The sequence below is a fragment of the Salminus brasiliensis genome, chromosome 11 (genome assembly GCF_030463535.1).
Source record: "Salminus brasiliensis chromosome 11, fSalBra1.hap2, whole genome shotgun sequence".
NCBI lineage: Eukaryota > Metazoa > Chordata > Actinopteri > Characiformes > Bryconidae > Salminus > Salminus brasiliensis.
Genome location: NC_132888.1, coordinates 11,339,730 through 11,606,445, shown reverse-complemented (window position 1 = coordinate 11,606,445; position 266,716 = coordinate 11,339,730). Strand labels below are relative to the sequence as shown.

The following is a 266,716-nucleotide window of genomic DNA, read 5'->3' as shown; positions in this document are numbered from 1 at the left end:
CCAGTAAAGGCCTTTAATCATGACTGAGCTGTGGAGCAGTGGAACTGTGTTCTCTGGAATGATGGTTGGTGCTCCATCCAAAACCTTTGGGATGAGTTGGGGATAAGGCGGGGTAGTGATCATCCAACATTCTGACCTTTCTAACACTCTTGTCACTGAATGTGATCAAATCCTCATAGCAATGCTCTGAAAGCTTGTAGAAAGCCATCTCTGAACAGTAGAGACAGTCACTCCAGAAAAAAGCAGGATACACTGTTTTTTAATACACTTGATTTCAGAAAAAACAATTGATGAGAATGTGTCCCAATACTTTTGCCTATATAGTGCAAACAGTCAACACAGTGAGTTCAGAGAAGTAAGTATACTTGTCTGTTGGTGTGCACAAGTACTGATCATGTATGCCATGCAGCTTTGAGGAAGGTCCTGCTATTTGCTGGTCTACTCTCAGGAAACCAGTTGACAGCTTTCTTTATGGTCACGTTTGTATTTGTAGGAAAGGCAGGATCAGCTTAAGCCAGAATCAACTTTGATTAATCAGTATTGTTTGCAGTATCGACTGGGTAAAGTTCAACTGCCAGTCACAACAAAAGAATAGAAAACTAAAGCCCTGATTGACCTGGATTCCTGTTAAATGAGGGGGTGGTGTAAGTTGAATTATTAGTGCCATTAGAGATCCATCATTTTGGTTCAATGTGAGTCTGTCTAGTTTTTACAGTAATAATTTAAAACAGGCTTCCTGCTAGAGGAAAATGTGTGCATTTCTCATGCCATACTTGCTGTGAGCATTGTTATTGTCCTTGACTGGGCTTAGAGAACCATCCCTAAAATCCTTTAGGCCTAAACTTCTCTCAACATCTGACCTGCAACTCTTTAACACAGTCCAACAGTCCTGTCCCAAGCTGTACTGTACTGTATATACAGTATCTTCTTTAGCAGGAGCTAAAAGCCTGTACTAACCACAGGCAGTTCCACACCTGCAGCTCAGACTGATGACTCTCTGCAGGACCTCTGAGATTAAAGCGGTTATTCTTTGTGTAGAGGCCTGAAACTCTCTGTCCTTGGCACGGACTGAAAGTTCTCCCTCAGCCCAACATTAACTGATTTAGCAGTCAACCCAGTAAGGTTTATGGCAAGCCTGGGCCCGAATAACTGTTGTGTATTTCTTATATACGTGCATCTCTGTTTTCGTGCACAACTCTTCACGGTAGATTGAATAACATTCTGCTCAATATCTCTTGCTATTTCCTTGATAAAACCTGTAGAACCATTTGCAGTGCGCTAGAGAAGGACCCTGTCTGATGCTGTCTGGCTGCCTGGTTGCTTGAATCATAAAACAGATTTTATCACTGTGTTTCTGTTGAAGTTCCCATGTTTGCTTGCTTTATGTTGGTTACAAAAACTATCCTTGGATATGCTGTGACATATTGCCCTATGGAAAACTCCAGGAAGGTCCAGAAAGTAAAAATCCTCCCAGCTGCATACTGTAAAACCCAAGTTGTTTGAACTCAAATAAATTAAGTCTGTTGAACGTAAAACTGGACGTTTCAACTCTTTACTTAACATTCAAATGGGATTTTTGAGTTAAATCAATTTATAACAGTTAAGTTTAGTCAGTTGCCAGTTGGCAACTGGGTTCATGCACACTTGGAGTTGGATGTTGGATCCAACCCTTTCTGGACAAGTTCCATGTAACTGAGTCAGCTGTGCTGTTTTAATATTACACACTGACCTGTAGGGTTGGTTTGTGCAATACAACCTCTGATTAAAATTGACTCCTGGTACAATCTGGTACCATCTATCTGCATACCTTCCATTCTCTCTAGTCACTGACACTCACCGTCAGTGTGTTGACGTTTCCCCCAGGTTAGCTTCTCTTAGGTATACATTGTTTGACTGGTTGACTGACTGGTCTGTGTTGTAGGCTGTAAGTGCAAGTTAGCATTTTCTGTGTTGCTGAGTGGGACTGTGTTGCTGAGTGCTGGCTGTGTGCTACAGTGCTCACACAGTGTTCAGTATTCAGTGTTCACATTATACTGTCAGTGTTTTAATATGAATCATTTTAATGTTAATCCAGCACATTTTACTTTATTAGACTTTGTTTGTTTAACAGACCTTATGAGTGTTTAAGTTGATTAAGCATATCTGGGCTTTGATTTTAGAGCTGACTTTATGCTACAGGACATTATGAGTGGCAAGTGCAAGTCCTCAAATAATTTATTAGGGTTTACAGTGTGGGTACACTGCTCCTATGCTGAACTTGGCCAATAAGCTTTTAGAAATGTTCAGACAGTCAATTTAACTAAGTATGTTGGTGGAGGAATTTTAAATAAACTCATTTGATATTGTACATCAGATTTATCAACTTGATTTTATGAAAGAAATCCTTCCCTCCAATTATTTGAGAAAACTTAACTTATTAAGTATATTAGAAAACCTGAGAAGAAGAAAACTGAAAACCTAAGGTTTGTTGAACAAATTAAGTTTTAGTTGAAGTAACTGTTTTAATACTTTAATTGAACATTAACTCAAGTTAACTTAAGCCTTAATCTGCCTTTTATGTCATTATTTGTAGTTTCATTCATTTATGGATTTATATTAATCTTATATTAACACTGACAGTATAATTCTGTGGTGAAGTGCAAGAGTGAACACTAGCACGCAGCCAGCTCAGAGGCATAGCAACGTGCTCTTATAGCCAATAACACTGAGACCAAGCACTCAATCATTACATAAGATATACATGTACACCTAAGAGAAGGTAGCCTGGAAAAATTACAACACATGAATTTTATAAACTTGTTAACTGATTCAGACCAGAGCAAACCGACCACAGGTGTGAAAACGCCCTTAATTAGCACTGGTTTCCGCTGAGCTATTCTGCCGTGGATCCTGTTTTTTCTGAGAGTTGAGTCATGAACACTTACCTTAGCTTAGAGAGGCCTGCAGCTCTTAATATGTTGGTTCATAAATGCAACATATCACTACACAATTGCTGGAAAAACCTGTTGGCAGTTGGCAGTGACAAACGTTAATGCTAAGACTTGGTCATTTACAGCAGACTGGTCAAGTAAACACTACCACAGGGCTGCGCAAATAAACCAACACACAGCAAACACAGCTCAGTTATCATAGTGCTGTTTACCTATTGCCGTATGTACTGAGAAGCATGCCTGAATTTGAACATTCACTTCCTTTACTTTCAAGTTCATTCAACCTTTTTTGCTTGAGTCTAATTCATCTTTCGCCTGGCCTCAATATCCCCTATTCCCTTAGCCTTTGGGAATCACCTACCATACAGTGTCCTTTTCTTCTTCGCTCTCCTCTTTGATTCCTGAGCTAACAGGCCCTTTAAGGAAACTAACTTCCACAGCTTGCTAGTGGGGTGCATTGTGGTAAACTCACACAGAGGCCTTGTTTACTCATACAGGTCAAATGTGCAGGTGAACTGCAGTGCTGACGGATTGATGAAAGGTTGGAAGCTCCTCCTATTGCCCTTAAACCAAATTGTGCTTAGTGTGTGTTCAAGTGTGTGAGTGTGTATATATGAATGCACAAGGCCCGTCCCAAAGGACTCTATGATAAGAATTAAGACGAGGCCTGAAATGCCACCACCATAGCCACAAATGAGCAACCTAATCGTTTCCACTTTCGTTCCGTTTTAAAAGCGGAAGCCATTAGCTAGTTGCCCGCCCTGTCAGCCTGAGAAGCAACATGCCTTTGCAGGGGTCAGCAGTAACTGACCTCAGTGCACTGCTCCATTCAACAGCCTTTGAAACCGGAGAAGAGAGTCGCTAACCTTTGACTTCTGTGCTGCACCTCCCAAGGTCACAGCTCCACGTTCCCCCCAAAACAGGATGCACCCTCTCCGGTAGCGCATCTGGGGGAGGCCTGTGGTCAGAGACGCAGGCCAGACATCACGTCTGCTTCAACACAGGGTCACAACTGGTGGAGAAAGGGGGTATTTAGGGAAAACGAAAGAGTCTGTTTATGTAGGGGGTGGGGGTGGGGGAATATTTGCACCCCTTGTATGAGGGAAAAGCTGCATGGGGTAAAAGCAAGTTTTCATAGCGTGACTCCAGAGGCAGATATTGCAGGCTAGTTGCATTAGCCGTGAGGGTTAAGGTCCAGCATCAAGACTGAACGTCTTTCCTGTACTTTATAAATAGACTGAATTTTCAAGCAAGCCCTTTAAAATGAACCACATCTTGCAGTTTTTCAATGACAGAAGAATTACAGAAGTGTGTTGTTTTTCTTTAATAGTTTATTTGATAAGTGCACAACATGGACACAAGTATTGGGACACCTGCTCATTCATTATTTCTTCCCAAATCAAGGATATTAAAAACAGATTTATGCTGCTTTTGGTTGAAGTAACTGTCTCTACTCTCCAAATAGTTCTGACCAGAGGATGGGTCCCCTTTGTGAGTCTTGGTTCCTCCCAAAGTTTCTTCTTTCCTCCAGCTCTGAGGAAGTTTTTCCTTGCCTCGTCTTTGGCTTGCTCACCGGGGGTCTTTATTTTTATGTTTTGTTGTTCTCTAATTGTCTTATCAATCTTTGTTACAATGTTAGTTATAAAAATCGTGAGGTCAGGAGAGTTGGATCATCACCATCCCACCTCATCCCAAACTCCCTAACTCATCCCAAAAGTTCTGGGTGAAGCATCATTATTCCAGAGAACGTTCCACAGCTCAAAGCTCATTTTTTTTACTTCCTGCACCTCAAGTTTTCATCTCTCAATCAAAAAGATGTGGATGGATTGTAAATGTACTCCTGCCATTGAAAAACAACAACCTTTCAGTCTCTGATGGACGGTTCTCCTAAAAGCCTTTAATGATGTGTGGAAGTGTGAAGAACTTCAAAATAGCATAAGAGTTTTAGACCAATTCAAGATATTTCTTAGAACTGTACACACAGCTCTAATGATGTTTCTCCATTCTCTCTCTCTCTCTCTCTCTCTCTCTCTCTCTCTCTCTCTCTTCCCCTATGGCTTTGTCTCATACTCCCCTCTCCTTAATCCTCCCACTCATAGTCTCAGTCCATGAATGCTGCTAGTCATTCAAAGCGAAGCACGTAGGAACAAATTCTCTTGTCCTCTTGTTCCCCAGTTATGCAAGTGGTCAGTGCAAATCCATATCTACCATTTTTCTTTATACTGCTCGCTTGTTCGGCTGTGGGCCAAGGCTTTAGTGTATCTGGAGGAAGACCGATTCAAAGCTTTGCTGCAGCCTCATTGTGTTTGATGCTGCGGATGCTCTTTTCATTCTCACATAAAGCATTGTCAGAGGCTGAATTTGCTATGCACTTCTCTATTGTGAAGACAAATTAGGTGAGGCCTTGAGTCACTTCCTAGCTTTGAGAAAATGTGAGGGGCATGAGAAATGACCTGAGGAGAAGAGGGCCTTAAGCACCTTTTCACTTTTTCCCCCCTTTTGTGTTGTAGTTATTCTCTGTGCGAGTGCACTAAAGCTCTCAGGGTTGATCTCTTTTGTCGGATTATCCTCCTCTCTCCTTTTGACACAGAACAATGATCAGCGTGGGTCATGCAGGTCATGCAAAGGCTCACAGAGGGATTATACCTACAGAGTGAGCGAGAGATGGGAAGGGAGTCCTATAGGGCATGTGGTCATTTACAATAGAGGAACATAGAGGAACATCAAGCTTTCTCTAAGATACCACTGACTTCTGTTTAGGTTTAGAGAGCAGGAAAGCAGATAATCTGTGTTTCTAAAATAATGTCTCTAGTTGAGGTGTACACTTGACGAGTACCAGACATTATGTGCAACACTGTCTACAATTAGCACCTAAAAATATTTGCCTGGACCCAACGATACCCGAGTATTCATGCTAGCTTAAAAAAAACTGTCAAATTCGGACATCCCTGTTTAAAAATTTGTTGGACTTGCGTTAGGTTAGCTTGACATTCTCACGGCCCGTTCCTCGTCATTAACAGGTCTTCTCTTTGCTTTCTTCCCCTTATTTTACCCTGCCCACTTTCAAGAGTTAGTTTTTTCATCTTTTATGTTGGAATGTCTGGTCATTTTTATATATCAGATGGTTTATAGTCGTGTCGTATTTGGAGTGAATGCTGTCTAAACTATGCTACTGCTGTGGACACTGATCATGAAGTAGCTAGCTATGCTAACCCAACATTCCCACAGGCTATTTAACGTTACGTAGAGCTATTTAGAGCCTAGCTAACTGGCTAGCTTTTCAACACAACACAAAACGATTGTTGTGAAGCACCATATAATGTATATCCATCATCGTCCACAGAGGAGGAACCGCATCTATGGTTGAAAGCACTAAACATCCACATGTCTGCTCTTACCATTTAACCATTAGCTGGCTAACTCAATAACTACAATACACAGTAAAATTACAGAACAATGATAATACACTTCTGACCGTCTGTGTGTGTAATCTCTCTCTTTTATTTGTTTATTAACAGTCACGCATTTGCTGTATTCCGTTAACCTCGAACGTTGGATGTCAGCATGCCTGAGCTGACTGATTCCTATAAACAAAACTGTACACAATTTCCAAAAAACAATTAGCTGAACACTTCAGAGACATTTACCAGTATTTAGTGCTTATCTGACCAAAATATGTCCCACTTTTTACATCCCAATTTAGCACTGTTAGTTTTGTTCCAGGTTAGCATTGTTAGCGAGACCAGTTGTGGGCACACCCAAACACCATGTATACGATACATGTGCACAGATAGACATATACTAATATGTCTATAGACTAATAGACATTGGACAAAAGTGCTAATAAACTATATAATACTACTGCTTTTACTGCTTCATGAGTAGGGAATCCGACTTCTAGGAGTGTTCCAGTTAAAATTTCCTACTTGGAACTTAAAATTTCTGACATCCCAGTTGAAATTGAACAAATGGAGCGATAGAGACGGCTAATGTTACATTTCCTCCGCTAGATAACTTTACACTGCCGCTAAGGTCACTTAACAGGCCCTATCACTGGGAATATGAAGGTTTATTCAGTTGCTGGTGGTCAGTTCAGATCAGTGTTGGACAGAATTGTAACAGCCTCAGGTGAGATTGCCCAGAAGGAGTATAGTTTGAGGAGATTTTTGTCTGAGAAGAGTGAAATACTGCCTGCATGTGTGTCTGATGTGTGATGGAAGAAATCAACAATTCCTGCCTTATCACAATTCTATGGTTATTTGATCTGCTTAAAAGAAACCCGCTGCACTTCCTCAAATGGAAGGGTTGGTTCTTGATTCCCAGAGCAAATACTGTTAGCTGGCAGGCAAGGCAGGGTGAGGTATAACTGCTAATGTTTTTTTATAACTTGAGGCGTAGTTCATTTAACTCTATTTCAGCATGAATAAGGCAATAAAGGCAGTGACGTTAATGCTAGCAGTGGTAATTTGCTCCCTCCTCAAAGGTACAGCACTTAAACGTAGAGGATGGTGAAGTGGAGTGCCGTGACTTGCTTATGCCTGTGTGCCTCTTCTATGAGCAAGCGGACTAATTATAAGATGACGCCTATTCACGAGGCAGAGAGGGCGATTATACGAAGAGTCGAAGAGGTACAAAACAGGCTAAGAAAATACAAATGGCTAAATATATAGCAGACATGCTGGTTAAATAAGCACAGGAGAACATTATACTCTCTCTTTTACCCCCATTCCATAATTACACTCATTAGTGGGGGGACTTCCTTATGTGCGTATGTCTGGTGACCTTGGTCTTTCAGATGTAGCCCAGAGCTTTGTAAAAGGGGCTCACTGACAAATAAATGAGTCTTCTGTTAGATAATGTGCTCTGTGAGTGTGTGCATGTGTATGTGTGTATGGGGGGTGTGGGGGGACCGGGGGGGGGGGGGTAGCTCACTCTTCTGACGTCAAACAAAGTGCAATTACTCCTGATCTACCTCATCACCTGTCTTGTAATATGCTTTGTAAAGGGTTTCACACAAAATCCAAAATCCCTGGCCTCCACAAAGATCAGGGGATTTGGTAAATCTACAAGCTGCAAATCTGAAACTTGAACTTTCTAAGTTCAAGTGCAGCCGTTTTTAAACTCTGATGGAAACTGAAACAATCTGACGGCAGCTGCAGTTTAACAGCTACACTTTGTTTTTGCTTTTTTGGCCATTATGACGCTGCTGAGATGACCAGCTGTCCATGGCCATCCATTAGACTTTCTTTACAAGACTGCCTGACTGACACACACAGGCCTGCAGAGTTTCCCCAAGAGTGTATTCTTGGTCCTGGGCCTTCTAATCTCACTGCTGATGTCCTCTCTCCCTCTGAAGTGAAGTCACCAGCCCCAAACTGCTCAATCAGTTTGATCTCTATTTGTTCTTCAGTTATTCGACTGTAATTATACCCTTAATGGAGATCTTCTCGTTGTCCCAGGTTTAGGTAATAGTCCTCTTTTAATGGCTTAAGAGCATTTTGACTGCCCTAGCCGTGAGATCTGACAGACTGAACTCCTGTGCTCATATTGGGTAAGTGCATAGTTGTGCAACACATTCCATTAAGGTTGATTATAAAGAATTTGCTGGAGATCATAAATCTGTAATCCACGATGAAACTGATATTCTGAGGGCGGAGGGGATTATGCAAGAACTGTGTCAGTGAGCCAGGGGGATTCATACTCTAATCACTTCTTTCATCAGCCAATTCTGGCAGTCTTTTCTTTTGTCTCACAGCTATAATTTCAGGACGTCCACCCAGCAACTAGCTGCATTTCAACAGCCTATATATAGTAGCCACAGTTCACTCGCTTGACATGGCTGTATTCATGTCCCAGACAGCTGACCTGATGCAGTCGCTAATGTGGTCCTAATGGGTTGCTACTACTACTACTACAGACTTAGTGGTTGTGACATAGGCGTCTATCAGTCATTGGCTACTGTTCTCAGGGTCACTGTTCTCAGTGCTCTTAATACCTTGTGATGAAATGCTGTTTGTTGAGATTACAACATAATATGAGGTGTTCATAGGGGACATCATGTTGGGTTATGTTCATTTTTAACTCTGTATTTTTTAACTATTTGTATGCTATACAGGTTCCTGTGGGAAAATGGATTGGTTGATTAAAGCCATGGTTCTCAAATCATGGGATCCATGACTTACAGCCAGGGGGTTTTGAGCCAAAGAAGCTTTGACATGAGGGAGTTGAAACAGGAGATATGCTACAATATCACTCCACACTTCACTCTAAAATCATCGTAATCATAAATACAGTATCAACTATGCCAAGTCTTCTTTTAATGAGAACAGTGACAGCAGACCAAAATAGACTCTGTCTCCAGGTTCTAGCAAATGAGGCCAAGAAGTTAACAAATGATCTGGTTTCAAAGCACCCTAATTATACCGGCAAAATGAAGAATAAAGACAGACGGAAGAGTGAGGTGAACAATATCAAGTGATGAATAGTGCTTGTGGACTTGTGGCTACACAACACTGGAAAAGACCCTGTGCTTCCACCAAATTATTGTCTGCATGATTTGGTCAAAAGCGTTGGGACACCTGCTAATTTGTTGTTTCTTCGGGGTATTAATAAAAGAGCATAATTAAGGTAAGGATGTTGGATGATCACCCCCACACACACTTCACCCCAACTCTTTAAATCATCCCAAAATTATTGGATGAAGCACCATCAGTTCTACTCCTCCACAGCTCAATGCTGGCAGCCTTAGACTCCTCTAGCCCATGCCTGGCATTAGCCATGGTGCCAATAGCTACATGTTTATCTGCTTCGGAGAGTCCCATTCTATTAGCAATACTTCACGTCAGGGATTCAACAAGCTGTGTATGCAACTTAGCAAAGTATCAGAATGTATTCATTAGAAGGGTGTCCACAAATATTTGGACATGAAGTGTGCTTGACTTGTGAGCCTTTTGAACAGATTGTGTTGGCCCATAGATACATTTAGGTCTATTTTGTTTGTTAGGCTAGCTTTAAGCTGGGCCGACTTTGCGTTCTCATTTGGACAGATATACATATATGTTTTGCATGTTACTGGTCCTTTAAATGTGCACCACTGAAACATAACCTTAGAGGGCAGTCGTTTACAGCCTTTTTTCCATATTTCTACATCTCTTTAATGTCATTAAGTTTGATGTTAGAGAGATGTTGGACTCCAATGTTGGATAGATGTTGCATTTTGGTTGGAAATCAAAGTCACATATCAAACAAAACCGGCTTAAAACCACCGACATACGTTTTTAACATAACGTTAACGTTTTGTGTTAACATTATGAAGTTTATCAAATGTTAAGTTTTGGTCACCATACCTCACAACTAAATATTCTTATTTTACATTGGCATGTGTATGACACTGGCATGTGTCATGTGGAAGATGTTGGATTTTGGTTGCTTAACATCACTATTTCCAATCCAGCAAAATATCAATATCAGCTGTCGTCAGTATTCTACGTCAAACTGACGTTGGCATTAGACATTGTCCTGACATTAAATTTTGGTCACTTGACAGCGCAACCTATATTCAACCAGCTAGCAATGTCTATAGAATCAGGAGGCCAGCTAGGTGGTCTGATTGAAATGAGATGAAATATCCCTGTAATTGCTGAAATTGACTGCCTGAATTGAACAGTCATAATCCAGTGTGCTGAATGACAAAGTAGGTGAAGTGACGTCTTCTTTGCTCCCATCCTCACATCAGTCCAGCAGCAAAGCAAAGGCCGCTGGAGGACGTGGGTGGACGCAGCGGTTGGAGACACAGCGTCCCTCTGTGACTATCAATGGAGCCCATTGATGGGTGTGGATGGGTGGAGAGGTGGAGAGGGGGGTGCCAGCAACAAAAAGACTCCTCCGTTCAACATGTCAGAGCAGAGAGAGAGCGGCACCCACAGCCTCTCCCCACACTGTTGCATAATCAGCCCAAATAAATCAGGCATTGTACATGCCTACAGACACAATCACAAATATACATGTACAAATACACACGTGCATGGACACGCACTCATACTGCCCACACATGCATACTAAATCAATCCCAGTACTTAGACAAAACAATCTTGTACTTAGAAACAGATTTTTTTATTATTATTATTATTATTTATTTATTTATTCATACCTTTTACTTACTTATTTCCCTTTATTTGTATTTTTTTGTAAACTGAAGGCATGTTTTCATGGTATTGCTTAATTTGAAGAACTGCTACTTTCTCAAGGTTCTACGTCTATGCCAGTGTTCACTAGACCAAGTTATTCTCCCAAAACATTGACAAGAACTAAGGCTCAACCTGGATATGTTAAAAAATAAATAAAACTTAATGTCTTATTTCTGTACAAGTACAAATAATGTTAGTGTGTAATTAATATTGTTTATTATATATGAAACTAAGTAATTATTATAGTTTTTACTCAAGCTTGCACATAGAATGTAAAACTTCCCTCAGTCGTATCAGCAAACAACTACTGCCACTGCTGTTGTTGTTGCTGTTATTGCTTTTACTGTTTTAGTTAACAATTTTGCACTGTGCAGTAAAGTATGCAATTTCTTACAGATATGTTCTGTTTTGTATTTTAATATATTAATGACTTTTATTAAATATAGCATTTTTGCAGGGGCATGTCATTACTGTTGTTGTTTTTGTTTGAGTTTGTTTGAGTTTAGTTTTTTTTGTTGTTGTTGTTGTACTGAAATTTTACTGAACTGTGAGGTTCCAAACCGTTCCCGCAGTGTGAACTGAACCATGACTTCTGTGTACAATTACACCCCTAGGACAGATTGCAGTGACAGTCAGGCTAAAGAAAATGCAACAACACGTTAATTAAATTAATTGAAAGAAATGAAAATAATTATAAAAAAGTATAATATTACTTTATGTGCTTCCATTAATGAACTAAAAAACATAGATAAAAAATATTGAATATCTGCCTTCAGATCAATGACACACCAGACAACCTCATAAAGTTGGTTAACATTATTATTATTATTATTATTAGTAGTAGTAGTAGTAGTAGTAGTATTAATATTAATATTGTTCATATTAGTATTATTATTCATATTATTATTATTATTATTATTATTGCACAGCCACTGCCAAAATAAAGCATGTCTACATGCACAGTCAACAGTCTGTACAGGTGACCCTTGTGGGCAGACGAAAACAATGTCTAGAAACAGAAATCTCAAAATATCTCTTTACTGCACACACACAGCACAGTCATAGACACGAAGATAAACAAACATGACTCCCATCATACCCCCAACTTTAGACACGCAGACACCCAAGCATCATATACACACATACACACACTGTGTGTGTGTGTAGAGGGTAGAGGCACAAGAAATATGTGCTACAGGTCTACTTCTCCTTTGCTGGTAATTAGTTTCCATGTTTTCCTGACACACTTTCTGAAGTGTCTAGAACCTTTTGTGGTTACTGTTTATATAAAGGACCCTTCATCATCATGTTGACATTTACATCAGTCTGTTTGCACTTGACCAAAAGCCTAAATAGATCTCTTGCCTAGGCCTATTCCCGGCAGGAAAGATGACATTTCCACAGATATGCTGTGTGTGTGTGTGTGTACCATATCTGCATGTGTTTTTGTGGATAAGTAGCTGGAAAGTGGTGTAAGGCCAAAATGAGACGGTGCTAGACTTGTTTACAATTGCCTTCCTAAGCCGTACTCACACTAGATTAGTTTTAACAGTAAGATTACTGTAATTTAAGTGATTATAATGAGTGAGTTCTGTCCATAAATTCAGCAGATCTGACAGTAAAACATTTACTGCCTGACTTTTAAGTTCTCACTGCTTCTATTTGCTTCACTGTACATCTGAATGTTTATGGACATCCCTTCTAATGAAGACATTCAGCTACTTTAAGTTGCCCATTCCTGACATAGATGTGCAAATGCACACACACAGCTTGTCTAGTCCATGTAAAGAAGTACTGCCAATAGAATAGGACTCTTTGGAACCGATAAACATGAACCTATTGGCCCCATGCCTAATGCCAGGCATGAACTAGAGGGGTATAAAGCCCCCCAGCACTGTGCTGTGGAGCAGTGTAATTGTGTTCTGTACTTTTGGGATGAGTTGGAGAGTTGGGGATGACATGGGGTGGTGAACATCCAACAGATGTGCAAATGCTCACACACAGCTTGTCTAGTAGTTGAATGGGATGTCATGGCATAGATTATAAATTAATTTCAGACTATGCTACATTTGGGTGTATTTAATTTGTCATGATGTTTCAATCTAGTCTATCTGTGGTGATATTGGGAAGTTACATGTTCTTTGTACAATATAAACTGGCCAGTCAAATCCCACAAAAATGACATTACAACCTCTAATCTAATCCCCTTTATATCATGCTAGTTTCTCATGTTCTGCTCAAGCCTAATTCTTGCTTCAGGAACTGTGTTCAGCTGCAGCAGAATTTCTGTGTTAATCGTAAAGCAGCTCAGTGTCAATGACTGACTCAAACTGGAGCCCGCTTTATGTTGCTGAACGCAGACCAGAGAAGCAGATGTTCCTTTACGACCCCCGGTCGCTGGCGGTAGAATGACATCATTCAGCCATCCAGAGCCTTCTGACAAACACGCTTGCTTTTCTGGGATACTTTGTCAAGACTGAGAATAGGGGGTGGAGCGGGGGCAGCAGGGTGAAGAGGGGTCTGCTGGGGGGGATGAGTTCATAAATCTCTGATTGTCAAAACAGATACATGCTGTAAAAGCCAAATTTGTCAGGGGCTCGCTGACCTATAGCTCTGTCGCAGCACGAACTGACAGCCTTGCGTAAAGCGCTTACGTCATGGAGGAGCAGGCTGTGAAGGAGAAAGGAAGGGTAAAGGAGAGATAAAGACCAATTTGCATACAGCTCTCTGCTAGTCAATGGACTGCTGGACTGTGCCCCACTGGAGCACTAATTTACCGCTTGACTTGATAGAGCTGCCGAGAAGGCGGCCTAATCCTAGCCACCGGGGCCTGTCCCTGCCAGAGACGGCCTTGGACTTTAGCACTCCGACGGTGGGAAACTCTTTGCAGTACAGTGTACTTTTTCAGTGTATTGTTTGGGTTGCTGTGATAAGAAGTGACGAGCAGTTTTACGCAGTTCGACCTGCCTTGCACCGACGACTCACAAAGAACTTTCTGTCTCCATTCATATCTAACTGAAGCTGGTTCTGCTGGATTGCAGATACAGTGAACAAACGCTTTATTGCTGAAAGCCCATTTGTCATTAAATGTTCATGACCATGGAAATGACCGGTGGAATTTTCAACAGGGTTCACACTCTTTTTAGGAAAACACTTTCCAGGACTTTTCCAGGAATGTTTTCCAGGACTGCCGCATATGACAACATACACATTTTTTTTTCAAATGAAGAAGCATTTGCTGTCAAAAAATAAACCCAAGGCAAGACTCATCTGTCCAGAGCACATTCAGAAGTCCTGGTCTTTGTCTAGATGTCCTCTTGCAAACTTTATTATTACCTTGCGCACCTCCAATAAAAATCAAACTAGTGCAGTCCCTTTCTGATGTTAGATGCCATATTTGAACCTTGAACATCAACTGCCATGTTGGCAGTTGTTTCACATGTAAATTATTTTGCGGACAGTGGAACGACTGATTTCTAATTGTCATGATATCTTTTTAAATCTCTCATCTACATCTACAACCTTCTTTCTAAAGGCCTCAGAGAGCTCCTTGGATCTCTTGATAATAACCATGATAATAACACTAACTTAGTGAGTAACACAACACAAACCTTGTGTCTGAGGTTTAAAGAAGACAGGCTCCTCCAAAATCCTCTCTAGTAATGCTTTAATCATCTGCAGCTGATCAGAGTAGCTGATTATTAATAATTAATGACCATGCTTGGCCGTGTTAAACATACAACAAATGTTTATCATGAGTAGCGACTTGCATATCCATTTATAACACTGTAAAACCTGATGCATTACAAAAATGACAAAATTTAATACATAGGGCATCAGTTGCTACAATATGTAATCTTTATCTCAGTATCAATATACTCATAAAAGTTATCTCAACTTTTCCCTGATCTCTTTATATTTTCAGGACATCATCTCATTTTCTCCTTTTCTGTGTATTTCTGTGACTAGAAAAATAGTCTCTAAATCTCTACGCTTTCCCGATTTTCCAGATCATGTGAGAACCCTGTTGAAATAATATACGAATATATACACTACACAGAATGCAGTTTTCCTTGAACATCGCATTTGATCACATTGGAGCTAAGTTTAACCAAGTCAAATACATAAAGTGAGTGGCCCTTTTTCAGACTACAACCTAAAGGCAACCACACACAGGCATCAGCTGTGTGTGATGAGTGGTAGAGGTGTGAAGATGGGAATAGCAGAAGTGTGAAGTTCTTACTCAACTGCCCCATGGGTAAATATCACACTCACACACTTGTTCTCTCCATGGTAGGTAAAGAGAGGCAGGTATAGGCTATTCTTTCAGTAGTAAGATGAAGCAGCCATTCAATAACATGCATGGGAATGTTTTGTCTGGAAACTTAATATTCATGTTACCTTTTGGTATCAGGTCTGATCAGGTACCGTTAGATACATAGTTGATGACACATCAAGACAGTTTGTGGTCTGTCCAAAAAATGCATAAGCATAAAATAACATATTTATGTATGTCTGTGTCAGTATTCACAAGTCATTGGGCCAGATTTATATTGTCATCATTAAATAAACAGTTATTTAAATTAAGCTACTTCAGCTCTTATATGTAAACCTGACTGATTTTCACAGAAGCATCATAAATATCTGTGTTGCTTGTGATTTTCACCCTAATTGAACAAAACAACATCATCAGCACCAGCCTCTCTTACTGTAGCCCTGCTGACCTGGGGTCAGTGTTGGAGGTGTTGATGCGGGAGCGACCCAGTGCTGCTCTCATGTTACACCGGGTCCATCTGCTGCGTTAGACACACACCATTAGAGACTGAGTGATGACCTGCTGTTCTCCGCTAACAGTCAAGCCTCCCGAACCCCTGCTGTCTGCTGCTCCCGCCAGTTCACACATGCCATGAAGCCATAAGTGTTAGTGCAGTGTTTAGCAGTTTGCATTATGATTAAGCTTAGTATCTGTAGAATAGCACCAGCACAGAGGTCTGTAATGAAGCATATAGTGGTAGCTTGACTTGTGATGCTTTTAATGTGCCAAGCCCAAGGCCTCTTAAGTTCCTATTAGTAATCATGACTGACTACAGTCAGTAGCTTTTCTGTGCTCACATAAAAAACATTTGACAGCACTGACTGCACTCACTAGATTGATCAACACACAGTACAACAGGAAATTCTCAGTGCAGATCTGACAAGGAGAGTCTTTCATCCAGCAAAGGCTTTCTGCTAGATCTTGGAGCATTGCTGTGAGAATTCAGCGACGAGCATTAGTGAGGTCAGAATGTTGGATAATCACCAACCTACCTCATCCCCAACTCTGCAATACATCCTAAATATATCGGAGGGAGCACCAACCTGTTCCACTGCTCCATAGTTCAATGCTAAGGGGCTTCAGATCCCTCTAGCCCACTCCTAGCATAAGACATGGTTCATGATTATCCCCTCTAGTCTATTCTATTATATTGACAGTAGTTCTCAACAGAGACTGGACAAGCTCAGTGTGTGTGCATTTGCATAGTCAAGTCAAGTCAAGTCATTTATTTGTATAGCTTTTTACAACTGTTGTTGTCACAAAGCAGCTTTACATAAATAGTGATTAGTAAAAGACAGAGACAAAAAAAAAAGAAATAACTTAAGACATGAAGGATCAAAGACCCCCAGTGGCAAGCCAACAGCAGCAGTGGCAAGGAAAAATTCCCTCAGAGCTTGGGAGGAACCAAGACTTACAAGGGGGGCCCATCCTCAGATCAGGGTCAGAACTATTTTAAGATATTGATAAAAATTACCGAACCATCTATACTGTTGAACTGTTCTGACCATAATCATAATATACTTATCATTGTGTAGATAGGTGTAGTTAATAGTGGTGATAAGAGTCCATTTAGGTTTTAACGTGATCATTAAACAGGTAGCAGTGGTAGGAGGGTGTGCCGCTGGTCTGGTATGGGTGGTGGTGGGTGGGGGGCCTGATGGTCGGATTGGTAGGTGGCAGCTGGTCTCACGCAGGTAGAGGGGACCTCAGCGGGCAATCTTCCAGCAGGTCAGGCTGGGTGGCCATTTACTCTGAGAAGGTAAAGTGACAGAGTTAGTTCTGAGAGGATTTTAAGGAGAGCAGAGAATGTTGAGCAGTATCAGAGTGTTTCGCATGACTCCGGCAGGTCTGACTATTACAGCCTACCTGCATACCTGCATCACAATGGGGGGGGGGTGGCACAAACAGACATATATATATTTAGACATATAGTGTATGAGGCTGTGCTTAAAAGTAAAGACCCTGCCAGGAAACTTTAAGTAAAGTCTACTAACTCTGACAGGAAAAGAGGTCAAATATCTAACCAGAATTCGTCCGGAAGCTTGCTGACACCAAAAGTGTCTGGTCAAGGTGTAACTTGCTAACCACATATTAGGTGTGCTGTAGGATAACAAATGCCATTGCATTCATGTTCATATGATTGTATATACACTTCAGACCACCAGTTTATAATATTTCAAATCTATGTTGCATAGCTTATTATTTCATACAATAACAATAGTTATCAATGCAATGTGATTCCAAACTTAGTGAATATCAAGACGGCTCCATTTCTATGCTGCTGGCGTTCCAGTATCTCTTTCTCACGAACAAAACAATCTCATTTTAGCGCATAATTAAGCAGAGGAAATGAAGTTTTCTGTTTGCAGCCCTGAGGTAACCAAAGCCTGTGCAGATAATCAAAAATGTCTGCTTAGGACTGTAATTGACTCTTCATCTTCTATCATTTAATCAACAAAACCCCCCATGGCAAACAAACAGGCACACACATACACACATTCTTCTGCCTCCATGAATGGTACTCATTGAGGTCTGTCTCTCTCTCTTTCTCTGTCTCGTTCCCTCTGTAAGTGTGTGTGGGGGGTATTGAGCAGGTAAATGGGGCTGGGTCTGTTCATCTCGATCTCTCTCCCTTGAGGGTTTTCCTTCCTCACCCACACACGGCTCCCATTGTTCCACTCCACCGATATTTCCATACAGCTCTGTTTCCTGGGCCTCTCCGCTACCTGCCGGCTACATTCCTGCATCCTGCCGTCAGCTTTCCATGCATCTCGACATCTGATGTGGCTACAAAACATCTGTCACTGCCCAAACCCTCCGCCATTGTTCCCACAGAGCACCTACAGTCTAGCGTCTCTTTCAGTCTACCCCACATGCTGACTGATTGATTAAAGCTCGGCTGTAGTTTATAAAAATGCTAAATTGCTATGTTTCTTCACTGTAAACGTAAAGAGCAAGTAAGGCCAGTCATCAGAACAGTCATAAATGCTCTAACTCGACTACGGGAGGAAGAGATAAGTAATGAGGGTTCACTGACAGGCACTGTGGGACATACTTTGATATACACTATGCTGTGGGGCGGATTGGAGACCATCGTATGCCAGGTGATAAAAATTTAATTTACAGCAGGGCACTTGAGTTTTAGACACCATGGTCTTCCTCAATTTCCACACTTTTCTCAGATTATAAGCAATAGGCTCCTTTACTGTAAAGACAAAGTACTCAGAGCAATAAACCAAGAGCCTTATTTGCCCTAAAAATTAAAAAGATATTGGTCTTTATCAACAATTTAGTTTATAAGGTCAGAAACACCATATACTGACTCTGTTCTGTTCCATGTTTAATTAATTAAATAATCAATTACATTATTTTTCACATGATAATTACTTTGATGACAAAGCTTGCACTTCTATCTGTTTCACGATTTCAATCTACAGGGCCAGAATGTAATGGGTATTTTTACTTTTTACTATTATTTTTATTTATGCAAAAAAAAGAGTAGTCACAAAGAGTCTTGCTCTCTCTGGATGGGGAGGATGGCACCTCCCTCTCCCCACATCACTCAGTGCAACATTTGTCCACTCAGTCCACATTGGTCATTTGTTGCATCTTGTAAAATAATCCACTTTCCTGTTCAGAGAAAAAGTGACCTCTAAAAACTCACAACTAAAATCAATTCACAATTGAGAGTTGACTCCTCAAATCCATTGTCACTGTAACAAAGGAAAACTACAAAACTTATTTTAATCTACACCTAATCTTAATCTGCACTTAAACTTCTAAAATTCTTAACCCATATTCTAAACCTTATTATGACCTTAACCACGCTGAAATGGTGAATTTCTCCAGTAATTTCATTTCCAGCCTTTTACTCTCCAAAAAGTTCATAAACTAAATCTTCTAGTGCTGTTTTACCAATTCTCCTTCATGCACTTATGTGTATTTGTGTGGATTTCTCTCAACACCACTACTAGTGGACAAGCAAATAGGTCTTATTTTTGAACTGAAATAATCATCCTTTATGGTTGTTTCTATATGAGATCATGTTGCTCAGTGTCATGCTAGCTACTGGCAGTTAGCGCTCTACTGACTGAAGTTAGTGCACACGTGAAGCTAGAGATGGGGAAGCGAGCAGGTATCCGTGCTAGGCTAAAAGCTAACCTGGCTAACCAGAGGACACTGAGAGGAGAAGCCTCTGGAAGAACCATGGAAAATAACTACAAAATATATAATTGTGATGTTCTTGCTACAATAATAAAAACAAAGCTGTTCTATGCTACCTTTAATTACATTTTAATTATGTCCTAATTAGTTTAGGAATTTTATATTTCAAGAATGAAAAACAACTTTGGTTCTCCTTGGTGCAAATCGATTTTTCACTGTTCCTGTCACTTTTAAGCTTTACTGTGTACAACAACCAGAGTTGATGTCAGACTCCACACACACTGACCATCCATGATATGGCAGCCTGGAATGCTTTGTTTTACTTAAATATAAAAACACATCTGATATAGACTTTTTATTGTTCCAAATCAGTCCCTTTAACACCTCATTGCTGTTCTGTTCTGTTTGAAGTCAGTCCATCCTCTTCTGTAGTCACGGCCCACTAAACCTGGTGCACTCCCAATGTAAACTAGCCAGGACCAGATGTCACCGTTTAGGAACTGCCTGCTCTTCCTGTAACACTTCATCAACCTCCCAAGTACGCAGTGAAAGCAGGCAGACCCGTATTGATTGAACCTCCACTTAAAATACCCCCCATCCCCCCTCACCTCTGCTCAGAGTGCGGGCCAATTCAGCTCAGACACTCCACCCCCCCTCGTCCCAACTCCCTGATGCAGGACCCCTCTGTTCAGGGATAGGAGCAACGCCCCTGGGGTACCCCTGCCTAAGCCAGCCCGGGTGGTCCTGTTTAACCTAACCATTTTGGGGGCCACAGGTCAAAGGTCGCTCTGTGCGCATGGGAAACGTGCGGCAGCAGTGGTTGTGATAGAAAGGGCGATTGCTGGGGACTCAGGAGTTCTGTTTAATTGGGTGATGGCTTGTGGATCCAGCAGGAAGACCTGTGTGTGTGTCTGTTGGTGCAGCAAAAGTGTGTTTATAAAGCTCCTGCTCTGATTTAGAAAGTATACAGTGTATAAAATACTTTCACAGTTCAAACTAAAAGTTTAACTGGTTTAGCACAGACCCCTCTTTTGACCAATTTGGCAGCTTCTTGGTACATGTGGTGGGAATTACACTGGGAACATACACTCAAAGCTTGGTTGTTCTCTGACTTTTTGGGTTCCTCAATTTGGGCTCTGCAAGTTTTCCACATATAATCTGTATGATAGCCAATACAGCTGCAAACAGTAATTAGCAGAGTTCAAGTACTATGGATAATGGTTTCAAAAAAATAATTTAAGTGCTCAATTTTAGTATTTCTAAAACAGTTAGTTCTGACCTTGGTTGAGAGGCGTTCTAACCCTGCTGATAATTGTAATAACACCACAGCCTTTTCACACTACACCTGGATCACTCAGCTGATGCATTGACAACAACTGAAAAGGCTGTGCTGAACCAACGTACATATAGACAAGCCTGTTCACTCGGCAGCCATCTTTACAACTTCCAGTCACACAAGACCAGACTCCCATCTCTATGACCTTTAAAACTGGAGGTCAAGGTACCATTTCAAAAGCAAAGGGTGGGGGGGGGGGGGGGGGTTGGGGGTTACCACTAGCACGCTGATTGTCTCTTTTTGTTGAAGGGCGGGACTTTATTTGCAAACAGACTCCATGTTGAGCTGCACCTACAAGAAACTTACATAAAACACCTGAGGAAGATAACGAGAGGGCGGGGCTACAAGGAAAGCACAGGTGGGAACACTAATGCCTAGGTGGGGCTTGGGTGGAGCTAAGGGAGACAGCAAAAACCAATGAGGGCACTAACAGTACAACAGCATGACAGGCCAAACTTGATACTTGGGCAGTTCTATGGCTCTATTTTAGTTGAGCCTTACAGTATCAGCAGTCATGATGGACTGCATACAGGGCTCAACAGCACCACTCCACTTAGTCGGTTCTGGCATTTTGGAAGGCGACTATTGCATAGCAATAACTCATTTGTTATGGAACTACTTCTTGTTAAAGCATATTCAGTGTAAAATTAGGGCATCTTTCTTTATTTCGTAAAAACTGTTGTAAAAAGCAATAGCACATGAGTATAACATCACGGCTTGTACATGCAACTAAATCACACACAATATGTTATTCTTGATAACACACTCCCTCTTGTGTTCTGTTGTTTAAAGCAGCAGTCCTTAAGATTTTTTTGCATTTCAACTGAGAGCTGTAGTTTTTCTGAGGGTGGGGAGGGGCAAAAATATTGTAATAAATGTTATCAGCTGTGTGACCATCCCTGCAAAAGCTAAAAATGAATATATATTATAATAATTGTTGTTGTTTTTTTTGTTTTGGTTTGTTTTTTTGTTTGTTTGTTTTTTGTTTTTGTTTTTTTTAATGAATATATTATGCTTTTGCAGGGATGGTCACACAGCACACTGATATACACAACAGAGTGGTCTGGTAGGCTTTCATGGGAATTTCCCTTTAGAGTACTTATGTCAAATGCCTAGCCACTAAAAAAGGATCCAGAACGGTTTGCTGGTTACCTGAGCAATCACAACGCTGCTAATGGCGCTAATACAAACAGAACTGCTACCGCCAGTCTTCATCTGCTCATTTACCCACTGTGAACTTGCAAAGTTTAGATTCATCTGCTCTGAAAGAAGACCACACCACAATGCACATTTTACTCTTCCGTATGATCAATGCAATTACACACTCTCACCAGAGAGGTCTCTAAATCCCCAAACCTCCAAACCTAAACCTGATCCAGAACCCCACCTAAAACTTGATTATCACTATTACTTTAAATGTTATTAAGTTTTAGACCTTTTTCTACTGGGTTTCTACTAGTTTTTTTAATCAGATTATTCAAACTATTTAATTAACAAAGCAGATAAAAATAAATCATTAAATTAACAAAACTTTATTTTCTATCAGGCCAACAGTTCACTTTAAATTAGCACCAAAGTTCTGAAATGTCTCTAAATACCCAAATCATATGTGTAATGGTGTTGAACCCACAGGCGCCTCCACTGCTCAGATGTTTGTACGGTTTGATTAGTGTTAGCTGAACTACCCCGCTGCTGTTTATGTGTAAAGTAAACCACATGTTATTCTTAACAGACAACTGGTGCGATTAGTAGTTCCATGATGCTGGAAAGCGTGGAAAAACACTGTGGCCTTTAGCAGGTATTAACAGCTCTGAACAGGTGCCGCTGGTGTGGGAGATACACAATGTAACGCCAGCTGAGGTTGTGCAACACACCACAGCCCACCAAGGGCTGAAGTGCTGAAAGATTCACACACAGATGCTTGTTTCGACAAGTGTGCTTTTTTTCATGTGACCAGTTCCTGTTTATTTATGTTCTAAAGACAGTGGCCACGCTAGGTACAATAGGTGCTTTTGCACTCTTCAGATGGCATCTAGATGAGCAACAGTGAGAACAGTGTGAGAAACTGTGTAAATGTGTGTGCAGTATAGCCTTCAACACTTTAGATTTTTTACAAAATACTCAATAACATAATGCTCATCATACATGGGCTCCTCTACGCAAACGCCCAAAGATCTGAAACTAAAAGTAATCAATGCCCACGGGGGTTTTATGAAGATATATGAAGCTTTTTCAGCTAGTGGTTTCTACAGTGCAGACTATTATTGGGATTTAGAAGACCAAGGAGACACCCTGAAAGGCGATAAGACAAGCAAATCAAACCCCCACATGAATCAGCAGGAAGTGAAGAGTGCAGGGCGTGAGGGACTAAAGAAGGTGGTGCACTGTTCTACTGTGCAGCACTGCTTACACAAACATTATTTCCATTAAAGAGTCCTAAGAAGGAAATCGTATCTGTGACCTTGTCGCAAAAATGCTACAGAACATCTAGAGTCATGTGATCCTTTTGAACAAGTGCTGTGGTCTGATGAAGCCAAACTACAACTTTTTGGCCACAATCAGCCATGACGCATTTGGAAAGGACTTTGTTTTATGACAAGAAAATTCTGCTAACTGTGAAGCATGGGGATGCGTTGCTGCCAGCGGTAATATTATAATTAGTATCACAGTATACAATATTTCACAATTCTTCCTCTTGTTATTGTTGATGTTCTTTTTTTTTGTTTGTTTAAACAGATAATTTACTAAAGTAAAAGTAATTTATTAATAGACAGTTATGTAAAATGTCTCCCTTTTGAAAGTAAATAAATAAGAAAGCTGTGAGTGTGGGGAAGCCCATTTTGAGCCATTTTGTTTCCTGTTATTATTTGTATTATGAATTTATCAGCTGATTATTTTCCCCAATATTTGATTGCTAGTTTGGCTTTTAAAACTGTGAAAATAGTGAGACATTGGCATTTTGAATTTGTTTAGTTTGAATAGTTTTGGTAGTTTGTTCCCCAAATACTGGTTTTAAGCAAAGGTGCACAGTATGATACTCATCAATTTCCAGCTGCAACCCTAACTGTAATATTGCACAGGGGAGGGTAGAATGATGTCAAATTCTGTAGGCAAATGTCAAACAGACACAAACTGAAGCATTTGGAATGGCCCTCAAAGTGCTGTATAATTTCTAAAATCATCTATAATTCTAAAACTAGTAGGAATTCTGTCTTAAAGTAATACTTGTGTAGTATCCTCTTAAAAACTTTTCGGCAGTATTAACAAAGTTATGATGACCTGCATTAAAAACTACAATTTTTAACGAATTTTTTAACTAATAACTTTTTTACTAATATAACCTTTCCACATAATGATGCTTGTGTTACTAAAATTTTAATCAGAATCTCTTTATTTCGTTAAAGTATTTTACACATACAAGACATTTTACTTGGTGTGAGCAACACAAGTATGACATGTAACAAACAACTGTTACCAAGTATTACACTGAGAGAGACAAATACACCAATACACCAATTAAAAGAATAAAAAAAAAAAAAAAAAAGTACTGAAAGCAATAAAAAAGGAAAGTACATGTTATTTTTGTAACTTTACACAGGTCATCCGTAACTTTTATATTCATTAATCAATCATTGTCAGTCTTATCTAGTTACATCTCCCACTGTGAATCAATCTCTCAACTCCTTATGCAGTGTTGTTCACAATTCAGGGATTAGGAGCTGTGTGCAGAATTTTCCATATGTTTACAGTGGAAAAAGATGGGTAGGACACAGCATATCTGTATTTCACCCACTGGCTCTGTTCCATGATGTTGTTCTTTAGGACCCAAACAGCAGACGAGCAGGTGAGTAAGCCCTTTGTTCTGGGTGGCTGTTAAAAATTTCAACAAGTTATATAGTTTAGTGTTTAGTTTCCGCCTCAAGCAAAAACATAATGAACTCAGAATCTCTGCGCTGCAGATGTTTACAGACTCCTTCAAACGACGCAACTCGACACTTAGCTTTGCGTTGTTTACATCAAACCAGGCAATTAAGTCAAACATTTTAATAATCTGGGTCAGGTTTTGAAGCAAGTTCTGGGTCAAATTCTGAGCCACGTTTTGGGCCAGTATCGCAGTCAGGTTTTGAACCATGTTTTGGGCAGAACCTGGGTCTGATTTAAACCAAGTCTTGGGCCAGATCCTGGGTCAGTTTTTTTAGGAAGCAAGTTTTGGGATGGGTTCTGGTTTAGGTTTTGAACAAAGTTTTAAGATGTTCTGAATTTGGTTCTGATCCAAGTTGTGGGCCGGGTTCTGGATCAGGTTATGAATTAAATTTTGACTTGCTTTTGGGACATGTTTGGGGCTGGTTGTGAGCCAAGTTTTGAGTTGCATTCTGGGTTAGGTTTTGAACCAAGTTTTGGGCCGGGTTCTGGGTCTGGTTTCGGGTGTTTTGGGTGGATTTTGGGGTAGATTTTGAAACTTGAGTTTGGGTCGGGTTTTGAGCCAAACTTTGGGAGGATTTTTGAGTAGGGTTTTGCGCTGGGTTTTGGGCCAGGTTTTGGGTGGGGTTTGGGCTGGGTCTTGGGCCACATTTTAAGCTGGGTTTGACCAATTTTTCATGTATAACATTGGGTTCAGGTAAAACTCTGGAACGGTTTTGAGTATTGATTTTTTCATGTGAAAGATTTTTTTCCCCTCTCTCTCTCTCTCTCTCTCTCTCTCTCTCTCATGTTCTCACTCCCACACTCAATGTTACATAGTTACACAATGTTACTATAGTCTATAGCTCGGTTTTGGTTCAGTCTCTTTTCACACCAAAACAGGGATTGCAACACCACAAAAAAAAAAAAAACTGAATGTGAGAATTATCAGCCAGTGACGTGAAGCTCAACTTTCCCAAGTCCTAAAAGCTTTGTTTAGGTTTTATTTTGTTAGCAAACACTGGAGCGTAAAAGCCCTCCAATCTTGGCACACAATGAGCTTGTCCTGGGCGGATGAGTCACTAAAAGGTGTTCATTAAGAAACTGAATGTACATATAAACACAAATGGCTTCACAAATCCCTGATTTCCCTGACAGTTTATTAAGCGATAAGGCCGGGAGCTTTTACACAACACTTGTCTCCCAGCCTTACTGTATTACTAATCTGAGCAGAGACAAGAGGCGCCTGGCTACTGTGGAAAAGGAGTGACTCATTCGTACACATGCAAGAACAGCCTTAGAGAGCCTTCCTTTTGATCCTATAGAAACATACTCTGCAGTACAGGAGGCCTTTAGGAGTGCCAGAAGATTTCTTTGTAAATCTAAACTTTGTTGAGTGTAAACCAGCAGCGGTTCCCACCTGATGATTTCTGTGAGCACAGCACTGGAGCTTTTGTTGTGCCAGGTGGAGCTTTCAGTTGACATACGTTGTGCACCCTTTAGAACAAAGTCCAGTTTCCGGATAGCAATGTAATGTTAGCATCATTAAGAGTGAGAAATAGAGAGAGAGTGTTCAAAGAAATGCTCGCTCCATTGACCATACCATTCTGGTCACCTCAGTATCTTTAACCGCTTTTTGTAACGCAGAAAGGCGTATTACACACTAAGGTGTATTATTTAGTAACTACAGGGATGTTGGTATGAACTGGTGGGGCTATTTTTTGCTAATAGAAGTTTGTAATAACACTTTTAGGCCATAGGTAATTTAAGGGGATACCCAGGCCAACATCAAATGCGTCTTGTTGAACGAATTCACAATAATAAATTCTAATCACCAGTACAGTAAAGAAGATTTATTGTTCAGGCCTTCTAAACACATCACTTTGATATGTGATATTTTCTTAGCCGGGTGATTAGGCTGACTCCTTGCAGCTTGAAAACACATGGTAGAGTTTGGAGTGGGGTTTGGAGCGAGCCCATGTGAGTGGATTTGCTCCATTTCCAAATCACTTAAGACTAAAGACAAACAAATTACCCCTAAACACACGCACGGAGGAACAACAACAGAGAGAGCCGAGCCAGGGCACGTGATGACTGCAAATCACGTTTTTATTGTTTTGTTTTCCCTCAGTGTTTATCACTCCACATACAGTCAAACACTCAGCTCTACTGGTCCAGGCTTTGATCAGCATTAAAAAAATTAGTTGGAGGAGAGAGTTCAGCTGGTCTGATGTAGGTTCTGTTGACATGAGAGGGTCACTCGCTGGGCAAGTCATATAGGTCATATAGAGGATAAGAAAAGAGAAGAATAATGGTGTGCTGGGCTGTGTGTGTGTGTGTATTGCTGTGTTTGTGTGCATGCTAAAAATGTGACATGTGAATTTGCTTGATTCAAATCCATACATAATTTGTACAGCCTACCAAGACACATGCAGGAATACCCCCTATCCGTCACAGGGTAATTTGTTATCAGGGTAACCTGATAACCAAAACTTTATAGATGGCTGCAAATCCAATGTATCCAATGAATTTTCCTCCTTAGCCATGACAGCCATAAAAGGATTTAGGTTCTGGTTAATTTGATTGCATTCAACCACAAGAGCATTGGGACAGATTTGTAGGATCTGCTGCTATGTCTTGGTGCCACATTGTACAGAACACCTTCAGAGTTCTTGTAGAGTGAGCTGTTTTAGCAGCACATGGAGGACCATCAGCATTTCTTAATAATAACAAGCAAAAGTTTATAGACACCTGCATATCCAACATTTCTTCAGAACTCAAGAGTATTAATTGGGAGTTTGCCCCCCTCTGCTGCAGGAACAACCTCAACTTTTCTGAAAAGGCTAGACACGAGATGTTGGAACAGTGCTGGTAGAATTTAGGTTCTGGTCGATTTGTTTGCTTTCAGCCATAAGAGCATTAGGGACGTCAGGTACTGATGTCGGATGAGCTCCAATCTCTCCAGAGAACTCAATCGCACTGCTCTGAAGCTCAATACTAGGGAGCTTTATTGATTCTGCTTTGGCTCACACTTGGCATTGGGCATGGTGACCATAGTGTAGTTTTTGGCAGTGCTTTGCTATGGAGATCATGCAAGCACATGTGCATAGAGCTGAACACCTGTGTCAGCAATAGGTGTCTGAATACTTTCGGACATGTTAGGTCATATTTGGTCCAGTATTGTTGTTTCTGTGTGTGAGTGTATATGTGTGTTTGAATGTGATTTGAAGTTGACTGTAGACATAAGGTGGAGTGTGCGATTAAGAGATTAAGGATAACCAAGGAAATGAAAGTGTTAGGCTTTGGTAACAAAGAGAGAGAGATAGAGAGAGAGAGAGAGAGAGAGAGAGAGAGAGAGAGAGTGAGTAAGTAAGGCTTGGTCATTAGGCTGGGCTGTCTTCGTTTCTTGCCAATCTCTGAGTCGTTTCAGAACCGATGAAGCTGAATCAGCACGCCTGCAAGGCACCCACAGCCACAACAAAATCAGCCAATAAGCCCCCTCCCGTTACTTTAGCACAAAGAACACACAAAACACACAGCCCCCAGGTCAGGAAAGCAGATCACTGATTACTGAGTGTGACAGCACCTCTCCCGAGCGCTGATTAATTACTGTCCTCTTTCCCAGGAGCTCCTACACTTTCCACTCACAGCTCCTTTTTTTGTCTGTCTCTCATTATTTCCACTTCTAGGAAATCCGACTTTAACTCTCTCCTATAGTCCTATGTGCCTTAAGCATCCTTGGTGGTCCATGTTTGCCATATTCAGGACAAAAAAGAGATGCTGAAGAGAGAAACTACATGGACGGCACATTCCACAATCAAAGCAAGAGTCTGATTTACTGCCTTTTAAAGAGCTTTTATACTGCAGGATAATTACAAACTGACTGAACTGCACGTCCTTAGATGTTCTACTGTAGCGCTCACTGACGTGCTGAAAACAGACCATAAATCAAACCAAGTCAAACAAGTCCCCTTAATTTTTTATTTCTCTGGCAAAGAAAATGCTCAATCACAATTTTCAAGATTTATTTTCCAAAAAGGCCGAACTACACCCTTTAAAATGGGTTCTTCAAGAGTTCTTAGTAAAATGAAGGGTTCTGTATGGGACCATGGCCACTCAAAACACACCCTTTCCATGTTAAAAGGGTTCTTTGTCTGTAAAAAGTGGTTTTCCAATACAAGGAAGACCTGTTGTGGGGTGGTTCTCTGTAAAAATGGTTCTATGTAGCACCAAATAAGTCCAAGAACCCTCGTAGCTGTCTTTACTAGTGAGAAATGGCAGTGTATGAACACCCGACTAAAGCAAAAGCATTACGGACACAACTAGGCTGGATCCACAGAAGCACTACTTTACCATGAAGCAATGTAGAAATGTCTCCTGGTCCGATAAGTCCCATTTTCCTAATGGTTCTTGGATCTTTTGACTCAGTGGAGATCCCAAAGTTTCACAGCAGTGTGTGAAGCCATTTCTAACACTTTCTGATGTATTTTAAATGGAAGTCCTGGACTGTAGCTGAGATGATTCTTTATTGCCGACTGTGCTTGTCCCTCCTGGGCCTGTATAACATCCACAGTGCTCTGTATGGGGTAATTAGGGTCAGTCGGTGGGGGCTTTTTGTGTGTGATGTGAACATTTTACTGACAAAGAACAAAATGCCATTACATACTGTGTGAAAGTCTCCCAGTTCAAAAATGACAAATATGTGACTATTCATGTGCCAGTGTGACCATTCATTTGGCCGAATTACATTGTAGAAAGGGTGCGTTTCAGATAAACATTATATATGTATGCGATGGATTCTTGTGTTTGTTAGATATTGGTTCATTTTTCTGTCCGTTTCTGTCTAAAAAGCTTATTAGAGATTGAGGAATTAGGTGGAAAGATCAATGATATTGATTCCTGCTGGCCCTTGCTGACCATCACTAAAAGTGAGCAGAACTTTCTGCAAAAGCTGAGAAGTTTGTTCTATAAATATTTTCAGAATCTTAAAAATAAAAGTCCTTCAAAGGGTTCTTGTACCGATTGAAGAGCTACTTTTAGTTCTGTGGTGGTGAAGAACCTTTTAACCCCTTCAACCTTGGCCTATTCTTAGTGTTTTAGGATTCAGTAACTACTAAGGATATTTCCATAATCACTATGAACTATTCAGTAACTACTATGAATTAGTTAGTATCCACTGTGAAGTACTCAGTTTCTGCTATGACATGTTTAGTATTGACTATAAACTATTCTGTATCTACTATTAATTATTCAATAGGTACTGTACATTATTCTGTAACTACAATGAATCATTCAGTAATTACTATAAATAATCCAGTAACCTTAACAGATTACGTACCTACTACAAACTATTCAGTAACCACTATGAATTACTCAGTATCTACTATGAATTATTCAGTTACTACTATAAATTATGAAATATATTTACTGCTTCTTCAGTAGTACTGTGAATTATTCCATAACTACTATGAATTATTTCATACTAAATAAAAATAATTAAAGAATGAAACTGAGATATGGGCCCAGATACAGGCCCATACCTCACAAGATTCAATGAGTAAAAAGTCTAAAAAACCTTCACTTAATGTAAATGTTCTTCTCACACACACACACACACACACACAATAAATGTAATTGTTTAACATAAGACATTGTTTTGCAACAGATGAATATGCTGCTGCCACTGACCCTGAATGGACTACTGCATAGGTTCTAAATTCCTGAATGGACTAAATTCACAGGTGGAATTGTTATGTGAAACAACAATGTCTTTATAGCTGACTGTTCCTCCTCTCTCCAATCGTTTAAGACTGACTCACTATTCAACAAAGTATAATTATGCTAAGCTAAATGGGTGACTTGTGCAACTCCTTTCATTTAAATGCCGGCTAATGGTACTCGTGTGTTGAGCTGCTTTTGGAGGGTGTGGGATGTCCACACCTAGCGTGGATGAGGAGGAGAGCTGGAAATGATAACCTTTAACAAGAGCCAGAAAGGCCACTCCAGCCCTTCCCCTGTTATAATGATAGTTCTCTCCTTTCCATTGTGTCCTTTCAACTTTTCTCTGCCACCAAAGCCCTCAGGCTGGACAGGCCTGTTAATCTAATTCCTGCCTTTTAGGGCTGAGGCCTAGAGTTGGCTTCAGGATTTTGCTTAATTGCATGCAGGCTTTCAGGCCCATGTGTCACTCAGCACTCACTGAAGAACAACAACAGCTCAGAGGAAACAAGGAGAACAAGGATGGGAACCTTTTAATTGAAGTAGATGATGTGTGTGACCTTGTTATCAGGTTAGATGTAGCCTAAAGAGGTGCTATTCTTCTGTTTTTGGAGGGAACTCCCTGATGGTCCCTGACCATTAGTAGCTAACTTAAATTCCATTAAGATACTGAGGCAAGACTTTGAGCGGGCATTTCATGCTCAAAAATCCTTCAATGTGAATTTGAGCAACTTCATGTAGCATTGACATGTAATAAAGAGAATTAAGTTAATAGTTAATGAAAAAAAAGTTAATAATTAAGTCTATAGTTAATAGTCTGGGCTTAACAAGCTGCTAACTGCACTGTGTAACTTTGGTAAAGCAGGCAGGACAATGCTCGCGAGAGTCATATTCATGTAAAAACCTGTGCTATTACTCTATCGCCTCAGTCCACATGCATCTTTCAACTTTCAGCAACGGTTCTGTATGTCTTACCAGAAATGTTTGGTAAAGCATGTCCATTAGGGCTGTCTCAAAGTGCAGATTACACTTCCCGACTGTAGGGGGAGCCCAGGAGCAAGAAATACCAAATCTTACATAATGCAGCTTTCTGCAAGGAAGAGTGGGCCAGAACCCCCCTATTTCATTGCAGTTGTTACTGCCAAGGCTGCCACAAGTAGTTATTAGGTTTAGGGGGGCAATTACTTTTGCACATGGGTGATAAATATTTTTAATAATAATAATAATTTTCAATAAATGGAATGATCATTTAAGGCTGCAGCTGTGTTGTGTGTTTACTTGTGTTGTCTTTATCTTTAATTAAATTAGTTATAGAATATACACTATATGGACAAAAGTATTGGGACGCCTTTTGTCGGAGGAATTGTCTCCACTGTGCAGTGTGTAGATTTAATTGCAGTCAGTGACAAGAGCATTAGTAAGGTCAGGATGTTGGATGATCCCCACCTCACCTCATCCCCAACTCCCCAACTCCTCCCAGAAGTATTGGATGGAGCACCAACCATCATTTCAGAGAACACAGCCTACTGCTCCACAGCTCAATGCTGGGGGGCTTTATACCCCTCTAGCCCACGCCTGTCATTAGACATGGTGCCAAAAGGTTTGAGTATTGCCTATTCTATTGCCAAATCTTCTATATAAGAACTAGAAAAGCCATGTGTGTGCATTTGCACATCTGTGTCAGCAATAGATACAACTTAAAATAGCATTCATATAGTATTTCAGGGGTGGGCAAATCCGATTTCCTGATAAAGCACACCTCTGTGACCTGTTGCCCACTTCTGGAATATATGAATGGTTTGTAAAACACCTATATATAACATTATTTTTTAAATGCAAAAACCTTCAAAAGTGCACCCAAAACTGGCTCACGTTGAAGGAAAAGGCACAAGACAACCCAAACATACATGAAGAAAGACCCCCTCACTTACACACACACGTGAGATACGCCCATGAGCCTTCTTTGCTCTAAATAATAGGGGCAGAGTGATGACACTTCCGCGACCACTGTTATTAATAATAATAGCAACAACACACACACACATTTAAGCACTGTAGTCATCTCCTGGCACAGAAGACGGGAGGAAAGGGGGAGATTAACAGGAGGGAGGGGGGATTCTGCGGCCCTTTGAAGGCAAGAGTGGAGTGAGTGTGCAATTAGAGAGAGAGAGAGAGAGAGAGAGAGAGAGAGAGAGAGGGGCCCTGCGGCTCTCAGTGTACAGCATGCAGACTGAAACACAGGTGGGCCGCACCTGGCTGTCATGACATCATTAGTGTGGAGAGAGGCAGTCAGCAGCAGAGCAAAGTGCACGTCTCACACACGTGATGTCCTAACTTCTTCATTCCATTATTCAGGAACATGATGAAGCCATTAGGTTGGTTTAAAGAGTACTGAAGTGTGTGTGTGTGTGTGTGTGTGTGTGTGTGTGTGTGGGGGAAATGTTCCATAAAGTATCTGACAAAGAGAAACAGATATATATTTCAAATAGGTCACTTTGGTTTTAGAGATATATCGTTTTGACCCTCTGTATGACCTGTGTGAGCATAATCAAACGGCATAGTATTTAAAGGGTCTTGAAGGGCCCATATCTTACATTTTTATGAATGTTATTTTTGAGCATTTTGAGCTGTCGCCATTGGCTTGCTCACTGGGGGTCTTTGATCCTTCATATCTTACGTTATTTCTTTTTTTGTCTCTGTCTTTTACTAATTACTAATTATGTAAAGCTGCTTTGTGACGACAACAGTTGTAAAAAGCACTATACACATACATTTGACTTGACTTGACTTGACATTTTCCAGTCAGCCTCACATCCCTTACAATTAAACAGGCTGTTTTTGTTACTGTGCCTTTAAGACTGTTAAGTATCCATTTTTGTGACATCACAAAATCATTACAATTAAAATGGGCTGTTTTTGTTACTGTGCCTTTAAGACTGCTAAGTATCAATTTTTGTGACATCACAAAATCATTACAATTAAAATGGGCTGTTTATGTTACTGTGCCTTTGAGACTAACATATGTAAGAGAGTTCTGTACTGATTGGCTGGCATATCTCATGCCGCATTCAAAAAGTAGTCCCGCTTGAACCCGTCTGTAAAACCTCAGCATAAATGGGCGGGGTTAAACTGCAATAGACTAAATAGGTGTATATTTTTAAATGGGCTGTTTTTGTAACTGTGCCTTTAAGACTGGTATGTGGAGCAGAGCTCTGTTCTGATTGGCTGTCCTGTATCATTCCACATTCAAAAAGTAGTTCAGGTTGAAACCCTCCTTATAACCTTCTTATCAGTGTGAATGGGCGGGGCTAAACTGAAACGGTGGATATTTGTGTATGCATTTGGGGGGTTTTTTGTAGCTGTTGTGGCTAAGTTTCAACATATAGACTGTGTGGACATTCAGAATTTTTTAATATTTCTATGATACAGGGAATCTCCATGATATGGGCACTTTAAAAGAACTAAATGGTAACAGAACAATAAGACTACAGTAATCTGACATATGTTTACTATGATTACTATGATAGATGTTGGACTATTTCCTTACTGTTTCTTCTTTTACACCTTCTTTCTATTACCAACCAAACAAATAGTACACTATGGTCAGAAGCATCCTACCTAACACACTGTGATATTATCTGATGCCATTAATGAGGTCAACAGTTTCCACTCCTGCTGCCTCAAGCTGGGACAGGCATGCATGCGCACACACACGCACACACAGCTGCAGACGTGCAATTGGTTGCACCACATGTGCATGCATTTTAAAGGCGTTTGATAAATGTCAGTGTGACGTTTTAAATGCATTGAACCAAAACAAAAGTAAGTCAAACTTGATGGATTTTGTAGAAAGGTAAAAATCTGATAAAGAGATTACTGTAAAGATGAGTGAAGGCCTTTTCACTGCACTGTTGATTACCCTGGGAAAATACCTGGTAATACCACTGAACCACCACTTCACCACAGGACTGCTCAGAACAAACACTGGATTATGTAAATGGCATCATTTGCACAGGATGGAGCACTAATCGCATAACCGGAGGATAATTCCCCAGGAGCGTGAAGTAATCTTCAAGCTTTCTGACAGACAGGTGGGCGACACAGGTGGAGCAGGAGAGGGAAAGGTGTGTGTTTGATACTGCACATGTGGTAAAGCACAAAAAACTGTAAAAACAAAAAGCCAAATAAATAAAAGCAGTAAAAAAGCTAGTTCATGTTTAAGTATGAAAGATTTATAGCCATGGGTTCGGATATTTTATTTAGTCGATTTTCCTTGAAAATAGGCTTTATGTCAGATGTTACAAGACCAAAAATTAAAAGCATATCATAGCTATATTTTAAAAAATCTGTAATTTTACTCACTGTATTTTTTTTCAGGTGACAGTCCTGTATTCAGCTTGTCAGCAAATTTACATTTCTAGCGGTTCATGAGGAGCAGCCTAGGTGTAAAAGTGAATTACACTCCCTAACTGTAGGGGGAGCCCAGGAGCGAAACGTCAGTTCTCACAGATGGGAATCTCAATACGCCAATGTTGGACTGGCGCACTTGGTAGCACCAAGGACGGGAGGATGGTGTATGATAATTTTGCAATTTGAACACCAGCATAGTACGTAATGCATTCTGGGATATTTAGATGTGCCAAGTCCACACAAGTCATGTCTGAGTTCATCCTCGATAACATCCGGGGATTCGGACTGTACTTGGCTAGATGTGAGCTTTTGATTGGAACAGTACTTTGGCTGCAACTGATAATGTTTCACAAGTTGCTATTGTTGCTATTTTTTTTTTTTTATTGTTGGGATTAAACCTCTCTGGAAATAGTTATGATGTAGGTTATGATCAAAAAATATAAAATCAACAACTTAAGCTAATTTATCAAAACATCAAGCAACGTGTGAAAGCCAATCCCAGATTTACTCGTCCTCATTTATTCCAACTATGTCTTCCTCAGTCTCTTCATAGCCTCTGCCATGATGCTCATGCTAGCAACAGCGTGGTAGCTTTTCAGCTTCCAGCTGAAAAACCATTGTTGTCACGCAGTTCTCACAAGAGGCCTCGTGCACGATTCCGCCAAAGTTACATAGAGTGCTGGCCGGAATTACAGGCCCAGAGTCCAAGTGTCCAGTAAAATAGTGTTTGTTTGTTTTTTTAGGAAGCTGGCTTTATTTTATTATGTTTTTTGTAGATGGTCATGAAAATAAATTTAAAAGAAGGTTTATTAAGATTAAGATTATTTTATGAAGATTATTTATTGGTCTTGGTTAATGAATACATGTTAATAAATACTAATGCAGCTATTTACTAAAGGTATTTAGTCCCTCCCACCCTCTTACATACAGATTACTATAGTCAGACAACTTTAGGCCTGCTTGAAGTCCCCCGCCACAACATCCTGACCCGGTTGGACGCCAGTGTGTCCCCAGCGTCATTTTTTTTTTTCAAGAACCTAAATATGGTCACCCTGCCCAATTACATGTCAGTGGAGCTTTAACGAGATTTTGAAGGTAACTTGTTACATAAGGTTGCTTTTATTAAATTATTTAAGATTATTTTGGTGGTTTTCTGAGCACGACATAACAGATGTTTTCCTGAGATTCCTTCTCAAATCTCTAGACTTTGTTATATTGAGACAATGACATTGTTATTTTAATACTTGATATTACTAGTAAATACAACAAATGGAAGCCATGAGGAGTCACTACTTTATAAAACTTGCATAATACAGATTCTGATAAGTTTGTGTGTCTATAGGAGATCTAGTCCTCTACCATTATCCAAAGTTTTGCAGAAAAGGACAAAGTCTGATGGACAGCGACAGAGAAAGAGAGAAGTGATGGATGGCCTGATTTTGCCATCATTTATGCAGTGTCATAATTAGGTAGTGGCTCTTCACTGTGTATGTGCAGTCTTGCACTGAGCGTTACGCTACTCCCATGTAGGGAACACAGCTGTCAGAACGATCGAAGGCAGTGTTGAGAGATCACTGACATTACCATATATCTCCGTCTCCATGTGAAGAACATGGTTGCGCCTTAAATTTCAATGCACTGTTAACCTGCAGTGCCCAAACATGAACACAGTGACAGCTCTAATGTGTGTTTTACGGCTGAGGAACGCTACCTGTATCTTCACGGCACACTTGCGACGTGATCCCTTCCTTATATATCCGCATAGATGCCTGACATTCTGGGAATGACATCACTCACAAATTCCTGAACAAGTCATATCCAGCCGCTCACGACCAACTGCTCCACTTGCCAATAGTTTCATAACTGAGCACATGATTGATGATTTTAATTGAGGGTGCACTTCTCAGACCTCTTCAGAAACAACTGATCTGTTCTCTTCTGTTCTTACACCAACTGACACTGATCTGAGAGTTGTACTCTGGCAGTACATTACAGTAAGTTACACTATATGTCCAAATGTTTGTGGACACCTCGTCTATTGAATGCATTCAGCTACTTTATGTTGCACCCATTGCTGACACGGATGTGCAAATGCACACACACAAACACACAGCTTGTCCAGGCCCTGTAGAGAAGTACTACCAATAGAATAGGAAAACATGAACCTTTTAGTATGCATGCATAAATAAAGCACCATCATTCCGGATAGCACAGTTCCACTGCTGCACAGCTCAATGCTGGGGGCTTTATACCCCTTTAAACCACACCTAACATTAGGCATGGAGCCAACAGGTTCATGTGTATCTGCTCCAGAGAGTCCTATTCAATTATTTTGGCATATTATTATCTCAACAGGGTCTAGACAAGCTTTGTCTGTGCATGCATTTGCACATTTGTGTCAGCAATGGGTGCAACTTAAAGTAGCTGAATGCATTCATCAGAGGGGTGTCCACAAACATTTGGACATACAGTGTAAAATGGTTCTGCTGTTTGAAGTCAAAGAACCTTTTTCAGTTCTGTACAGAACTATTTTTGCTCAGAGTGAATGCTAATGCTGTGCCAATGCCTGGGCACCTTCCTTGACCTTCCTAGATAACCTAGGCAACTCTACAATGACGAACGAGAAGCATTGCACCCCTGAAGAGTCTTTTGGCTCATCAAGATTTGACTGAGGTTTGCCACAGACTTGCCACAGAGCAACCTGAGGTAGATGTGCCATGCACAACGAAACGGAATGCCTCCTTAAGCTCCTCAATGCTTGAGAAAATTTTAATTAATATAACCTGAGGTTATTTTGTGGCTCCAGAAGGTAAAAGGCTCCAGAATCTTTACTGCTGGGGGGGTGCACAGTGTGTAAAAAATGACGAGATTAAAATTATTGAGAAACTCTGGCAATAATTACATCACACCACCACCTCATGTAAACGTAATCCTTTCCAAATCGTGCTAAAGAGTTTTACCAGAATAGTTGCATAATGATTTTTATTACATAATTACAGACGTTTATCATTTTTTGGACTCAGAAATCATTCAGAGAAGACCTAGGAGGTTCTAAAGCTTATTATATTATTTTAAGACACTGTTATCTCTAAAAATGGACTGACAGAGGTTAAACTTGGCAATTGTTGCTACTACTGGTTTATCTATACAAGACATTTTTGTCAGTTGTGTATTAATAACAGTATGTCATACAGCATCACAATTAACATTGATGCTTTGACGCCCGAGTCTGTTCGTCTAAATTTGATGAATTGGCACAGTGTAACTGAACAAAGTGGCTCCAAGCTTGCAGTACTTGTTAGCCACATTAGCCTTGTAGCTCCAGTGAGGAGCTAAAGAAGTACGCTTCGGACACCAAACATGTAGTTAAGAACCATGAATGTGAACCATGGATGTAAGATTACATTAATGCTCTCCAAAGCTCTGTGTGCTGATAAGGGAAGTAGACTGTCATCAGGCCCTGCCACTGATCCTCCTCTTCCTTTCCTTTCATACTCTCTCACGCACGGTTAAGATGTAAAAGCTTTTTTGGCACAAAGCGTAATAGGAGTAAACACACAGCAGTTGCATATTCTCTCTTTAGTTTTAAACTCTTGTTGTAATGAATGGGACGACCTGTTTCCACCCCCATCTCTCCGGGAGAGGCTGTTCCTCTCTTTGTGTTTCTATTTGGTCGACCCATGTAAGCAAATCGGTGTGGCTTCAACGCGTGTTGCCAAAGCGCTTCAAACAACGGTAGGAACATCTCTCCCCTGAACCTGTCTTTTGTCCTCTCTCTCTGACCCAACTCACCCTTTCTGCCCAAGGCTAGTGGAGCGTGGTGTGAGAGATGGAAAGCAGATTGGTGTGTGTTTGTGTGTGCGTGTATGAGGTTGTGTGTTGGGGAGGAGAACCTAAGGGGAAGTTAGAGGAGCTTCCAGCTTATAAGTCATTACTGGGCAAAACAAAGCCTGCAGAAGATCAGATAGTGATCAGTAAGTGTCAGGAGGTGAAAGCATTCTTTCCACTGGACATGGCTCAGCGTGCCCATGACTTCACTACTCTACTGACCCCACTCAGCTCACGGCCATCTGGATACAGCGTGTCCACGTTTGGAAATAGATATGGATATAGATATATGGGCCCAACACTAAAGGACAGGGAGCAACGCCCCCAAAAACTACAGTGTTGCCACAACCATAGATATACATAGATATACACGCCTAAAGGCTGCATTGGGTCCTGCCAGCCATGTCAAAATCAGTGTCATCTTAGGGAGGTCATTTTAAACTTTTAAGATGGATTCACAGATTGAAGCTCAGTTTATGAAATGCTCCAAAAATTGGGCAGCATTCTGTTCAGGGGTTGAATAATTCTGAGACTGCAGTCATCATTAAAAGTGGTATTATGTGTTGTTTGGAGAAAAGACTGTGTTTAGCTATTCAAATTGATCTTGTTTGATTGGTTTATTGCAAACCGCTGAAAGTATGTAAATCTTACTAATAAACATAATTAGCATATCTTTTAACACTTACTTTTTATTTGTTTAAAGATAAACATATTAAAGTCATCCAACTGGCTTTTCCCCACTGTATAAGGCTTAGTGTTGTTTGTGTTTTTTCCTGTATTCTCTTTATTAAAGAGGGATCCCAACACCACCTTTATTAAGCCACAGGTAAATGAATATGTGTTATTCTAAAAATAGATTTCACCCTGTCCTGTATTATTGCTGTTATTATTGCTGTTTTGCTGTGTCAGCTTTGACAGTTCATATAACTGATTGTTTTAATGTAATAAAATTAAATAAATATGTCTGAGGATTACAGGAAAACACAGAAAATCGATTAGGTAATAAGAAAGTTATGGCAGATTTAATCAGAACTCATCAGAACGCATCATATCCTAGTGCATATGTATTTGTCATATGTATTTGTTTACATTTGTTTGCCTTAGATAGAAAACAGACAACGCGACATCTAGGTTTGTAAATCTTTGGCTACTGTTATAATAGCGATGGCTACTATTATTTTTACTGCCATATAATTTTTTTCATTATTCATAATTTCAAATTGCGGTAGTTTAAAAAAGCCACGCGTGGAAAAGATCATATGTTTTCTGTTAATATGTTTTCTATATATTTTCTAAATAAATATAAAAACTAAATATTTCAGACAGAAAAATGAACTTTTGAGTGAAAATTGATATTGGTGTTGAGTAGCTGGTACAGTAGGGACAGAATGGAAAGCTTAATGACATGTCACTGATCACCAGTTTAAGGCTCTTACAGATTGCTCTAACAAATTACGTTTATGCCATTTAGGTGATGCTGTTATCCAGAGCAACTCATATTACAGAGGTGAGTCAATGTAGTGTTAGGAGTCTTGCCCAAGGGCTCTTATTAGTGTAGCACAGCATAATCACCCAGACAGGAATCAAACCCTAGTCTCCCACATGGTGTGGGAGCTCACTGGCAGGTCGTGGCGTTATCTGTTGCACCACACCAAATTTTCTTAAAATAATGTTTTCAAAACATGTCTCAAAGGTCATTACAAAGATTCATGAACAATAGGTAATATAACCTGATAGACGATCAGGTATACTAAACTCCTCCTGTACCATCAGAGATGGTGTCACCATCAGAGATGGTATAAAATTCTATATAGGCCCTATTTTCTATATATATATATTCTATAGGCCCCACACACCCCCAAAGAACCTAAAACACAATTCAAAATGAGAGGTTATTCAGATTAGTTTCTATATAAGGACTGTGTGAACTGGGGAGTGAATGGGGTACCTTTTGAAACTTCAGGAATGTTTATTTACTACATCAAATCAAATCAAATTAGTCTAGCTAACAGCTAGTCATAATATACCTACTGCTTCAGACTGATACACTACACCACTGCTGTTTTCATAGTCTCTCTCTCTTTCTTTCTCTCCCCTGCCTCCCCCCTCTCCACACCACTAGACACTGGATCTGCCTATTTTCACTATATCTGATCTCTCAAAAGCTTGTCCCTGAAGGTTTGAGTTCTGTCCTCACATGAATGTTAAAGCTACAGATCGCTATCTGATCTTCTGCAGGTGGGTCAGTCTCAATATATGTTTGCAATGTAAACCCATTTCATTGTGTCTGTGTATTTGTCTGTTTGTCCAAAGCACATATGACAAAGAAAGAAGAGTTTATAGACCCTAACTCTAACACTCTTCAGGTGAAGTTAGATGTCTCTTTTCTTTATGTGGTAAGTCTTCCAGGTTTTTTTAGCTGCTGTTACTTGGGACTTGTGTTGGGGTCAACAACCAAACAACAGATAACAACAAAAAGTGTCTGTCAAAAACAGGACATCTGTCAAAAACATGGGCATGGGATCCGTTGAGGCATGCACTCCAGAAGACCACTGAAGGCGTCCTGTGGCATCTGGCACCAAGACATTAACAGCAGATCCTTTAAGTCCTGTAGGCTGTGAGGTGGGGCCTCCATGCATCACATCAATGAGCCTACTGGTGGTTGTCCTTTCTTCGAGCACTTTTGGTAGGTACTGACCACTGCACAACAGCAACACTCAGACCTGCCTGATATTTTGGACATTTTCTGACCCAGTCGTCTAGCCATCAAACATTGGCTCTTGTCAAACTTGTCCAAAAAGTGGCTCAGTGGATCTTCATGTTTGCACATTTTTCTGCTTTAACACATGACATTCGAGAACTCAAGGTTCACATGCTGCCTCATATGTATATGCACACCCTTAAGAGGTGCCACTGTAATGAGATAATCAATGTTATTCACTTCACCTGTGGAGCAGTCCTATAACATAATTCCCAGAGAGCTTCTAGTTTAGACCCTAAATTGGTGTCCTGTGTTGCTACCATGGGCCATGTAAGTAATGCGTTACACAGTACACTGTGTGATCTTATTAATAGTTTGGTGTGGTGCTGTCTAGACTAAAACAGAGCACTAAAGCTCAGGAAACTCAAACAGACAAGCGGCAGGTTTAAACTAGCTGCCGACTCAACAGTCTGGGATCTTTCCCCCAATTCTTGAAATACAATAGCACCTAACGCCGGCCCTGATCTTTGTCTATTTTTAAAAGAGCAAAACAATAGAGCATGTTGTTTGTCTTTGTCAAGAATCGCCCTGTCAGAACCCAACCTGCAACTCAAGGCTGATAAAACAGGATGGATCTATTGTGCTTTCCAGAACTATTCTACAATCCCCTACCCTAGTGCTCTTCTACCATAACACTTCTGCATTATGCAATCAATCACGACACTGTAATTATCCCATTTTAGAGAAATGTCCCTCATGATGGCAGCTTAAAAACGAAATAGAGAAGCCTTTGACATCAGTCAACGGTGAAAGGCAAGTTTTCCAGTGGACAGATGAATGGCAGTGGTGTGAGAAGGAACTTTCGCCTTTCTTCCCCTTCTCCCCCACAGGCTAGAGAAAAGCTGTAAAAAGAGAGCAATACAAAGTGGAAAGCGTTTTATTTCCCAGCAGACCTTTCACTGGTCACTCGCTTGGCCCAAGAATGTCTCTCTTTTCAGGCTGTGGTCTTCCAGGCCATTTCTTTCATAAAAAAAGAAATACTCTCCTTTGTGTCCATGTTGTGTTCCTCTCTCAGGCTCCTCTGGCCTTCTAGCCTGAGGTTGAACTTCTCAGGGCCAGTCTGAAATGCCAGCACGGCACGAGAATGAAAGCTCTATACAGAGAGGCCACTGCACAGCAACAGAGCTCAATAAAGCAATCAGAGAGAAGAGCAACTGCTTAAGCACACTTGTGTTACAACACTACACACATACACACAAGCACACTGTAGCTCATGTCTCTGTCTTTAAATATACAACATCTCTTAATGTAATGTACTGATTTATAACTTGCATGAATGTTTGGCTTATAGTGGAAGCAATGCTGTATAGGACTTTGTTAGCCTCCTTTAACCATCTGTGGTGGTCCTGTGTGCTTCTTAGCATTGATGAACAGGGTGAAAGGCTAAGAAAGTATGCAGAGAAACAGATGGACTACAGTCTGTAATTGTAGAACTACAGAGTGCTCCAATATGGTAAGTGGAGCTAATATAATGAAAAGTGAGTGTAGTAGCAATGAGGTCACAGAAAGGCTTATTTCACACTATAGTGTATTAACCAGCAACTACAGAGACCTCTGTACAAACTGCTGGGGCTATTCTTTGGTAATAGAAGTTTCTAATAACACTCCTGGGCCCACCAGCGGGCCATAGCCTGTTCAAGGGGTTAATGTATGGCTGATTGGAGTATATTTGTGTATATTTATGTGTTTGGATATTCAGTGCTACTACATTACGTACATTGGCATATATTGGCTTAACATAACATTTTAATATCGCTGTCAGTGAAAAACCTTTTATCTTAATTTTTGCTTTTTTATGTTTTGACATTATGTCAATCTGGCTGTTGTTCTTTACAATGATTTAAAATGTATTGAATAAAAAATGCTCCAAAATGATATGGAATAATTATTATTATTATTATAGTTCTTATTATTTCCACTAAAAGTTAAGAAGGTTTTTCCCTCTCCTGTTTCCCCTCCCTCTTTTGGAGATACAAGATTTTTGTGTAACAATATAAATGTTAGGACAACACATATCATATTAGAATATTTTGCAGACAGTTTTTACATTTAAGGGGATTTATGTACATTATTTGTACGTTATTTTGTTGAAAATGTACTGCTATTTTAAATGTAAGAAAATATACTGTTTATTTGAAAATTCAGGCCTACTCACTGGATCTTCCATGTATTGATTTACATGGCATGTTCATTTTAAATGTAAGGAAATATATGATATACACATGTTTTGTTTTATACATCACAAATATTGATAAAGTGAAAATGTCTCAAACATATATTTTATATACAAGTAAATAATGCATGTGCACTTACTGTACTGTAAATCTTGTATGCAATTGCTGACTTTTGCAGTCAATGATGTGTTTTAAGAAGGAGTTAGGAAGCATTTAGAGATTACAAGCTTGCTCACTGGGGTTGAGATTCACTGTTGTAAGTTGATTCTTGTTGGAAAATGACTCACCCCTTTAGCACCTTTTTTTCTGTGATGTGATCACCAGAGTTTTTGGTGTTTTCCCTAACAATGACTCAAGCACACATTCTCTCCATTTCCATCCTTCATTCTTCTACAAGTACATGGAAACTACATGTCCTGACATGTCTCTCATGCCTGTGTGTGTGTATATGGGTGTGTGTGTACAAACTAGGGCAGAATATTCAATAAAGCTAGTGATGACTAAAATCTGAATACATTGTATTTTCAAATGTAATAAGTAATGTATAATGTATAAATAATGTATATGATAAAATATAGATAAATACACAATCAGCGCAGTGATTGATCAGTCTGCTTATGCTTTAACAGAGTTCAGTAACACTGAGATAAATAACTGATCAGTACAGTGATTGATCAGTCTACTCAGGCTTTAGTAGAGCTCAGTAACACTGAGATAAATAACTGATCAGTACAGTGATTTATCAGTCTACTCAGGCTTTAGTAGAGCTCAGTAACACTGAGATAAATAACTGATCAGTACAGTGATTTATAAGTCTACTCTTGCTTTAGTAGAGCTCAGTAAAACTGAGATAAATAACTGATCATCACAGTGATTTATCAGTCTACTCAGGCTTTAGTAGAGCTCAGTAAAACTGAGGTAAATAACTGATAAGTACAGTGATTTATCAGTCTACTCAGGCTTTAGTAGAGCTCAGTAAAACTGAGGTAAATAACTGATAAGTACAGTATTTTATCAGTCTACTCATGCTTTAGTAGAGCTCAGTAACACTGAGATAAATAACTGATCAGCACAGTGATTTATCAGTCTACTCAGGCTTTAGTAGAGCTCAGTAACACTGAGATAAATAACTGATCAGCACAGTGATTTATCAGTCTACTCATGCTTTAGTAGAGCTCAGTAACACTGAGATAAATAACTGATCAGCACAGTGATTTATCAGTCTACTCATGCTTTAGTAGAGCTCAGTAACACTGACATAAATAACTGATCAGCACAGTGATTTATCAGTCTACTCAGGCTTTAGTAGAGCTCAGTAACACTGAGATAAATAACTGATCAGCACAGTGATTTATCAGTCTATTCATGCTTTAGTAGAGCTCAGTAACACTGAGATAAATAACTGATCAGCACAGTGATTTATCAGTCTACTCAGGCTTTAGTAGAGCTCAGTAACACTGAGATAAATAACTGATCAGCACAATGATTTATCAGTCTACTCATGCTTTAGTAGAGCTCAGTAACACTGAGATAAATAACTGATCAGCACAATGATTTATCAGTCTACTCATGCTTTAGTAGAGCTCAGTAACACTGAGATAAATACCTGATCAGCACAGTGATTTATCAGTCTATTCATGCTTTAGTAGAGCTCAGTAACACTGAGATAAATAACTGATCATCACAGTGATTTATCAGTCTACTCAGGCTTTAGCAGAGCTCAGTAACACTGAGATCAATAACTGATCAGCACAGTGATTTATCAGTCTATTCATGCTTTAGTAGAGCTCAATAACACTGAGATCAATAACTGATCAGCACAGTGATTTATCCGTCTACTCAGGTTTTAGTAGAGCTCAGTAACACTGAGGTAAATAACTGATCAGCACAGTGATTTATCAGTCTACTCAGGTTTTAGTAGAGCTCAGTAACACTGAGATAAATAACTGATCAGCACAGTGATTTATCAGTCTACTCAGGCTTTAGTAGAGCTCAGTAACACTGAGATAAATAACTGATCAGCACAGTGATTTATCAGTCTACTCAGGTTTTAGTAGAGCTCAGTAACACTGAGATAAATAACTGATCAGCACAGTGATTTATCAGTCTACTCAGGTTTTAGTAGAGCTCAGTAACACTGAGGTAAATAACTGATCAGCACAGTGATTTATCCGTCTACACAGGCTTGTTTACCAACAAAAGTAAAAAGTAACTGTAATCTGAGCACTGCATTATGAAAAGTGTAATGTGGCCAAAATACAGATTTCCAATACTTGTATTCTCAAGTATATACATCTAACCTTGCATATGTATATTTAACTGTATGTGCGTGTGGGCGGGTGCAGTGGAGAAGTGCAGTCTTACTCAGCTCTAATCTTGTCTCCTGTGTTAACGAAATGCCCAAGGTCAATAGCACGGCTGCTTTTGCAGTCTAAACAAAGGCAGCCTTTAGGTGTCACTGCCTCGTACCGAAGCCGGGGCTTTGGTCTTTCCCGGTGTGGCGGGGCATCTCTCTCTGCCCCCTTCATTCTGAGTTTAGACAACTTTAAGAAAACATCCGTGCCCTCACACGACGCTTCCTCCTCCTTTTAATCTCTGAGACAAAAAGAGCTTTTAAAAAGGGCTGAAGAGGTTTGGGGAGAGGGGATCTGTCTCAGGAGAACAAAGATGGGGGGAAACCACAGAGATAGTGGTAGAGGGGCTCTGTAATTTATCACCTGTTACCCCTGGGCGGTCCTGCATGACAGGAGCTCTGAGGGTATGTAAGTGTTTGTGAATGTGTGTGCAGCAGGAGAACGTGGGTACAGGAGATGTGGGGGATTTGTTTCTTTGTGTTTTAAGATCAGCAGAGGTGGAAAATAAATCCTTCCCAGAACTTGTATCCTGTCTGGACACTTCTGCTGTTGGTTTGAGCTAAATTTATTTAGTAGGAAACTTTGCAGAGTCAGTAAGCTTGACTCCTAAAACAGCCTAGGGCCCACTGGCAGGCCAAAAGTGTCATTACAAACTTCTATTACAAGAGAATAGCTCCACCAGCTTGTACAGAAGTCCCTGTAGTTACTAAGTAATACGCCTTAGTGTGTAATAAGCCTTAGGAGTGTTAAGGGGTTAAACCTACTGTACTCCTCTAGTGAATGGCTATTGGAGCAATACAGCTAGTTGTGAAGTCAAGGCCTAAACCAGGTCTTCTGGAGAAGTAACACACTATGGGGGAGTGTTGTGGCCTTTCAGCAGTAGGCAGGACATGGGGACTCTAGTGGGAAAATGGAATGATTAACTGTGGTTTCACTGCCACCTAGTGCTTGGCAGAAGGTAAAGCCATTGCTTGGCTGAAATCTATTTGAATATATTACTGTATGTCTGTTCCAAAAGGAGTCATCATTAACTTTTACGTGACTATTTTAGAACTTGTTTTTAATCTATCTGTTAAACAGACAGTGTTTGTTGCCATGCATTTAATACTGATGTATGTGAATTCACTTCGTTCTGATTGGAAAACCATTCCCACTTAATAAAGTTGTTAAAAAGCTTCTTCCGAGATGCATTAGAACAACCCTAAAGAAAAAAGTTAAAATAGCTTGTAAATGTGCCATAGATTTAACTAAAGTCTAGATACACTATATGTTCAAATGTTTGTGGACATCCCTACTAATTTTAAGGTGCACCCTTGCCTCACATATATGTACAAATGCACACGCAGAGCTTGTCAAGGCCCTGTAGGGAAGTATTGCCAGTAGAATAGGACTCTCTGGAACAGATCAACATGAACCTAATCATGGCTAATGCCAGACGTGGACTAGAGAGGTATAAAGCCCCCAGCATTGAGGTGTAGAGCAGTGAAACTGTGGGGATGAGCTGGGGAGTTTGGGATGAGGTGGGATGTTGATGATCCAACATCCTGGCATCACTAACGCTATTGCTGCTGAATGCCCCAACAATGCTCCAACATCTAGTAGAAAGCCCTCCCCTGGACAGTAGAGATAGTTCCTCCAACAGGAGTAACAGGATGGACTCTTTTTAATACCTTTGTTTTCAGAAGAAACGATGAATGTCCATAACGTACAGGTGTCCATATAATGCACCTCACTCTCGAAGGATTTTACATAATTTACATAAAGTCGCTGTCACAGAGTTGGTCCATTCAACATGAAACTGTTGAAACTGGCACAGTGTAAAGAACAACTGCCAGATTCAGATGGATATGAGACAAACTCCTTTTAAGAGTCTCAAGAGTCTGCTGATGACGCCATCTATAAAGCATAGAGAGTGTGTGTCAGTGTTTGATTCAGTGCACTGTGGCGTTATGAGTGTATTGTAGATTTAGTAGACAAATAAGATAAGATAAGATAAGATAAGATAGTCCTTTATTAGTCCCGCAGTGGGGAAATTCTCAGTGTAACAGCAGAAAGGGATAGCAAGACACTCAGTAACAAAAATTTAGATAAATAATTTACACTATATACACAATATAAATAAGAATTTAAAAAGCAATAACAAAATTATTTACAGCAAAAGACTCTTAATTGCACATGGGGGGGGGGATATTGCACATAGTAATGCCTGAACATGAAAATGTGTGAGTAGTTAAGTGTGTGTGTATGTGGTTCGCTGGGAGCAGTGCTGGTTGTGCAGTCTGACAGCAGCAGGAATGTAGATTTAGATAAGTATGTTTCAATAAGCAAAACTAACTGAAGCATTAGTGGACCGGTCTAATGTGTGCCAAAAAAGGTTGCCTGCAACTGTCAGGATGATAGGGTCCAGATCCATTCATCTAATTAATACACTGCAATGAATTTACACCTGAGATGTAATCACGGGTTTGATTTTTTTCTGCAGCTGTTGTGATTTTAGTCTGAGGCGCCCGTTTTACGCGTTAGGTGTGCTTTTAATTTCAATTTCGATGCATCTTTTAACATTTTTCCTTATCATTTTTGCACAAAGAAAAAGGATTTGCTGGTGGGTGTACCAGCTTTTGTAAGGTGTGCCATTTGGTGTGACAGCATATTGTGGGTCAGTATGGTGGCTGCTTTTGCATGTGGGATTAGTGTGCCAGTACCTTGTACACCTCCTGTTGTTGTGACAGCTGACATATCATATAGGTCAACTTGGATTACTGATCGGTGTGCCATCTACTTTAAAAAATGCCTGTTGGTGTGTCGGCTGATTCAAGATATTCCGGTTGGATGTGTTGTTTTGTGTGCCATGCCAGTTGGTAAACTGGCTGACTTGGATTTACATGATGGATTGCAGGTTGGATTGCTGGCTGCTTTTGCATGTGCAGTTGGAGATCCAGCACATCATACAGCAGCCAGTTGGGGTGCCAGCTGCTTTAGGATGCGCTGGGTGGTGTGTCATCTATGTAAGATGGGATGGTTGATGATGGTTGCCAGCTGCTGCGGCAGATGTGTACCAAACCTGCCGGGGCAGCCTTGGTCAAATGGTTAGAGAAGTGGGCTTGAGACCGGAAGGTCACCGGTTTGAATGCTACCAGCAGGTAAGAATTGGGGGTGGAGTGTATCCTCCATCAACCCACAGCTAAAGTGCCCTTGAGCAAGGCACCTAACCGTTGGGCGCTGGTGTTGGCTGCTGGAGTTGGCTGCCCACCGCTGTGTGTGTGTGTGTGAGTGTGTGTTCACTATCACGGATGGGTCAAATGCATACCTGCACCTTGCACCATGCACCTCTAGGATGTGCCAGTTGGTGTTCTGGCTGCTTTAGGATGTGGTGCTGTTACATGTGCCGGTTGGTATATCTGCTTTAAGATGTGCCAGAATCAATCCTGTACTACTGGCTTAGATTTCTTAAAAGAAGAGAAGAAAGCAGAAAGCTGACAATCAAGAGCCTGTGACAAACAGCTGTTAATTGATTCAAAGCTTTAGATAACATTCACAGAAGGACAGTGTGTAAAGCCAGTACAGACTAGCTGGTCGTTAGTTTTCGGTGTAAAGTTTTGAAACTAGTGAACTGAATGCTCGGCGTTGTCATTTTAAAACTGCGTGATCACGCACTCGCCGATTGGACGTGATGTGAAGTTCGGATCAGTTGGAAACGAACCGATTCTTTAGGACTGTTCGTCTCATTCAATCGAAAGAAGGATTCAGTGAGTCATTGATTCACATGTCAAGCCAACTCTATTCCCAGGTGTACGTACAAGAACTGTCCCGGAACAGTTCAATGAAGCCTTGTTTCATTCTTTTCTACGTTTTGGTAGCAGGTTTCATAAATCGGCTTATTTGGCCAAGACGTGTTGAAAATGTGCTTATTTATTTATAACAAATATATAACTTTTTTATAACATAAATATTTTATATAGTGTAACCCTATTATGTATATTACATGTGTGTATTTTTCCAAAAAAATATATATTATATTCAGTTAATTTACATATGTGTATGTGTTGAAAAAAAACCTAAATAAGGGTATATATTCACGGCGAATACATACACTTATACTTAAATATGCACAAACTGGAACATATAAATATAATCTTACTTAAATATACGTTAAAAAATGGTTAGTCTGCTAAAAAAAACGTCAGCTTCAGTCCGATCCAAAGGAATCGGTTCAAAAGAACGATTCGTTCCTGATTCGACCGTCGCTAGTCGTAAAACAGAGCGGTGTGGCGGTGGTAGGGAAGTAGCTAGCCTGCTGGCTAACGGCGGTGGAAACGAAGTAATAACAAAGTACTGCTTAGAGAGGGAAGACCACCAAATTATCGCCAGAGTCCAGCTGAGTCCAGGCCTTTCCAAAGCGGGGTCGACATGTCAGAGACATACGGTAATGTGAGCTAGCTACACATCCTAGCAGTTCGCTAGCGGGCTAATGCAGATAGGCTAGCTAGTTGGACTGTTAGCCTGCAGCTTGTTGACAGCAGTAAGAAGCTGGAGGTGTTGACAGCTGGGTCTCCCAGCCTCCAGGTGTACAGCAGAAGGGGGTTATGTATACCTGACATTTCCCCCATGTAGAGACAGAGCTGCTGGGGGATTCAGGGTGTCTGTGGCTGCGATTCGCATCCGGTTCCAAGATGGAAGTTGGAGAGCTAGCGCTAGCCAGGTCAGCTAGCCTTAGCTATCTAGCTGTATTGCGGTTGGTGTGAAGTCTGTCTGGTTGGTGTAGAAGACTGTGTTGTCTTTATATCTTTACCTTTTAAAATTGCGCAGTGCGGTTGCACTATAATCTGCTATACGCTAATTACATGAGCTACATGTCCAAATGTTTGTGGACAGCCCTTCTAATGAATGCGTTCAGCTACTCGAAGTTGCACTCGTTACTGATCCAGATGTTCAGTTGCACACACGGCTTTTTGTCTAGTCTCTGTAGAGAAGAGGCTGTTAGCACTAAAATAGGACTCTCTGGAGCAGATGCACATGAGAGGATTGGCACCATGCCTAATGCCAGGCGTGGGCTGGAGGGGTATTAAGCCCCCCAGCAGTGAGCAGTGGAGCAGTGGAGCAGTAGAGCTGCTCCATCCAATACTTCTGGGATGAGTTTAGGAGTTGGGGAGGAGGTGGAGTGGTGATCATCCAAACAAACTGACCGAACTAGCTAACTTTCTTGTCGCTGGATGCAATCAAATCCTCACAGCTATGCGCCAAAAATCTAGGAGAATGCCTTTCCTTTACATTAGGAACACGTCACTCAACAAAAGCAGAGGGAACTCATTTTTAAATACCCTCGATTCAGAAGAAACGATTAATATGAATAGGCAGGTGTCCCTTTACTTTTGTCCAAATAGTGTTTACAGTGTAACAGCTGTTAGGAAGCTAGCTTGTAACTAGCAGAGGCAGGGAGCTAGCTAGGTAAGCCAGCTTAGCAAATTAGCTCATATATAGCATTAGGTCATCAGCCAGAGAAGTACCATGATCATCAGAGCCATTTCTAATGAAACACGCTCAGTTCTCTGGTGGTTTTCTCACACTGCTGGTTCTTGCCCTCTCCGAGTCATTCATGACGGCACGTACACGTTTTAAAGCAAGCCAGAAGCTTTTCTTTGAATGTGGGTTTCTGTGGATGTTGAATCGCACGACTGATGTAAGACACTTGTAGCATGTTGAAACTGTTGTTGGATGCGGGTGTTTGCGCAACTGAGGCATTTGTAGCCCTGATATGGTGAAGATCAAGTATGAGCTCATGGAATATCTGTTTACCACACCTGAGTGTTCCTCCAGGTGTTTGGGTTTTAGAATTTAGAGCTGACTTGATGGTCACAGATCATTCATAACATTACCACCACCTGCCTAATATCATCTAGGTCCCACTTGTGCCAGCACAACACCTCTGACCTGTCGAGACAACGACTCCAAAAGACCTCTGAAGGTGTCCTGTGGTATCTGGCACCAAGTCTGGCACTCCTGTTGGGAGGTGGCGCCTCCGTGTGTGTCAGTGAGCCTCTGGTGCCCATGACCGAGTAGCCAGTTTACAGATTGTCCTTCCGTGGAGCACTTTTGATTAATCAAAGCAAATCAGATGTATATAATGTTTTGTAACTGGCATTGTCACACATTAACTTTACAGGAAATAGTATATGCACTGACCACTGCATACCAGGGGGAAATAAAACCCACAAGACCTGCCTGATGTATTGGAGATGCTCTGACCCAGTCGTGTGGCCATCACAATTTGGCTCTTGTGAAAGTGGCTCAGATTCTTATGTTTTCCCATTTGTCCTGCTTTTAACTCCTTCATCACCTTCAGGAGATGATTGTTCACTCGCTCCCCCCCTCTACAGATGCCCCCCCCCCCTACAGATGCCAGTGTAGACGTTTTTCCCTTTCACCAGGTACTAATGTTCTAGCTGACCGGTGGATGTCTTAATTCTACAAGCAGTAGTGCTCTCTCCAGGTGTTAAGTTTGTATTTATGGGATTGTATTGGATGTAGCTGTTTGTCTCATTAAGCCACCTTAAATTTAGACCTGTGAGATCACATGACACAAGTCACTGTTCAGTCCACAGAGGTTGTCTCTCTTCCTCTTTCTTGCCTTTCTTGTGTCTAATCTGTTGCCTAATGTATTTGCACTAAAGTATGATTAAATATTCATATGGATATCAGTTTCAGGTTGCAGATACCCCCCCACCCCCACCCCCAACTGAAATCGAGCTCTGTTTCTTCCGTTCTCGCTTAGCTTTAGCCAGATAGGTAATAGTGTATGTCTTTCAAAGGCACAATAATTGTAATTGGCCTATTGATATCTTTGGCTAGTTTTACATGTAGCTTTCAAGACTTACATGTAGCTTTGCTGACTTTGCAACATCTAGGACTAATAAGGCCTATGTGGAATCAGGTATAGGAAGTACACTGTTTGTGTCGTCCCATGATGCTAATGTTCGGTTTAGTGCTTCTTATAACCTAATACTTCATAAGCTAGTAGCATTGCTGTTGCCACACAGTTAGGTGTCATAGTGTGTGTCATGCTGTTTTGTAATTCTTTACACTTCCAGAATAACCCCCAGGATCATATAAAAGACATATTAAGGAGTAATTATTCTGGATGTTCCAGAAGTTGTAAGGTGTATGTTTCAAAGAAAATAATCATTTATCACGATAATCTACTTTGGAAGACTGTTTTATCAGCAATGCTTTTAGTACTAATACTTTTAAACTGTCTGTTTTTGTAATCTTGGGGTAGAGGTGGCTCAGCGGTTACAGCACTGGGCTATTGGTGTGTGTGTGTGTGTGTGTGTGTGTGTGTGTGTGTGTGTGTGATTGTGTGTGCGCGCCCCCCCGCCCCCCCGCAATGGGTGCAACTTAAAGCAGCTGAATGCATTCATTAAAAGATGTGTCCACTAACATTTGGACATGTAGTGTATGTAAGAAAACTCTTTCGATAACCAAGTCGTTTGTCGGACCTGCATGCCTTACTTGCATCCTGTGGTGAACAGCCATATGCAGGTTAAGTAGGTCTGATGTGTGTGTGTGCACACACACAGTCATTCCGATACTTTGTTCTGATGCTTTACTCTGAAAGTTTGGAAATCCCCTTTAGTTGCACACAAGTTGTTCAAACAATCAAAACAGATTAGACCAAATCAAAAGAGAGACCAGCACTTTCACATATTCTTTTCATTAAGTGTTAAAAAACAAAGAACAGGGATTGGATTTAAGGTAAGGTTTACACTCCACTCCCTGTTGTGCCGGTTTTGATAAAGATGCAAATAGTTGAGCATGCATGGTAGAACCTGATAACTACTGGAGTGATGTTTATTTAGGTAACCTGCCCCCCCCCCCCCCCCCCCCCCCAGTAGCTGAGGAAATACTTTTTATTCAGTAATTCCTTTATTACCTGTTTACCAGCACGATAAACGCATATAGTTATAATATAGTTATGATATAGTTGTAATAAAATTGTCCATCTCTCAAAACTCAACACTAAATGATAAGGTAGACCAGAGTTAATGAAGCAGGGTGTGATTACAATAGCTCAGTTTCATTTTCCATGGAGGAAAGCTTGACGTTTTGTTGTCAGAGTACACATGAACATACAACACGTAACATGCGGTATGTGGAGTTCTTTGGTTATAGCGAGGGTGTTGGCTTAATGAGCTTGCCTAGCACACAGTTCATGAAGTGTGGTAAGTATAATTAATCTGATTAGCTTTATTTCCTGTGTGAAAATATTACTGGGTATGTACTTGTAAACAGTGAAAAACTTTTCTGCTGAACTGGCACTTGTGCATTTTCTGGTGGTTGGTGTGGCGCAACAGCTAACACCACTACCCGCCACTGAGCTACCACACCATGTGGGAGACTGGGGTTCGATTCCCGGGCTGGGTGGCTGGGTGACTGGGTGACTGACATCAACTGGGTGACTGACACCAATAAGAGTCCTTGGGCAAGACTCCTAACACTACACTGACCCACCTCTGTAATACGGGTTACCTTGTAAGTCGCTCTGGATGGTCTGCTAAATGCCATAAATGTAAGTTGTAAGATCTGATGATGTACGTGACTACATTCTAAAAAATAGTTAATAAACGTTTAATTTACAGCCCTGTTGGGCGATACATCGCCTAACAAAATGAAATACTTGGCAGTATTGACATTACAGTAATGACATTATCGACTTTTCACACAGTATAGAGACATGTAAGTGTGAGTGTGTTATTTACCTGAACACCTACCTGTAAAACTCACCTGTCTGTTTCCTACTAGACTCAGCAAAAGGGAGGCAGAGCACAGGGAACTCAGTCATGATCATGCCGGAGGGTCCATGGGTAGCTCATGAAAGGGGTGATGTCGCTAACCTAGGTCACAGAAAACAGAGCAGGACTGGCTAGGAAATGTGTGCCCTGTATTAAAACACCTGGTAATATCACACATTAATGCCTTGAGATATGATTTTATTTACCCTTGTTTTTAAATCCACTCTTATAGGACAGCAACACGCCTGCAGAGTGGAATGATTCAGCTCAGGTGATGCAGGGGTGGGGCTAACCCTATAAGAGGTAGGGGAAAGGTCTAGTAGGGGTTAGCTCGAGGATACTCCCCTCAGATTGCAAGGAGACGGGAGTAGAGCTAAAGCTTTTTATTCCTTTTTTCTTTCCATCATGCAAATCTAATGGCTTATAGCTTAAGGTTTCCGGGTGGCACACATGCTTTTAAAATTACTTTATTTACCCTAATGGCGAATACAGTGTATTATTAAAAAAAAGTAACTGTCCCGAATCTTTGTACGAATATGTGTACCATTGCACCGTTAGTAAACGTGACTGCGCAAAATGATGCATGCTCCTAGATAATGCAACTCTCCATAAAGTCGAAGAGATGCAGCCATTAATCAGCCATTAATCAAACAACATACAGTTCTTAAACCATTATTAAATAAAGTAAATTTTATTAACTTAGTTAGTGTTATTGTATTATTATGCTAATAATAGTGGCAGTGGTGGCTCAGCGGTTAGAGCACCGGGATATCGATAACAGGGTTGTGGGTTCGATTCCCGGGCTCGGCAAGCTGCCACTGTTGGGCCCTTGAGCAAGGCCCTTTACCCTCTCTGCTCCCAGGGCGCTGGAGTTGGCTGCCCACCGCTCTGGGTGTGTGTCTGTACTCACTGCCCCTAACACGTGTGTGTGTGTGTGAGTGTGTGTTCACTACCAGATGGGTTAAATGCGGAGGACACATTTCGCTGTACGCTGTACAGTGACAAATACGTGCACCTTTACCTTTATATATATATATATATATATATCAGTGGCATAAAATTATCTTTAAATGACAATAATATTGGTAATTGCAATTAGTTCTGCAATGCTATACCATATATTAAAATGATGGCCGGCCTAGTCTTTGTTTAATAGTGGTGGTTCAGAGTACATTTGCCTGGAAGTCTCAATCTCCTTTCATTATTCCAGTATTATGCTGCCCATGCCCATCCTGAATCCTGTTCGTTTAAAGCGCTGCTGGCCACATCCGCTTCTGGAATGAATCCCGCTTGTGTTCAGAGCATTGTGGTCAAGCGATTGCTTGCCCTACGCACATAAATCACGCCTCCCTCAGTATAAAGGACTTTTTCTGACCGCTGTGCTCAGGCAAGTCGACACCTCGACCCTGTGCTCAGCTGCGTGGGAGGGGTCAAGATCAGTTTCGGTCTGCCTGCACATCTGCATGCCCCTTTAGCATACAACCATGATGATGTCATTTGCTGCTCGTTGTAGTGTGTGTGTGTGTGTGTGTGTGTGTGTGTGTGTGTGTGTGTGTGTGTGTGTGTGTGTATTGTTTGGCGCTGTGACAATATGTGACAGACTGAAGGTGTTATTTAGCGATCTGGAGTCTGGATTGCTGTGACAAATTTCCAGCAGCTCTTCACCCAAAGGAGTGTCAGCTTCTTGCTTTTGTGTTCTGCTTTTTTAATTACCACTCTTCATCTGTTTCGGTCACACCACCAGTCTCTAATGAAACTGCCAGTTTCATCAGACCAGAGCACTTCCCAAAGCACACAAGCTGTTTTTGTAGCCTACACGGTATTGTGGTGCTATTGTTGAGAACCACACTGATCTACCTTGACTTGTTTATCTGTTGTTGTACCATCAGTCAAAGCTTTCAAAGCTAATTACTAGTCCGCTTCCAGAAGAAACCTAGGAACACACACTCCTAAACATGAGAGTGCCAACAGGGTTCTTTAAAATGATGACACAGAACCACCGCTTTTTTAAAGATACTGTTGTATTTTTTTAAAACTAATTCTTCTTAATTGGATTTTTAGCATCCATTTGGACAATTATTTAAATGCATTTCCAGTATTTAGGAAGGAACAGAGAATATGTATGATCTAGTCATCAAGTACAGGAAAAGTATCTTAACGGTCATCTGTAATTATCAGTTATGTGCTGCAGATGGAGAAGAAGCATCCACTAAAGGTTAGGTATAGGTAAGATAAGGAGGAGAAGATGCTGGTTAAAATATAGACCGTATAACTTGGAATACTGAATGTTTGAGATGGGCTGATCAGTGTTTTTGAGGCAAGACGGCCATATTCACTATTTGTGTTGGACACGGATAGAATTTAACCCATCTGTGCAGTAAACATACACATGCCCCTCCCCACTTGTTAATCAGCTGATTACGAATACAGATGGAGGGCGGGGCTAGATACCACATAACCATGGCAACGTATCATTGTGCTGGACATTTGTAAAACTTCATGGACTGTCTCTTTAGATGGCCTGAACTTTGTTTCTTTAAATCCACCTTATTTAAAACGCTGCCAGACGTGAATTACACTTCCCAACTGTAGTGGGAGCCTGGGAGCGAAATGCCAACTCTCACCTAATGGTGATTGACTGAAACAATAAATAAATAAATAAATAATGCCTGTTGCCTTGTTGGTGATGTGTAGCTAAATCAACTTTAAAATACATTTATGATTTTTATTTAAGCCAAACAGAAAATCATGTGCTTTGGTCAGATTTCTTTTCCCAGTAATTTTACTTCCTGAGCATGTTGATAAAATTGCTGTGGAGTAGCCAGACTTTCCGATATGGTGTATCAGTAAAGAACCATGATTTTTGACACTGTGGCTATTTGGACTGTGGAGTAAGGTTGCCATGTGAAGTATCAGACCTCTGAGGAAAAAGTGAAAAAAACGTACATAATGAAGGTAGGAGGGTTGAAGACCTATCCTTAGGTAATAAACTGGATGGAGATTGAATGAAGAGGGGCTTCGAGCACTTCACACACCCCCCCGCGAGTTCTCATCTCTTCACTCTGTCTTTCCCCCTTCTCTGATATCTCTCTCGCTCTCTCTCTCTCATGGTTTCAGATTTCCTGTTCAAGTTCCTTGTGATTGGCAGTGCGGGGACTGGAAAATCCTGCCTTCTTCACCAGTTCATCGAGAACAAGTGTAAGGGCTTACCAGTGCTTTCCTCTACATACAAATTCTCACACTCTGCTTCTTCAATGAAATAATGACCTTTAATTCCCATAAGTGTCAGCAGCATGAGAGAAAGGCCTTGTCTGTAAAAGCTCTTTGAAGGAACAGTACTTTTGAATGCTTTTGAAATGTGAATTAGGCTCTTAAAGAGAGATCATCTGAAAAGGGTTAGTGAAAAGTGCACTGTCAGGGAGCATAGAAAATCCTCTGCTGACATGTATAATGCAGAAACTTTTAAACTGATCATAGCAAACAGCCCTTTATTCATCTAAATGATGGAATAAATTAAAGTAAAAATAAATAAAAATGCTGAAATGGATAAACCTGGCTCAACAGTTTTGTATGGGCCAGTTAGCATGGTCCACAAACAGCCACTGACCTTCTTTTGTTATCATATTTGGCAAAAGAATTATTTTAAATGGGGCCTTAAATTAATTCTATATAAATAAGAACATATAACTTGATGACTTAAAAACTTAACTTAAAGACATGTAAACTAATCTATGCAATGTGATTGTATGATTTTTACAGTCAAACAAGACTCCAATCACACTATTGGTGTGGAATTTGGCTCCAGAGTCGTTAACGTTGGTGGCAAAACGGTCAAACTGCAGATCTGGGACACAGCAGGGCAGGAACGCTTCAGGTAATCGCATGTGTTTGGTTGCTCTAATAAGGGTGAAGTCAACTGTTTGTACTTACATAATGGTACCTTTTTGTGATGTGTCATAGGTCAGTGACTCGAAGCTACTACCGTGGAGCAGCTGGGGCGCTTCTTGTGTATGACATAACAAGGTATGAGGGAACTATCAGAAGTCACTTTTACATTTAGCTCTAGTTTTCCTGAATTGGAGCCAATAGGCTTGAGCTTAGTCATGGTTTTAGTCCCTGGTACATCACTCCTCTTCAGAGCATCTCTTTTATTTACATCCACACTCATATGTTTTTAAGTTGGATAGAAATTCTAGCACTTTAAATTTCTGGGCATTATTTTGTTAGAGCTTTGCAACTATTAAGGAAATTCATGTCTGCACACAAACACAATGTTAATATTTTAATTCATAAAATATTGTGTTTTTTGAATAAGTCTTGTATTTTATTGAATAACTGATCACTAGCATGTACGGGATCTGTAGATGCAAATGTCTTTCAACGATTGAGATATAGCAGATAGACCCAGCTGTTCACTTCTGCGGCAGTAACGTAAGTGGAGGGCGGCTGTAGTGTTTTATTTGATAAGCCCCGGGTTGCCATGGCGCTGTCATGGTAATGGAGATGGAGGGAATGGCCTGATATAGAGCGACAGGGCTGTAATAAAATGTCATCTTCAGGCAGGCAGTAGCCCAGAAGAGGTCTAGTCTATTAGATAGTGCATTGACTGGGCTCTGAGCATAAACTGAGTGGAAGGGTAAAGGAGAGGAGAAACTCCTGTGATGGATTATGTATATGTTTTGAGGGGTAGTACAATAAAGAAAGTGTGTGTGTGTGTGTGTGTGTGTGTGTGTGTGTGTGTGTGTGTGTGTGTGTGTGTGTGTGTGTGTGTGTGTGTGTGTGTGTGTGTGTGTGTGTGTGTGTGTGTGTGTGTGTGTGTTAACAGCTGCAGCCCAAGCCTGCACCACAATCCGTAAAGAGCTTTAAGAAAAACAGTCTCTTATTTCTCAGCATAGGCTCATGGTTTCCATGGTGAGGGGTGATTTATGCAGACAGATGTATAGTGTGAAATTACTCACGTATTACTTAATTGCTTTTCTTTTTTTTTTATTAACAATAGGGTCTCTTAATCTTTTAGTCCATGTATAATCTGAGTCCCAATAGCAAAGCCACAGTTCCGCACTAACTATGAACGACAGTAGTGAACACAACTAGTTGTCCAACCCTTTTGGGTATTAATTACATAAAGCATCTGTGCAGTTGTCTTCACTCCCAAGAAAGTTCCAGTCCCACTTGCTTTCTAAAAGTGTGGGACGTCCGGTGTGTATCTCATGTTTTTCTGCCTCACTTGATGCAATACTTAATTGAACATGGAGTAAATTACAGTATAGTTCCATAAAGAGAGAGAGCGCGAGATAGAGCGAGGGGAATGGAAGGGAAATTGTTTGTTTGGATTTTGCCTCATGTAGAAAGCTGGGAACAGAAATGTCAGAATGTGGTATTGGCAGAATGACTCATTTTGTTATGTCTGTGTACTTCTCAGTCGAGAGACCTACAATGCTCTGACTAACTGGCTGACTGACGCACGGACACTGGCCAGCCCCAATATTGTCATCATCCTATGTGGGAACAAAAAGGATTTGGATGCTGACCGTGAGGTCACCTTCCTGGAGGCATCTCGATTTGCCCAAGAGAATGGTGAGCACCCATAAACACCATTCAGATTCATTGTGATTTTCCTGATTCTGCACCATTTAGCTACACAAATCTAACTAAATCTAATGGATGCACTTACAACCTTGGTTAGGTAGTTGGAGGGAATGGGATTTTGATGTGCGTGTACATGCAAATAAAGCGTGATTATTATTATTATTAATAATTACAGCTGTGGAAATGTTTTTCTTGTGAATGAACTGCTGTGTAATCACTCTGACACTGTAGAGTACAAAGTGTCAGCGGTGTGGATATTTCGTTTCAGCAGAGTAAAACAACATTTTAGTTTGCAGTAAAGGTACAGCAAGGCTGAGGTACATCAGGGAAAATGCACAAAAACTTTCTATAACTGATTATTCATTTGTAAACTTGTTTTGGTCATTTATTTAGCCTTTTGAAAGGGAGGAGACAATCCTGGTCCTGGATATTTATCACTCCAGAATGTTCAGGTTCAATACACTCCTCTCTATTATTCAATAAAGAAGGATAGGAGTGAAAGAAATTCAGATATATCTGTGATCATGTGATATTGTGATATTATGTTTTGCAATACTGCATCGATTCTCAAAAACATGCAATTTTTAATTAATAGTTTATATGTAAAGATTGATTGCAGACGAGTTTAAATTCTGAGTTGTATTCAAAAAAAAAAAAAAGGTTTTATGCAATTTGTTGGTGGTTTTTGTTTAATACTAGATGTAGGGATTCGGGGGAAACGGGAGGGAATGGGGCTATCCTAGCAGTTACACTGCTGCCTGGTCTGTGCAGCAGACTCCCGCGGCTGCCTCAACTGCCTCAGAGACGAGTCATCATTCTGGATACCAGAGCCCATTCACAAAAATCTGATTTGGGGTTATAGCTAATCTCTATAGTATTGTAAATCATCAAGACAGGGATTGGGTCATGAAGAATATAAGGCAGCATTAATTATGGTTAAAGTATTTAATCAGTATGTTACCAGTTGTACTTGTTGTACTGTACAAATATCGGTCAGATAGACCTCTTCTCTCTGTACTGTCTTTTATTTGACTGACACTTTTCCCCTTTGCTATTCCACTGTAGAGTTGATGTTTTTGGAGACGAGTGCTTTAACTGGGGAGAATGTGGAGGAGGCCTTTCTCAAATGTGCACGCACAATTCTCAACAAGATCGAGTCTGGTAAGAGAAATAAATCAACAGCTACAAACCGATCTGTCCAGAATGTTTATAACGTACCTCTTTGGATTATAGACCTTTTACCGCAAGTTCTGTTTTGTTCTTTGTTCATTCTGTTATATGATTGTCTCCTTTAGTATCTCTTTAGTATCTGTATTGATTGTTGTCTGGTTTTGAAAGTGTTTTCCTAATGTATAAATGTTTGCACATGTGTAGGTGAACTGGATCCTGAACGAATGGGCTCTGGTATTCAATATGGGGACGCATCTCTGAGGCAGTTGAGGCAGCCGCGGGGATCTGCTGCACAGACCAAGCAGCAGTGTAACTGCTAGGGGTCAGCCCCATTCCCTCCCTTCTCCCCGAATCCCCACATTCCAACGTCCCCTGCTTCAGGTGAGCCCACTACCTTCAAACACTGTTTCAAGAACCAGACTTTAATAGAATCATAAATTTAGCACTTCAGGAGCTTTAATTGAGACTGTTGAGGTACAGTGCACACACACGTTAGTGTGTTATTTGACATTACTAAAAAGAAAAAAAAAAACTGCAGTTTTTGTGCCATGGTCCTTCTGATCAGTAAAGGTTTACAGAGTTATCAGATTTGGAAACTTGGATTTCTCCCTCCATCTAATTCTTGTCTCCTCTCCCTCAGCTCTGCTCCAGGTGTCTCTGGGTTTGCAGGTTAAATCCACCACCTCTGCCCAACGGCGACCCTCCACACCCAGACACATCTGGATCGTTTCTTATGAAGTCCATCTGCAACCTTCACCCACTGACCCAAGGGAGTGGGCTGCTGGTCTTTGGAGAGGTGCCCCTTATTAATTGTGTGGGGGCAGGAAGATGTGATCAGTAGAGGTGACTGGCTAGTGAGACTGCCGCCTTGGTTGCCTAGGGAGGGGTATGATGCTTTGTAGGGATCTTGCAAATTTAACCTTATCCTGTGATTTTTCATATGTACATACACAATCACACTCGCATTGTTTGTGTAGAGTAAACAACCATCAGTCTGATATCTGCGCACTGGGAAAAACAAATCTAGAAGTGGAGATGGGAACATTTCTGTTTCATATAAAATGGCGTAAAACAAATTAACATCTATTAGTCAATTATAACATATCCCAAGATTAAAATGAGTAATAATTGTAGGTGTGCTTGGGTTTTCCTCTGCTTAATTAATGAAAGCAAATTCAATAGGGAGGCTGGTTTAAGCAAGTCTAGTCTTGTTCTGCTATTGGCACAGATCAGAGTTTTGGAGAAAGTTAAATTTGCTGTTTTCTAAGAATACCCAAGCGGTTCCCTGGCTTTGAGGAACTGTTGCTCATAAGATACAGTCAACACTGTGTGTGTATTTACGTCCCTATTTTAGGCCTTGAATGATCATATTCCCTGTAAGTTACCATGTTGACTAAGCACCTAAAGGGAGATATTTCTAGGTAAAAGCACTTGAAGCACAAAGGTGAGACATCCTTAATGACATAGTCAACCTTATCTGGTGCATATCAAATAATCACTGCAACCCCAGCACGGTTTGGGCTCTAAAGGCTATCTTAATGATGACCCGCACAAGCCATCTTCCTTAGCCTTCCCTCCATATGGACCAGGGTCTATTAATATAATCTGAAGTAGCTGGCTGTGTAACTAGTATTGCAATTAGTATTGCAAAAGACTTCGAGTGTCTTGGACACAAAATGGACTGATTTTAATTTCCTGTTTTATCCTCAGCAAAAGAGATCGCTTGTCTTGCAGTTCAGTATCTCTAATCTGTAATGTGGCCCCAAAGTGTAGCACCATAATTGATGGATCCATGCTCTGCCTAGCAACTGTTGACTGGTTGCACAAGCTTTACTGAGTATTGAAGTTTCATTGAATCTAATTATGGCAGTTTTAGCCAATTTTGTTAGGATCAAGTTTAAAACGCTATGCTTTTGAGCTGGACGATGTAAGTAGTTAAAACTACGCATTTGGAAACAGCAGTGATGAATCTGCAATGCTGTAAAGTTAGCTTTCTGTACACAACAACAACAAAAACCTAACCACCCAAACAGCGTGACCATTCGGATATGTGCAAAATGAATGACCTTTGAAATGAATGAATATTAATTAAGGAATTTGGATGAAATCCTATTTATTTCCTCATTTGGGTAAATGGACTTTTAGTTTCAAGCATTTTACAAAGCTTGTCCAACCAGTTGCTACAAAAGTACACGGTTGTGGGCGGAACATGGATAGCTCAATTCATGATGTGGATTCCTGTAGTTCAATTGCTTTTGTGCGGTTCCTCGAGAATGCTTGGAAAAACCACATATTTGTAGTATATTGTGCATCCCAAAAGATTAAGAAGGCTGAATTTTTGCACTGTGTGATAAGCTGAGAACCAGTGCACTGTGTGGTGACTGGAAACCATCCTCATAAAGGCCTCCTGACCAACATGAATGATTAAACCAAGTTTGTTGACTAGTTGGAAGGGGGTGTTAATGCTGGGTTAGATGAATGGCCGGACGGGCTTGTTGTGGGTGTGGCTGCATATGGCAGTTTCAGGTGATGGCCAGGACAGTGCCCTGCCCTCTCCCCAATCACATCCTCATTACCTTCCACAGTTGAGTCCATTTCAGCCTCTGTGTTTTTAAATAATGTCTCTGTAATGTGTGGTGGATCTTCGGTTCTTTTTGTTTGTTTGTTTTCCCTCTGCAAGTGCACTTTTTTTGACTGTTTATATACTGTACCTATAGAATTGTAAAATTTATAGTAATTTAAAATATATGCTGTAATGAGAATTATTCAAGGAGGGATCATTCCTTACTAAAGAACAACTGAGCTTAGTTTGACACCATTTTAGTCATCCAAAATGAAGGAAGGGCTACATGCATACACAAAATATGCACTGGACAGAGAGCTTTTCTGTGTAAACTAGGCAGCGTGCCTCAGTTCACTTGAAAATGCTACCTTTAATCAATATGGCGGCGCGTTCACCCGTCTGCCTAAGCTATTCTGAAGTGCTGTAGTGTGACTAGACAGACTGCAACCACTGTTTCTAGGCCAGTCATAACACAACTAACTAATCAGTGAATGCTGATCTGGCACACATTGATTGGCAAGGGAAGTAAAATAAGGTCTTCTGTGTCCTGCGCCTGGTCTTGAGGTACATGTTTAAGTAACTAAAACTGTGGTCGATGTTACTTTTTATTTGCCTGGTTTTGGGAGCGGTATCTGCAGATGCAGCTCTCTGAACTCAACAAGTCTGAAGAGTTGCCCAAATACTGCAGAAACTCAGTTGTTGCTTAGTAAACAGTGTAATTTTGTTCATCCATAAATACTGTATATCTGAATCATCTATGCTGTAAATAAGATTGAACTTGTCTATTGTTTTGGGGCAGAGGACGCTTGTAATTTTAAAAATTGAGGATATTAAGTAAAGTTTGCTTGTTTTTTTTTTTATGTTACACCTTGAGTGAGTTTTGTGTCCATTATATTTTTTATATATATATATATATATATATATATATATATATAATGTCATGTACAAATACCCTGGTCAAAAAGTCAATAGAAGATGATGCGAAAAAATTAAAGGATCATTATGCCAAAGCCGCAAGCTTTTAACTTTTACCAAGTTCTTAAAGCTTGATTAGCTTGTTCTGGCTATGGATCGCTCGTAGTCATTCATAGTCAAAGCTTGATAAATTCAGACATGGGCTCCTCTAAACAGCTGGCTAGCACTCCATTAGAATAATGATTACATGATGCCCACAAAACAGCAGATCATCAGATTATTTTTAGGTAGCTTTTTTCCAGTTACAGTACATATTGTAATAAAACACATGGAGGTTAACAAGATGGGTGGAGGCTAAGTTGAGTTCTGGAAAAGAGAGAGAGTGAGATATGAATGACCTTCATAGAAGATTCATCAGATGAAAATCTTTCCTGCATCCTCACCATAAAATCAGAACCAGCATCAGAAGTTTTCAAGAAGAACATCAAAACAAGCCTGATTTATTCTGAAAACATGACCTCTCCGACTGTTGAGCACGGGGTGGATCGACCATGCTTTTGACTTGTGTTGCAGCCAGTGGCACAGCGAATGTTTTACTGGTGTAGGGAAGAATGAATTCAGTTAAATACCAGCAAATTCTGGAAGCAAACATCACACCATCTGTAAAAAAGCAGAAAATAAAAAGATGGCGGCTTCTTGTGTAAAAAAAAAAAAAAAAAAAAAAAAAGATTAGAAATGAAAAGTTGTTTAAGTTGTTAAAATTAAAATATTAAATGTTTAATCAGTAACTTTGTGCCTTTTGGAAATCAGGTCATCTTTTACATGCTTACTTTTCACAGTAGCACATTTGAACTACAAGTGCCCCAGTATGTTTGTATGCCACTGTATATTTTTTGTGTATATTGAGTCTTGACCCTCTGAAGTTTAAGATTTTAATACAGATTGAACATCTTGCTTTTCCTACTTCAGAGAATGTGTTTGAAAAACTGGAGATGTTGTGGATCAGCTTTCAGTTGAGGTAATGCTGAACCACACTACATTTGTTGGATCTTTTAGAGCCGCCGTAGTGAAGATGCATTGAGAACGAACTTGTGCATCAAGTGCCTCCCAACCGCATAACTGTAGTGCCCCACGGGGGAAAGAACAACTCCAGGGAGTGATACAGAGCAATCCACACACCACGGTGGATCAGCTAACCTCTATAATGAACAACTTCAGTCACCTGATACAGTCCGAGCCATGATTTCTTGCTAGTGTCATCTGGATCAAGGGCGGTTATTGCTAGGCAGTATTATAATCTGATATACTGTGCATAAGTTGCTTTAGTTGCCTCAGTGTTTGAATTCCCCTCCCTGTTGCTTCCATGTTGCAGACTGGATGTGGTGGAGTCATGTGACTACACTCGCAGTAGGATGCAGTACAGTTTTTTAAATATGATTAACTTATCAGGGACTAGTTAGCTACACAAGACAAGACCACCATATTCATAATTAGTGTTGGACACAGAGGGAATTTGGCCTCCACCTATAACCCATCCGCGCAGTGAACACGCGTGCACACACACACTAGTGATCGAACACACAGTGACAGTGAACTCACATGCCCGGAACGGTGGGCAGCTATCGTTGCGGCGCCCAGGAAGCAGAGAGGGTGAAGGGCCTTGCTCAAGGGCCCAACAGTGGCAGCTTGCCGAGCCTGGGTATCGAACCCACACCCCAGTCATCAACAGCCCGGTGCTCTAACTGCTGAGCCACCATTACCCCTTCTACCTTGCATGCACATGCTAATTTGCAGAATAATTATTGCCCCCTGTTGTGGTATTAGAAACACAGGTGAAAGGGTCATTTCTGCCTTCATTTACAGGTCACGAGGGGATTCTTTTAAATAAGACAGAATTAACTGAGTGACCGTTCCTCCTCTTTAAGCACCGGCTAGATTGCTTTATTGATTGGGGGTGTAACTGCCCCCTTTTGCCACTAGATGGCGGTGCGGTACAACAGAGCTTTAGCTCAACGTCCTCACTGTGGCTTTCCCTGTGAGAGCACATTGCATATTCTCAACACAAATCATTCATCATGTGCAGCTTAATTGAATTAAATGAATTACATGGATACCTTGGAGCCAGAAAAGAGAACTCAACTGCATATAACTATAGTACTTTTATTTCTTCGTTTCATGTTTGTGGGTTTACATACTGATACGAATACAGCGAGGGGAAATGCATTTCCTTCAATCTGCCATCTCACAAGGACAAGTGCATAACAGGACATTTCAGACAAAAGGCAAACAATGAAAAGGACAATTAAAAATACAAAAGATAAGACCAGGAATCTGATACTTTATGAAACTGATGCTTAAAAGGACCAGTTTCAGATGCAGAGTAAACCTAGTCCGTGGCCACACATACTCAAGGATCACTCTCTCTTTAGGGCTAAGCTTAATCAGTATCCAGAAAACCAGTCCAAGGAGATTCAAGGCTGAGCAGAGTGGTTGCTATGGAACCCCTAATACAGGGAGCAGTGCCACAAAAGTTGGAGATAAAAGTAAACGAAGTCTTTTGTCGTGTATTTCTCCTTTGAGGGCCGTAAGATCTGTTCGGCCTTGCCGGCTAAACAAGCTCTGCATCAGCGCCTGCCTTTGTTAACACAGCCAACACACCACAGTGACTGGTAATAACTGGACTTCTTCAAGGCCTGTTAGACGTTCATATAGCCAGTGTGCTAATGTCAGGACAGTAGGCTTAGGCTGGCAGTATTAAGGGAGCAAAGACAGAGCTGTTTGCCTTCTGGAATGAAGCCGTTTCGTACAATCTGACCTAAAACATATGATATATCTATATTTATATATAATGGATCTATACACGATACAAAAACCATTCACTGTAGTACTGACTGGCTTACTGTGAGAGTCTGCTAAATGTGGTGATTAGGATAAAAAAAAATAAAAAATAAAAAAGGAATGACTTTTGTCTACTAAAGAAAAAAACCTGCACATTGTCTTTGGTGGAACAACACCTACTATGGGCCTTCATCTGTATAAGATACACACCAATCAGCCATAACATTAGTGCCTAATATCGAGTAGGTACTCCTAGGGCCATCAGAGCACATCTGAGCATTCAAAGCAGACTACAAACGACCTCTGAAGGTGCCCTGTGGTATCTGGCACCCATATGTTAGCAGAAGATTCTGCAAGTCCCATAAGTTGTAAGGTGGGGTGACCACAGATCGCATTAATGCCCATGAACCTGTTGCCGCTTCACCAGTTGTTCTTCCTTGAACCACTTGTGGGATGAACTGACCGCTGCATACCTGAAAACGCCCACAAGACCTGGCTGATGTTTTGAAGATGTTCTGACCCAGTCGTCAAGCCATCACAGTCTGGCTCTCGTCAAAGTGGCTCAGATCCTTATTCTTGTCTATTTTTATTTTTCACTTCACCCGTCAGTGGTACTAATGGTATGGCTGATCAGCTAATGGTATGGCCTTAGAAAAAGGACCTACAGTGGGAGTAGTGTAGATTTCAATTAGTTGAGACAGATTATCACATTTCCAGTGCTGAGGTGGTTTCTGTTCATTGAGTTGCTGCTTTAGTGTCAATAAAAAGGTAAGTTGCAACTGTTCTATAACAGAATACAGCCGGGGGGGAAGGGAATATTGAGACAATATTAAACCACAGAGGCCCCACAAAAGCACGTGTCCACCCTGAAATTCATTAAAGAAAAAGTGGGCAAAATGGCTAGCACCATTTTTTGACCCATCAGCATGAATTCAAAAAATGTAAAAGATACACTATGTACGATTTTGTTCAGATTTGATGCATGTAAAATGTATTTACAGGGACTGCTGGAAGTCTTACTTTCTGTAATTCTACAGAACGTTTCTTGGTTAGACCAGACCAGACCATGTCACAGGGCAGTACAGAGCATAGGTGCCACATACAGAATTAAGCAGTTGATTCAACTTCCATCCATCCCGTCTTGGATTAAGACATTTCTACATGCTCAAAATCTTAAAATCTTACATAGCATAGCTTGAAATGTTAGTATACATATTTAAATCGACAATATCCATACACAAAAACAACATGACTGGCTTTCAGCTGGAGAAGGAAGAGCCTGCTCCGAGGGTGACGTATGGCTGCACTCCAGCAACGTCTCTATTCTAGCGACTGCAGCATGAGGAGCTGCTTGAGGACCTTCGTTTGGCTGGTTTCTCGTATCTCTCCAGCCAGGAACATCTCATCCACCACGGTGTACACCTGAGACACAACAGCAGAGTGAACAAGTGAGTGTGTGTAAATCATCAATAGCTATACATATGCCCTGGAAGAAACTCAACGGAAACAGGTCAGGCATACACTATATGGGCAAAAGTATTGGGACACCTGCTCAATCACTGTTCCTTCCAAAATCAAGGGTATTTTAACAATAATAAAAAAGTTTATTCTGGTTTTGCTGTAGTAATAGTATCACTACAGCAACAAGAGCTTTAGTGAGGTCTGGTCCCCATCTCAGTCCAAAAATATTGGATGCAGCACCATCATTCCAGAGAACACAATTCCACTGCTCAAAGCTAGGGGAATTTATACCCCTCTAGCCCAAGCCTGGTGTTAGGCATGATGCCAATAGGTTCATGTTTATGTTTGTTTCAGAGAGTCCTATTCTATTGGCAGTACTTCTCTGCTGGGACTAGACAAGCTGTGTGTGTGCATAAGACTCTAAACTTAAAGTATGTATGCATTCATTAGGTGGGGTGTCCACAAACATTTGGACATGGTGTATAGTGTACACCAACAGCACAAATGATAGACAATACCATTAAACCAGGGCATTTTTATTACCAGACACTTCATTAGAAGCTCATAATATCAGGAACAGTGAGTGATCTCTGCAGAGTAGATCATAGACGTGGAAATGGTAATTCTGCGTAAATGAGTTGATTTCCCCACATTGTTTTCTTTTTCTTGTTCCTTTAAAGAAGTTAACAAAGAATGCTGCTGTTGCAGCTCGAGTGTGGGCGCAACTTTGTTAAGGTTCTTTCAGTAGGCGGATTTAAAAATACATCAGGCAATTAGCAACAGAGAAGCTGGAGACAATTATAAAGAGGCAACTCTTAATTGCTTATATATTTCCTTAAAGGAAACCTCCCCCATGCTGAAGCAATGCTCTGTTAATTGTCTGATTGTTGTAATTATACATCAAATACCTGTTGCCATAGTACTGAAACTCTACGTGCCTATCTTAGATTTATTCCTCCGCACCATATCTATTATTTTCTATTATCAGCCATGAATTTCTCTTAACGTCAATCTGGTAAAAGCTATATGACCGCTGACAATTCCACAAATACGTTGCACTTACCTTATAGAAATTGAAGACCAAATCTAACTCACACACATTGTGGAAATACTCGTTCAAAACCTGCAGGAAGAGAGAGAATAAAGCATTTAGATGACTTGCAGGTGATTTATGCTCCACGTTCTGAGAACTAAAGTTGAGAACTTAAATCTTGAGTCCAGGGATGGGGAGAAGCCAATTCACTAGCCATACAGTACTGTGCAAAGGTTTTAGGCCCAGTGTTTATTGCACTGTTCATTAAAACATCTTTAAAGCTCCCCTCATGAGAGTCTAGTATTATTTATAGTGATCATTCAACACCTGGTTTGGTAAATCAGTGCTTAATGATCAGGTAAATCAGGTGAGCTGGTCATGGAACTGAACAAATCCATGTACTGGCTGGAGGCTTCCAAGAGAAACCTGGAACCAAGCTTCGTTCTTCCAATTAGCTCACACATGATCCCAACTACTTTCTTCAAAATGAAAGTTCTTGTTGCTAGTTTTACAAGCAAACATCCTTCTACTGCAGACATAAATGGTTTTAATAATGTGCTTTGCTGCATAAAACTTCTGCACAGCACTGTACAAGCAGCTCAAAACGACCTAGGCAGACATTACAGAAAGCTAAAATGCCAGAAAACTGCAGAAATTACAATAACTAACTTACATACCAGAGTACCTCAATGGGCTTTCATACCACAAATGCGAAGGATATAAATTATTACCCAGCAGTTTCTAATAGAAAGTAAAGCATGCATGCAGAAAATTGGCAATTAACCCCTTTAAATAATTTATAATAACTAATACAAATCTAAATGCTGCACTGATGGCTCGTATAACTACACATTTGTGCACTTAACTAGAATCTAGGTTAAAGGTTCTTCTCAGCCAAACATGATGGTAACAAATAGCTCATGACCTCTTATGAGCAACGAGCAACACAGGACTGTACACTCACTTCCTTTATACAATGATATTTAGCATGTGTAGAGCTTGACTAAGCTGATATGGGGGTGGGGTGGGGATGGGGGGCTGTGTACAGTGCTGGACAGAGGAAGTCCCAGCATTCCAGGTCACAGTGCTCTTGAACTGCTAAGCACTGGAATCTCTCACCACCACATTCCGCCTGTCCCTCATACAGCACTGGACACCAGTAAATAGACCCTGCTAGTGTAAAATGGGATAAAGCCAACTTATATGAATTGTAGAATATCAACTGTTTATCTAATATCTAGAGGCAATGCTCATGTACACTTTACACTCTTTAATTAGCTGCTTATTTGGTTACTGGACTGATTCCCCCGCCATATTCCTGGACTTATGTCTCATACAAAATGAGATTTCAGCAAACAATTTTAATTTCTGGAGCCTAGATTAGAAAATGAATAACTTTCTCTCATTAAATGATGTATAAACAGACAGAATGTCAGATGCAAGTATTAAAACTGTCAGAAGTGATAAAAAAAAGAGGTGAAGATGATGAAGAAATGTAACAGTTACCTCCACAAAGTTATGAATGCCCTCCAGGTAAGCCAAGTTATTGTCAGTCACATCCACACAAATACAGAAGTACAAACCAGCATACCGTCTGTAGATGATCTTGAAATTTCTGAACTGTAGAGCAGAGAAACATAAGAGATTATGAGACCCTCACTCCAAACACATTTACACATACACTCAGGACATCAATGTACATCATGTTTGTAGATACCTGCTAATTCAGCACTCCTGAAATTATGTGTATCAACAGGAAGTTTGACCCCCTTTGCTGCTGCTCTTCTGGGAAAGTTTTGCACTAGATGACCGAGCATTGCTGTGAACATGTGCTTGCTTTAACTTTACTGAAGTTCTCATGTTGGACGAATGACTTCTGGAGCACAACCACCACTGCAATCGAACACATCCTAAAAGTTGGATGAAACTCCACTGGCCCAGAGAACAACGCTCCACTGCTCCACAGCCCAATGCTGGATGACTTAATATATATAATATAATCCTCTAACCAATATTTGGCACTGGATTCAGTGAATTTAGACTCGTGTGCAACAGCTTCAGAGCATGCCATTCTACTGGCAATGTTGTTCTATGTTGATAACCCCTGTTTCAGCAATAGGTGAAGTGACTACCAGGAGGGGTTGTCAGGATATTTCTAGACATGTAGGGCAGTTAATAAGCGAAGGTTCCTCCTGCATTGTAGTACAGAAGGTACTTAACATATATTAATCGTTCTTAGTGGAGCGGCAGAAAGACATTGAGAGGGAAAGCGTCTCTGGGCTGTTAACAGGAGATCTGTTTACCTCTACAAAGTTGGTGTGCTTGGCATCACGGACAGTGACCACAGCGTGCACCTCCTCAATAAGCTTCTGTTTCTCATCATCATCAAACTGCATGTACCACTTGGCCAGTCGGGTCTTCCCTGCTCGGTTCTGGATGAGAATAAAGCGGATCTGCAAAGAGGACAGGACATTAACCAGTTTAACTTGCAGGGCTTTTGTGCAGGTCATTTAGGTGCCTTTTCAAAAAACACATCAAACCACTACCCAGGCAAGGCAAAAAAGTATTCCTTTGGATTTACCTGAATTCAGATTTATATCTTGATGATAAACAACTCATAGCAACACCTCAGCACTATAGTATATTTCAACAATTAATTTAGAAATGCACTTATACAGTACTAAAACTGATCATGCTGCATAACCCTTTTAGTGTAATATATCATCATTTTGTAAAACATTTGAGGAAGCATTTACACGTTTTCCACCATTTAACCAGGCATTTAACCAGGCATTTAACCAGGCATTAAACCAGGCATTAAACCAGGCATTTAACCAGGCATTAAACCATCTAACCACTGTTCCAAACTGAACAGTTGCTTTTTACAAAAAAAAAAAACTTTTTAATATAAATCATGTAGATTATTATAAAACGATATAAAACAGTGCAGCAGGAATATTATAAAAGGTTAAAAACAGCACAGAATTATTCTCACATAATATTACTATCCATACTACATTTGTTTCCAGAACTACACAAATATTTCTGCAGAAAGCTTTTTGTTACGGATAAAACAAAAGAAGGATTTCTTTCCAGTACAGATTTGTCTGTTCAGCCTTGAAATGTCACCTTGTATTCCTCAACTAAACTCTGAACACAATGCAGAATATCCTGAAGAATATTAGAATCAGATGTATTTGCCAAGTATGTAAGACACATACAAGGTTTCCGGCCGTTGGCATCTCTCTACTAGTACAGCATCAAACAGACAGTGTCCTGTACAGATCATTTAAAGATAATATACAATATAGACAGTATATAAGCAATAAGCATACAGCTATATAGATAGATAGCTACATAGATAGATATCACCATACAGACGATGCAGCTCTACACATTATTTACAGACATTCAAATACATACACAATATAGAGACAGCTAAAGCTATTAAAGCAGAAACTCCTGGAGAACATGCTGGGTCAACACTGTAAGTGAAGCCACAGTAAATGTGCATTATGTACAGCTAACGTTATCTTACGTTTATCGAGCTAGCTAGCTAACTTTCCTGTGCCCTAACGGAAGCTGTCGCCATTATTAAACCACAGCAACATAATCAGCGATACATTAATGGTTAATGTAGATAAATGGCAGGTATTCGTGCTGCAGAAAGCGTGTGAATGTATTTTATCTGATTCAGCACCTCGCTACGAAAGATTAGCACCAGCTAATAACAGACATCCGACTATTAAACACTAGCTACGAAACACAGAAGCCCCAAATCAAACTCACCATGTTGCTGTAGATGTGCTGAATTTGTACTAAGTCTAAATCACGGAATAAATCTGTCTAATGAAGCTCTGGGAACATCGGAACACAAACATATAATTAAAATAGGAAGACCTCTATGGGCTGCTCCTCTACCGCTAACTTGCTATAGCTAGGGCTACGACGCTGCAGGCCTGAGGCGCCTTTGAATCATGGGTAATGTAGTTTTTTAAATCAGTCATCGCCCAGCCATAAAGGCGGAAGGCTCCGATTGTGAACTACAAGTACCGTCTTGTATCGGTGTGTGCGCGTTAAAACATAATGACGCAGAGGTTACGTTGGATCATGTGAGAGGTTTTCATTTCTGTATAAAATGTTTTAATGTTATTTTTATGTGGTGAACATTTAAAAGCGTTGATTTGATTGATGTAGTGAGCGTAATGTAGTATTTTAAAAATTACTATTAAAATTATGCAAATTTGCTTTTTTTTTTCTTTTTCGATGTACACGGAGTGTGTGGGCTTGAAGGAAATGCACAGGATTCCGTCAGTGTGAAAATCGGTGTTTGTCATGAGTCAAAATAAATAAATAAAAAATAACTAACAAAAAAATAAGACTTGCAATCATATAATTTTGTTGTTGTGTGAGTTAAGTATTATTTATAGCCCGCATTTACTGAGCTGGTGATGTAATTTCTTTTTTTTTTTTCTTCACGTCCATGTATACACACACATATACACAGACAAAGAACAGGAAAAAAGAAAAGCAGAAATAAGGATGATAAAAATAATAATAAATAAATACATACCCCCCCAGTCAGTACCTAAGAATGTTTGCAGGTGGAGAGATTATCCTATTTACTGCTGGGCATTGTCCAGACAGCCTGGAGAGTGTTGTTAGATGGGGAGTTGAGGTTTCTGATTGCACAACTGTGAGAGAGAAGAATGCAGGGGCTCTTGGGACTAAGAAATATTTTAGCTGCAAACATGAGGTAGAAGCAGCAGCCGCTCATAACGTCTTGTTTTTGGGGCAGTGGTGTTTTTGTAGGATCTGGTTTTCAGTTCTTGATGCGTGTGATCTCAGAAATCTGCGTGACTCATACTGTTCCCATAATTCACATCTGAGTCTCAGCTCCTGCTCCTGTGACTGTGTCTTACTAGTTGGCCTTTTATTGAGCTGGTAATGTAATGTTTAGTCAGACAGATCTGTTTTATTGATTGTATTCTGTATTGATTATGTCTGTCTGTCTATCTATCTATCTGTCTATCTATGTATCTATCCAAAAACCCACCCATTCATCTGCCTACCCATCTAATATCTAATTATTAAATCTAATAAATGTCAGATCTACCTTTACACCAGGATCCTTTAAAAATTGTTGTTGATGACAATGATAATTGTTGTACCTACACGAGCAGATGTACAGTAATCAGTTGTGGGTCATTTTTAGGTCAATTAAAGAAACAGTAGATCTGGCATATTCACTGGGCCAAGATTGCGTAATCATTTTCTCAAAGTGTCCAGAACAACACATTTTTTGGGCTCTTTAATGCATATAAATTGTCAAATGTGACTCTCATAAGCACCAGTGCCTGAGGGACAGTGTCCCTTTTATGGCTTCATTAGAAAAGCAGAAAGCAAACAATGCTTGCTGGCGTAGGCTTTGCTTTCCGCTGTTAATGAAGCTGGACTAAATGTCACAGTAATGGAGTGAAACACTATCCAGTGTTGAAATGTACAGCGATATTAAGAACTCAGCGTGATCCTTTACACACTCAGGGGCTGTGCTCATAATGAATTCCCACTAGACATATATATAGACATATATATATATATATATATATATATATATATATATACACACACACATATAGCTTTGCTATGATGCAGAAACCTTGTTTCTCCAAAATGCCAACTTTCTAAGAGGAGGGAAAATCATATTAACTTCAATGGATATAGATTTTATTTTATATATATATATATATATATATATATATATATATATATATATATATATATATATATATTATAGGTCTACTATTGTATATAAGTAGTAGGTGATCAAATGCAATTGATCATTTTTAGTATTGTGGGATCACTCACTAGGATGTGTGTAGTGTAATGGTGTGCTTTGTGTGTGTGTGTGTGTGTGTGTGTGTGTGTGTGTGTGTGTGTTGGTTCAGGCGCTGTAGAGCTCTGCTCTGCTCTCCCGGAGTAAAGGGAGGAGAGGCTGGGAACGGGAGAAGAGCCGCCATTATTGGGAAGCTGAAAAAACGCACTTACACACACACACACATCCACACACACACCGTCAGGGATTTTTCTGACCGTCCGTGGTGTCGAAAACGTTTTTCGCTGAGGAAGAAAATCGCACTTAGCTTTGGTCAGATGACATTAGTGCATCTTCCAGCCGCTAAAGCTCCGGTAGACACGGACAACTCCGGATGTTTGGGCACAAACAAAGGAAATAATAAGTGGCCAAAAACAACGTGGTGAACCCAGGGGAAGACACAGCGATACAGGGCTTTCTTTTTTCCCCAACGCCCCCCTCCTTTCTTTCTTTCTTTCTTTCCAAGCAGAAAATACGGCTTGAGATCCAGACATTGGGAGCTGTGTCCTGCGCCTGCATTGTCTTTCTGTTTCTCGTCAGTAATAAGAGGAACACGTCCAGCAGATCGAGGAGCAAACTTTTTTAACGGAATGGTGATTGGAGGAAGAATTACTTTTTTTCTTAAAACGGACAGCAACCGAAAACGGAGATATTGAAAGTACAGGGACTACGGGAGCACTCTTTTATTTTTCGTCTTTATCCGTGTGTTTCTTGAGCCGGTTGGGGCTAAACGCTGCTGCCTTGCCTTGCCTTGCTGTGCTGTGCTGTGGCTTCGCTGCTGAGCCGAGCAGAGCCGAGCAGAGCCGAGCAGAGCCGAGCCGAGCAGCCCGGAGAGAGAGAGGGAGAGAAAGGACTGAAGGAAGGGAGACAGGAATGCTATGGTATGTACCAGTCTTTTCCTTTCCTTTCTCAGTTTCGATGAAAAAGAACCCCCCTATTAAAACCAGCTCATTTCTTCTCTTATTTAATCTCACACATTATTTAGTGTGCACGCCTTTCCACTATTAGCCCTACAAGCTCCAAAAGTGGACGTAGTCGCAGTAGCCTACAGATCATGTGTAGGTAATGTGCTGAGAGTCGGCTTTTGGGATCCGCAATTCCCTTTTTGTGTTACTGGAGGCTGGCCCTGCCCCTGTAACATGGCTTGTTTTACTTTAGACGCAGGCTGGGTTTATTATATTTGAGCTTTGCCTTATTTTTGATCACAGTGAGGCTGTGAAAGCTACTGTCATGTGTATTGAGGGTGTAAGGGTAGAGCCCAAATGAGCAGTGCAGCCCTATTGTTGTTATTTTTCCTTAAACAGCCTCAGCCTCTCTCTCAGCCTTTCCTCCTGAACTACTTCCCTCCACAGCACAAGGGCTGTCTAGTTAAATATACAACGATATGAAGATATTAATGAAGATACTGAGGGGTACTGCCAGCAGAGCAGGCACAAAACAACAAAAAACAGAGAAAAGGGAGACACCCCCCCCCCAAAAAAAAATAAAAAAAAATAAAATAAAATAAAAATATATAAATAAAGCAAAATTGAGGTCTTTCACATTATACCAAGCCCTAGGGGAAGTGTGTGGCCTAGCTGAAATTGTGGCTGCTTGTGGACAAGAACCCAGTCCTGCTCCTCGTCTCAGATACAGCTTATGACATGTAGGGTGTTGGTGTGGCCGAGGTTGCTGTACAAAGAAATGATGTTGGCAAAAAACTGTAACATTCGCAGGGTTCCAGAGATCTGCAAATAAGAGCATGAGGGAGAAAACGCGAGCCCTTCCCTGGCTGAGCCAGGCCATGTAGCAGCTCATGGTCACCGGTTCACCCCAACATAGCATAAAGAAATGTGCCTGTAAAGATTTGGCCTCACTCACTCTGTAAACAAAGTGCGCTATTCTGTTAAGCATTAAGCAAGTACACAGCAAGCTTTAGCTTGTAAAGTTATTAGGAAGGATTTCGGTCAGTCACTGAGCCACTAGTGTACGCGCTGGGTGTTCAGAATTCAGTAGCTATCATTAAAGGTAAGAGGTGCACGTACACTGTACAGCGAAATGTGTCCTCCGCATTTAACCCATCTGGTAGTGAACACACACTCACACACACACACACACACACGTTAGGGGCAGTGAGTACACACACACACACCCAGAGCGGTGGGCAGCCAACTCCAGCGCCCGGGGAGCAGAGAGGGTAAAGGGCCTTGCTCAAGGGCCCAACAGTGGCAGCTTGCTGAGCCCGGGAATCGAACCCACAACCCACCACTGCCCCTGCCCACTGCATTACCACAAACACTAGCTGTTTCTTTAAAGAAGTGTTTCACCAGAAATCACATTTACATAAGCTCATTTTCCACATACTACAAACATCAGACATTCACAAGACACTAAACATGTGTCCGTAGCTGGAGCTCTGAGGCTTTTTAATCTAAAAAGTCACTGAAAAGGTTTTTAATGACTTTCATGAATTTTTTTAGCTGTGTTTTCTAGCTCCTATGCAAAGCTAAAGCAGCCAACCTAACCTCAGACACCAGACATGTCTTGGCCAGTTGACCGTGTTAGGAGTAAGGGGTTAATTGAGTAAATATGAGAGTTTTATGTGGACCATTCCTTTAAGCATTAGACAGGGGGTCAATTACTCAGTCATTGGAACCGTTGGCTTGAACCATTGGGTGAAGACATCCGTGGAGACTTTTCTAACTGTCCTTTTGTTGACAATTATTTGGTGTCAAGTTCATAAAACATGTCTTCCATTTAATATTTTGACTTGATAAGGTCACGCTCTGTCACTCCTGGATATAAAACAGTCACGTGTCGGTGGCTTTGCCTTAAACATGTTGGGGCACACTCTGCATCATGTTCCATATTAGTCTGGAAGTGGATGGGTGATAAGCTAGTGTTTACTAGCATGCTATTTTTAATAATACCTTTTAGATTGGACGTTGGCTGTCCTTAAAGTGGATAGAGGTTGGACACATGCTGCCCTCTTTAATGGCTGCTATTTTTTTTTTTAGGTCAGTGAAGTGTCAAATGTGTTTTACTGGCGTTCCTGTAGCTTTACATCCATGGAGGCCTGGCTCGGAGGGAATATAGAGTGTGCCGAGGAGTTTTGCACGTCAAAGAGTTTGAGGAATTTGTTGACCAGAGTTAACAGAGCAGAAACGAGTCCATGTTCCTCAGCTAAGGTCATGCAGTCAAAAGTTTATCAAATCAGGAATGAGGGATAAGGGAGAATGGAATGTCTGCCCAGTCAGACGTTTCTGTTGATGTTTTCTTTAGTAGTCTGTCCACCGCATCTCTTACTGACCGAATAGTGATTTTACGTAATGCTTCAGTGTGCTGTGGTGTCCAGTTTCTAGTTTTTATGTTTCTTTATTATTCATAGAACAATTCGTTTTATGCTTGCACTGCTTTTCATGTCATACAGTAAAGATTTGCGTGTCTGTGTGAGTGCACTTTGCTGTCTGTTCATTGAATCCTTGAAATTCGGTTAGCATACACATGCATTTGTGGCCTTAAGGAGTCCGTATACAAACTGCATACAGCATAGGAGTTTAAATGTGGGTTGTCATTATGTCAGCATGAATGAAGTAGTGCTCACCAATACGTATCTTCTGCTGTAACAGAGCTGAGGAATGGGTCATCATTCAGGATGTGGGAGTTTGGGTTTGGGTGTTAAGAGAAATTATGGTAGGGGTTGCCAATATATCCAGAATCGGATGTTGCGATACCTAAAGACATGATACAAACTGCAGTGTTTAATAAGTTGGTACAGTTGGAATGTGCTAGCAGTGCCATGTTAAAAAATCACTGCTATTATTACTATTAATATTCAGTGTTTCATACACTGCGCTGCACTAAATCCAAACCCAATTAAACAGCACTAATTATGTTTTCCTTTTTGGATTAACTAATGCAGTTGGTTAGTGCTGTTCAGGAACTGTTGATATCCACGAGATGCTCAGGTCTCAGCGCTCACACACTCAGTGGGCCCTGAGATGTAGTCCGCAATGGTTTCTTACGGAAACAGAATTACAGTATGTATATGAGGAGGCTCTTTATGTGCAGATGAAGGAAAACTGTCAGGTTGTATCCAATTCATGCAAATAATTGGCCCCAGGATACTATGCGCAAATTCTTGCTCCCCGGACATTCTGCAAGTGTTCAGTTATAGGAGGTGTTCATCTGCATTACTTGGCCACACCCTTGCTTTTTTCCACACTATATGGGCACATCGCTAAAACAATTAGGAGCATTTTTCCATTGCCAGTTTCTTTTGCTTTTTAGAGCATTTACTCTTTCAGGCGCGCAAGCAGATTCATGGACAGCACAGACTGACTGCTGTGCTGTCCATGAATCTGCAGTGCATTCGATTGAGAATGACCTTCTGAGACAGACTATTGCTTATGAGGAGCTTTAATGTTCAGTAGCCCCCCACACTCTGCTGTACTTGAAAACACCCCCCCCCCCCCCCCCACCAATCCCCATATACCTTTTTTTAGAGGTGGATCTTATGAGTGTGTTTCATCATCACTACGTTATTGTGAAAGCTTAGAGTCTTCACAAATGCAATCAGCAGCTTTTCTTTCTGAGAAACCTCCAAACATCTGAAATGGGCTGATTACAAAAGAACGCATGATCAAATGAGTCAAGGGGTTTATATGAGTTTATTCTCTGGTTCTTACCAGACTTACCAGTACTTGTGTATGCTTCAGTTTCCCAGGCAACTTTGACAGCATTCACCAAACAATTTGCTCCAAAAGCATTTTACCATCAACTTAAAAACAATGCTCATTAGATTAGATTGATACTGTTAATTTCAACAAAAATGATCATGAATTGATCATGATCATGTTCTCATAAATCATGATTAACAATATAATCACAGTATTATTTGTAAATATACTGCTATACATTCAAAATGAAATGGTTTACGTGACTTCGCATGCTATTCACCTCTCATTGTAAATGACTACAGATACACTATATGTCCATGTTTGTGGACACCCCTTCTGATGAACATGTTACACTACTTTAAGGTGCACCAATTGCTGACCCAGATGTACACACACACAGCTTGTCTAGTTCCTGAGAAGGTCTAGTCCCTAATAAAGGTATGAATGTGCACATCCGCACCATTTTAGGAACAGATTTGGTCACGTTACAGACAGATCACTACAGGTCACTTACTTTTATGAATGTTAACCGGCAAGATGCCCAAATTCAGTCTGAGCAAAAGCAGAGTTGATTTTAGCAATATTTAGCCATAAAGTCTTTTTTAGCTACAGCTAACCACTACAAGAAGGGTAGTAATGGGACATTGTCAGCATGGATGTTTTCTCCTCAGTGAACAATGTGCCAATGCTTGCATGCTAATAGCACCCCCATGCTAAAAGCAGTTGCATGGCAAAAAAGCTAAAATGTGATATATATATTTTTTAATATTGATTCATCATAAATGCATATTGTGATATTTAATATCGCTCATTGTCCCAAGGCTACTGCTCAGGTTTGAGAGGACTTTGCCATAATGACATATGAACACATGGATTTGACTTTTGCATTAATTAAGCCATTTACTGGCCTGGCAGGCCTCTTTCGTATTCTTTTCACATTCACTAATAGCTGTGCCATTTGAAGAGGCAGAAGCCTCTTTAGAGCATCTAACAACCTTAGCCTCTCCGTGAGTGGCAGATAATTCTGCAAACTGTTATTACAGAATGAGATTAAGTGATCCAGTCTCTGGGCAGTCAGAGTTATCTTATTACTAGACTGGTTACTGAACAGCGATGCTGTTCTAGTAGAGGTCCGTGAGCGCTTCGTGTTCATAAAACTAGGAGTGGGCAAACAGGCAAATTCTATTATTTCTTTTCTTGTTTTTAACTTCTTGTCACGCTAAGCTGTAAGGGTGGGTAATATGAAGATTTTGAAACAATCAGTTGGACGTTGGTTTTTATGCTCTGAAAAATGTATTGTACAATATCTATATTACCACTATACCACCTATACCACCTCTTCTACACTGTAGTTAATTCAATTATAGAGGACTAAATATTAGGACTGGTCAGTGAATCGGCACAGATATTTAAAACCTCAAATCAAGAATTTGACTGTTTAGATTATTTTTTTCATTCTGTTAATACCCACAGTGTGTGTTCATGTACCCTCCCCTTAAAAACATACTACCATGTGTGTTCGTTAATTGTAATCGAGGTGAAGAGTTCAGTTAATCATGGTCATATTAATTAATGGTCATATCACCCAGCACTACTAATGATGCACTCATTTTAAGGAAATGCACAGTATAGTTTTTTTATGTACTGTGATATCACCAGTATGCCACCCAAGCATATTCTGACAGAAGTTAACATGGTAACAATGAGAGATTGTGAAATTGGCAACGCCTACTGTGACCATTGCACTGTGCCTCTGTATTCCTGATACTGGAACGGTGCTAGTATTTGAATGGTGTTTTGAGCCAGCATGTCACTGCATATGCTTTCTGATTCACAGGTGATTTCCATACTGTTGCAAAGCAAATGAAGTTTTTGTTTAGGTCAGGGAGTCACTCATTGAACCTGTGTAGCCAGCCACTACAAGCCTTGACCGCACCCTAACTTGCAGCCATTGGCTTGTCTCAATAGGAGCCAGATTTTCCCTCTGAGATCATTAAAAGAATTCACAATCTCTCTCAGCTTTCCATGCGGCCGTATTGATTTGAAGTAACTGTTGGCCCATCTCGCACAGCAGAACGTTTTAAAGGGTTTGTTTTATGTGGGATTAAGTGGGTTTGATTTGAATCGGAGGCTTGTGTTTGATAAAACGAGGGCCTAATTTTAGCTGCTTTAGAATGTCTACCCCAGCTTACACCAGTCCTGTTCTGAATGGCTGCCTTGTTTGAGAGTGGATTACAACAGAAGGAAACTTGCATTTTGTAATGAGGAGCTGAATTTCCATTAAGAAATCTGCTGGAGTTGAACGGGTTCTCCTGAAGCCCTCCCCTGACCACCCCCTCCCACCAGCCAACCCCCCCCCCCACCCTCCACCAAATGCCTGGAGTCTTTTGATTTTAGTGCATTACTACCAGGGAGTGTCTCCCAACAAGGGGATTCGATATGAACCAACATGAACAGTCGATAATGCCCCAAGAAGCCTTCTAGAAAGCTCTGAAGATACCAGAATCAATAAGAAAATGATCACGCGACTGTAATGGATACCTCTGGGCCCCGAACACACGACTCCAATGTTCATATTAGAGGTGGTGTGTGCGTTCACAGCAAATGATCACATCTGCAGTGGTCTTTTGGGGGAAGGGGGAAGGGTACCCCTTATGTCCAAAAGAAAAGGGGGCTGGCCATTGTCGGAGCGTTTTGAATCACCCGCCATCGGTCTTGGCAACAATGGAGGGCCACGTTGTTTTAGAGAATGGTGTCCATGGTGATGAAGTCCCAGGACATGTGGACAGTTGTGGCCTTACTTTCTGCAGTGACTTGCAATTCGCAGACACAAGCAGGCACCAGCCGAAATACAGATATGCTTTAATGCGCAAGGCGGACACTGTTTTCCCCGCTCTGTCCCTGTTTTGTGAAGCTGTGCTGGTGCGCTGGGTCTGCAGATGATGAGTTCTGTCAATAGTCAGTCCCCTCTGCACACTGCTCTCCAGCCTTGAGAGTGTCCTGCAGTGACTCAGCGTTTTTACCTGTGGAGGAAACAGTAAGGGAGTGAAAGAAACAGGCAAGAGAGTAAGTGAGATACTCCTAGAACAACAAGGCAGTGGTCAGAAAGACCACTGGGGAAGTCGAGGCAGACTCCCTCCAGACTTTTAGCTTAGCTTGCCCATGGATCTGTCTTCAAGGCCTGTTGTGTGTGAATTGACTTTTGTGTAGGCCAGAAATGAGAGGCGGTATGAATGGACTGTTGCCGTGGACAACGCCCACTTGCCCCTCACTGTGCTTAGTTATTTTTGTAGCTGTTGTAGTAAACTCAACATCGATTACAAGTGTATCTTCTTATCTGCAGTGATTAGTGGCTACTTTCTGTTTGATTGTTTAGCATTTTTTAGGACTTTCCTGATCAGCATTTATTTATTTATTTATTTAAAAAATATATATATGTAATATACAACCAACGAATATGCGGCAGTAATTCCCCATGTATCGTTTTTGGTTGTCGGATATGTGTTGGTGCGACGGATGTGTTTACACTGCAACAACATGTGGCTTAAATGTGTCTCAGACCACCTTCTGAAGTGAGTGATCAGATTTGTATCTGGTTTGAAGTCTTGGGTGTGTTTACACTTTTTGCATTTTACGAGGCTTGGCCTTATCCAGATATATAATTGGAAAGTGATGGTACTTGGAATACTGGATGATTAGGCTTTATCAGCGGTCAAGGACACAGGCTCTCAGTGAGCGGTAATAGGCCCAGAGCCTCCGCATACATTGTTCAGCTGTGTAATAGGAGAAGTCTCAGCTACTGGATGGAAATTAGAAATAACTAAATGATTGGAGTGAAATTTGCGTAAACAAAACTTTGCAGTGCATTACTCCATTACGCCATTCAGCACTAAAATCTAGAGACGTCCACGTTTTTCTGTCCGGCTCTGTGGCAGTGGTATGTCATCGTTTTTCTTTCTCTCTCCTCATTCTTGTTTCATCTCCTGTTGGCTTCCATTTCCTCTTGACTTGCTCCTGTAATTTTGCCGCAGCTTTGCTCCTGGTGGGATTCCCCCCCTTCAGCGCCACTGTTTCCTGCAGGATGTCCCACCAAAGATGCCCCTGGTAAAGGGGAGGTGGGGGAGTAAGACAGTGAGCCAGAGCGTGAGCCAGTGTTCAGGAGCAATAGACTGTAGTATGAGAGATGAGGGAGGCTTAGCTGGATCGTAGCCCTCTCTGCGGGGGGCAGCCCAGCATTATTACTTGCCTCCGTTCTTTACTGTGTAACATGAGGCTGGATATTGAAGGCTCAAAGCTAAAATGCACTTCCTTTTCCAAAATGATCTTTATCTCGCCAGAAATTTCATAAAGTGAATGTTGTGGTCAGTGTGTTTGATCTTCCTCCTTTCTACTGTAGTGTTATGACCTCATTTAGCCTCTGTTGAATTTGGTTGTGGCCGTGATGATTGATCGGTTAAACTTGATTATTGAGTCAGACAAATGCAAGTAAACTTGACCAGTGCTTTAGAAAGTCTAGGCGATTTGCATCATAATACAACTAAATAATGAATATTTAGATTCAACTGATATTTCAAAGTCGGAACTAAATATTTAAATAAGCGTAACAATTCTTCAACAATTATTTAATTCTTTATTCAAAAATACTGTGTAGTCAAGGACTAGGCTTAATCTCTGTCCAGGAAACAGTCCTTAATTATCTCTAGGGGCCTTTTCACACTTACAGCTGGTTTGCTGTGTTTCAGATCAGTTAATGGGTTTGTGAACTTGTAGGGTTTCTCTTTTGATTTGCTTTGTTTTTCACACAGGAAAACAATCCTAGCACACCAAAATGTGTGGCAAGCATGTCAGGACGTTCTCTCCGCTTATTGGTCAGACCTGTCTGGGGCGGGAGCAAGAAAGTAAATACAGTAAATAAAGTCTATGCAGTTTCTGTGAAGCAACAGCAGAGATGACATTTGTTCATAGCTGAGGTAATTATCTGTGCCGCATACCAGGTTAACACCTGGTTATGGGAGTTGTTTAGCTCAAACATGAGAAGTAACACGTGATAGTTGGGTTGAATCGAGGTTTGATCGTGTTCTCACCACAAACAAACTGCTGGGTCTGCATGAGTGTGATTACGGTGTTCAGTACGCCTCCTAAAATGCTAATCCTGACAACTGCTGTCCCAATTTATTCGTGCTGTTTGAGATATTTGCTTATATATCTCATGTATGCTATATGTTCACACAAATATTGGCTTTTGGCTTCAGCTTACAATGGTCAAATCAGTGCATCCCTACTTTATATGCATTTTCTGCTATATAGTATTTATGTTTTTAAGAAGGTTTTCAAAAAAGTAATTAAATCTTTATTTTCCAATAATTTTATCATAACATAACATTTGTTATTGTCCTTCGATCTTCTGCCCCCCAGAAAAACTTAATTAATCATCAATGTGATGGGGTGCGTTATTCGATTAAGGATATAATGAATATCCTAGTGATGCCACTGTACTTGGTTCCAGCAGGATGAACAGTAGCTTGTACTCACCTGTACATTTTCTCTCAGTTTTGATGGCTTAATTGCCACTGTCACTCCCACCTGTGTGAGTGTGTGTGTGTGTGAGGGTGTGAGAGCGGGAGAGAGAGAGAGAGAAAGAATGAAAGTGTGGTGGGCCTGTAGCAGCCGAGCGTAATTAAATGCGGCAGGTTTAATCACACATAGATCAGCAATCATAAGAAGACGAGGGGGGAAAAAAAAAGAGTGAATAGAAAATCTATGATTGAGATACAGAATACCAAAGACACTGCAGATGTCTGTGGAGGCCTCATGCTCTTGCTCTTGCTCATGCTTGTGTATCTGCATTTCTTTGCCTTTGCCTTCCACTGCAGTTTCTTGGTTCAGCACTTCTGTTGACCTTTCAGTTCTCTACTGACACGTTGGTTCTTTCATAGCATCTGTTTTAAGGGGGAAAAACTAGAAGATTCAACCTGATGAAAAAAAAAAAAAAATGGAAAGCAGATTGTTGGGAGCTGCTACATGAGGTTAATGCTGCTGTGGTGGCTGACGTAAGCTCAGCAGTTCAGAAACAACAACAGCGGTTTTGCCCTCATGCTAATGTTAGCTTGTCGTGTGTGTCTTGTCCAACAGTGTGACCTTTCACATGCATCGGAATACATCATATGACATTCACAGACTTAAAGGTTGGGAATTTGGACAGGACCTGTGTTGTTTACTACAGTCTCTTGTTACTCTCTTGAAGAACCATGTGTTGCACTTTTATATTTGAGTGAGAGAACCCAGGTCTTCAAACCTGGACCTTAGTTTCTGTACTCGCTGGAAGTTGGGGGAATGGTTAATGTAATTGATTGCACTACATCATGTAGTCTCCTGTCTGGCAAGGAATACAAAGTCCAGGGCTGGGGATTGGATGTAAGGTCGAGATTTGAAGACCTCTAACATTTGAAGAACCTTTTCTGTGTAGAGGATGTATGAGTAAGGAAACTTTTGAAGGTGTTTATTTAAAGCCTATTTAACAATTCAATGGTTTTTCTCACATACAAACACTTCACAGCTCTTTTACAAAGGTTTTTCAAAGGCTCTTCTATGGCATTGCTCAAAGAACCTCTTGAAGCATCTTTATTTTTGAGTGTAAGTTGAATTGGATATTTGTGAACGCTCTGTAAATCTCATCCAACCTCAAAACAGCTTCTATAAAAGAATGCATCTGTGGGCAAAGAGTGGATAGTTTAGTTTTAGCATTTGCCCAGGCAGATGTCAGTAGCTGCTGGGCTCAACTCTCTGGTCCAGAACTCTTATGACCATTGTGGTGTCCTTTAACACAGCCCAGAGCCTACTGCGCAAATTCAGTGACCACAAGGATGGAGCAATGGCCTCAGCAGCACTGTGCAAAAAAACAACTTGTGAGACAGGCAGCGTTTTAATCGAATAAGCTCTAGTGAAGGTGTGGGCCAGCAGGTAAATCTGGGTTTCTGTCCGTTCTCCTTCAAACGCACCTGAATGATCTGAGCATCTAAAGGAGAAGCTGTTGTCAAAGTATATATGACACATCTCTTTTCAATCACATGATAAGAGAGACGTTTCAGACCATATTTTATCTGTTCTGACACGTTCCTTATCTCGCCGCCGTCCAGGGCGCTGGTCGATGACCAAGTGTAGCAATGCTTAAGGGTCTTGGGCATGGCATCATCGATCGCCCCCTCCAATGGCTTGTCATCCTGGCACCACTTAGCTAATGATGTCCTTGCTATTGCAGGGAAGCCGGGAAAGAGGCCATAAAACTCTGTGCACTGCAGCCGAGAGAAGATGAATGGCATTCATATAGGACAGGGAGTCAAGAACTGTCTAGGCTGGCAACAAGGGTTTTCTCTCTGCTGCTCTCTCTCTTTTTATTCTCTTCCACTTCTTCCCATAGAGGCTTCTCGCGAGAGGAAATAGATTCCTGTTTATTTAGTTCCACCTCCATTAGCCGCTAAAATGTTATCTCTGCAATCTGGCACAAAGTTTGCCTCCTTTAGCACGGCCGTATCCTGCCCCCAGTGACTCTCTCTCCCTCTCTCTCCGGATACAGTACGTCCTTTGTTTTTTCTACAGATGTTTGGGTGACCTGTCTGGCTCTTCTGGACAGGAGTGGTGTATGGCTGTCTCAGAAGTACAAATAAACAGAAACCACTTCAGATGCTTCATTGAAGTCATGCAGATATTGAAGCATATGGGCTGTTTTGACCCAGAGAACCACAATTCCTGACCTCTTATTGGGACACTACAGGGAAAGGCTGTGGCCTACCCATTAAGGGACCAAGCCTGCAACATGATGCCTGGAGTTCTTTACCTTAATGGAGAGCAGAAGTGCAAGAACGACATGTATTAGGAAGTGTTTAAGGGGCTGGGGTTTCATTTTTGCATGCAGCTCCATTATTAAATTTTAAAACAAACATTTTATTTCTTCTTAACTGCAGTTCTGGGAAGTTGGGAGGATCCTTGATCTTTATATATTAATCTGACTGCTCTATTCTGCATGCTGCGCACTTTTTCCTTTGTGCAGCCAGCAATACATCTAACTCCATGGCATATTCAGGGCATGGTCTGACCGGGCTCCTGCAGCTTTTCATATTTTTTATTTATTTATTTATTTAATCATCACAGATAGGAAGTCTGGTCCTTTGGAAGCTTTTCCGACTGCATGGTAAATGAGGTGAACACTGCAGAAATTAAAACAGATGATGCTTGTTGGTTTAAGGAAGACGCTTACTCCCACATAGTCCTCCACACTGGTCGTGAATCAGTGCTTGTTCATATTCATGGTCTTAATTGCTGATCTCAGAATGATTCAATTTGGCGGTGATTCGTCAGGAAGTCTCAAAATATTGTGAAGAGGTTATTAAGGTATGATTCTAATGAGCATTTTGTAGACCACAAAAATAGCACATACTCTGCCAAATATTACTACAACATTGAGGAACCCGTGCAGTTAGGCTCTGCATTTAATATTCTAAGAAATTTGAGGATCTGGTTAGCAGAGAAAAAAAAGGGGGAAAATAATTCAACTTCAGCCTCAGAGCTGTGGCCGCCTTTGTAGATTACTGCATTAGTATTAGGGCCTAAAAATGTGTAATGAGATTATTTAAAAAAATAACAAACAGAAATTGGTCATTCTGAGTCTGCTGAGTGATGCAGGTGACTCTTCAGATGGCCTAGTAAGCTAATTCTACCTGGTAAAATGCTGTATGCGAATGAGGGCTCGTCTTCTACACAAGGTGGACAATCTACCAACACACTGGTTTGTCAGAGAAATGCATTTTCACTGTTTGTGAAACTACCTAACATCAGCTAGCAAAGTTAACATCTAGCTAACCAGCAAGAGTAGTTAACCTGCAGTTAACCGCTCACTAACGTCAGCTGGAATATCATTTTACCAGTATCCACTAGAATAGTTCATGTGAACTAGTCTGGCTAATGTTAGTGAGATGTGAGCTAATCTGGCTGATGTTGGGTAGTAGCTATCTAATCTTCCCCCCCCCTCACTGATCTCAGTACTTTAACACAAAAACTCGAACCCTATTAACCAAGTACTTCAGGCCATGAGCTGATCCTGGCCCGGGCTTTAGTTCACAGGGAGAAACCGGGGCAGTTGGTGTAGTGTCATGGTCTTGCCTACCTGATATGTTGTTGTACCTGTACCAAAAGAGATTAGAATGATGATAAGCTCTAACGCTCTAATTCTGGGCCAAATACCCTAAAAGACCTTTGACCCCAAGTGCTGTCTCATGAGTCAATAGTATGTCATACAGAGTGGAAACAAGGTTGTTTGTGAAATAGCACATTTCTGGTAATTACAGTGCTGGGTCTTAGAGGGGAATGCAGGCCCCTTTTTTTGGGGCGTGGAAGGAAAATGAAAAAAAAACGTCTTAACTGTTGGAATGCGGACTGTCCGGTAGTGCCATTGGATCCACAAACTTTTAGATGGTTTTGGCTTTCATGCTCAAACCCAAAGAGGGACTGCTCCCTGGGTCAGCTGCTCTTGTCTGTTGACATAACACAGCCAGGTCAGAGGAGCCACATTGAGAGAGATTGGGAGGCATGTTGTCTGCATGTAGTTTTTTCTCACAGCGATTGTGACTAACCTTTCTGTGACCCAAATAAGCGAGGACATTTGGTAATATGAACAGACACACACACACACACACACACACACTCTCTTTCTCTCTCCTTCTTTCTGGCGTGCGCACACACAAAATCTAATCTCTCACACTTCCTGCAGTGTCCCATAGTGCAGGCCTTGTGTAACTGTGGCTGAGCAGATTCTGGATGGAGGCTGTAGGGGTCATGGGGTGAAGGCTGCGTCCTCACTGGGCCTAGAGTTATTCTGAAGGCAGATAGCAGTTCTGGGATTAGTGCTGGACAGGAGGAAACAACACTAGTGCTCTGCATTTGTTTTTACCATTTTCACATCGGTGCAGAAAAACAGGCGTAGTGGTTTTGGGGGTTGGATGTTGACAGGTCTCTTGACGGGACCTTTTTTGTTGGCGTGGAGGGGAGGGGGGGCGGGCTCCTGGTTCATTGCTGTCTTTGTGGTATGGACTTGTTTTAAAAAAAGAAACAAACAACAAACAACTTGCCCCCTGTGTCCTTCTTTGGCTATTTTTCTCTGGCTACTTCAGAAATGCAGCAGTTCTGTTTGTGGTTCTCACATAGTGTTTCTTACATATTTCTTTTTCAAATAACATATGATCTAAAATGACTTGGAATAAAATCTTTTTTCCATAGAAAGTTAATAAGGCTTTTTTCCTTCTCCTGTAAAGTTTCTATTTTGGACATTTTTTGGAAGTTTTTTGTGGCAGAGCAGAGACGATTTAGGCATACTATACATACATATAGTCTCTGTTGTGTCTTTTTTTTTATCATTTGCCAGAATCTTGTGTTTATCGCAAAGGCACTGCATGATGTCTGATGTTTGGGCTTTGGGTCATTCATACTCCCACATACTCAACTGTATTTTTCCGTGATTCAGGCGTTCATACTTGCCATACTTTGTCCTCGACACAAATCTCACACACACAAAAAGAGTTTTTATGCTGGGAAGCTGTTAGGTCATCTTTTAGAGGCAGGATTTTGTCTCTGGCTTGAGTTAATCTGTTTAATTACAGATAAATATCTAGATAAAAGTGCATGTGGGTTTATTATCAGTACAGTTTGACAGCCTGAGTTAAGGTATGGTTCACAGCGAGACTGACTGGACTGACTTCTGCTAGTAAAAACAGTGCAGTTTTTCAGCAGGTTGGTGCGTCACGTCTCACAGTGCACTGAGGAGGAATGCAGAACATGCTGGACAGGGACAGAAACAGAGGAAGGGAGTGATAGGATGCTGCGACAGCCCACAGGGCAGGACACACACCAGTGAGAGAGGGAAAGAGAGAAATGAGGGAGGAAAAGGATTACAAATAAGAAATCTTCACATACTCTCTCTCTCACACACACACACACACACACACACACACACACTTTTTTTCCTGAAGGGAAGAACGGTGAAGATAGTGTTGAATCCAATCTTGTAGTTAACCTCCCAGCACCACCACCACTACTGCCACCCTGGACTGATTACAAGAGGTAGTCTGTAGAGTGGGTGCAGTGAGTGGTGAGGCGGGCCGCGATTGGCTGCATTAAAGCTGGGGCTCAGGTTTAGATGTCTAATCTGACGCAGATCTGGACGGATGGGGATTGGGGAGAATGAGTGTGGGTAAATTACTGTTCCAGGGTAGGGCAAATCCCCTCTTATCAGATGTGCTCTCTTTCTCTCATCCTTATTCTCCCTCCCTCCTCTTTTTATCTGTCCCTCTCGCCCGGCCTCTCCTTTGTGGTTGGCTCGCTATGCCTGTGGGGACATGTTAGGTTGGGGTCTCGTGGGTAGGCTGAGTTTCTGACAGATTCGTCTTGAATGGTCTTGCAGAGTGTTGTGTTGCATCATTCTGTCATGACTAGGACAGTCAGAATAAAGATTGAGGTCAGTGGACAAAACGAAGCCCAGTTGAATCTAAAAAACAAACAAACAAACAAAAAAACTACCTCTGCAGCTCCTCATAACATGATTCATCTTATTTGGTTGCATACGTTGGCTGTTAAACACAAATGATGGCAAATAAATCACTGACCGGAGGTAAATTTTTTTTTTTTTGCGCCTTAAGGTATTTAACCCATTAGACCCTGTATTGAAGCCCACACCCTTCTTATAACTTTGTCATGTAGTCATAATTAACATCAGCTTCATAGGCCCCAAATTAGAACCCTGCGGGACTCCACAAGATCTGCTAAACTGAACGTTTGCCAAATAATTCACAGTAGTTTCTACATTAGGATCAATGGACACTGCAGTGCCTCTCAAAAGTGGCGCAACCACATGTCTGGTTGCAGTATGCAGTAGCTTTACACATCCCCATGTTTCAATGACAAAGCAAACGATTTTCCATTTCATTTGTTCTCCTTTCCATCTTCAGTAGCTAGTTCCGACATTTTTATTTTTAATTCGTTATTCTGCTCTATCGCATAAAGATGGGGTTATACTTAGCAATGACGTGATTGCCGGCCTTGGCTGGAAGAGACCAGTTATTTGCAGGACCTGCATGGCACCCTATCAGTTCATTACATGGAGTAACTGAGATGTAGTGGGATCCTACATAAACTGCGCTTTTTTCTGTTGAAACATTACACTTCCCAGACAAACAAGGAATCCACTCTGCTTCTGTGCCGTGAGCTCAGTGAAGGCGGTCTGAGACACGCTTGGTCTGGGACAAGGGGGCGGGTCTACTAAATGAGTATGTTCTGTCTCTGCTCTATCTACTATTTATTTATTTATTTTGAAGCATTGAGCTGCTGTTTCACTGGCCTGGGCGGCTATCTCATTTTTATGAAAAACATTTTTTTTAACTGCACCTTTGGGGATGCTTGATATTTATGAGCACCTACTTATGGATTCAGGACCCAGCATTTGTCTTAGTAAAGGTCCTCTTTACTGCGGTTGTATTATTTTCTTAAAATGTAATGTATTTAAAATTCCAATATATTTGAATATTTTGAAAAATAAACAATGAGAGAAATTTACATTTTCCTTGTGAGCCAAATTGAAAGCTCCATTCGTGACCAGCATTAGCTTGTGACTGGTGTGTTAGCTTTTCAGCCACTCATTATTTTAAACACTGTTGTATTGTATCAAATTGGTTTCTTAACTTTCCAAATTGTTACACCGTAGTATATTCAGCAGGTCATACTAATGCATCGGTTGTCAGATTTTAGCTAATGGTGGGATTTTAGTAATGCTAATTAATCGGCAGACCACCTCAACAGAGCACCAGCATTTGTTGCCATTTTATATTCTAAAACGCAAACTTTAAAAAAATTATTTCCAAAGATTTCACCGATTCATACAAACATTCGAATGAATGCATTCAGCTTCTTGGAATTGCACCCATTGCTGACACGGGTGTGCAAATGCATGCAAACAGCTTGTCTAGTCCCTGTATAAAAGTACTGCCAATAGAATAGCTCTGTCTGAAACAGATCAACATGAACCTGTTGGCACCGTGCCTAATTCCGGGTGTGGGCTAGAGCCTGAGCATTGAGAAGTAGAGCAGTGTTCTCCGGAATGATGATGCTCCATCCAATACTTTTGAGATGAGCTGGGAAGTGAGACCATGAGTTCTGGTTGGGTGGTGACCATCCAACTTCCTGGCCTCACTTACACTGCAAATAAATCCTCACAGCAGCGCTCCGTAATCTAGCAGAAAGTGGACATGGTTTCTTCAACAAAAGCAGGATAAACACGCTCTCATACTTTCAGTGAATGAGCAGGTGTCCTAATACTTTTGTCCATATTGTGTTATAAACTCGACCTAATCTACAGCTGGTCTTTACAGCACCGTGAAAAGCATCACCACCCGTGTGCTGGGCAAATGGATTGCGACGACTTCTCCACTCTAATCACACTGCTCAGTTTATGACACATGCAGTCTGTTTGCCGTTATTGTCAGCCCATGTACAGCAGCTCACTTTCATCCATGGATCAATACTGCCTGTAGCTTGGCAGGCTTAGCACTATTGCACAGATTGATGTTGCTCTATGTGACAAGCGAGGCAAACTTCAAACTCTTGTTTGTTTGATGAAGACCGTGGCCTGCGAAGGGGCTCTAAGCATGACATTTTGGCCCCAAGAAGTCCAGCATAAGGCTAGCTAGAGCTGGAAAAATGACTGGGGAAACACACTTGGCGCTAATGTTCGCAGGTTAAGCTCAGTGGCGGTAAAAGACGACTGCTCAGAGTTTGATGACTGGAGTTTATTTGCTCTGCTTCCTTGTAGGTTCATTAAAATGGAGAGCAGGTTGATGAAATGCGTTAGCAATCCGTCCACCGATCTGATAAATCAACATAAGCTATGATGCGTGAATGCACAAATGATTAGAAGCCGTGTTTGCTCCCTGCTTATTTTCCTGCCATCCTTCAAGTCTGGCTCCTTTCTATCCATTACTACATCTTTTCTTTATGCCTTTTTTAAGCTGTAGGGCTCATTTGACCAAGGGGCTGAAAATGCTGGTGTGTGTGTGTGTGTGTGTGTGTGTGTGTGTGTGTGGCAAGCAGAATCTGTGTTCCTGGCAGCCGCTATGTGGACAAACAGGGCCGACCGGTGCGGAGACAGCCACAGTGTCATCGGTTCATGCTGATATCAGCAGGCTCTCTGCTGTCGTGCTAAAGGTGGTGCTTGAAGCTGACGCTCTGCCCGCCTTGGAGAACTCCAAGAATTTCACCCGCTTCTGCAAACAGGCTGAGCCGAAACCAACCGCAAGTGTGATGACGGAATGCTGTCACAGAGCACCACGAAGGAAATCTGCCATGTACTTCAGAAGTGGCGTCTTGACGGAAGCACTTCTGTGCAGATGCTTTTATCACAGCCATTAGCTTCGGCTAATTATAGATCGGCACACAGTGAGAGCCCGTTGCCCATGTTTATGCATTTATGGCTCACGTTTAGTTTGAAGATTTCTTTAAGAAAATATATAAAAAATTATTAAAAATCCTTGCGACATTTAAGGCATGTTTGGTGTTTAGGGTAGGTTTGCATTGGCGCTTTAAGGCTCATGTAGCTAACAAGTAAAGGGGACATACACACCACCATTAGCATTGTGAAGAATGCATCACGCTCGTCTCAAACTGCATCGAGGTGTTAAAGGAGCATTAACTTAACCTATGGCGGTTAAGTAGGTGAACACACCAACAGTGGAACGGTTGTTTAGATCCACCTTCCATTCCCAGCCATGAACACAAAGCACACCCCTTAGGTCTCATTTTCAGAGAGACTCCTCGTCTAATCGTTGTTCTTGGTATAGCTCTGGCGTTTGGCCAGAGCGGACATCAAACTCTCATGTCCGAGGGGCAAAGGTACGGTGTTAGCATTTTACCCTGATATGTGGTGCTACCCACTACGACGCTTAGCTTCTTGATGGTGAAATTCCAAACCTATAAACACTGAGAATTCGGCTCGTAAATGAGCTGCTGTGAGAATAGTCGAGTGTATTCACTGTGTGATAGTCCTTTTGTAATGAGCTCCCGTGAGTTTCAGTCGCTGCCTGCAACTTAAGCTGCAGCTGAATATAATGTTCATATATTTCACTGAAGGAGATTCTCCCACAGCTACTCCTTTTGATGTGAAGTGTGTCACTCAGTTATACAGCGCGTTATACAGATTCACAGTGTTTACACTGCCTGTAACCTTGCTAATTCTGTGTGTAACTTCTTCCCCTTCGAATGTTATGTTGCATTATAAATATTTGTCTGTCTGTCTGCCTGTCTAGCCCTCTATTGGTTTTCAGTTAGTAAGAGTAGAGGGCCTCCAGCCTGGAGAGAGCAAGGCCAATTGTGCTCTCTCTGGGCCCTGAGTGGTCCAGCGGAATAACGGATTAAAAAGAGAGTTGATTTTGCTTTTGTTGCAGCTTGGAACTGTCTCTCTTGATTCTGATTCTCATACTGTCCAGGGAAGGCTTTCTACTAGATTTTGGAGCATTTATGTGGGGGTTTGATTGCATTCAGTAACGAGCGTTCCAATGATCATCCCAAACGTTTTTTGGCTGTTGCACCATTCATCATTCCAGAGAACACTGTTCCACTGCTCCACAGCTCAATTCTGGGGGCTTTACGCCTCCTCTAGCCACACCTGGCATTAGGCAGCATGGTGCCAACGGCCTCATGTTTATCTGCTCCTGATTCCTATCCTCTCCAGGGGCTAGACAAGCTGTGTGTGTGTGCATTTGCATGTCTGTCAGCAATGGATGCAACTTTATCATTAGAAGGGTGTCCACAAACATTTGGACGTATAGTGATGTATTTTGTCACTGAATGGAGTTCTATGAGAGTGGGTGGTGTATTTTATTTAAGTTTTAACAAATAAGTAAGTAGTTGTTAATTGTTAATTGTCTGAGGTGTCAGGAAATCACACGTTCAGCATATTTTAGAGACCATGGCTGACTGACTACTGAGTGGGTTAAGGGTAGAATTGGATGAATTAGATTTTCATTGTCTCTTTCATCGTGCTTGGCCTGTTGATTGTCTGTCCATTTGCCCTAACAGTCATGCTAACATGCCGTATCATAACATCTTGTGGCCCTCGCCTCGCTCTACGGCCGGCTCAGAGACACCAGCACAAGCTTGTTAGGGTGTCTGTAGCAGCTGCCGCTTGCGTGCGTTAAGCTAATCTGCAGCGCACAAAGGACATGGAGAGGAAGAATTTGTGTTGTACACGTTCGGAGAAGAAAAGGCAACGGGAGTGAAATCTTTTTAGCAGGTTGACAGATAAGGCTCTTCCTTTTTCTGTGTGGCGGTTTTTAAGCCACGTTAAGCTGCTTAATTAGTCATAATCTACAGGCCCAGACTGAGGCGTAGCTAATGAAGTTAAACACGCAAATCCCATCCCACTATCCCACTGTGTGGAATTGGACATGATTGAAGCGATGGCCAGCCATGTGTGCGTGCGGGTGCTGGTGCGGGTGCTGGTGCGGGTGCGGGTGCGGGTGCTGGTGCGGGTGCGGGTGCTGGTGCGGGTGCTGGTGCTGGTGCGGGTGCTGGTGCGGGTGCGCATGTGTGCATTTTTAGGTCGGAGTGGGGAAGTGTAGGTGGGGGTGGGGGAGCTGGGGCAATGAGAGGATGTTGGAAGTCGTTTTCATCTGAAATTGGAAAATTTTAGTTGTGGCTGTGTTTTGGAGCCTGTGCAGTTTTGGCAGCAGTCACGGCATGGCACAGATTCCCACAAGGCATCGCTCTCCTTTTTTGTTGGATATTGTCACACACTTAAATGTGCTCTTCAGCCCTCCAGTCCAAATTGCGGGATTCGCATTAGGTTCCCTGGATTTACATCCAAGATGCTAGGGATGCACCGATATGGACGTTGTTGGCTGATGTCGATATTCAATATTTTTCATCTACCTAAATTACAAATGCTCTGAACACTCTTACTGTTGTGTGCTGTGAATGTCTTTTAATGGCTCTTGGAGGATACCAAAGGGGACTCTACCTGGACACTGTGGTAAAAACAAAGGATCAGAAATATAAAATTTGCCTGGATATTAAAGTCCAAGGTTTTTAGTTCAGTAGTCTAGCAACCTCGCATTGACTAGAGGAGTTTAAAGCCCTTGAAGTATTGAGCTGTGGAGCAATGGAACTGTGTTCCCAGAAATGATGGTGCGACATCCAGTAACTTTTGAGATGAGTTGGGAATGGGTTTAGGTGGTGATCATCAAACATCCTTACCTTACTAACGTTCTTGCCAATGAATTCAATCAAATCCTCACAGCAATGCTTCAAATCTAATAGAAAGCCTTCTCTGGACAGTAGGTACAGTTACTCCAACAAAGGGCTAGGCGTCCCAAAACTTTTGTCCATGTAGTGTATTTTGAGTGACCGGCTTCCATTACATGTTAGCCTTTAAACTACTTACTACTAAGTCACTTACCATCACTGTTGGTTATCCTCAGGAAAATTGGTTCTTTAAGGGTTCTTTTGTGAAAGCAGCGGTTCTGTATAGAACCATGACAACTCACAGAACCATTTGAATGCTTATTCTCTCTCTCACGCGCGCACACACACACACACTCGCGCTCTCACTGTCTCTCTGTTCTGCTGACACACTCTTGCTCCACTGAGCTGCAGCCGGCCCCTCCCCCTTTGACTTTTACCCACATTCCTCAGTTCCTGCAGACTGCAGCCATCCCAGTGCCCTTGTATGTGCATAACCTAGACTGTGTGGTGTGTTCACTCGGTGAACATGGACTAAGGGGAAGAGTGTGTGTGTGTGTGTGCTTGTGTGGGCGGGAGATGTTCCACCTCTAGGACCCCAGGATGGTTTTGGTTGGACCTGTGGAATGCTCTCTCACATGGTTATGACACACACCAGACTTTTCAGAGACCCTCTGGTAGACTACATAGAGCACCTCCATATTACATGTTTCTCCATGCCTACAAACCTCATAGCTGCCTTGAGAGTTTCTTGGGAGCTTGTGCGTCAGCTTTATATCCAAAAGTATCCAGACGCCACTTCTAGTTAGCAGAAGGAGCTACTTTTGGTGTGCTTCTTGGCGGTACAGGTGCTCAGTTGTGCACACACAGCTTGTATGATCTCTATGGATAAACCAATGCCAATAGAATGGGATGCTGTGCAGCCCCTGGCATTGGGCCGTGGAGCAGTGGAACTGCATTCCCTGGAGTTGGCGTGTTGTTGAATGAAACATCTGACCTCACTACCTGACCTCACCAGTGCCCTTGTAGCTCAAGGCAGTTAAGCTCCTCACGACAATGGTCCAACATTTAAAACCTTCCCAGCAGAATAGAGGCTGTTACTGCAGCAAACGTTTTATTACCGCTCTTGGTTTTGTAAGGACATGGACAGATGCCTACAAACCTTTGGACATATTGTGTAGTTTAGCACAGGACTTGATGATGGCCTTCCTCTCCACCAAATAATTTCGTTTTCTCCCATGAAATTGTTTGACATACAGTGCAGTCTATATATACAGGGGTAGTGGTGGCTCAGCGGTTAGAGCGCCGGGATATCGATAACAGGGTTGTGGGTTCGATTCCCGGGCTCGGCAAGCTGCCACTGTTGGGCCCTTGAGCAAGGCCCTTTACCCTCTCTGCTCCCCGGGCGCTGGAGTTGGCTGCCCACCGCTCTGGGTGTGTGTGTGTACTCACTGCCCCTAACACGTGTGTGTGTGAGTGTGTGTTCACTACCAGATGGGTTAAATGCGGAGGACACATTTCGATGTACACTGTACAGTGACAAATACACTGTAGGTGCACCTTTACCTTTACCTTTTAACTGACCCTGACGCAGTGTAGTTTCGTCTGTTTACTCCCACACATTGAGCTTGAAGACAAACAGTGAGTATGAGGTTAAAGTGCAGAATGTCAGCTTTGAAATAATAGACTGTGCATAAAAAGGGCAGGGACTTCTGTATGGCTCATCCAGCGCTGATTCACATGCACTTCAATTAAAGCTGGCATTTTGCACTTCGACCTTATTATGATCGTTTAACTTCAGATTCTATGAGTGTTGAGTCAAAACAGCTAAACCAGTTACTGTCTAAAGCTCCAGGCTACGCTGTAATATAGGGCTGCAACAAATGATTTTGTTGATTATTAAAACGAATAATCAATTATTCTGGTTCTGAATCACTAAATTAACAAATACTCTGAATTATGTAGCTATCAGCTTTTAAATTTAGCTTAAGGTTGTTTTATTGCATTTGTTAATAACTAATAATGAAGACCGTAAAGATGAATACCTTATTAAAATGTTCTGCTAATATAAAAGATTATTCTAATACCTTTTTTCTGTCCAACTTCAAAACCCAAGGATGTGCAAAATAGCAGCATTAAAATATAACCAAACTAAACTAGTTTTCCCATCATTTTTCGGGTCAGAATAATTTGTTTGTATTAGTGACTTTTATTTTGGCACTGCCTGACTGGAGCCACAATATCCTCCTCTGCTTGGAACCAGCAAGCTGATCGGCTCTTTTTTTTTTTTTTTGAAGGGCGAAACTTTATCCACAAACAGACGCCATGTTGAGCTCAATGAGAACTCCCAATCATATTTTAACCAGCGGCCGGTCTACTCACTTGTAACGTCTCAAGGTTGACTTACTTGATATATCTACTTTTACGCTTGGCCCGAGTCCAAATGAGACTCCCACTCCTCACAGATACAACTCTGCTCTCCTCTGGCACACCACAGTGGTGTCGCTGCAGATGTATGGCCGTGATGCCTTATGGCTCCGTACCTTTTTTTATTCACTTACGCCATTCATGTGACGGACAGCTGCTCAGTCTGTATGTTTTCGCTGCAGCTCTGCATCCAAAATAAGGGAATTATTACTATTAAAAAGTATCAGCTGCAGTAAAATTGTATTCCACGCTGTTTTGGTTCAATTTTGGCGGTTAATCCGTGGTTCACAAGCGTCCAGAACCGTTCCTGGTTACCATGAGAAACATGACATCATGGTGTTTCTCATGATGATATCAACAACTAATCCACTGTTAAATTAGGTGAATGCAAATTTGGTCGTCAATTTTAATCAGCTATGTTGATGAATTTTTGTGCCCCTACTGTAGTATTATCCTGTCTTTCACTTTGATTTCCTTTGGATTACTTCAACATTTGATGATGATGAATGGCCAATAGAAATGCTACAAAATGACTTTCTGTAAACGTTTTAACCCCTTAAAAAGCCTAGGGTCCACCGACTGTAAAAGGGTAGCTCAAAGAATCTACTGAGTAATATCCCTTTAGTGTGCAAGGGGTTAAAAGTTAAGAAGGTTATTTCCTTTTTCTGTAGTTGCTGTTTTGGAGATGCAAGGTTTTTGCTTGACAGCAAAGACGTATCACGGCAGTGTAAACTACGCCATTTAAGAAGCAGTAACAGTTGTATGCACTGATGTTTAGTTCAGCACTTCAATGATCAGAGTTATAATACCTTCAGCCAGCTCAATGAGCCCGGCATTGTAATGCTGCCTCTAATCGATAAGCCACTGTAGATTAGATGATGCCTTAATTCAGAACGTAAGTGGCCTGGACTAATTGCAGTTGTCTTTTGGCTTGTGGTCTTGCTTGGACAAAATTTTTAATTAAGCTGAACAGAGCTTTTAATGTTAATGGCTATGGCTCTTAACATTAGATTGCTACCTTCTCCTTGCTTTTGTTTTTCTCCATCGCCCCCACCCCCCCCACCCCTGGGGGTTTCTACATACCCTCATGACTACTGGCTCTATGGAGCTGGGTGGAAGTGGTTGATTAGACCGCAGAGCGCTGAGGGCTGTTTTGTTTGGCCTGTGAATGAGCCGCAGCCTTGGGACGAGCGCTGCTTTTAAAAGGCCGGGGGAAAGTGACCTCTCCCCTCGCTTAGATAGAGAGCGCTGAACAGCCTTTCCAGCAGTGGACAGAAGCCATATCTTCCTCCAGCAGCACACCTGGCTGCCTTGCTCCTTAGATTAAGGCGGGGAGGGAAAGGAGGGTCTCTGTGGACCGGGGTGTTGTGAAAGGTGCTTCTTAACGCTGTGGCTTATAGAAACCGATAATTCTTTACAATTTCTCTGTGCTGTGACATGAATTATGCCTAGTGAAAGCACTGCAACAGTTATTACAGAGTCGAGGCTTTTCTCATGCATTCATTATTCAGCTGTAGTTAAAAGCTAGCAGGTATTATTGTCTGGATCTGCAGTCAATCATTTCTGCGTTGAATTTATGATATAGGCTCTAATGTTTCGTGTGAACACCACAAGTGTCTGAGTATAAACCTAAAGCCGATTTATTTAACCCTGACCTCCGTCTTTAAACAGTGTTACAACATAATTTGTTTGCTTACAGCTGCGTTCACTGGCCACTGTTCAGGTTAATATGTAGTGAGCGGATTACTGCATATCGGCATGCGCAGATTGTGGGTATTTGTGTTTTGCGTAAAAGCGTGGATGTGTGTGGGCAGGTGCAGCCTTGAGCTAAACTTTCAGTGCAAACAATCCCAGTTACCAGTCTCCCCCCCCAGAGATTAAGGCCTTCGGGAGCATTCGGTCAGCAGTAATGTCCAGTCAGCGCAGAATTTCTGCTACCACAGAAGTTGGTAAGCAATCTCAACCTCCAACCCAGTTGTTCCTTTAACAGTTCTTCTTCTTTTCGACCATAGCAGCTACACAGCGATTGCTGTCCACCAATACTTTGGAGCTCTTTACCTTGATTGGCTTCTGAATCTTCTAGGCCGAGGGTAGGAAACTCCAGTCTTGCAGTGTTCTACTGTATTCCTGCTGAGTTTTGAGGTTTTCCTGCTCAAGCACAGCTGATTCGACTCCTTCATTAATTACCAGGTTTAGTTGGTGTGTTAAAGCAGGAAAATCATCAAACTGTGCTGGACTGCAGCCCTCGGTTCTCCACCCCTGTACTGGGCCATAATAGCCTTTAAGCCAACCTAACACAGCAATCTGCTCTATTTTGTAGCTTCCTTTGAGGAACAGGTTGGGTACATGCTAGCTAACACTACAATTGATAACACTCACGTTACGATGTGCAGTTACATTCACTATATGGACAAAAGTATTGGGACACTTGCTCATTCATTGTTTTTATGAAATCAAGAGTATTAAAGAGAATAATTCTGCTTGCGTTGGTGTAACAGTCTCTACTGTTCAGGGCAGGCTTTCTACTAGATTTTGGAGCATTGCTGTTGGTTTTTGATTGCATTCAGTGACAAGAGTCTTAATAAGGACAGAATGTAGGAAGAGCACCACCGTACCTCATATTCAACTCCCCAACTTATCCCAAAAGTATTGGATAGAGCACCGTCCATCATTCCATAGAACACAGTTCCACTGCTCCGCAGCATAATGCTGGGGGGTTATGCCCCTTTAGTCCATGGTTGGCATTAGGCATTTGTTGTCCAATTGGTTCATGTTTATCTGCTCCAGAGGGTCCTACTCTATTAGCAGTATTTCTCTACAGGGGCTAGACAAGCTGTGTATGCAGTTGCACATCTGAGCCCGCAGTGGATGCAACATAAAGTCGTTGAATGCATTTATTAGAAGGGTTGTCCACAAACATTTGGACATATAGTGTACCTCCTGTAGACTAGGCCAATAAAAGCAGCAAGTCACTTCAAGCTAGTTCATGGTCAGTCCCTTTCCCTCCTGTCCACAACTAGTGCTGCCCACTAATAAAAATTCTCAGGGTCCTGTCCAGAGCGTGGCGAGAGAGCTTTACAAACGAGTTCAAACGAAAGCCCCGAAGACCTAAAGCTAGATGAATGACTCCAGACCCTGAAAGCCAATCTGTCTCCCCTCCACCTTTCCTACCCTCTCCCGTCCCTTCTTCATGTATCCCATCATTCCTTGGATTACCGTCCACCCACTAACATTTGCTGAATGTCAGCTTCAAATCTCTCTGTCTCCACTAAGAGCTGTTTACAGTGCCTATGTTGTTAGCGTCCCATAAGCCGTCCTTCGGACCCTGCCAAGACATAATTCCACTCCCTCTGTGCTGCCCTCTCGTCTCCTCCTCCCCCTGTTCCTCTTCCACTGTGATCACTCTCTGCCGTTCATCCGCTGTCCAGAAACATCAGCAGTGGGCCAAAATTAAAATTGGGTCCCGTTCTTCAAACCAGAACAAGGGCACTAGGATGAATCGGCGTTTTGTCTCTTGGCGTTCACATAGAGGGCATTAGTGCCTGGCCAGGCTGCAGCAGTCCTGGCATCGCTGCCTGATGGTGTGCTCTGATCATGGATGATGATCAGGGGCCTTGTGGTAATGAGTAAGAACTGATTGTTAAAGCACTAAAGAAAGGACTAAACAGACTGGAGAGAGATAGAGAGATGAGCATTGTGTTTGAGTGTTTGAAAGGCCTAAAGGAGCAGTTCAGAGAAAGGCTCTTTAATTTGAAACTGTGAAGGAACCTTATAGGTGTTATTATTATTTTTTCAATTTTTTTTAGGAAAAAAAAGGTTCATTGATGGTTCCTCTACAGTTTCAAACTCAGAAACCTCAGAGAACCTCCACTTCTAACAGTGTAGGCTGGCTACTGGTGCTGTATGTAGCTATGTAGTATACTTGTTTCCCATTTATTTCATATTTGATGTGGGGAAAATAACAATTTGAGCTAATCAGTTAGCATCACACCACGCAGTTGGCGCTAATCAGTCTTAACTTGTACAGCCCGCAGTGGAGTTTTTATCATCCCAGTAACATTACTTTGCCTGTCCTTTTCCAGCCCTCTGCGGTGGGCCTGAACACTGGCCTGTCTCTCTCATCCTTTCTCTTCTCTTCTATATTTGTCCCTCACACATACATCGCTGAAAGAAAGAAGCGCTTATCTTCCACACCAGATTCACTCAGTTCATGCAGTTGCATGCAAATGAATACATATTCAGTCTTTGCTTCCTCACACACACACACAAACACACACACACGCGCGCTCACACTCCAGTACATTATCTGTACATGTGTGAGATGGGTGGTGCTGTCAGGCAGCCGTGCCGGAGTTGATGAATGGTAGCGTTGTCGCTGCAGTCAGGTTCGGTTCTTTTGTGCTGTGTGTTTTATGCCGCGTCCTTACACAATGCAGGCAGACGATGCTGCCGTACGCGGGGATGTGTTTGTGTTTTCCTCTGAGCGGCTCTTTGTTTGTTTGCACTTGGGCAGGACCATTTAGATCAGAGCAGCCGTTTCTCCCCGTCCTAGCGTCCCGTAGCAACAACCGTGGAATCGGATAAGTCTCGACGTTTGTACGAGTGTGAAAGATCTCCAATCCCACCATTGCCAGCCTAATTTGGGGAGGTTAAGGTTATGGATAGGGCTGTGCCGATTTCTGAATTTCTACACTGGTGGTAACTGTAGCATCACAGTGCTCCATAGCAAACACTAGGACACAAATTCTCAAACACACTCATCACTTTTTGAATGTCACAGGCCGGATATCTGGACAGTCATTAAGCCTGACCTCTGGAGTGGGCGTGGCTGGAAGGGGTCTAAACTGTGTTTTCCTTGGTACAGTTGAATGGTGGGAGTTCGATACATGGAACAGGCACACTATGTGTTCACCTCAAACACTGCTGTGTCCTAGAAGCAAGGCTAAAAGCTAATGCTTGCCAACAGGGTAAAGCACCACTCAAAGCCAAGTCGCAGGGAAACCGATGAGCCTAGCCAGTTGCTACACCCGGCCATGGAGAGTCCGAGCCAACTGTAAAAGGCAAATTAGCTTGTTTAATTCTAAGGCAAAATAACAGGGTGGTAAATAGGCTTGTAAACCCATATCCGAGCATTTTTCACCCCATCCAAATCCACATACCTACTATTTATACACCAAAGAACAACTCAGAAAAGGCCTTTTTTGGCACCTTGTAAAAAAAAACCCAACATGAGTGTGAACAGGCATACAGAAACTAATTTAGACAGCCAATCAGAAGCCCAGATTTTGAAACGCACATTGAGTGAATTTGTGTGTTCACAGTAGTACTGAAGCTGTTTAGTCTGTAGGAGAATAGTATTGAATTTCTGGGTCCGGACAGACTCCAAATGAGTGAAATAGATAACGCATTTTACAGGAAAAGAATTTACATAAAGAATTGAATGTCTTAAAGTAGTAAACTATTGATGGTCTGTCTGATCTGCTCGCCATAAAAGACAAATCAATAGAAATTAAATCCTAAATGCAGTAAATCTCTGGACATCTATGTCAGCATTGCGCCCATGAACTTTGATCAGATGCTTGTGTAATTAACAGTCTTAGTCCTAAAGCGTTTACCAACACCCGTTTACCCCCCCCCCCCCCAAAATAAATTAGAAAGGAAAATAAATTAGAATCCACACCGCATCTTTAGTAGAGCATTCTGCTGTTTGTGATTAAGTTGTCTATTTTAATTAAGTTAAGCTGTTATTTGGACTGCACACCCCCCACCCCCCCCCCCCACTCGCCCCCCAATATTAGTCGGTGAGTGCAAAACGACCCGTTATAAAAGTATCATTTCCTACCCTCCTTACATAGCTTTATGAATGATGGACTGCTGGAAACCACCCTGATGGCAAAGGCGAACACAGGCCCACGCACAGGTTTGCCGTGTAGTTGTGTGATTAATGAGCGGAATCGGCGGTGTGAAATCTGAGAGCCTCTTGTACTGCCTGCCTTCTCCCTCAGGAACTGCGTGATGCATATGCTGTAGTCTCAGGGAGGAGGAAAAAAACAAAAAGAGGAGCGAGACTGGGAGGAGAGACTGAACTCCTCTCTCTCTCTCTTTCCTTGCAGGAGTTTGCACTGCACAGAATGTTTCTCATAATCAACCTGACTCTACCCCAGTTACTGCAGAAGTGCTCTGCGTGTTGATGAATGAAATGTGATGTATATCGACTGGGAGAAAGTTGAGGGAGCTTGATGGGGTGATGCTGGATTCTGTCTCAGTCTATTGAGTGAGCTCTAAAGAAGCAGTCAGAAATCCTGCCTTGCTGACTGAATGTACAGCGTATATGTTTAATGCTTTATTTTATTGATTTTTTTTTTTCTTCAACTTGGTGCTCTCAATAAAAGGTTCTGTATTTAGGAATCAGAGGTTGAGTCCACAAAAGCTTTCATGAGGGGAAACAAACAACTAAAAATCAAAGATAATATAATAATACCATAAGAATGGTCCTCATTCTCTGACCTTGTTTGACCTTGTGTTGAGATGTGTTCTTAAAAACACATCTCTCATGCAGTTTTCTTGAAGATTATTATTGGGGATTTGTTTAATTTGTCAGGATAATGGGCTTCATACAGCAGATCTGTATAAAATGTTGCTGGTTAAAAACATATCATGAATCTGATGTAGAGTTTCTGTTACTGCTTTCCTTAAGAACAAATTCTAGAAATTTCGTTGGGAGTTATTGGCCCAATGTTCTTCAGTACAATTCTCTTGGGGGGGGGGGGGGGGAACCCTGATATTTAAGATATTTTCTTTTGTATTTTTTTTCTTGAGACACTTTTCCGTTATTTTCATGCTGCATTTTACAGAACATCATAAATTACCTTTATTCAGTGAAATGTGTTCACTGGAGAGCAAAATGTAGGAAATACTGACGATGGAAGAAATTGCTAGCGAAAAAAATAATCTGTGGCGTGCTGTCAATGCAGCTGTTTTCCTTATGTAGCTTCAGTACTTCGTCCATATTTAATCCTGTAAAAATAGACATTAATTCTTATATTATTTTTAGGCTGGTCACTTTAGAGCCTGACCTTCTGAACTCTTATAGTCTATGACCAGTGCAAGAAAGTTGTAAGGTTAAGGAAACATACCAGTTGTTAATAAATTTAGAGAACTGATAAAATTCTGATAGATGATTTCTGATAAAATTCTGATGATGATTTCTGATAAATGTCTATCTTAACTTTTATCCTAAGTGTAAAATTATTCTTAAGACACTTTTCTGACAGTCCTTGAGCTAGTCTTGTCTATTTACAAGCAGCTTTGGAAGAACACTTGAATGTATTGTGACGGTGAAGGCTGTTACAGAGCCGGATTGTATTTACAGCAAACATACTACTAATGTTTTACTTGGTAAAGTAAGTGTTAATGTGTGTCCTCACAGTGGTGGACACAGACATTTCTCTTGGACTGGTCTGAAGTAGAGTACTACTTTTAAAATGTAATGATGCTAAATTACATGACCAATTAAAAACAAATGCTCAGACTGATCTATTGACTGGATAATACAGCCCTTTTGAATATAGTGCTCCTGTTTTACTGTTGCATTAGTTCTCTCTTTTTTAAACCTCAATAAACATTTCCTTGCATGCATGAGCTCTTATCAGGAGTTCTTGCCTTATCTGGGAAGCAGTGATTGAAGAAACCTCAGCAGATTCGCTGCCCAGAGTGGGAGGTTGAGAAAGGACTCCATCAGATACTAGAAATTTGGGAGGGTATTCCTTCACCTTTAACCCTTCTGTTATGTTCAATTGTAAGAAAGAGCAATAATGTCCCCAGATTAATTTGACCCATTTAAGCCATGTTTAACCATTAAAAAGTTTTATTAGTTTATTAGTATTTTTGTCAGCTGAATTCATGTAGATATTATCAATACTTGGTGTAACCAAAATGTTCACCCCTTTCAGATCACGGTTTACTTTAAGGCCGGGCGATATGGTAAAAATATGATATCACAATATTTAAAGACATTTTTCACGATACACAATATTTATCACAATACATGTAATCATACACTAAATACATCAGTATCATCTAAACTACTATTAAACTACTCTTCAGATACTACCACCCATACTGAGTACAGTCATTTTTATTCAACATCTGCTGCACTTCATCTGATAAAACCAGCCTAATTACTGTTAGTAATGAAACCCGCAGTTGATCAGTGTTTATTAAGCACTAACAGTATCCTCGATATGCCCAAAAAAGCAACAATTTATCACGATATGATAAAATAAGGTCATATTACCCAGTTCTAGTTTATTTATGACAAATCACAGGTCACTAAAAACAAGTAATCAAATAAAAAACTGCTTCAATGTTGGTCTGAATTTAATCATTTTTACTACTAGATCAATTTGACCAGAACAGTATGTGTGTAATATAACCATATATTAACAGCCACAGTATAAAAACATTTTAAAGTGGTCATTTTTCAATAACATGTCCATTGAATAAGTTATGCCCAAAAATGATTACAAATGTTAAAAATTTGAAACTGGTCAATTTGTGCTCCTGTATGAAAAAAAAAACAACAGCTTTTTCTGAAAAGGTCAGACTATTCAGCTGTATCATCATTTCTCTTATGCTAATGTATTCATATTCACAAATCAAATTACAGGGTGCTCAGACAAATGGATTGTTTGTACTGGAAAGCGATGGTGGAGGACATCCCTAGCTCCCTAGTTTCATTTAATTTTTTTTATCATCATCTGGGGTGAAATGCAGCCAGAAAACCCAGCCAAACCAAATTTAGCTTAATTGTGTCTCTTAAGCAAATTGAATTTGATTCCAGAAATGACCAAAAACAGCACCACTTTTTTTCACTCTCTTTCTCTTCAGGAAGCACTGATTGATAAAGGCAGAAGGAGCCACACTCATCAGTCAGTAAAGGTGCAGAAGTTGTTAAAGACTCAGACTTGCTGCACTGCTGATGTGGCATCATAAAGCATAAATCTAATCGCACACATTGCTGTAATATTGTCAGGTGTTTGGCGGGTTCTGTGCCTTGTGGGAGGTTGAATTATTCACCGGTGGCTCCTGATAGGCATTCGAACCTGAGAATATAACGAGGAACGGAACAACAGAAAAGCAATCAAACGCTCACCAGGTGGGAGCTAAAGTCTGACTTTATTTCTATGAAACTTGACTTCCCTCAGGCTCTTGTAGCTTTTGAGAGCTTCTGCTATAAACTCGAGGTCACTCCCTTCAGCTTCTTCGCCTTGGCCTCTAATGTTCTCCCCCATTTCCTTTAACCTCGCATTTTAGCTCTGGTATCTCCGGAGCATTCCTCCTAATTTCTTGGGTACAGTAATGGCAGAAAGAGCACTTAGACCCCTCTCTCAGCTGCTCTGCCTCTCCATCTCCTCTTACCCTAGTGTTTGCTCTCCAAAAGCAATCAGAGCAAAGGTTTCGACTAATTCGTGTATGCGTCTTCCGTGAGTAGAGTTTATTTTCTCGGCTCCCCTCCTCCATCGTGCAGTGGGCGTCCTAAATGAAGCCCCTCAAGGTCGTAGTACATGGTGTGCCTGCCTGACTCTTTAAGAGAGCTTTGAGGTAATTTCACTTTATCTTGAAGGGAAATCTTGGAGATGTCAGCTCCTCTTGCACCCCTCCCTCGTTCTGCCAGGCCTGTTGTCAGGCTCTGGCGATAAACGGTGCTGGAAGCACTTGAACCCACCCCACCAGCAGACAGGCATCAGCGTAATCCTCTCAGATCCCCCATGACAATCAATGTCTGAGAGAGCGAGCGTGGTCCATGAAAGGGGTAGCAGCCTCAGGTGGACAATGGAAGGGAGTGAATGCAGATTGATTGGGGCGAGATGAGAAAGGGAAGTGTCTTGCCTGCTCCCTCACTCTGGGTGCTGTCAGATTAAAGGACTTTTGAGGCTCCTGCTGAAACTCGTGCCAGACAGGGTCTCTCAGCGGTCAGTGAGAACAGATGAAGGTTACTGTACAGCTTTACATCTCTCGGCTCCTAAGAGCACAAAAGATCTAATGAGATTAGATCCTGGGAGGCACAGGGCCTTTCATGGACGCTAAGATTTGTATGAGTGTCTTCATCAGTGCATGAAATGTGTTTGACCATCTTCTGCATGTTGGAGAACAGCAAAACCACCAGCGCTGCAGGCTGGGCAGTTGCAGGGGGTAGCTGTGTTGACTGGGTCCCCTTTATGCACTTTATTGGGAGGTGGGGGAGTCCTCTGTCAGGTTCCCTTTTCCCATATTGAAAAGTACTGTTAAAAGTATAATATCCTCGTGAAACTTTTGGAGGTTCTCCTGTTTGAAACTGTGAAGGACTGTGTTCTAAAAACCTTTTCTTGAAGGCTTCTCAAAGCACCTTAAGAGGTGGTTCTTCTACAGTTTCAAATGGAAAACCACCAAATTTACTTTTTTATACAGTGTTCAGTTTGCAGCTCATCAAATGGACAAAAAAAATGGCCTTCTGGAGAAAGGTTTTATGGTCAGATGAGACGAGTAAAATTGAGGCACTTGGCCCCAAGAGCACTGTACCCACTGTTAGACATGGTGGTGGTAGCAGCAACATGCTCTGGGGCTGTAGAGTGGATAATGAATAAGAATTTCCTCAGAATTCTTCAGCATGACCTTATACCAACATCTAGACCATTGAAACTTATTCAGTCGGGCGTTCCAGTAGGAAAGTGATCCCAAACACACATCAAAGCTGATTTGTAGAATGGATAAATCAGGCTAACATTAAGCTTTTGAAATAACATTCCCAAAGTCTAGGCCTCAAATATGTAGACTGTGCTTAAAAGTCAGGTCCATCCCAGAAAACCAACAAATTTAATTGAAGCCCACCAATTCTGCCAAGAAGAGTGGTCAGATATCCAACCAGGAGTCTGCCAGAAGCTTGTTGATTGCTACCAATGGCGCCCTAATAAAGAAAAGCCAAATAAAACCCAAAAAATGAATGAATTACGGCCCAATATTGCCATGACTTTCATGTCCATGGTGAGTGTATGTAAACCTATGAGACTATACTTATGAAAGTCAGTTATACCTTCACAAGCTCCACCTTGCCCCAGGCGTGTGCTGATTGACTGCAGTGTGTTAGAAGGTGTGGTCAGGCTGAATAAAAGAGCCTGGGAAAAGTGGTGGCAGTGGGAGGCAGTGCCAGTCATGGGCTTGTGAAAGCATTCTGGTGGAGGTGGGGGGAGGCTCACTAAAGCTAAGCAAAGGAATTCAGCAGGAGGGGTTCTAAACCTCTCAGATTAGCACCGCGAGGCCTGTAAAATACCGCCTTTCCCCCCTTTCGCTCTCGTCCTACAAATGGGGCAAAATCGCTTCCTCTCCCTCTCCCACCCTCTTCATGCTGACATATTGACCTACTTTTGCCAGTGCAGGTCAAATGTAAATTTCTCCATTGATGGCGAGCTTAATGTACTACTGAAATCTGCCTACAGCTAGCACTGCCCACATTAAGTCTCTTTCCCATACGTAGCTCCTGTTTCTTCTTCCGTTTGGCAGAATCTTGGCAGAGGGTGTTCTGTGTTGAGTGTGTGAGGCTTCAGTGTGTTGTGCTGGTGGCCTCCAACTGCTGTCCCATCGCTCTGGGTCAGAATGGAGTGAAGGAGACATGTGGCGGTTTCTCACCACCTGCTGGGATTCAGATGGTTCTACTTGAACAAGTGGTGGCTTTCGCTTCTGCAGTCCAGTCGCGTTTGGTCGGAAAGCTGGGTTTTGTTCTGGTGTCAGTCATCAAGCTATTGATGACTTGTGCAGTTTTAAAGTAGCTATACTTCATAGCTCCCAACTAACGATACAAACTGCTGGAGCTCATGTAAACAAACTGCGCTCTCTGCTGCCCCCTAGAGGTGTTGCTGCACTAACCCAATGACAGATAATTGCTGTTTTTATAAAACAAATGACCTCGCTTAATAAATGTGCTTTCTATGTGTATTTGCATCCAAACAATAGCTGAAATTACTCTCAGTTCACATTGTTTGTTGTGAACACAGGGTTGTGAAGACTTAGTGACTGTTGTTGTTGTAAAAGTCATAGTATTTGTGCAGAGTCGCATTTCTGTAATTGTCTTTTCGCCTTATTACTGTCGTCCTCTGCTAGGGTGGTCAGAATTAGATGTGGAGCTGTGGTAACAGTTCCAGAAGGTTCTCGGGCAGCTGATCTGCTGTGCTAAGAAGTCAGTGGTTACTGCTGACCATACCGCAGGCTGGATGAGCCTAATGGCATTCCCCCATCCGACTGCCCATTTTTAGTGGATGACTAGGTACCAAGTTATCGATACTACTGTTGTTGTGCAAATTGCGCTGACAAATAATTGCCATATAAAGAATGGTGAAAATGTTGGTTTTGTTCATGTTAAGCAACTATTAAGCTACTGAAATTGCCAAATTGGATGCTTAGCTCTCGCTTCCTTGCTGTCCTAGCTATTCCACTCAACCAGCTGGAGTTTAGATGAACAATCTGTGCTCTCCTCTGTCCTTTAAAGGTGTTATTGCACCAGTCAGAAGATGGAACCTTTCCTTTTTTTATGCAAAACCCGCAATCTCTTAATAAACCTGCTCCACTCAGTAGTTAAAAATGCTTCCAATTCCCATTCAGTTTGTTGTGAACACAGGGTTGTGAAGACTTAGTGACTGTTGTTGTTGTAAAAGTCATAGTATTTGTGCAGAGTCGCATTTCTGTAATTGTCTTTTCACCTTATTACTGTCGTCCTCTGCTGGGGTGGTCAGAATTAGATGTGGAGCTGCGGTAGCAGTTCCAGTAGGTTCTCAGGCAGCTGATCTGCTGTGCTAAGGAGTCGGTGGTTACTGCTGACCATACTGCGAGAGTGCAGGCTGGATGAGCCTAATGGCATTCCCCCATCCGACTGCCCATTTAAAATGGACGACCAGGCACAAAAACCTCCAACCTCTGGCTGCCTCGGGCTGTTTTTGCAACTGCTGAAGCCAAAGGCTAGTGTGACTGAGCTCAAAAAAAAAAAAAAACACTCTTGCACGCCTACACACACTTGCTTTTTTTTTTCTTCTTCTTCTTCCTCCTTCTCATTTTCTTGGGAAGCTGATTTTGAGAGGAAAAATGAAGAGATGTGCTTCGTGTAATGGAGAAAAGAACGAAAATTGTGCCCCACCCCACCCCCCACCAAACATGATTCACGCACTCTGAAGAAAATTAACAGGGAAAAATCTCCGCAGCCATCTGCCTCTGCAGTGAGAGCTGGTTACTGTGGCAACAAGTAAAAAGTCATTATCTTTAATTGACACTGTGGCAAGTTCAGGTGTTTTCAATTGTATCGTTTGCTCTTTCTCCCCGGAGAGTGACTCACTCATCTTTCACTCGCCTTGATTTTGAAAAAGTTCTTTTTTTTGTGTGTCTGCGCTTCCATCCCAACTCCCTCTCTCTCTTTTCAGGTCTCGTAGTCTGTTGGCATTGAGTGTTTTAATACTCTCGCTCGCTCAGTCGCTCTCAATCTGCCCACCTATCGTTTTGCGTATGTAAAGTCACATGCTCCCGTACGCTCTTATGAAAGAAGGTGAAAGCGCACAGTCATCTTTCGGCCCCATTCACGAGCTGGCAGCATGTCCGGACATGTTCGTGCAGTCTGTAACACTCTTTAAGTAGCCAAAGCCCATTAGTGCTACTGCTGCTCAGCTGTTCCTAAAGCCCTGTTAACCCCCTTTCAGATCGTTTCATTCTCACCACTTCTGCCCAAGCCGTTTTCGCCCCCTCTTTCCCAGCTTCCCCAGTGCTGTCCGCAGCAAGGGTGCGAAATGAGAAGCCTGCAGGGCCGTGGCATGCCACAATGAGATGTTTCCCCTGCTCCAGCTCATCATATTCCACTCATGAAGGGCTTGATCATTTGCTGATGGGTTTAATCAGGTGTGTGAAAGCAGGTGTGCGACGTAATGTGGCTCTGTAGGACTGCAGTGCAGTTCCATCTGGACTAGAACGTGACATGCACAGGTTTCCATTTTTTGAAGCAGGGAATAGACTAAACGGTGAAGTCCGCTCAGTAGAGTGAAAGGTTGGATTCGCAGTTACATCGGCAGGTTTTTCTGCAGAAGGTTCATTAATATTGCACGGATTTGAGATCTGAACAATATTCCAGACCAGCGTTTAATGATGTATTGATTGTAGACTCTGGAAATTGAAACGGTGCTCAAGCTACTGTGATAATGTCTTTTCATTTTCCTGCATTTGAAACTCTCCACAAATACATGTCCATTTTGTTCCACAATGCTAATCCAGGTCGTTTAGTCCTATTTTCTGCATCAAATGTTTGTTTTGGTTTCTTCAGATATCCACCTGCTATGTGGATGTCGGTGCACCCATACACTCCTACCATCAGTGGTGCATCAAATGGTTCTGAACGGTAATGCCATTAGAAGAAGCACTCTTGGCAGACGTGGAGAGCCATGTTTGTAATGCACGGGAGTGAAAGAGCTCAAATGAAGGTTCTTCACACTCAAGACAAGCCAAGACAACCCAGCCATATTCACCGGCGTGGGGAGAGCAGAAAGGGTGCTTGCAGAGCCCGGGTATCGAACCCATAACCCCGTCCGGTGCTATAACCGCTGAGCCACCACTGCCCACCATCTCTATTACAAACATGGCTCTTCTATGGTATTGCTCAGAGACCCATTTGAGGCACCGTTGATTTTTAGAGAGTAGTAAAAGTGAAGTAGGTGCTGTGTTCCATTTGAACTGGGATGTCAGAGTTTAACTGGAACACTCCCACAAGTCCCATTTCCTACTCTGAAAGTTCGGAGAGCCTCACCAATAGAGTTTAAAATTCAAGATGTTGGCACTGCACATCAACACTAATAAAAGAACGTATGTAAACAGTATATTGAGCTGGAGTTGGCTGCACACCGCTCTGGGTGTGTGTGTGTGTGTGTGTGTGTGTGTGTGTGTGTGTGTGTGTGTGTGTGTGTGTGTGTGTGTGTGTGTGTACTCACTGCCCCTAGTTTACTTTGTTTTTTGGACATTTTTGCAATAGTGTACAATTATCTGAATGTTGAACTGGAACACCGCCAACTCCGGTGTGACATTCTTCCCAACTTCCTACGTAAATGGAGTGCAGTGTGAAATGCTATCCAAAATGGCACTAAAAAGGTAGCTTTAAGCTGTGGAGACTCTGGGGACAACACTAGGGGACCATTGGTCAGTTTTGAAGCAGATTCATCGTTCCTTACACTCACAAAAGGTGCCCCGATTTCATAGCAGTGCTGTTGTTACAGAAGTCGTCCTCTGCTAGCGGGGTCAGGATTAGATGTGCCATGTTTGATTTGATCCAAAGCCATGTTCGGTCAGGAGAAATTTAGTGAGATCTCTGGTTGAAAGAGACAGACAGGACTGTTGGTCAGGTGTCTGAAAGTGTGTGTGGTGTTTTATCCTGAGTGAATGTTGTAGTGCGCAGACTGTAAGGACTAAAGGACAACTAAGGACAAAGACATCAGTGGGCCTCTTTCATTAAGTGTGGGGTTTTAAAAATCCTGTAGTGCAGACCAGGCGTTGTTTAGGTGTAGTGTTACCTCTTCAGAATAAGCACAGTCCAGTGTGAATGACGTGTGTAACAGCAGTAGCTTTTCTCTAGGTGTCAAATAACCGAACAAATCCTCTACAGGCAGGCAAGATTTAATTATGCCATTTGTTTTGGCAATATATTTTAAATTAAAATAAAAAAAAAACAAACAAATTATGTGCTTTTATGATTGTTAATGATGAGGTTAATATATGAGAATACTGTGGTAACATGAAGGTAATAAAATAGTAATAGAAAGTGGTAAAATAATGAGAATGAAATGGCAAAAAATAATGATTATTAAATGGGGATTGTCATGTAAAGGTCTACAGACCGGTGCTGTTACCCAGGAATAGATACGCAGTGCAGCGCACTGATATTACATAAAATCAGGGCTGTAAATGCAGTGTTTAGGGCCACTCTTGTGTTACCTGGTAGTAAAATGATATCAGAAGAGATATCAGAAATTAGTTCTGTCATGGAAAACACCACCCCACAAATCATTAAATATCCTGCTAATCATTCACCAAAATATTTAAGAATAAGAAATCTAGTGTGTGTGTGTATATATTACAGACCATGTCGGGTAAATCGGAGGCTCCAGTAATGGAGACTGTTCCTTCAGCTTAGCTAAGGCTTAAGCAACCACTACAGCTCATGCTAACACATGATATATGAAATATGATATTGCAGTGGTTTTATTCATTTATTTTAAGATGCTAAGTGTTGCTAACAGTGATGCATCGTACATCATTAAATAATTTAAACAAATATTTGAAGCCTGTGAATTTATTGTCATTTCTTTATTATTTACTCCTTTGCTGCAGCTGTATGGAGGCTCCATCAATAAGGATGTGAACATGATGCGTCCCTGAGCCTGTTAGCATTGTAAAAAAATAATAGCAGCAGATCCTTCTGCATAATGTGCTCCAGAAGGAAACCAAACAAACAGCATATTAATGACAAAGGAAGCTAATTAGCTTTTAACATTGTTTTGAAGAACTGATTGAGATTCAATAACTGAGAATCATGATTTAAAGAAGTACTTTTTGCTTTTTACAGCCCCAATTCTACTTAGTTTTACTGTAATTACAGCTTGTTACTGTGTTTGTATGGCATACTGCACCTGGCCATTTAAAGACATAAGAGGTAGGAAACAAAGCCAGAACAGGTAAATTAGTGTTTTACAGCTCCAGTACTGCATTGTTTCAGCAGAACTGCTCCATTGTGTTGTGGGGTAATAACTAGTGTCATAAAACCCTTCAGACATTTGAAAGAATTGGTGTGACGTGCTGGTGAGCAGATATTCTGAAGTAGAACAACATCTTATTCCTCATTATGGTACAATTACTGAGTAATTGTTTATTGTTTTTTAACAACTGGGACGTAAATGCTTTTACAGCTAAATTAAAATTGTAACTTTTTACAACGAAAAATAAAGTTAAATAAATAGTCAAATTAAAAATAAGGTAATATTTGTGTGTGTGTGTATGTGTATGTGTATGTATATGTGTATAGCAGTTTAGCAGTAAATCAGTTTAAATATACAGGTTTGATATAATCAACAAATATAATAAAGAAAATGGATATATAAATGCTAAATCAGCGTATTTAGCATATAATGCTAACTAATCGACCCATTCTTCAAGGATGCATTTGTTGGTAATTAACAGGAATGTAGTGAAAGCCAGACCCAAAACTGTAGGTTGACTAACCCAAACAAACAAACAAAAAACTGGTAGTACAGTTGAGTCCTTGCTCGGTTGGTATGAGCAGTGGCCACTGAACACTTTTTCCAGCAATAGGCTTTGGTTATCTAGCAGCTCTTCTGCACAATCCTAAAAATAAAGGTGATACACAAGGTTCTTTGAGTGCTGCCATGGAAGAACCACTTTTCCAGGAAGAACCATTTGAGAGTATGAAGAATCCTAACATTGATAAAGACCCTTTACAACAACAGAAGGATTTGAAGTCATTTTACTCCTTCATCTCTTTTACAAACGTGGTTCTTTATAGAACCTAAAGTGGTTCTTCTGCGGCCACGCTCAAAGACACCTTTGTAGGGCCTTAAATTTTTAAGAGTGCAGGTGCTCTGTTCTCGCCGTCTCCCAGGTTCATTCTTTAATTTGGCAAAAACATTCGACCCAGGATCTTAATGTTCCCCAGGACTTTGTTGACGTTTGGCCAACAGCATTGTAATTAGTTGCCATCATTGCTAGCTGTTCCGAACTCACAGGAACGACAAATGTGTGTTTGCCAGGCTAGCTATGTCACCTTCTACGGTTTCACGCCGTAGTTTCTCACTGTGCTCTTGAGGCTGAGTGATTAAGGCTCAGTGTGCAATAGCTCTCTAGCCACTGGAGGGAATTCAATGTGTGGATGAAGACATCTGTAAATCCATCATCTGTTCTAAATTTAGCTTCAGTGTTTTCTCGCTAGCTGTACGTTGTCACCTGGCACAATACTTGTGGGTTTTTAATTTTGTTGATGCAACACTGCAGGTGCTTTCGCTTGAGTGCGGAACGGTGAGCGTATTTGAGTTTTGTGGTGTATTCGTAGCGCCTCACACACTTCTTGAACCCAGGCGTTCCAGATGAATAAGCTTGCATCATGCATTAAGCAGCGCAAAACATGATCAATGTTTCAGTGAAATGATTTGTTTCTGCTTTGATATGGAACTAATGAGTGCAGTACCTGCGTGTTCAGGATTTCATAGGGAATTTTGGAAGCTGCCTATGAATTGATCTAGAAAGGCTGGGACTTAAAAAATGGTCATGACATTACAAAAATAAATAGATATAGGCATGAGATATATATCTCATACCTATTTATTTTTGTAACATTGTATGTGTATATATATATGTAATGCATGTGTGTGTGTGTATGTATGTGTATATATATATATATATATATATATATATATATATATATATATATATATATAACACGTTACATACATACGTGTGTGTGTGTGTTAAAAAAAAAAATATATATATTTATATATACCACGTTACATACATACGTGTGTATTAAAAAATATATATATATACATATATATAAAGTATGTGTGTGTGTGTGTGTGTATATATATATATATATATATATATATATATATATATATATATATATATATATATATATATATATATATATATATATATATATGACAATGTTACATACATACATACACACACATGCACACACACCGGCCACTACATCCTAACTATGGTGGATGCCCCAGCTGATAAGTACATATATTTAAGTGTTATTTTAGGTTAATTTAGGTGTGTCTACATTATCTACATACGACTCATACTGTTTATAACTGAGTCAAAGTGACCGGTCTCTGCTGTTCTCATGTAAAACAGTATTAAAACGTTTTTGTTTGTTGGTCTTTGGACCTGGTGAAGCAGGGTGAAGCAAGTTACCCAGCAAGTACCCCGCCCGCTGGCACACAGTGACATAATCAAAAATCAGACGACGTTTTGGAGGGAGCCAGAGACAATGCGTTACGCTGGAAAATAGAGAGAACATAAGTTAATCTTTTAAATGATATAATTTGGTGAATTGCGCTTTAATGTCTGGGGACATAAACTAAAGATAAGAAAGTGGGAATTTTGATTGCAGGTTAACTGTAAGCAGTGTGCTTACATTTTACAGAGGTCATCAGTGAAGAATTTAAAACCTGTATAATTTCGGATCACAAGCATTTGGAGTAATTATATGAAAACAGGTTGTTTGAAGCATTTAGGCTTTGAGAATCTGAGAGAACATAAAGGTAATGAGGGTTTCACTTTCTTGGTGATTATACAGATTAGGCTTGTAATAAAAACAGCAGTTTGAAATTCTGCTCAGAAAGGTTTTCTTTGTTTGCTGAAGTGATGGTAAACACTAGGTCACGTAGATCAGAAAGATACTGAAGCTGGAAATTTGATGGACCGTAAATATGACCCATCCCCCTCGTATCTCCTGCTTGCTGAAAGCGCATGACCGTGCAATATCTGTGTGCACCCTTCCATACTTGCAGAGACCCTTTTACACATAGGCCCACACACACACACAGAAACACAAACACATCCAGGCAAGTGCAGCGTGAGTTTTTGTTTGTTTGTTGGTTTGTTTGTTTTGTTTGTTTGTTTGTTTTTGTCGAGGTTCGACCCTCCATAATCACACATTTCTCCTCGAAGGGGTGAACATTATGTAATGTTAATCGGCCTCATGATTTAAGTGGTGACCAGGACGCGTCCGTGTATGTGAGAGTTGTGGCTGTGTATGCTCACTGCCGCTGCTAGAGCATATGGCACGGCATAAGTGTAGAATATGTGTGTAGAGGCCATCTGTCAGAAAGAGAGATGGTGTGCCTTTGGGCAGGCCTTTTTATTACATGTAACTCACACCAGCTTTGCGATATATTGAGTTTTATTTTTCAGCAGGCAGCATTTATTCCAAATTTTGGACCAGGTTGACAAAGCCCGGGTTGCCAAATGATCTATCAAGCTTTCAGCAGCTCCAAATTTATGTTGTCATTATTCACCATCTGGACCTTAAAGGGCCTGTATCATGACAATTGAGACTTGAGTTTTGAGATTTTATTGTAGTAAATAATGATTGTTAAAGTTTGAAAACATGACCTTCATTATTCAGTCTAAATCCAGGGTTCAGAAAGGGGAATTAGCCAAAAACAGCCGGGTTTGAGTTCCCTGTTTTTGTGAGGTCACAAATGAATGGAAACTTGTATTCAGGCTGCAGGCATGCTAGCATGACCATTCACATATAACACAGTTATAATACATACGCTAGCCAATCAAATAATTTTGATCCTTTACATACATACATTGCGTACAATACTGTGTAGAAGTTTTGGCACGCAGCCACATTCTTTCTAATCATTTATTTTGTGAATAAGAGCGTTTGTGCTTGTTAAAAACTGTCACATTAGAACAGATGCAAATGAACATACACTATATGTCCAAATGTTTATGGTCACCCTTTCAAAAGAATGCATTTAGCTACTTTGAGTTATACCCATTGCTGACACAGATGTGCAAATGCACACATGCACACACAGCTTGTCTTGTCCTGTAGAGTGTAGAGAAGTATTGCCAATAGAATAGGAGACTCTAGCACAGATAAGCATTACCCTATTGATACCATGCCCAATACCCCACATGGGCTAGAGGGGTATATAGCCCCTCTGCATACGGCTGTGGAGCTGTGGAACTGTGTTCTCTAGAATGAAGGTGCTCCATCCAGTACTTTTGGGATGAGTTGGCCTCCTGACCTCACAATCGCTCCTGTCGCTGAATTAAGCACTGATTTACCAAACCAGGTGTTGGATGATAACTGCAAGTAATGGTAGACTCTCATGAGAGATCATTTTATAAACATAAATGTAAAAACACTAGATCAGGTGCTTTTTTTTTTTTTTTTTTTTTTTTTTTTTTTTTTTCTTCACATGGGCCTGAAATGTTTGTATGGTAGTGTATATGTAGACCTCAGTGGAAAAACACACAGTACAGGACGACGTATGCAGCGGGCCCTTTTAAAGACCCCTTTATCTCATGATGTTGATATCTCAAGGTTTTGTTCTAAAACCATGTTGTACCCACTGAACCCCCACTCATCACATGGGATTGGCACTCCATAGTGTAAATGTAGTCCTTAACACCTGCAGCCCAATTAACCAGCCAATTAGCCTGTTAATCTCTGTCACTAGCGTGAGAGATGGCAGCTGGGAAGGGAGCGTTCGCCCCTGGAGGAGGAAGAGCCACTACCGTCATAATTGCTGCTCTTTGTGTCTGTGTGTAAGTGTGTGTGTGTGATGCGTGAGATTTGTTAGTGAATGAGTGTTTGTGCGTTTGCACCTGCCTAGTTGTAAATGACACACGAGTGCTTGTCCAGGCATGAAGTGTGAGTGTGGGAGAGTGTGTTTGTGTATACGTCGGCCTCGTGAGTTAGCGCAGGCAGTTTGTATGGTGTAGGGGAAGCATCTTACACTGTTTGCTGACAGTTCAGTGTTTGGCTCCAGTTAGCAGGTGCAGGCAAAGCCTGCTTGTCCTTCCTCCGATAGTGTAGTTCAGTCTGTCGAATGATCCTGTGTATGAGATGAATGTTGGAGTGTTTATCCCTATTCAGAAGGGATCAAATTTACATGGGGGTCCTGGGGTAATTTTCTCATTCTTGGGGACTTCTTGGTGATTTTATTTCTGTCCGGATCGGCCAAGTCTGTGCGTTTCTTCCTCGTCCTTCGAGGTAATGATTGAAAATCGGTACTCTGAAGCGGTGATCTTATCTGATTATGAGTGTTGCCCAGATTTATATCTCTGAAGTAAAAAAAAAAAAGCACCTGCTATCTGCTGTATTTAGTCTCAGAGCACACATATTAAACATCATCTGAACAGATCACTGTTCTCCAATGAAAATCATGTGTTTTCTTTTTTAGTTTTCTCCATGGTTTGAACCCTGTAGCTGAGCTTTAAGAGCATTTTTGCCTTTTGGCAAATTTTGGAGATGTGCGTTTTTCATTGGACAGTGACAAAGTAAACATTTTCCAAATTGGGAGAACAAAACTTTGGATTTTTGCTTTACCTGGAGCCATAATAAGAGACAGGGGTCTCCTATGCAGTTTTTAAAGTAGTACCCGTTGTTGAAAGGTATGAAAATTACATATTTCAACTTCAATTCAATTGTAGAAATAATTTTCAATAGGTTCTGTAGTGTCGTCATGAAAAAACATGTTAGTTAAGCTGTTAACTAGTGCTGGGCAATATGGCCTAAAATCAGAATCACAATTAGTTTTACCTCAAATACGATTAACAATTGATCATATAAGCTGCTTAATTTGCTCAGCTTGCTCAGTTGGAGTTTTTCTTCACGTTGTTCCCATGTTGCAGACCGGACGGGGTGAAGTCACATGACTCCAGCCAATTACCCAGCCCGGCTGCATCAGCTAGCAGTTGCCAATGTCTGCCAGCATCTCACTGAAGTCATGTGTGGGGAGAGAGAGTGAGCCATCTACCCACCCGGAGATAAAGGCCAATTGTGCTCTCTCAGGCTCCGGCTGCTGATGGCAGGCAGCATGACCTGGGATTCTTTTTATTTGGTTTTTGAGAATAAACTTCATTACATTTTGTGAATCAGGATGTTTCTAACTCAGTTTGAGCAGTTTTTGGAGATGCAACACCAGACATAATGGTTACTGGTTACTTGGACACACACAATATGTTGTGTGGGTTGTTGTCGTGCCAAAAGCAGAAACGGTGATTGAAAGTGTGCCAAAATCCAACAGAGGGTAGATGTGCAAGTTACCATCAGTTAAACACACATTTGTATTTATTTAGTGACGTTGGAGTGTGTGTTTAAAGGCCTTTGCATTCTGTTAACCCAAACCCCACTTTAATTTGACTACAGCAGGGGTGAAGCGTCAAAATCCATTAAAGGTGAGAGACGGGCTGTGAGAACCTCCCTGCCGGTTGAGTTGGGTCACGTAGGGTTTAGGCAAACGCTTCACCTCGTTTCTGTCTGTGGTGCTCTGTGGCGGCGGCAGCGGCAGCATGCTTTGGCCTACGCTCGGCTAACCCCGATAAATGTTCGAGACGCAGTGAGCGGGAGCCTCCGGTGTGAAGAACGTTCAGCGTGCAGCAGGGTGAAGGTGAAGGTCGTTGCGAGTGTGAGGCGTGTAGTGCTGTGTGAAGTGGCGGAGGTTGGCACTGATGGCTGAACGTGGGAGAGCTGATTGCTGTCAGCTATTCAGCGCTACACGCTGGTGTGAGGGGATTAATAGCTGTCATCACTGTCCTCTCCCCACGGAGGTATATTTAGCGTCTCTATCACAAACGTGCCACGCTAGTGGCGAAGAGTTAAAGCAGGCAACAGCTCTCGTTGTCCCTCTGAATGAAGGATCTAGAAGTACACCAAGCATATAGGCTATGTATTTTCATTTTTCAGTTTTTCTGTAGATTTTATAATAGTTTTTTTTTGTGGTTGACAGTTCGGTGAGTATTATCGCAGTATTTGTGGCCAAATATATCACACTCTGATTTGTGTTTGAGTTCTTTGGTTCATTGTGAACGCTAAGCAGTAGTGTAGTTTTCTGCTTTGGCCCGGTCCCATCTGTAAATACAAACACCCTGAGTCAACTCTAATTGGGCATTAGAAGGGAACCTATGGTCCCTGGGGAATTCTGATTGTGCACCTTTAGAGGAACTGCTTGTAGTAGAGTCTCAGTAGCTCAGTAAGGTGTGTTGGACTTCCTGAACTGAATATAAATAACACTAACTCTCTCTCCCTCTCTCTCTCTCTCTCTCTCTCTCTCTCTCTCTCTCTCTCTCTCTCTCTCTCTGCTTGTCGGAGCAGGCCATGCTGGCTTGTCCCTCTCTGCCTCTCCCAGGCCTTGGGCCGAGTCGAGTTTTAAACCAGACCTTTTTTTTTTTTTTTGTTCTGTCAGAAGCAGCCAGACACTGCAGATTGCTCCTGCTTCCTCCAACATGAGAAGAAGGTTGCAAAAACTGTTAAAGGCAGGGAAAGATTAGAGCGTAATCACTGTAGCACTTTTACGAAAACAACGAGAGTGAAAGAGAGAGAGAGAGCAAGCGAGAGAATGTGTGTTCCCTTTGTTGGACTGCAGTATGGATGCTGGAAAGAAGCCTGGCTCGACTCAGCCAAGTAGTTCAAGATCTACTGATAAAACTCTGACCACTCCAACCGCTACAGCCTCTGAGCACAGGGAAGTGATCTCGCGCTGCCGCCCGCAGTCTGATTTGCCCATTAAAGTGAATGTTTTCTGTCGTTTTAGGAGCTGTTTGAGGGCTGTGATATTTGCCGTGGTTTGAAAAAGGGCAAAAGTGTCTCTCCTCAGCGAAGGGTTTGACAGAGCAGCCAGGCCGGATTAGGATCGGAGTCTGTGGCCCCGTTGTTCGTGATGGCCGCTGTGTTTGCCTTTATGTAACCGTATCAGATCACCCTCGTCCTCGAGCCGTCCACCCAGGAAGCGTGGAGATACAAAGGCCCCCGTTAAGCCAAAGATGGTATAATCCAAACGAGAGCCGGCTAGCCAGCCACAACGGGATTATAATAATAGAGTGTGGATTGTGGCTCATGTTTGAGGGGGATTGTGCGCAAGGATAAAGGGCAGCGTGTCTGCATTGGGGTTCTGTATGGCTGAGAGCCAAGTCAGTGTTCTTCTCAAGTAAGTGTGCTTGGTTGGATTGGGTCCTCATGATGCATGATAAAACTGTACGTCCATTTGTTTCGTGACACCCCTTCTGATGAATGCATTCGGCTAATTATATTGCACCCATTGATGTGCACATGCACACACACAGCTTGTCTAGTCCCTGACCAGAGGTATTGCCGCTAGAATAGGACTCTCTGGAGCAGATAGGCATGAACCTATTAGCACTATTCCTGATGCCAGGCGTGGGCTAGTAGGGGTGTAAATCCCCCCTCCACCACTGAGGTGTGGAGCTGCATTCTCTAGATTGAGGAGTTGGAAAGTTGGGTTGAGGTTGGGTGGTGTTCATCCAGCATCCAGATCTAACTAACGCTCCTGCCATTGAAAGCAATCAAATCCTTAGAGCAATGCTCCAATGCTTCCCTGGACAGTAGAGGAAGTTGCTCCAACAAAAACAGAATGAACTATTTTTTAAATAATTTTCAAAAGAAACCATGAATGAGCAGGTGTCCCATTACTTTTGTCAATTTTCTGTCTTGCGCGTGCTCTCTCTCTGGCTAGCTTTACTGAATATTTCATATCTTATTCTAATCCACTCATCTCTCCTTCTATCCCTCCCCCATTCTAGTCTGTTTCTCTCTCTCTCTCTTTCCCCCTCCTCTCCTCCCCCCCCCCCCTCCATTTAAGCCGTGAGACCTCTTCTCGTGCAGGAAGTGTTGTCCGTGTGAGGGCTCTGTTCCCCCACTGCCCCTGGCAACACACTAATGGAGTCCAGGTCTCTGGAGAAAGAAAGAGAGAGAGAAAGAGGGTGTTAGAAAGGGAGAAAGAAATGGATGGAGCTGTGGATCTGCTCTTACCACTGCATTAGTGCTGATTCACTAAGAGGAATGGGCTGGAGAGGAGCATCCGTCAAGCTAAAGTATGTTTGCGCTGCTGCCGCCTTGCTTTGTCATCATCACCATCATCCTTGGTTATGATTCTTTTATGAAATATGGCACTGCCAAGGACAGGCCGGAAATGGAAGGAGCCACGCTAGCGCTCCTTTGGGATGGAGCTTGAATGGCCGCGTGTTCTGCGCATCCCGTATATTCTAGAAGATAACGGGGTGGACGCACTGGCGCCGGTTCTCTCTGCGCTGATGAGTCTACCAATACTTTCCCATCATCGTTTTATTACAGTGATCTGTCAATGGGGATAATGGTGCTTGCAGCACGTTATTACTGTATTCTAATATCCTCTCATTCATACTGACTTCCTCAGTACCTTAACAATGCACTCCTGATGCTCAGCACCACACTTATCATCCACCACTTGTTGAAGTAGAAGAAGACTTGACTGATGGCACGGCTCCTCTCCGTTATTTCTGCGTCTTTGTTTGGACAGGCCATCGGAGAGTGCTCTAACAGAACGCAAATTGTAGTTTTCACTTGCTTCGAGATTTAATTACAGTCCCTGACAGTCCCTGTTTTTGTCTCCGGGGCTTTTATTTTGAAGCGACCCATCCTTAGATGCATATGGCTTGTAATTGGCCTCTGCTGTGCTCATACTAGTTGGACGTTTGTTCATTTGCGAGGCTATGCGAAGGCATAAGCTATCAGCCAGCAGGCTAGAAAGGCAATAAATGAATGTTTTGGAATTGGGAAGATTACAGGCGACTCTGGACACAGCTGTCCAATTTCCTAGAAGGAGGGGAAAAAAGAAGAGATTGAGATACTTCATTTGCATTAAATAAATTGCAAATGTCGGAAGTGCCAAGCATATAGAAGAATGAGCCGTTTTCCGTTTTCTCCTGTTCTACAGCAGATTGCTCCCAATTCCCTTGTTCATTCTGTCTTCCTTCTCCCTTTAATCACATCTAGAGGAAGAGACCAAGGAGAGCAGCCAGGCTGGATCTTGCTTGTTTACTCTAGCAGCATGTGAACTTGCCTGTATCAAGTCTCTGTAGTCATGAAATCTGGTTCATGAAGTCTAAAGCTGGCATGATGAGTGCAGTGGAGTCCAGCTCGGTCACCAGGCAGCCAGACTTCAGTATTGCCAGAGAATCTGGCGTGTTTCATGTCTTCACGTGGAGAAGAACCCGCATCACTTCGACCAAATGCAGAACAGTCAAAACAACTGCAAACAAAGGGATAACCAGTGGCTCAGTGCCATCTCAGACACCAAAGACTGAGCGTTTTTAGCTGAACGTTAAAGGCGTTTTTAGTGGCTGAGATCTTCGAGATCTTAAAATCATATTAACTGGTAGAGAGACAGTGTTGAATGTGATGCATGCTCAACAATCTTTAACAATTAATTGGTGTGTGTGTGTGTGTGTGTGTGTGTGTGTGTGTGTGCTAAGAAGCTTTAGGGAAATTCAGCCCTGTATAGTGTACAGCGAGATTGCTGTGTTAGAGATGTCTGTAGCGGTGTCTGCCGATTATCAAGCAAAAATATGCAATCGATGGTTGGCTGATATTTCTGTAATTAGCCGATCCTGAGAGCCAAGGCTACTCGGTCACAAGATGCTGCAGTTCCTTGTTCAACCTCTAGATGAAACTACGGAGATCACGCCTGGCTGCAGAACCTCATGTAAGCCAGTGTTGTTCAAGCCAGTCTTGCAGTTTTTACCAGATCTGACTCACATATTTGTACAATGTGTAAAACTAACGTGTCTCACGGGGGGACGCAGAGTAAAGACTTTTAACACCAATAACCGGATACAGCTCTGAGGAGTAAATCACTCGGCCAACAGCACAGGGCCACCAAAAGTACAGCAGCAACCGTCGGAAAGCTGAAGGAACGGCTTCCAAAGTGATGGAGTTTTCAGCGATGGTGCGTTACCAAGTTTCCCTGGAAAAGTGCATTAACACAATGCCATTGTGTTGAACCCAGTTTTGAACTTTGTGTATAGCTGCTTCTTACGTCAGCCTGATAAACGCTTCATGCAAGAGCAAGTTCTGATAACTGTGGCCATCCAAGCGTAAAATATAAATCACATAATGTTCCTCTGGAAACGGAGCGTACGAGAGAGACCATCGGGCAACCTGACCTCCATTAGTGCTTAGTGCTTTATCGTCTGTACCGGCATACAATTGTTGATATTGATTTTTAGCTTTAACAGCATTTAAATTGTATACTCTAACCGAAAAGCTTCTGTACAGTACTGAAAAAAAAAAACTCCCACACTGTATGGACAAAAGTATTGGGACACCTGCTTGTTCATTGTTCCGTTCAAAATCAAAGGTATTAAAGAGTTGGTCCTGCTTTTGTTGGACTGGTCTCTACTGTCCAGGGAAGGCTCTCCTAGTATGAGGATTTAATTCCATTCAACAACGAGAGCGTTAGTGAGGTCAGGATGGTTAGATGATGATGATGATGATAATGATGATGATCATAATCACCACCCTTCCACATCCCCAACTTCCCCAACAGTTTGCCCTGTTCTACAGCTCTGCTCCACAGCTTAATGCATGGTGCCAGTAGGTTCATGTTTATCTGCTCCATTGTGTGTGTGTGTGTGTGTGTGTGTGTGTGTGTGTGTGTGTGTGTGTGTGTGTGTCAGCAATGGGTGCCACTTAAAGTAGCTGAATGCATTCACTAGAAGGGGTGTCTCCAAACATTTGGGCGTATAGTGTAGACTAGCAATTATGGAATCAGTTTTGATGCTATATGGTCATTTTTTAAGAGGTTCTGTATACAATCTGACACTACTAATGCATTTTGTCTGTCAAATATAACAGAGTACCAATGTTAAATTATGAATTTGTATTAAATTATGAATTACTTTTCCCCTCTTTTGCCCATTTCTGTATAGAACTGTCTAAAGAAGGGTTTCCATCAATGCAAAGAACCCTTTTTCTAGACAGTGAACCGTTGAGCGAGTTGTCATGGTTTGAAGCACTGTTTGAGTGTAGGGTTAACCGCTACAGGAGTGTGTAAGCTTCATAACTATAAAAGAAGCAGGCCAGTCCAGTTTAAACAAGTTCTGTCAGGTTTGAGAGACATTCCTTTAGCAAGACTAGCAGCACTCAGGAAGCATGGGGTCATGAACTTTATTAATGCTACCGTAAACATCGTCTGATATTGTGATATATTTGGAAAATATCATGATATTGAATTTCTAATGTCCTGGACTGCAGGGTGTGTGGATTCCAGCTCCATTTTAACTGCTGGCCATTCACATGTGCAGGGCAGGCTTGGGGCTTTATGGAATGTGACCTGTGTTTAAGAGCAGCCGAAAGGCTCTGTAGGCCATTCGAAGTTGTCCGAGATCAAACCTTTACAGTCTCCTAGAGAGCAATCGTGCCTTTAATGAGCCTCTCGGAATGCTCTGATCTCGCATGGCTGTCCCTTCTCATAGACTTAACACCGTTTACTCTTGCTGCCCACCGCTTACAGCAAGCGTGAACTCAATGCCCCGAGAGTCGTGGCTTGCCGTTGCAATGTTTCTTATTGTGTGTGTGTGGCAGCACATGGCCCTGTCGGTCCAGCCTCGTGCCCTTTTGCCAGAGGTCACGTCTCCGCGTCACAAACACCAGCCAGACTGGTGACCTACTTCAGCACCCCCTCTTCGCTTTGCTGCTTGGCAGGTGGACTGAAGGTGAAAGCTAGCCCCAAATCTATCTTCCATCATCACCAGCTGTGTCCCAACATGCAGGACACTTTGAAGGCCTCAGGCCAGGCAGCTGTGCGTTCGTCTATCTTTGGAGGGCCGGATACAGTTTGCTTGTATCCAAATATGGCGAGGAACGTGAGCATATCTCAACTCCTGACTGGTGGATTGGTGATGAATGTCTGCTGATTGATGGTTTAGGTGTTTGGCTCCTCAGGCTGTTAATTCAGAAGACTGCCTTGCTGAAACCAGCATTTTCAAGTTAAGAGTAAAGCACGAGAGGGTTCAAGGTTCAGGGTTTTTTGAGCGATGAGCAGCCATAGAAGAACCTCTTTAGGTTCCAAGAATAACCATGTTTGTAATAAAGGTGTAAGTGTGAAGAACCTGAAAGTGAAAACTCTTTGGTCAAGAATGTACATTATTTGTCCAAATGTTTGTGGACACCCCTTCTAATGAATGGCTTCAGCTGCTTTCATTCAGTTGCACCTATTGCTGACACAGATGTGTAAATGTGCACACACCCCTTGTGTAGTCCCTATAGAGAAGACCTTGAGCTGTGGAGCAGTGGAACTGTGTTCTCTGAAATTATGGATGGTGCTCCATCCAGTACTTTTTGGGGTGTGTCGGGGTGGTGATCATGCCAACACCCTGACCTCACTAACGCTCTTGTTGCTAAATGCAATCATCTTTTACAGCAATGCTCCAAATTCTAGTAGAAAGCCTTCTTCCCTGGACAGTAGAAACTGGCACTCCAACAAAAACAGGATAAAAAAATAATAAACCCTTGATTGTAGAAGAAATAATGATTAAGCAGGTGTCCCAATACTTCTGTCCATATAGTGTATCAAAGCGCCTTTTAATGGACTGCAAGTCTGAAGTCAGGAAATTCAGAGATGAATTTAGAATTGGGGGGATTATTCTGACAAATTGCTTCCACTGTCATCTGTGTTTACAGCAGATGTGTTTTTCTAGTAGCAAGAGCTGCTCCAAGAATCATTAAATGAAAGAGTGATCCAGTCCAGAGCACAACATTAAATGGCCTACAACAGTTTACTATTCGCTAACAGTAATCTGGATGAAAAATTCACCGATTTAAGCCATGTGTGACTCCACTGAATCTTGAATTGCGCTGTGGGTGATTCATAATTCAAAACCTTACATAAGACATTCTCCTGGTCCTCCATCAGACGATGCCCACTCCAGCATGGTTGCGGTTGTGTTTTGCGTCTTTCCATTTATTACTGCCTCCGTGGAGCAACAAGAGGGGGAGACAAGAGCGCAGACATTTTGTTTGGCACCAGTTTTGGGCTGTGTTGCTAAATTCCCTAAGTACTGCACTGCATGCCGAGGATGAAGATCGAGGAAAGCCATGAAAACACTCAGCTGGGAGCGATCGAGCAGATGTGGCTGCGCTTGCATAGCCTGAACGAGCATTTCCAACCCACGCTGCTGAATAACAGACGACCAAGATGGGTTTCCTTAATTAGACTAATGCTCTGCTCAATTGCTTGTGAACCTGTAAGCATGACATGGCCTGTTTGCCCCGGGTCACCCAAATGTCTGCTCTCATGTCTAGCCTGTCATGGCTGGCCAGAGAGACTGGAATCACCACCTGAACGTATGAACCTGTGTGCGTGTGGAGTCGTAGGTGTCAGTCATGCACATGTGGGTCATTGCTAATCTGTAGCCAGGCAGCTGCCATGGTTATTTGTTAATGTGTCTGTCCTGTTGCAGAGGCTGACTGCAGAATAATGACTCTTCTCTCAGCAAAAGGCCCTTTTCCTTTCCTTTGCTTCATTATTCTCTTTGATGCCTTTAACACAAGGAACTAAGCCATAGGGAGCCATGGCCACCTGTTCAGTCTGGTAATTACATTGCATAGGGTGTGTTTCTGTGGCCCTCTATCTGCCTGGATTATATAACCACACCCACGTTGCCTACTAACTGATAAACATAGCTTGTGGAATGTATTTATGGAATGCGGTTATCTCTTTCACGTGGAATCAGAAGCAGGTCGTGCTGCGTAGGGGAGGAGATGGAAGCGGGTGCTGATAGCGGGTGTTGCCGTCTCGGTGGCGCTGGGTTGAGCCAGGTAGTGTTTTAGTGACATTTACTAACACAGTGTTTTCCTAATACAGCAGGCAGTCACTGGATGAGATGTTGTTGACATTTACAGTGGTAAAGTTAACAAATCCATTTTAAGGGATATCTTAGTCCTGTTGGAGTTGTTTTGATTGGATTAGATTTTTTATTTTTCTTCTTTTTTATTGTACCAAAGGAAGCCTTATATCGGATTTCTGCAAAACATAAACACCATAAGCCTTGCTTGACAAAACTGTTCAGTATCATGATGGCAATATCATGTGTAGGAAACCATGATTTAAAATAGTGTGCCAGCAAGCACCATTAACAACCTACTCTGCATTGCAAAAAAATTGATATAGAGGGGTTTGCCACAATGTGGGACACCTAAGCACTTATTGGTGTAGATCAGATAAATGAAACGATAAAACTAAGGGTTAACATAAGCTGTGATGGCATGTTTTTAAAATCGCATGGCCAATCTGGGTTTAGGGTGGCACCCCATGTGAAGACAACCCAATCAGACATGTTTGATATGTTTTTTACATAATTTAATATGGTTTGATCATGTGTGACAGGAAAATCAGGGCATTAATTAGTGCTGTGTGCTCTCAGTGTTAGTAGAGCAGTTGGACTGTGTTTGTTTTCCTGAGCATTTTCATCAAATCTGATGCGACACAAGCCGATTTGCAAGATCACACAGAAGGAACCACTAGACCAACCCACCCCTGCTACTGTCCGTAATTCTTTCGGGGAGTGGGTGGGGATAGCATAACTGCAATTGCAGGCTTTTCAGTCATGCTTCTGCAGGTGAGGCTGCAAAGCTGACTTTGTGTTTGCTCAGTGGCAAGTGCTCATTGATTGCTGGCTAATCACACAGCAACCAGAAGCCTGCTAAAAAGCCTTGACGGGAGGCAGATATGAATAAACCATGAATCCCTCGGTCTTATCACCAATCCAGTATTGACCTGCAGCCTGCCAGTGAAGCACTAAGCATTCTTCAGGGTCTGTACACTTTTTATGGCATATTTGAGGCATTTTTTTTATTTATGTTTTCTCCATAAATATCAAAATATGAGCTGTTACTTTTGATATTGATTTTTCCTTTGTGCAGGTCTGGGATGCTCGCTGTGTACGTAGAGCAGACTTTGCCAGGGTAAATATGGCAAGAGTGTAAGAATTCAATTTGCTCCAGACAGAAGGTTTGATGCCTGAAACTCCAATCCCTCCCTTAGCTTGTACTTGCTTGATAAGGTGTTTTAGAAGCACTTTTAGCGCATTACTCGGCCGTGCCTTCCAGGTGTCGCCTTTTTGATAGAGGAGAAGAATCTCTGCGGAACAATTTACAATGTCTCACCCTGGCGTATTTCCAAAGTAAAGCTTTAAGCGCTCCCTGTCTCCATAGACAGCTCCCTGTTCACACTCCCATTATGACTAACTAGATTCATTCAGAATCAAGTACCTTCTCAGCCCCAGTTGAAAAGAAGGATTCATTATCAACAGTGGTTTTAATGTGTGTTTGCCAAACAAATATCTGAATGACCACAAACAGGGTGTGGAGTCTTGATACTGTATGCCTGTGTTCAGTGATTACACCCTTGACTGTGTTGCACCGCTTCTCATTGAGCTTGGCAGGCTGTCATGGCTAAGCGTTGTGTATTCCTGTGATCTTTGTACAGAGGATTCTGTTCTGGACTGTTTTCTAACCCTGTTCTCTTAACCCTGACTCTGACTGATGTTGGCTCCAGTTTCTTACATGGAAATGTATTTCATCTGGCAATACTGCACCTATACCCTTAGCATGGGTGTTTTGACTTTCAATTTGTGAATATAATTTGGAGGCATCACTTCGTTTAGTTTATATTGTCACTGTCGTTTTGTTCTCTATGAGGACTCATTGAAAATGCATTTTTCAGTGTAGATGATGGAAAGCAGCCAGCATACAGCTCTGCCTTTTAAAAGCCATTTGGTTCCCTAGCTGCCTAATTAACAACTCTAGCACTAAAGTGCTTATTGGAGCTTTGTCATCTGTGTATATTGTTTGTGCATGTGCACATTGACCAAGAACAAGAATACCATGCCTTGAAGGAATGTCACACAAACATCCATTTTTATTAAAAAAAAAAAAAAAAAATGTCATTGCAATCTTTGTAAAGATCTAATCTTTTTTTTTTGTCTTTTCTTCTTTTCCAGGCTCACATCCAGACTGGACAACCTTAAGATTGAGTTCTTCATCATGCAATCCTTGGGAAGAGGACCTGGACCACTGTAGATCTGCCATTCGCACACCCATCTAGATCTGCGTTTAAGCATCTCCCCTCCCACTCCCAGTCTCTTTGGCCCGTGCCCCTACATTGAGTCTGTGATCTACGGCTTTGCAGACATAAGGACAGATGACTTTGAATTTGAGGTTTGGCCAATAAAAGGCACTTGAAAACACTAACCTCAACACCCCCAAACAATTAGGTAAATTAGGACAACCTTTTTGCAAGCCCTGAATGCACTTGAATGGGATAGCAGCCCAGCAGCTTTCAAACTAGAGCTTCTGGGAATGGCAAGATGAGCGCCTTCAGACGATGATGATGGCGAAAAAACAAGATGCCCGGGCGCCAATCTACAACCTGGTTGTGGTAGGTTTGTCCGGGACTGAGAAGGAGAAAGGGCAGTGCGGAGTTGGGAAGTCCTGCCTTTGCAATCGGTTCGTTCGCCCCAGCGCCGATGATTTTTATCTAGACCACACCTCTGTCCTGAGCACCAGCGACTTTGGTGGCCGAGTGGTAAACAATGACCACTTTCTCTTCTGGGGTGAGGCGGGGCGAGCGTTGGAGGAGGGACCAGAGTGCCGAATGCATGTGGTGGAGCAGACGGAATTCATTGACGACCAAACGTTCCAGCCGCATCGAAGCACTGCACTGCAGCCCTACATTAAGAGGGCAGCTTCCACCAAGCTGGCCTCTGCTGAGAAGCTCATGTACTTCTGCACCGATCAGCTGGGTCTTGAACAAGACTTTGAGCAGAAACAAATGCCTGAGGGAAAGCTTCTTTTGGACGGGTTCCTTCTGTGTGTGGATGTGAGCAGGGGTATGAACCGTAACTTTGATGACCAGATGAAATTTATTTCCAATTTATACAACCAGTTAGCCAAGACCAAGAAACCAGTGGTACTGGTCTTGACCAAGTGTGATGAGGGAGTTGAGCGATACATTAAGGACTCTCACACCTTTGCACTGGCCAAGAAGAATTTGCAGGTAGTCGAGACCTCGGCACGCTCTAATGTCAACGTCGACCTTGCCTTTCTGACCCTGGTGCAGTTGATAGATAAGAGTCGAGGAAAACCCAAGATCATCCCTTACTTTGAGGCTCTCAAGCAGCAAAGCCAGCAGATAGCATCTGCTAAGGACCGCTATGAGTGGCTAGTCAGTTGCATTGTGAAGAACCACAATGAAACGTGGCCCAATATCAACCGCAGAATGCAGACCTCTCCTGAATACAGGGACTATGTCTTCCTCGAGGGTACTTCCAAGGCCAAGAAGCTGTTTCAGCAACACGTGCACAGGCTTAAACAGGAACACATCGAAAAGCGGCGCAAGATTTATCTTAGCACACTTCCACAGGCTCTGTGTAGTTTGGTACCAGATTTAGATGAGATTGACCACCTGAGCTGGTCAGGGGTGCAGAAGGTTCTGGAGATGAAGCGGGAGTTCTCACATTGGTTTGTTGTATTAGATGACACCCCATGGGAAACCACTCCGCATATTGACAACATGGAGGATGACCGCATCCCCCAGGATCTTTTGGAGACCCCAGCTGCCGAAGTCATCTATGAGAGCCATCTGGAGCACCTGCGCAATGAACGGAAACGGGCAGAGATGCGTTGGGAATTCAAAGAGAAACTGGTTGCTTCACCATTTGTCACCCCTGGCAAACCCTGGGAGGAGGCACGCAGCTTCATTATGAATGAGGAGTTTTACCAGTGGCTGGAGGAACCAGAATATCTTGATATCTACAACAAGCATCAGAAGGAGATTATAGACCAAGCCAAGGAGGATTTCCAGGAGCTTTTGCTGGAGTATTCTGAGCTGTTCTACGAGCTTGAGGTGGATGCTAAGCCCAGTAAAGAAAAAATGGGGGCTATTCAGGAGGTTCTTGGAGAGGAACAGAGGTTTAAAGCCCTTCAAAAGCTTCAAGCCGAGAGGGATGCCTTGGTGCTCAAGCATATTCATTTTGTGTATCACCCAACTAAGGAAACTTGCCCTAACAGTCCTCATTGTGTGGACAGCAGAATTGAGCAGGTCCTAGCCTCCCGGTTTCCTACTCGATATTCATTTGACGGCACCTTAAAGTCCCAATACGGTGAGGGAAAGGTAGAAAGGATTAATCTCGTAATCCTTGGCAAAGATGGACTTGCAAGAGAGTTGGCCAATGAGATTAGAGCAATGTGCACCAGTGATGACCGGTACATGCTGGATGGAAGGATGTATGAGCTGGCTCTGCGGCCCATAGAAGGCAACGTACGTCTACCAGTTAACTCTTTCCACACCCCCACTTTTACCCCCCACGGCTGCCTATGCCTCTACAACTCCAAGGAATCCTTGTCCTATGTCGTCGAAAGTATTGAAAAACTTCGGGAATCAACCATAGGTCGAAGGGACAACAGCCTAGCTCAGCTCCCCCTGTCTCTTCTGCTGGTCACCAAACGAGGAGTTGGTTCAGTCGGGGATATAGGAGGGGAAACGGCCCAAAGTTTAATAGTACAGGGGCAACAGGTGGCTAGCAAGCTGCAGTGCAGTTACTTAGACCCAGCCTCCCCAGGTGTGGGATATGGGCGTAATGTGAATGAAAAGCAGATTAACCAAGTACTCAAAAGCCTCTTGGACCTACAGAGACCCTCTGGTAGTATTGGAGGTAGCTCCCCTCCTTTGCAAGCTCCGCCCGCACGTTTTAGAGACTCTCACCATCAGCAGACCTCAGAGGCAGATTTGCATATAGTCATGTGCCTCATGTGTGGAGATACTTATGACGTAGACCAACTTTTATCACCGTTCTTGCTTCCCAAGCACTGTAGGCCTTCAACCAGCCTGTCCAGTGGCACGTCAGTGTTGTTGGAGCTTACTGTTGGTAGCCAAAGGCAAAGCATTGACCTTGCTGTACTATCTTACCATTCCTCTTTCTCCTTACGCAAAAGCCGATTAGTGCATGGATACATCGCAGTGTACTCAGCAAAGCGTAAGGCTTCCATGGAGACACTTTGCGCCTTCCTTTGTGAGGTGCAGGACATTATTCCTGTGCAGTTGCTGGCAGTCGGGGAGAGCCAGATAGAGCTGGCGGAATCTGAGGTGGCCCGGGAGCAACAGGCTCAAGGTGAAGAACTGGCTCATGAAATTGAGGGACGTTTTAACTCCATTGTCTGCGGATCTGGCGGAGTGGTAGGTGGCTTGCATCGGATAGACCTGTTCCAGCCTTTCTTGAAGGAGGTCGTTGAAAAAAAGACCATTGTGGAGGCCTCACATACGTATGACGTGGCAGAGGCCAGCAGTACCAATGAGAATGTCCATTCACCTCGGTGTGGGTCACCCAGCACAACCCTGTTGGACTCAGAAGATGATGTTGAGCCCTCGCCACCATATCCTACCCTTAGGGAAGATAGCACACTGACACATGGTGGGAGCTTGAAGCTTCCCGACCTGGAGAGTAATGATCCCTTCGGTGTCATCTCTGACATCAGCAGCTTTGAAAACAAGCTCAATCATAAAGTCCCACCTCAAGTGCGTCCCAAGCCTACAGTTACGTTTGACTACCGCAAAGTAAGTCTCGGCTCCTACATGGACCCTGGGGGCAACAGACGCTCATTACCTTCAGTCACATGGGCACCAGGAAGTGATGGTGGCTATGATCCCTCCGACTATGCGGAGCCAATGGACGCTGTAGCTAAGCCTCGCCCCACTGAGGAGGAAAACATTTACTCTGTACCACATGATAGCACACAAGGCAAGATCATCACCATCCGCAATGCAAATAAGAGTCATTCAAATGGAGGGGGCAATGGCTCAGACAGTGAAGCGGATAGCAGTTCACTAGAGCGCAGGCGCAAGTTGTCTGCTCTGGGGGTTAAACCACGTCTGTATCGGGATCGCTCAAAGCGCTTGGGCAAGTTCAGTAGCTTCCGTACAAGCTTTATTGGCAGTGATGATGAACTTGGAGGTCTGCCTAAGACCAAAGAGGATGAGATGGGGGTGCAGAAAGAAAATTCCCTGAATGAGGAAGGTGAGGATTCGAAGAGGAAGAACATCTTGAGGAGCCTACGCAGAACTACGAAGGTAAGCGCCAACAAGTTTGTGTTCAGGTCATTTTACTGTTGCTACCTATATGCAAACTAGGCCGAAGGGGCTCCACCATGCCTAAAGTGTTGTATAATGTGTAGTTATTTATTAGATACTGCCTAATAAATTGTGGGCTGGTGCATGGAGGACCCTTCAGACCATCATGTGCATCAATCAGTTAATCCTGTTAAATTAGACATTAGTTCTAGCAATTCGACTATTTAAGCAGATCATGTTAGAGATTGACCTTCCGAACTGTTGTTAGGCTGTTGTGAGGTTAAGAAAACGTGCAACTTTTGCAACAATTTCTCAGAGGATTTTTGAAGAACACGCCATATAGCTTAGCAGCCCAAGCAAAACCATGATTTTTTTATTTTTTTATTTTTTTTTTAAACCTCTGTCTATCGCATTAAAACATAAGCTGACTTGGACTATTCTGTTGTTTTGAATATTCTTTCTGTAAATTAAATGGAATATAAAGAAGAAAATAATGAAATTAAGATCAGTCATAATAAAACTCATCATACAAACATGTCATTTTGTTCCCAATGCAAGTTTAGCCAGGCAACTAGCTTTGTTTGTGTACACACATTTACAGGTAGCTGTTATCAGGTTAGCAGGTTAGTTTGGAAAGCTAAGGTCGTAGGTGAGTGTGTAGGCACTGGGGTCAGTTTAAACTAGGCCTGTCTAGACTTGTTCGCCGGGTAACGAGGTTTGTTCTGTATGTAAACTGTTTGCATTGTGTTGAACGTTACGCAGTGTGAGGAGAAAGTGAAGCTTATTTAATTGGTTTTCAGGCAGCCAGTGTGTAAATGTGTTCCACGTCTGATGTAAGAAGTCAGCAGATGTTTGGGAGCACATCCAGCTCCTCAGGTTACGCTATTGATCTCTGTTTTGTGAATGCTGCACCGCAGGAATATTCCCATCCAGCTTAATCACAAATCCCTTACTGCTCTACTTTAAAGGAGTTGTGCGACTATGGGCAGGCTTACATTTCTCCATATTTTGGAGTCCATTGATGCTTTTTGGATTCGTCAACCCAGGAGTTTAGCTTTCTGTGAAGGCTTTGAATACAAATGGTCTTTTCTAATGCACCAGAATCAGTGAATTTTATGGGCTTTACAGCATAAACCAGGGTTTAATTTAACATATTGTCAGATTTAAATATTTGACAGACCTTGTATGATAGATAGTCTTTCAGTCTCAGCCTTGCCCCCTCTCTCTCTCTCTCTCTCTCTCTCTCTCTCTCTCTCTCTCTCTCACTCTCACTCTCTCACACACTGCTGCTTTGGTTTATCCCAGATTAAGGCAAAGCTTTGACCCGTGCTCTAATCGCAAATTACAAACCTGGTGCTGTAGCCTGATAGGTTGGGGTTTTTTCTTTTTTTTTTTACTTTTTCCAAACTCACTTTAAAAAAACAAAATCTGTCAGCAGAAGAACCAACTGCCATTTAAAATGCTTTCAAGGTGGGACCCACTTTAATCCAGGAACCGGTCTGACTGCCTCTGTACCAGCCTGTGTCCAGCCCAACCGAGCCTTTCTCTGGGCTGGGCCTGATTTGTTTGTGCTGTATGCATTACATAGCAGGCCATGGTTTTGTGCTGTGCTGCTGTTCTCCACCTAGTTATTCAAGTCTTTCTAGGTGTTTGGTGGAAGGCGCGTAGGAGGAGGAAGGTTGAGCTATACTGAATGGGAATCTGTTTGTGTAATGTTTATATCACTGTTGCTGCAGGTGTGTAAAGCTAAAATGATCAGCCGCAAAATCGTCCACACACTGCAGACAGACCCGACCAATTCTATCAAATCATTACTATTTCCACTGAGCAAGGAAGCCTTCTTCCATCACCAATGCTTATAAGGTGCAGTTGTGCTCAGTTTGCAGGTTACATATGAATAAGAATGTCCGGACAATGGACACAAGGCTTTCAGCGATTTCGGATATTGTTATTTTTCTAGGGTAGGTTAAGTTGCAATATACATGCATGTAGGTATGCAGTGATCAGTACCTACCAAAAGTGGACCTTCCAACCAGTGAACTGGTGACGGGGGTCATAGGTGCACTGGTGTTTCATAGTAGCAAAGTGCACACAAATAAATATACAGCAGAAAGTAATGTATCATAATGGAGCCACGCCATGAAATTCTTACAGGTCTGTGTGAATTCTTTACTTTAGTAAGTATATTTGTTCAGTCAGTGCACCACTAGTTAATGGTGTATTGGGTGTTAATGGTGCATCGTGTGGCTGTAACTGCTGCTTGTATAGAGCAGGTGACTGCCTGAGGCCCACCAACGGTGACATGTCCAGCCCTTCTCCTTCCTACTCATGCCTTTATTACTTCATTGGAGTTATAATGGAGCCACTGGCTTAAATGACCTCAGTCACATCAATTCCCTATTGAGTCCCATCCATAAAGAAGCCCAGTAGCCCCAGGGGTCTATACTGGTTTAAGCTATTCAGCAAGGGTCTGTTCCTTTCAGCTGTGCGAGAGTCGGTGCACGAACAAGCCTTTCCTGTCTCGGTCTACCATTGCATGTGCTACAGACACATTCACATGCAAGCGTGCACACAAACACACACACACACACACACACACACACACACACACACACACACACACACACACACACACACACCCTCCCTTTACTACCCTATATTCCCTTTACAACCCATATACCATCTTCCCTGTATAACCCTATTCTTCCCATATTCCCTTTACAACCCTACACTACCCTATTCTCCCTTTACAACCCTACACTACCCTATATTCCTTTTACAACCCTAAACTACCCTATTCTCACTTTACAACCCTACACTACCCTATAATCCCTTTACAACCCTACACTACCCTATTCTCACTTTACAACCCTACACTACCCTATAATCCCTTTACAACCCTACACTACCCTATTCTCCCTTTACAACCCTACACTACCCTATATTCCCTTTACAACACTACACTACCCTATTCTCACTTTACAACACTACACTGCCCTATTCTCACTTTACAACACTACACTGCCCTATTCTCACTTTACAGCCCTAAACTTCCCTATTCTCCCTTTACAGCCCTAAACTACCCTATATTTCCTTTACAGCCCTATACTACCCTATTTTCCTTTTACAACCCTATACTATTCTATACTCCCTGTATAACCCTATTCTTCCCATACTCCCTTTACTACCCTGTACTCCCTTTACTACCTTGTACTCCCTTTACTACCTTGTACTCCCTTTACAACCCTATACTCCCTTTACTACCCTGTACTCCTAATACTCCACGCAAGTGTCCAGCTTGTATGAAATAAGGGCTATTCTCTCGACAAACTCTGTGTGGCTGGTGACTGGAACGACTGGCCCAGCAGATGGTCCTATCATGACACACAACTTTTCCAAGGTTGCTTTCAACATTCCGAAATGCTGAATCCAAAACTCGTCTGAACAGTAGCCCTGCGCTGCTTTCCCAAAACTGTCCGGTACATTTGTGCTCCAAGATGTATGGTGTACATCGTCTGGGTGGCACAGAGAGTTCTGTGCACAGGTCTCATTAAGTGGGCCACTGCTAGCCCTGCCCGGCGTCTCTGAACTGCAGACACCTTTGCCATAAAAAGATGATTCAGCAAAGACAGAGTTAAATCTCTCCATTCTGCTTCAGTTTCAGTGCTGTTCCTAATCACGGTAGCCTACGTCATATACATGTTTCTGCATAACTGTAGTGGATGGAAACACGACTTATTTCATATTGTCCTCTGCGGAAATTCGTAATCACGCATAACATTTGTGAAACGTTTCAATGCAAACCCAGCTAAACTCTCTCTCAGGCGCTCTCTCTCTCTCTCTCTCTCTCGCTCTCGCTCTCGCTCTTGCTCGCGCTCTCTCTCTCTCTCTCTCTCTCTCTCTCTCTCTCTCTCTCTCTCTCTCTCTCTCTCTCTCTCACGCTTGCTCATTCTTATGAGTCTCTTGACTCAGCTGGAGGAGTGTTTGAAATTCCTGCTCCACTCTAATGCAGTGTTTCTCCAGCTGAGAGAGTCGTAGAAGAAGAAGAAAGGAGCCCAGGTGGAGTTGTCTGATGAGTGTGTTGAATGCATTGCCAGTGAGCGAGGCTATTTTTGGAGGCTGTTTTGTCCTCCTTCCTCCTGGAACGTTCTCCTGCTTTCTGTGAAGTTGCCAGATTTGTGTGTCCAAACATGCTTGTGTCGGGGGGCCAGGGTGGGAGATGCTGATGCAGTCACATGACTGCTCAACTGTTTGACCTCCTCTGTTCTGTAAATGCATCGTTCTAACAAGGTGCTTATGCCAGTTAGGCTGCCAGTGTAGTGTAATTACAGAGGTGGCTCTGGGGTTGGGGGGTGGGAGCTGCGGGTCAAAATGTGACTGTGTTGAGTGTAGACAGTAGAGACCATTAGAAGAATAGAGTAGAATAGAGAATAGAATAGAATAGAATAGAGCAGACAGACAATGTAATTAGGACATATGGAAAAAATTGAGAAATGAATAAATAATCATGGGGGGGGTTGGTGGTCTTGGTCAGGAGGGCACAGTATGGGAGGGGCCAATTAGTGTGAGTGTGGCTGTGTTGTAGAGAGGCAGAGCAGACTGACCTATTAAGCCTCAGCACTCTTGCTTTCGCTCTCTTGCTCTCCCTCTGTCTTCTTCCTGCTCTCTCTCTCCTGCTCCATCACTCTCTTGCTCTCACTTTTTTGTTTTCTCATTCTCACTCTTTCTTTCTCTCTCTAACATTTACAATTTCTCTCGTGCCCTCTTGCTCTAATTCTTTTTCCACTGTCTCAGTCTCTCTCTTTCTCCATACCGCTCTGCCCTATTCTCTCGCTCTCTTCCTTCTGTTTTTCTCTCAGACTTACTTGCTCTCTCTCGTACCCCCTCATATTTGCTCTCTATCGCACGCTCACAGTCTTTCTCTTGCTTTTTCAATATCTCAGTCTCTCTCTTCCTTCTGTGTGTCATCTCTTGCTCTATTTCTCTCTCTCTCTGTCTCTCGCTCTCTCTCTGGGCTCTCGCGCTCTGTCTCTGACAGTGCCGCAGACACGCTAGCTGGTCAGCCAGCTGTGACGCTCCACTGCAGAGCACTTTGGGCATGGCAGGGAGGAGCTGAACTAGGCACTGCATCTTTCTGCAAATTCTCAATCCTAAACAGTATTGTAGTGAACAATGAGTGAAAGTGTAGGCTCTTCGTTTCAGATTGGTCATCATGTCCGTGCCAGAATTACCTGAAGGCAAATGGCAGCAGTGTTCCCATATGCAAATATTTTGACCAGAATGAGTGCAGAACAGCCCCCTCAGTTTAATCCATCAACCACTGACAAAGTACACAGATGGCATTCTTTTTTTTAAATGATTACTGATCAATTGGTTGTTTTAGCTTGTTAATAACAGCCTGGGTAACTGCTGATGAGATTAACAACAGTTTGTTTGCTTGTTTGTTTGTTTGGCACAAAAAAATCTTCATTTGTGTCTAAAGATCCTCTGGATTTCATCCTTAAAAATGATTGCTCATGTGCCCAGTGCTAATTGTGTTAAAACTGTTGCTGTAAACACCCCACCCATTGTGACACTTATGGACCCCTATCCAGGAAAGACTGTGCATCATGATTGGCTGGCATCCACCAATGTCATGCCATCTGGATCTGCGCTTAATCACGTCTCAGTAAAGTAGCTAAGTAGTTCTTTGCTGTATAAATAGTAAAATGTGGCTTAGGTTGGGGTGAAAAATGCTCATATTTAGGTTTAAGAAGCCTGTTTACAAGCCTATTATTTTGGCTTCAGAATGAAACTGCTGAATGCTGATTTTCCTTTTTTGGGGCTCATGGAAATAAAACGTAAGCTGGTTTACGCCAACGAGATTAACCAAAGCAGTATAGCCTAGCCTAGAATTTAGATCAAATACAAACTTCTCAGTAGTGCTGGTGTCATCACAGGGTCTTCTTGGTTTAGCTTCAGCTTTAAGCCTTTTGAGGCACACGAGAGGCATGCACACACTGGATAACCACATTGGCGCCTGGTCTGGCTGGCCTCGCATTAGCTTTTAGCCATTGTATGTGCTTCAGACACGTCTGCTTTCTGGACAGTCATATTGGTTCCTGTATCGTGCGACCTAGCGGTAGACTTTAGCCTTTTCATCTGCTTGTGAGGGATCTGTATGCTGAATAACCGCAGTGGTGCTTGCTCAGGTTGGCCCAGTATTAGCTTTGAGCCTTTAACCTTTTCTTCCGCTTCAGAGGGATCTAACAGCATCACCACTTGCTCCAGTCGACCTAGCGGTTCTTAGCATTTCCTTATCTTCAGAGGCATCTGTGTGCTGGATAACCACATTGATGCCTGCTCTGGTCGGCCTAGGGGTAGCTTAGCATTCTTTTATTCGCTTCAGAGGCCACATCGCCACTTGCTCCGGTCAGGCCTAGTGTTATTTTATTTATTTATTTTTTCACATTTTTACCCACTCGGCATCTGTGTGCCGATATCGTGACCCATCCTATCCCCCCAGACTCATCCTATCCCCCTGACTATACCATGGGTTAAAATGCAAACGCAAACATGATTTATTGCCCATCTTCACACAGCTGTCATACATGTATGCCAGATTAAATTGATCTAAATATATTTAATGATCATTACTGAAGTTTTTATCTAAGCATTGCTATTTAACTTCACTTATTAAATATGAATCAGAAATTAGCAAGTTCAACGATATAATGTTGTTGCTACGCTGGCATATAAAGATGATACCAACAGGTAAAGCTAGTTATTGGGCACTTGCTGTCCTCTATCGGGCTAGTTCCTTTAGTGTGTGTTAGCTTGCTAACAAATATTAGCAACAGTTCTACATCCTACTGCTACATCCTATCTAAAGGATTTGCACGTATTTGTCACTGTACAGTGTATACTGTACAGCGAAATGTGTCCACACACACACACTAGTGAACTAGGGGCAGTGAGGGGACACACCTAGAGCGGTGGGCCCGGGGAGCAGAGAGGTTGAAGGGCCCAACAGTGGCAGCTTGCCAAGCCCGGGAATCAAACCCACAACCCTGTTATCGATAACCCGGCGCTCTAACCGCTGAGCCACCACTGCCCCTATAGCTACCACTGCCCCTATCTACATCCTATCCCCCTGACACATTATCTCTCCTGGCTGTTCCATTGGGTGGAATTGTCCACGTGATTAATTGCCCTGTTACGATTGAAATAAATGGAAATATATATTTCATTACTGTGATCTTTTCTTGACAGTATTGTTAGCAGTTGCTTTAGGGTCATTGCTCACTGTATTGGGTCCTAAATGGTCCTTCTGTAGGATGACGTCAGAGGGGATAGGATGTGTCACGACACCACATCACTGCATCATTACTTGCGCCAGACAGCCCAGTGTTAGCTTTTAGTCTCGACAACCTCGCTTCAATGTTCTCCTGAAGTTGCTGCTGTGTTTAGCCTTGAAAAGCTTTCAATAGTAAGCTGGGTGTATATAAGGATGTAAGTCAAGACTGTTTGGTAACAGTTTAGGGATTTTGAAATTGACAATTTACAGCTGTTTCGCCTACGTCAGTTTTTTTTTTTTTTAAAGAGGATAAATGAGAATACAGCATTGTTTGAGGTATGTCACAGTGTGTCCCTTCAATGAAAGTACAGTTTCCCATTCTAAGCCACCTTTGAAGTCACTGGAAACTGTTTTCATTTTTATGCTGGTATCTGTTTTCTTTGGTCTTCATTTTTATGGAGTGAGTTCATATGTCTGTCTTTCTCTCTACAGACAACATGCTGTTTGCAATTTCTGTAAATAACTGCTGTTTCTGTCTTTTCCCCCACACTTATGCTTTACAGAAAACAAGACCCAAGCCTCGCCAGTCTATTTCCAAACCCCTGGAGAGTAACTACTTTGGTGTTCCGTTGGCCAATGTGGTCACCCCCGAGCGTCCCATTCCACTCTTTATCGAGAAATGCATCCGCTACATTGAAGCGACTGGTAAGTTCCCTCCATCGCCGTGCAGCGGCCGCAAAGAACAAGCCAGATCACATCACCCGTACTGACTGCTTAAATACTTAACTTCAAATCTGCAGCCCTGCAAAACTGTGGGCTCACTTTGTAGCTTGCCCATGCATGTTGTGGAGAGAGCTTTTACCGTCACAGCTGAACATGTGATGAATATCTATGAAATGTTCTATTTTACACTGACTTTACAGGGTGAAGCTCTCACACTACTGGTGGTAGTTAGTGCATAAAACATAATCTACATGACAGAAGTTACATAGTGCCACTGAAAATGTCACAATCACACACACACACGGTGTAGTTGATATGTACAAGATATTCATATATAAACTATTTTATAGTTAATAACTCCTGAAAACCAGCTGCCATGGACTCCTCTAAGCAAGGATTTTGAACATTTGCTGTGAGTATTTGATTGCAGTCAGCTGCAAGGGTTTTAGTGAGGTCAGGATGTTTGATGATTACCACCCCACCTCATCCTCAACTCATCCCAACCCAGTATTGTATGGAGCACCAACTGTCAACACAGTTCCACTGCTCCACAGGTTAATGCTGGGGTGTCCTGTTCTATTGGCAGTATGTCTCCACGGGGACTGGACAGGCTGTGTGTGTGCATTTGCACATCTATGTCAGAAATGGGTGTGGCTTAATGTAGCCGTTTGCATTAATTAGAAAGCGTGTCCACAAACATTTGGACATGCTGTTGTGTATTTGTTTGTTTGCTTTTTACCTTTGGGTGCTTTTATCATGGAGTCCAGCACAGTTTGGGAATTTCCCTGCTCAAAGGTTGGATGAAAGTTTCGGTATGTAAAGCTAAGCTTATGATCAGCTCCCTCTTGATCAGATGGATATGTTTACCAGGACGCAGAAGACCCAGACTGATCAGAGATGAGCATTCTGCCTGATTAGTGAGGTGGGATGCTGTCAGTGAGGCAGTGCGACTGGATGAGCAGATGGTGCTGGCCCGCTGAACCGCGTTCAGATGGTGGAATAGAGATGAGGACACACTGCTTGTCTACTGTCTGGGGCTGCTTTTGGGTCATGATCTCTTCATGACCACAGATGCTGTTTGGGACAGGGAGGGTGCACATACGCATTTGTGTGAAGCGTCAAAGAGAGCATGCATGTGATTCATGCATTTCACATTGCTCTCCATTCCTCTTTTCCTAACCTCTGTTTTGCTGCATTTAGCTTTTGACATTTGGTAGTTCATTTCTCTTATTTCATCTCTTCTCTGTGTCAGTCTGTCTTTCTTTTTCCTCTTCTTCTTTCCGTCCTCTTGTTTCCTTCTTTCTTATCCTGCTTCTTTTATTATTCCATCCTTTCCTTCCTTTTCTCTTTCTTTTTCTTACCTTGCTTTTCTTCTTTCTTTTGTTTGCTTTCTACCTTCTTTCTTCTTTTTCTATTCCTTCCTTCTTTCCTTTCTTTTCCTTTCTTTATCCTTTATCTCAGTCTTTCCTTTTTTCTTATTTTTCCTTCTTCCATCCCTCCTTTCTTCCTTTTTTCTCTCCTTTACCATCCTTCTTTCCTTCCTTGTTTCTTTTTTTCCTTCCTGTTCTTTCTTCTGTCCTTATTTCATTCTTTTCTTCCCTTCTTCCTTCCTTTCTTCTTTCCTTGTTTCCTTACAACAAAGAATGAAGAATGAAAGTAATGCTTCCTGCTTTGATTTTGTTTCCCATCTTCCATCCTTGCTTCCTTATTTCCTTTCATTTCTCTGTACTTTAATTTCTTTCTGAATCCTTTCTTCAGTTCGTCCACTTTGCTCTTGTAATTCTTCATTTATTTTCCCTCCAGCTTTCTCTTTGTGTCTTTGATTTCATGCCTGTTCCAGTAACGCAGTCAGTTCTCAGTGACAGTGAGGTTTGATAATGATAGTTTAGCCTGTTTGTGTGTTCAGAGGTCATGACCATGGCACATCCTCTATATTGGCTCTAATACTGTAAGTGTGTGTGTGTGTGTGTGTGTGTGTGTGTGTGTGTGTGTGTGTGTGTGTGTGTGTGTGTGTGTGTGTGTGTGTGTGTTTGGTGTGGTATGTACACATGTTCAGCATGTCTGTCCCAACAGCCCGCAGTGATTTGATTTGGGTTGGTAGCATTAGCGTGGTTAGCTTGCAGGGATTAGACTTGTCCGTGGTGAGTGAGCTCATTGGCTGGTCTGTGTGTGCGGGTGTGCGCGTTGTGTAATTCTGTGTGTTTCGGGAACGGATCACAGTTCCCTCTGGGAGGCAGCCGTCCAGCACTGGCTGAAATGAAGTCATAGACTGTGAGACTTGCTCAGATCTCTAAGCCTCTGGAAGTGGAGCAGGTTGCGTGGTTGTGTAAAGTGAAGCCGCAGGCTGACACATTTACAGCTCTCTGTTTTTGATTATCTATACTGTGGTTAAATGTTAACTGGATTCGTGGTTTATGGTCCCGCCGCTGAAGGAAAGTCCCTCGTCTTCTTATAGACCTGATTGGGAATGGAATATCTCAGTGCTGGGTGGTGGTTCCTGTGCACAACATGTAAACCCCACCCTTTGGACCAAGTACATGTACCACTAGGGGGCAGAACGAGGCACCAGGGTCTCGGCGGTTTCTGTACTCAGGAGGCATGCTTGTGTGTGTGTGTGTGTGTGTTTGTGAGTGTGTTTGTGTATGCATGCACATGCAGAGCCCCTTGCGGTAATTTTCTGCCTGATAGCTTCCTCATTGAGATCAATATCTACGAGCAGGAAATGAGAACGATCTTGGGGCTCAGCTCTTTTCTGGGTGTTTTGGGTGGAGTACAGTAGTGATACAACAGCCCACAGCCTGATGCACTGATAACACACACACTTACACTCTCTCAAACATGCTTACTCACCCTCCTAATTACAACACCTTCCACACATGACCACAGTGTAGAAAATCACTTCTAGCGCTGCACAACTATAACAGATGCAGTGATTCTCTTGACTGATTATGTAAATGGAGATTAACCACCAACAGAGAGATGCGTTGGTATAGGTGCACTATAAAGTAGTTGAATGCACTCATTTGAAGGGCCGGCCACAAACATTTGGACATATAGTGTATGTACTTCTCAGATATAGGGCTGTAAAAACACAGATTTGTGCTCGGTATTAAATATCATGATGAAAATGATAAGAAATCTCTGCAGAAATCACAGCAAGTGGAGTGGCTATGTGATTTGTACGCTGCCGTCACCTCCAAAAAACGTAATAACCAGCCTCCTCGAGCGCCTCCACATTTAAAACTCCTTTTCTACAGGGTATGACGGATTATTTACCCACATGTCGATTCATGCAGGATTTTACAGGTAAAACGAGCAGCAGAATCTTTACTGATGTGGAAGCACACGGTCCTTAAAAAGGGCTGACTCATTTAGATGGAACTAAAGTTCCAGACTCTCTCCATGTAAAATCCTGAATCCTGCCTGAATAGGGCTTTACACACTATTTGCACTACTTGTAAAAATGACACAAAATCACGTCGTTTTGTTGATTTTAAAAGTAAAAATAAGTAAATAAATCCTCCACTGAAAACAGATTTGAATATAAGCTTTTCAATATAATTTTTATTTTATTGATATTTACTTTCATTTTCACCACATTTAATGCTAACTTAAGGAAATAAACTGCAATCTGCTTTTTAATGAGCACAAGAGTGTGTTCTCTGTAGGGGATGTGAGCTGAGCTTTGGCTTTCGAGGCTGTATTTAGTGTTGCCTTATCCAGATTACAGTGGAATTAAGCTCCTTATTAAGAAAGTGCTTTAGGCTTCACCTGCTTACTATACTCTCCTCCTGCCTGTTCACCACTGCCCCCCCCCCCCCCCCCTCTTTATTTATTTAAAGCCCCTTTCACACATACACTGTTACTCAGAAATTTACTGATAATCAATAGGGAAGGGGTTAGCTGTGAACCGAATCAATCGAACATTATTTATGTAGCACTTATCGTCACACAAATCAAACTGGAACCGTTTTACAAGTGATTGACAAAGCATTTAAATAGACTTAAAAACAAGAATGACTTGCTTATGAGAACACATTATAAGAAAAACAGATGGTAAAATTAGTAAATATATTAAAATTAAAGTAGTATGTAAAAAAGAGTATTATGAATAAAGTAAATGGAAAGAATTTAAGTGAAATAATATATTTAAAGGAAGTAAAAGTTAATAAAAATAACTGATAACTAAGACCATAAAAAAGTCAGAATCCCACTAAAGTTGACTAGGTCATTACCAGGAGGGTTCATGTATGATCAGTAGACACACTGTTATTAGAGAAGAGAGGCAAGAGGGAAATCTTATTATTTTTTTTTACCATTTTTTGTGTTTATCTGCTGTTCAGAAATTGTAAAACTATATTTTTGCTATATTGCCTATATATTGTGTTATATTGACCAATTATGCCCCTTACCCATAATTGCTTCCAGAACAGTAGAGTGGAGTGGTGGGCTTGCAGCCCATTTGCGGAAATTCAGTATTCAAAGAAGCTATTTATAACGTGGGATTTTTGTGCAGCCGTCACAGTGCTGCACAGGAGACAATAACTTGGGTCTTTACCAATTAGCTAATTATAGAGGCCAGAATTGGAGTAATGATTAATATGCAGTTAATTGTTCAGCCCATGCATGCTCCACATCACTCATTTCAGCCATGTGGACCCCGCTGAGAGCGGAGTTGGGCCACTCTTTCTTAATGACCAGGGTTTTGAGGCCTGATGTGCTTAGTCACAGCTGCCAAAGTTCTCTGTATTTTTAACCCACGCCAGAACCATTTCTTTTCTTTTCTTTTATGAAAGTGGACATGGCCCCTTGCTGTCAGCGATTACTGCACTCTCAGGCCAGACTCTATTTTGTTTCACTGCTTTATTTTGGCCGGGGGGGCTTGAAGACTTGCAGTCAGTGACATAAAAACTCTCATCTATATTATGAGCTATATGTCAGACCTGTTTGGCTGGAGCTGTGCCCTTCCAGCGATGGCCTTCACACTGCTAATGCTTCGTCCACCTATTGTTCTTCAGGCATCCTGTTTATTTTTTCAGCTCATTTTACACACCTCACTCTCTTTCTAGCTGGCTGTGCCTAAAACTATTTGAATACTCGTATTAGTGTCCAAGCGCATAGTGTGCTTTTACAATCCCAAAATGAATGTGCTGCAGTAGGTAGAAGACTAATAACATGCCATAGGGAACACAGTGTCCTATGTGATGGAATGTGGTCACTGTTGCAGAGAGATGAGCAAAATCTTGTAATATTTTTGGGCAGAGTTGTTTACTTGAATTACATTCTGTTGCCTATAATAACAGGCATATGCAGGACGCAGGGGTGCTGAGGGGGCTGCAGCACCCCCAGATTTCAGGATTGTTTATCTGCAACTGCTAAATCACTTCCCTCGCCAACAGTTGGCTGCTTTCTGGTTGCTAAAACACAGGCAAAGAGTTGGAAACACTTGAAGTTGAGTCCCAATGCTGTTAAATAAAACTCCACGTAAGGCATTTGTTTAGTATTTGAAGGTCTTTTATAATGTAGGAATTAGCCTGTTATTACAACCCTGTTATTTTGCCTCAGAATAAAAATGTATTTTTTTTTCTTTTGTGGTGGGCTTGTGGGGGGACAAAATAAGCTTTGCTTTTATTGGCAGGTTTATGTCACCAGAGTCGGTTTATGGAGAGCCTGGCCACTTCCTATATCCCCCTGTTGTATCAAAAAATGACTGCAAAATGCCAGAGGGAGCCTGCAAGCGATTAATTTTGAAAAGTAGAACCTGTATGTTTCTATTTTTAACAGCAAACAGGTTTTTGGCAATAGAGACAGTACCGACTGGTTGGTGAGCTGATGCTGGAGTTATTATTACTGGAATCATAAAGCTTTTAAATTCTACCCGCAGGAGCACAGCCTAGTTTAGCCTAGTTAATCTGTCCTACCTTAGTTTAGAGTTATAACAAGAACATTTTAATTTTCATTTTTATTATTATTATTATGAGACTTACATGATCGTGATGCTGTCCTCATTATGTCCTCTCTGCGCAGTGTGCAGTTAGCTAGCTGAAGAGGTTGTAGCTGGTCGACAGGGTTAGTTTAGCCCCTTTGGTCAGCCCTGCTGCCCCTTCCGGTCAGCCTGGTCTTAGCTTTTAGCCTAGCACCTGCTTGCTTCCACAGCTTTCCCCCATTGCTGGCTGCTTCCTCTGGTTGGCCCTTTTCCCTTCACTGGTTAGCATAGCTTTAGCTTTTAGCCTTTTTTGTGTCACTTTCGTATTCATCCAAAGTAGCCATCGCTTTTGGCCACGAAAAACTTTTGGTAGTGGGATGGATGTATATCAGCTTCAGGGGCGTTAATAAAACAAGTCAAGACTGCTGTGTAACAGTTCAGGGGTTTTGGAATTGGCCTGGTTTCCAGCTCTGTTTTGGTGATGGGTTGGGATGTGTTTGTGATTTGTGATTTGTACCAAAGTCTCATTATGAACTATGCTAAGGTAAATACAGTTTTCAATTCCAAGACACCTTCAACACATCCAAAGCTCAGCTCAGACAGTGATGACATGCTCTTTGCCTGCCTCATTAGTTCTGTTTTAGCGGTAGCAGCAGATTGGAGCAAATCAAAACATGCTTCTTTTATTGCCATAAGGGCAGGATGGTGGGATCGATCTTGTTCTGTAGTGCTCCTCATCCAGGTGTGTAATCAGCATAACGAAATGAAGAATGTGTGTTTGCCTCTCGCCTCTTCTGTCACACGTTTGTAAGCGTAAATGCTGAACAAAGTGTTTTTATGAGCATTGTTGCCGTTTAACAGCCAATTAACAATTGTTATTTGATACCAAGGGGAAAAAACAGCTGTTGTGCAAAATACATCTCCACTGTGGCTCCTATAATGGCTTTAGTGTACTATAATTAGCATTACTGGCTAACCAACTAGCATAGGGCATAGGGTCTTTTTCCTTCTGTCTATTTCACTCTCTCTCTCTCAGGATTACGTGATGAGTGAGTGCATTGTCGTGTCTGTGTGTGTGGCCATGTTTCCTCCAGCTGTCTGTTATTCAGGCTTGGCGTTAAGGCCAGTGGGCAGTGCCGTCTCTGCAGCATGGTGACCAGCTGCCCACAGCCGCGTCACTGATGACGGCGATTCCCCGAGAGACTCGAACATTTGGAGTCTGGTTGCGGCTGGACCTCAGGCTGCCACTATGGGAATGTGATGCAGCAGGGCTGTCTGCAGAACAGCACACCCAACATACGCATGACTCTAGGACTTTAAATGACGTGGAGGTTCTTTAAACTTTAAAAAGCTCTAAAAAAAAAAAAGATTTGAGTGGGCCGCCGAAGAATATTAGGGATTTTAAAGAAATGGCATGCTTGTGTTAAATAAATAATACACCCACACAAATTAAGTAAGATGTCTGCTAAATAATGAATGCTTAATACTGAAGTAATAATGTCACATTCTGGACATTTAAATGTGTATAGCCCCCTGAACCCTAGGTTTATTATTCAGCTGTTAATCCTAATGTAGAAACTATTGTGAATTACATGGTAACTTTTTAGTTTATTTTATGGAGTCCCACAGGTTTCTATTTTGGGGCCTATTAAACTGATGTTAATTATGATGGGAATGTATTTGAGAGTGACATGTTGCACTTACAGACACAGTCTAAGGAAATAATAAGGTGTCAGTGCAGTTTGACTGACCTTCCTGATCATTCAGCTCCTAGTTACTTTAAAACACTGCAGTAAAATCACTTCATGTGGGGTGTGTGTGTGTGTGTGTGTGTATAGTGGTACACACTGTGAACTGATATGTTGTTTTTTGTGAAGTACTGAGGAGGAAAAAAAATAAGTGCTTGTAGTGTTGTGAATGTACTATGTCTTGATGAATGTGGGTGCATCAGCCTACTCCTCTCAGTTTATGCTCTATTCAGTGCTGGTTTAAAGCCAGAGAAAGATGGGCGGTGCTCCTGCTGGTAAAACGGAGTGTGGTGGGGTTGTCTGGAGGAAAAGCACTAGAACTAAACGCACATCACCTTTAGTCTTCATGTTCCACTGTAAAAAAGTTCCACTCTGCAAACTGTCTGCATATACTCTTCATATACTGCAGTGGGCTGTGACGGTCAGATAGTGGGGCCTAGACGCCACCAGAGGGCACTCTGCTAAAACAGTGGTAAAAACAAAGAATCTGGATCTGGCTTAAACTAGCCAATACCTGATCGAAAAAATGCTTGGATTGGTCCTGATCCTGAACCACTGGATCATCCCTAGTTACTACGCTAACACTAACAAAGCCTGGATATGGTCCAGCTAATTTGCTGACTAATCAGATGTTTAGTTCTGCAAAAGAAAGACTTTCAGATTCCCAGAAGGAGTTGCAGATAAAGCAGGCGGCTGCAGGATGCTGCTGCTGCTGAAATGGCATGCAGTGCTTAGGCAAAGCTCAGGGCAGGATACGCACAAGATGGCTGCAGGAAATGACCTGGTTTGGGGGGTAGTATGTGGTGGTCAGGAAGCTGTACTGCAGAGGTGCTAAAGGCCACAGTGAGCTCCTGACCTCCTGGCTGATTCTTCTGTCTGTGAGTGACCACCACCACCACCCCCCCTCTACCCTACACTGATTTTTCAGACAATAATGGAGGATGACTTTAAAAGCCAAAGCGGCGAGAGAGAGTTGAGGGAGGACTTCCGAGTATTGTCCTTCTAATTGACCCTACACATTTACGCAGGATGCAGTGTTTCTCTTCCTCTCGCTCTCTTTCTCTGTGTCTCTCTCACTCTCCTGGATTACCAGTTGCACTGTGTTACCTATCCATCATCAAGCTACATGGGAAAACAGTGAGTAAAGTATGAAGAATGTGAGAATAAAGGGGAACTACAGAGGAGTTAGGCCTGGTCTCTTTTTTTCCCTCTGTTTCTGTAGTCTTGCCAGAGAGAGGCTTTTCTCCTTGCTGTGTGCTGAGGCTGTGTGTTGTGCTAGCAGAGTGTAAATGGAATTCAGGGTTGATTTCTCTGTCACTCAGCCAAGAGGTTGTGTGTGTTGTGCCGGTTCATTTTCTAACACTCTCCCCTCTCTTCCTTCTCTCTCTTATTTACATCCTCAGCTCAGAGTTACTAAGGGAATTGACCCTAGCTGTTGCCACAGACTTGTGATGCAGCTGTTTTGAGATGTTCCTGCTGCTGTTTGTTGTTTTATTTTTTTATCGACAGAAAAACAAAAATATACACAATCTACTCATATTACATGCATACTTGAATACATTGAATGAATTACAGTATGCATATATATAAAAATATATATATAATATAATTATATAAAATATATATGAATTTATAAGTAAAAGTAATCATAACATAAAAGGCTACCAACCCATCCCTCCCCCCTTCCCTCAGCCACCACCAAAATGTCTTAATAGAAATACGTCAATTATCATTTGAGAAGGAAATGAAGGGATTCCAATTTTTTCGAACAAAAGTAGATGACCTTTTAACATGAAACGGAGTCTCTCAAAGGCTAACATATCGGTCAGCTCTGACAACGATCTATTAACTGACTGAGCATTTTTTCCTCTTCCAAAAAAAAAAAATTGATTAACTTTTTTTGCAACTATCAGAGCATGGTCCAAATAACGGATCTGGATTGAATGCAAATGTTTCAACGCATCCGAACAGCCTGTAATTATCAGTAATGAATCAGGATCTCATTTCAAATTTAAAATGATGAATAATACCTTAAATATATCATATCTATGTGTTAAGGAGGCCTCGGACAGACCACATTTTCCACATAAAGGAGATATGACTAAAAAGTCACATTGTCTTTCCAGATATGTTACCTTCAGTTTGAAGGCTGGTCTTAAAGTGATTTAGGGTGCCTTCACACCTACCTTGTTTGGTCAGGACCTTTAATTAAAGACAGGAAGAAGGTCTGTGTTCTGGACTAGTGCATATTTTGTGTAATTTGACATGAAGCAAAGATCATGTTGGCAATATACCAGGTTAACACCTGCCTATAGAAGCTGTTTAGCTCAAAATTGCAGAGTACACCTGATCGTTGGGTCGGATCAAGGGCCGATCACATTTTAACCACAAATGAATCGCTCTGGTGTCCGTGGCTCACTGGGTTTACATGTTTTGTTTTTTGTGTTATTTCTACATTTCTGCTCTATTGTGAAATAAAAACACTAAACAAATATATGTACATTTAAATACAGACTTGACTTTCTGATGTATTGGTTTCTGTGACCCAATACAGACATAATTGCAAGCCATAGTGTCATCAAAAGCAGTGGTCATTTCACACAGACATAAAAGTAGGTCACATTGGATCACCCTCTTGGTGCCCTGCTGAGGCTTAATCTGCAGCAGTGGTCAGTTCTCTCTCTGGTCTGTGTTCTGTCTCTTGTTTTTGGTCAGATAATGCCCAGCCTCGGTTTCTGCCCAACCTCTGTTTTGTCTGTTCCAAAATTTTATCAGAAAACCAGCATAGGCTTCTAGGCCGGAGCACTTACTCTTGATTTTGCTCTTGCTCTCGCGCTCACTCTTGCATATTCTCTCTTGCACGCTTGCCTTTTCTTTCTCACCCTTGCGCTCTTGCTTGCTTTCATTCTCTTACTCTCTTGCTCTCACTCTTACTCTATCTATTTCTCTTGTGCTCTCTCATACGGTCTCTCGCATGGTTCTCCTTGCTCTCACTCTCTTACTCTTTCTCTCTTTTTACATGCATTTGCTTTCTCTTGTGCACTCCCACATGCTCCCTCTCTTTCACTTTCGCTCACTCATTCTTGCTCCTGCTTTCTCTGTTGCTCTTGCTCTTGCTCTATCATTCTCGCACAAGCTATGTCTCTCGCTCTCTTTCCCGCACTCTCTCGCACCCCACCCTGAGGCACCATAGAAAAGCTTTTGTGGATAATTGATATTGGTAGTAGGTGGCAAATCGATGCAGTCTGCCTCCACAGCAGAGCAGCGTTGTTTTTGAGCTCGTCTCGTTCTATCCATCAGTTCTCTCTCCTTCTCCAACAAGACTCTGGAAGTCCAGACGGACAGTCCCCCAAATAATGACATAATGTCTGTGGACCGCTGGTGGTTTTACTAGGTTTTGTTGTGACTTTGAGATGACCGTAGCAGGCCTGTGAGATTAGCTGAATGGAGTAGTGATTTCCAGTCTACAACATCTCCAGTACTTATCAGCAGCTGAGAGAAAGTCGAATGAGAATATATTGAATCACTTAATGTCATCCCTCTGTCTCTTTTGTTCTCTCTCTCTATTGCACTCTCAGGTCTGAGCACAGAAGGGATCTACAGGGTGAGCGGAAATAAGGCTGAGATGGAGAGCATGCAGCGACAGTTTGACCAAGGTGAGGCACTGATTGCACTATTCACACTCTTTCAAGTGCTTGCCTGGAGTTTCACTCTAATGGTAGGGGATGGCAACCCCCCCCATCCCCCCCCAACCCAAGTTAAATTTTAAGGCTGCCATGCTGCAACATCCTGGGTTTAAAGTTAAAGAACTTCGCCGTCGTTGTTTGAAATCTTCAGTTTCTACTTGAAGATGACCGTTCCAAAAGTGTGCTGTATGCAGCACTGTGGATCGTATACATGTCCCTGTAAAGTCCTAGATTTGATCTACAATACATCTGCAGGGTCATCTGTACTGCCCACCTATTAGAGCACAGTGTATACAGATCAGCACTAATCAAGAATTTTATACACATTTAGCTTGTTCTCATCATTGCTTCATGGCCAATCAGGATTAAATACTTTCCAGTGATAACAAGGCCCTTGAAAAATGAAATGAAAAATGTCAGAAATGTGTGATGGGTCCCTTAGACCTGCACATACAGACAGTAGAGACTTCCAGTGACTTTTAGAAGTTGTTAAAGTGGTTGATTGGTTGTTTGGATTATTCATTCAAGTTGTCTTTGGAGGAACAGAAAAGAGGGAAAAAGATATTTTATTATATGGACAAAAGTTTAAGGACACCTGCTAATTAATTGTTTCTTCTGAAATCAAAATTAAGGGTATTAAAAAATGTATCCTGCCCTTGTTGGGGAAACTCTGGGGAAGTTTTTTTTTTTCCTATTTTGGAGCATTGATGTGAGGATCTGCTGGCATTTAGCGACAAGAGCGATAGTGAGGTCAGGATGTTGGATGATCCCCCAACTCATCCTAAATGTATTTTGTGTACATAAATGTATCCTAAAGGATCACAGTCATTCCAGATCACACAGTTCCACTGATCAACAGCTAAATTCTGCAGGGTCTTATACCCCTCTAGCACATGCCTGCATTTGACACTGTGCCAATAGGTTCATTTTTATCTGCTCCAGAGAGTCCTATTCTATTGGCAGTACTTCTCAACAGGGGCTAGGACGCCTGTCACCAATAGGAAAAACTTAAAGTAGCTGAATGCATTCGTTAGAAGGGGTGTCCACAAACAGTTGAAGACGAAGTGCTGCACAATAAAACCAACTGGAATAAATTAATTTAAACAAATAAAAAAGGAGAGACTATAAAAAGCCAGCACTGGTCTCAGCAATGTATTGGCAAATTATGAAGATATGCTAAACCAGACACTTTTAGGCTTAGTTAATGTACTCATAATTTACCACAATTTAGATAGATACTCTCATACTCCTACGTAACTGTAGTTGCTTTTGGGCCTCTATCATTCCCTAACAGATTTCCTTTTTCATGGGAAACTGACCACTTTCAAACCAATTTCTGGTCTTTGCTCACTTCTGCTCAAGAATTATAGGAATTTCCTGTAGGATTTTTGCTACTGCTGGTAGACCCATAAGACAGCACACTTCCATACACCTGCAAATTCAGCTACTTCCTTCACGGTATGGCCCTTGACCAAGCCAAATGCAAAAACTCCTTTTTGCAATCATTAACATCTGCTTTGCGACACCCGGCAGGTGTTTATAGCCTAGTCATCCTCGAGCAACACCATCTGCAGGAGCCTGAAGTTACTGCCACCTTAAACACACAAGATGACTTTTTCTTTTTTCTTTTTTTTTTTCCTTTCCCTCCGGAAGGCTTGTGTATATAGTGAGATAAGATAAAAGATGTAGAGATGGGAATAATTAAATATGTACACATAAAAGAGAAAATAGACGTTTGTATTAAGGTGAGCAGCTGGTGTGCAGTGGGAGGATATGAATATGGATATGGTTGGTCATCCTATGACACAACAGTGGACACATTTACATATCGCCACCTACACTATATGTCCACATGTTTGTGGACGCCCCTTCTAATGAATGCATTCGGTACAGATGTGCAAATACACAAAGAGCTTGTCTAGTCTCTAAAGATAAGTATTGCAAACAGAATAGGACTCTCCAGAGCAGAGAAACGTGAACCTGTGGGCACCATGCCAAATGCCAGACAGACTAGAGGGGTCTGAAGCCCCCATTATTGAGCTGTGGAGCACTGAAACTGTGATCTGTGGAATTGGATGGTGCTCCATCCAAAACTTTTGGAACAATTACTTAGAGCAGAATATATTTTTATCTTATATCCTTGATTTTGGAAAAACCAACGAGGTGTCCCAATACTTTTGTCCATATAGTCTATCTGGCCTACAGCAGCTATCTGGCCTACTGTACACTTGTTCATGTTGAAGTGAATGTAGTTGCTACAGACCGACTGTATCAGACTGAGTGTTGTGCTCTACCAGGCGGTCGAGACACAAATGCAGCATTGTGTAGTTGTTCAAAAGGAGTGGCTGAAACAGCCTGTTTAATTCTAACTGATTAAGAATTGAAGGATGATCCTATCTAAGGATGAAGATTAAGATTAGGGTCCTCCCACTGCATCCAGCAGTGCAATGGAATTCCCCCTTTGCATTTCACTTTTCCTTTGCAGTGAACACATTTGCACTGGAGCAGTGGGCAAGCCACCTCAATGCCTGGGGAGCAAATGGGGGGGTTGTTAAAGTTTGTGTTGACCAGACTTCTGGGCACGTTCCTGCATCTGTGTTTTTGTCTCCTGCTACTCCTTTTTTTAAGGCTTTATTTTTAAGATGGAGGAATCATTCTCCGACCAATGAAGGCATTATAGAGCTGATCTGCTTAATTAACCCAATTTAATCCACAGCCATTGATTCCTCCCCCGCAGTATTTCTGTACTGATCACACACGCGTCATGTGAACTAGTGTGAGCGTGTTTGGGAACGCAGCATAATGTAAAGTGTGGGCGTGCTTGTTTGTTTGTTTGAGCTGATTCTGCTGGGTTGCATCAGTATGCTCTCGCTGTGTGCGTTGGCTCTGTGTCAGCATCCATGCGTGCGCGTATGTGTGTACGCTTCAGAGACAGAAAGAGGAGGTCAGTTAATTACCTGTGGATTGGTTTAGGTAATGAAGCGCGTGCACACACACGCGCCGCTGCTCTGCAGGTTCCGTCAGGGTCTGGCCTGGTCCGGTGTGAGCTAATAGGAGGTGAAGGCTTGTGTCCGATCGATCAAACCCTCGCACGGCCTGGTGGCAATGCAATTACCAATACAATTACTGCAGAGCCTGCTGTGCAGGTGACCACTGAACAGCAGCCCCTGCAGCTGTAAGGGCACTTGTAAGTTCTAATATGGGGGGGGGAGGGGGCATTTACTGTAAACATTTACTAAAACTACAGATGTCGTTTGTTAATTGTTAAAATTAACATTTAGCCTGAATTCACCCTAAATATATTTGATCTGTCAGGATCACGGAAGCATAGCATAAGCAAAGCAGGTGGGAATTTCCGTTCACTTTAAAAAGAGGTTTGTAGTATTTAATCCTTACAACACAAATTGCAGGTACTGTATGTTCAGTATGTTTACAGGTCTATATATTGGTTCTTTCTTGGAGCGCTTTTAGGTACTGACCACTGCATACCAGAAAACCTTCTCTAACCCAGTCATCTAGCCATCACAATTGGGCTCTCGTTAAAGTGGCTCATGCCCTTATGCTTGCCCATTTTCCCTGCTTTTAACACCTTCATCACATTCAAGAACGGGCTGTTCATTTGCTGCTTAATATATTCACCACTTGTAAATGAAGATACTTTGTTTTCTTCAATGATGAATGTCAATGGTAAATTATATGTATGAAGATTCAAGGTTTTTGCCTAATAAATGTTTATATTCCAGCTTTCTGCTACACCAAATTCCAATATTATGATGACCTGTAAGCCCTATGTGGTACTAAACAAATTCTGGGGTGCAGGTAATGATGTATTGCCATGACCGACCTGGCTGTGTTAAAACATGGCTGAAAAAGACAATTTCTCTTTAACCGTATCCACAGAGGCACCTGTCTGCCCCTTCTGTCTCTGTCTCCGTTTCCCCCCTCCGTCTCTCTGAGAGAAGCGAGGAAGCCTAATCAGAAGAGAGCTTTGTAATTAAGTTCTGCTTTTTCTCCAGTAGGCTCCCTCATCCCACCTCCCCTCTCCATCCCTCACATTCTGTCTCGTCTGCTGGATTTAAAGTGTATCCTTGCAGAGCGGGCAGACCCTGTGATTACGCTTGCTTTACAGTTTTAATCAGCTCGCTTTCATTTGTTTCCGGCCTCCGTAACCTTTCTCCTCCTGTCTCCCCTGTGCCTCGTACGCAGCGCGCTCACCTCACATGGTGCGCAAGTGCTCCAATTAAGCACACATTTCACTGGATCTGTGGGTAAATTAATGATGCACAGAGACAGCAGCTCAACATGATGGTGCATCGGACAGGTTTGACTCGGAAAGGGTGTAATAATGGCTTGTCGGCCGGCGGAATGCTTTCTGAAATGTGAAAGGCTGACTTTCGCATAGATCCAGGCTCCACAATATGAACTAAATATCACCTTGCCATTCCATTAGAAGGTCTTGCGATTGGGATGCCAGCTATTAAGACTTGATGTGACACCTGACAGACTGGCATATTATTGACCACACTGCATTTTATTGAATCACATGAATGCCTTGACCTCCTTGAAGACACCTACAGATTCAAACATCCAGCTAAATCAAACCTTTCTGTGGCATCTTTGCGGCATTTCCGAGCTGTCGGACCTCCTAATACCAGCACCACATATGAGGAACAACCTCTTTAAATTCAGGTCTTCCTTCTGAAATCTGTAGCTTCCTTGTTGTTTCAGCTAGGTCTCATGCTAGGGCTACACTCTATGGACAGAAGTATTAGGAGAGAGCTCTAAATCTGCTGTTAGAGCTGCAAAGGGGTATAATAATGCCTATAGATTTACAACAGGATGCTGTAAAAGATTGTTTGTGTCCCAGTACTTTTGTCCAAGTAGTGTGCATTCATATATATATAGCTAAAAGGTTTCTATTTGGTACCACAAAAGGGTTTTGTGTAAGAATACCTTTTTGATGCGCTGTAAACTATATACCAGTTTTCTAATGTTCTATATGGAACCGTAGCAACTTAACATATGTTGTTTTTATTAAGGAACCCTTAAAGAACCTTGTTTTTTATGGGGGGAGAGCTCAAGTAAAAACCAGCCATTAGCATTGATTATCAGTAGCGCCTGTCAAGGGGTGGATGGGCGGCAAGTGAACAGTCAGTTCTTGAAAGTGATGAAGGTATTAAAGCAGGAGCCACTTTAACAAGAACTAAATTGTGATGCCTGGACGACTGAGTCAGAGCATCTCCAAAACATCAGTTTTTCTGGTACGCAGTGGTCAGTACCTACCAAAAGTAGTCCCAGAAAGGACGACCTTGATGTGATTTGATGTGATTCATGGAGGCCCCTCCCCACAACTTATAGGACTTAAAGAATCTGCTGTTAATGACTTGATTCCAGACACCACTTCAGAGAGTCTTCAGAATATTATTATTATTAACAAACTGCAGGCCTGTCCAGTGTCCAGTGGATTATTATTATTGTTATTATTCATTTTTAAACAGTCTAATAGTTAAAAGGGATTAGCTATGTGGAAAACAGTGTATGAGGTTGGTGACTGAGGGAAAATAACCATTCCTCAGCCTGCTGGTGCTGGATTCCTGAAGTTCCTGAAGGTTCCTGAATTCCATGGTTTGGGTGCGAACTGTCTTTGATGACGGAAGTATTGTATAATTCTGGTCTGTTTATTCTCTCTCTCTCTAATCTTACTCACTTCATTTCTCCGTTAGATCCCAGCCTGGACCTGGTGGAGAAGGACATGTCAGTGAACACGGTAGCCGGAGCCATGAAGAGTTTCTTTTCCGAGTTGCCTGACCCCCTGGTGCCGTACAACATGCAGGTGGATCTGGTGGAAGCTTTCAGTAAGTGACTTACATTCAGGACAAGCTAATTAGGAACATTTTTGCCAATTGGCGTTCCTTTATTCAGTAAAGGTGCTCCGTGTTACCCTACTAAAAATGTTGTATATGAAATATGAATGGGAAAGACTTCTGCCGAAGAAGAGTATCTGTAGTTGCCTCACTCGTGCAACGCCCACTCTACATTCACGCAGCGTGAAATGCTGTGTGTTTGGCTCTGGGCATCCATCCAAGCTCGGGATGCGCCAACAATGAGGGTGAAACTGCAGCTTATGCCTGTAGTTAGTCGGCTGCTCTGAAGGGGGATTCGGCCCACTAGCGAAAACTCTTTTAGGTGCTTCCATTCTTTGGAGAAACACTTCAACTTATCACGTCGAATGGAAGTGCGTCTGCCAAGTGGAAGATTGAAAGTCCAGTCCGACCAAAGTGACTGTGCTTGAGCAAATTTTTTACTGTGAATGCTCCTAAATTGGCAGGAATGTGCTGATGTACCTTAGCATAGTGGGAGCCAAATGGGAATGGTCCAGTAAATGCCGGAATTCTGCCTCCTTAGCCTTTTATTATGCCAGTACTTGAGAGAGGCTGAAAAATATGTGCTCGTCAAGCAAAGGGTACTCTGAAGAGAGAGAATCATGCGTGAAACGACTGAAACGTGCTTCTGTAAAAAAAGAAAGAGTAATAACAGAAAAAATGATGGGGAGTGAAAGGAAGAGTGGGAGAGAAAGGGGGGGGCAAGCCAAATGGATTGGGAAGGGAACGGACAGACGGCCAGTCACCTGATTGCAGAGTCACTCCCTGCAGGTGGTGGGCGGAGCTCTAGCCTGGCCCGTCTGTCACTGGACGTCATGGCAACAGCCCAGCAGGCTTGCTCTTGCTGTGTTTCTGCTGCTATCAGTGCTGATCTCTAAAGCACCTGCATTGCGCTGGCAGTTACTCAATATTCCTTGGCCATGGCTAATGGATTTGTTATCCGTGGGACCTCAAAAGAATTGGGTGTCTGACATATTGCGATGAACTGAGATGAATTGGCTTCGTTTGGGATGCAGCAGAAGCTACAGCATCTGTTTTGATCCGTTTTCGATTGATTCCATTGGGCTGTGCGAGTCTTTGGAGATGAAATCACAACATGGTCTTGGTTTAATGTGGACTTTTTGTATGGGTATGGGTGTGTGTGGGGGTGGGGTTATTACACAGAATTAGGCATCAGTTGGGTGTGTGAGGGAGTGTGTGCTATGCTGGAATGCTGACATCAGTGTGTGCATGTGAGATGCTGACATCAGTGTGTGTGAGAGAGAGAGAAAGAGGGAGAGAGAGAGAGAGAGAGAGTGAGTGAGTGAGACTCTGGAGGAACACATCTGCCATACTGGTCACGTGTCCTGATAGAGGGCTTGCTGTGTTAGAGGGCTGATGTAAGCCGTTCTGACTCACTGCAGCCATCGTTCTTGCAGCACCCAGGGGACGTGTGTATATGTATGCGTGTGTGTATGTCTCAAAGACTGTGTGTGTGTGTGTGTGTGTGTGTGTGTGTGTGTGTGTGTGTGTGTGTGTGTGTGTGTGTGTGTGTGTGTGTGTGTGTACGTACTTTTGCCTTTGCCTCATCCAGCAAGCATCCCTCAGTCTCCCCTGATGACTCTGACAGGAAGTGTTTTGCTGTAAGTTCTAGAAGGGTCCATCTCCCAGAGCTGAAAGCTGCTGAAAATATGGTCTTGATCTTTGGGTTGGGTGTGGAGTCACTGATTGTGTACACGTGTGTGTGTGTGTGTGTGTATGTGTATGTGTGTAAGTGTATGTGTAAGTGTGGTTTTTACAAATGAGACAAATGGTGTTTGGTCACAGTATGGGTGGGCAATATAACAACATGTGACCATTATTGTGATTTATGATGTCATGATGTGCTTTTCTGAGTATCATAGGGAGTGTCGTGGGAACAGCTGCCCTTACAGTATGGATATACTGGTTTGGGAACGGAGAGTCGATGACTGTCATATTTTGTCATGCGTTTTTGTGTGACTGTGTACCTTATGTACACTATATAGGCAAAAGTGTATGAGTTAAAGTAGTAAGGGTATTAAAAAAAGAGTTTATCCTGCTTTTGTTGGAGACAAACGTCTCTACTGTCAGGCAGGCAAGACTTTCTACTAGATTTTGGAGCATTCAGTATGTTGGATGATCACCACTCCACCTCATCCTCAACTCCCTAACTTCTCTCAAAAGTACTGGATGGAGCACCATCCATTATTTCAGAGAACGCAGTTCCACTGCGCCGTTCAATGCAGGGGGGGCTTTATACTCCTCTAACCCACACCTGGCATTAGGCATGGTGCCAATAGTTTCATGTGTATCTGCTCCAGAGAGTCCTATTCTGTTGGCAATACTTCTCTACAGGGACTAGACAAGGTGTGTGTGTGTGTGTGTGTGTGTGTGTGTGTGTGTGTGTGTGTGTGTGTGTGTGTGTGTGTGTGTGTGTGTGTGCAGCTTAAAGTAGCTGAATGCATCCATTAGAAGGGGCAGACTGAAGCCTCATTTATACTAGTTTTATGTATTAAAATTGAGGCTTCCCTTTCTTACGTTTTAACCATAACTGCCCACATAATTCAATGTCTTATGTTGGCATGACTGTTTAGCAATACGTCAAAAGTTTCTAATATCAACAAACATGGCGACGGTGGAGGAAGTTGTGGTGATGTTGCGGTGGTGGTGAAAAAAACACCACGTTTCTTCTTCGTTGTGTCCATATGGCAGTGGTCATGTTTCACTTGAACCATTGGCTACACTGCCTCCACATTTCCCGTGGTACTGCTCTGTTCCGTCCATATCTATAAGCTTTTACAGAACGTGCACAAATACGTGAAACGTGAAGTACAGAACATATAGTACATATTTAACATCGAGCTAAATGAGCCTGGCGCTATGGCCAGAAGATCAGGAATTCGAATCTTGACTCATGCTTTTTCACCATCAGCTCCAGTTGTGATGCCGGCCGGCTGATGCAGCACAGGGGATCCAACGCTTTCCTCCAAGCTGCCTTGTGATGCTGCATTAGCGGCTGTTTGAACAGAGGCGGTGGTTGACTTAACATATATCAGAGCAGGCATGTGCCTGTCTTCACTCTCCTAGTGTCAGGAGCATTGTGAGTGAGTGAGTGGGTGGGTGAATTGGCTCAGCTAACTTTGGGGAAAATTGGGTAAACATTAAGGAAAAAAGCACAAGGTTTAAATAAAGGACAATGCAGAGGCATTAGTTGATAACAGTAGTAGGTTTGACCTTAAACAGTGAACGATGGAGGTGTGCAGCCATCTAAACGTGAGGAACTTGACGGTCATTCTTATTCTGAGGCTGTCTGATGCAAGAACCCTATGCATTCAGCCTGTATTATCATATTGCTATTCACATGACATATTTCATATTATTTTCAGTGGCATCGGAAGACTTTTTCGAGCAGTTCGAAATCTGAGGCCTGTCTTCCAAGTGAGAGGATGAAGCCCCCAGGCCGCCCTGTAGCTACACCACCGCCTAGCATAATGCACAGATTCCCAGAAGAAACGTTTGTGTGAAAGGGCTAAACGAGAAGTGTTAAAGTGGGCGATAGTAAACTCTGGACTCTTGTGTGTGTCTGTTTTGTTATGTCTGCTTCTGTCCGCCTTCTCCCTCCTCTCTCTCTCTGTCTTCGCCGCCGCTGCTCGCTCTTGTCATTATGCGTCATGCTGCGCCCTTCGGTGTGTCTGCGTCTGGACGTGTCTCGGTGTGTGTGTCCCTCTATCTGCATGTCCCTGGATGGACGTGTGGGCGTGTGTGTCTGACTCTGTCCTGTCTCCTGCAGAGATCAATGATCGCGAGCAGCGTCTCCACACCATGAAGGACGTGCTGCGCAGGTTCCCCCGAGAGAACTACGACGTCTTCAAATACGTCATCAGCCACCTGAACAAGTGAGCAGCACCTTCAGTGCTCTTAAGCTACAGGAGCGCGTGCACACACACACACACACACACACACCTAGACACACACACATACATAAGTATGTGCCCATATGTAACAACAACAAACAAAACACACGATAAACAACAACCTCCACTGTGCTCTGGCACACTAATGCACCTTGCGGTACTATTTGTCGCTGATGTGCATAAACCTTGTATCTTTAACATGACAACTTTACAGGAAAAGGGGAAAAACCTTTTTAACGTTCAGTAGACATTAGTGTAAAAAGATTTAATTAATTTATTTATTTATTCACTTATTTTTTCTCGCTGTACAAATGCACAAGCAGTCATTTTCTCACAAAGGAGGCACTAATTAGCTGAAGAGTTGAGTCAGGTGTGTTAAATCAGAAGGAGTGCTGAAGTCTGCAGTGTTTTAGCCGCCAGAACTCGCATCTGACACATGCACTACATGTCCGACATGGTAAGCTTCCTGAAATGTGCAGTTTTCTTAAAGCAGCAGTACACAGTTAAGACTGAGCATGTAAAACCACTATTAGTCTAACTTTGATTTTGAATCCATTAAATAGATGTATTATGGCTGTGAACTTTGTGATTAAAAACAAAACCCATTCTAAACATGATCCAAACAGAACTGTGGCCCAGAAAAAAAGCCTCAAACCTGTGAAAAGTATGTGTGTGTGTATGTGCATATATATATATATATATATATATATATATATATATATATATATATATATATATATATATATGCAAAAAAAACATTGCAAAAGTGACTGACTTGATTCATTGGGATTGTTTTATTTCTCACTTACTTCTGTATTCTCATAATCCCTATGTGAGTAATTGAAATATTGATTGATTCAGTCACAAGAATTATATAATAAACTGTCTAGTGTGCCATATTTATGGTAACTTTCTAGAAATTGTTGTCTATAAATTAAAAGAAAACAGCTGCGATATAAATAATATAATTAAGTGCTGAGATTGGAAAAAATACTGTTTACTGTTTACATCGGACTTGCTTTCCAGTGGCAGGCTTAAACTACTGTGTCCTTAGCGACTAGCCATTAAAAGTTTAAAAAACAGTTCTGGGAATGCTGCTCTAACACATTCTGCTTTTCAGCCTTGGCAACACCTGAGTACTCACACCTGTGGCTCGTTCTCCCTTCAATAAGAGCTATAATAGACTCCATCTCACTCACTAACTCACTCTCTGATCACAGCACTGCACCACCTGTACACTCTTGTTCTGCTGATATTTTGGTTTCATTGTCTGTGTTGATGCGACTCTTTCTGTCCCCCTTCGGTCTCTCTCAGGGTGAGCCAGAACAGTCGTCTGAACCTGATGACCAGCGATAACCTGTCTATCTGCTTCTGGCCCACGCTGATGCGGCCAGACTTTACCACCATGGACGCGCTGACGGCCACGCGCACTTACCAGACAATCATCGAGACCTTCATCCACCAGTGTGCTTTCTTCTTCTACAATCAGCCACTGGCCGACACGCCCAGCAGCCTTTCTGGCCTGCCGGGGTCGCCCACCGCAACACTGAGCTCCGCCTCCTCCATCAGCACCTCCGCCTACTCTTCCTGCTATGCCCCACCCCAGCATGTGGCCCCGCCTTTCAGCCCAGCCCAGCAGTCCCCGCCCCATTCTCCTCCCCCTACCCCGCAGTCACCCATCCAGAGTCTACTTCCGACTCTGCATCCACACCACACACCTACGGAACAACACACGCTGTGAACCAGAGAAAGAGAGAGAGAGGGAGAGAGAGAGAGAGAGAGAGGGTGCGAGAGGGAGAGGACGAGGACGAGAAAAGAGAAGCTTGGCGATTGAGATTGAGTTGCGGAAGTAGAAGCGAGAGAGATTACCTGAGTGGAGAGAGAGATTTTTTTTTTCTTCTTCTTTTTGGGAGACAAAATAAAGAGATTGAGGAAATGTGCCTGATTTCTCATTGCTGCAGGCAATAGGGAACTTAGAGAGAGAGAGCGATCGAGGGAGAGCGAGAGAAAGGGTGAGAGACAGTGAGAGCTTTAGAAAGAGTGAAGAAGGTCAAGCCACTTCAGCTGTGAGCCACTCCAGCAACACTTCATCTCCCTCTTTATAGATCACTGCACTCATCTGTTCTCTGCTCTTCTGCATTACAATTCAACAGAGTACATATATTCTCCCATGCGCGCGCACACACACACACACACACACACACACACACACACACACACACACACACACACACGCATACAAATTCTTCCTTCGTCTGGACGATAAAGGGTTAATGAGGTGTGGTAGTAACCTCTGGAGCCCAGACTTTCCTGACAGTACCTGAGAGGTGACTGAGGAGGATGCGGCTGCTAAGGGTGAGGCTTGTGGACCTACAGACTTAACTAAACTGCACTCACCCTGCAGTCAATTATCCTCTCTACCCTCCCCTCACCGTCACCACTAATAGGAATGAGGTGAAGTGTGGTGAGAAGCCATCCTTAGCGTTCTCCACATTTGTTTTGTAGCTTTTGACCACTATCCTTTATCCTTTTTTTTCTTTTTTTGTTTTTTTTAAACCAAAACATAAAAAGACTAGAAGTTCTAGCTCCTGATGATACGGTGCCTCTCTCGGCCACATTCCTATTCCTCCCTCATCCCTGGTTCGCCTCACAGCGACCATTTAAAAGAGGAACACAAGAAAACAGCCCTCGACAAACTTGACAAACTGGATCTGGTTTCGTTGGGAGTGGAACGTACAGTGAACTTTTTGGTACTTTTTTTTCCCTTTTTGCACGGCATTCTGGGATTTGAAGTCTTCTCTACGTCTATGCTCGTATCTCTCAGCCCTTGCGATGAGCCAGAGCCTCCAGACTATGCTAGAAGACTGTTTCCCTTTTATTTTCTGGAGGAAAAGAGAATGTCCTGATTGACCCTCCTTTTGCACCCCCCCCCCCCTCTTCCTCCTCCTTCTCCTCCCTTTCTCTGAATGGATTAAGTGTCGGTGAACATGGGAGCCATTTTGTTTCCTTCTTTATGGTGAAGTCTCCGCCCTCTCACAGCTCTGCATAGCTCCATGTAGCTGTGGTGGCCGGGTTTGAGTGCTTCCTGACCTGCGGGGAGTGAGCAGGGATTATTGGCATGGGCTTGGACCGATGAATGTGCTCCTGCGGAGTGTGAGAACTCTGTGCGTTTCGGTGTGCGTATTGGTCAGGGCTGTTCAATTGTGCTTCACGTCATGGTGGATCTCAGTGAGGTTCCTCTTTATTAGGAAAGAGATGTGGTGAGATGATGTACTGGATTACCTTCTGGCGTGAGCTCTCTGTTGAACTGGATCCCTAATGTGTACGTGGGTGGATGAATGCAGGCCCGATGCTTGCGAAATATCACGGCTAGGTTTAGGCAGCTTTGAAAGTGTATCCAGCTGACTGGTGGGATGGTTTGATGGGTTTGGGTTTTTTTCAGCATTTCTTTATGCCAGTTGAAGACGCCAGCTGTCTTTTACTTTGTATAAACATTGCATGACAGATTGACCAGTAGAAATGGTCTAAAATGACTACATTAATCTTTAATACAGATTTATTCCTCCTTCTAAAAAGCTTGTAAGGGGTGTGGTGATGCACAACATTCTATTGGATAAGCAAATCTTCTAGCAGTATCTCTTTGATTTTCAACATTTTCAACTTTTTAAGCTCCTCCCACTAACAAAGTAAGCCAAATGAACCCCTATAATCTCAATCTCTGGGCTTTTTGTTTTATACATTAATTATAAATTCTTGTCACTGGAGGGTGTGTGTGTGTGTGTATTCACAACATTAGCCTCTCTTGCCCACTATACTCTGCACCCAGAGGCTTCACCGACCGTGGTTCCCACTGAAGATAACAAATGAAAGGTCAAAAACTCACAGAATTGTATTAAATGATACATCATTTGAACTGAAATTGCTAAACAGAGTTATGAGAGTTATGAGATGATTGGCTGAATGATGCCTTTTCTGGTATTCATATCTACAATGTCCCGAAACTCAACCCAGGCCTAAACTCTCTCTGCTACTTCAGGCCTGCTACTTCTGTTTGAAATGGTAGAAAGAGCCGGAGATTCTCAGAGAAGAGTGGGTTAAACGCAATCGCTAAACCTGTAGGATAGTTCTAGTTCACTTGGGGCACCTTACTGCCACCTGCTGGCCAACAAGATACTACTACTCCTCACTAGCCTGCCTTTATTATTTCTACCCAGCTTTGACACAAGTCTATTTGGACCCCCTCCCCTCAGAGAGAAGTGCTCTGAATGCACTTTAATTCACGAGTCCTTTTCACAGAGCACCACAAAAGAGAGAAGTATGAGGTGGAACTCAATAGCCAGTCGACTCTTCAGCCCTTCCTAACTTCACATTGTACTCTGTATTCTCAGGTTGCAGCTACAAAAGCAGACACTGGCTGGTAAACGTTTCGCTATTGTTGCGTCTTTGTCATGATTGTTGTGTCTTGTCGCTCTGGAAAAGTAGTGATGCTGATGTCCTTGAAAATGGGAAAAAATAGCAGGATTTTAAGCTTCTTTTAAGACTAGAGTGAAGGCTAGAGACATGTCCACCAATGAGTGAAGCATGACTGAACTGCCCGCCTCTCTCCTGCCGATCCAAAAATGTCAAGCTAGCGTCTGATTAGCTGTTCAGAATCTCACAGGTTTTGCCCACAGCATCTTCCTTTCTTTCTCACACGTCTTACACCACTGACGTTTCAGTTGTGTTCTTGTCTTTTCAGTAAGTGGTATGTTTTGGGAAAAACGGGGAGACGGCACTCACTCCTGGTACTTTAGCAGCGGATTGCTGGCTCGCTGCGTTCTCTGTGTAAATCATTGTGTCAATTCTGAGCTGATCTTTAGCAGCCAAAGACTGACTGTGTGAAATAAAAAATAAAAGGGTGTGTGACAGAGGAGGAATAGCAACAAATGGGAATTAAAATGTGACGTTGTTTCAGCGATCTTCCGTGGCTGCATTTACTTTATTTTTGTTTGTTTTTTTCCTCTTTTGCAACAGTGGTGACAGATTGTCTGTTAAGTTAAATGAGAAGCAAGCAAAACTATATTCAAAATTGGTTGTTTATTTGTATGTTAGGGGGTCTAACACTTTGCCCTATAGTCAATGGTGATAGAAAAAAAAATCTTTTTATGTTTTATTTTAATAATTAAAAAAAAAGACAAATGTTTTTTAACAATTTTGTGAATGGTGTAAAGACCATATGATGTAGTGCATGATTCAACCCCATGTCCAGGAGTCGGGGCCCACCACTCTCCATATTTAAGAAAAAAAAAAACATTAAATGAACAATTTAAAAAAAAAATGAAATGGAACAAAATTGAAACGTAAACTGAGAAAAAAAATCATGTCATTATTTGCTAAGAGTATGGTCATTTGTCTCAATGGGAATGGTGTACAAACAGTAAGGCCTTACGTGACCTGTATTATAGTTAATAAATCAATCTTGTAATATGTGTCCTGTCTCCTGCTTTTGCTTGTGAAGTTTCTTCTTCGTATCATAATATATGGCGCTGATGAAATATGTATCAGTTTACATTAAAATAGACTTTTAAATTATTTGGATTTTCATCCCTTGAACATAGCTGTCTACACTAAAGGTGATCTCACTATCTTTCAGATGGGCTGCTAGTGACTAGGTTCCGTCCCGGCTCTTAATGTGTAAATGTTTGGGTCTGGTCCAAAAAAAATCGGCCTAATTTTTCAACAGTTCTTCACAAATCTCAGTTCTCATAAAACCTCTGCTGCCAAATTATGAACAATGCCTTGTTCATTGAAGTGAAGTAAATATTTTATTACCTTATAGAAAAGTGAATTCTTTTCTGTCAACTATTTTCTTTTCTCAGAAGCTGAGAAATTAGTTTGTTGTAAGCAGTTGCATTAGTGAAAAGATTTTTTAGCATGCCTTGTAAAATAAAAGTAAAAAGTATTTATCAAAAATAGAGCACCTGATATTACATTAAGTAGAGTGCTAAAAATGAATGTTTAAAATCATGGCTCCAAATTGGATGCATGAAAAGTGTCCCTCTGTTTCCATAGTGTGTCTCATTTACTATCTGGATTTCTGTAGAAACCACAATCACAGATCAAAACCCATCATCTAGGTACGTTATCTATTTCTTGTATTGTTTGAAGCTCAGTTATGCTATTTTGTTGGTTTACATTTTTGCACCCTTCGATATAATTAAAATCTGGCAAAATATATAATGTCAGAATTTGATGAGGAATGGACCAATAGAAATGCTCCAAAATAACTTGGAATAAAATATTTTTACGTTGACATCCATTGAAAGTTAAGAAGGTTCTTTGACGTTTTAGCGATACGTTTTTGTGTAAGATCAACAATATGCTACTCTACAGACTTTTTAGATATTTATAAGTATAATAAAGTCTTAATAGTTTTTTGTGAGCCAATCAAATCAGTAGAGAATTAGAGTTCTGTAGAATCAAGATATTTATAGAACCGCTAAAGCTTCATGACCTCTGACTCACAAACCCTATTAAGCCTATTAAGAAAAAAGTCTTCTTAATACTAACACTGGGTCAGCCGCGTAGTTTATAGACTATACAATTGCACAGATCCTGACCAGAGGCTTCTGGTCTTTTGAGAGGCTGAAGATTACGTAGCCTCTTGTAACCTTTTCATTGAGAGAATCAGCTGGCATGGCCTTGGTCTCGTCTTTTCTGATTTATGAAAAAGAGGCTTTACATGGGCTGAAAAGGGCAGCCGTGTGCTCACAGAGCAGAGCTGAACTTTAATCTTTCTGTCATCAGAGTTGCTTAGAGTCTACATTTGATTTGATAGTTCTTTGCTGCAGATGATTGCTGTCTTGTGTGTGTAGAAATCAACTGTACTGGTGTAGGCTGGAGACAGAAATTAGGATTCTTTTTTTTCTTTGGTGTGATGCATCAGTAGAATGAGCACGATCGGTCTGGCTTACCAGTTTCTGTGTTCATACAAGTCTGGATGGGAAATGCTCATAGCAAGCAGATGGGTGGAAGACTGTGGCCACCTAAAGGCAATTATTAGGCCTTTAGTTTTTAGACTCTAGATTTATTAATCAGTTAGTTCCATCAGTTCATCACATTTTAATGTCTATTACCAGATAGATGCTGCGACATACTATGAATTTGATGTGTTTCTGCAAGTATTTGACCTGAAATGTGGCTCCCCTTCAAGTCTCAAAACCAGATAAAAAGAATCTGATCCAACATAGTGATCCGTCATAGTTTAGTTTTTTGTGTGATCTTTCCTACACAGCCACTCCTAAGGAAGTAAGATGGTGCTGAACTTCTTCAGTTTGTACATTATATGGCTCACAGTTGACTGGTGGTGGCCATACTTTTTATAAATGGTTTTGTAACATTTTCCAGTCTGGTGAGCTTTAGAAACTTTTTCTAAGGTCTTCAGTAAACTTCTTTGTCCGAGGCATGGCACACATCCATAAGCCTGTGTGGTAAAGACCAGACTTTGATAGTGGGTTTCCAGTCCCTTCGATTAAAACAAATGATTTCCATGATTTGGGTTCTCCTTTTCTAGTTTACGATTTAACATTTAAGTTCAAATTAATGTAGAATAAAAGAAATAAATAAAATAAACTACGGGCGCTGTATGTGGATGCCAGGAATGGATACATTTTTTAGGGCAGGGGTGGTGGTGGGCAGTTGTTGCTCAATCACACCTGATTCAATTCACCTGTTAATTGCCAGGTCTGGTAAAGCAGGGAAATTCCCAATTTAGGAAATGTAATGCAGTACTGATCACAAATCATTGCGCCAAACCTAGTATGTCTATATTTGAGATTTTTATAATATCTGATTAATAAATATTCATCATTCAAATATAACTAATCTGATTACATATTTTTCAAGTGTATTAAATTCTTAAAAGTACCTGACATTTGTAATCACCTGACGCGATCTATATTACATGTAGTCCATCACAATCCGACACTGTTGGTTTTGACTGGTGGTTATGACTGTAAGAAACAGAAGTTGGGATTGCAATGCTGGGAGGTCACTGGCAACACAGACCGGTGATTTCCCTGCACAAACACACCTGGTTGGACTCATCTTTTTGCTGCCAAGGTTAGTAGAGGTGCCTAAGCAGGGAAAGCAACACACTGTGCTGTAGACCAGCTGTCCAGGAGTAGAGTTGAAGAATTCTGCCTTATTGGTGTTGAACAGCGTGTGAACAGTCACATAGCTACATTACATTTTCCTGGCCATTGCCTGTGATGAAGGGTCATACCAAATATGCATCTCTGGCTCTGGATGGATGGATGATGATGGCATCTTTTACAAGCTATTTGGTGAGTGACGTAGCTCTGCCCACTTAATGCCTGTACTGACAATGAATGACCACTAGGCGGCTCACTTGTCTTACTTTGGCTAATGTTCTTGGTGAATGTCCTGGAATTTTTCCTCCTCAGGGTCATTTCTCCTTGCTGAATGACCCCTAATGGATGACTGTAAGTGGTTCTTGTTCTGGTTTCTCATTGGTGAATGTTAAATGAAAATAGTTTCAAATATAAAATATAGTAAACTAAAGTCTGAATAAAAAATGTGAGCAGGTTTTGAGCATCCTTTTTAAACGTCTTCATTGTCTTTATGCCTGTTTTCCTCTGTAGGTTTGATGCAAGTCATGCTTGAAAAGTCTTCTTCAAAGTAAGATAGAGAAGCGATCCTGTTCGGCCAGTCCGTCTTATGATCAGTCGGAGCACGTATGGCTTCTGATCCGTGACTCTCCCAGATCCGCAGCTTCTGCAGCAGTTGCCTTCAGACTCAATCTTGCAGGTGGCAGGGCTTCTGTCGATAGGCCTGTGGAGGTCCTGATCACCCTCATCAATGCTTTCCGGGGACCCCATTTGCCCCAAAGCGACCATCGATTGTCTGGGTGATTGTGGTCTTTTGATATTGATACCTCGATTGATGGCAGAGCCGGCAGTAAAGATGCATTATTGATCATTTGAAAGTAAGATTGTCAGATTGATGAATGCCTTTATAAAGGGTTTTGGCACATCTGCTGTAGCCAAGGCATGGCATAGCCTAGAATGTGATTTTAAATTACCACCTAAAGTCAAAGATGCTGTGTGTGTGTGTTTCCTTACAGCATTCTGTACAAAACTGGACCAACAGACCCTATACAGAAAGCCATTAATGGGTCCTTCCAGTCAAGGCCAGTGTCGGCCAGCATTCAGACTGTAAAGTTGAACTGAATTTAGCGATTTCAGAATTTATTGCCTGTATTGCTTTAAGGAGCTACAGACGAATAACTTTTCTTTCTAATGTTAAATGAGCTCACATCAAGACATTCACTCACTTCCTGCTTCGCTACCTAGCTGCAATTAGGATATCGTCACTGTTACGCAAAAGCCTCATCTCTTCAAAATGCCAATTTTACAAGAGAAGAAGAAACCTTCTAAACTTTCAATGAAAGTCAATGTAAAAATATTTAATTCCAAGTCATTTTGGAGCATTTTATTAGTCCATTCATCAAGAGTTTTCAACACACTGTAAGAAGCAACTGCCAGATATAGATTGTCAAAAACAAAAGTAAAAAGCGACAAAACTGAAGATGCAAAGTTTTGGCATGATGGAGGTGAAATGCAAGCCTGCATGTGACTAGTTTTTTGGCGACCAACCGGCCAGGCAACTTAGGTGGCATAGATTGCTCAGTCTGTTCGTATGTTAACTGATTGCATTTTCTGATGTGGAAAAGAAATGCAATTATTAGTAAGAGTGTGAGCAATGCGCTTGTTTTTTAGCATGATTAATTATGCTGTTTAATTCTGAGATCCACCACAGCTCGGATGTAATTTCCCAGTGGTCTTCTTGTATTTTTATTTATTTCTTTCTTTATTTATTTCCACTCTCATTTTGTAATGAGCCGTGAATCCGAGCGCCAAGTTCACAGTCACCCTTGGGAGTCTCGAGGAGAAGCGATTGCAATGACCAGATATTCAAAACACCAGATAGGGATGCCTGGCACATAGGATGCTATAGCAAGCGGCGGCGAGGTGAGCAGAGCACACCTAGTCTTCTCTGAGACAGCTTCTTCTTCTTCTTCTTCTTCTTCTTCTTCTTCTTCGCCGCCGAGTTCTGACTTGTGCTACTTCTACGCCTTCCATAGAATATTGAATAAGGTTCGCCATGCTATTGTGAGCTTTTGCGAGCGCTGCCGTGCACTGAAGCGGGTCCCTGCAAGTGTCCTGCCTGGCTTTCCGAAGCCCTTCACGCGCGCGCTTTTGACAGTTCCAGGTTAGCTTTTCTCCCCCTCCTCTGCTCCCAGGGCTCCCAGGGAGGATACAGGCGAGATCCAGGCCTTTGAGCCCCAAAGCCTGGCCTTAATCCCCTCCATCGATCGCCCTGAGAATTTCCTCCAGAGCGCAGCAGGCGGGCCCAGGGCTGCTAACTGCACTGCACCCATTCACTTCCTCCCAGACCGCCTTCACTCATACCGGGTACATCCCTCCAGTACCAACGTCCAGGAGTCCTCCAGCAGTCCTGGAGATTCAACAGAGTTTCTGGAACTTCCAAGTGGCACAACTGTCTTAAGTGTTGGCCCTACCAAATGATGCCATAACCGCTAGGTGTCAAAAAAAGCATGGCCTTGCATGGCCCGTTGGCTTAGTTCTCCATGAGTAGCTTTGATGGTCCTAGTTCCCCCTCATCAGTCAGCGTGATGGTAGCCAGGACAGGCATCTGTTAGCTGATGCAACAGAACTGGCAGTTTCCTCCAAGCATGCTCAGCTGTCCATTAATATTACATTATAAGCAGAAAAGATGAGCTGTTACGTCCTCTGGCATACACTATATGTCCAAATGTTTGTGGACACAAAAGCAGGATCAACTCTTTTACTTTTGTCTGTATAGTGCACATGCTAACCTTCACCCTACCAGTGCGGGGTGGCACAGTGTGTGAGGGGGAGGCCTAGCAAGGAGTGGGATTAACGTAAAGAAAGAGTTGGTTCCTTTATGTTATGCCCTTACTTTACATCTATACCCAAGAGCTTTCCCTTCTACACCTACACTTTATGGACAAAAGTATTGGGACACCTGCTCATTCATTGTGTCTTCTGAAATCCAGGCTATTAAAACAAGTTCAGCCTGCTTTTGCTGAAGGGGAAATGGCTTTCTACTGGAGCATTATTGTGAGGATTTGATCGCAATCAGCAACAAGAGTGTTCAAGATAATCACTACCTCACCTCCCAAACGCATCCCAAAAGCATTGGACAGAGTCGCCATCACTCCAGAGAACACAGTTACACTGCTCTACAGTTCAGTTCTCTGGGGCTTTGTACCCCTGTAGCCTATGTCTGGCATTAAGGCACGGTGCAGGTAGGTTCATGTTTATCTGTTCCTGTCTGTGTGTGTGTGCATTTGTACATCTGTGCCAGGCAGTAGCTGAATATGTTCATTTAAAGCAGCAGTCCACAAACAGTTGGACATGCGGTGTGGATGAAGATCATCTGGGTAAAATATAGATATACTCTATGATCTCCATCCACATTATCAGTACAGACGTTCTGACGTTATGATTGCACAGAGAGGTCAAGCTAATGCCTTATTGGGCCTCACTGCAAATGCAGTGCTAAGGTCACTGTAGATATGCATTGTACTTAAGCAATTCTCCAGACCAGCTTTCCAGATATGCTGCTGTTTTAACAGGGCAATGGAATTAACCATAATTCTTGACACTAGCTCAGGCATTTAGTTTGGCTTTGAGGGAATTATACCATATCTGTTTCATGTTGTCTCATTAGTGATCAACAGAATGCAAGAGATAATCTGGGCAGAGTTAGAACTCCTTCGACTGCAGTGCTCTAAAAAACATACACTTTCTGCCATAACATGTTAATAATTCATTAACACAAGAGCGCAAGGTTATGCTGCGAGAGTGTGTGCTCAGAGAAATATACACGTTCACCTCCAGATATGGCATGAGCCGGGCTGCTCCATGAAGAAGAAAGCTGTTCCTAATTATGAAAACATGTTAAACATACTTTTAAAAAGCAGGATTTTGCCGAATACCTTGAAGATGACCTTAAACACTGTTCAGAATTGGACTGAATCAGACTGAAGCGAGTTCGAGTACAGTCTTGTTGAGCTGTAGACTCTGCGCTGTGGTGTTTGTCTTATACCTGATGGTTGGTTTTGCAAATATACCTGGCCCAATTAAACGCCTGTTGTACCCTCCCTCCCTCCCTCCCTCCCTTCTCGATCTGCCTTATTCATTTATGCTCGTGTTATGCAGGCGGTGTGGCCGCGCTAATGAAGGCTTGTATGCAGATGAGAGGCTGAGGTCGTCTCCGGGGCAACGGCACGCTGTCTGACCCCATGACCTCCACCGCTGCTCTCTGACTGCCACAGGTCACTGGCAGCTGTCAATCACCTGACACACACACACAACAGTAGTATCACTCCGCAAACACACACACACACACACACACACATACACACAGGCATATGCAGTCTAGCACAGAGTCGTGTTCTTGCATACAGAGGGAAAAAAAAATACAAATGAGTGGCATGGTATAATAAAAACACCTCACACACACTCAGAGAGATCTGCAGTTAGAGGAAGTTTGCATATTGGTAAAAGCTGGTACAGTAGAATCCAGCTACAGCACTGTAGACTAAGCCCAAGACTAGACAAAGTCTCAGCTTGGGCAGAAGTTGCATCTGGTTGGACAGATTTTAGCCAACCTGCTAGTGAGCTGTCTGAGTTAGCTAAAGTGTTTGTGAGATAACTCTATAGGTATACACCAATCAGTCATAACATTAGCACCACTGATAGGTGAAGTGAAAAACGCTGATCATCTTCATCTACAGTGCCATCTTTTAAGGGGTGGGACATATTAGGCAGCAAGTGAACAGTCAGTTCTTAAAGGTGATGAAGGTTTTAAAAGCAGAACAAATGGGCAAGCATAATTGCGATGACTGGGTCAGAACATCTCCAAAACATCAAGCATACCTTGTGGGTGTTTCCTGGTATGCAGTGGTCTGTGTCCTGGGTTAGTATTGTTAGCATTGTCCCAGGTTAGCAATGTTAGCAATAGGAGTTGATGCTGTATTTTGTGCATCCAAACATCATAGAAAAACATCTACAAATAGGAGTTGGACAGTCCTTTGTGTATGACTGATTTAATAGCACACAAATAGATAGAAATGTTAATTAACTAGTATCATAATACTGCTTTTATTACTGTATTACTATGTGTGGTGCAGCCATCTTGGATTTTGAACTTAGGGTTGGTGAAGCTCTCCCAACTTTCCGACTAGGAAATCCAACACTTGGGGGGCGTTTCAGTTAAATTTTGGTTTTAAGGTTTTTACATGCACTTGACACATGCACATGAACTACCAGAGGGGACTCTGCGGGGACTTGTACAGTACAGATGTAGCCTTCTCAGTTAGAGCAACTTATTACTGGAATAGTTTACCAAGTGAATTACGAGAGAGCTCTAATTCCCAAACTTTAAAATAGAAACCTAAGACATGGCTTAAAGCAAAGCAAATTTGCAATCATGTATAATCATACTATGATTGTATGTGTGTATGTATGTTGGATATTTTGTATTTAATGGATTATTTTATTTTATTATATTGTAATGTAAATTGAGTTGATGGCATTGGCCATTAGTCTGTAATAAACTTCCCAGGAGCTGCAGATGAAAACTAGTTTATAAGCTAAATCTGGTACATTTACATTGACAAGGAAACTGAAGTGTTGATTAAAGTGCATTGTCCCTGGTAAGTAAGTAAGAGAATAAATATAAATAAACAAATTTAAAAAATGTCCTACTTTGAACTCAAAGTTCATTCCAGTTCAAAATAGAACGCAACATTAGTTACATCCCCAGTTTTAGCTAGTTTCAGAAACACAGAGAAATATTTAGCTCGTATTAATGTTAGTTAAATGAAAGGGTCAGGATTAGTTACATCCCCAGTGTTAGCTAGTGTCAATGATTCTAAGTACATTAGCCTGACTTTTACTAACCATAATAATTACCCTGCTTGCTACAGTGAAAGGCAGGGGTGCCACATGGGGGAAAGTAAGGACAATTTGTAGCGTCTATGACTGACGGGGCCTAAAAATGTTTTAATTGAGTACACTGGCAGGATCATTAGAGGCCCAGTGTAATATCTTTCATGGGGCCCAGGTGAAATCCCTGGTGATAGGCCTCTAACTGCAATATTTACTACTAATATTTGGTCACTATTCAACAATGAGCAAAAATCCTTTTGTCTGTGTAGGCAAAGTTAAAGCAGCATTATGTGAATATATATATATATATATATATATATATATATATATATATTACAAATGTATAGAATTCTGTTTCTAATCTGTTTTTAATCAATATAATTTTATTAAAATCTAACATTTGTATTGCTGTACTAATACATTTTTATATTAATTTCATTTTAAAATAAAACAAATTAAATAGTAAAATCTAGACTTTTTAGTGAACAGTGATTAGTGATTTGTGGTAGCTAGCTAGCTAAACAAGCTCTCCTATGGTCGAGAATTTACACAGATCTATCCAATCACATTCTTATTTCCAGTGGATGGGGCACGTTTTGTCCTTGAAAAATCACTCTGGATCTTATCGAAGTCATACATATGTCACTGATTGTGAATTTAAACAGTGATCTAACCAGGATTCAGTCAGTTGTTCAAATGGAAAACCGTGGGACTCTTTACTAGATACTGTTACACTGCAATGCAAGTGGTACAACAGTGTTTTAATGTTTAATCTTCATGATTCATGTTTAATCTAATAAAGCCATAAAAGTGCATCATCATTAGCTTCGTTCTAACATACTACTAGAATCCCTTGAGTAGAGCTAGCAGAAATTCGCATTATCATTCAGGTGGGTGTTTTCCTCTTTGATTGACTGGTTTTAACATGTGTGGCCTGAACTGAGCCTTAGGTCAAACAGGCATCGTGTGCCACTGTAATTAACAAGTCCTTCCTGAGATGAACTTGCTGTGGAAAAAAAGCTTTGAGAATCACTTACTAAGGCATCCAGGTCCATGAGGTCCTTCACATCTAACAAAAGAACTGCCCTGCCTTGGAAGTAGAAAGGTTTGTGAGAAAGCATTGTGTCTAAGCAGTCCTCTCTGGGATACAGAGTCCGCTAGGCCCTTCTGTTTGGCCCTGCTTGCTCTATTGTCCTTAACAGGTCTCTGTACAGTCCTTGCTCGCAACATATAGCCTCACCCCATCAGTGTAACTGTTGGCTGGAGTCAAGCTCTAACGGCCTTCGGGTTCATGTGCACACGTTTGACTCTGTGTGTATGTATTCATATGCATCTGTGTGCTTTAGAGGCCTCTTCTGAGAGTGCAGCGCTCTCTGTGTGCTGTGTGAGAGTTTTGCCATTCGTGTATCCATGCGTATTCGTGTGTATGTGTGTGTGCACGTATCACCTCCGCATATCTCCATTAGCAGTAGAGTGGGCACCCCACCCTTCATCTGCCGCTCATATCTATGCAAAGCCGAGGTCCTGCCAATCAGTGGCCTCGGTGACACGGGGCTCCACCTCTCCAATTAGACCTGACAGGGCAGGATTAGGTGCAGGGCGACCTGCCTGCGTGTCAATCACGCGCCAGGCATCCGCATGGCTGTTTACTGTCAGATCCCATCTCCGTCTGTCAGCCAGAGAGAACTGCCTGGGGAAAGGGGGGGTGGTGTAGGGGGAGGTAGGAGGAGAGAGATCTGATCGGAATTAACTATGCCTCTCCCTGCAGACTGCTCTTTTAATTCATGAAAGAGAGTGAGAAGAGAGGGAGGGAGAAAGGAAATAAGAGGGGAGGAGAGCGCTTAAAATCTTAAGCAGGCTCACAGCCTCGTTTGAAAGTTGGGAGTGGATCCGTTTGGATTCTCCTTCGCTTCTGTTCTGGAAGCAGGTGCTTTTCCAAAGGATGAGAAGTATTAGGAGTGTAAAGTCAAACAATAATTGAAGATAAGACGATGAGAACTGGTTGTTAAAGACTGAAACACACCTTTAACTCATGTAAACAAGCGACAAGAAGAGACTTTAACCCAGTAAAACCATAAAGCTGCTTAGGAAAGCTTACAATTCGATTCCTTTCTCTTATAACTTAGAGATAAAATCAAAGTAGTAATGGATAGTTATCCAGATTAAAGACTGATTATAAGCCTCAGATGTTCAGAAGGTTTTAAAAGTATGAAGCACAGTATACTTTTAGTATGGTCTTTTACCATATCCACATGAATCATGGTATGATAGTTTAAGGATGTGTGTCTTTTATTTCTTCCAGCATTATTCTTCAAACATCACAATCCATTATCTATTAAAGGTTTCGGGCTGCCCACAGGACACCCTATCTGTACAAGGTGAGGTGAACTGAGCTGAGCGACATCTAACTCCATAAAAACAAATACAATAAATGAGCAATAAGTTTCATTTAAACTATGATCTATTTATTGAGCCTCCAGGAACATTCTTCATATATTAACAATATCAAAACCTTGGAAACATCTAGTTATAATACTACCTTGGACATAATTCCACACCATACATATTAATCAAGAAATAGAGTGCAAAGTCATTTTAAGGGGATCAGAAAACACAGCAGGCACCAGATGTCAATATGACTTTAGAAAGATGTTATGAATTTTAGATAAAAATGTAAAAATATTGTCTTGACAGCAAAACCTAATGTTGGCTTGACATCAGACTCCAACATTGTACAGACCTTAAATTTAATTTAAAATGTAATTTGAGTTGACGATAAAACCCTATGTTGGCTTGACTTCAAACTCCAACATTGTACAGGTGTTGGATATTTATTTGGAAATTAAAGTCACATATTCGTCAAAAAATTGATTTGACTTCAAGCTCCAACATCAGATTAGACAACATTAGATAGATTGAATTTGGGAATTTAACACCATGACTTAAGACCAACAAAACATCAGCTGTCAGCTGTCGTCGCCATTCCATGTTAAATTTAAGTTGGCAGTAGACGTTGTCCTGACATTGGATTTTGGTCACCCAACATCACAACTTACATTCAACCAGACAACAACGTCAATCCGTGGGTGCCCAGAGTGGCCATGCTGCTAGCCATTGGCAGCCGGAGCCCAGAGAGAGCACAGTTGGCCTTGCCCTCTTCTGGGTGGGTAGATTGCACTTATTTCCCACATCATTTCAGTGCAACATGGTGCTTTTCCTCCATGTTGGTTTCCCAGTGACATTGCACTTCACCCAGGAGCATTGTATGCTCAAGTCTTGGGGGGGAGGGTGGCCTTTATAGCCCACACCTGGCATAAGGCATGGTGCCAATAGATTGAGATCTTCTTCTGCAGACACCGCCACAGGAAAAGCTGCAGTCACAAGGCTTGGTTAGCTATTGACCCACCTCCCCATTCCTGGAGGTGATGTGCTGCTCTCCAGTACAAACAACAGCATACTCTCCAGAGGTCCGCGTTATAGCTTTAGTTATAAGCTTAAGTCTTGTGGCTGGATATGTGTACATTTTGGGGGTGTAAATATGATAGGTCAAGCCTGTCTCAAAACAGTTTTGAGGTTTTGGAATTGGCCTGTTTTCCAGCTCTGCTTTAATTACACAGGATCTTTTTTTGAAGGAGAAGACAACAGGGTTTAGGCTTCATAGTTGTCACTTCCGAATATCGAACTCCTCATTACTCAGCTATGCCAGGGCAAACACATTTTTTGTTCATATCCAGTTTTCTTTTCTAAACATATTTCAGCTGTTAAAATTCATATGTACTTCATGGGTCATGAGGCCAGGGGTCTACTTTTGTCTCCTGCTATAGACAACCCCCCCCCCCCCCCCCTTTCACGGGCAGACCGGTAACCCCGGAGACGTGGTCCCATGCTCCCCTAATCCAGAAGTAGACCCCCATCAGTGGGGATTAGAGACTGATGAGTGAGGGGGCAGCCACCACCAGAGCCACAGAGTCACCAGGGACCGTGACACCGTAACCCGACAAACATTTTGAGAGCCAGCACACACACACACACACACACACACACACAGAGCTGTTTTAGGGAGCCTTGCATTATGTGGAGGTGCTTTATACCTTTAAAACTGTTTAATGGAAAGCTTTTACAGGGAGCTGGGGGTGGAGACCCCTTTTGGCCTTTACCTTTAAGATTGTACAGGTAATATTAGTAAATACAGTAAAGTCAAAATGTTTATTATTAGAAACAAATACAGCAGCTACAGTTAGTTAGCTATCTATATACTTACAGACACAAACAAGCTAATACAGCAAATACAGCTAATTAATCCCAATGCTGAGCAGAACTTTTCTGACCACTTTTTTGTAATTCTGAGCCAGAAGTCTGATTTTTCTTAAGATCATACCTGCATTTATTTAGATTGTATTGTTTATATTGTCTTTGATACAGAAATGCTGTTAAGTGAGTGGTTCTTTTAGGAAATGCTATATACACAAATACAAGATTATTTGTATTCCTAAATGTAAAACAATAAAACAACAACCAACAACAAATGTACTGATGAATAGTCTATAGAGTTATTCAACTAAGAGAAAAAGCAATGATTTTTTCTAGCATGCAATTTGTTATTAAGGACTAGTCCAACAGAAATTAGAGCAGTTCAGCATTTGGCCTTCATCCTTTTCCAGCCAAAGATTTACTTTTGTTTACTCTTACTTGGTCACTTTCTTTTCTTTTCTTCTCTTCGTCGCTTCCTCTGACAGCATCTTTTTTTTGTGTCTTCACAGTCTCTGCCATTATGTCCATACTGAGAATATTGAGATAGCTTCATCTTATAAAAACCATAGTTGTTGGTGTGTGACATGCACCATAAAGCATTAGGCAGTGTGAGAGGTCTCAAGCAAGTTCGCCCAAGAAGTGCTGTAGTAAGGATCTGGCCTGGAGTGGCAGCAATAGAGATGCCATTCTCTCTATTAAAGGTCAGTGGCATCACAATGATTTTGAAGGTGTTATATTTACAATAATATAAACAATAATAGTACTGTATAAGTATTATTATTAATATTAAGACAAACATCCTATATAATGTTGCTTTAAGTACTGAGCAACTTGTAGAACTGCAGCAGAATGTCTTAATACATCCAGCAGCTATCAGCTTTATAGACTGTATTCTCTCTTTGAAGGACAATCACAAACCAGCTTCAGACATACACTGTCATCACTGTCATGCAAAAACCTTGTATCTCTTCTTTATTTTATCTTTATTCTTTATTTTTTAACATAATAATCTGACAGATGTTCAAAGTGACCTGGAATTGGCTACCCCTAAAAGTTTGATAGTTATGATGATATGTTTTATAGTTCTATAATTGCAGCACTTTGGTCGTCCACACGACCTGTTAGAGCTGAGCATTAGTATTGCAGCAGTTTGAGCAGTGGTTTTAAAGGGTTAGATGTTTCCAGTTGCATTAGCTGAGCATTACAGAGCTGTGGAGGGGCGGGTTTGTTTTCAGCAGTTTTAGCCTTTGCTCCTGTGTTTGGCGTCTGCCTTCAGAGTTAATGAGCATAAACAAACATGGAGACTCAATTAATGTCTCAGCAAGAACAGACTGCAGCGCAGATACTTAGAATAAAAGAATGATCCTGTCAGAATTACAGGCACTGTAAAAAAATAAAGGTGCCAAAAGAGGTTGTTGCACTTTTTGTTTTTCAAGGAACTTTTCAATGTATGGTTGTAGTTTCCTAGAACTGTACATTCAGGTTAAGGTAGGGACCTTTATATTTGAGAGTATTTTTAGAATTTTGCAGAAATCTACACTGATCAGCCACAACATTAGTACCACATGTAAGGTGAAAAGCACTGATTATCTTCATCTACAGTGCCATCTGTCAAGGGGTGTCATATATTAGGCAGCAAGTGAACCATCAGTTCTTGAAGGTGAAAAACGCAGGAAAAAATGATCCACTTTGACAAATATAAATTGTGACGACCGGGTCAGAGCATCTCCAAAACATCAGGCAGGTCTTGCGGGGTTTTCCTGGTATACAGTGGTCAGAACCTATCAAAAGTACTCCAAAAAATGACAAGAGGAGAACTGGTGACAAGATCACGGGCACCTAAGACTCAGTGATGTGATCCATATAGGCTCCATCTCACAACTTACAGGACTTAAAGGATCTGCTGCTAACGTCTTGATGCCAGAGACCACAGGATGCCTTCAAAGGTCTTGTGGAGTCCATTGTTCCAGTGGTCAGATTTGTTGTGGCAGGTGGTGCTAATGTTATGACTGATTGGTGTATATGAAGATGAACTTAACATCTACACCTGCTGCGATAAGCAACAGTGGCTGACAAAAAAAGACGTGGAGCTGGGAAGAAAAAATCTGCCCCTGAAATGTCCAGCATTCTTCACAGAATACATTTAACTTGATAAAAAGGACAGACTCCTATTTGATGAAAGGTCACAAACCTTTTTACAACTCTGAACAGTAAACACATGGAAAACCATCTAAAAGTACATGGAAATGTTATGGCTCAGTGTAGTTTTTCCATGCAAGTAACTACAGGAAAATGCTAAGTTGGTTCTTTGTAAGTATTTCTGCATAGTTGTAGCAACACTGGCAATCTATCTGGAAAAAGGGGAAAGATTTTAGGGTGGGATTATTTGCTATGTGAAATATAAATAGGCCTATGAGTGTTTTTAGAGCTTGCCTGGTAGCATCCCCTACAGCACTGTGCCTGATTACTATAACTACATTAGCCTTTTAGCTCCAGTCAAAACTAAAGAAGCAACCTTTGAATGTCGAACACGCTTTTGCTGATGGACTGACAACACTGTGGAAAATTATGTAAATTAGATTTTTCACTTTTCACTTTTTTCACTCTAATCAGTAGTTTTTGAGTGCACAGCAAAATGATTTTCAAAGGCCTATTGATTATCTCTCACCTACCTGATGTTTTAAGACTGCTGCATAATTATATGGTTAAAATGGAAACAAAGTCATTCAGACTTCAGGGTTCAGTTCAAATGTTTAATTCTAGAGAAATGTTACTAGTCTGAATTGTGCACAGTGGTCATGATTGGAAAACAGTTGTCTGAAGAATTTGTGCCTCTAAAACTTAAATTCCCTCCGTTCATCTTATCCATGCATTTTAGGGAGGTGGGAGGAAACGAGGGTACCCGGAGGAAACCTGCACAAACACAGGGTGAACACAACTCTGGAACTAACAAGGTCCAAGGTCCCTGGAGCTGTGAGAACCTCACACTACCTGTGGCCATACTGTGCTGCCGTGAAACCTAAAAGTCAAAATGTCAATCTATTGTAAAGTAGGTATTTATGTAATGATTTTCTGTACATTTTAAAAAAAATATCGGTGCTTCAAATGGTTCTCTGAGAGATGCCATAAAAGAGAGATGTGTGTGAAGAAGTGTGTTTCAAGGTCTAAATAATGTTTGCTTGTAATATATATATTCTCTCAAAGAACCATTTGACGAGCCTTTATTTTTTGAAATGTACAGAAAATCACAAAAAAAATTATTGCAAATATGCTGATCATGCTGAGCGTTGTTTTTCAGGTATTCTGAGAAATATTTCTAAAACCCATTTTGGCACATGGTGTTGTGAGTCGAAATAGTGCCAAGATATTTAATTAAATAAATAAATAATTTAAAAAACATATATTTTTATATTTTAATTTTATAATATATATTTTTACATGTTTACTTCTGTTTTAACATCATCAACATGTCCTATAAAAAGACCTGTATAGCTTCCCTAGTTGTTTTTGATTGTAAAAAATATATATATAAATAAAATATTATTTTTGTGTTGTAAACATCTAACCTCTGGGTCCAATCACCACTAAAACTTTGAGATGTCAGATTTCTCTAAAATGAACCATTTCACATCAAACCACTCTGAATGACATATCAACCACTGAATTATGCAAAACATTTAGTGGAATTCACCTTTAACATTTGTCTTATCCAACATTTGATGTGTACATTAACATTGCTTTTTGTACTATGGTAACCCCATCAGCTTTGACCCATGTAGCTTAATAGAGACAGACACAGTCTCTCTGACACGCTGAAGAGATAATGAATATTGTAGCACTGTGTGTAGTGTGTAGACCCTTTCCAGAAAGGTGTGAACGAGTGACCACTCGAGAGTATAACGGGCAGCAAGCAGGTCGCATCTCTCTGGGCCTGTTGTTTATTTATCATTTGTTTGTCAGCTCTTTTTTTTTTTCCTTTTCCTTTAGGTCTGTGTTTCGCGTGTACTTGATCTCCCTTTGCGCCTTATTTACTCCCCTTGTTACTGAACAAGACAGCCTTGGCCTACGAGGCTTAGCTGAGCGCTTGTACAAATTAAATTGTGTTTAGCTGGGCAAACATATTGTAACATTAAAAAAAAAACAACAACAGGGGAAGGGGACTTCAATCAAATTTCTCTCACACTAGTGGAATTAACCTGAGATCATTTCTTGCAAATGGCAAATGAGTGGTGTTTTTTCCTTAGTTTTCAACTCTTTCGTTATGGCCTGATAGCAGCTTCCGCTCTAGCACACTGCCCGAATCTGTATTTTTGTGTGCGAGTCACCCCTCCAGTCAGGCTGGTAGCATTAGTATGAGATAGGGACATCAAGTTAATTGCCTTGTATATTGCTGAGCAGTCAGCCATGTCAATTCGCATTCGCAGCATATAACACGCAATCAGAGCAGCATCCCAGCCAGACACAATACAGTGTGCAATGTTAATAATGACTCCAGCAATGTCCTGTGCCCCATTCCCTTCAGTATTATATATCTGCTCCTGTACCTTGCCTTGGCTCCTTATAATGGCCTTTTGGGCCTCATTCCAGGGACCTTCCTGAATATATGAGTGAATTTGCTCATAAAAAGGAGTGTGTTTGAAACATTTCTACATGTAGACCCACAGAAAGTGCTAATATCAGCCTGTCCAGATACTGCAGATCTAGGGAAGAGCAGGGCACCATATAACATATTGAGTTTTCTGATAAGTACTGTAGTCATGTGGGCCAAACATGAGAACTTGACTATTTTTGCTGCTATAGCTACCTGTTAATAACCTGATTTCACAGGGTTGTGTTATGTAATTTTGTTAAGTGTTATTGAGCTCTACTAAAGCCTGAGTAGACTGATAAATCACTGTGCTGATCAGTTATTGATCTCAGTGTTACTGAGCTCTACTGAAGCATGAGTAGACTGATAAATCACTGTGCTGATCAGTTATTTATCTCAGTGTTACTGAACTCTACTAAAGCATGAGTAGACTGATACATCACTGTGCTGATCAGTTATTTATCTCAGTGTTACTGAGCTCTACTAAAGCATGAGTAGACTGATAAATCACTGTGCTGATCAGTTATTGATCTCAGTGTTACTGAGCTCTACTAAAGCATAAGCAGACTGATAAATCACGGTGCTGATCAGTTATTTATCTCCGTGTTACTGAGCTCTGTTAAAGCCTGAGTAGACTGATAAATCACTGTGCTGATCAGTTATTTATCTGTGTTACTGAGCTCTACTAAAGCCTGAGTAGACTGATAAATCACTGTGCTGATCAGTTATTTATCTGTGTTACTGAGCTCTACTAAAGCCTGAGTAGACTGATAAATCACTGTGCTGATCAGTTATTTATCTCAGTGTTACTGAGCTCTACTAAAGCCTGAGTAGACTGATAAATCACTGTACTGATCAGTTATTTATCTCAGTGTTACTGAGCTCTACTAAAGCCTGAGTAGACTGATAAATCACTGTGCTGATCAGTTATTTATCTCAGTGTTACTGAGCTCTACTAAAGCCTGAGTAGACTGATAAATCACTGTACTGATCAGTTATTTATCTCAGTGTTACTGAGCTCTACTAAAGCCTGAGTAGACTGATAAATCACTGTGCTGATCAGTTATTTATCTCAGTGTTACTGAGCTCTACTAAAGCATGAGTAGACTGATCAATCACTGTGCTGATCAGTTATTTATCTCAGTGTTACTGAGCTCTACTAAAGCATGAGTAGACTGATAAATCACTGTGCTGATCAGTTATTTACCTCAGTGTTACTGAGCTCTACTAAAGCATGACTAGACTAAATTTCTACAATATTAGATTTTACCCTAATAGATTACGTATACTGTAGAGATATAGTAGGTGCCAAAGCGCAGATAGTATAATTCAGCACTATAAAAAGTATATTGCTTTCTCTAGCATTACTAAACTCATTAAATGGTTATTTAGTAATGGCAATGGTGCAAAGTAGAACTAATACATGATTTGGATGCTTAAATGTTTTTTGCTTGGTTAGGTGATCTTTTGATTGGTGAAAAACCTTTTGTGTAGTTCTATAATAGCACCTAATAGCACCTATGGTTCCACTACCATTACTATTCAAATAACCCCTTTTCACTTATATATAGAGCTATTTTACACTGAGTATATAGATCTTTCATGTAAGGTGAAGTTGTTTAGCCCTAAAAAGATAGCAGTACCAGAGGTGAAAGAGGCCCTGTCGTATTGACTAGATTTGTTTTCTTTGTTGCTGCACTTTTCTAATTGCCATGCATTTTCCACACAATGGCAGATTTCTTTTTATTACCTTTTCTGACCGCCTTTTGATGGCCTGCTCACATGTTCAGCTTGGCTATGTGGTGTCTTTGAGCACAAACAGCAATCTATCACATGAAATGTCATGATCAGAGAAAAAAGGCAGTAAAACACGTCTCCATATTTTAGCGCTGTGTGAATGGCTGCTGGGGGTGCCAAAGCACAGACAGTTGAACATGTCAGGTGGTTACTTTCTCACAGTGCAGATGGTATGAAATCCCAGCTGTAGCGCGCAACACTGTATTGCAGAGCAGTGCTTTTACTCACATGCCTTTCAGAGGGCCATGTACATCAGTGCTTCAAAGAGCATGTTATTTCAAAGCCAATCCTGTTTAAGCCTGTTTGAAAGCCTAATGTCTGTACTCTCACTGTCTGTCATTGTGTTGCTTAAGAGAAGGTAGGCTAGTTCGTTTTTTGGGCTGTGCACCCAAGCCAGACTGTGAAAATCTTTCTAAACGTTTTCTGTCTGTATTTGGCATCAATGATATGCATTATCCATGCAAATAATTTTAGTCAGGTCATCTTAGTAAGTAACTGATTACAGAGCTTTTTGGGGTTAACTTAGTTTAGACATTCTCCTAACTCACATTTTATAGTTCTGAATTTCAACTTATTGAATGCTTGACACTTATGTTTAACAATGTGCTTTAGCTGTGTCCCTCCGCCTCATTTTGTTTACTGTTTATTCCCATCTGCAGGTTAGACCTTCTGAAGTAGGGTCCTCCTGTTTTTAGACTCCTCACCATGGAGGACTGTGGTGTTGGCCGGTTTTGAACTTTCACTTGGCCAGCAGGCAGTTAGCTGGTTGGGCCTCTCTAGAGTTGTGATGCCTATCTATATTTCAGTGTCCAAGAAAGAAAGGCAATTTTACTTCTTTTTTTTACTTTGTTTTTATGTAGTGTGAAATTACACTATGTAAAAGCACAGTTCTCTAGAGTGGCACAACAGTCTAACTAACTGCTCAGCAGTGAGGAGAGATCATAAGTTCAAATCCCAGCAAGGGTTCAGCACCCTATTGTCCAAAGACTCCCACGTCTGGGAGTGCTGTTTATTTGGTAGCATCTAGCTTGAGGTATCTTTAGGATTGTAGCCTACACAAACCAGCTTTGGATGTTTTTGGTGTCTACTGAATAAATAGAACAATGATTTTAGAGTAAAAATTGAATGTACGTATTTGCTAAATCTAATAACTTGGGTTAAAAAATGTAAAGGAATCATGAGATTTTGTTTTCTTTGTTGTTGAATGTTAAATTAACCCAAATAAACAGTGATTGTGCACTGAATTGTACAACTTTCTCTTAGTGTTCTGTTTTTCACTTGTCATTTTGCATCTATTCTTTCTGTTGGTGTGAAATGCGGCCTAAGGGCAACATACCCAAAATTATTTGTTTAATCTGTTTATTGAGTCTTTCCCTTTTTCTCCCAATTTGTTACTGACAATGAACCCACCCATACTTAGCTCCCCCAGGCACTAGAAACGCTCTCGGTACTAACTTAACACATGTCAGCCACCGCCTTATTTCGGACTGCCGCCGATGCAGCATTGCCCAGCTCTCCCTCACAAGCTAACTGTGCCGGCAAACATCGCTTAAGAGTGATGAGGGGAGTGAGCTTCATCTAACCACCCAGAGAGCACGGCCAATTGCACTCTCTCAGACTCTGGCCACCACTCAAAAAGAATTTTACTTACTGTTTTTGATTATTATAATCAGATTTATCAGATTTACTATTTCCTCTCGGTTTAGTTGTGTTCATATCACTTTCCATGAGCTAAGTCTCAAAGTCACAAAACACTTTCCCAGCCAAAGAATCAAACCCTATTCTACTGTGAAAGCAGTGTTGTTATCCACTACACTAACTGTTGCCCCTCCCTTTCTTTATAATTTCTCGATGGCAAGGCCCGTGCCTAGATAACTGCACCACTGGTAAGACCCCAGGTTTTAAACATCTCATAATTTGTCCAATTGAGGGTTAATTTAACTGAATAATTGAGTTATTTTACACATTGACACAAGTCAATTAGAGCACATGTTGCCTCAACATAGAAAACAAGCCCTTACATTTTAGTTTGAACGTAAGACGTTATTTACTTTCACTTCTTAAAAACCTCATATTGGATTGTGGAATCGTGTAGCCAAGCTGTTTGCTCTTGTAGATGCTCTGTCTCTGTAGGGCTGAGAGCGAGGAGCTTCATTCACTGCAGCAGTTTGATAGCTTTGGTTTAATGGCTGTGGCAGAGGCGACGAAAGCAGAAGGAAGTTGTCATCCATCATGGTTTCAGATATACTCTTTCTGATGGTGCTGAGATGCCATGATTGATTTGAAAAAGAGAAGGGGGGGTGGAAGGCGTGTGAGAGCGAAAGAAGGGAAAGAAAGAGCTTTTTCTGACAAGTTAAAGGCAGACCGCTCTTGAAGGTTTCCATGGTCCTAAAGGTTCCTAAATGGTTCCAGTAAAAGTGTGGAGGAATTCTGGTCCAGAAAATAAAAGTTCTTTTTAGCTAGGCCTGGACACCTCTGCTGCTGGTTTGCACTAGTTTGAGAAACCTGGCAGTTGAAACAAGATCCTGGGGTTGATTTTTGCTTTCTGAAACTGAACATCCCATCCCTGAGCTGTCTTTAACCCTGCTCCTGGAGAGCTACCTTCTAGTAGACTCCAACCATAATCCACCCCACCTCATACAACTAATTACTGCCCTCTGAAGTCCTTGACTGGCTAAATGGGGACTTAGGTTTAGTTGAATCCTGCAGGAAAGTAACTATCCAGAAGGAGGGTCTGAGACCACTTGTGGAGAATCTCCACACTTGCTCTCATCCTCATCTCATTTGATCATCCAACATCCTGAACACTCTTGTTGAATTGCTGAATGCAATCATATCCTCACAGTACTGCTCCACAATGTAGTAGAAAGCCTTCCCTGGACAGTAGAGACAGATGCATTTCTTAATACCTGTGATTTCAGAAAAAGCAATAAATGTGCAGGTGTCCTGATAATTTTGTCCATATAGTGTAAACATGAATTTACATTTTACATCAATTCAGGCTTCAAAACCACTTTTTTTATTGTGTGGACAGAGTCTCAGAGAGGTTGTGTCAGAGCCGGTGTGTGCAGGTTGGTTCGTGGCGGTTGCGTTGGTAATTGTATTTCTCTGAACTGAAGCATTTGTCTGTGTCGTTCCTTTCCCCTTCAGGGTGAAGATGCACCCAAGTTAATTCTTCAATTAGCGTGTGCTAGATATTCAAAAGAGATTGGAGGGCTTTGACAATCGATGTCCAATTAGCTGGGGCCTTTTGGTGAATGTGCATGGGGGTTGGGGGTAAGGTTGTGTGTGTGTGTGTGTGTGTGTGTGCTATAGAAGCTTCTCCAACAGATGTTATGGATGTTACATTCTTCCAGCAGACCTGGCTTGGAGGGAGCCATTAATTCAATGCAAATGCCTGATTGTAGATGACTTTGGGAACACAAGAGTGTGTGTATGTGTGTGTGTTACTCTGTGTGTCTGTATGTGCGTTAAAAGCTCCCTTTGATAGCTTAATGAAACATTTTCCCTCTCTTGCATGTATTTTAAATGTGCCCTAAATAAAATAAAATGAACGTGTGACTTGCGAACGCTACAGTTATTGAATTAGGCTGAAAATCACTGAGCTCCTTTGAGGGTCTGCTGGTTATTTTTCTAAATGTCATCAATGGAACAGATGTTTGTTCAACACACTCTTTAGACCCAGTGTGTATTTTGCCTGCTCAGATTGACATTGGATATTAAAGAGGCCTTTACTGCAATACAGGACATTACAGCAGTGTTAATGATATCAAATACAGTGTGCCAGTGTGTGTGTGTGTGTGTGTGTGAACATATGTGTGTGTGTTTACGTCTGTTACCCATTGACTGACAATGGACACAGCGTCACTGGTAATCTCCCTAGTCACAGCCAACGTAGTGAGAGCGGCCGTCCCATTTGTCCACAGCCTTTATGCAGGAATGAGAGGGGGGTGGGGGGTTGGGTGAGGGAGGGAGGGAGAGAGAGAGAGAGAGAAAGAGAGAGAGATATTGTCCCTCTCTCTGCTGCCATGGGCACCCAGACAGCTCTTGCGTTACGGGAATGCTAATTCTTTTGTTTCAGCCTCTGTGTTTTTTATGGTTGTCTGGAAAGTTGAGGCCATCATAGTACGTGCTAAAGGCACCGGCACGGCGGTCACTGGCACATACAGCCCCTCCACGTCCAGCCAGTGTAGAGTATGTGTGTATTTTTGGCCTAACCCATATGCTGTGAGAATTTGATTGCATTCAGTGACAAGAGTGTTGGTCAGAAGCTTGGATTATCACCAGCCCACCTCATCCTTAAGCCCCCGACTCATCCCAAAAGTATATGGAGCACCATCATTCCAGTGAACAATGTAGCACCCTCCTGGCATTAGGCATGGTGCCAATAGTTTTATGTGTATCTGCTCCGAAGAGTCCTATTCTATTGGCAGTACTTATCTACAGGGACTAGACATGCTGTGTGTGTGCATTTGCACATCTATGTCAGCAATGAGTACAACTATTGCAAGTAGCTGAATGCATTCATAAGAAGGGGTGTCCACACACACACACACACACACACTCACTTATATATATATATATATGTGTGTGTGTGTGTGTGTGTGTGTGTGTGTGTGTGTGTATGACCACGCTGTCCACCCCTCCCCCGGCCCCTCTAGCACCCCCTCCTCTCAGTGGCACTCAGTGGATGACATCATGTGTGTTTGTGACTCAGTAGCCATAGCGACAGCCATGTTGCTCAGGGCAGGTTAGCAGGGGGCAGACGCAGGTGACCTTTCTGACCTTTGCTGTCTGTGTCACTGGCCTTCCCCTCTGACCTCTACCTCAGTCCCCTCCCTCATCAGCGCTCGCAAAAGGACAAAAGCGTTTCATAATAGGAGCATATTGCTGATATAAGAAGTGGTGCGTTTGCTGTAGATAAAGAGAGGTTTGTTTTATTAATGTGCTCCAGTAATGAAATGTTCTATTCTCTTTTTCAGTGCCACATTCGCTGCTTCTCCAGGCACAGAAAAAGAATGGCTGAATGGTTCTCTATAGCTGGGCTTCTTGCTCTCCGCTTATTGGTTCTGCGAACATGCCAGTGTGGAGAGAAATGGCTGCAGAGGCCTGAAGTGTGATCTATTTAGATAGCGCAAAGTCTCTCTCTCTCTCTCTCTCTCTCTCTCTCTGTCTCTCTCTCTGTCTTGATAAGCATGAGTGACAGCAAGTAAATATTTGACAATGACAGTGGCTTTGGCCAAAACCTCCTTGCCCCATTATTGTATTTAGATTGCATGATAGATAAGCCTTTAGTTTAATGTTCAAATAAACCCAACCTAATTGTGTAGTTCAAGTTTACGCTTGAACCCTCCCTAACTTTAAAATGGTCTTTTTGTTTTGTATCTATACAGCACTGTAGAAATACATTTGAATTAGAATTTCAAATCCAATTTTTGCTTGATTTTTTTTTTTATAAAAAAATATATAGTTTGACTTAAAAATGCATACTTTTAAGGCTTAGTACTTTTAATAGAGATACAAGGTCTCCCCATTTGTTATATCTCTATTGAGACATAATATTTTGTTAACAATATAAGACCTATAGCTAAACTAAAAAAGCCCTTTATTTGGACACCAAAATTGTTTAGGCTGATCTTATACATCTGACATAAAAGTAAAAAAAAACCTCAAGAGTTACAGCGATCAGCCATAACATTAACCCACCTAATATTGAGTGGGTCTCCCTTAGGCCACCACAACAGATCTGACGAGGCATTCGAGGCATTCGAGGCATGAACTCCACAAGACCTCTGAAGGTGTCCTGTGGTATATGGCCCCAAAACGTTAGCAGCAGATCCTTCAAGTCCTGTAAGTTGTTAGGTGGGGCGTCCATGAGCATCAATGAGCCTTAAGTCCACTTGACCCTGCCGCTGGTTGTCCTGGTTGTCCTTTCTAATTCTAAGACCATGTTTGGGTACTGACCACTGCGTCCCAAAACCCTCCCACAAGACCTGCCTGATGTTTTGGAGATGGTCTGATCATCTGATCCATCTGATTTGTTCCAAATTTAGCCACAAGTGGATACAATGTTGCAAGATATTTGGAAAAGTCATATTTTCATATTTTGGAAAACTCACCCAGTTTTTGCTGGGTGAGTATTTTTGTGTAAAGTCATCAAAAGAACACACAACCAGCTACCAGATTGTGTTGCTAATTTTTTTTGTACTTTAACAGTTTTTTTAAACTTTAGTGTAGCAAGGCTTTGTTACACACTAAGGCATATTACTCAGTATTAACTTCTGTACAAACTGATGATGCTTTTCTTCTGGTAATAGAAGTCTGTAATGAGACTTTCGGCCTGCTGGCAGGCCATAGGAGGTTTAAGGGGTTACGTTCTGAGACTTTGCAAGTAAGAAGATGTCCAAACATATGCCTTAATTACTATTCTATACTAGCAGTGCATTAGAAGCTGCAGAAACAGCGATGCTTTGTGAAATAGCTTGTTGCAGAGATTTTCACTTTAACAAAATGTGTAATCTGACCTAAACTTTTTTTATGCAACAGTAGGTTAAGGCTTAAGGCTAATCATGAGGTGCTCCTGTTTTTCTTTCTTTGTCGTTGTGGCATTGCACAGGGTCATGCCATCTCAGCTTCTTTTCCTTCAAACACTTTAAATCTGCCAGCTTTGTCTCAGCGTCACATTTTGATCCCGCTTTGCTTCTTTTTCCAATTATTTTGGATGAATTCGTCTGATCTAAAATATGTGTGTTCAAAGGTGTTTTATTAGCTATTCCAGTCTTGCTTACCGTCTCTCTCACATTCTAGGCCCATGGCTCCCCCATCCCCATCCTTCTGCTCTCTTATCTGTTTTCTTTTCCTCCCTGTTTTCCTTTCACCCCCACCCCTCTGCTTTTCTCCTACATCTCTCTCTCTCTCTCTCTCTCTCTCTCTCTCTCTCTCTCTCTCTCTCTTCCCTTCTCTCTCATTCATTCTCTAGCTCCTCTCCCTGTCCCCCTGTGGCACACCATGTCGTGTCCCTAATTTATTTATAATTAGTGCTCTTTGTCAGAATGCGCAGGGAATGTTAAAGTACATGCTGCTCCTGCCTGGGTACAAATGGACCAGTCTCTCTCTGTCTCTCTCTCTCATTCTCAATTCTCTCTCTCTCTCTCTCTCTCTCTCTCTCTCTCTCTCTCTCTCTCACTTGTGTCTTCTTCTTTCTCCTGAAGAACACTCTAGTTCCTTTCTCCTCTCTTCTCCTAAGCTTCCTTTTCACTTCAGTGTCTCTCTCTCCTTCATCCTCTCTCAGCTTCTTACTTTCTATTCTCTCTCTCTCTCTCTCTCTCGTCGCTCTCTCTTCTTTCACATCACGAACACTCCAGTGTCTCTCCTCTTGCTTTTCTTCTCTTTTTCTAAACTTCTTTTTCTCTTCAAGTTCTCTCTACGACTCTCCCTCTTCCACTCTTTCTGTTTTCCCGCTCTCTCTCTCTCTCTCTCTCTCTCTCTCTCTCTCTCTCTCTCTCCCCCTCTCTAATTTCTCTTTCCCTCTTGCTCACGCTCTCTTTCTCTCCCTCATATGAGAAACTTGGAGAACTCTTCAGCTGTTCTTGTTAACTCTGACGTCTTAAATAGAAGCCTTTTGAAAGTTGCAGTGTAGTGAAGCATGTAAGCATTTAGTGTGAAGATGGAGCTAATATTAACTTTGATGACCCAAAAATACTCTCAGAAAAAAAGTATTCAACAGTCACTGACTGGTACCCTCAACTGTATGTTTCAGCAGCTGATGTTAAGGAAGCATGTTCCTGTGCATGACTGTTCGTTAACTTGCACTGTTCCCATGCACTCTGTCTTTGACTTTTTAAATGAAAGTTTTCAACCAGAAACAATAAAAAAAGCAATGTAACTGGTTTCTTTAAACTCTAATACATCCTTTCAAGGAACAAAACTGGATCTTAAGGGCATTGCTGCACCTCTGGGCTTTGTTTGCACCCTTGGTGAACTAAAACGCACCTGTACAGTTCCTGTTCTAATACAGCGTAAAGGCTTCAGTGGATTTGATTACAATACAAAAGCTAGGACACACTCTCCAGTGTGAAGGTTCTCCAACCTCCAGCATATGTAAAGCCCTATTCACCGGGACTAGCTTTACATGGGGAGGTGGAGTAATGTAATTTTACTACAGGACGTCTGTAAAATGTTGGACTGATTCACACAGGATAAGAAATCTCGGCATAAATGAGTGAGATGGGAGTGGCTATTCAATTTACACGTTGCTGTCTCCTAAACAAAAGTGATAATATCCGATCTTATAACCTATAAGACTATGATATAATACTATACTTATAGTAAGCTATGCTACACAATGACTTGCCTAAAGCAGACAGAAGTGCCACGCCTGTGAGGAGTCCGTTGGCTCATCATCTGAATTTGACCCGAGTTTTGCCACCGACTTGAATGACCCAAGGTATCTGTGCCATGCAGGACAAAACGAAATGCTCGTTGAGCGCCTTGATACTTTAGAATACTTTATACTTTAAGGATATGATGAAATATTGACACACATGCTGATTCACAAGGGATTAATATATAACCTGAGGTTATTTTTACATCTCATTTTACAGAAAGTAAAAGGCAGCAGAATCTTTACTGATGCAGGAGTCTGTAAAAGTGACTCTGATTTTTGGACTAAAACCACTGAGAAACTCTAGACTACATTATCCCACCCTATTCAGACATGCAAAAGGAAACCTGTCTGAAAAGGCTTAAGTCATTTTCCAAGACGGAAACCCTTACTTTTTAATATCCAACCAGTTAAAGATGCTGTATATGATTCTGGAGAACGACTGTAGATTATTTGAACGCAACTGCAAAAAACCCCAAAAAACACACACCTCCTCTCAGTACTCCTTTAGAAGCATTTCACCCCAAAGTCATGCACACGCATTGCCATGGTAACATCACTGAGCTAGCGGAGCTAGGTTGTGGGTTAGCAAACTGTTGCTGCTGCTAGGCAAACCAGTTGTGATTATCTGTCACATTCAACAGGACCAAACACAGCTATTTCTATGAAACAGCAATAATTAGCCAACGACTAGAGCAGCTTCCTCACCCCTTTTCATGCCTTTCAACGTTTAGAGGTCTCTCCACTGTCCAAACGCCTCAGCTATGTTTACACGTGTCTTTGCCCTCATCTGATCTGAGAATTTTTTAATCTTTTGTTTGTCAGATCTTTTCCTTTTTGGCTGTTCCTCAGATAGTCCTTGAGAATGGTTCATTACATATAAATAACTGTTAAGTACACAATACAATCATACATCAACTCATGACGTTTTTTTTTTTTTTTTGAACATCATTTTGAAATGTGGTTTATTTTTAATCTTAGAATTAATACATTTTAACTTCTGATCCTTAATAACTGACACTTAAAAAAAAAAAATTATATTATTATTCTAAGCTAATATAAGTGAAATTGGAAGTGACACTAGAGTGCCTGGGAGTTACAAATACAGGAATCTTGATATACGCTATAATTTGTTGCTGAAAAAAGAAAACTGATACTGAAGCACCTCCATGTGTATTACTATAGTTTGAGAGAATATGCCCTGCTGATTGTTAAGGTATGTGTAGAAAATAATATACAGGTGTTTATTATTGTGTTAAATATAATATGTATAATACATATATATATATATATATATATATATATATATATAATACAACAGGGTTCCTGCTGTTGTCAGTTTGAATGTAGAGACCTAAACTGACCCAGAACCTGATTCTTTAAACTTTAATGAGGTTCTTCACACTCGCACATCTCGCACAACAAAAGGGTTTTTTTTTCTGTGGCATTGCTAGAAAGTATCCTTTCCAGCACCTTTATTTTTAAGAGTATACCTGTAGTATCACATAAGTCTACATATAGTCTACTTATTGCAACTTTTTGCTAAATGCAAGTCAGAAATATTGGTCATAGAAGTTTATTCAGAAGTCACCGAATGCACTGCTTTTACAATCCAGAGGCTAAAACATGATCATTTACACTTTAATGAATATGTCACAATACCATTTGCTCAATGTACAGTAATTGTCCATCATATATGTATTGTTTATGTACTATGCCATTTGATGTACTATAGATGTGTATTTTGTTACATTCACTATAACTGTGGCATTGCATTCATTTGCATTTCACTGTATGGAAAAAAGTACTGGGACACACCTCTTAATCATTGAATTCAGGTGTTTCATTCAGTCCCATCACCACAGGTGTATAAGATCCAGAACCTAGCCATGTACAGGTACTGTAATAGGATACCACTATTGCACTTAACAAGTCATTGCATTTTTACACATTTCTGCTCTCCTTGATATTCCACCATCAACTGTGAGTGATATTATAGAAAAATGGAAGCATTTAGGAACCACAGCAACTCAGCCACCAAGTGTGAAACCACTTAAAGTTACAGAGCCATGAGGGTTGCAGAGTACTGAGCTTAGAGCATAGTGCAGAAAAGTCTCTGACGCTCTGCTGAGCTCCAAACCTGCTGTTAGAGCTGCAAAAGTCGTAAAAGCTCCCGCAGGTGTAATGTGTAAGTGTCCTATTACTTTCGTCCATATAGTATATGGTATTCTGTATTATTTATTTATGGATGCACCATTTACACCACATCTCATGCAATTTGACCAATAAACTGATTCTGATTCTGCTTCCAAAACGCCTCTGCAAACTTCAGCTTCAAGATATTCATAGTTTGGGAGCTACAGGTTGAAGATACTTCCTTCTAATCAGCATGAACATCATCGTTATTGATATTCAAAGCAGACGTGTTGAGCGTTCAGTTAACGAACAGTTTGACTAACTAAAATCATCTCTTTGTCCTTGGACAGTGCGATCACCTGGGTCCTCTCTCCTTTCTCTGTGATCTCTCCATTCGGCTCTTGTGTGCCGTATCCCCCCGTCTATCCCGCTCTTCCTCTACCCTTTCTCCGTCGATCCCTTCATCCCTCGCTCCCTCTCTCCACTGCCCAAGGCAATGCCGTCCTGCAGGCTTTGATCACAGGGCCAAGGAGGAAATAGGAAGTGGGTCAGAAAGTTGTGCTGGAGACTGCAGGAGAACAAGGCTGGCATATCGAGTAGGTGAACAGAGAGAGAGAGGAAGGGAGGGAGGGAGAGGGAGAGAGAGCAAGGGAGGGAGGGAGGGAGGAACTGGGCAGGAGAGAGGGAGGAGAGGAGGAAAGAACGAGGGAGGAGGAGGAAGACGTGGAGAGATGGGGGACTCCAATCTCGACAGAGGAGATAAAAAAAGAAAAAAAAAGAATGCGAGCAACAGGAGCTCCTGGCAGAGATAGGCCTAGTTCAGCAAGGTGTGACATCACAACCTGCTCTTCTTGGAAAGATTAAATGTAATGAAAGCAGTAGCTCACATAAAACCCTGTGGCTATAACTAAGTCTATAATCCACCCTAATAAGTTGCTGATTAGTTATAGGTACACTTTATGTCCAAATGTTTGTGGACACCACTTATAATGAATGCATTTAAGTTGCACCCATTGCTGACAGAGATGTAAAAATGTACTCACACACACACAAAGCTTGTCTAGTCCCTGTAGAGAAGCACTGCCAATAGAATAGGACTCTCTAGAGCAGATAAACATGAACTTACTGGCTTTAATGCATAATGCCATACGTGGGCTAGAGCTAGAGTGGGCATTAAGCTGTAGAGCAGTGGAACTGTGTTATCTGGAATGATGGATGGTGCTCCATCCATTTTTTGTGATGAGCTGGGGATGAGTAGGGGTGGTGATCATCCAACATCCTGACCTTACTAATGCTGTTGTTGCTTATTGCCATAAAATCCTTACTAGCAAATCTGGTAAAAAGCCTTCCCTGACCAGTAGAGACAGTTACTTCAACAAAAGCAGGATAAACTCTTTTAATACCCTTGCTTTCTGAAGAAACAATGAGTGAGCAGGTTTCCCAATACTTCTGTCCATATCGTGTCTGTCTGGTTCTTTAGTTTTTCACTGGAGTTACAAAGGTAATGTACCTAAAAGCTTCTGTACACTAATTAGCATCATAAAAAGTACATGCGTAATTCAACACACACTGCCTCAAACCCCACCTGCTTGGTATATCTTAAATATACTTGCTTATTTGGTTTCTGACACTGTATGACAAACTGTAGATCACTACATCAGCTCAGTGTAAGCCGAGAGAGCATTGAGAGCCTTGTTGCTACACTATAAATTATATATAGTAGATTTTACTTTTCTTTTTTTTTTTACCTAGGCCTAGTGCTGTTTATTTACAGCAGTGGCATTGATACGAATTTGCTAGCCTTCCTTTGTTTTCATTATACAGTACTTCTGTTAGCCATGAAACTCAAAATATAGTAAATTAGATTTTTATTTTTCCTGTTTAATCCATAGAGGTGGACAGCGGAGATGTACCCTTCTCTGTCTTCAATGCTGGTTGTATTTCTGAGTACGAAATTGTGAATATCGTGTATATTGCTTTAAAGCAGTGATGATCTTTCACATCATGTGTTTGGGGGTCTGCTCTGCTATGGACTGTGTGTGCTGCCCAGCTCATTGAATTGCATACGTAGGTTATTAGCATTCAAAACATCTTATTAATATTCAGAACTCGTTAAGGCCTCCTGATGTCGTCAGCTCACCTGGGACGGGGTTTGTAAAGGAGGTGAGGGGGGTGATGAAGGGATGTGTGTGGGAGTGTGTGTGTGTGTGTGTGTGTGTCGGGGGGGTTCCTGTATGGGACAGTGGGGTTTGGGGAGGTGATGAGAGGGGCAGAGAGAGAATGAAAGGGTTGTGGGTCTGAGGTAATTGGACCAATGGGAGGTTAGCCAGCCTGCAACATGTAAACACCCATATGAGCACACATTCAGATGTACATGCTAATGCATATTGCACACCCACCTACACCTGGACACACAAAATCACATAAGGTTGAAAGTCTCGCTCACACACACACACACACACACACACACACACACACACACTGGCATGTTCACTAAAAGGACAGGGTAAATTAGGGTGGTAATTACTTTTTGTGCTGTCAGAGGCAGTGAAGGGTAGGAGATGCGGCGCAGGACAGCGATGGGTCAGTGCTGAATAGAGAATGAGCGAGAGCGTGAGAGATGGGGGGGGGGGGTTGGGGGTGGGTCCAAATGATACCAAATAAAAAGAGTCAGAGGGAGAATTAGTGAAAGTGGTGTATTTAGAGCTCCTATGTTTGGACGTTCAGCATGGTGTGCTCTGTGAGAAAGTTGGTAATTTCTTTTGTGAACTTAAATAAGGAAAAATATATAATTCTAAATATGAACATCTAAAAGTAGTCATCTTTAGTTATAGAAACATAAAGCTTACCACGTATAAAACTCCCTAGAACTATTTAACTTATTGGACGAAACTCTTGGGCTGTATCTTCTAATCTAATTCAAAGTTTAGGGGTTTTAATTAAAATAAGGGCTGGAACATCCCACGTCTTGATTCAGTGCCATATCTTGTATACTGAAGTAGCCTAGCAGTTATATCAACACTGTATTTGGTCAACAACTGACTGGCAAATGTCAAACTTTAAAGTGCAATTAAAATTCATTACATAACAGTTCGTTCCAGCCCTATTAAATAGTATGTTTACAACTTAATTTGTTGAACTTTACTGCTTTTAATAATCGCCACTGTTTCAAAACATGCACTTATTGTCATTGAGCTGTGGAGCAGTGGAACTGTGTTCTCTGGGAAGATGCTCTGCCTTTTAGTGACCTCTGTTGACTTCTGATCTAGAGTGTCATGTTTACAGAATGAATGAATTCTGTAGATAACTTCAGGATTTCCACTGGATATTTACAGCAATATTTACAGTGCAGAGTAACCTTATGCTCACTAAGCCACTGAGCCACCAAAAAGGAAGCTCTGAGGAAACACTATAAAAGCCCTAACACAGCAAAATGCAGACTGGTAACTGCAGCACTGCAGTTTTGTACTAGGAAAATTATCCCAAATAAACAGACCCAGAGGGAGACTTTGTGAAAGTGGTGTATTTAGAGCCACTGTGTTTGGACATTTGGCATGTTGTGCTTAATGAGAATTAAACATTTAATTACATTTTCTCCTGTGACTTTTAATTACCCAAAACAGATCAAACTAAAACCACTGACATTATATATTTTAAATAGCAATATTCATAAATAATCCTCTTTAGTTATAGAAACATAAAACTTAACATATATGAAATTATCTGGTAATATTTTCTATAATTTACCAGTGTTAAGTAACTCATTAAAAGCAGGGATTGAAGAGCGGGAAGTCTGCTTGACTGAAGTTTCAACTGAACTTAAGTAGTTAAGCTGCCACACTAGTGGAGTATTTGGAGAGTTATGGATAGATGCTTATGAACTACTATGAATTACATTTGTGTGGGCTATTATGTTTCCCTTAAAGCAAGATTAGCTAGTATCATCTAACAGCTTAAACATAAGTTTGATGGTATGTGGACTCTAATAGTCATTGCCACTCCAGGACGGAACGCTCCTACTACTACTACTTCACTATGGAACCAATGGTGCTGCACCAGACCTCTCGCCAGAACTGTGTAACTCGAGTCATATTTGTGTCAAATCCTGTAATATTGCTTTACCGCTTCAGTCCACATGCTTCTTCCACATGTGTGGTTGGTGTGGCGCAACAGATAACACCCCTACCTGCCACTGAGTTACAATACCCTGTAGGAGACCAGGGTTTGATTCCCAGTCTGGGTGACTATGCTGCGCTACACCAATAAGAGTCCTTGGGCCAGACTCCTAACACTCCATTGGCCAACATCTGTGATACGAGTAACCTTGTAAGTCGCTCTGGATAAAAGCGTCTGCTAAATGCCATAAATGTAAATGTAAATGTCTTCCACTTCAGACACCGGTTCTGTGTTTCTCAACTTATTAACAAATGAAAATGTACAGTTGTCCATGTATTTATGACAGTGGTGTAAAATTGAATTACACTTCATAAACTGTAGGGGGAGCCCAGGAGCCCATTCTTCTAAAGCTTATTCTGAAAAAATAAATCCTATCTCCTGCATACTGTAGCTTCCAAAGACATTGGGATAGCATTTTTGTTGATGTTGTTGTTGTATTTGGTTCTTTGGACGAAGCATAAGGTAATGTGTGTTTGTCACACAGCTGCAGGGGCTTTGGATGGTGGGTTTAATAATCACTCTGAGCTGTATCTGTAAGAAGTCTGGTGTGTTCTCCTGGTGTCATTGTGAGTTTCTGACCAGTGCTCCAGTTTCCTCCCACCTCTCAAAAATAAACATAGTAGGTAATATAAATTGGCGATACTAATTGCCTCTAGGTGTGAATGTGTGAGTGAATGGGTGTGTGTAGTACCCTGTAATGAACTGGCGTTCTTTCCAGCAGACATTCCTGCCTTGCGCCCAATGATTTTGTCAAGGCTCCAGACATGCTGAGATCCTAACCAGGAAAAAACAGATAAATAGACAGTTCATGGCATACATGGATTTACATTTATAGCATGTAGCTGACACTCTTATCCCATTCAACTTACATACCTCATATTACAGAGGTGGACCAATGTAGGAATCGAACCGCATACTCCCACATGGTCTTCGATTCCCGGTCTGGGTGACTATGCTGCGCTACACCAATAAGAGTCCTTGGGCAAGACTCCTAACACTACATTGGCCCACCTCTGTAATACGAGTAACCTTGTAAGTCGCTCTGGATAAGAGCGTCAGCTAAACGCCATAAATGAAAATGTAAATGTCTGGTAGTTTACTAGCAGGTAGTGATGTTATCTGTTGTGTCACCCTAACCATGCAATATCCATACTGATCATATCCAGCAGCAACTCAGTCAATTTAACTTAATGATGCACTGACCAACCAAATTAGGTATTGTATTATAGCTGCAAATAACACTGGACCTGTTGAATGTGCTGCTTTAAATGTTAAATACAGTATGTGTCTCCTGTATACAGTAATGGTCAGAATGGAGATGATGTCGCTGTCCAGTGCTGAAGGCGTGTGTGTGTCAGGTGTTAAACTGTAGAGCATAGGGAAGATCTCGTAGGTAAAGATCACTGAGGTCACCTGAAGGATAATGATGTCTGCGGACATCAGTGATTCAAGGGCACCTTAGTGAGTGGAGGGGAGAATCGCCTCCCTTCTGTCTCTTTCAATCTCCTTCAGTCCAACCCGTCCTTCTTACTCATCACTCATCTCACACACCCTCCCTCCTTTGCCTCTGTCTGTCTTTTACCAATGTGACTTCATGATCCTTCATGAAAGAGTCATTAATTAATATTTCCATGATAACAATGACATGATCTTTTCCATCTCCATGTTTTCCCTTTTTTCCTTTTCTTGCACAAATTAGGAGAACCTCTATGGTTACAGTTTGCATCACATAATCTCATCACATCATCTCTACGTAATATCAAGTTTCCAACATAAAGCACAGTGCTACCGCGGTGCACTCACTGATGAGCCATAACATCATTAGCACCACCTGCCTAACATTGAGTAAACCCCCCCTTGTGCCACCACAACATATCTGACATTTGAGGCATGGACTCGTCAAGACCTCCGAAGGCATCTTGTGGCATCTGGCACAAATGCGATCCTTGCTTGACGACCAAGCAGATCCTTTAAAGCCTGTGAGTTGTGCGGTGGGGCCTCGGATGCCTATGGCTTTCGTCACAGTGGCTCAGATTCTTATGCTTACCCATTGTCCTGCTTAACACATCACCTTCAAGAACTGACTGTTCACTTGCTGTCTAATATTGTATATATACTTTTTAAATTCTATTTCTATCTCATCTGGGTTGAACCGAGCTTTATTCCCCTTTAGCCCACTCCTGGCATTAGGCATGACACCAATAGCGCTCATGTTCATCTACTACAGAGAGTCCTGTGTGTGAATTTGCACATCTGTTTTTATAAAGCCCCCCCAGCATTGAGCTGTGAGGTAGTTAAACTGTCTTCTCTGGAATGATAGTGCTCCATGCTATACTTTTGGGATGAGGTGGGTTGGCGAACATCCAACATCCTGACCTCTTAAACGCTCTTGTCACTGAATGCAATCAAATCCTCAAAGTCTTCCCTGGATAGTAGAGACAGCTACTCCAACAATCGCAGGATAAACAATGAATGAGCAGGTGTCCCAATACTTTGGTCCAATGTAGTTCTTCAAAGAACCATTAACTAAAGGTTTAAGCAACTAGAACAATCATTATTATTAACTGAATGTCAATGTTCTCCCCTCTCATTCCTTCACACACACACACACACACACACACACACACACACACACACACATAAACGTCTCACTCAGTGACAGTGGAGAAGCTGAAAAGCAAAATATCTGGATGCCTTAATTTCCTTTAACTTCCCACTCACTTTTCTCTCTTTTGATCCTACTGTCCCCCACACCCCCACCCCACCTGTGAGAAGGAGAGGAGTGTGTTCTGCTCTCCGCACAAACACCAAACACACACACACACATTGCCCTACCTTGCACTTAAACCCATTTTAGCTGGACATAATCTGAAATGGTACTTAACTGAATTTATGTTGAGCTCAGTGCATTAACTTATGCTGTTTTTTTTTTTGGGGGGGGGGGGCTAGTGTTTTTTGGGGCTTTTTCATGAGTGTGCGCGCACGATAGAGAGAGAGAACAAGAGAGAGAGAGGGAGGGAAAAAAGGGAGCAAGAAAATTTGAAACCCAGACCACGGAGTAGACGGCCTATCAGTATTCAGCTGAGAAAGTGAGTGATGGAGAGAGAGAGAGAGAGAGAGAGAGAGAGAAAGAGAGAGAGACAGAGAGGGGAAAAAAGGAGGGGGTGATGTATCAATATTCTGAGTAGTGTTTGAGGGCAAGGGGAACGAATGAGGGAGGAGAGAGAGAAAGAGAGAGAGAGAGCGAGAGCAAGCTTTTGCGAAGCTACCCAACTACCAAGTGGGATTATTTGCTTGTATGTGCAAGTGTGTGTGTGTGTGTGTGTGTGTATTTGTGTGTGTGTGTATATTCTTCGAAGGATGCTGTGTGTATGGATGCTCACTTGTTTGTGTAATGTCTGCGCGATAGCATGAAAGGCAGAGGAAAAGGTTTACGTTGTTTAGATGTGATGGAATCTTCTCTTTCTTAGGCATCCCCCTCCTCTCTCTCTCTCTCTTTCTCTCTCGCTCTTACTCTCGCTCTCTCTCGCTCTTTTACTCTGGGTGCTAATCAGCATTTGAAAGGCAGCTTTGACAGTGAGAAAGAAAGTAAGGGCCAGTGAGGAGGAGGGAGGGTAAACGAAAGTGAGCGAGAGACTGAGAGTGAGTGAGAGAGCGTGCGAGAGAGAAAGGAAGACTGAGTGAGAGTGGGAAAGAGAGAGAGAGAAAGAGAGAGAGAGGGAGGGAGGGAGGAAGGGAGGGAGAGACTGAGGCAGGGGCTGTACAAGCATGCCTTTTATATTTACTAGCAATTGAGGAGGAGAGCGCGAGAGAGACTAAGAGAGAGAGAGAGAGAGAGAGAGAGAGAGGGGGAGAGAAAGAGGGCGAAGAGACAACCAGTGTGCGTTGCTTTCCCAAGAGGAAATGAAAAGAAAAGGGCTCTGCTAAGAAAGAGAGAGACAGCGAGAGAGAGGGAAAGAGAGAGAGAGAGAGAGAGAGAGAGAGCATGAGAGAGCGAGAGAGAGAGTGCGAGAGCATACTCTGTGCATCTTCTTACTCAAGTCATATCTGAGAAGACTCTGAGCCGGATGGTAGGAAAATGTGTGTGAGGGAGAGAGAGGGAGCGAGCGGGAGAACGAAGCATTGGTCTCTCCGCTGTTACTGACGCACACACACACACACACACACACACACACACACTCTCTCTCTCACACATTCAGAGACACTCAGACACTCTCTCTCTCACACGCTCAGACTCACGGCGGACGCTCTTTTGTGTAAGCAGGATTGTTCTGCGTCCAGTCTGACCCCCGTCACCCCCCACCCCCACCCCCAAGAGTGTGTTTAGGCGTGCGTGTGTGCATGTGTCTGCGTGCGTGAGGGTCCTGGAACGCGGGGGTCTTGCTTAGGGGGTCCATCCGAGTCCAGGGGGCGTCCGAAGAAGAGGAGGAGTGTATTCTGGCACGGCTGCTCAACACTGGACATGCACATCAGGTCAGTTCACTTTTCAGCTACCGACAACTTCCTTCCTCCTGGGCACTGTTTTCCTGAGTGCTTCATGTGGACTCGTACTCACTTCTGTGGGCTTTGTGTTTGGCTCTTCTGAGTGCCTTTACTTTCTACCACCTCCAGTAAACTTCCACTTTTCTTGTGTGTTGTCACTTCTCATGACCTCCTTGTCATCTTTCTCTTAGCAAAAAGCGTAGTGTAGCACATATCTACTCATGTTAGCCTTTGATCAACGTCATTTTCTTATGTGTTGCCACTTCTCAGGACCTCCTTATACCCTTCTCTTTGAATTTTCCGCAGACAGATACAGTTTTCTTAGCAAAAGGCTGGTGTAGCACATATCTACTCATGTTATCCTTTGCTAAACTTCATTTTCTCCACTTCTCCTGACCTCCTTGTACTCTTTTATTTTCTTCTTTTAACTCACCGCAAAAAAACAACACATCCTAATCCATCAAATCCATTTTGTCTTAGTAAAACAGCAGGCTGGTGCAGCTTACATGTACTCATATCAGCCTTTGCTAAACCTCATTTTCTTGTGTGTTGCCACTTCTCCTGACCTCCTGGTACTTCTTTTAGATTTCCTCAGACAGATCCAGTCGTCTTCGCAAAATGCTGGCGTAGCACATTTCCACTCATATTAGCTTTTGCTAAACTTCATTTTCTTGTGTGTTGCCACTTCTCATTGCCTCCTTGTGCTTCTTTTCTCTTCCTTTATTAAACTCCTACCAAAAAAGAGACATTTTTAGACAGCTGAAAATGTGCCAAATCAAAAACACTGCTGTAGCATATTTATACACTCATATTAGCCTACGTTAAACACTAGTTTTACAGTGTATTTCCATTCTTGTTCTCCACCCGATATAATAAGTACTCAGTATAGTCCCATATAGTCCACATTAGCCCCTAACAAATCTTCATTACCGGGCTGCAGCTTTTCTACCTTGTTCACTTGGTTTTCTCCACAGTACGTGAATGTTTGCTCCTGTTAGCATCTAGCTGGGATAGCTATATAAAATGAACGTCTCCCTTCTTAAAAGGAGGATTTCCGTCGCTCAGTCCTTTTGTTTTTGACTTGAAAGGCTGGTTTACACAGTCACACACTCTTAAAGAAGAAGCATATGCCTTTGCACTAACTCACGATGCTGGTTTATCAGATTCTGCGTGTCACTGTTCAGCAGCATCCAGTCCTGCTTTACATTACTGTTATAGTTGTTGTGGCTATCAGAGCTATAGCATCTGTCCTCCTACAGCTGCCTCACACTGTTCCCCATGATCTATTGTACTAATGAATGCCCTGCTGATGATGCTGACATTTTGACACAGTGTGGTTGTATACGGATTTGGACTTGCTCTCGTCTCTTCTAACAGTCTGGCTGAACTCTTGGAACTGACCATGGCCAGTTTGGTTGCATTAGGTTAGGGTGAATAATGTAGACTGAAATGAAGGGTCCGGCCTTACGGTTAGTTATGGTCACCTCCTTCGGTCGCTCTGCTGTTGTGATTAGCCATGTGCCCATCAGCTCCACACTGTGGGAAAGTTTTTGGAGCACAGGGCTGGACTGTATCGGCACTTACATGAGCACACACATGCACACACACCACACACACACACATGCACGCTCTCTCTCTCTCTCTCTCTCTCTCTCTCTCTGTCGTCTCCTCTCTTTCTGGTCCTGGAAAGAGAAGAGGGGAGTGTGCTGGGCTGAAGGATCGCAGTCTGCTGCCGCTGCTGACGGCTATTCTACATTATGTCTCTCTTAATTAGTGGATTTTGTAGGATTAGCTCTTTTACGGCGACGCTTCTTTCTCTGTAAGCTCCTTACGAAGGGGGAGAGGATCTAACACCGGTTTGTTATCCGACGCTTTCGGAGCTAATAGCCTCGCTTTAACGCGAAGTGTATGGAAAAACGAGCTGTCTGTGTCGAACAAACGCAAACACTAGTCTCCACTGGTAAGAGCTGAGGAGAGTGTGAGGAGGTGCGGGTTCCAGCGAGTGGAGAAGCGAGCAGGACAGCGCGGAGCTCAGAGGGGTTTCTGCATTTCCCAACAAACTGATGCTCATTCATATTCAGTCTTTGCTGCTGTTGAAAATGACCCTAACCTTGATAATGAGAAGCCTTTTTCACTGGAGAACATAATGTACAGACACAGCAGTGATGACTCATTATTAGAAATCAACTCTGTTACTGTAGTAGTACTAATAATAATATAGAAAAATCATATAGAAAAATAATACAACAAAATACTACTACAATAATAATAATAATAATAATAATAATAATACTTAATATCTATTTCTGGGTATGCTCTGGATGCATATATATATATATATATATATATATATATATATATATATATACATATATATATATATATATGATTTTGATTTTATTATTCATGCTCAAGAACTTTTGTTCACTTTGAGCAGTTTTGTTCAGATTTCACCTTCATCCAATAGGTATTTATATGTTTACTAATTAGCCTATTGTTTGATTATTAAATTAATGTAGTTGTGAAGTAATCTGGACTGTTCGCATGTAAAAACATCCATCAGAACTGCATTCAGCCCTTACTGTAGTGCTGCTGGGGGCTGTGAAGCTATGCTGCAGATTAGCTGTAAAGTTGTGTAAAGCCATAGACTGAAGAGCTTTAGTTTAGTGTCAGGAGAAGTTAAAGAACAGAAGCCGTTCTGCAGAGATTAATGAACTCTCAGATCTCATTCATTTAGCTGTTGTTAAACTCGTTAGCTACAGTAATAACTATTACTGCTGAGCAGTGTTTTTTACCCAGGGCAGTATGCCTTCAAACATGTACCTGTTGCTCATTGTGCCTTTGGTTTTAAATCATTGTGGAATTTGGGTTTTGCACAAAACGCTTGATTTCATGTTCATATGTCTGCTTGTGACTGATTTCATTTTGTATTATGAACTGTTTACATGCTTTTTCAGTCAGCAAGGGTGTAGTACATCATGGGGGTAGATGATGTAGATGTCCAGCTCCACTGAGGGTGCTGACTGAGTGAAAGAGTGATGGAAAGCACTTTGAACGCTTCTGATGAAGAAGCCACTGTTTGCTTATAACCAGTATGTATTTTGTTGTAGTTTCTTGCTTTGCCACTTAAAAACTACAATTAATTTAGGAATGATTAAGTCTTTCCATGGATTCCACACGTCTCATTCCAGTTTCACCCATGCTTTCCCATACCGTGAGGGTGTGGTACACTGTAGTCGTCGCTGTCCTGCTCCACTGAAGGTGCAGGCCGAGTGAAAGAGTGATGGAAAGAGCTTTGGAAGTGTGTGAGCTGGAGAAAAGTGGTAAAAAGCCCAATACCCACCACCAACAGCTACACAGATAGAGTTCTGAAAAGCAGACAGGCTGATGTATGTATATGAAGATGTTTGCTAGAGTTTTGTTATGACCACATACACACACACACACACACACACACACACACACACATACATACAGATTGAGTGAGAGAGCAATAGGACTGTTTAAAGTGCAACACAGACACACACATACACACAGTTGCAGACAGGCCTGGTGACAGACAGTGTCAGCGGTGTGTCAGGAAGAGGCTGTTGGTGTCACACTCGGTTGACCTGATCTGTGGTCAGCCTGTCCACTGTAGCCCCGCTGTGGCCCCTTACATAACCCCTCCTGCCACTCACACACCGCTCTGCAGGGACACACACAGATATTTATATATCACATATACACGCTTTTACTTCTCTACACACACACCAACCTACAGAGCCTTTTACAAACAGAACTCTCAACCTGAAAATGGGCTAAACTGGGCAGAGCACAAAGCAGTGACTAAAGTCCGTCGGACTCACAGCACTCTTAAGGCAATTGTACTATGAGTATTTATATGTACATATAAAATAACTCATAAATGTCTTTAAAAATCACATCAAAAGTTGTACTTCTCATTTTCTCCCCAATTTGCATTGCTAATTACCCAACCCATACATATCCTCCCCCTATCACATGCAATGCTCCCGACACTGGGAAGGCGAAAATTGTCACAAGCCAGCCAGCCAGCACCTCTTTTTCCGAACTGCCGCCGGGTGCACCAGGTAACCAACGTGTTCGGAGGAAAACGCTGTGTACCTGGCTTTTATGCATCGGACAGCACTGCACTGGGTGATGTGGGGAGAAAGTTCCATTTACCAGCATGGCCAGTTGTGCTCTCTTGAGCTCCGGCCGGATTCAAACCAGCGATCCTCGGGTCAGAGTGGCAGCGCCTTAGGCTGCTGGACCAGTCAGAGGTCCCAGTTTTGGAAATTCCTTATAATACAGCATGCAATGTCAGTGTAATAGCAACTACATGTTCATATAAAATAACCCACAAATGTCTTTGGAAAGTAAGATATCTCAGAGTGACAGGGATTATAGACTTTATAATTTTATTATATAATTAAATTAATGTATATAAAAAATCTATTAAAACCACCTGCCTAATCTGTGTAGATCCTCCTCATGCCTTCATAACAGTTCTGACCCATTGAAGCGTAAACTCCACAAGACCTCTGAAGGTGTCCTGTGGTATCGGTCAACATGACATTCCTTTAAGACAAAGCAGCTCAGATTATTAATGTTTTTCCATTCTTCCATATTTCCGGCTTTTAAGACTTTTTACCACTTGATTATGGCCGTTCAGTATGTATATACATATATATATATATATATATATATATATATATATATATATATATATATATATAGAGAGAGAGAGAGAGAGAGAGAGAGATATGCAGCCTAAATATCTTTGGAGACTGTAGTAATGATGTAATTATATAGAAGCTAACCATTAATATTAAAATGGTGCTTTCTAGGCACAGTACAGTGCACAGTGTACAGTATAGGTGTAGTAATACTGTGGTCTGAAATCCGCACACCTACACACATTGGCCTGGTTTGGTTGGACAAGGAGGGGGTTGCTGGACTGCACTTTGACATTAGCTGCATGCTAATGTGTGGCTATTTGACCCCATGTGTTGGAATAAAACCTCTGACTAGTGCCCTGCCTGAGGGGGGAACTACTGTGCATATGTGTATGTGTGTGTAAAACATCAGCAGCAGACCTGCAGACCTCTCCCTCTGTTCCTTTACCACTCACTGTTTCCACTAAGGCTGCTTTAATGAAGCTTCTGAATGTGACGTTTATAGTCTGACATGCTGGTGAATTAACAGGTCTATAATTCAATGCATGTACAATTTAAAACATGTTTTTAATCTGATTCAAAGAGCTTCAGTCGAGCAGTGAGGAGTTCTATGATAATTAAATAGAAGTAGAATGGGATTGTGTAAAATCTCCAGTAAGTGTAATGTGTAATTGTTTAGGTGTCCCAAAACTTTTGTCCATACGATGTTTATACATACATATATATTTGTTGCTGCCTGACGATTGTTCTTTATATTGTGTTAAAAGACAGCACCAATAGAAATGCTTCAAATTTTACATACGTTCACATAACAACTCCTCTTTTTGTCTTTCTCTCTCACATTCCCTGTCTCTCAAAGCCACACTCACACACACACACACACACACACACACCTATACACACACACACATATACACATTTCTTTTTCTACCTTGTGAAGATAAGGACCATGTTTACAATCACATACATAAGTTTTACCCCCCAAGTCGTGTGCGTGTGTGTGTGTGGGGGGGGGGGCATAAATTGTAAGGCAATGCAATATTTAATATGTTGTGTTCAGATCCTTACATTTGCCTGTTTGTCTTGCTTTTAACACATTACCTTCAAGAACTGACTGTTCACTTCCTGCCTTTGCTTTTACCTCCATGCTTTGATAGACGCGACTGTGGATTTTTCACTTCACATGTCAGTGGTGATTGGTGTAAATATGTACACCATATGCACAGTATTAGGACACACCTCTTAATCACTGAATACAGGTGTTTCATTTAGTCTCATTGCCACATGTGTTTTTTTTTACGCTTTTACACAAATTAATAAAAGAATAGGTGTCTCTAAATCACTAAATTCCAGCATGGTGCTGTAATAGGAGCCATTGCTGCAGTTGGTTAAATTTCTTCCCTCTTAGATATTCCACCATCAACTGTGAGTGGTATTATTGAAAAGTGGAAATGTTTAGGAACCACAGCAACTCCACGTAAAGTTACAGAGTGGGGTCTCTGAGCATGTTGAGCTCGGAGCATAGATGTCTCCAACGCTCTGCTGTTAGAGCAGCAAAGGGGTGGCCAACTCTATATTAATGTTTTCTCTGGGTTTAGAATAGGATTTTGCAAAAGCTCCTGTAGGTGTAATGTGTAGGTGTCCAAATACTTTTGTCCACATTATGTATGTACATACATACATGTTTGTCGCTGTCTGTCGGTTGTTCTTTACATTGTGTCAAAAGACAGGACCTATTAGCAATGCTCGATGTCTTCTTTTTACATTGAAGTTTTCCTCCTCCTGAAGTTGCCAGCAGTGATGTTCATTTCTATATAAGCTATAACTACCTATAAGCAATAAGCAATGTCTAAGCCTGGCCCTAAACCTAAACCTTTTGTAAGTGGAAGGAAATGCTGTGCCCTTTTAGCGTGGAGGGGAATGAAACTGGTAGTTTTTGTAACAAGCGTTTTATTTTGTCAGCACTGTTTTGCTTCTCCTGACAAGGTTAGTTACCCCTGCTTTCACAGTTTTTCCACCACATGCCTGAAAATGTGCGAAAACAAACGCACATACACCCACGCTCACACACACCCACAGACACACGCCCACTCACACTCACACTTGGCAATAACACTGTTCCAGTTACAGATGCTTTTCTCCTTGTCCAAAGCAGCAGAGTATCGGAAAGGGCCAAGATCACGGGCTCTAAGTGCTGATTGGTCCGGCTTGCTGTCTGTCGCTTCGGTCTTTTCATATCTGTGTCTGGTCAGGGGCGGGGCAGGGTCATTCTGATCTAATCAAACTGTGTATTGATTCCATTAGATAATTAATGGGGCAGCAGGAAGCAGAGGCGCGAGTTGAAGCCCAGGAGGGCTGAGGGGAACCTTGGAGAGGAAAGTGATGAGGAACTGCCAAGGACGAGAGAGGAAAACCACAGAAAGCTTCATTCTGTCAGATGAGAGGACAGTCCACTTTAGAGAAAGAGAGAGATTGAGGGAGAGATGGGCAGGGCTGATGAGCAGTTGGAGAAAATGAGACTACTTCTGACTTCTAGATGTTGCGATGACTTCTGATGAGGAGAGTGATTAGTATTCAAGGATCAAAACGCTATTGACATAAAACCGCATGCATTATATATATACACCGTATATCCTGTGTATCTTAATGTTGCTGAGATATTAACATTGCAAACCTAGCCAGTGCTCAACATTTCAAAAGCAAATGCTTGCTGATACACTATGCTGTAAAGGAATGGAGCTTCTTCATCTTTAACGAATTCCCTCCAAACTTTCTAAAAAGGCTTTGAAGACCCTGCAAAGTTAACATGTACTTAAGAGAATCAGTCTCAAGTCAATATAGTTTGGCCCTCATTTTTTTACACTTGTTCACTCCCAAATGGGTTTCTGTCCTCTGCTGTCACTGTAAAGGGCAGCAGACCTTTTAAATGCTTCAGCGCTGAACGTGGTTACTCATGACGGAGCTCATCGGTGAGCTAACACAAAGCTTTGTTTTATTCCTTGTGGTCAGTCTGAAAGTGGGATGGCCAGCTGAAGGTCAAGGTCAAGGAAAAAGGCAAATGTTTTCACAGTTGACCAGAAATCCAACGGTCATCATACTACTGCGCTTGACATTTAAAGCAGAATGGCAGTGTAACGTCTGGCGTGTAAATATGGGATGTAGAACAGTGGGATATTTGTGTGAGTGTGTGTGTGTGTGCGTGTGTGTGTGTGTGTGTGTGCGTGTGTGTGTGTGGAGCTGTCCTGGTGCATTGTCTGCGTGTGGAATGGCTTAAATGTGTTCATTTCCCTGTTTGGCCTGTCCGTGGGGATGGGCGGAGCATGCTAACGAAGCTCTGACAGCTGGAGGCCCTAATTAAGCATCCCCTCTGAAAACAAACAGCTCTGGCTCTGCCAAACACACACCCCACCCAGGCCCCAGCACTGCGCTCCAGCCAGAGCTGGTACCCGCTGCCTGCCGGAACCTGCCGTTACTGCCCAGAACGGTCAGAAGTGAGTTTAGGGCACTGTAGACTTCACTTTAGATTTAAATAAGAGAAATATACATATTTACCAAACCTAAGGATTTAATATTCAGAATACTGAGCATATACAGACAGTTACATACAGGAATCCATGCCAGATTACAGTATTAATGATTTCAAACATTTTAATCCATAGAAATAAGAATTATTACTATTATTATTATAGTTATTACTGCCATTTTGCTCTGCTATACAAATTACATCATTAAATACATAGCTAATTACATAATTAATATAGTTTATATTTGATTTATTATAAATTTTTCTATTGACTGGTTTGAATCTTAAGGCCTTTTTATGTCAAGAAATCACTACAACATTTTATTAAAAATAACTTAAATATTTGTATTCATATAATTCATATAAACAAATAATAATATATAATATTAATTTTAATACGTAAAATAATAATACTAGTATCTTCTTCTTCTGGAAGTTTAAAATCCACTCTTTGGACAGCATTTCTATGGTTTACATGAGTTCAGTGTGTAATAATATAAGTGAATATAATTCCTATATAATTACGTTACATAAATATATATATATATATATATATATATCCAACAGAAAGGACAGTTTTGCTATTGAAGTTCTCTTTATGGCAGATGGTTACCTCCATCTATGTCCGCTCATGGCTATGTCCATCTGAGAAGAGCATGAATACCGACATAACCTGCTACAAGGTTATAAAGTTAATTGAACAATTATGGTGGAAGGCACCTCCATTATGTCCGGAGAGATAGTGAGGGTGGAGAGAGATTCTACCTGATTAGATGGGAATAGATAGGCTAAATACCAGAGAGGACTGATAGAGGTGTGTGTGTGTGTGTGTGTGTGTAAGAGAGATACAGAGATAGTTTAACATTGGTCATTTAAATTAGTTTTTATCATTGTCTCTACTGAGAATTTTTATTAAGAAATATGTACTTATGTAAGGTTAAGTAAATAAGGTTAAAGTGACTTTGTAGAGACAATACAAACCCATGTCGGATGGCATGAAAGAGCAGGCCATTTCAGTTTGAGTTTGCTAATTAAAAAAAAAACACACACACAAAATATTTACATATATGTATCACTCTATCAAAAGTATCTTCTCTTTTTAGTGAGACCGGTAAGGTTTTAAAAAAAAAAATCATTCCCTTTAAGCAAAACTTTGCCTAAGTTGCTTAAGCTTAAACTGCATTATGCTACTGTAAGTACTTTCATTTAATGTGTTAATATAAATACACAATATAAAACTACAATATAAAAGTCTATAAAAAACACTGAAAGTAAAATGCCATTAAAGGTAAAAACATGCATATGATTAATACTCATGCAAAGCAGCTGCATGCAAGAAGCAAACACAACCATTTGTGAGAAGTTAAATTTTTAAGACATGAAACCAGTTAAGATGCTGGTGCTATTACATAAAGTAATAAAGTATATGGTGGAAATGGCGGACTTATATTGTGTACAGTGCAAATAATGCATAGTATTGACAAAAAATTAATTGAATAATGGCATTATTATTAATTATGCTATTTTCAATAAGAAAATCCTGAAATCCTGAAAATTGTAATGCAGAAAATGGTTCATGTAGTCAAACGACATAAAGGTAACGGGTGTCTGTTTGTTTCCTTGGTTTGATGGAGCTACTAGTCTAAAGTAGCTGGCAAGCAGTGGAAGCTCATAACTTTCAGTTTATCACCAAGCAGCCTGCACACCTTTACCATCACACACTTGCTTCTGTTAGGAGTCAAAAGAACCATTTGGATACTTGAATTGTTCTTTGTCTGGTTAAAGGGTTCTTTGGTTCTTTGAGATTTAAAACTGGATCTATGTAGCACTGAAAAGGGATTCCCTATTGTTACAGGCAGCATTTAATACAGCATGTATGACATGCTGCTATCTATAAAAATGGACATAAGTACGGGCAGAATTCAGACCTTAAGGTAACTGTTAAGAATGTTTAAATCCTTTAAGGCTGACACAAAAATCTGTATTTCTGCTGTACTCTGTACATCATGTGATTTCCCTGTGCATTGCTACTTATTGTTGCTGTTGTTCAAAAACATGGTATCTCCTAAAATGGCAAAAAGATTGTATTACAGATTTTTCTTTTCAAATCTAAATTATGTCAAAAAGTAAAAATAAATAAAAAAATAAAATAAAAGTTTATGTTGGTGCACTGATCGGCAATGATGTTGAATATGTAAAGAATTTGTATGTTTTCTGTGTCGCCATCAACGTTTTTGAACATAGGTGTTGTGCTTTATTATGACACTGATTAAACACACCAGCAATAAGTGTTTACCAACCAGAATGGCTGTCTGGAAACAGGGCATCCAACTTTAAAGGTAGCATCATGCATCTTTTATATAGTGAAAGACAATGTGGTGATTTCTACACACTGACCCGTTTTACTTTGGCCAATATGTGAACATGCTTTTCTTGTGGCAGATGTAATCAAGATAAAGCCATCATCACCAAAATCTCTAAATGGGTCACTGGCAAGACACGCAGTTTGACAGGTTTACTGTTTTGTCAGTCTTTATAGAAAATTATCAGTCATACAGTATCAGAAACTGTACGTTTGATATTTCACCAAACTATCCCTTTAAGTAGATCATAGATCCACACTCCATACACTCTTATTTACAGCCTAAGCCATCAGGAGTCACAATGGAGCTGTTAGTCCAAGGTTAAGCAGCTGCTAATGCTGGTTTAGCAGGGTTGAATGTCAGGTCATAGGTGGCATCGACCCACACCGAGGTCGTTGTGGATGTCTGAGTGTGTGCGCTTGCGTGTGTGTGGTGTGCCAGGTAAGGTCAGAGGGGTGATGTAAGTCTAGGGCACAGTGCCAGAGTGGTTTAGATCAGCGATAGCGCTGAGTGGCACTCAGGGCTGGCCAGAGGGCAGCGAGGTGCTGGAGGGGGCGACACTGGGCTGCTGGAGGGCACGCCGGCCCTTTAAATGTCAAAGGGACAGACTGGCCGAACACTGGGGATTCCAGCCAAATGGCACTGGAAACACTGGGAACTGAAACAGATTAGTGTGTGTGTGTGTGTGTGTGTGTGTGTGTGTGTGTGTGTGTGTGTGTGTGTGTGTGTGCGCACTACTATTCAAAAGTTTGGCATCAATATGATGTCCAAAATGATAAACAGACCCTCTTGGTTTAATTGGTTTGGATTTATACTATAGTAAAAGTAATATCTAGAATGCCTCATATTTTCAAAAGATAAAGTCATATGAGAAGGTCAGAACTGTTTTTATGACGTAAAAACTTATATACACTTAAATACAATTTAAATGGGATGTCTAGTATATAATACTTATACTCATATTGTGTTATATTATTGTGTTATTGCGTATACAAGTATGAAATAAATATAAAAAAGGAATGTACATATTTAAAAAATGAATGTAAACTCAAAATCGAAATCTCTTATACGAATACATCCAGTAAACTAACACTGACTTTACCATCTATTATTTATCTTCTTTCCTCCTTCTCTTTCTCCTTCTTCTCCCCCTCTTCCCATCCCTTCAGCCCCTCTGCGGGAGGTCTGGGTCTAACATAGCCTCGGCCAGTCGCAGCCTGCTTTAGAGGTGGCAGCACGTGCAGCAGCACCATGGCGGCCATGCCGTTCGTCACCGAGGGGAAGTGTGTGAGTGTGGAGTGGGACTTCCTGCAAGGACTCCTCGCCAAACCACCCACCCTGCCCTGGTAAGTCCTGCACACACACCGATTTGATGGAGTCCACAGGTGCCCAGGTGTCCACTGGGCTAACAGGTTCAAGGTCCCCAGAAGTATATTAAAACAAACAAACCCTAACACACACAAAACAAGTGAGTTTGAGTGACACCAAAGAAGAACCAATTTTGGCTCCATAAAGAACCATATTGGTAATAGAGAGGTGAGTGTGAAGAATCTTTTAAAGGTTTAAGAAAATGGATGTAAAAGCTGTTTACTACGTAAGGTAAGGTTCTCCCACTCAATGTTTCTTTCACAAAAGCGGTTCTTTGAGCGATGCCCCAGAAGAACCACTTCCATAAGGATTCATGTGTGTATTAGAGATGTGTGAGTGTGTGGAACTTTCTAAAGGGTTTAAAGAAGTAGGTTTAAAGCTCATTTACTAATTTGAAGGTCCTCAAACTCATGTCTCTTTTACAAAAATGGTTATTTGAGTGATGCCACAAGAGACCCACTTTTGGTCCTATAAAGAACCTTAACAGAGATGTATGAGTGTACAGAACCTTTTAGAGGTTTTACAAATCGGATGTTAAGTTCTTTACTAATTTAAAGGTTCTGAATGTCTGAATGTCTCTTTTACCAAAACGGATCTTTGAGAGATGCAATAGAAGAACCACTTTTGGTCCTATAAAGAACCATGTTTGTAATAGAGATGTGTGAGTGTGAAGAATATTTTAGATGTTTAAGGTGGATGTAGGTTCTTTTCTAATTAATTAATTAATTCTCACACTCAATTGTGGTTCTTTATGGAACCACAATCTGTTGATCTGTATGAAGCAAAAGGTGGTTCTTCTATGGCTTTGCTCAAAGAACCATTTGAGGCACCTTTATTTTTAGGAGTGTAGCTAAACACCCATAGACCTAAAAACATAGCATAAGCTGAATGACACTGTTATAGAGTGTGTGTATGTGTGTGTGTGTGTGTGTGTGTTGGTGTGTGTGTAGTCGCATGTCCCTGCACGAATCGCTCCGCATACTCTCCAGGCGGTGTGTTTGGTTCCATTAGTGGAAGATTAACTAAATTTCAGTGGAATTATTAATGTCTGCTCATCTGTAGGTGGATATAAAACTGAGCAGAATCAATAGAGCTGTATTGATTGTGCCTCTCCAGGGTCGTTCCAGTATAATAATGAGATGTTCTAAAAGGCTCTCTCACACAGAACGCCGCTTTTACACGCGGTGAGAAAATACAGGACAACAGACACACCACCGATCAGGGGACTCATATATGGGCTAATAGACACACACACTTTGACGTCCTTCAGAATCCCACATATAGCTTTCCCACTGTCGTTTCAATTTTGAAACATGTCCAGACCGGTAAAAATAAATAAACCAGCTCCCCCCTCTTTTTTCCTTTTTTTTTTTTTTTTTTTTTACAGAAAGCTTTTAGGCAATTTCATTTTTCTTTTCCTGTCTATACACACATTCACACACCTACACACACACACTCACACACACACACACACACACACACACACACACACACAATCTTCCTCTCTGAATTTCTCCCCTCCCTCTTTGCTGTTACATGTCTACAGCCCCCCGGAATGAGAATCAATGTCACAGACACAGAAGGGGGTGGGGGCGGTGGGGAAGGGGGGGACGTCGGCTCTTTCTTCCAGCACAGACACAAATTGTGGAGTCGCCGTGACAACATAATTCCTCCACTCAGGCCCCATTGAGGGCGAGTCGATACCCAATCAGAGCGACAGGCTACCTGGCCCAACTCTCCGACGCTCCCTTCCCCCATTGATCCCTCAATCAAGACTGGAGGCTCACAGGCCAGGAGGGAGGGCTGTGAAAAGAGCTCAGCCTCCCAGGCTGTTAGCCTAACATTCTCCTAGAGCATTAGCCTAGCGCAGACAATTCCCTCTGAGCATTATCCTAGCATAGGATATTCTCCTGGAGCATTAGAATAGCATAGAACGTTCTATCAGAACATTAGCCTTGCATTACATTTTCTCGCCAAATATTAGCCTAACGCAGAACAGTTTCCCAGAACAGTTTCCCAGAACAGAACAGTCTCTCAAAACACTAGCATAGAACAGAACAGCCTTGCAGAAAATTACCCTATACGGAACAGTCATACAGAACATTAGCCTAGAACAGAACAGTCTTACAGAACATTAGTCTTGAACAGAACGTTCTCTCAAAACATTTGCCTAGCACAGAACAGTCTTCTAGAACATTCACCTAGCACAGAACAGTCTTCTAGAACATTCACCTAGCACAGAACAGTCTTTTAGAACATTTGCCTAGCACAGAACAGTCTTTTAGAACATTTGCCTAGCACAGAACAGTCTTCTAGAACATAAGCCTAGCACAGAACAGTCCTCTGGAACATTAGCCTACACAGAACAGTCTTCTAGAACATTTGCCTAGCACAGAACAGTCTTTTAGAACATTAGCCTACACAGAACAGTCTTCTAGAACATTCACCTAGCACAGAACAGTCTTCTAGAACACTAGCCTAGCACAGAACATTCTAGAACATTTACATAGCACAGAACAGTCTTCTAGAACATTAGCCTAGCACAGAACAGTCTTTTAGAACATTAGCCTAGCACAGAACAGTCTTCTAGAACATTAGCCTAGCACAGAACAGTCTTCTAGAACATAAGCCTAGCACAGAACAGTCTTCTAGAACATTAGCCTACACAGAACAGTCTTTTAGAACATTAGCCTACACAGAACAGTCTTCTAGAACATTCACCTAGCACAGAACAGTCTTCTAGAACACTAGCCTAGCACAGAACATTCTAGAACATTTACATAGCACAGAACAGTCTTCTAGAACATTAGCCTAGCACAGAACAGTCTTCTAGAACATAAGCCTAGCACAGAACAGTCTTCTAGAACATTAGCCTAGCACAGAACAGTCTTTTAGAACATTAGCCTAGCACAGAACAGTCTTCTAGAACATAAGCCTAGCACAGAACAGTCTTCTAGAACATTAGCCTACACAGAACAGTCTTCTAGAACATTAGCCTAGCACAGAACAGTCTTTTAGAACATTAGCCTAGCACAGAACAGTCTTCTAGAACATAAGCCTAGCACAGAACAGTCTTCTAGAACATTCACCTAGCACAGAACAGTCTTCTAGAACACTAGCCTAGCACAGAACATTCTAGAACATTTACATAGCACAGAACAGTCTTCTAGAACATTAGCCTAGCACAGAACAGTCTTTTAGAACATTAGCCTAGCACAGAACAGTCTTCTAGAACATAAGCCTAGCACAGAACAGTCTTCTAGAACATTAGCCTACACAGAACAGTCTTCTAGAACATTAGCCTAGCACAGAACAGTCTTCTAGAACATTAGCCTAGCACAGAATATTAGCCTAGCACAGAACATTTCCCCAGAACATTGGCAGAGCACAGAACAGCCTCCCAAGACTTTAGCATAGCATAATTATTGGCCTAGAACGTAACGTGTAGCACAGGACATTCTCCTAGAACATTCTTCTAGGACAGAAGCTGGGTTGTGGAGCACTGGCCTAGCAGAACTGACTGCAGATCAGCTTCTCATGTCACATCCTGAACTAATGCCAGTAAATGCTAACATGCTAAAGTAATCTCCAGCCTGTACTGCCTGCCTGCGAGGCTGATGGAAACAGGCAGTGAACAGGCTGATCATTCCCCTCCTGCCACTGGAGGTTAGCTGTGCTCTCTCAGCACTGATCCCTCAGCGTGGCCCTGCTTGGCAGGGGAATGCAGGTCAGAGTGCCACTTAGCTCAGAGGAATTGTGGGGGTGGCGGCTGCTTTCAGGACACTGGAAGCAAAAGGAGGCTGGGGTAATATTAGAGGTGTACGATTTGATACCTTCTCTGTTTTCTTGGTTGTTTGTTACCATAGCCTTAATGTAATTTAAACAACGATGGACATGATGCGTCTTCACACAATGTCTACTACACTAATCACATCCCTTCTCCACTCTCCACCCCCTATGTGTATTCCCTTCACCCTCCTCTTTTTCTCAGCTTGCAAAACCTGCGGAAGGAGAAGTCTCGAAATGCAGCGCGCTCTCGTCGCGGGAAAGAGAACTTTGAGTTTTTCGAGCTGGCCAAGATGCTCCCCCTACCCGGCGCCATCACCAGCCAGCTGGACAAGGCCTCTGTTATCAGACTGACCATCAGCTACTTGCACATGAGACACTTCGCCAGCCAGGGAGACCCGCCCTGGAGCCCCCTGCTGGAAGGGGAGAATAACTGCAACAAGGGTGAGCGTTTGAACTGAGGGGTCTGATCTGGCTTCTGGATTAGGTTGAATCCCAGAAACGATCAAGATTTTATCCCTTAGTTTGCACCTAGTCACTTCATGCGTCTTGAGTACCCGGAGTATGTCTGGATAAGACCAAATCCACATAGAAATTCAAGTGTAAACGCAACCAAATGCGCAGTTTAAATTTATACAGACAGTTTAGGAAACACTTTAGGAGGTGGTCTGAGACACATTTGGGACACATGTTATAATAGTATAAACACATCTGTCTCTCCAAGACTCATTCAGCCAGTAATATAGTTCAGTTCAGTTTATTTTAACTGAACCGGCTCACAGATGTCCTCAAACCATCTAAATTTAGTCCTCAAGAAACCCTAACCACCATCCCACACCTAGTAAGATAACACCCAGTCATTTTGTTTGTACTACATTCCTAAAAATGAAGCTGTTAAATGGTTGATTCCTCAGCAGAACCATTTTGTTTCCATAAAGAACAGTTTTTATAAAGTAGCCATGAGAACTCAGTGTGAAGAACCTTTATACTGGTCCACTGCTTAAAAAGGTTCTTCACACACTTTTACAAATGTCTCTTTTACAAAAATGGTTCTTTGTGGGACCAAAACCTTTTGTAGCACCTTCATTTATGTGCATATATAACTTAAAATCATATTTTCCTTTACAATAATCTACACACTATTGTATAATACTTTAATTTTAAACCCTCTGTGCCTTTTCTTTATTTGTGTATTTATGTTCGATAGGCTGTCTGACCCTCGACTCTCCACAGACATTTCACTCTGGCCTCCCAAAACTAAACAGTTGGGTTTACTGACCTAATGTAGTGCTAAGAAATGTCTCAGGCTAACACCCTATCAATTGCAACTTACAACCACTTCACCACCCCGTCACTCATTCTTATCTCTCGTCTTCGCTCCACCTATTAGAGCTGAACAGCTGAACAGTGTTAGTCCTATACTCATCTTACACAAAACTAGAGAGACCCCCACATTTATTACTACTACTTACCTAGAGCTAAAATCAGATGCAGCACACCAGCTGCAGACGATTAGAGCATGGTTAGAGGGGAATCTGGAGTAGCCTGTCTTAAACCTCAGACATTGAGTTTGGTTTGCTAGTGATTGTTGAAGTGAGTAGTGAAGATTACCATGGTGATCCAAAGAGCCTTTAGAAAGAAGGTTGTCAATGTAAATAAGTCCGGGAAGGGATTAAAAAAATGTCCTTGCTGTCCAATGAAAAACGTGACTTTAAAGGAGAAAGTTGTCCAGTGAAGGCTTTCAATGAGATTGTGAAGCACTGCTTTGAGGATTTTATTGCATTCAGCGATGAGAGCGGTAGTGAGGGTCAGGATGTTGGATGATCACCACCACACCTCATCACCAACACCCCAATTTATCCCCAAAAAATTGGATGCAGCACCATCATTTCAGGGAGCACAGTTTCCCTCTTCTACTGCTCAATGCTGGGGGGCTTTATACCCTTCTAGCTCACACCTGGCATTAGGCATGGTGCCAACGGGTTCACGTTTATCTGCACCAGAGAGTCCTATTCTATCCCGTACTTCTCTACGGGAATAGAAAAGCTGTGTGTCAGCAGCAATGAGTGCAACTTTAAGTTGCAGAATGCATTCATTAGAAAGGGTGTCCACAAACATTTGGACATATAGTGTAGATTTTAAAAAAGTTTTACATGGAGTTTTCATGGAGTGTCAACCTTTAGGATAGAGAGTATTAAAGATGTTTATCAGGACAATTAGCCTTTTCAGTTTCTTCAGGAGAAGAGGTAAGGTACTGAGGCAGGATGGAAAATGTCTGAAAATAGAATTCCCACACATCCTATTAGAGGAGAAACATGGAGATTTTCCAGATCTTATAGCTTGATATTGGGACGTGCAGAAGGCCCTTATTGACATCAGCATCAATCACAGAGTCAATTCACATATGAGAGTGCTATTAACAGAGGTGGTGGCTGAGAGCGAGCTCCGGCCATACTCCTTTCTAACATGACAGTGGCGGCCTGTCGATGAATACAAATGCGTTATTAATTTAAATTATGAATTTAAATGGAATAGGCTATTATTGTCTTATAGGTCGCCCGTGTATGTCACTGGGGATACTTTCACTTTGAAAATTGCAGGGAAGAATAGAGGGAGATGGAGTTCATGCACACACACACACAAATATATTCACACATATACTCATGCACGCACACACACACAGACATACACATATATACGTGCCCACACAGAGTGAGAAAAGTAATTGAGATTGCGCCACAGGAGTAATCACTTGCAGTCATGCGGAGCTAAATACGGCTCATCTGAAATAACGCGTTCACTGGTTCACTCACAACTTTCAGTGGCACAGGAAAGCTATACAGTCTACTCCATCTCATTGATTCATGGGGGTCAAAATCACATCCACCGTGCTATGATCCACATGCACATTTTTACAGGTCTTTTCCTTATTCAAGAAGTCATTTCAGGCCTGTTTGAGTCCAGGCCCATTTGGCGTCGCAGGTTTCTCCAACTCTGCCCATTGTTCGCTCCGTGCTCTGTGAGGCTCGTCTCAGTTGTAAAACGAACAATAGATCTAAGAGCCAATTAGCTGCTTCCTGTGTGTGGATTTCTGTGCGAGCAGACAGAGCTGGACAAAAGAGGCAGAGTCCTCTCCGAAGCTTGTTAACAAGTGGCCGGACCGGAGGAGTCTATTTATGAGCAATAGCTGTGTTTTAGCCTGTGTGTGTGAGCCTCATTACATCTGCTGCATCAAAGCACCCTCGCTGCTGCTGAAATACTGGGGCGTTTCTTCTCCTCCGCACTCTCTCTCTCTCTCTTTTTTTCTCACTCTCTCTCTTACTCCCTTTATCTCTCTACACTAAATGTCCAAATGTTTGTGGACACCCCTTCGAATGAATGCATTCAGCTAGTGTAAGTCGCACCCATTGCTGATACAGATGTGCAAATGCACACACACACACACACACACACACACACACACACACACACACACACACAGCTTGTCAAGTCTCTGTATAGAAGCATTGCCAAAGGAATAAGACTCTTTAAAGCAGATAATCATGAAGCTATGGCCTAATGCCAGGCGTGGGCTAGAGGGGTATAAAGCCCCCCCAGCATTGAACTGTGGAGCAATGATGGTGCTTCATCCACTTTTGGGGTGAGTTGGGGATGAGGTGTCCATATATCTCACTCTCTCTCAGTCTTTACTCCTCTCTTGCTCTTATGTTCTTCTTACATCTTACATCTCTTATTAAGAATTTTTCTTATTCTGTCTCTATACTGTCTCTCTCTCTCTACTGTCTCACTGCTCTTTCTTTTTCTCTATACTGTCTCTCTCTCTCTCTCTCTACTGTCTCACTGATCTCTTTCTTTTTCTCTCTACTGCCTCTCTCTCTCTACTGTCTCACTGCTCTCTTTCTTTCTCTCTCTCTACTGTCTCTCTCTCTCTACTGTCTCACTGCTCTCTTTCTTTTTCTATCTATATACTGTCTCACTGCTCTCTTATTCTCTCTCTCTACTGTCTCACTGCTCTCTTTCTTTTTCTCTCTATATACTGTATCATTGCTCTCTTATTCTCTCTCTCTACTGTCTCACTGCTCTTTTTCTTATTATGTCTCTATACTGTCTCTGTCTACGGTCTCACTGCTCTCTTTCTTATTCTCTTTCTATACGGTCTCTCTACTGTCTCACTGCTTTCTTTCTTTTCCTCTTTTTATACTGTCTCACTGCTCTCTTATCCTCTCTCTATACTGTCTCATTGCTCTTTCTTTTTCTCCATACTGTCTCTCTTTCTTGCTCTGCTATGTCAATCTTCTGTCACTTTTCTTCTGTCTCTTTCTCTCTATTCTCTTTATATATTCTTTTGCTTTCTCTTCTCTCACTTCTCTCTCTGTCTCTCTTTCTGCTGTCTCTATCTCACTCTCATTTTATCACACTTTCTGATTTTTCTGTTCTCTCTCACTTTCTGTTTTCTTTTCTTTCTTATTCTCTCTTACTGTTCTCTCTCTGTTCTCTCTCATTCTCTCTCGTAATCTTTTTATTCTCTTGTTTTCTCTTTCTGCTCTCTCTCTCTTAATCTTTCTGTTCTCTCTTTTTCTGTTCTCTCTTTCTCTTTCTGTTCTCTCATTTTCTCTCTCTCCTCTCTCTCTTAATCTTTCTGTTCTCTCTTTTTCTCGTTTTCTCTCTCTTTATCTTACTGTTCTCTCTCTCTCTCATTTTCTCTCTACTATTTCTCTCTTTCTCTCTAGCATCTATCGGTTTCTTCTCTTATTTTGCTCCTTCCACTCCCTCTCTCTTTCTACTATCTTTCTATACTCCCTCTCCCTACTATGTGTTACTTTCTACTGTCTTTCTCTTAGTTCGCTCCTTCTGCTCTTTCTCCTTTTCTCTACTGTCTCTCTCTCTCACTTTCGTTCCATCTCTCTCTCTTTCTCTCTCTCTCAAATATGTTATAAACTGTCTGACCACAGAGAAAGAGAAGGCACACAAAAGGAGGAGGAAATTATCTGTGCGATTTGTAATTACAGAAATTAACTATATAACGAGCAGAGCATAATTACAAGGGTTGCCTAATTGCTATTATTACTGAGGGGAAACAGCTCAGCTACAATTAGTCGTGTGCTTGCATGAGTGTGTGCGTGTGTGTTTGTGAAAGAGTGAATCCGAGTCTGTGAATGGAGGTAAACAGCACCTGTGAGCCTGTGAATGCAGGAGGCTATAGGTGTGTGTGGATGTGTGGGTGTGGGTGTATGTGTGAGTATGTGTTAATCTGTCCATCTTTGTGAATGTGTGTGTATGTGGGGGTGGGGGGGGGTTGGCGGTCAGTGCAATGAAGGCCTATAAATCATACAGGCCTGTTTATATCATTTAAATACGCAAAACAATGAAAGAGCTCATTATTTGCGTTATTATCAGTGAACCAATAGTCTCTCTCACCTCTCACTGATGTCTGAGGAGAATTGTCCAGAGTGGAGGTCTAATTAAAGTCTAATTAATTCAGGGTCTAGGAAATGTAATCACTTTTCCGTTTGTCTGTTTCAGTGTCTTTTTTCAGTGTCTTTCAGTGAACTTTAGCCCCAGTGCAGTAAGCTCGTAATAATCATTTTATTAATTTTAGATGAATGAAGCTCAGCCTTGAGCTGCATATAGAAGCCATACAAAGGGAAAAAAGGAAATTGAAGGCCACATATTATAATAAACGGTCTAATTATTTCACACTTAAGATGAAGTAAACATCTGGGCTTTTACCTTAAAATAGCAGCTTCAAAATCATGTTGATGCTCCACTGACTTCAACAACGTTAAACTTTAACACGCTACTGTACTAAGAAACTTGGTGGAGCTACACGAGAACTGTATGAAATGTGTACAGGTGTCCTGAGGGGGAGCTCAAAGCGTGATTTGTATTTACGGCAGTGGAGTAAAAGTGCCATTCCAAAACAGTAGGGGGAGCTTAGGAGCAATAAATACCAATTCTCACATAATACTGCTTTAAAGACCTACAGTTCCTGTTCCATTAGTGGTGCAGCACTACAGAGGTCCTGTCTTTTGTTAAGCAGGACATCAAAGATAGATATTTGTAGTATTTGCCATTTCTCAGACATGGTAAAATGAGAAGATAGTAGGATTAATACAAATGATTAATAAGTTAAATATTAGATAATAATAAAAACATCCCCTTAAGCTGCTGTCCTTAAAATTATCTTTCATGTATCCATATAGACTTTGCCATAAACCCACAATTAAAAATGATTGGATTTGTTTCATTTTAGCATCTACAATTTATATATCTAGAAATGCAGTCATTCCTGGGTAATAATATAATAATATCAGACACCCTTTAATATTTATCTCCTGTATTGACCCACCTTACAGTATACATTTAGTCCTAAAAGGCTAACATTGATGATGCTTGTATACTTATAAACAACGTAAATAAAAAATCAAGGTGCTAGAGAGAGTTATTTGAGGGATGCCATAGAAGACCCATTTTGGTTTCAAAAAGAAACATTGTAAAAGAGCGAGTGTGTGAAGAAACCTTTAAAGGTTTACATTAAAAGTGAAAGGTTCTTTATACTCACATCTCTTTAGGGAACCATAACCGGGTCTTCTATGGCATCCCTCACAGAACCCTCTGTAGCTCCTTTATGTACAAGCATCATGGTTCTTTATGGAGATAAAATATTTTTGTGTTTGAACAGCTGTTCAGGTTGTAACATACCTTTACACTTCAGCTAATTTAGGCTAAATAAATTAGGCAGATACTATATATGGAAATGCAGGCATGGATTTGATGTTTAGACTTTTTAATAAAAGATTAGGTATAAATCTTTCCTTTCAAAAAGTGAGTAATTTCTTTTTTTGCCATAATATGGCCCCTTTAATGATTCTTAGCCATGCTTGCAGTTTCGGGTGAAGTATTGCTTTAATCCGGCTCATTCTGCCGTAATTAGACTTTCTCTTTGGCCGGCCACAAGTTGCTCTCAGTGGAGGGCCATGACAGAGCAGTCGAGCCATAAGGGGCCCAGGCATGATGCATGACTGTAATTCCACTGGACCCTGGTGCTGCTCTCTGGGCAGAAGAAGCCCAGGATGCCCCCAGGGCAGATGTTTGGAGTGGTATACCCCACCATACACACACACTGGCGAGGTGGGAGGGGGCAGAAAGAGCAGAGGGGAGAGGGGGAGGTGGAGTGGTGGACTGGCTTTTGTCTGCTTCCCACGTTTCAAAGCCAGTCTTGAAAAATGAATAGACAGAGGAAAATCAATTGCATGACCTTCACACGAGAGAGAGAGAGAGAGAGAGAGAGAGAAAGAGAGAGAGAGAGAGAGAGAGAGAGAGAGAATTGAGAAGAGGGAGTTGAAGAGCAGTAAAAGGAGCATGATGAACAAGGAGCTATGTCTTAAATGCAGAAAATTCTGACAGTGGCATGCAAAAGTTTGGGCACCCCTGGTCAAACTTGCTGTTACTGTGAATAGTTGAATCAGTATTAAATTAACTATTCTCCAAAATACATAAAGATCATGATAAAATGTCTATTTTATGTTTAAAGCACCATTAATGTATTATTTTTGTTTTGTACATATTTAAAGTAAAACCATGCAAGTGTTTGAGCACCCCAAATGACTTGAGCTCTCAGACTTTTACAAAGGTCTCAGACCCTAATAAGCTTCTAAGGGCTTTGGGTTGTTACAGTAATCATTAGGAGAGACTAGGCCATGCAATTTTTAAAGCTTTATAAATTCTTCCTCAAACCTTGTTCCAATGATCGGCAGCCATTGGCTCCTTTAAGCAGCTGCCTAGCACTCTAAACATATAATTAAAATAATGAGAATTGAAATAATTGATGCCCACAAAGTAGGAAAAGCTATACAAAGTATTTTGGTGTTTTTAGTTTCCTTGGTTCATAAAGTAATTTAAAAATGGCAGTCAAATTGAGGTCTGGAAGACCAAGAAAACTTTCAGAAGAGAGCTGCTCAACTGAAGATGGAAAGAGGATGACTTCTTGCCATGGTCCTCACAATACCCCAACTAAAAACATTATCATGGATGATGTGTGGACAGTGCTTAGACGAGCAGTGCATGCAAGACATCCCAACAATCACACAGAACTAAAAGCTTTTTGCAACTTTTTTGCAAGATTGGCCAAAAATCCACAAATGGGCAAATAGGAATGGAAAGAGACTCAGAGACTCAGACTGGATTATAAGATATTAAACACTATAAAACTAAGTCTCTACTAAACTAAATCATCAGTCCAGAACGTCTCATTATAGAAACTGTTACTGAAAATAAAGGAGTTTTACTGAACTTATTAATCAGCAGCTCATTTGATCTAAATTGTGTGACTGTATTATTTATACAAACACAAAGATCGGATCAGTATCGGATGATACTCAGCATTAGGAGACTCAGATTAGACCAGAGGGCAAAATAACCTGATTATGTACATCCGTAATTCATACTAACATGACCAGGACCAGGAGTTCCAAAATATTTGCATGACATTTATATAATTATGTAATTTTAGACCATTTCTGTTGGTCCATTGATCATCGTGCAATGTGAAATACAACTGAAAGACTGGAGTTGCAGTATATAGGCCCTGTATGCACAGCGAAGTGCAAATACATTAGCACAGCTTTAGTGGACAAAACGTCTTTTCTACACACCCCATTCTTCCAAACACAATGTCCTCTTTAACCTGTAGCTCTACAGGAAGCTCCGCTGCCCCCTTATTTCCCACTGTAAAGAATTCACACAAAAGAAACCAATACGGACTCTTGCTGTTTTCAAACTGCTCTGAATGTTGAACCTGAGTTTGATTGTTTTGTCTGCTTTCTGGTCCTCGAATGGATTTTCACCTTTGTGTCTCCCTGTTGTTTTTGACCTTCATCTCTCTCTCTCTCTCTCTCTCTCTCTCTCTCTCTCTCTTTCTCACATACACTCTCTCTCTCCTTCTTGTTCTTCTTCTCAGTACCTCTCCTCGCTCTCCCTCCCGCCTGTTCTAGATGCCTGTCTGTCCCCTAATGCTCAGCGTTTAAAGCGGCGAAGGCTTTTAAGGGACGTTAATTGCACTCAAATTATGTTCGACCGCGTAAGGAGTGAGTTTACGATAGAGAGATCGAGAGAGAGAGGGAGGGAGGGGAGAGAGAGAGACAGAAAGCAGGGATAGGAGGGAGGGTGAGAGGGAGTGAGGAAGGAGGGGAGCCTGAATGAAAGCATAATTGCGACGTAGAAGGACGTTGTGACTAGAGTCACTTTCTCCCTCTCTCTCTTTCTCTATCTATTGGGCTCTTTCTCAGCCTCTATAGGTGGGGGGTTGGGGGGCGTCTGTAAAGAAGTTGCCAGGAGATCAGCCTATGACTTCCATCGGCCTGACTAGATTGAGCAAACTTAGAGGAAATAAAAGGCCAATGTCACTGTTCCCATAGTAACCTCCTAACTTGCTCGATAGAGAAAGGGCGAGAGACTAAAGAAAGTGACAAAGAGAGAGAGAGTTGATTTTTAACAAAGGCTTTTATTCAGTCAACATTGGAACTGTGTCGGCCCAAGAGTTCAGATATTTCATTATTTATCTCAAACAGTGTCCACTCTCTCTCTCTCTCTCCCTCTCTCTCTCTCTCTCTCTCTCTCTACCAAAGCTCCAAAAAATGATCTCAGATTTTTACAAAGGCAGTAACCAATGACGAATATTCCTGATCACATCTGTTCTAAAGTTTGTTCGTTTTAGAATTCCAGACAGAAAAAGCGTGACGGAATGAGGTAAAATCATGCGGAGCAGAAGAAAGGCCAAGTCTACTACTCATTTCTCTCCCCATCACTTTATTGCACGAGAACGGCCTTGCAGAGATGACCCGACAGTCAAGCTATAATTACTGCAGACAGACTCGCACTGTGATTTCATTTCCAAAGTGTGATTCAAGGCAGTGAAGTCTTGTGTATTTATTAAAATATGGGATGAATATAGAGAGTTAGAGTGCATGATTTCAATGCACTCTACCCAGAGACGCTGTGTTCTGGTTGAATGTACGTCGTGACGTTGGTTAACCAAAATTCAATGTCAGGAAAACGTCTAATGCTAATATTAATTTGATGAAGAATAGCGACAACAGCTGATATTGACATCTTGTTGGTTTTCCCTCATTGCATATACACAAAGAATGGAACCATGCACACAATTCAGAAATCACACCAATCACACCATTTAACACACTTTAGTTACCTAGAAACACTGGCCTTCAGGTTGCAACACCCTGATCACCAACTAGTCTCAGTCATGTTGCACCTGAGCAAACTCAAATGGAAGAACACTTCAGTCATTTGTCAGAGTGTAAAAGAGACCTCAAGTGAGACTTCTACAGGCGTTAGATTGGTTCACCAACATCCCACATTTTGTCGTGCTTTACCTTCCACCACATTCCCTATTTTTAAATCTAGTGGAGGAATTCTGTTCTGTGGCGGTGGAAAGTATATGCACGCAGACCCCATGAGCATGTCACACTACTCCAGACAATTGAGGCAGTCGTTAGCCAAATCCAACATTAGCCAAACGTCACATGCCAACATCATATTGATGTAAAATACCAACATTTAGATGTGAGGTATGGTGACCAAAACACAATGTCATAATGTTGATAAAATTTGAACATTATTAGATTTTTAAATTGTTGATAGATGTTGCTGGTTTCAAGTCATTGTGTTAAGTTCACAATAGAGCTTGTTTCAGTGTTTATTTGATGTTAGCATCCACCATCAAATTCATGTCCGGTGCCTGTTGGGTGTGTCTATCCATGTGTCTATCTGTCAATCTGTCTATCAGTTTTGTCCATCAGTCTATTTTTTGGCCTATCTACCTATCCATCCATCCACCAAAACCAATATGCCCAAATGTTTGAGGACACACCCTGAACCTGTTAGCACCATGCCTAATGCCAAGCATGGGCTAGAGGGATATAAAGCCGGCCAGCATTGAGCTATGGAGCAGGGGAACTGTGTTCTTTGGAATGATGGTGGTGCTCCAGCCAATACTTATGCTATGATTGAGGAGTTTGGGATGAGGTGGGCTGGGATCATCCAAAATCCCGACCTCACTAATGCTCTTGTCGCTAAATGCAATCAAATTCTAACAGCAATGCTACAAAATCTATTAGAAAGCCTTCCCTGGACAGTAGAGGTAGTTACTCCAATAAAAGCAGGATGAACTTCTAATACCAAATGTTTCAGGGGAAACACGGAATGAGCAGGTGTCCCAATACATTTGTCCATATAGCGTATGTTTCTGCCTTTCTCTCTGTTTGCCTGACAATCTATCTTTCTATCTGTTCATAATCATCATCATCATCACCACCATCATCACAATCTATGTGTTGATCTCAATGATCTTTAGTATTATGCTTATTGTGAAATTGCTAAATTAAGCTTCTTACCCCTCCACTGTCATGCCCTTATGTTTGCTGTGGGGGGCAATGAGAAAAAGCCTGAGACTTTTATTTAACCTAAACCAGGGGCATACCTTATTAAATAGCATTATACTTGGTTATTACTGTTGTAACACTTCAAAAGTGATGATGCTGAATCACCTGTTTCATGCATTTTTATACACCTGATACTGATAGAGCACTGCTACATTCAGCAAATTCAGTGTGTTTAGATTTAGGAGGTTCCAGCACCTTGCAGTAGGCAGCATGTGTGTGAGCCCCATGGGGAACAAGTAGTCTTCTGTGTTGCACACCCCTCTGTATACACACACACACACACACACAGTAGAGCACACACAGTGGTTCTCGTGGTCTGGGTGTGAAGCCCCTTTTCAGGCTGTGAATGGGGAAGGCTCATTGATATTCCTGCTCTGAGCTAAGAAGGGGGGACCCCAGTCTCTGTGGCACGATGGCTTTGTCCCACAGTTGCTACTGCACTGGCTTTGAGAGTATGAATTTGTGTGTGTGTTTGTGTGTATGTGTGTATGTGTGTGTGTCTGCATGTGTGTGTGTGTGTGTGTGTATATGTGTATGTCTGTGTGTATGTGTTATTCTAGTACTTTTAAACTGAAGGGGCCAAACCCTTTCTTTTTTGGTTGCTGAGGTTAAAGTTATATATATGGTTCAATACACATACAGTCATTTTACTACATATATGTATTTTAAATATATACACACATAGTGAGCATTCAACATGAGCACTTACATAAATATAAAAATATGTATATGTGACATAAAAATACATGTGGGACATATCATTAGAAGCAGGCATAGATTTTTTACAGTGTGCACATAAAAATCAAACTAATAAAATTTACCATAAAATTACAAATAATGAAGCGTAAATTGTTAGTGTGGGCAATAAACCTTTATAGTGTTATCTGCCTGTTTAAATGTTGTATAAATAATAATGTTTTTTGTCCTGTAAAAATACGAAAGAGGAAAGAAATGTAATGTCATTATACATAACAATAACAACTGGTTTGTTAATTTCCAGGTAAATTTAAGGGTTTGTATACAATTATAAAAATGAAAACTACTTTTAAAATTTAGTTATTTGATTTAGTTTCCATAAAATAAGTTTTTTTTACAGTGTAGACCTACTTATTATTAGAACAACTACTTAAATAAGGCTAATAGACCTGCCCTAAAGAACTACACACAGAAACATCCATCATGGTTCTCACAGTGAGTACAGTTTGTAACAAATTGTACAATAAAAGGCCCGCTTGTGTGAAATGCTCTGTAAATGTTATTTGTCTGATTTTCAAATTTGTTTGCTTTGTGGTGACAGACACCTCAGCATGGCACTGCAGCAATGAGACTGAATTAGCATGTGTTTAGTCATCTCAGTAAAACACTCACTGACTCTGACACTGTACACTGTCTGGCATAACCTGAACACATCATATAATATTACTTTTCAACTGAATATTGTGCATCTTTTTACTGAGTATTTACTGAGTGTTTTCTATTAGTTTTGCTGAATTACAGATAATATATAATTTTAAATGGGATAAACACACTAATAGAAGGAAGTTAACTTGTTTAGTAGTGTCTACACTTAGGGGTATCTTTGAATGTTTTGCCTATTCAAACTAGCTGAGATTATCCTTGGGTAAATAGAAAAGCACTTTTGTAAGTCGCTCTGGATAAGAGCGTCTGCTAAATGCCTTAAATGTAAATGCAAAGTTAGGTGTTGACAGGTCCACCAATGTGAAACTATGTGTTAGAACATATTCCTGTAGTCATTTTGTGGTAATCCCTGTTGTGTGTGCTTCTGTCTTGCTGTGCAGTGCGGAGAAGCAGTCATTCACTGGCTACTGACATATTTGAGCAGCACTTGGGAGCACATCTGCTACAGGTAAACGTCCCATCTCAGCTAATGCTAACTCGTATATGTCATTTATCACTTGTGAAATTCCCCTTTTTTGATTATAATAATAACTTAACTTGTTTTTTTTCCTTTAATGATTAAGAATTTATTACACTGATGAGCCGATCTGTAGATTTTGATTAATATCAAATAACTCTAGCATCTGATATTGTCTTAATAACCCTTGCTTACTATCGCAAAAATGAATTTTAGTGACAAAACACTGTTCAAAACAACAGACAAACCAACAAAAGCATGTATCTCCACAATGATATGTTATTTACTGTATGTTAATGTAAATGACTCAAGGATCGCTGGTCTGAAACCTGGGTCACCCTGCCTTCCATCAGCAGCTGGAGCCTGAGAGAGCACAATTGGCCTGTCTCTCTCAGGGTGGGTAGATGGCACATTCTCTCCCCAGATCACTTCAGTGTAAAGCTGGCTGGCATGGGCGTCCGCTAGTCAATGCATCAGAGCTGGGTACCCGGCACTTTCCTCTGAGCATGTAGGTTACCTGGTAACGTTGCATCGGCAGCAATTCGAAAAGAGGCAGTGGCTGGTTGCGCATTTGTTGGAGGACACATGTGTCACTCCTCACTCTGCATATGCATTGCATACGATGGGGACAGAGTACTAATAAGTGTGTTGAGAAGAAAAAAAAATAGACATGCATGTTTTGTTTTTGTTTTGTTTTTTTGCTGCAGTGATATAGTCCCGCTATTTTAAAATGCTGTTGGTGTGAAATGCAGGTTTCTAAAGAACACATACATAAATATGATCTACTTTGGAGCTTTGGAGGCCACAGACCTACGTCCAGCTTTGAGTTCAGAATGATCTCATGCAGTCTCAAGCACCAACATCAAGTTTAATGACAGCAGTTCTCAGGTTATTGTGTGAATTATGAATGAGTATTTGAACACATTCAGCGAAAATGTACGTATTGATAGCTAGTATTCTGGCATATAGTAAACTTGCCATGGTTACTTTTCCTACACCTGAGATGGAGGAAAGTTGAAAGAGATGCCTTGAAATATTCATTCACAGTCACAGTCAGTTTAGAACCTAGCAAAGAACATTTTCACCCACTTCTTTAGACCTTTACAGGTTCTCAAAGAACCCTTTGTAGCCCCTTTAAGAGTGTAGGCCTATAAGAGGTTATTGTGCCATTCCCAAGTACAGAACCACACACACACACATATTTTGGGAAATAAAACATGAAAAAAAAACTTTTGGAATTATGTGCTCAAAACTCACTCAAACACACTCAAATGCTTCAAATGGTTCTTTGAATGATGCCATAGAGGTGCCACTTTTAAGAACCATGTTTGTAACAGATGTGTTAAGATGTGTAAAGATCTTTTAAATTGGTAAAGTAATTTTACCTTACATGAAGATTCATTAGACCTTTACAATGTTCTTTAAAATTCTCAAACATGGTTCTTAGTGGAAACAACAATGGTTGTTCTACGGCATCACTCAAAGAACCATGTATTGTAAAAGAGGTGAGGTTTAAGGAAGTAGATGTAAAAGTTCTTTACCAATTTACAGTTTATTTTTTTGCCATACCTCAATACAGAACCACATACACAAATATATTTTGGAAATTAAAACATGGGAAAAACCTGGAGACCCTTTGAGTGATGCCATAGAATAAACACTTTTGGTTCCATTTAGAACCATGTTTATAATAAAGATGTGTGAGTGTGAAGAACCTTTAATTGGTAAGAAACTTTTACAAATAAATGTTCTTTAGTTCCAATTTAAAGGTTCTCTTTACAAAAGCACCTTTATGGAAGCCTATAGTAGGTTATTGTACCATGACTCAGTAAAGAACCACACAGTTCAATTAGAATTAAAACACATCATGTTTTTCCGTTTCCATTGAGAAAATCCAAAGAAATTTGTATAATAATTTTAGAGACTCTTATAATAAAGGTGCTACAAAGGAATCTGATGATGAGGTGATGCCATAAAAGACCTATTTTGGTTCCGTAAAGAAGCATTTTTTTGTAACAGAGTTTTAAAATGTTCCCAAATAACTTAAAGAACCCTTTGTAGTAGCTTTTTTTAAAGAGTTTTGGATTTTTTAAGAGTGCATGGAAGCCTATAGGAGGTTATAGTGCCATTCCTCAATACAGAACCACACACACACACACACATTTAGGGAATTAACCTTTCGGGAACATTCTTTTCCATTTCCATTTAAGAACACAGGTCTAAAGAAATGTGCTCATAACACACACACACTCTTAAAAATAAAGGTGCTAGTGATTCCACAGAAGAACCTTGAAGAATGTAAAGGTTCTTCACACACTGTGGCATCACTCGAAGAACCATCTGAAGCTTCTTCATTGTTAGGAGTACAACATAAAAACGAGACAAACTGAATGAAAGGGTCAGAAGAAAAAAAGGAGCAGCATCTATGGAGCAACATATAGAGGAGGAGAGCCCTCCCAGAAATCAAATTAACGCTTCAGGGAGGAAAAAATGTAAGATTCCTTTCTCCGCTGTGTCCTCTGTCACTAATAACTAGATAATTGCTCTTTATTTTTCCATGCGTTTCAGGCAGCTCGCCGCTCCCACAATCCCCGGCCACTCGCATTTGCATACCGAACGTGTCGCTTGCATAAATTACCGCCACTTTAAGAGCCGCCGCCAAAACAGCAATCATTCTCCAACAAAGTGGCCACCTCCGCTGCTCACTTGTGGATGCTTGTTATTACGATTAATATTATTCTTTGAAGGAGTCTCTTAATGGGGTGGCTGTATACCTTTCAGTTTTCATTTGAATCACACACACCACCGTACCTACTGCCACTGCTCAGAGGTCAACTCACGAAGCAGATTGCGGGTGGGGGTTGGTGGGGTGGTTGGGGGCCGAGGGGCTCTGTTTCTGTTAAACAGACCAACCGTATTCACCTGCCCTGTTTTTTATTGTTGTATTTTGTTTTATTATTGGAAAAATTGTAATTTAGCATAACCAGCAATGTGGCAAAGTGCTCTCCTGTGGTTTGATCTGGCAACCCCAACACAGGTTAAGCCGAGTCTCCAATTAGATTACAGCACCAGCGCCTGCTTAAAAAACTTCTTCTGTCTTTGGAACCTGGGCATAGATGTGTGTGTGGCATGTGGATGACTAATGTAGATAATAATTGCCCTATATTTCTAAAAGAACAGAAACTGGTCAGTTCTAACAGAGCACTGAAGTATTCCCATGATGAGTGTTTTGTTCTGAAGCTTGGTTTGTGAGAGAATCCAGAAGTAACTGGTTGATTTAAATGGCAGCATCTTCTGTGTGTTTTCCTTCGCTCTACAGTCTCTGGATGGGTTCGTGTTCGTTGTCAGCCAAGAAGGAAGATTCCTCTACATCTCTGAGACTGTTTCCATCTACCTGGGCCTCTCACAGGTTAACAAACACACACACACAGACACACACATTGCACACAGACTTCATTTTTTCCCTCAGTGTATGCCATGCCTCTTCTCTCTCTCTCTCTCACTCCTTCACTTTTCTTTTTTCTCTCCTTTAACTGTGTCCCTCTTCCCCTCTCTCTCACTTCTTGCTCATGCTCTTTCTGTGTAACACTTCTCTCTTTCTCCTCTCCATTTAATTCTCTCTCCCCCCTTCTCCTCTTTCTCCTTCTCTTTATCTCTTGTCCCAGTTCCCATTCTCTCTTTCCCACTCTCTCTCTCTTACTGTCTGTCTCTCCTTCTCTCACACTCCTCTCATTTTTTCTTTCTCCTCTCTTTCTGTCGCTATCTCCCGTTTGTCCGTTCCTGTCCTCCATCTTTTCTGTCTTTATCTTTCTTTCCTTACCTCACTTTATCCTTCTTCATCTTCTCCCTGCTCTCTCTCCCCTGTTCATCTCTTTCTCATTTCTTCCTCTACTCCTCTCTTCCCTTTTTTCCTTCTCTCTCTCACCTCTGTTTACCTCTCTTCCTCTCTTTCATCTCTTTCTATTCATCTTTCTCTCTTGTTCCACTCCTCCATCCTCTCCTTTCTCTTTCTTTCTGAATCTCTCTCCCTCCTCTCTGTTTTTTCTCACCCTTCTTTCTTTCTGTCTCCCCCTTTTCACTCCTTCTCTTTCTCTCCAGATCTCTATCGTTTTTATTTCCCCATTGTCTCTCTCCCTTTAGTTCTCTCCCCCTCATCTCTCTCTTTTCCTCCAGTCGTTAGTCGTTCTCTCTCTTCTTTCCCTCTCTCTGTCTCTCTCCCTCTCTTTCCTTTCTCTCTGTACTTGTCCTCTTTGCCTCTCTCTCTCTCTCTCTCTCTCTCTCTCTCTCTCTCTCTCTCTCTCTCTCTCTCTGAGCTCGCTCACCAGGTGCTCACCTCCGTTGATTGCCTGTGGCCTCTTGTACAGAGAATGTTAAGTCCTGCCATTTCGCCCAGATGCATAAATAATAACAGTAATTACTCGCACAGCAATCAAAGTGTCGCCCTAGCGAGCTGGGGTCTGTCTCGGGAGCAAATCGATAGGCATCTTAAAAGCTGCATTGATTGTGTGATGAAAAACACACACACACACACACATACACACACACAGAGTCAGCGAGGGGGATGGTGAGACAGATAGTGAGAAATGGAAGGGAGCAAGCGCGGGAAAACAGATATGTTTAGGAAGAGGGATTGAATAGCGAAGAGGAGAAAGAAAATAAGGGATTGCTCAGAGAGAAGTTATCGAGTGGGTGTAAAAAAGAAATGGCTGGATGATTGGGCTTTTGTCCTTGCCAGAGTTGTGCTCTCGATTTACTAATATGCGTGGGTCACCCAGTTTATAGGACATCGCTCAACTGTGTTTTAGCACCATGGCAGACACTTTACTGCTCTACTACGGTTTGGACAGCTTTCAAAGTGGAGCAGGACATCTGCAGGAGCAGGATGCACTGAATAAGCTTGTGTTTTTCTACTAGCCATGTGCAGATGGCTTGGTATGATGGTTGTAATCTTCACAAACATGAGAAACTCCCGTTCGTTTGTTTACCTTCACAGATTAGGGTAGTTGATGAAGCAGAATGACAGACAGTAAGATCTTGATTAAGTCTTGGAGATCAAACGATTCTTTTTAGGATCCGATTTCAGTTGGAGACCATATGATAGCACGGCAGAACCCCTGTTGGTTCCTTAAAAAGCTTTAAATGGATGGTTCTTCAGAGAATCATGTCTTATAAATAAGATTTGTGAGCATGAGGAACCTTTTAGAGTTTAAATAACCTCCACACAATTGAAACATTAATTTATTGTGTGAAGATTTTTAAAACGTCATCTTGTCAGTAACCTGATATTACTTCTGCCAGTACTGGCCCTAGTCTTCCTGGGGCCCTAAACGAATATCAGTTTGGGCCCCTTTCACCCTCTACCAAAAGGCTTTAAGGTACCTAAATGTAGCTTTTAATACATGTATTAAACAAACGGATTAGACAGATCAGCCATAACATTAGCAACTAATATTGAGTAGGTCCCCTTTGTCCCATCACAACAGATCTGACCATCTGAGGCATGGACTCCACAAGACCTCTGAAGGTGTCCTGTGGTATCTGGCACCAAGATGTTCGGAGGTGGGTTTTGTCAAAGTGTCTCAGATTTTTTTCTACTGCTTTTAACACATCACCTTCAAGAACTGACTGTTCATTTACTGCCTAATGTATCCCACCATTTGACAGATGCCACAGTAGATGAAGATAATCAATGTTTTTCACTTGTCAGTGGTGCTAATGTTATGGCTGATTGGTGTATTCAAACACATTATAGCTTACTGTATTAATTCGTTTTTAGTGAACTTAGTCAACTAACAGTGGTCTCTATTTGAATTAGCCCTGTACTTCCTATATAGGACACTTCTTGGGTCACTACACACTAGTACACACTAATCTAATAGTGTTATGCAGCTACAGGAGTCTGTGTACCCTATGGCTGAAACACAAATAGCTCTAAACTTTGTGTATAATGCTGCACCTTTTTTCACCTGCACCCTGTTGTTGGGGTAGATGTTCATGTCCTACACAGGGCACCACATAGAAAACTAGGAATCATTTATGATTGGCCCTTCAACATTAGCTAGAATCAAATGAGTGATGTGTGCTTTCCAATATTTTTGACCACTCTCTCACACTTAAATTAAACAAAAGACCATAATGATGACTTTTTTTTACTATATTTCACCACACCCACTTTTAAGAGTTTGGTTCTTCTTCATTCTTTCGGTCATTTTGTATCAAATGGTTTATTCTTGTATCGTATTTAACCCCTTAAACAGCCAATGTCCTGCTGGCAGGCCAAAAGTGTTATTACAACTTTCCATTACCAATGAATAGCCTCCCCCCCCCCAGTTTGTACAGAAGTCTCTGTAGTTACTGAGTAATACTCCTTAGTGTGTAATAAGTCTTGCTGAATTAGGGGGTTAAAGTGAATGCAGTCTGAAATAAGCTACTGCTTTGGGAACTGATCATAAAATAGCTAGCTATGCTAACCCAACATTCCAACAGGCTATTTATTTTACTTACAGCTATTTAAAGCTTAGCTAACTAGCTTTCCATCATAACACAAAAAGATCAAAGTGTTGTGGGTACTGAATAGGTCAACACTCTGTGTCGAAGCATGTTTTGAGCTTTGAAAGCTGTACCGCTTCACAAAAGTGGTTCAGAGTCTCGCTCAACATAACGACAATCATGTGATCACTGAAAACATAGCTTCACGTTTCAAATCTGAGGTGTGTCGAGTTCCCACGTTCCACTGTAGACCTGAGCGCAACAAGCTGATTAGAAAATGCAATTTATGTGTTCCTAAGTAAAATATAAGTAAATATATACAATTCTATTGTGCATGATTTGTTTTCTTTCTAAAAGATAACAAAACATGTACATAACATTTTCTTAATGTCAGGTTTTGTTTTATAAACTCAGGTAAACAGGTAATATTCAAGGGTTTTTGACTAAAGATGGTGTAAAGTGATTTAAATAGTTTAACAGATGTGCAGTTGTGGCCTGTGGCCTTTTTTCAGATATTATCAAACATGATTATTCTATGTACAAAGGAAGTAAAACAGGCTGAAGTCACTGCATGGTTCTCAGGTTTCAGTTTGGACAAATCGAGCACAACAGGTGGCGCAGTACAGCTGTGTTTCAAATGCTTAGTGGCATCGAACCATATCAGCTTCATCAGCATCGTTCTGCACATCCCTAGATGGGGGGAACCATATCCAAACAAGAAGAAGGCATTAGAAAGAAGGCGCTAAATTTGAAACATCCACCCAAACATCCATACATCTGCTATAACTGTTGGAGGGGTTATGAAGCTTTGGTGAAGCAGACGGATCAGCTGCTTGTGAGGCTGTCAGGTAATACATTAGCCTAGGAGCTAACTTACGAGCCTCACAAGCACCTGACACGCCTGCTTCACCTAAGCTTCATAACCGAGCCATGGATGTTGTGGTGTTGGTAACCATAGACGCAGGTCCTCCTCTTTGGAAAGCAAATCCTTCTAACTTAGCATATTCTATTACTCATTGTATGTTTATTATTACTGGCTATCTATATCAATGGATGTTCTATCGCACTGGAAGTTGTGCACAAAGTAATATCCAGTGGGGACGGAACATAAAATATTCAATATTACCAATGTTACAACTTGCTTAAGCCTGTTTGAATACTTTGCGTATAGGAAGAACTACTGTTACAGTACTGATTTTATTTTGCCATGCTGTATATATCTATTTAACTACTCCTCCCGAGACTGTGGGCCAGGAAATGTATGGACCACCCCTTTTACAGCCTTAAAATTGATCATCAGTAAGCAGGAGACTTTACTAGTTGCAGTGTTACAGAGGTCACTCTCCCCCTCCAATCCGAATAGCATGTCCCAATAGACTGACCCTACTCTTGGCTAATCCCCCTCGGCTTTCCTCTAGTCCATGGGGTTCCTTAGGCGGATTAGGCCAGGTCAGGCACCTTCGGCTGCAGACCTTGTCCTCTGCTGCCTGCAGAGATAATTTGGCTGCTCCCTTGGCCCTGAGTAGCTTGAAGAAAGGAGGTGTGGAGATGGAGGTGGAGGTCCGAGCCCTGGACCTGCGCTCTGCTCTTTTCTCCTCACCGGCCTGCCAGGGAGGTGGGGCAGGCTGGACAGGGTGGGGAATTGATCCCAGCCTGGTTAGTATGCGGTACCTTCTCCCTTCTCTCCTCCTCCTCCCCTCTCTCTCTCTCTCTCTCTCTCTCTCTCTATCTCTCTCTCTCTCTCTCCTCCATCAGTCAGTGGCGGACTGAGAGTGTGTTGTGGACGACTGCCCGGATGCCTCATACATATTAAAGGCACTGCTATTATTTATATCATGTCCCTGCTGCCCCCCCTCCCCCACCTCCTCTTCGCCCACCCCCAAACCCACCACTTTCTTCCTTTTCTCTTCTTATTCCTCGAACACTAACCTAAAGGCTTTTCCCTCATCCTCAATTTCTCACCGTGTCTCTTACCACCATCTTCCTCTTTCTCCTGTCCATTCTCTGTCATTCAATTTCACACACATTCCTTCTCCTCCACAGTGCTGCAGAGGCTCCCCAAAAACCTTCTGGAGCCTAAATCGCCTTCTCTCTGTGGATTAGATTAAGTCCTCCAAGCCAAGTCCCCCCCCCTTTGGATCTGTCTCCATGAAGCACCTCCACAATTCACCTCTCAATTAGCCAACACGTGCTTATAGGCCCCAAACTCTCAATCTGTCTTTTCTCTCTCACTCAGACTTCTCATCTACCTCTCTCTCTCTTTCTCTTTCCCTCTCTCTCTCTCTCTCTACCTTCTTACCTCCCTCGCTCTTTCACAGTTTTTTTTTTTTTTCTGGTTCCCCCAACCGATTTCACCCAACCTGCTTCTTTTTCCGCGCGCATTAGTGTCCTTGAAGGCCGGCGGAAAATCCTATAAAATCCTTCAGTAAATGGATCTAATCCTATAATAAATGGGTATGTCCCGCAGACAAGGGTGTGAGGGAGAAACTGGCTTTTTATCAAGATGGAATGAAATCTGACCCACACAGATTAGGTTTTTATAGATCTGGAAGGGGGTTGGGGGCTGAGAGGGGGGGGCTCTGTTACTTTTATCTTAAACTATTGAAACAGCGAGCTTTTTAGTAGGCATAAAAATGATGGTGATAATGCTGATTATGTGCTTTATCTTAGTCATACCTTTATCTCGGACTTCAGTGAAACAATGAGCTTTGCAGTAGATATAAAGAGGGTGGAGAATGGCGTAATACTGGCTGTTATGTGCCTTTATATATATATATAGTCTTTATTAAAACAGGGCACTGTGCTACAGACATAACGAGAATAAGATTATACTGATTTTATGTGTCATTGTTGGTTGTGGCTCTGTGCTGTTTGCTTAAGGCACTAGACGTATAGGAGATGTTCCATAACCCAGAGTTGTTTTGTGCTTTGACGTTTAGCAATGTGTAGCAAAACGAATTTTACATGGAGGTCTTGCTATGGTGTAGTTAATGTTTTATGTGTGAGCTTGCTTTTTATCTCGCTCTGATGTTGGGTGGTTGGTTGCAGCTCCAGCATAAACATGTATGTATGAATGTTTGTTTATGTGTGTCTCTGTGTGTGTGTGCGAATGTATGAGAGAGTTCTGAGTGTGTATGAATGCGGGAGTTTTCCAAGGTCTCTGGCTGATGTAGTAATGTTGTATTACTGTTCATTTTGCTTGTGCTGTACATTCAGATTTCTGCTTGATGTTTCTGATCTGGTGAAAGTTATAGTCTAAACAGACCGATTTTGCTCCCATCGGTACAAATGCAGAGACAAGGGGCATTATGGGCAAACAGACTGAAATTCTTGAATGCTTGAGTTTAGATATTAGGTGTGCTGTTAGTTAAATATTCCAGGTGTGCTGGACGGGTATGTGTATGTGTAGAGAGTATCAGGATCTGCTGATCTGCTGGATGTTTCAAGGTCAGCAGTGTCTTAAACATGAAAACACAGTAGTCCACCACACATAAGACAAAAAAAACAGCTCCCTAGTAGGGAAAGAGGTGGATGGAGGAGTCAACTGACAACACGCCATTGGAAAGCATGTCCTGAACTCACTGTATGTGTATATGTGTGTGTCTTCAGGTGGAGCTGACTGGCAGTAGTGTGTTTGACTACATCCACCCTGCAGACCACGTGGAGATGGCTGAGCGCCTTGGAATTAAGCCACACCTTCGTGCAGAGGCGGGCTGTCAGGTGACTCAGGAAAGCGTCTCAAGCTCCGCCTCTACTTCTTCCCTAGCTGGCACACCTGAACCAGGTAAACATGCCCACGTCCCCAAATAACTTTCAGCCTACCATTCACTTGAAGTTGCTGTTTTAAGACATTATGTATCATAATCAGTTCCATATGTATTTATGGTCAAAAGTTTTGGGACACCTACAGATTACATTAATACAGGCATTAATATGGAGTTGATCCCCCTTTGCAGCTCTAACAGTAGACCTATTCTTTGAAAGCTATTGTAGGTGTCATCTGGGCTTATGCACAGTGTCCTACAGTAGTCTTACCTCGTTTCCTTACTGAGAAATTCACTAATAATCCATTTAAAACATTACTATGTTGTTCCTCCATAGGTTTGTCTCACATTTGTTTGTAAGTTTAGCTGGTATTTGTGAGTGTTTAGGAGTAGGTTATTACAGTAACTCTCAGTCACATTGTGGGTTTTGCAAAATAATGCACAAATGCGTTTGTGCAATGTGTTTGTATCTGTATATGTGATTGTATACTTTTCTGGCTCTTCGGGTCTGCAGCCCCCTCTAGTCCTCTCTCATCCGGGGATGAGCTGGCAGAGCGAGGTTTCTTTATCCGGATGAAATCCACCCTCACAAAGCGCGGACTCCATGTCAAATCCTCTGGTTATAAGGTGAGCCTAAGCCCTCATACAGGCAATTATAGCTCTAGGCCCAGTTACCCAAAGGCACACTAGTGTCAAGATCATTCACATCTTTACTCTCCCTACCACAGTGGTTCTTAAAGTCCTGGGAACATGATACACTTTTGTGCTTCCTTTGCCCTAAGCAACTCATCAGGTCATCATCCAGTCCTCCTGGCAGTAACTGAGCAGGGAAAACCACACCAAAGGACCCAAAAACCTGTACTGAGAAAATGTTGATTCCTTTGTTTTATCACACTTAACTCTAACAGGTCAAGAATTCCTACCTTACTTTTCTACAATACACTCGCGATACGATTATGTAAAGTCTTATTTAATTATGATTGCACATTGGATTTTCAGCCTGCAACTGATCCCACAGTTTTCAAGATATCAACACCATTCCAGCTCCAGACTCTTTGGTCTGATGGTGTGATTGGGGCTTGTATACAGATTTCAAACCAGACATATGGTTTCCATGTTTTTGCCTAAGAATGAACAGTTTACAAAATTTTGGGCACCCTTCCTATGTCATGATGATTAACATATCCACAGATTCCACAGCAACAACTTGACAACCACCTGAGACACCATGACAGCCATTTGGAATATCGTAGCAACTGCCTCGCAACCACCTAAACAACATCTTAGCAAACTCTAAACAAAACAGATAGCAACTGCCTGAAATATCATTCATTACACTCAACTTGCAACAGCATAGCACCCATCTTGCTAGCATTTCATATCAACTACCATGGATACCATAGCTACCACCTAGCAACACCATACTGACCACCTGAAATACCATGGCAACCATGTAGCAACAGCCTAGCAGGAAGTTGGAACCATTTAAGCTAGTTACATAATTAGTTACAGAATGAATTACCTTTACCTGCAGTTTGACTGCTGTATCAACAGGGTCGATTCTGCACTTCAATTTTCGGTTTTGATACAAAGAATTTATTGACCTCTCCAATTGTTGGAGCAGTTTAATAAAGTACCTGCAAATTCTGGAAGCAAACATCACACTGTCTGTAAAAAGCTGATGGTGAAAAAGATAATGATCCTAAATACACCCAAAAAATCACATTTGCACATCTTCAAGATTTTGCCACAGCCCTCATAGGCCCCCTAATTTTAGCATCATCGGAAATTGCGGATAGAACTAAAAGGGGCAGTGCAGAAAAATGGCCCAAGAATAGGCCAAGCCTTTTGCAGGGAAGAATGGATGAAAATAATAAAATTGCAATGATGCTGCTATAAGAAGTGTTTACATACTGTGATACTTGACAAAAGAGATGTTACTAAGTACTGACCATGTCAGGTGGCCAAATTTTTGCATCAGACCCTTATTCATTTTTTGTTATTTTGGCAAAGGGAATCGTCCTTAAAATAATAAAGATTGAATGATCTTTAACTTTATGTCTTTTGGAAATCAGGTCAGCCTTTACTCTGTACTCTTAACTGTTTGCAGTAACAGAAATGTTGAGCAGTGCGTAATAGCTTTGATGGTGTTTATCCAACTGTATTTCAGGTGATCCACGTAACAGGCCGGATTCGCTGTCGCCCTGCCCTGGTGCCAGGCTCCTCCCGCTCGCTCCATCGGCCCATGGGATTGGTCGCCCTTGCTCACACATTACCCCCCTCCACTCTCAATGAAGTGCGCATGGAAAGTCAAATGTTCGTCTTCCGGGTCAATATGGATCTCCAGGTCACTTACTGTGAGAACAGGTAATGGTCCACAACACTGCCGAGTGGCCAAAGGCCTCACAATAGTTACATTTAACATACACTATATGGACAAAAGTATTGGGACACCTGCTCAATGAAATCAGGAGTATCAAAAAAGAGTTTATCCTGCTTTTGTTGGAACAACTGGCTCCAGTGTTCGGAGAGGGCTTTCTATTAGATATCGGAGCATTGCTGTGAGGATTTGATAGCATTCAGCAACAGACATGGTGCCAATAGGTTTACAACATGTTCCCTACATGTGTGTGCACATTTGCACATCTGTGTCAGCAGTGAGTGCAACTTAAATTAGCTGAATGCATTCTTTAGAAGGGGTGTCCACAAACATTTGGACATATAGTGTATACCTGAGTCAGCATGGATCTAATCTGAATATGCTCTGTGAGGCACTGGAACTACCCACTAAATGTTGATTAGCTAAACTGAATGAAGCATCAAATGGAGTTTGAATGAATGTGTTTAATGCAGGATCTCTGAGTACATGGACCTGAGTCCTGCTGAGGTGGTAGGACACACCTGCTATCACTTTATCCACGTGGAAGACCTGGACACCATCCGGCAGAGCCATGAAGACTGTGAGTCTTCATACTGTACATCTTTCTGTCTCTGTTCTCTCGCTGTCTTTCACTGTCTGCTCTTTCCTTTTTCTGTCTCTGTCCTCCCAGTAGTTTGTGTCATAGTCTATAATTTCTTCTTTATAAGTGAATATATTTGAGAGAAAACAGGCAAAGAAGGAAACATACACACAGATCAATGAGAGCCTTTGTCAGGCTTAATGCGGGGATGTGGCAGATGGGAAAAGAAAGTGATTACAGCTGGCCAGCAAAGCTGTAAAGACAGATAACAGAAGACCAAAAAACAACTCTGATGCTTTTGATATAAAAAGGACAGCTGCTCTCACTCATCATGTGCAGCCCATCTGATAGAGAAGCTGAAGAGCCTAGAACAGCTATTTTTGCCAACAGCACCCCCTAGCCACAATAAGCTGGATGGAATCGGTGTGCTTTCTCAGATGTTCTTGAGGTCACTAAAAGTCTGGTCTGAATTTATTTGGATAGTCTAGGACAGATCTGTTTTAAGGATTATGTTTGGGTTTGTTTTGGGTTGAGTGATTATTAGGTTTTTATGCTTTTGATAGTGGATTTTAGGGTTTTTACAGTATAACGGTTATTTAGTAATTACACAGGCAACAACGCAAACAATGGACGTTATGGGAGGGAGAAATAGAAGTTTGGACCTGCTGGCGGCTCCTGAGTAAATGGTTTAATTAATACTTAGTTGAATAAGTTAAAGACAAGGTAAACAACTACTGCTCTACTACTCAGTCAGAAATAGCTTAATATTTAAGGCTATATTCAAAGATTTTTAGCCCTAATCTGACACAAATCTGACTTTTTCATGGTTTGGACCTCTTTAATTCAATCATTTAAATTAACCTGCATTAAAAACACCATATGGACAAAAGTAAAGGGACAAACACTCATTTAGTTTCTTTTTGAAATCAGGGGTAATAAAAATTAGTATATCCCACTGTTGGAGTAACTGTCTCCAGTGTCCAGGCACGATCATTTTGGAGCAATGACTGTTTTTAGCAACAAGAGCATTAGTGAGGTCAGGATGTTGGATGATCACCATCCCAACTCATCCCAAAAGTATTGGATGGAGCACCAACATTCCAGAGAGCACAGTTCCACTGCTCCACAGCTCAGTTCTGGGGGGGAGCTTATACCCATTTAGCCCACACCTGACATAAAGCATTTTGCCAATAGGATCCTGTTTATCTTCTCCAGAGAGTCCTATTCTATCTGCAATACTACATTCTATTGGCAGTCCTAATCCACAGGGACTAGACAAGCTGAGTGTGTGCATTTGCTTAATGCATTCATCAGACGGGGTGTCTGTAAACATTTGGACATATAGTGTAACTCCAGTGCATCTGGTTCAAGGCATCTGGGACCAAGACTAACTCTGACCAATTTTGTTCCCCACTTTGTTCTCCTCAGTGTTGAGGAAGGGGCAGGTTGTAACCGGTTACTATCGCTGGCTGCAGAGGAGAGGAGGCTACCTATGGGTCCAGTCCTGCGCCACTGTGTCCATCAACCACAAAGCGCCGCATGAACGCAACGTTATCTGGGTCAACTATATACTCAGGTCAGTTCTCTAATGGCTGCACGATTTGTGTCTGCCTCTGTGTTCATTTCATTTAAGGAGGGTCACCAAGTGCCCTCTCTCTCTCTGCGTTGCCGGTGTATGTGTGTATGTGTACGTGTGTGTGTTTGAATGCATGAATGTGTAAAAAAATTATGGTAATAAACTCAACCACCTCACTCAACAACTCTTAGTCATCCCCCCTCTGTGTCTGTGTGTGTATCTTTGTGTGACACAGATAGACAAACACACGCACACACATGCATAAAGAAAAGTCAGACAAAAACAAGACGAGCAGGCTGAATTACAATGATAATTGGACTGGCGATATATAATTACAGCAAATGGATGTCAAAATTTTCTGGCTGAATGGTGTTTTAGTTAATTAACGCTGTAATTATGAGAGCTAATTAACTTCTATAGCACCCTGCTGGAGCAGCGCTCTTAACAGAAGGGTTTTGAGTGTGTTTCTGTGTGGAGAGGTGTTGTGCATGTGTGTGTGTGTGCTCTGGGTGAGCGACAGAACAAGGGGATAACACAATTCACCCTTCTCTCCTGCTCCCTTATACTGGGGAGAAAAATACATGTTGCTTATAAAGTGATAAGGTGATCGCGGCCCTGTTGTGTCGTTTAAGCTCATTCAATCAAGTGGGAACAAAACGGCACCTTTGAAATAGTGTGACCAGTCTGGGTCAGAGTCAGTTTAGTGGAAGAGGCATAGGCATTTTAACAGAGTTCGAAATTCAAAACTTACAGTCTGTGAAAGTTAAGGCCCTCTGATTATATGATTGTAACATGTTCATCTTTCTCTCCTAGTCGGACTGAAATGCCAGACACTCCACTGGATTTACTACAGCTTCCAGAAACCCTGCGAGCTGAGCGTTTGCGGTCAAACTCCTCTCCTCGGGATATCTCTCCAAAGGCACAAGGTATGTTAATAGGATGTGAAGCTATAACTCTACCATGCAGGTTTTTAGAATGACCTGTTGTATTTGCAGTAAGCACTAAAATGTTTTATGGGAGTCTAGTTTTCAGAAAGTAGAAAGTTATTAATATGCCATTAACCCCTTAGACCCTGCATGTAAGCCCTCACTTCAGTTATTCACTCTTAATACTACATTACTGCTATAATTAATATTAGTTTTATTGGCCCCATAATTGGTGTGAGTGGGTCTCCACAGGGTATGCTAAATCAAACAGTTGCCAAATAATTCACAGTAGTTTCTGCATTAGGATTAATGTACCTCAAACCCTATTTACCAATTTTAAAGCTGTTATTTTACGGCAAAATTGCTAAAATGTTGCTTTACCTGATTAACTGGTATTCATATATGGACCAATTTAAATCAGGCCTGGCTGGCCAAATGCTAGACATACATTTCACAGTAGTCAGTGCTCACTGATTTAGTCATTTTTGTAATTCCACTTAAAATAATACATAAAGTATTATACACAATAGAAAAATGTACACTGTATATCCATGTTTGCCGCTTTTTTCATTACATTTCAAAATGTCATGATGAATGGACCAATAGAAATGCTCCAAAATGACTTGATGAGTGTGAACATTTTTGTTCTTATCCTGTGAAGTTGGAATTTTGGAGATACAAGGTTTGACAGCATCAGTATATTGTCTGTATTATCACATTCAAAATACAGGTTATTCACAATATTAATGATATTATAGCTGTACTTGTGATGCAAAGCAACTTTCTTAGTCATAAAGATTTAATCTGCTACTCTGTGCATCATTCAGGAACCATGCATTGAATGAACTGTTTGTATCTTTGTAGCTTCCTACTAATCATTTGAAACCTAAGACTAGACTAGCGTGGTAGAATCTTTTTATACATTTACCTGCAACTAGGCAGGTTTTATACTACTGAATACCCTGATCCCAACCTACAGCAATATTGTTCACACAGAGCAAATTTGCTAATAGCCCCATTCTCTCTGCTCTCCAGGCCCCACTGGCAACCAGCCAGTAAAGGGCCGGAACGATCCTGATCGCAAAGGAAGAGAATCGTACGCAGACGACAGGAGGAAGCGGCCTAATCGGTCCAGTCCTGAAAATGGTCCCCCAGAAACGAGAAGGCGGTTAGAGGTGTTTCGGCAAAGAGAGGGCAGTCCATCAGGATCATCGGAGCCAGCTAGCGACAGTGAGGCAGACGAGGAAGAAGAAGAAGAGGAGAAGGAAAGTGAGTGGGACCATAACGGTAACAGCAAGCGGGTGAAGACCGAGGAAGGTGTGTCCAAGCAGGGTGGCAGGGTGAGCGGTCTGGATAAAGCCCATAATGGTCGTGCTGTGATCCAACAACTTAAGAGTGTGGTGACCAGCACGGCTGGATCAAACATTAAAACTGAGCGCTTGGCCACCACTGGGGGGCGATGGAGCCACCCTCTGACCAGTGCCCATGTTACCAGTGGCGTAAATGGTAGTAGCCCCCCTTCTCAAGCTCCAGACTCAATCGTCACAGAGGTCCCGGCCAAGGGTCTTTTCAGCCCTCCTTCTCCCACCCTGTCCTCTCCCATTCCAGCCTCACCCCTGCCCAGAGAAGACCGCCCTGTCCACAGCGCTCGTGCCCCGGACTACGAGCTCCTCCAGAGACTGGCTGCAGGGGGGGCAGCTGGGCGAGTCCTTTTCCACCCGCTGGCCCTTGGCCCTCAGGGGCCTCAGAGCCTCTATGCCCCAAGCACTATCCGCTATGCCCCGCCTGAGCTTCCCACTGACAGCCACCGCACTGACCACACCCCCAAATCACCCGCCTTCTTTCCCCACTTGCAGAGGATTGCGGGGCTGCCGCCCTTCAGTGGCTTCTCGCCCTCTGAACCGCCCTTTCATCCAACGCTGCCCTTCTGCATGAACGGACTGAGAGGGGCAGCAGGGACGGAGGAGGACTAAGAGGGAGCAAGAGGTCAAATATAGAGAGAGAAAAAGAGAGAGAAGTAATGGACCTGCCCATGCTGCTTCCAAAAAGCCATTCTTTTGTAGCAACTGTTGCTAGCTGGTTTTGTCATTAAGAGATCATTAAGAGTTTAATCCCTGGCAGTGCCACAGTCATCTGCGGCCAGGAGTCCAAGAGAGCTTAATTGGATTCGCTCTCAGGGTGGGCAGGATGGCCCTTACCTCTCCCCCCATCCCTCACCATGACCCCATCCATTGCTGGTTTCTGTTGACTGATGTAAGAGGATTGACAGTTGGAGTTCTCCTTCATATGTGTTCAGCTCTCCAGTGATTTGTTAGTGGTAATTTCCCTGAAAAGGTTCTTACTCTTACCCTCCCAGCAAGGTAGTGCCATGTGTGATATGGGGGAGACCTAGCTAGTGGATAAAATTAACTCTTATCCTAAATCAGGGAATATTTTTAAAGTTTGGGTAAAATCCTGTTGTCTTAAGGGTTAAATGTTTTACACAAAGAAAGTGAAACATCATATTTGCATACTACAGCTGTAGACCACCAGGGTAAATAGACAGATTGTTTTTGACCCGAAGGACAAGGGGAGTGTATGGAATGTTCAAACCACACAAGGTTACCAACTGAAGCTACACTATCTTGTTATAGCTAATCTGGGCTGATAAGAAGTAAAAACAGTGGATTGGGGCTGCTGAGCCAACACAGGGCCCCATAAGTAAGTGTGTAGGCCTTACTTTACATTTTAGTTCTGATCAAAATAACCCTGAAGCACTCGTTTGTTTTCTGTTCTTGCATACAGAATAATATGGTTGGGGTGGGTGAGGGGTAATAGTAGTAGTTGCTTAGGGCCTCCAAATATTCAGAAAATGCTACAATCCTGAAAATAATTGAAACTAGGCAGGTGGAAAACATTAACAAGTATCCTGTGGCTAATCAAAACTAGTCAGGAGGGAAATGCTAAAAATGGACCCGCAGAGAATTGAGACTAGACAGGTGGAAAAATGCCAACAGCTATTATGTAGCTAAGCCATACTAAGAAGAAGGGAAATGCTAAAAATGATCTTGTAGTGAATTGAGACTAAATAGGTGGAAAATGCTTACAACTATTTTGTAGCTGATCCGAACCAAGCACAATTGCTGGAAATTGCTAAAACGTATCCTTTGGTGAACTAAGGCTAGACAGGACCTGTAGCTAATCCAGACAAGACTGGTGGGAAATGCTAAAAGATAAATCTGCAGGGGACTGAGGCCAGAGAGGTGGGAATGGGACAGAGGTAATGTTAACTATCCTGTAGCTTATCCAAACTAGACAGGTGGTAGAAAACTGGACGGACATGACATAAAGACATGAAGACATGTGAAATCACAAATGCACTCTAAATGTATGTAGCACAAACTTTATCACTACAATAACTCCAGTCGTTCTGAAAAGCTAGTTAAAGCTGCTGACAGTTGCTAAGCAGGAATGGTTGTGTGGCTGGAGCATGGACAGGCCAAAGATGGCACAACACTGGAAAAAAAAAAAAAAAAAAAAACTTTAAGGAAGGGTGCAGGTTTGTCACTCAGTCTTCCCAGCATCCTCTCTGGCTAGTTCACGAGCGTGCATAGGTCTTCCTCTCTCTGGACATGCAGGAAAAGCCATACTGTACAAATGGAGGTCTTCATTCAGTCACACACGTGGAGAGCAAACTCCTGAAAGGAATAAATCCGGTAATGGAATGAAAGGGACATTTGAATGCAAAGGCACTTGATCAGGACGTGATCATGCTTCGGACATTTGCTGAGTGCCAAAAAAATACGTTCCTACACTGAGAGAAGAAAGCACAGTTCCTTCGTGGAGTGATCATAGTTGAGCCCCTTTCACGGGTTTAAATACTTTAAACACTGTAGTATTTTTTTTTATTTTGTACAGAAAAAAAGAAGCGTACAATATTTGTCTCTTATTCTCGTGTCTTTGAGCTTAAGAAGAAAAAAGAAAAAGAATCACTTGAGTGATCCGTTCCGAACGTGCAGCCATATTTAAGACATTTGGGATTTAAAGACTGCTTCCATGCAAGGCTCCAAAGCCCTATACAGATATTGTGAATAAAATAACGTCATGAACTAACTTTCTTATTGGTGTTTAGGGTCAGTCGGGAGTGGGAGGGTGGGTAAGTGTGTTTTGTTTTTTGTTGTTTCTTTTTGTTTTTTGTTTTTTTTCATCATCCATCACATCCAAGCACTTAAGGGCATCTGGTTCTGAACATATAGCACTTCATTTTATGACCACACATTCTGTTTTGCTCTGCTGTATAAAACATTCTGTAGTGGAATGGCTGTGGTCAATAAAACACTTGCTTTTTAATGCCGACCTGAAAAAAGATGGTGTAATACGAAACTGTACTCAGTAAGTCTGGAAAACTGGACATTGTCGATGAGAATATGGTCACTAAACAAACCAAATTGTGGTCCAGAGGTTCTCAGATGTGGTCCTGATGGTTCTGTAGTTCATATGTGGTTCATCTGTCACACTGCACAAAACATTATTTCAGAAACAACTGAATATATTGGTCGTCTCCATGCAGATGTTTTGAACACAGCTGTAGGACTATTCATTTTTTTTGTGTCCATACCAAACAAGATGTGAACGGCCATAAACACTGACTTCTCGTTTTCACTGGCTGAAGGCTAAGCCTTTATTCTGCTTCACTTCTAAGTGCACATGTGAGTGAGGAGTGATGTTCAATTGAGAGAGTGTGTGTGTGTGTGTGTGAGGGGGGCGGGGGGTACTCACGAGTGTGTAATATGACTCATGAGATTGATGTGTTCTCTTAACCTTTGCCATCACTGTGAATCTAACCTTTTTATGTTAAAATGTTTGTGAAGATACAATGGCATCAATCGCGTTAAATGAAAATGGAAATCTGCAAAGATTATTATAACGATAATACAGATGAGATAATAAACTCTATTCCTGTAGTGGAGTGTCTTTTTTTCCTCTTCATCTTTAAATCTTTAAGCACATCTTAAAAAACAGCCTGGTGAGCTTAAGCTGGTTAAGCTGGTTAATTTAGCTCTTGACCATGTTTTAAAAAATGTAATGGTTTAGCAGGTCTACCAACATGAACAACCTGACCAAGCTGTCAACTGGCATGGCCAAGTTAGTTGACCAGTATGACCAGCATCACCAAGCTGGCTGACAAGCATGACTAAGCTGATCGATGAGCGTAGCCAGCATGATTAAGCTGGTTACCCAACATGACCAAGCTGACCGACCTGCATGCTGCTAAAAAATCCAGCTCAAGACAAGCATTTGCTGGTTGCTGTTTTTGGATGGTTTAAACTGGTCTTTGATGGCTGTTCATCCGGATGAAAACACATCCAGATGAAAACACACTGGTAATCTAACTGGTTAAGCAGCTTTTGACCAGCATAGTGAATGTTGTATTTCATTTTGGTTATCCTAGTCAACCAGCGTGGTCATGCTGGTCGACTAGTGTGGTCAAGCTTGATCATACTGGTTGTTTAGCTCTGTCAGGTTGATCATAGTGGTAGACCAGCTAAACCATCAAACTCAAACAAAAACATACCCTATGCTGCTTAAGATCTAAGAGCTGGTCATGCTGCTTTGTTCAGCAGGGTGACCAAGCTTACCTGTATTACCAGCATGACCAAGCTTGGTCAGGTTGGTCATGCTGATTGACCAGCTAAGCTGTCAAACCTAAATAAAAACATACAATGTGCTGTTTAAGAGCAAAGCTGTTCAACAAGCTGATTTTAAGCTGGATTTTTCAGTATGGACATAAAGATAAGTTTATTCAGTTGCTTAAAAATGTATTAATATTTGCAAAATTCTGCATCATCTGCTTAAATAAAGCCCCACATCATCATATTGTGAGAGTGAACTATCAAGATGGGGGCATCTGTGGCCTAAAGGTCAGAGAAGCAGGCTTCGAAACAAAAGGGCACTGCTTTGATCCACCGCTGAGCAAGGCACACAACCTCCAACTGCTCTCTGGGTGTGTGTTCTCACTGCCCTAATGACTAGTGAGAGTGTGTGTTCACTGCCATAGACGGGTATATTGATGTGCAAGTGTTTTCCTGCATGTGTGTCTTACTGTGAAGAGTGTGTGAGCATGCTGTAATGCTGTGATTCCTACGTTGATGGTGAAATTTCGGCCTGTGCAGACATGGGTAAACACAAATGAAGCCTATTGCATGGGATGGAGGCTATCATAATTTAACCCACTGTATTGGTGCCAATGCAAACTGACCTAAGACCCATTGATACATTGAGCAGAAACAATATTGGTCATATTTATATCTTACAATGATTGTAGATGAGCATTTGGGCTTATTCAGTGATTTATAAAACATGAATTTGAAGATATAAACATGTGAAGATAAAGATAAGTTTGCAACCTGGTGGACAGGTCGGGTGTTTTTATAAATAATTTGGATGCAAAAACTCAATTAGCATGAAATGCAAGTATATTTTATAAATGAGGCTTCCAAATTTGGGAATCACAGTGGATTGCTATGCATATTTAGTGCTGTTTTTTGTGCTCCAGTAACACTCATGTCCATAACAGTCAAAAACACACCGAATGGGATCCGGCATGAACTGCCTGAAGTCTGAAGTGATAAACTACCTCAGTCTACTTTGTCAGCTCCTCCTCCAAATCCATCTGAAGAGCTTCCTGCCATAATCTGCATGCAGATTCCTGACTTGCAGCCCTTTAGCTTTGAAGATCTGCTCAGTTATAGCCGTGCCGGGGCTGCAGGCTCGAGACAAAAGGCGGACTGAGTGATTGAAACGCCAAGCGCGCGAGCCATGGCAAGCGGTGTTGTGTTGTTTCAAGGAACCCCAGGGAGGGGCTCTGACATTGAAGACGGGTTAAGTCCTGTTTTACATTCAAGTGGCAGGCCCCAGTTCATTAGTGTGAGGATCATTCCCTCTTGACGACTGGAGGAATTGCATACTAAAGAGGCAGAGTTGTTGGGGAGAAAAAGGCGAACGGCGCGTGCCTGTGTGTATGCATGCAATAGCTGAGTGGAAGTGACCTAAAGGCCTCTCCTTCAGAAAAGCCCCCAGAAATGGCCCTGAGATATGAGACCAACAACTGACAGTTGTCCTGATCAGTAAGGTGAAGACGGGTTATGGCTTCTGCCTCACGATGAGTTCTCGAAGCCTCTGAGCGAGCTTTTAAATGGACTCTTGATGAGACATGTTTGGGGTTTTAAGGGGGCTCGGGCTGTAGACCCTCTGCTTTTATGAACTCTGGTCAGGTACTGCTGGGAGTGTGAGGTCTGGTCAGTTTGTGTGTGTTTGGGCGCGGTGCCCTTTAGCCGTGTGGCGGCCCCCGCAGACACCCTGCATGTCAAACAGAGCTGCGCAGTCAGACACAGCCAAGGGAGGGGTGGAAAAGGAGAGAGAGGGAGAGAGAGAGATAGGCAGACCGGCTGTGGGCCCAGTGCTGCAGAGAGACACACCCAGAATCAGTAACGAACAAACTGCGCCAAAACACCAAAGAAGGAAGACTTACAGGAGTTTTAACATGGGAAAGAGCAGAGAGGAGCAGAAGGAGGTGGTTCTGACTCGTGCTTCATCTAACTCTTGGCAGCCACAATCTTCAGAGTTAGACATATGGTAACACTACACATCACGGTGTGTTGGATTGGGCAGTGGGTTCAGTAGATCTTTCACGCCGCATGTGAGCGATGAACTGGGGCCAGCTGAACAGTCCTGACCAAGAGCGATTAGACTGTGTCTTAGACTTCATTTTTTTCTGGCAGAACCACTTTGTCAGCCTTGAAAAATGAGCAGGCCTCTCAATTCTGTCACATTCATGACGGAACGAGGCCTCATGGGTGTGACAAGCTATACTAGATAAGATCTGCTGGGAAAGGAACGAAAAAATAGGAGTATTTGAGTTGTGAGATCCTCTAAAAATCATTCAAGTGCTCAAATAGTCTATTTCCAATATGATCCTCAAAATAGGGTCAAATAAGCTTTGAGCTGTTCTTTTAAACCAATGATCTGTTCAGTGCACCTTAACATCACACTTTTCTCACACATGAAAGGAGACAATCACTCTCACACCACTGGCTCTAAAGCTCTGTTTATGTACATATTCATAGCCTCATTATGTACAGTAAATAGCACTGAAGGTCAAGCATCAACAAACAGCCTATAATCTCATGGCAATCACAGAACACACCCCCCCCCCCCCAAAAAAAAAAAAAAAAATTATATATATATATATATATATATATATATATATATATATATATATATATATATAATAAAAATAAAAGAAAATACAATGTGGTAATTCTGAGATGTGCTAAGCCTGAGACCAAGTGGTTAAACAAGTAGAATCATGTGGGACAACTAATCAAAGGACCTTCCTGGGACAATCAGTCGTATCCTACAGATGATAAAAATACATACATACATACAAAAATAATAATAAAAAGGTCTTTTGGAGATTAAAAAAAAACTGAACTAGTGAAAACCATACATATTTCCACAACTGGAGAACCTGTTGAGTTTAATATAATTGATCTACTACTACACATTTAGGGCTGCAATGGAATGATTTTCATGGTATGATGACCGTTTCAGAAAATATCATGGGTGTACTATATCATAGTGTCCAGTATGTCACAATTCATTCTCTTGTTCTTCTTTATATTATGACTATCTAAAGGAATTAAAGTTGTTGTTTTTTTGTAGAACAAAATCTTTACTATAGCTACAGCTTGAAAATATGCATTAATAGACGTTTATGTAAAATGTATTCCTTTTGAAAATAAATACATAAGAAACTGAGCATGTGGTGAAGCTCATTTGAACCATTGATTATCCAGCTAATGATTATTTTCATTATCAGTTAATTCTGTTTTAAAAGAAACCTGTTAACTAACCTTTTACAGTTAAAAATCCATTTTTAAATGTAATGGTAATGTTAATAATGGTACATTTGAATGTTTTAGGCCAAAATGCTCTCAGAAACAAGGTTCCAACACAATCTTAACAGCAACACATTTATTGCAGACAGTTTTCATTGAGGAAACTTTTAAAGCTTTTTTTAATGCAGCATTTCACATTAAACCACTTTGAATGTCTTCTTGTTGACATCTTAATGATTAAATTATGTGGAGATTTTGAGAAATCAGTGTAATTCTTCTTTTGATAAGCAAAGAACCAATGGCCATGCAGAGCACTGAACAGTTTTACCCAGTGCAGTCTATGCCCTGAAGGTTTTTATCTGACTGAGCTGGTCTGGGCTTGATGCCAGTGAAGGGAAATCAAAACCACACATGTGGACAAACTCAAAATGTCAATTTCTATAGAATAATGTGCCACAGTTTCATTTTCTATTTCAATTCAAATCAATGGAAGGCTGGGTGAACAGATCATTGATGTTTGGTTTGCTGAACGACAGGGAATATACAGCTTCAACTGGGAGCAGCGAAAGAAGAGAAACGTAGCAAACGGCTCAGCACCGCACCTATTCTGAGTGATCTGTGCAATGTGCACTGAATAACAAAAACTCTGGCAAAACAAACCTCCTAAAGGCACTCTTAACAGAGTAAGCACACACAAGCCCACATCTACAGGCCGTGCATCCCTTTCAGACAATGCAGTTAATGTAGTCAGGCAAAAAGGTGCTCCAGAAGAATGTGCTGGTTTACTACTGTACTCTCACAGGCTCTCACACACACGTCCTTGTAGAATAAGACTGTCTGTTTTGGTAAAGAGTTGGGAATTGAGGGCAATCTGACAATTTAGGGTTTAGTTCAGGTGATAAATTCAGTTTTCAGATTCATTTAATTAAAAAACAAAGCTTCTAAAGGACTGTCAAACATCATATGAGAACAATCTAGATAAAACAGATTTGAATGAAATATGACAGATATGGATTTAGCCTAGTCTTTGACTAAATAGTCATGCCAACAACGCTTCATCTATTAATAAGATGCTTGGCTTGGGCTAAATCTGGGTCTGAGAAACTGGCCTATAACATCATCATGTGTTTAAAGCTATATTACTCAAGCTAATTTCTACTTATACCTCATATCTGACCAGTCCATATAAGTTAGGGGAACAATTAATCTCCACCTGAAATCCAGTTAAATTAGACAGATTTTTAAAGTGGCTTTTTTGAGGCGTACCTTCTGAACTCTGTCTGAGGCCATCATAAGGTTAAGAAAACATTTAGGAACTTGGATTTAAGGTCCAAATTTGAAGACCTCTGCTCTAGCTGCTTAATGTTGTACCCATGCACCAAGAGCCATTATTGCAGGTTGTTGATGAATGTAGAAGACTGGATTTAAAAAATGAACTTTCAGATAATCAAGCGAGCTTTGGATTGACACATGGTGCAGTGCTTCCCATGACATTACTGAAACCCGAATCTACACACTAATACAGAATGAATTCAATCTAAAAGAATTTAGAAGATGTAGGGGGGCGGGGGGCTGGGGATGTCATGTGTAGGATGCTGCACAACTTAATAAATTAGGCTGAAGAACTGTATGTTTTTAATGAACAAAAAGCCAGCATCAAATAAAGCATACTGGCAGACAGAAGACATTTAAAGGGACATCCCATTGTTTCTACACT

At 41.7% G+C, this 266,716-nt stretch overlaps 5 protein-coding genes across 5 annotated transcripts in view; 3 read left to right on the top strand and 2 right to left on the bottom strand.

Annotated features, from left to right (window-relative positions):
- The first annotated feature begins 50,314 nt into the window (after positions 1–50,314).
- On the top strand, positions 50,315–65,042 carry rab4b (RAB4B, member RAS oncogene family). The gene is made up of 8 exons (XM_072691692.1): positions 50,315–50,499; positions 57,980–58,060; positions 58,622–58,736; positions 58,823–58,885; positions 60,285–60,439; positions 61,517–61,612; positions 61,826–62,002; positions 62,262–65,042. Exons 1-7 carry the CDS (start codon positions 50,484–50,486, stop codon positions 61,939–61,941), a joined length of 642 nt encoding a protein of 213 aa, XP_072547793.1. The 5' UTR covers positions 50,315–50,483; the 3' UTR covers positions 61,942–62,002; positions 62,262–65,042.
- Positions 65,043–67,239: 2,197 nt separating this feature from the next.
- ap2s1 (adaptor related protein complex 2 subunit sigma 1) lies at positions 67,240–74,400 on the bottom strand. Its single transcript, XM_072691685.1, has 5 exons — positions 74,221–74,400; positions 72,735–72,884; positions 71,938–72,051; positions 70,462–70,521; positions 67,240–69,359 (listed from the first exon to the last, which is right to left on the bottom strand). The coding sequence occupies exons 1-5, from the start codon at positions 74,221–74,223 to the stop codon at positions 69,258–69,260; spliced, it is 429 nt and encodes a 142-aa protein (XP_072547786.1). The 5' UTR covers positions 74,224–74,400; the 3' UTR covers positions 67,240–69,257.
- Positions 74,401–76,421: 2,021 nt separating this feature from the next.
- Positions 76,422–173,004, top strand: arhgap35a (Rho GTPase activating protein 35a). Its single transcript, XM_072691693.1, has 7 exons — positions 76,422–77,187; positions 134,257–138,380; positions 146,220–146,361; positions 157,632–157,709; positions 163,463–163,594; positions 167,412–167,517; positions 168,850–173,004. Exons 2-7 carry the CDS (start codon positions 134,640–134,642, stop codon positions 169,274–169,276), a joined length of 4,626 nt encoding a protein of 1,541 aa, XP_072547794.1. The 5' UTR covers positions 76,422–77,187; positions 134,257–134,639; the 3' UTR covers positions 169,277–173,004.
- A 37,866-nt stretch (positions 173,005–210,870) lies between these two features.
- npas1 (neuronal PAS domain protein 1) lies at positions 210,871–260,225 on the top strand. Its single transcript, XM_072691011.1, has 12 exons — positions 210,871–211,342; positions 223,086–223,262; positions 227,276–227,514; positions 240,329–240,396; positions 243,725–243,814; positions 250,504–250,678; positions 251,173–251,285; positions 252,829–253,025; positions 253,512–253,618; positions 255,047–255,194; positions 256,008–256,120; positions 257,156–260,225. The coding sequence occupies exons 2-12, from the start codon at positions 223,168–223,170 to the stop codon at positions 258,091–258,093; spliced, it is 2,283 nt and encodes a 760-aa protein (XP_072547112.1). The 5' UTR covers positions 210,871–211,342; positions 223,086–223,167; the 3' UTR covers positions 258,094–260,225.
- Positions 260,226–265,120: 4,895 nt separating this feature from the next.
- tmem160 (transmembrane protein 160) overlaps positions 265,121–266,716 on the bottom strand; it is a 6,541-nt gene continuing 4,945 nt past the window's right edge. The window contains exon 4 of the mRNA XM_072691677.1: positions 265,121–266,716. This exon is cut by the window's right edge and continues 1,450 nt beyond it. The gene's annotated coding sequence lies outside the window, so the exon portion shown is untranslated.

What these genes read in the sequence shown, in the direction of transcription:
- ap2s1 (XM_072691685.1), bottom strand. An exon ending in AGCACACCAACTTTGTAGAG is followed by an intron (nt 72,052 to 72,734) that starts GTAAACAGATCT and finishes TCTGCTCTACAG; the next exon opens with TTCAGAAATTTCAAGATCAT. An exon ending in TGGTCTTCAATTTCTATAAG is followed by an intron (nt 69,360 to 70,461) that starts GTAAGTGCAACG and finishes GTTGTGTCTCAG; the next exon opens with GTGTACACCGTGGTGGATGA.
- npas1 (XM_072691011.1), top strand. Translation starts at nt 223,168, where the DNA reads ATGGCGGCCATGCCGTTCGTCACCGAGGGGAAGTGTGTGAGTGTGGAG. An exon ending in GGAGAATAACTGCAACAAGG is followed by an intron (nt 227,515 to 240,328) that starts GTGAGCGTTTGA and finishes CTTGCTGTGCAG; the next exon opens with TGCGGAGAAGCAGTCATTCA. An exon ending in TCTACCTGGGCCTCTCACAG is followed by an intron (nt 243,815 to 250,503) that starts GTTAACAAACAC and finishes GTGTGTCTTCAG; the next exon opens with GTGGAGCTGACTGGCAGTAG.
- arhgap35a (XM_072691693.1), top strand. Translation starts at nt 134,640, where the DNA reads ATGATGATGGCGAAAAAACAAGATGCCCGGGCGCCAATCTACAACCTG. An exon ending in CCGCTACATTGAAGCGACTG is followed by an intron (nt 146,362 to 157,631) that starts GTAAGTTCCCTC and finishes TTGCACTCTCAG; the next exon opens with GTCTGAGCACAGAAGGGATC. An exon ending in GTCATCAGCCACCTGAACAA is followed by an intron (nt 167,518 to 168,849) that starts GTGAGCAGCACC and finishes GGTCTCTCTCAG; the next exon opens with GGTGAGCCAGAACAGTCGTC.
- rab4b (XM_072691692.1), top strand. An exon ending in CCAGTTCATCGAGAACAAGT is followed by an intron (nt 58,061 to 58,621) that starts GTAAGGGCTTAC and finishes TGATTTTTACAG; the next exon opens with TCAAACAAGACTCCAATCAC. An exon ending in GCAGGGCAGGAACGCTTCAG is followed by an intron (nt 58,737 to 58,822) that starts GTAATCGCATGT and finishes GATGTGTCATAG; the next exon opens with GTCAGTGACTCGAAGCTACT.